This window comes from Anopheles cruzii, chromosome 2, assembly GCF_943734635.1.
Source record: "Anopheles cruzii chromosome 2, idAnoCruzAS_RS32_06, whole genome shotgun sequence".
Classification (NCBI taxonomy): domain Eukaryota; kingdom Metazoa; phylum Arthropoda; class Insecta; order Diptera; family Culicidae; genus Anopheles; species Anopheles cruzii.
Genome location: NC_069144.1, coordinates 29,716,637 through 29,994,177, shown reverse-complemented (window position 1 = coordinate 29,994,177; position 277,541 = coordinate 29,716,637). Strand labels below are relative to the sequence as shown.

The 277,541-nt window shown below is 45.0% G+C and overlaps 36 protein-coding genes and 1 pseudogene across 42 annotated transcripts; 12 read left to right on the top strand and 25 right to left on the bottom strand.

Annotated features, from left to right (window-relative positions):
- Window positions 1-5,970: 5,970 nt before the first annotated feature.
- On the bottom strand, window positions 5,971-27,563 carry LOC128277994 (coiled-coil domain-containing protein AGAP005037). Its single transcript, XM_053016615.1, is given in 18 exon segments — window positions 5,971-6,018; window positions 9,408-9,504; window positions 9,609-9,791; window positions 9,882-10,054; window positions 10,442-10,722; window positions 10,792-10,854; window positions 10,954-11,037; window positions 11,913-11,975; window positions 12,807-12,961; window positions 14,835-14,933; window positions 15,001-15,121; window positions 15,374-15,458; window positions 17,267-17,275; window positions 24,965-25,027; window positions 25,094-25,241; window positions 25,321-25,693; window positions 25,734-25,940; window positions 27,470-27,563. Coding segments are annotated over 18 exon segments (2,346 nt in total).
- LOC128277995 (uncharacterized) lies at window positions 18,669-24,940 on the top strand. Its single transcript, XM_053016617.1, has 6 exons — window positions 18,669-19,061; window positions 22,673-22,820; window positions 23,098-23,191; window positions 23,304-23,424; window positions 23,629-23,853; window positions 23,956-24,940. Exons 1-6 carry the CDS (start codon window positions 18,843-18,845, stop codon window positions 24,736-24,738), a joined length of 1,590 nt encoding a protein of 529 aa, XP_052872577.1. The 5' UTR covers window positions 18,669-18,842; the 3' UTR covers window positions 24,739-24,940.
- Window positions 27,564-29,185: 1,622 nt separating the features above from the next.
- LOC128278836 (uncharacterized) lies at window positions 29,186-32,448 on the bottom strand (the record flags this gene model as incomplete). The annotated part of the gene is made up of 2 exons (XM_053017562.1): window positions 29,186-29,502; window positions 30,087-32,448. Coding segments are annotated over 2 exons (2,391 nt in total), but the record flags the coding sequence as incomplete, so codon positions are not given.
- A 915-nt stretch (window positions 32,449-33,363) lies between these two features.
- On the bottom strand, window positions 33,364-35,850 carry LOC128278110 (RILP-like protein homolog). The gene is made up of 3 exons (XM_053016772.1): window positions 35,549-35,850; window positions 34,660-35,480; window positions 33,364-34,593 (listed from the first exon to the last, which is right to left on the bottom strand). Exons 1-3 carry the CDS (start codon window positions 35,813-35,815, stop codon window positions 34,476-34,478), a joined length of 1,206 nt encoding a protein of 401 aa, XP_052872732.1. The 5' UTR covers window positions 35,816-35,850; the 3' UTR covers window positions 33,364-34,475.
- A 530-nt stretch (window positions 35,851-36,380) lies between these two features.
- Window positions 36,381-37,937, bottom strand: LOC128267384 (ankyrin repeat and MYND domain-containing protein 2). The gene has a single exon (XM_053004208.1). It carries the CDS (start codon window positions 37,813-37,815, stop codon window positions 36,541-36,543), a length of 1,275 nt encoding a protein of 424 aa, XP_052860168.1. The 5' UTR covers window positions 37,816-37,937; the 3' UTR covers window positions 36,381-36,540.
- Window positions 37,938-38,376: 439 nt separating this feature from the next.
- On the bottom strand, window positions 38,377-42,748 carry LOC128278173 (tectonin beta-propeller repeat-containing protein). Its single transcript, XM_053016841.1, has 4 exons — window positions 40,308-42,748; window positions 39,171-40,242; window positions 38,646-39,101; window positions 38,377-38,590 (listed from the first exon to the last, which is right to left on the bottom strand). Exons 1-4 carry the CDS (start codon window positions 42,746-42,748, stop codon window positions 38,549-38,551), a joined length of 4,011 nt encoding a protein of 1,336 aa, XP_052872801.1. The 3' UTR covers window positions 38,377-38,548.
- A 691-nt stretch (window positions 42,749-43,439) lies between these two features.
- LOC128269330 (luc7-like protein 3) lies at window positions 43,440-48,647 on the top strand. 3 transcript variants are annotated; one of them, XR_008269186.1, is made up of 7 exons: window positions 43,440-43,706; window positions 43,777-44,142; window positions 44,212-44,417; window positions 44,487-44,624; window positions 44,694-44,824; window positions 44,903-45,182; window positions 47,400-48,647. XR_008269186.1 is itself a non-coding variant. In XM_053006770.1 (6 exons), the coding sequence occupies exons 1-6, from the start codon at window positions 43,605-43,607 to the stop codon at window positions 44,968-44,970; spliced, it is 1,011 nt and encodes a 336-aa protein (XP_052862730.1). In that variant the 5' UTR covers window positions 43,440-43,604; the 3' UTR covers window positions 44,971-45,711. The 3 variants fall into 3 exon arrangements, 1 of the variants encoding a protein (XP_052862730.1); XR_008269187.1 differs by having other exon boundaries at window positions 47,397-48,647; XM_053006770.1 differs by lacking the exon at window positions 47,400-48,647 and having other exon boundaries at window positions 44,903-45,711.
- A 324-nt stretch (window positions 48,648-48,971) lies between these two features.
- On the bottom strand, window positions 48,972-49,853 carry LOC128278835 (2-Hydroxyacid oxidase 2-like). Its single transcript, XM_053017561.1, has 3 exons — window positions 49,471-49,853; window positions 49,251-49,335; window positions 48,972-49,190 (listed from the first exon to the last, which is right to left on the bottom strand). Exons 1-3 carry the CDS (start codon window positions 49,851-49,853, stop codon window positions 48,972-48,974), a joined length of 687 nt encoding a protein of 228 aa, XP_052873521.1.
- A 1,362-nt stretch (window positions 49,854-51,215) lies between these two features.
- LOC128278834 (2-Hydroxyacid oxidase 1-like) lies at window positions 51,216-52,955 on the bottom strand. The gene is made up of 2 exons (XM_053017560.1): window positions 52,098-52,955; window positions 51,216-52,016 (listed from the first exon to the last, which is right to left on the bottom strand). Exons 1-2 carry the CDS (start codon window positions 52,953-52,955, stop codon window positions 51,216-51,218), a joined length of 1,659 nt encoding a protein of 552 aa, XP_052873520.1.
- Window positions 52,956-58,132: 5,177 nt separating this feature from the next.
- On the bottom strand, window positions 58,133-67,703 carry LOC128269519 (protein Fe65 homolog). Its single transcript, XM_053007004.1, has 13 exons — window positions 67,559-67,703; window positions 62,259-62,493; window positions 61,853-62,169; window positions 61,428-61,752; window positions 61,018-61,207; window positions 60,696-60,823; window positions 60,177-60,182; window positions 59,909-60,007; window positions 59,697-59,827; window positions 59,429-59,625; window positions 58,619-58,801; window positions 58,365-58,532; window positions 58,133-58,268 (listed from the first exon to the last, which is right to left on the bottom strand). The coding sequence occupies exons 1-12, from the start codon at window positions 67,701-67,703 to the stop codon at window positions 58,386-58,388; spliced, it is 2,103 nt and encodes a 700-aa protein (XP_052862964.1). The 3' UTR covers window positions 58,133-58,268; window positions 58,365-58,385.
- A 24,222-nt stretch (window positions 67,704-91,925) lies between these two features.
- LOC128268097 (ninjurin-2-like) lies at window positions 91,926-92,729 on the top strand. Its single transcript, XM_053005114.1, has 3 exons — window positions 91,926-92,044; window positions 92,122-92,307; window positions 92,405-92,729. The coding sequence occupies exons 1-3, from the start codon at window positions 91,970-91,972 to the stop codon at window positions 92,588-92,590; spliced, it is 447 nt and encodes a 148-aa protein (XP_052861074.1). The 5' UTR covers window positions 91,926-91,969; the 3' UTR covers window positions 92,591-92,729.
- A 518-nt stretch (window positions 92,730-93,247) lies between these two features.
- On the bottom strand, window positions 93,248-95,229 carry LOC128267347 (transcriptional adapter 3-A). The gene is made up of 4 exons (XM_053004160.1): window positions 94,829-95,229; window positions 94,079-94,763; window positions 93,575-93,977; window positions 93,248-93,503 (listed from the first exon to the last, which is right to left on the bottom strand). Exons 1-4 carry the CDS (start codon window positions 95,088-95,090, stop codon window positions 93,345-93,347), a joined length of 1,509 nt encoding a protein of 502 aa, XP_052860120.1. The 5' UTR covers window positions 95,091-95,229; the 3' UTR covers window positions 93,248-93,344.
- Window positions 95,230-95,832: 603 nt separating this feature from the next.
- On the bottom strand, window positions 95,833-97,016 carry LOC128267899 (uncharacterized). The gene is made up of 4 exons (XM_053004849.1): window positions 96,816-97,016; window positions 96,590-96,753; window positions 96,309-96,519; window positions 95,833-96,230 (listed from the first exon to the last, which is right to left on the bottom strand). Exons 1-4 carry the CDS (start codon window positions 96,885-96,887, stop codon window positions 96,138-96,140), a joined length of 540 nt encoding a protein of 179 aa, XP_052860809.1. The 5' UTR covers window positions 96,888-97,016; the 3' UTR covers window positions 95,833-96,137.
- Window positions 97,017-101,507: 4,491 nt separating this feature from the next.
- LOC128275502 (histone H1-like) lies at window positions 101,508-102,406 on the top strand. Its single transcript, XM_053014029.1, has one exon. It carries the CDS (start codon window positions 101,516-101,518, stop codon window positions 102,242-102,244), a length of 729 nt encoding a protein of 242 aa, XP_052869989.1. The 5' UTR covers window positions 101,508-101,515; the 3' UTR covers window positions 102,245-102,406.
- A 377-nt stretch (window positions 102,407-102,783) lies between these two features.
- LOC128268527 (ATP-dependent helicase brm) lies at window positions 102,784-110,126 on the bottom strand. The gene is made up of 3 exons (XM_053005650.1): window positions 109,575-110,126; window positions 103,575-107,895; window positions 102,784-103,455 (listed from the first exon to the last, which is right to left on the bottom strand). Exons 1-3 carry the CDS (start codon window positions 110,124-110,126, stop codon window positions 103,289-103,291), a joined length of 5,040 nt encoding a protein of 1,679 aa, XP_052861610.1. The 3' UTR covers window positions 102,784-103,288.
- On the top strand, window positions 108,330-109,505 carry LOC128268528 (uncharacterized). The gene is made up of 2 exons (XM_053005651.1): window positions 108,330-108,985; window positions 109,058-109,505. The coding sequence occupies exons 1-2, from the start codon at window positions 108,524-108,526 to the stop codon at window positions 109,430-109,432; spliced, it is 837 nt and encodes a 278-aa protein (XP_052861611.1). The 5' UTR covers window positions 108,330-108,523; the 3' UTR covers window positions 109,433-109,505.
- A 648-nt stretch (window positions 110,127-110,774) lies between the features above and the next one.
- Window positions 110,775-112,176, bottom strand: LOC128275403 (acyl carrier protein, mitochondrial). Of its 2 annotated transcripts, none has more exons than XM_053013900.1 (4): window positions 111,908-112,176; window positions 111,703-111,813; window positions 111,208-111,295; window positions 110,775-111,137 (listed from the first exon to the last, which is right to left on the bottom strand). In XM_053013900.1, exons 1-4 carry the CDS (start codon window positions 112,070-112,072, stop codon window positions 111,046-111,048), a joined length of 456 nt encoding a protein of 151 aa, XP_052869860.1. In that variant the 5' UTR covers window positions 112,073-112,176; the 3' UTR covers window positions 110,775-111,045. The 2 variants fall into 2 exon arrangements, with proteins under 2 accessions (XP_052869860.1, XP_052869851.1); XM_053013891.1 differs by lacking the exon at window positions 111,703-111,813 and adding an exon at window positions 111,488-111,613.
- Window positions 112,177-112,453: 277 nt separating this feature from the next.
- On the bottom strand, window positions 112,454-116,795 carry LOC128278047 (SPRY domain-containing SOCS box protein 3). 4 transcript variants are annotated; one of them, XM_053016689.1, is made up of 3 exons: window positions 116,581-116,795; window positions 115,293-115,667; window positions 112,454-113,576 (listed from the first exon to the last, which is right to left on the bottom strand). In XM_053016689.1, the coding sequence occupies exons 2-3, from the start codon at window positions 115,653-115,655 to the stop codon at window positions 112,989-112,991; spliced, it is 951 nt and encodes a 316-aa protein (XP_052872649.1). In that variant the 5' UTR covers window positions 115,656-115,667; window positions 116,581-116,795; the 3' UTR covers window positions 112,454-112,988. The 4 variants fall into 4 exon arrangements, with proteins under 4 accessions (XP_052872649.1, XP_052872647.1, XP_052872646.1 ...); XM_053016687.1 differs by having other exon boundaries at window positions 116,531-116,794; XM_053016686.1 differs by lacking the exon at window positions 116,581-116,795 and adding an exon at window positions 115,866-116,002.
- A 5,212-nt stretch (window positions 116,796-122,007) lies between these two features.
- On the top strand, window positions 122,008-124,818 carry LOC128278381 (uncharacterized). The gene is made up of 5 exons (XM_053017107.1): window positions 122,008-122,023; window positions 122,098-122,973; window positions 123,511-123,709; window positions 123,778-123,936; window positions 124,002-124,818. The coding sequence occupies exons 2-5, from the start codon at window positions 122,429-122,431 to the stop codon at window positions 124,218-124,220; spliced, it is 1,122 nt and encodes a 373-aa protein (XP_052873067.1). The 5' UTR covers window positions 122,008-122,023; window positions 122,098-122,428; the 3' UTR covers window positions 124,221-124,818.
- Window positions 124,819-125,160: 342 nt separating this feature from the next.
- Window positions 125,161-125,632, bottom strand: LOC128278833 (peritrophin-44-like). The gene is made up of 2 exons (XM_053017559.1): window positions 125,611-125,632; window positions 125,161-125,546 (listed from the first exon to the last, which is right to left on the bottom strand). Exons 1-2 carry the CDS (start codon window positions 125,630-125,632, stop codon window positions 125,161-125,163), a joined length of 408 nt encoding a protein of 135 aa, XP_052873519.1.
- A 968-nt stretch (window positions 125,633-126,600) lies between these two features.
- Window positions 126,601-127,715, bottom strand: LOC128278832 (mucin-2-like). Its single transcript, XM_053017558.1, has 2 exons — window positions 126,796-127,715; window positions 126,601-126,727 (listed from the first exon to the last, which is right to left on the bottom strand). Exons 1-2 carry the CDS (start codon window positions 127,713-127,715, stop codon window positions 126,601-126,603), a joined length of 1,047 nt encoding a protein of 348 aa, XP_052873518.1.
- A 584-nt stretch (window positions 127,716-128,299) lies between these two features.
- LOC128278831 (peritrophin-44-like) lies at window positions 128,300-132,056 on the top strand. The gene is made up of 4 exons (XM_053017557.1): window positions 128,300-128,881; window positions 129,003-129,249; window positions 131,455-131,980; window positions 132,050-132,056. Exons 1-4 carry the CDS (start codon window positions 128,300-128,302, stop codon window positions 132,054-132,056), a joined length of 1,362 nt encoding a protein of 453 aa, XP_052873517.1.
- A 1,175-nt stretch (window positions 132,057-133,231) lies between these two features.
- Window positions 133,232-141,624, bottom strand: LOC128278830 (uncharacterized). The gene is made up of 6 exons (XM_053017556.1): window positions 141,059-141,624; window positions 140,665-140,967; window positions 138,521-139,067; window positions 136,874-137,329; window positions 136,697-136,807; window positions 133,232-133,855 (listed from the first exon to the last, which is right to left on the bottom strand). The coding sequence occupies exons 1-6, from the start codon at window positions 141,622-141,624 to the stop codon at window positions 133,232-133,234; spliced, it is 2,607 nt and encodes an 868-aa protein (XP_052873516.1).
- A 3,231-nt stretch (window positions 141,625-144,855) lies between these two features.
- Window positions 144,856-145,587, bottom strand: LOC128278829 (uncharacterized; annotated as a pseudogene).
- Window positions 145,588-146,609: 1,022 nt separating this feature from the next.
- LOC128278828 (uncharacterized) lies at window positions 146,610-147,257 on the bottom strand. Its single transcript, XM_053017554.1, has one exon. The coding sequence runs from the start codon at window positions 147,255-147,257 to the stop codon at window positions 146,610-146,612; it is 648 nt and encodes a 215-aa protein (XP_052873514.1).
- A 213-nt stretch (window positions 147,258-147,470) lies between these two features.
- LOC128278827 (chondroitin proteoglycan 1-like) lies at window positions 147,471-149,234 on the bottom strand. Its single transcript, XM_053017553.1, has 2 exons — window positions 149,228-149,234; window positions 147,471-149,167 (listed from the first exon to the last, which is right to left on the bottom strand). Exons 1-2 carry the CDS (start codon window positions 149,232-149,234, stop codon window positions 147,471-147,473), a joined length of 1,704 nt encoding a protein of 567 aa, XP_052873513.1.
- Window positions 149,235-150,804: 1,570 nt separating this feature from the next.
- On the bottom strand, window positions 150,805-153,589 carry LOC128278825 (probable chitinase 10). Its single transcript, XM_053017552.1, has 6 exons — window positions 153,545-153,589; window positions 153,162-153,205; window positions 153,027-153,043; window positions 151,832-151,899; window positions 151,066-151,762; window positions 150,805-150,974 (listed from the first exon to the last, which is right to left on the bottom strand). Exons 1-6 carry the CDS (start codon window positions 153,587-153,589, stop codon window positions 150,805-150,807), a joined length of 1,041 nt encoding a protein of 346 aa, XP_052873512.1.
- A 1,492-nt stretch (window positions 153,590-155,081) lies between these two features.
- LOC128278824 (pleckstrin homology domain-containing family G member 5) lies at window positions 155,082-224,337 on the top strand. The gene is made up of 15 exons (XM_053017551.1): window positions 155,082-156,677; window positions 211,447-211,536; window positions 213,261-213,659; window positions 214,150-214,241; window positions 215,868-215,959; window positions 216,036-216,319; window positions 216,382-216,544; window positions 216,727-216,821; window positions 220,123-220,257; window positions 220,376-220,702; window positions 220,895-221,146; window positions 221,779-221,850; window positions 222,565-223,196; window positions 223,451-223,570; window positions 224,022-224,337. The coding sequence occupies exons 1-15, from the start codon at window positions 155,082-155,084 to the stop codon at window positions 224,335-224,337; spliced, it is 4,665 nt and encodes a 1,554-aa protein (XP_052873511.1).
- LOC128269317 (protein snakeskin) lies at window positions 158,168-161,268 on the bottom strand. Its single transcript, XM_053006755.1, has 4 exons — window positions 161,197-161,268; window positions 160,945-161,097; window positions 158,644-158,970; window positions 158,168-158,575 (listed from the first exon to the last, which is right to left on the bottom strand). The coding sequence occupies exons 2-4, from the start codon at window positions 160,993-160,995 to the stop codon at window positions 158,480-158,482; spliced, it is 474 nt and encodes a 157-aa protein (XP_052862715.1). The 5' UTR covers window positions 160,996-161,097; window positions 161,197-161,268; the 3' UTR covers window positions 158,168-158,479.
- A 6,377-nt stretch (window positions 224,338-230,714) lies between the features above and the next one.
- Window positions 230,715-238,415, top strand: LOC128278823 (anoctamin-4). Its single transcript, XM_053017550.1, has 12 exons — window positions 230,715-231,008; window positions 232,948-233,486; window positions 233,935-234,316; window positions 235,015-235,320; window positions 235,376-236,329; window positions 236,407-236,571; window positions 236,636-236,949; window positions 237,022-237,161; window positions 237,239-237,444; window positions 237,560-237,665; window positions 237,744-238,112; window positions 238,230-238,415. The coding sequence occupies exons 1-12, from the start codon at window positions 230,715-230,717 to the stop codon at window positions 238,346-238,348; spliced, it is 3,894 nt and encodes a 1,297-aa protein (XP_052873510.1). The 3' UTR covers window positions 238,349-238,415.
- Window positions 238,416-238,833: 418 nt separating this feature from the next.
- On the bottom strand, window positions 238,834-239,804 carry LOC128278822 (tubulin polyglutamylase complex subunit 2). The gene is made up of 3 exons (XM_053017549.1): window positions 239,726-239,804; window positions 239,500-239,667; window positions 238,834-239,426 (listed from the first exon to the last, which is right to left on the bottom strand). Exons 1-3 carry the CDS (start codon window positions 239,802-239,804, stop codon window positions 238,834-238,836), a joined length of 840 nt encoding a protein of 279 aa, XP_052873509.1.
- A 576-nt stretch (window positions 239,805-240,380) lies between these two features.
- Window positions 240,381-242,654, top strand: LOC128269007 (cAMP-regulated phosphoprotein 19). Its single transcript, XM_053006337.1, has 3 exons — window positions 240,381-240,520; window positions 241,179-241,292; window positions 241,358-242,654. Exons 2-3 carry the CDS (start codon window positions 241,221-241,223, stop codon window positions 241,673-241,675), a joined length of 390 nt encoding a protein of 129 aa, XP_052862297.1. The 5' UTR covers window positions 240,381-240,520; window positions 241,179-241,220; the 3' UTR covers window positions 241,676-242,654.
- On the bottom strand, window positions 242,164-243,734 carry LOC128269006 (viral IAP-associated factor homolog). The gene is made up of 2 exons (XM_053006335.1): window positions 243,597-243,734; window positions 242,164-243,507 (listed from the first exon to the last, which is right to left on the bottom strand). Exons 1-2 carry the CDS (start codon window positions 243,600-243,602, stop codon window positions 242,818-242,820), a joined length of 696 nt encoding a protein of 231 aa, XP_052862295.1. The 5' UTR covers window positions 243,603-243,734; the 3' UTR covers window positions 242,164-242,817.
- Window positions 243,735-244,035: 301 nt separating this feature from the next.
- LOC128277493 (protein crossbronx homolog) lies at window positions 244,036-245,409 on the top strand. The gene is made up of 4 exons (XM_053015956.1): window positions 244,036-244,303; window positions 244,380-244,444; window positions 244,508-244,611; window positions 244,674-245,409. The coding sequence occupies exons 1-4, from the start codon at window positions 244,236-244,238 to the stop codon at window positions 245,121-245,123; spliced, it is 687 nt and encodes a 228-aa protein (XP_052871916.1). The 5' UTR covers window positions 244,036-244,235; the 3' UTR covers window positions 245,124-245,409.
- LOC128278821 (enolase-binding protein-like) lies at window positions 245,206-247,297 on the bottom strand. Its single transcript, XM_053017548.1, has 5 exons — window positions 247,175-247,297; window positions 246,831-247,109; window positions 246,441-246,743; window positions 245,765-245,929; window positions 245,206-245,679 (listed from the first exon to the last, which is right to left on the bottom strand). Exons 1-5 carry the CDS (start codon window positions 247,295-247,297, stop codon window positions 245,359-245,361), a joined length of 1,191 nt encoding a protein of 396 aa, XP_052873508.1. The 3' UTR covers window positions 245,206-245,358.
- A 3,023-nt stretch (window positions 247,298-250,320) lies between these two features.
- LOC128268952 (uncharacterized) lies at window positions 250,321-274,365 on the top strand. The gene is made up of 7 exons (XM_053006268.1): window positions 250,321-250,654; window positions 263,350-264,130; window positions 264,224-264,350; window positions 268,131-268,251; window positions 268,845-268,921; window positions 269,833-270,214; window positions 270,277-274,365. The coding sequence occupies exons 2-7, from the start codon at window positions 263,558-263,560 to the stop codon at window positions 271,763-271,765; spliced, it is 2,769 nt and encodes a 922-aa protein (XP_052862228.1). The 5' UTR covers window positions 250,321-250,654; window positions 263,350-263,557; the 3' UTR covers window positions 271,766-274,365.
- A 200-nt stretch (window positions 274,366-274,565) lies between these two features.
- Window positions 274,566-276,950, bottom strand: LOC128278820 (sodium- and chloride-dependent glycine transporter 1-like). Its single transcript, XM_053017547.1, has 7 exons — window positions 276,942-276,950; window positions 276,639-276,864; window positions 276,155-276,578; window positions 275,254-275,992; window positions 274,969-275,178; window positions 274,736-274,906; window positions 274,566-274,667 (listed from the first exon to the last, which is right to left on the bottom strand). The coding sequence occupies exons 1-7, from the start codon at window positions 276,948-276,950 to the stop codon at window positions 274,566-274,568; spliced, it is 1,881 nt and encodes a 626-aa protein (XP_052873507.1).
- Window positions 276,951-277,541: the final 591 nt, after the last annotated feature.

The window sequence follows — 277,541 nt, the reverse complement described above, 5'->3', positions numbered from 1 at the left end:
GCATTTCGAAATCCACGTCAAACTTCTCGGCCCAGCATTCCGTTCGTCAATGCCACAAGAGCACGGTGTGTGCTAGGTGTTAAGTTCTTTCATGCTTTCACGTTTTTCTTTATAACTTTCCCTATCGCTCTTTTTGTGTCCTCTGTCTTTCCTCTTTCCCTAACTCTCTCTACACAGTGTTGCTTACTTTGATGAACTATACGGTGTACTTGTACTTATATTCCGTTAAGTGCAAGGAACAACTTTCTTCGTTTCGTGGTTTTCGTCACATTTACTTTTATCACTTGTACAATGAATAAAAATTTAACAAAATGTTGTTTTCGCCCGTTGCATTTTGTTCATGCAGTGTTTAATCACCCCTAACTTTGGCAACAATTGGCCATCGACTTGGAGTTACTCTAAGGTTGCCACATTCAACGGTTTACATAGTGAAAGTGTAATTCGTATTGTGAAAACGGGCTGTCGTCTTACACCATGTTTTGGCTTTGTGTTTATTTTGCTTTTTATTTCTGTAGTGCTTAGGAGTGTAAGGCGGGAATGACTAAAGATTAGCTTCTTGGGCGTTGTAACTAGTTTGCCCTCCGTCATTTGTACAAGTTCACGCTTAGTGCCTCAAAATGTGTAGTGTTCGTGATGATCCTACCGCCAACGGTGGCAGAAATGTTATGGGTATGAGGAAAGTTTATGGTACACCTAATTTAAATTGTGGTGGCAACGAATGAAAGTAACTTCATAAACAGTGAGCAGAATTCTCGGTCTCTACTAGGTTTTTTTGGTTTACTGTTTTGTCTACAGAAATGCAGCATGCTGTCAAGTTAACGGTGTCAACCCACATCATTTTGCACGGCACGAGACCACGAGCACAACGATGCTCCTATTCGCTGACTAGAGTTTATAAAAGGGCACATTTGACTATGAACGCAAGTACTAAAAAGGAATGTATGTTGCAAAAGTAACGATATATGAAAATAAATTAATTACATAATGGCAACTGGTCTATCACCTCCCTAGAACATCACACATCAGTTCTGTCGAAAGAAAGTTTAACATGATTTTTGCAAATGCGTGCGTTTCTTATTGTGCTGTTACGTGCAGTTTCTCGCTGTTTGGCACATGGGAGGCCCTTTGCTGGATTTCCATCAAGCTTAACGTACACCGAATAGTTAGGCGGCGGTTGCAGAAATTACAAAATGTCAGTTTCGTAAACCTTGTTGGTCGTTTTGGTTAAGTGGGGCGGTAGTGTTCCTAGTTTGCCATTCACAGGACCATCCGACGCATTCGAGCTTAGCGATTGATCATTATCGTCTTGATACTGCATTTCGATGTTGCTGGAGTTGTTGCCCAGTATGGTAGCTGCGGGATCGAAGGTGTTGGTCCCGTCACCAACGCACAGGTTCTTCATCGAGCCACTAACGGTCATCGAGTAGCCCATTTTCAATGGAAGATTCGACTCGCTGCCCGTCTTCTTGATATCATGGCTGATGGATCCCGGCGCCAGTGGGACAGCGTTTTTGCTCATTTGCTGGAGGCGTTGGTACTGTTCCTGGAGCTGTCGTTGTTTCTTCAGCAGTTCCTGATGGCGCAACTCTAAGGCGAGCTGGCGTTGAGAGTTGTCTGAGCAGACGGACTCACTACCAGAATCGGTACCCTCCGAGGTGCGCTGCTGTTGGTCGCAGTCAGAAAGTGTGACCGATGACTGATGGCCACCACGGTGGTGCGGTACATGCGGGGTGGTCGGACTCGCCAGTGGACTTCGGGAACTTGTGCGCGGTGGCGGCGGGGGTGGTACGCGCTTGTTGTTTACCTTTGACAGGAGATCGGCGTTACGCTCTGGAACCGGTGGCTTGCACGAGGTCGGACGATTCGGTTGCGGCGGGCTCGTATCGGTATCCGAACCGCTCGGATATGAATGAAGCCGCCGCAAGCCGACATTCGATGAGTGGGGCTCTGATGGGTACAGCTGTGACTGCGAGATCTTGGTTGTGATGCTGTTCTGGAGCGTTTGTGAACTGTCGTCCGACGTTGAGTCGTCCGGACGGTGCTGAAAGTGTTGCAAAGCATGCAGATATTAGCTGTCGCTTAGTCAAAGCTAAGGATGTGCAAAGGATTTGAGGAAGTAGGCAGTTCGGCGAGTAGGCCGCATTCTGCTTTGTCTAAGTGGGCTCATATTGTGGTGCTGCTTAGGAAAGAGTCTGCCCAGTTAGTGCCAGTCGAAAGATCCAAGTCCATCGGGGACAAAGAAGTTTTTAGTTTTGGGTCTTTGGATGAACAGATGATGTTCTGCAATATGCTTACCTCGCTAATACCATTAGGTGGTTTGGCAAATGTTTGGAGCTCGTCTAGCAAAGCATCGAGTGCGTTTTCTGGGGCGATCCCTCCACTGGTAATGGTTGTCCCCAGACGGGGACTTGGGATTGGCTGAGGTGATTCGCGTAGCAAAGAAAATGTTTGATGATCGAGCGTTCGGTGGAACGAATGAGCGAAGAATGCATGTGTGCACAGATTTGAGAACAAGGGAAACAATAGCAGGAGAGTAAAGGGGACACAGAGTGAAAGAACCGGGGGAATGAGGCAGATAGAAAGAGAAAGTGAGAGAAAGAGAGAGAAAGAGAGAGATGGATATAGAAAGAGAGATAGAGAGACAGTGAGAGAGAGAGAAAGAGAGAAAACAGAGTGTTAGAAAGTGAGATAGGTAGAGAGAAAGAGAGAGATAGTAAATAAATGGGAGTTAAACGAAACGTGACAATAGGAAGAGATAAAGAGAACCGGGTGTTTAGAATGTTAATATAGTTTTTCGAATAAATTTAAAAACATTTCTTTTCACACAGCCATTGAATAGGGAAGAAACAGCACTATCTAATAAAATATCAAAATTAAAACCAAAACAAGAGAAATATTGAAAGAAAGAGCGAAAGAAAGAGCGAGAAAAAGAGAGTGAGAGATAGAGAGAAACAGAAGGAGAGGAAACTAACGTCCAACGAAACGGTAATCAAATTTTGATTTACAATAGAGTACTATCATTTACGGTTTTCTTACGTATTACTTTTTATGTGTACACTATTGTATCCAACATTAGTAAAATAAGGATACGATTGTCTTTAAGTATTTTGGTTCTTTTAGAAATCAAGTTACTACTTTGTTTGCACTATCTGCAGCCAATTCAAAGACTCGACCAACACACAGTGTATCGTAACAAGCGTGCTTCCGATAACAGATCGTCATCCAATTCAGAAACAAAAACATAACCAAGTCTACGCTAACGAAAAGTACAGCACACAAAATGCAAACCGGACATCAGATTTCAGGAAAAGGATATTTCGTAAAGTTGGCCAATTCGCGGACTTATACAAATATATTGTTGATGTGCGAAAAAATTAACAACGAAAGCCAATTGTGTGGGAACTGGGAATCAAAAGAGGTAAAATCATTCATCCACCATATTCTTGCGACGCACGTGTTTACTTATGAACTATCTGGTGAACTGTTTGAAGTGTACTTGTAGTGTATATTGAAAAGAATCACAAACAAGTATATTGCAATTTGCGAGCACCTACATTGCACTATGGCAATTACGAGGAGTTGTTTAATCTATCAATCGATATAGCACCATCGTTGGGTTACAATTAAAATCAAAAGTTTTCCTGTAGAATGCACAAATAGATAACGATAAGAGTACTGATTCGTTTCTTACACCAACGTGGAAGAAAGTCTTTGAATACACCAATAAAATGGCAAACGCACCAAGGAGTGTTTAAAACAGTTATTTACTAAACACAACAGAAAAGAAGACACGGTATCAAATCACATGAAACCGAGTCATTTGGTATAAAGAATGTTCAGGGCAGGACCACTCCACTCCGATGATGAAGGTTCTCCGATAATACCTTGGTAACCCGATCATTACTAGAAAGAATTACATATTTCCTGAAAACAGCATACTAGCGATCACTAGTTGTTGTCGTGATAGCTGATGTTGTACTTAATTCATGTATTTTCGTTAAAGATGTTTGTATTGTTGGATTGGATAGCCCACATTTGAAACAGCCATATGTAAGTACAAAACAGGCACAAAGCGTATGCTACGTACGATTACCGTGAGGTTACTAAATACCTAAACCGAAAAACTAAAAAGGGAGTACTTAACTACACTGTGAAGAGTCCAAACATATAAATATGTTCGACCACGGTACAAGAAAATGAAACGGTGAGTGCGATGTTTCTATTTTACGACGTCTGACTGCCGAGTTGAGCAGCGCCAGATAGTTTATAGAAAAACCGAAAACATAAACACTTTTGGGACAAACGTACGTAAATGATAAGCATGCGCCTTTATAAACGCAGTTTCTACAAAGCAAAATAATGTTGCTCACAACGAGTGCTAAATAATTATGGCAGCCAAAGGAACTGTAAGCGATATTTCATTTGGAACCAGATGGATTGGCTTGTAGGGTTTTCGATGGTTTTAATCAACGGTTTAATTGGTACATTTGCTACTATAGGAAAAGCACTAAAATGGCCGAAGCAAAATAGAAAAACGGAAAATGGTACGTGCTACAACTGAACAGACAAACGATGGAAAGGTAGCGCGAATGGTTGGAACAAATGTGGGATGTTTGGCACTTCGCCAGCAAAGACGAGACGCTGACGGTGAAGATTGTACAGAAAATACGCAGAGCGAACACAACGTTGAAAATCAAATATGGATGCGTTTTGGTTCGGTTGAAAGTAATAGTGTTACATTTTTTTAGTTGTACGTAGTTTGAATAATAAAATCTTCATGTTCTTCATACAGTAATGCAAAAGTAAACGAAACATTCGCCAACACAACATAACATTCACAATTCCCTAGCAAAAGTATACATAAACAGTAGCAAAAGTAGACAAAACATATAAAGTGAGACGATTGAATTGAGATAAAAATTAGAGACGACGCAACTACTCCTTTCGGCGTACTGAGACATACGAAGAGAGGCCCATTTCAAGGGCGGATACTTAAACAATCTCAGTAGTATTAGGCAGAGTGTAATTACGAGGGCGATGCAGATGTAGGGTGCGATTAAAGTGGCGTACAGGTGTCAGAGTACTGCCAGAACCGAAACCTACACTGATGGCCAAGAAGAAGCCCTATGAAGACCATTTTGATTGAAGGATTAGCGAGGGAAAAAAACATGGGATTCGCACTGAGGCACGTCTTAGAGAAGCTGAGGGTCACATAGTGCTTAGGGCCCTAGGGCTAACCGGGTTAGAGAGGTTGGAAGAGTGCGAATGATGCACACCGTACGACTAGAAGAACGACCGTAATGCTAGGTTATGCTATGTAAGTTTGGTTGCGTACACTGTTACGTTACTTGTTACAAACGACAGTTTACAAACAATAAAAGTGTGTTCCGCGAGACATACAAAACAGCGAATGACAGAAATTCACACAAAGAAGGAAAATGTAGTTAAAGCCAAGAAACGGAGATTCAATTATGCGAAACCATTCAGCACTCTAGAAGCGAAAAATCAATCAAGCGCAGGACAACAGACAAACAGATCGCCACAGACACTGAGGATCCTCTCACATGGCACCATCTCGCGTAAGGAGTTGAAAACACAATAGAGCGTGGCTCGAGGCAGATCGTATGCCATTGCCGCGAGGTGCATCATATTTTGTGGGTGTTTTGTGCAAAAATAGTGTCGATTTGTGATGTGGTGAGCCAGCCAGTAGAGAGGCAACAGGGATACCAGCAGTGGTGGTGAATTAAAACCAGTAGAGACAGTGGATGTGAGTGTGAGGCTTGCGTGTGTGTGTGTGTGTGAAGAAGATAGAGAACGATTGATTTTGTAAAAGGAATTTAAAAGACACTTTTGTTACGCTTCCTTATGCGCGGTACATTTGTGGAACGAAAAAAACTATAACGATCATAATTTGTGAAAGTAAAATAGAGGAAACTGTTTGTTTTGATGTTATTTAAGTAAGAGCATAGTTTACTCATTGATCGCCTCTTTGAAGTTAGAACTCCATCGCCAGTTGAACTATAAAACACAAAATTATATGAATGCACATTTTAGCCTTCGATTCAATTCAAACTGTGATTTGGTTCGTCGAGTTATTTCGGGTGGTTTATACAGCTGGAAACGGTGAGACAGGATAGCGGGGTCCGGACAAGGATTTCGGGGGCATGTCAGAGCACTAACTACGCGACCCGTGTGGAGTAAACATTAGCATTAGAAGTCGTGAACGGAACTCCGCAATATAGAACAAGGAGGCAAGGGTGAGGATACGAGGTTGTCATACGATGAGGAAACATGGCAGTACATGAATGAAGGTTGTCGTGGTGGTCGCGGTTATGCTACAGAACACGTTCGGGATTTGGCGTCTGAGATCTAGTATAAGCAGCTTTGGAGCTAGTGGCACACTAGTATTGCACGGAGTTTATATAGCATTGTATTTAATGTGATTTGAATTAGTAACACTGATGATGATGATGATGATGATGAGGAGTTAATAACGGAGGTCTGTGATATTAAAAATTAAACATAAACTCCATTTAAGTGTAACAAAATCGATACATAAAAACCAAAGTGCGAATCAAATCAAACATTTAATCAAAATGTGCTGGAAATATTTTTGCAAATAGTGATTTTTTTTGCGGTAGAAGGGACATAGGTGACGAAACTTTTACCAAGAAGTGTTACTTTTTTCTCATCATAAAATGTTGCTGATCGATTCCGTTCGCAGTAGTACATAGGTTGTTTTATTTTTCGACCACCCAACAAACAACCATCGGTTGCGTAAGTCCCAAAGTTTACGCCCTGACAATGTGTTATGCTGACTGAACGAAAATCACGCACACATTTGCCACTGTTCGATTTTGTTGTCGATATGGCCGATAGCTTTCGGGAGGGTGCAGAATTATTTTCTACTCCTAACATCTACCTAGCTTAACGCAACTTTTAATATCGTGGACTCAAAAAGTACATATCATGGTAGTTGTCATATCGATAAAAAGTGTGGTGTGGGAAGGAAACTACTAAAATAATTGTCAAATAAACGAAAGTTTTCGACATCCGCAAACATCCGACACAGTCTCTTTCATCAATGAAGTATGCCCATTTCTAAGGTTTTACGATACGATTGGTGAATCGTATGAGTATGTTGAACATTTTGTTCCAAATACCGAACATCTGAAACATTTCCGACAAGTGTTCATTATGGAGATCCGCGCTAACTTACTGATAAGAAGCACAAAGTCTTTTTGCGTGACCTGTAAGCTTGCTTTACACACTGCTGCGGATGAAATTATTCGAACAGAGAGTCCAAAATTTACATTTTACCAGATATATAATTAATCGTATAACACGATAGCTCGAATTAAGCAAAACTTACTTTCTTTGAATGTAATCCGCATGATAAGAATGGGCAATAGAGGTGTACTCTCACAGAAATTGTCTACAAGATAAACCTTTTTGGCAGCACCTTGCATGATACTTATTTGAAGTTAAGGTATCAACCTTCGTCAGACTAGGATCGATAAAAAGATTCCACTGATTCAACAATTGGGTCGTAGCTACACACAATAAAGAGTTGGCGGAAGGAACAAGCACCGCTCGGATAGAGTACTTCTCAAAATTAAAAATAGGAAAACCCAGTAGAAGTGTCAAATTTCAGATTCATTTGGGTACTCTGTAGATAATTAACTGCAACACATCGTGGTACTAAAAGGCATCAAAAACATCTGTTATGAATATTTTTGCTTTTGCTAATTTTAGTTACAATAATGATGCGCATCAAATACACGTATTCTAGAAGACGGACTGCTACATTGTTTTCGTAAACAATGCATTCTGTTTACAATAACGGTTACAATAGTTGTATGTGACTTAGTCAGTCTCCTAGAACGCTGAGAGTATGTTAGAATCCTCTCTTGAATGAAGTAATGCTTTCTTTGCTATTTATTCACTGCGAATGGTATGTCTTCTCGAGACATTCGGAGCGTTCTGTTTGGCAGAAACGGGTAGTTACATCACTGTACATGTTTTCATACTGCTATTTTTCAATAGCACCAGAATACACAATTAAAAAAGAGATCACGTAGGAATGATAAATCTAGAGATAGAATACATTGTAACCAACTTAACTACACATTCAGAAGACGTATGGAACAAGTGAAAGCAATACCAAATATTAAATTCAGCTACTCGGCAAAATAGAGCAAAAACAAAAGAGAACCTTGGTTCAACTTGAACAAATATGAGTACTGATCAACGATTAGCATTTTGTATAGAATGAAATGATGGAGCGCAGTGTCGTGGTCGAGCGAGCTAAAGCCAATGTGAACGGTTGGAATACTATTAATGCCTACATAAACATAACAACCACGCAACCAAAACGAACATTCTGATATGATGTTGTAAATGATGTTGGCTGTTGCGCTACGCTACACGTTGCTTGTTTCATGAAACAAAAACAATATTCTATTGTTACCAATACCGTAAGGTATACTCTATATCCTCGAAGGTCACATTAATGCGAAAGTTTGGCATGCGCCGTAGACAAATACTGTTTATTATATTCCTGTTTGAGGGGCTTGAGTTTGTGTAAAATATTTTACTGCAAAACCAACAGGAAAAGCATTCGGTGTAAAACGAGCAGTGTTATTTCACCCATTTCTTTGCTTGGAGCAAACTGTTTAAATTTACAAATTGTGTTCAATAGTATTCAAGGCATTCAGTTCCTCAGCCAGCCAAACAAAGTGTATTTAATAACAAAAAGGAAACTAAAATGTGCCTAGTTTTAGTAGCATCAACTAGTTAACAAGCCGGTACGAGGTTGATATGCTTTGTGCATGTATATTAATCGCTTGTTTTAATTATTTGCATAACACTACGCCCCGCTTTCATCCGTTTTAAAGATGTTAAATTCACAACGCTGTCGTTTTGTCGCTTCATTTCAAACCCGTTTTCGATTTTGTCGGACAATCGAGCAAATGCTTGAAACTGATCGATTGTTTTTGAATGCGAACAGCAAAACGAATGCTACCACCCTTAACAAGTCGCTGAAGGCTAGTAAATCGGATAGACAGTCGGTATGAAAGACTTAGAAAAACGGATATGTAGGAATGTACAAAGAAAGAGAGTAAAAGAGAAAGAGCGAAATAGAGATAGAGAGAGATTGAAATAGAAAGAATAAAATATTGTGATAAATTTTCTCATATATAAAAGAGACCCGCAGTTGGGCGACAAGAATGAGAAAAAATCGAACGTCAAACATAATCGGAAAGTAAAACCAAAACAAGTAGCAATGAAAGAAATGTTATTAACTAGTCTCGGTTTTTAGTGGCTAATATTGCTGTTTTTAGATTATTCAGACAGGGGATAGATTGTTGCAAACACAGGACTAGAATGAAGCATGTGGCAATTACCTTGTTGACGGTGTGATGCGTTTCCGGAGGTTTGACCGTTTCGTCCACGATGGTTGTGTCAGGAATAGGCAAACGCTGCTCCTGAACGCTCGCAAGTCTGTGGCAAGTGGATTTTGTGTAAGAACAGAACAGTACTAAGCATGTTGGCTAACTCGGCTGAATAGCAGCGGTTTTCTTTGAACGGGGTACGACAATTTTTACCTTTTAAGTGTTACAAGCGTTCCAGTAAGTTTTTTACACCGCCGCAGCGCGTTTTCCAAACGATCGGGTTCATCTTTGAGGAAAGCTTCCTCGCGGCAAACCCGTTCCATTTCGCTGGAAATCAAATTCCGCAACCCTTGTTGCAGTACCGGAAAACGCATCTTCAGCTCAGCCACGGTTTTGCTGCAAGCGTAATTAGCCGAGGACGTAAGTAAGCACTCGTCCTGTTTCTGCGTGGGTTCACACGTAGAATTTTCATATTTTTCATCGTACCTTGCCCGACTGAGAACCAGCGCCATATCCTCTACCGCAACCATATTGACCCGAGTTCGTCTGTTAATCACCTCTCCTCGTAGACCTTCCACGGAGGATTCCAGGTCAGCCAGATCTTTTTCCAAACGTATCACCTCCTGCTTGTAGATTTCTTCCTCTCTAGTAAGGTTAGTCTGCAATCGAGTAATGTGGCCTTCATTAATTTATTATTCTTTGTGTGTTTTATGTCATGGCATAAACCGTAAAACAACCTCAAGGGATTGCAATCAATAGGGACCGAATCGAACGGGGATCGGATAAAAAAGAACCGATAAAAGGATCGGATAAAGGAAGTGATTCGAGCTATGGACTACCAGCTATGGATAGTGAGCCAAACCGCCTATCATCATTTAATCAAAAAAATTTATGCGACTTCTGCTGCTTGGGATATCAGAGTTTTAAAACAAATCGCAACAGTACTAAAAATCAATTGCAACATTGACGCAGTCCTCAAAGTGGATTTAGGGAAAAAATGCAATACATGTCTTTAATACAGTTATGTTTGTAATTACTCGACTTACCCGCTCCTTATCATCCTGACCCCACGCAAAGCCAGTGTTTGATAAAAGTGTGGCACGAATTCTCATGAATGTGTCTTTGATGTCCTCCCGAACGGCTACAGCTTGCGTTTGCGTTAGCCGACGAAGCGTACGCGCCTCTGTGCGCAAGTCCATCGCTTTCTTCTGCAAACCGCGCAACTGATTGTAGACTTCCGGTGCTAGGGTAAGGTCAGTTCGGTACTGGTTTCCGGGAGCCATTACGAGGGGCTTCGGTGGAGGAGGTGGTTTTAGGCGATCCCGTTCTGGGTGGACGACAAATAATCACGAATCAAGCGAATGTTCTCGTTTACGGTTCCCCGATTTATACCCACCTTGGGATGATGTTCTAGGCAAAGTTGACGACTTTATCGCAGGTTTCGGAGGTTTAGAATCCGCTAAAAGTAGGACCCATGGAGCAAATGGGAAACATTACATTACCAAGGTTCGTGACCATGCCGGCCGTAAGAGCAACGGATGCAGTACGCGACACTTACCAGAATGCTGAGGGCTGTGAGACTTTTGCACACCTTGAATGTCATCGCTGAACGAGACAGATTTTTCGAACGAAACCGACTTGTCTGCCGAAGAAATGAACAAGTAAAACTTCTTACCGTTACAGGTTAAATGATTTGGACCTTTTTGTGAAATCACAACAAAATATAAAGAATCACCGTTTGCCTATGATAGCGTTCAGCGTTAGTTACAATCCTATCAAGGCCGCCACCCGTCGTAAGCTACACATGTTACTGCTGGTATTGTTTGATGCATGCTTTTTTTCATGTAGAAAAGAAATCAAACAAATCGTTCGTCTTGCCTGTCTTGCCTATATTTAAACTACATACTATCTACAAGGAACAACATCAACGTATTTGAATGCGACGCGATCGCAATAATCTCACACACTGAAACCGATTTCCAACTTAAACTTCTACTGCAACTATATTACACGTTCTACAATTTGTTCTGTCCACACTATTGAACACAGCTGAGCGGAAAACTTCAAAGCATCTATACTAGTGTCTGAAACGATACCGACCTAATTAGGTAAACAAATAATAACTAGTTTTGCTTCTTTGTTATTTACAATCACTGTACAAATGCCGCAGTCAAAAGGAGTACCTTTTGTTCGTTTTTTTTTGACGATATGTTTCAACAGGAATCATGTTTGCGGGCAATGAAAACGGCACAATTTGCTCTAAGTATTAGTTTTATTTAGTTTGAAAAAGCTGAAATTACACACTGAACAACAAACGGGGCACCATGAGTAAAAAACATAAAAAGCGGTTCGATGTTTGCGTGAAAGAAAAGTAAGTGTAAGTGTATGGAAAATGGTTGCGCAATGGCACCCGGGTGATGCGTGAATTGCTTGGGGAACAGTATGGAAGAGAGCTTGAGAGTAAACTAGGTAAATTTGGGCATATACTGGGATATATTTTCGAAAGAATAAACTTACGACACGTTGATTTTCCCAATTTAGGCGGTTTTTTGCGCGTGCAAACCGTACCATCTCCAGTAGCTTCAGCTAAATGATCAGTGTTTTGTTAGTTAACGGTGAGAGTATGAGAAGATGAGTTTTGATAGAAAAAAAACAGTACACATGAATGAATGACAGCAATTTAAATGGAACAGTATCAAACCGAAGTCAAATTTTAGTAAAATTCCCAAACTAAGAGCCAAACGATAGAAACGAACGCGTGAGAGTAGCAATGGGTCGGATACAATATGATCGAGTGCTTTTCTAGGTGCACTACTATGTGTAACTGACATTAAGAGGGAGTGCCGGGTTTACGCATCGCCATAACTAGTTGTTACTGCAAATGTAAATATATTTGGAGAGTGACAGATTGTTACACACGATCTGTTGCGAGCTTTCGCATAGAATATGGATATTTTTGGACAAATAAAACAAATCTCATATTATTACCAATTCGGGTGAACTAATATGCATCATAAGAAACCCAACAGTACGGAGACCTACACAGCATTGGTTACCACAACTCACAATCATACAACTCGCAACCGAGATAGATAAAAATGCCAAATGTTCAAGTAAGCTATTCAACTGACAAAAATACACGCACAACCATTGTTATTATTATTATTGTGATTAAATATTATCAAACAATTGTAGGTGAAATAAGTAAATACAGTAGGTAAAGTTCAAATGCACAACGATGAAGAGCTAACATAAGACTCGCTTAGCAAATTGGGGTTCAGTTTGTGAACGATGGCAGTGTAAAACGATCGAAATGTGGAAGGTATAGGAAATCGGAGAAAACAAAAAACCATATCAATAGGCCAAAGCAAACAATACCATTAATGAAAATGTTATTGCCAACATACATACCGTTACGATATTGTCCTGGGATGTTTAGAATGTTTGGGGTATTGTTAACTAGTGGTATCGAAGGATTTTGTGTGAGAGCTTTCTGCACCAATCCGGTTAGGTTTGCCAGCTGCCGTTCCATGTGCTCAACCCGTATTCTGTGCAGATCTTCTGATCTGAAAAATGCAAAAACATGCGCGCCCTTAGAAAAGCCTCAATTTAATGGTTGGCGACAGTTGGATTCGCTCAATGATTTCGTGTCGCTCGCAGCGTATCAACACGTCCACGGAGATAGGGCTCGAACAGTACTGGAGACACAACAGGCCGCACTAGGAAAATTTGAATCTGTTTCAGAAAAACGTATCAGAAAATCATATGAACACGAAATTTGCCCACAAAAGGTATGTATCTACATAATATTTAACAGTACAAATCGTTCAATGATGCGTTATTGAATTTAAGTTTTTTTTTCCTGCAACAAAAAGCTCACAGTAGCAGCAGTCACTGTCGAAGTGCCCTAGTACACGCAAATCAAGACAGTGCAACGGAAAGGAAAATGCTCACCGATGCATGCCGTGCATTGGGTGCACATTTTTTGTGCCCAATGTATGCGAAAGGAAGTCATGTTTCATTCAACGTTTTCTTGTCGACTCTTTCGGTCGCAGTCATTATATCACATGAAAAAAGGTGCGTCAAAGTCTGTGATTTGGTTGCCAAAAATGGTTGGTGTCCGAATACGTTATGGTGCGGCTCTCTACTACGCCTGCACGTGGTTGGTGTTGTGCCGGGTCAGCGCCGCCAATAACGGCTCGCTGGAGTATGATTATGTCCGGTGGAATGATTATCACTATTTGGAAGGTTTGCCGATGATGCGTCTGCTGCAACTGCAGCGTGTCGCTCAAGAGTTACACAGAAAGTTTAACGGTAGCAGCGAAGTTCTGGAAGTGCAAAGCCGAGAAACTGTGCACCCATTGAGCGATCGAAACAACGAAGAACGACCAGATGACACGGTCGCGTTGCCACTGAAAATGGACAATTTCGCCCAAAGGTATACCCTTGGATGTGTTTCACGTTGCAGATCTTGGTTCGGTTCAACAACAGCGTCGTGTCTCATTACAGCAGATCATCTGTAGAGTCGTGGGACTCTAAGCCCTCCAAAATACAGACGATTTTTCAAATAAGCATTACTGGCTTAGCATTTTTAGCCTTCGCCGGATATTTACTGTGCATGATCGTACAAGCTATAAAAAGCAAAGGTGAGATCAGCCACAGTTTCGGCTTGTTGTGTGCAATAAACGACCTTCGGTATTATCGCAGGTACTACGTACTATCATCCTACCATCACCGGGACCTCGACACTAACGTCAGCGATCAAGAAGCGAAAACCGTTCATGCGACGAAAGCGAAACCTCTTCCACGTTACAGAAACGACGGAACCCTTCGATGGGATCAACGCGAACAAGCTGCAGCAGATGTTTCTCACATTCGCCGAATCTTATGTCGACGCAACGCGCCGGTTTGCATAGATCAGGCCAAAAGATTTACAAAACAAACATGCGCGGGTTTGTTGCCACTTTGTTGTGTCTGACCTAACCTAACAGTGATAACGGTTAGCTTTTCAAAGCTCTCAAAAGAATGAAAACAGTAAATAGAGCAGACAGTGGTTAGTAGTAAGCAATAAGTCAACGCAAATAAGTTGGATGACCATGACCTAGGCAACTCTGGGCCTTTGGAGTGTCTAAAGTTGACAAGAAATGCTTTTTGGAAACACCAAAAATCATTTGTCAGACTTCAGACTCAACATTTCAAAGGCCCGCTCGGAAACACATCTCCGTCGACATAAAGCAACATAAACCGGAGACACTCCTTCAGCACTCATTTTTAGGCAATAAGAAAAGAAGTTTGGAACTCAAGCCTGCAGCAAGGAACACCGAGTCTCTGTCGGTTTCTCTTATTTCCTCTTGGTTAACCAACAATAAAACTATAAAAGCAAAACCTGGACTACTGGAGGACTACGCTAGCATACTACTAAATAACGGCCAATCTTACCTTGTGTGATCATACATTTGGTTGGGTGGCACTCGTGGAATTCGTCCAACATTCTTCACACCGTACATGGCGTACTGGTCGTCGGCGATGGATATATCCCTGCTTGTAAAGAGAGACACCTTGTTATTGGTACATCGGTTCGAATATGACGTCGGCTTAGCAGTACCCCTGTTCTTCGTCAATAATTGGCGCCACCGTCGCAGATCGGGTTCCGTATTGGCTGTAGTAAGGCTCCTCGTATGCCCCTCTAGAAGCACCACTGCGCTCGGGAGAACTCATGTAACCATCTGTAAGCAGCAAAGTTTTTTTTCCAAACGGCGGTACGATAAGTACAATGTAATAGGCAGAAAAGCTTCAATACACACCTGGAATGTTGTACAACTGTTCGGTAGTGTACGGCAATGGTGCCGCCATATTGCTGCGTGACCCATATGACCTGATCGGCTTTGAAACTACGCCTGGGGTTTTTGTAGGAAGCGAATTACAATTATCCGTATGGATCCCGTTGGGGTATGTTGGGCGCTTCAAGTCTTACTTACCTATCGCACCTTTGCTCCTGTCGGAGTACATGCCTCTCGGCAGGGTTTGGGTTGTACCCACATAGTAGGGAGTTTTGGTTGGTTGCTACAAACAAGAAGCATTCGAAAAAAAGTTACATTTAGTTGTTTCCGTTTGCTGGAAACAGTTGTTTTAAGGTTTTTCGATTGTTTGTTCATGTTTTGTGTTTTTGTTCTATTTATAAAACTTTCACCACAAAACCACAAATGGTTCGGAAACATTTCGGACAATTAAAAAGGTATAAAAGGATCTGAAGGAGGAATGAGAGCACTTATTTGACTATTTTAGCTGCTTCGCCAAAGTCGTGTGTGTGTGTTAAACCATTGTCCAGCTCTTTTAGGTGTAGCTCATGAATTACTTTCAAATTTCATCACTCGCACGCCAAATTTCACGAAGCATTCAGTTTTACCATTCATATGAAACCATCAATAATTAACAGCAACGGCAATGTTCAAGTTGGGGGTTTTGTTAACACACGCTTTCAATAACACGCGTGTTTTATTAAAAAAACACAGTTTATATAATAGCAAACACAAAAGGTGATGAATTAGGGTTCCAGCATTGGGCTCTTATAGTCTCTCTTATGAGACGTTACGCCCATAGAAATATCGTTGCCCTAGTCTCACTCTGTGCTTCGCTTATGCTAGATGTGGGCTAACGCCGTGACGGGTCCGCGTGAAAATGGATCAGCATTAATTGTTTCCATTAGTTTCCATTATCGGCTTGTGGAGCTTCGCTACACGCGATTTGACTCTTCATTTTGGCCACCCTTTTCGCCAAACCTTGTAAATGGAACATAAGTGCTAGATCCCGAAGCAGACCGCTAGAGGTGCAGTAGTTCAAGGTGCACCAACTTTTCTCCACCTGAAGGTTGAACACTAAAAGCTCACTTACCGTGGCAGTCGCAATCCAGCAATAAAATGGACGATTACGAGAGATGGCAACGACGGGCACTTTTAACTGGTGCACGACGGTTACGACTAAACTCGTGACTCTTTGCCCTCAAAATCATGTTATTGTTATGATTTTATCTGTTACAACGGAGCCACATTATCAGCAACATAACACACTTTTCGGAACCGATCAATCCGTACAGCGAACACGAATTTTCGTAGCAAACTGAGCTCAATTTTTCGAGTAACTCATTCCCAATTGAAGGTCAAGAAGCCCTTTTCCTCTATTACGAGCACCATTCCCTGCGAAAGTGTTTCGCATCCTCGCTCCGCCCAGGTAAAGGTGTTCCACCTTGGAACGAAGGTTCTGTTCAAGGCTGAAACGCAGCATAAAAGGTGCGCCAAAAAATGGACACGTAGTGGAAAAGGAAAAGTGCACGGGAACACTCGGCTCCGGGCTGTGTGTGACGTGACAACGATTTACGATCAATCTGCCTCAATCTTTCTCCTCCTGGCCGCGAACATGGCGCACACGTCACGGCGTTTCGGTCGATTGAAGTCTCGTTTTTAATTCAGAGCAGCGATTACATCAAGCGTTTCCGATGCGCTGGTGGGGCTGGGCGCACCGGCACGCCGTCGTGTTATGTTCCGTCCGAAGTAACGTTCCATAGGCTTTCTATGACGTCATACGACAACCTCCTCATCTTGAGGTGGAGTGGCTCACAATCTCCGTATATGGTCGTCCGTTTCCGTCACCTGGCCTGAGAATCCCCAAAAATTGATCAATGTTGCCATCAAGCTGAGCAGATTGCCAACTACTCGTGGGCAGACTCTACAGTTTTGCAGTCTGGCCACTAGCGTTTTGTTTGATTGATTTATCATGCGTCACCTCCATCAATGCGTCGCTAGAGGTTTATGGTGGCCTAATTAGCTAGTACATCGTGATGAGGGGTACATCTTGTAGTGACCACACACTTTTACTTTTCCCTACTTGCGCCTGGGCCGTGGCATCTGATATATAACATTTACAGCGGCGCCACAGCAAACAATCGCGGCCGGTACATAGTGTAATTGCCCGAACCGCGGCCACGGCAGTAGGTGAAATTTGCCAACCTAATGCACAGCTGGTACGAGGGGCTCAAACGTCGTGGATGGTGACGGCGACGATCGGACGGGCGCGGATGGAGCGTGGATGGAAGCGATAGAAAGTGACGATTTGATCCGATCGGAGCTGTGTGCATTGCGTGCTAAGTTTTCGGCGTGCACCACAGATGTTTGAATTGAAACCAAACGGTTACGTAACGGAAAATCGCAATCGATGTGGCCTCCGTGGTCGGTACACCACAGAAAATGGCGCGAAGCAAAATAGATATCGGAAAACACTGGGAAAACCGATGAATGAAAGCCGATTCGAGCTCGACAGCCAACAAATTTGCCACAAGGCGGAACTCATACTCCGAAAGTCGATCCACAGTATTGTTGAAAGTAATATCGAATTTATTAGATCTACACTTTACTCTAAAACCTTCCCATTTAAATGGCGCCACTTTGTTTGGGCAGACCTGTGGGATCGCCTATACCTGCGTAAGTCTTGTAGACGGGGAACGGAACAAAACTGCCAAAAACAGACCCAATTACACAGACTTGTAATGTTTTCCACAAATTATTGCATTCCTTAGCTTTCATTTGCTTGGCTTTTGCGGAAAATCTAATAATGAACCTTAATACACGCGTTAGGTATTAGTTGACCATCAAACAATGTTGACCTTTGACTCATCGTTTCGTTACCAACCGGTAATGGTATGTTCATTTTCGTTTACACTGCGCCGCGTCTTAAAGCGCCTTAATTGATAATCTAATGCCAAATTGGTTCCACGTTTTCCCGCACACACTTTCCTTGAAGGGGCGCAAATTTTAGCAACAGCCATGCCACCGGGGCGCACGGAAGCGCGAGGAGCGCGGCCTGTTGAAGTGTGCCATTAATTCATCACCTCCCGCGTACACTCGAATCTCCGTCCCATCTTCCGTCCCACCGGAGATTACATCGGCCCCAACCCCTGCATCACACTACTGCCAGGCGCCGAGACCCGCGCCGCCGAGCCAAGAAACAATATTACCACAAAAAGACCCCCACACACACCAACAAAAGGTCTTACGAATCGTTTATAGTTTTTTGTTGCCGTTGTCGTCCACCTTGTTTCCATCTCCCGTGCAGTAAGCTGTAGTGTTCGGCAGGCTGGGGGCTAGGCCCCTGCCGCCAGGCAGAGTTACAACCCCTTTTCCTTGTGGGCCACAAGCGTCGCGTCGCGCGTAGGCATCGAGCGGCGAACTTACCGCTCGGCGGCGTCAGTAGCCGTTCGGACCCGGTATCGCGAGGATCCGAAATCCAGTACTAGGGTGCACACTAAGTAACGACTATGATCGTACGTCATCGATCGTAAAGTTTGAACCGCCTTTCGTGTAACAGAAGACTTCCGCCAGCCAGCCAGCCGAGTGGTCGTGTGCAGAGTGGTACATAGTGCTATACAGTGATCGCGTTACGTACGTGGAATCGAGAATGGTTCAACTACTGCTGCTGGTGCTGCTGGGCAGTCTGACTCTGGCGGCCGCAAGTCCCCAGAAAACGGTCACCACGTACCATGGGAATCTCTTCCCGGGTCTGGAAACCTCGGCAATTGGTAGTGCCCCGAAACTGTTGCCCGAAACGGACTCGTCCGAAGAGCGTATCTTGACCGGTGATTTCTTCTCCTCGTTCCGAGACACCGCCAGTGGTGACGTAAGTACCCAGCGACATCCAGACTACTAGAGTGCGGACTATCGCCCTTCTGCCGATCGCCTAGCGACGCCTACCACGCAATGCAAATCGCGTTCATAATTTCCTGCGCCATATCGAGCCGTTTGAAAGCGCAAGCGCAATTAGCGATCGCGCCCGATCGATTCAGGTTCCCGGTGGCACGCGCATAAAACACAAAGCCGAAGACACCGCTTTCCAAGAGATTAATCTTAGACGAGCCGCCGGACCGCGCCATGCCGTGGGGTGCAAAATCTGCGCAAAATTTATGATGTAATGTGGGCCGCATGGACACACCGCTCGAAGTTGCATATGCAGGGCGATCATTTTGCAATGCGTTGCAGTCGTCGTCGTCGTTGTCGGTTGTTTGCCATGCGGTGCGTACGCTGAGAGAGTGTCGCAAGAAGTCACTTACAGCACTCGACGCGGGCATAAGCCTGCGACATCACCGACAGCTAGAAAATCACCGGTGCAAGCGATGCCTTGCCGTACCCGGCGGAGCCCCATGCCCCATGTTGCCCCCATGTGCTTTTGCCGCATTTTGGAGACCCTTTTTTTGTTTTACCTTCAGCATAGTCACACAGTGCCGCGTAATAGCAACGAAAAATGGTCGCTAGATGGCGGTCAGGGATCGACCCGGGCGCGTGGGATCACACCGATAATCGGCCGCCTGCACACTACGCTGAGTCACGGCATCAGATCTTCAGGTCGCTCTTTTACAATCCTTTGCGATGTGGCTACTTCTAAGATTTTACAACACGTTGTTAATCCCATTGGTTATTGCTTTTGTTTATACTATGTATCTATTGTGTTCGTATCCTTTGGTGGTAGGCACGAGTAGCCGATGTCACCTCCATCTACTAGGGCCATCATAATTGAGAACTTTTACATCATAAAGTGGGGCAAGCTTCGGGCGTAATGTAGACTTGGAGTGCTAAATGGTTGGTAGAGTGAGTCTGTCATGGCGCCGTTCAGCAAAGCAACTGGCGACCTTAACCTGATCACCTTTGGTACGCAGAACAGAGTATTCTAACATTGGAACTAGTCTGCGAGCGCCAGAGACAGATCGTGCCGTTTAACCAGTTTAGAAACATTCAATAACCTGTTTCTACAAACCAGGTAGTGTTTGTACTTGACAATTTTTGATTAATTGGGTACCTTGTAGGCGTTCCAAACAAGGTTATACAATAAAAAGATTTCTTGAATTGGTTGATCGTGCACATGATGAAAACGAGTGTTTTTTCTACCTTCAATCTCGCAGTAAGGAATTTGATACCGGCTGTCACATTCGTCAGATTGACAACAGAATACAGGTCCGCATTCTAAAGTTCCCGTACACCCGTTGGTCACCTAGTGTGAAAACCGCCATATGATCTAGACAATATCTGTTGTGGATATTTCATGATCGAATGATCATTGCAGCCAAATGATCTATGATTACCTCACCCGTGTGCTGATCAAATCGAGATTGTGTCTGGCAGGCGAGTTGTGCTGACGATAGTAGAAGTAGCAATAGACGAGGATAGGTGGAAGAAGTAATTTGGCGACTCGTTGAGTGCAAACAGCAGGGCAAGATGGCAAGCTCTCAGAAAATCTCCAATACTTTAAAAGCCATCAAATCAGTTTCAGAATTTGAAATTATTCTAAATATGCTAACTACACAAAAAAGTATGAAGAAGGGAACAAAATACAGGGTTATCCATTTCGTAGTTTCAAAAACAAACTTTCAAAAATTATATGAAAAATGAGGATTTTAATAAAAGTTTTTGTTATCATAAAGTTTAGTCTTTGCCATTATGCGTGAAACACAATCTTGTTCAGATGGCCGCCTCGGGATCTATGGCAACATTCGATTGTGATAAGATAAATTTCAATGACTTTTTTACACATTTCGGCTGTTTCGGCATCTTTTGCGTAGCCGCACAAGTAAAAGTCCAACGGTGTCCTTCCAAGGCCATATCTTCAATTGCAGGCCAAAACAAATTGATTATCATCTGGCGGCATCGTTCGGAATTAACGGTACTGATCCTCCTTTCCTCGTTTTCAAAAAATGGGGTCCCATGACGCCTCCATCCCATAATGTGCACCATAGGGTCACTTTTTCTGGCCTCTAACGGTCTCTTTTTAATCGATTGGGGGTTTTCAAAGTAAAAAAGTGCTTCTTCGCTTTCACAATTGGCGTATTTTTTTATTGTTAAACGATTCAATTTTTAAAATGGCAAACATTCAACTAAACGTCTGACACTTAAGTTCATGTTCGAAAGCTGTGCAAGTGCCAGCGCTGTAATTGGGAAAATACAAAATGGATAAACCTGTAGCTTCTCAGATATAATTATCGGATTATCCATAAAGTGACGAAAGGATATAGTTAATGATGGTAAATAGAAGGTAGATTCAAAATCAAAAGAAAGACAAGCAAACTGAATAAAACCAAACAAGAATTCCGAAGATTCGTATGAATAAAACTGGACAAAAATTGTGCCAAATTTCGATCAGATAATTGAAACGAAACAACTACCTCGTTATAATGTAAATACATTATACAGGGTGGTCAAAAACGCGTGCACATTTTGAACTACTCATTATTTGACGTTTAAAACGTCAAACTTGATTCTGGAAAATGTAAACATTTAGTAGACACTCCCAAATTTACGAAATGGGTCGCTTTACGCTTGAAGAAAGCTGGGAAATATTAAAAACTTACTTCCAAAGTGGTAGGTCTAATCTCAAACTGTACGATATTTGAAAAGCACATTTCATGTAAGCTTATTCCCACCTCGGTGGTTATGTTAACAAGCAGAATTGTCGTTTTTGGGGTTCGGAAAACCCACACGTCGTGCATGAGGAGCCAATGCACCCACAACGAGAGACTGTTCGGTGCGGATTTTGGTCTAGTGGCACCATCGGCCGCCGTATGAAAGAATGAAGAAAGAGCCGTCGTAACCGTCGATGGCGAACGCCACCGAGAAATGTTGGTTAATTGTTTTTTTGGCGAAATTGATGCTGAGAACTTAGCCGACATTTGGCTTCAACAGGATGGCGCTACGTGCTCTACAACGACAGCCACGATCCATTGTTTGCGCCGCATCTTTGAAAATCGAACATTCAGCGGAAATGGCGATGTGAATTGGCCTCCAAGAAGCTGCGATTTGACGCATTTGGATTATTATCTTTGGGGAGCGGTGAAAGATAAATGTTATGCAAACAAACCAACAACTATTGACGACCTTAAGAGCGAAATTGAAATTGCCATTGCCGCGATAGGACCAACGACAGTCGAAAAAGTGCTCAAAACTTGGGTCGACCGAATAGGGTACTGCGAAGCCAGTCGTGGTGGACATTTGAGCGAAATTGTTTTTCACACATAAATTTGATGATCAACCTTTCAAATAAATGTTTAAGCATCGAAAAATATTCAGCCGTTTTTGTTTTATAACCAAATCAAAATGTGCACGCGTTTTTGACCACCCTGTACTACTTTTCTGTGAGAGTATGGAGCCTTCGCCGGTTTGGCAAGCTATTGTAACGCAGTGTTGTAACAAGTGTTTGATAACCACTTATTAATAAGCATTTTATGACCTGTTCCACCACCGCAGGATGCATGCAGCTTTAATAAGTACGCATTTGACCACGATGGTATGGTGAAGTATGGCAACCAACTACCTGCTCTATCTCAATTTACGCTCTGCACGTGGATGCGCTTCATTAACCACACGGGCGACCATACGCTTCTGACATACTCGGGTAAGTAGTTGGGGAAAGGCTTTTGCGCTGAACTCCGTTGCCGTTTGCAAGGTTCTATCATTTCTGCTTGACCGCGTGGTTTTGATTGTAATTTAACTAATAAACTAGCTCCGGTTTAGTCGGGCACTGTAGAGGCGTTACTATCCCTCTCTTCGCGACCGTGCCAAGAGAACACAATGAAAAGAAAACATACCCCAACACAAACCTAGCTTGCGCCTCAGCTATTTCTCGTTGCTTGCATCTTTTTTCCCGGTCCGGTCGGAACCGGTATGGACAGTCGACGAAGAACCGCGCGAAATACAGCTCTGGATATCGAACAGCATGGGAATGAGCTACATCAGCCTTGCCGTTCACGGCCAGTCACTGTTTAGGTGAGTCGAAGAAAGGCTTAACCAAACTACACAGCCGCACAATGCAAGCTTACGTAACCTTTAAACAACAACAACAAAATCACATCGGACTCCGAATTATCGAATGAAACAGGTTGAACTATCCTTTCAAAATGCGAAAGTGGCACCATGCGTGTGCCTCGTGGAATGGAAAAACGGGCGAGTGGCAGCTTTGGATCAAATCGGAGCGTGTAGGACGCGGATTCCACAACCGGGTAAGTCGGCAAGTGGTTCAGCGCGCTCCGCAAGCTCCGTGTGGTTTCGCGCCCAACCTTGAGATACATTCACCGGGCCACCAACGACACACACGGCGGTGCGCTCGTGAAGGTTTCTGGAAAAGTAATCTTTCGCTCTCTTTTATCCGCGCGGCCGTCAACTGATTGGGGGGACTACCGACGAACACGCTGGCGCACGTGCAGTTGGTTAATTATGAAATCAAGCCTTACGGAGCACTGTTCTCGGGCGGCCCTTCGATTACCGGGCCGACCGACGTCGGGCTACACTTCGAGCTGACGGCCGTGCAGATGTACAAGATAGCGCTCAGTGCCGGCAAGGCCCATCGCGACCACAAGCATCACCACGTGCATCATTTCGACCACAACGGAGGCGAGGTTACGTCCACCACGGCCCGCCCGCTCATGACGGTAAGTAGTGGTCACCAGTTTTGTCGCGATCAACTCACGTACGCTCCGCGGCTACTGATTAAATGTTCTCCGCTAATAACCCCCCCTGTCCGCCCGCCACAGGTAGCGCCACAACCTACAAACCCCCAACTGGCGAACGGACAAATTCCGACGCGCGTCAAGATTAACCTTGCGAACGGCCAGCAAAACAGCGGCAGTCTGGGCATTCCTATCAAGGGTCTTCCTTCGCAGCTGGTCGGAGGGTTTAGCCCGTCCGTTGGGCCCGGTCCCACCGTTACGACCAACTTCATCAACGGACAGTTCAGTACCGGTGTCCGGTTTCTACAGGAGCAACTGGCAACGACCAATCTGCTCAGTCAGTTCCCGCAGTCAGGACTTTCATCGCTTCCAGCATCGGTGAAAAGTAACGCTCCCTTTACGTTCCCGGACGGCAGCAGTGGCTCGCTGTCAGCTGCGCCACCCGCTACGAACGGTGGATCTTACTCGATCGTCCAGCTTCCTACCGATCTCGTAGCGCGCAAGATCTTCAAGCGGCAAGCGAGACCGGCGTCCGTGGCGCTTACGGAAGCGAAAACCAAACGTGACCTGGTGCAGCTGCAGGACGGCTCACTGGTCCAGGGGTCCGAATACGTCTTCGACGGGTTGGCCGAGTTTGGGTTGCCCGAGTTCAAAAACAAGCTGGGCCGCGAAACCGACATCGAGGATGAGATTCGCGAGCACGATAAGGAACCGGCCGAGGAAGAGGTACGGGCGGTGCTGAACATCTGCTCCAAGTGTGCCCCGGAACCGTTCGCGAAGGCGCTGGTGTTTGCCTGGAAGGACGCGACGACGGAGCCGGCAGGCGCTCTGCAAGCCAAGGCGTCCTCTCACTGCGGTCACTTCTAGTGCTAAGAGTCCGGCGAATGCCTCTTTTTCCCAGTTCTAGACCAGTGCACACTTATTTAAATACCTCAACCTTATTAGATTATTTACGAAAGCCATAGCCGCCCCCCCCGTGTGTGTGACAGGTGTAGAGAGTTTATGTGTACTCAGAAAGGAAGATAAGAAGTCCGACCATTGATGTTAATAAAAAACGGAAAACGGTTACTTTAAACCACGTGTACAAACGTACCTTGCTCTTGTGGATGTGCTGATGCTGGTATTCCGAGTCAAACTCAGGTTCGCTGAAATAGCTCTGAAAGTGCCGGATACAGAGTACGTTAAGGGCCGAACTTCTTCTCCGCAACGCACACAGACCTACCTGTTCCTGATCCCATTGGTTCGGAATAGCGGCCGGCTGCAGTGGTTGTGGAATATTCTGTCCCCCCGGCAACATCTGCGGAGCGCTCACCTCGTTCGACTCAAACAACCGCAACACCGATCGATCCCTGATCTCGCGAAGGTGTGATCTGTAAACGAACGGGATCCCGAATCGAAACGTAAACATCGGTGACCCATTCTGCCGCCCCGACGGCTTTTGTATGTTACCTCACGTCCTCCAGTTCATAGAACATATCTTTGCTAGAATCATGGATGTAGATCTTCACGTTCGGACCCTCGAGGTACTGCATCGTCAGTTGCCTTGGAAAGGAACGCACAAACAGGGCCCGCACGGTGTCAATGGAAGTAATTTCGTTTGGCAACAACGCTCGCTTCGTCTCCGAACGGTACTGTAAAAAGACCAGCCCCAGCGGTCGTTCGAGCGTCTTGGAAGGCGTCCGCACCACCGGAAGCGATGATCGTTGCTTTCCGCCACGCCGAAACCCGGTGCTGGCCGTTTCTGCTTCCGACATGATGCCGGGATCATCGTCGAACAGCGGACCTTGATTGGTCGGTGTATAGACGCGCATTTGGGCGTTCTAAAACGGAAACGTGGCACGAGGATTAGTAAATGTCGCTGTGACGCCATTTACCCGCGCGCGCGCTTACCTCAAATTCGAGCGATCGTTGAATGTTGGGCGGTTGCGTTTGTGCCTGATACTGAAGCATATCCCCTCCAAGAGTGTGCCGCCGGGGGTCCTCGCGGCTACGTGCCGATCGCCGTCTCTCGTCCGCCCCTTGATCGTTCGGTTGATTCCTATTACTTTTATCATTCTGCCAGTCATCCTCTGTGAATTAGTTTTGTCATAGGCCGGTTCGTTGAGGAAGAAAGAAGGAATGAAGAATTAATTTTGTATAAAACGATCAACCCGTTCTCCAACCCACGTTACCACCACCCGGTCGCTGGTCGAGGACCATCGAGAGTACCCATGCTCAGGCCCCTTTAATTTGCATACCCCAACTAACGTGCTGTGTGCGGTGAGCTTCATAAGTAAGTTTAGCTTACTGCGTCTAAGAACCAAAGCGAAAAGACAGCAAACGCTTATTGTTTCAAATAGCTGAAACAAAAGTTTATTCATGTCATGGTGGTGGTATGTAATTATAGATCCGAAGCTGTACAAGGTAAAGTACTTGGCTGTAGTGACTAATCTTAGTGAGGTCCACTTGAACCACTGATGTGGTTCGTACAAATTATGGTTTTTATGGAACTGATTCGAAGATTCGAAGGTATTTTATGGAACTGATTCGGGGTTAAAAGCTAGAGCTTGTAGAGTGAACCGGTACGAAAAATCCCTTTTATACGGAGCCCACTGCATTCTACTTTGTGAAAGTATTAACCCTGAACGCCGGCAAACTGAAATTGTTCACGTAAAGTGTTTGGATTTATTTTTTGTTTTGCAATACGAGTCTGCGGAACAGTGTGCTCATTTGTTCCTACTAAAAGGTCAATATTTAATGTATTAAACAAATGATTCGGTTATGATGATATGTAATGCATTCAAAGTAGACGGAGTCGCCGTAATCATCCTCTAGAGCCATTAAATTAGTAGGCGCTCTCTGTTATATGGCAGTATTCAATCATGCAAAAAGCGGAACACTCAGTTCAGTGGAGCCAAATTTAAAACCCACATTCGGAGCAATCGCCAGGTCCATTGCTTTTCGCCAAGCTCAGGAGTCGTCCAATTTACACAAATAATTACTAAAAAAATCTTAAATAGAATCAAAAAAATCTATTTTTCACCGCACCACCCAACTAACAACAGTAATCCATATTTTAACTATGCACTTGCAATTTTGAACTTTAATAATGTCTAAGAAAATAAGTTAATAATTCGTTCACGCAGTGCAATGCCTGTGACAAAAATGGTTTCAGACACCTCGGGCACATTCGTATTGTACCAGGTCATGAGCGTTTGTTCAGCACAGAGAAAGTTGAACAGGATTCGTAAGGAAGAAAAAACCTTCTTCCGTGTCATCTCTCCCATCGCTCAGGGTTCAAATTCTTTTCCACAGCCTGAAATGTCGTTTTCTACAACGTTTCGTCTTACTTTGAGGAGACAGGCACCACACAGGGGATTGTTTAAGGCCAATGCCTCATGCGGGAAGATTCATTTGCGTAGCGCAGATTATAAACCCCACCCTGTTCAGGCGGCGCACTTACATATGCGGCTAATTTTTCGCTCCACCCGTCTCGGAAACGGTTGGACAGAGAAAAGGCTGATCCTTTTCTTGCCGGGCGCTGCATAACACCGCCTGCATCCGCCACGCATAAAAAAAGGAACCCAAAAGGGGGAAAAAATAAATATGTAGTACGTACCACTTTCACGTCCTTTCCTTTTCTTCTTCGACGTGCTCGACGAGGAAGATGCTGACGAAGAGCTCTTATCCTTACTTTTCCAACGAATCAGCATTTTTTCTTTAATTTATGGTGCTACAACTTTTGGATCTATATTATCTTTCTCGGTGCCGCTCAGCGGTGTTCAATGTTGGTATAGCGCCGGGAGGATTTTAGTCAATCACAAAAGGATTAGACGGTGTTTCACCAATATATCTGTTTAAGACCCTACCGCTCTGACTCATACGGAGGCTTTTTCCTTTGCTACTGGAGCCTAATGCTTTATCCGCCCCGCTGCTAACACCGTGTTCCGAACCGAGAAAAATACACTCACACACCCGATCCGCTCACTCACACGAGAGGGTGTGCTGCACGCCTTGCACAGCTCTCCCTATTCGTTTGCGTTCTGTCGGAAATCGGAAAACACACCTCGAAAAGGTTACAGAATTTTCACACAAAATGGTATTTCGATTCCCTTGCCACCATCCGAAGCGAACGTACTCTGCGCCACCACTAGGGAACTGCTTGATTAGAACACAAGACCCTCTCGCAGCCTGGGTGCATAATTTCAATTTCCGGTCCGGCCTGTTGGCTGGAGAACTAAGTTTCATAGGACCAGAATATTATGCACATTTATATATGACCACGGCGGCACGCTGGACCGGTCAGGATACGCGAGTGCTAATTCAACGCGGATTTGCCGTTTTGACCACCAAACGCAGATGCACCCCGGCACGGCAGTACATTCTTTTAATGGCCGCAATAGTCAAAGTTGATGTTCTGTGTAACTAGAGCAACCACAAAAGTCACCTTAACACTGTACTCGACTGAACTACCGAGCATCACATCCTGGCAATGCGATGCAGTTGTTACAACACTGAGCTCGCAGCCATTTTTGTTACAAACGATACGACTTTACACCACGATTGCCTGGTTGTCTAATTAACAAAAATTTGTATTAACTTGTGCCATTGGCCCATGGTACACCATTATCCTATCTTAGCAGTGCGGTGCGTTCCTCTCGTCGCGACGACTATCGACTGTGAAAAGTTCCACCCTAGTTCTGCCAGGATAAGGGAAGGTTCGTGCTTCGCACACATGCACATCGATTCTACGGCGTACGACGGCGGTATCCCGGTGTGCTGCGCATGCCCTACGACAATTTGCCGACGCCAACCTACAAACGGCCACGACATTGATAGGGATATCTTCCCTCACCACTATCAGCCCGAATCGCCCTGCTGACCGGGCGGTGGTTCAAAGCAAAAATTTTGATCGACACGTTCAAAACAAATGTGCGAGCTTGAATAATGAATTCATCAGCCCTACGACACCCTTATGATTAATATTAATTACATTATGATAAATATAGTATGTCAGTTTTGCACGAGTTCTGGTCCCAGACCCTGTTTGCCGATCATGTTTGGGCGAAGTCTAGTTTTGCAATACTAAGACGTTCGTGATCCACGTCCGCCAGGGCTTTGCCAGGGCATGAATGAAAGTGACCCTAAATAAATGATTATGATTTTATACCTACCTATTCGGATTCGGAAACCCCCTACAGATCAATACGACACGGGTTAGTAACAATGGTTTGAACAGGCGATACTCACACGTGATTTGGTCTAGAAAACACTAGGTTAATTGAAACGAAAACGGTGTCTTAAAACAAGCTATTCCAAGCCGATATTCAAATGCGTCACACATGTTTATTATCAAACGTACAATAAAAGATTAAAATCGCGTATGGTACATGTATCAAAAGGTGTGTATATCGCTGCGTGTATGTAAAGAGCTTAGCAAAACGATCATGAACGATGTAGGCTGCGCGATCAAAGAGCACTCAATTTTTTCGGTATATATACTGGATTTCACCACTCGATTTAGAATACTGTACTGGTTGCTGGCTCTATATCACGATCCTGTTAGCGCATCGGTTTCAATTAGTGAAATATAGCGCCAAAATCACACGCTGTTTGAAATCTCTCAGCATTGCGTTGTTCGATAATGGATGCCTGTGAAACAGTGAGCAGAAAGTAGCGGAGAAGAGGATGAACTAGCATTCAGTTACAGGAAGTGGCACTACCGCGTCTAGCACAACACTCACAGAAACGCAGTGCGAAAGAAACAGAAAGATCAACATGAAAAACAAATGATAAAAAATGGTACGTACTAACAGAAACTATAAATTTTCTCATGCGTAAAGCATGCTTCAAATTAACAAAATAAAGCAGTTACATGCGGTCCACACGCCTAACTCCGGAAACGAAAACAACTGGCGAGACCGCTGAGTAAAGGAACGTGAAACATTTATAATGTACCGTACGAGAAACATACAAAAACAACAACAACAAGCGAAAGCTTACTTTTGCCTCAGAATAGCTACACTTTGCTACACTGAACTCCTTTTAATGTGAACCAATGCCGTAGGTTAGTAGGCCTGTAAAGTAGCAAAAAAATTACTGTTACCAAGTAGCAACCAGAACAACAGGCGAGGAGCGGCGTTTGTTAATTATAATGTGCACACCCGTTAAATGTGCGTGAAAAAGATGCCACAACACCGACAAAAAACACTCCACACCATAAACTTATTGCTTACCGTCGGGGGCACCGCGAATGTTGACATAGTCCGCTTCTTCGATTGCATGCGAACTCGGTAGTGGAGGTAGGGCCTGTTGGCTGTTAAAAAACGTCACCCGCCGCGGAAAAGTGCCCGTAGCTGGCTTTGTACCTGCACCCGGCGGCCTACTGGCGATGCCGCAGGGTTCACCGTGTACGTTGAGCTGGTGCATTTTCTTGTGCACGAAGGCGTAAATGTTTTCGATGTTCCTATCGTGCTGATTCGGTTGACGGTCTTTCGACGCATTTGGTCTCGGTTGAACTGCAGGGGCAAGCAGCGGGCCATGGTTGGCCGGCGTTACGCGTGCATCGTTCATGCTTTGCGCACGCTGTACCCGGTGCTGTCGCTCGAACAGGAACAACGGTGCGCTAGGTGCGCTGTTTTTCGACTGTGAACGATCAACCGCCGCCATGCCGGCATTGGCGACGGAAGTTGTGCTGGCCCGTACTGAGCGGCGGTAAAAGTCGTACACCTTTTGCAGGATTTGTTGTCGATTGAGCGTTTCGGAAGTGCGGCGGACAGGTGTGGATTGCGTCGAGAGGGGCGAGGAAACGTAGGGAGGACGAATCCGACCATAGGTTGGCCCTTCTTGCATGCTGCTGAACGACCGGCGATCCTGTGGATGCCATGCGCCTAGCTGACTGTTCTGTAGATAGCCTATTCTTCCGTACAGCATCTCACGGCGCAGATTGTCCGGTGTTTGTTCGTAAATGTGATAGCTTATCGGATCAGCGCGGTGCCCTTCCACATTCGCTATCATCGACGCGTCCCGTAACGGTTCCGAGTACACAGGAACCACCGTGTGTGTCGATGTACCAACATTTATCCGCGAGCTGTTTTCTCGGCGCAACTTCGCATGCTGACCGGCGATAACATAGGTTAGTGGAACTTTTGAATCGTTAGGTAGCTGGCGGCGCTGGAAAGCTTCCGACTGTGTTGCTGTAGCCGAGTCTGTCGTGTCACCCTCAAAGTTCACCTGAACGCCTGCGTGCCGCATCGGGCGCCGGTTTACTGATTGGCGGTCGGTAGTGGACGAGCGAAGTTTGGAGCGATTGAAATCTACGGCTGAAGCAGGCCGTAACCCAGCCTGGTTACCAACGTTACCACCATCCAGGTACTTTATCTGTCTAAAGTTAAGCTTTGGTTTTGCGTCCACCGAAGCGGACCGTTTAATGAGCCGACCTGTGCTCGATCGCGGAACGGGCAACGGTATGCCGCTGTGCTGCACTGGCGTAGATGAGCGCTGCAGCATGGGTGGGTAGGCGGGATCACTAGCCGATTTTGTCGCGAATAAGCTGTTTTGTAGGAACTTTGTGAGGACTGAAAGTTTTGTCGATGGACGTGGCGTTGTGCAGGCACCGGTTCGAATCGTCCCCGCTTTGGCATCGACGTTCACTAGCGTCGACTTTTGCTTGGCCGGGACCAGAGACAGTCCTTTGCTGTGCAGATATTTTCTAAAGTCAGCACTCTTAACCGTATTGGAAAAAGATTTTTTGCCATCATCCGTTGCGACGTGCTTTGTGGGCTCTTTCGCGCATTCTCGATCCGGCAGGCGAACCGTTGCTGGAACGCAATCTCCCACAACATCCTCGCTTTCGCCCGCCATCGCCAGGGCGGATTCAGGACCACCGTCGTCCGTTTTCTCCGCGATCGAATCAATGTCATCCTGTGAACCAAACTCCACCGTACGAAAGCGACTGTCGAACTTTAGGGCGTTCTGCACGACCTCGTTTGAATCGTACAGCGATTTCTCGGCATCGGCCAAACCGGTACGAACTTTCAAATCGCTGTACACACGTCGCAGGCGCGGAACGGGCTTACCAACATTGCGTTGCATTTTTAACCGGTCATTGTGGCCTTTCCATCGGATAGTGCCCTCGCTGTTGTTATTTCTGTCACTGGTTTCATGACGGATTGTGCGGGGAGCCGGTATCGGTGGGCGCATTTGTGCAACGACCGCCACATCCCGAACGTCCCTTCCCGTCGCCCTTATGGCGTTCAATTTGTGGATAACACTTTCGTCGTAGTTCAGCTGCTTGTCGGGGTTCTTAATGTAGGTCTTCACATATTTCGATTGCCTTAATATTTCTTCCTTCGTTATAAAGTCGTTGTCCATTGCATCGGGTTTATCAGTGCAAGTTCCATCGTACAAGCTGCTGGTGCACTGTCCACCGTCAGGCTGACCAAAGGTGTGCTCGGCATTCTTGAAAGGGTTCCTCTGGTCTAATATTTCGTCACCTTCGATAAACTTGCGCAACGTAGCATCATCGGCGACCGAAGAAGTTGTAAATCGGACGCACTTACGTCTAGTTGCTACCTCCGGGCCTTCACTACTCAGCCATTGCTCACCCTTTCGCTCTGCTTCGTTTATGTCGTTATTAGCCTCGAATGTCGATTGCGTAAAAGTTTCTGTGCTCCACGCAGCGTCACTGCTGGCGATGATTCGCTCCGGACCAATTGAGGGATGACTATTTGCTGCTGAACTGGCGTCATCGTGCGACATTTTTGCCACGCGAATATCTAAGCATTGCGCCGTGTAGGAAACGATCACGCAATTCGAAAGTAACACCATGAAGAATTACTAATTCCGTCGTCCTTCAAAGTCTACTCAAAATCAATATAATCTTACCTAGCCAAGTTTTCCCCGAGAACGGCCTGAAACTGGCCACGAATCAAGGCTCGCAACACCACGGCTGGACCGTTTCTATATAGCACATTGCAATCGTTATCATTTTAAAGTCAACACAGGCGAAATGGCCCCTTATCAACGAAATGTTAACGGTAGAATGCAAAATAAACCGTTTCCCAGCACACTCCACGCTCGCCCTAGCTCCGCTTTGGTCGATTGCAAAATAAAACACACACGCACACATTCAAACCGCACCGATTGTATTTACGAGTGTTGGTTGGTAACTCGCAAACGTCAGCCGCCGCCGCCAAAGGTTGCTCACAGAAACGGTGTGACACAACGGCGCAGACTGTGTTAAGCTTGTGCAAGGTTGCAAATAATTAAGGTCGCTCAATACGAACGCTGTGCGTTGATAATGAAGCGCTAACAAGCAGAACACGTAATTAGCGGTCGGCACCTGGTACCGCGGTTACTGCCTACGCTGTTCTAGTAGTACACTGTGTTCGGAAACTTTTGTTTAGCTTTTAGTACACACGAATAAAATCGGGTGGCGAACGCGAAGTCAGGCTACTAATAATGATATTGTTTTATTTCAGTATGAGTTTTTCACTAGAGAAATATGGTCGCTAGCCAGACAATGTCTAAGATATCATCACATAATAGGTGGCTTCGAACTAGTGCGTTCAGTCAACGTTCCCGAAATGGATAGTATGTTGTAGTACAGAGGTACATGGAATGGTTCATAATTGATCATATTGTCTCACATAATACTTGACACAGTTTCCGTACTAACGGCATGTAAATAAAGTTTTAATCTAGGTAAACATTCCTACCCATTGAACGATCTCCATCAATCCACATCTTGCTTGTTTCTGCTAATTCCTCCGATGGGTCTGTAACACGGTACAATCTCAGCCTCGTTTACGCACTTTACTCCAAACTAATCTCTCGTCTTTCGCAGCGAACTAACACCTATCACGATAGTGTAACGCGCAACGGATAATGATGCGGCAAATGTTCCGTTATCGGTTGCTTCGATAAGAGAACGTCGCTAATGCTAAACGCTAAAAACAGTATATATGCAACTCCAAACGTTAGACTTGTAAGGTTAAAAATGACTAGAGATGATGAAGGATACTTTTTTAACTCACTGCTACTAACATTGCCTGTAAGAACGTAATCTACTATGTATTCGGAGCATTTTTAAACTAATTCCAATAGCCAGTTCCTACACTTTCTAAGCAATGGAAGATTTATAAATGGCTTCAACATGCGCTATTGTATCTATAAAGAAAAACAAATCTAATCCGTAGATAAATTCTAGTATCAAACTTAGCAGAAAATTTAAACGAAAATCGTTATCATCATTTTACGTCGTATAGCAATGAAATAGTGAACGATCGGTTCCTCTTTCGTGTATCAAAAGAGGAACTAGTAGCAACGTAATGAAATCTTAAAACAACGTCAACAATTACCGAACAGGGAAAGGCAACTGGGCCACTAGACATGCTCAAGCAAAGTTCTAAATCTCGGTCATGTAAAGGCTACAACATAGGTATGCAAGGAATACTACACTTCAAATTTGGCCAAGGTTGTTCCTTGCCAGTCTTGTTCAATTTCTACACTGATAAAATTCTCGGAACTCTGTTCAAAATCGATGTTTCTTTTGTCTATTTTGCGTATGACCAGTGTGGGCAAGTTTACTTGCACTGGTGATACACCCTGACTATTTTTGAAATTTATATCGGTATGTCACTATGCGGCCCTGATGACAGTGCCATTTTGGAGAGGGTCGATAGAGAACGCTGTGAAAAGCTGGAGCAGTCTGAGGAGGTTTCGTTAAACAGCTTGCGGAAGCTACAGAAAACAAAAACAAAATTAATCATATGGAAATGTCGTTGTGTTTGATTGGTAGACACTTACAATTTCCTGATGCCACTTTCGTTAGTCTTTTTCCACGGTGCATCATCCGGTTCGTACGGCAGTGGTCCTTGTACAGGCAGCTCGCTGAAGTCTACCGATTGCAGTTCGTTACCGGAACTTTCCACTGTCTTGGTACCATCAACCACATCGGAAGCAGGACATGTGCCACCGCTACCTCCAATGGCCTGGCATGTCATAAGTTCTTGTTCCAAATCACTGACTCTGGCCTTTAGCTCGTTTCGATCAGTCAGCATCTCCTTTAGCTCTACCGTCGAAAATCGGGGGCGCTCGTCCTCAGCCACTCGATTCACCAAATCTTCATTTTCCTTTTCGGCCAAGCCCAGCTGAGTTCGTAGTGCTTTAATCTCGTGGTGCTGGTCCTGAATTTGGGCCAAAAAGTCGGCCCGCTCTTCGCACAGCGTTACGATCTGGTTGTGGGAAAGCTTTTGTCGCCGGCGACTTTCGCTTACCACTTTCTTTAGGCGATCGTTTTGATTCGATAATGCTTCAATTTCGGCAATTTTCTCGCACAACTCTATCTCCTTGCGCTTCAACTTTTCCTCCAGCTGACAGAGCTGTAGTTTGTGTTCGGAGGACTTTTTGTAAGCCGATGCCACCGTTCCACCGGGTGTGTTCGAATCGCTCCCCAGTTCATCGATTGCAGCGTTCGACAGTTCATCTGCGTGGGGTGTGCCTGGAACCTCACTCGCCGTCCGTGCAATCCCTCTTTGTAGCTTACGATTCTCCTCGTGCAACTTATCGATCACTTTGAACAGCTCCTTCGCCTCCGAACGCCATTGGTCTTCGATGGCTTCCAACTCCTGCATATGGTAGGATATCAAGTGGCTTGTCAGCCCAGCCCAGTAAACGTACGTCGATCTTTACTTGCCTTTTCGTACCGCGACCGGGAGGCTGCTTTCTGTTCCTTTTCGGCCTCTAACAGAGCTATTCTTTCTTGCAGCTCTTGAATGGCAGAATTTTCGCTTTCATTCTGGCAGGTGAGGGATTCCATCAACTCCAGCGCATTCACGACTTTCGTAATCAGCCCCGAGACCGTGTTTGCTCCATTGGCATCGATTATCACTTCGAACTCTTTGCCGATATCCAACGCCAAATCATACACGTCGACTACGGTAAATTTGTCTGCCACATTCATTTTGCACTGGAACAAAAGTAGGCTCCAACGAAACCACCGAAACTCAACCGTGCCTAACACAAATCACTGCTTCGAGCCTGCGGATTCCACAGTCTGCGTTTATGTGCTTTTTTTTCTTTTGATGCGAATGCACAAAACCCCGTTTATAACACCCATTTCAAGTGTTCACTTCATCCGATCTGGGTGCGTAAACGAAACTAGAACAGCTTTTGATGAAATTGCTCTAAATATCTGGTGTTTGAAATTCTTCGGTTTGAAAATCTGGTTTTTTATTCAGATTAGGGAGACTGAATCTAAATAAAATTTATTTTAATTATGCTGTTCGACTTCTAGTCTCTTAAGTTTCCCTTTCTGGTTGCAATACTTCGACGTGCTACAGCCAATTGTTCGCAAAATCTAAAATCAATCCCCAAAACAGATTGCCTTATGTTACATCTCGTTCTTCGTTCTCGTCTGCGAAATTCTCTTTTAGATAATCTATCGACAATTAATAACACATATAGTTGAAAAAAACCTGATACAATCGTCTGTTTTAGCGATAAGCTTTATTTAATGATTCATCGGACCATACAACACGAAGTTACAAATGCACTTTACAGAAAGTCATTACCACATCGACACTATACAATATCTCAAACCAGCCGGTTCTCAACTAATTTTATGCGACATTCATGGGCTTGGGACACACATAAATTAGGTTTGCAGGTGACGAAGCTGTTCCCACTTCATTGACCGACGACAAGGTTCTGAAGCTGTTCACTAATTTCTGCGGAGTCGATCTCTCTTGCAGCCCCACTTGGTTGCTGCGCTTCGGCTGTAGCTGAAGCAGAAGATGACGGTCTGGCGCAAACCTTTTTGTGGGCGAACCAGTGCAAACGCTGGCATTGTCGATCGCAGTACTGAACTGCTTTACACTTTGAACACTTTTTATCGGGCTTTTCTTCCCCACAGGAACTGCAAATCGTTATGGTATCCTGGAACCCGCGTTGCCCATGCATTGCACCACGAAGAATGTCGAGCGCAGTGGCCACGTTTTCCTTGTGCGCCAACTGGCCCACCAGCTGACGGAAGATTGTACATTCGCGGAATGGGAACTCTCGAACGCACTCGCGAACCAGCGCCTCGAGATAGTCCAGCGCACCGTCCTTGTTCGGTTTGAGTACGCGTTTGGCAAACAGCTCCAGAAAGTCCGTTTTGGCATCTTGGTTCGAGTCTCGACGAGAGTTTAGATAATCACGATGCTTTACTATCTCGCCCAAGACGTACCCCAAATAGTGCCATTTGAATGCCATCACCTCATTGACGTCGCCGCGCCGATGCATCTCACGTTCCATCATCTCTGACAGGATCAAACGAATGTTTTTCATATCTGCTCCCATCATTCCGTACTTTTGCAGGTTTAGCAGTATACGCACTGGGTGCAAGTTAACTTGCATAATAAAACTATGGAATGATTCCAACATCGTCACCGGCATTACTGCTTTTCCTGGGACCGGCACTTCCACCGCGTAACATTCGACGTCTTTACGCGGAACAAAGTTGTTAATCGTAGCAACAGCTTCGTGGTTTGCTACGAAAGCCCCCATCTGGGCTGGCGTGCGCCCCACCGAGTTTGTCACTTTTGGGTCAGCGCCGGCCAGCAGCAGCTTCAAGCACACTTCCGCACTGCCCGAGAGAGCGCCAAAGTGCAGTGCCGTGTAATTGTATTCGTGTTTCCCGGAATTGACATCAGCTCCTTGGTCCAGCAGCAATTGAACGGTCTCCTTGTTGCCCTTATATGCTGCATGTTGCAGCGGCGTCATTCCGTTTTCGTCCACAAAGTCCACGCTCGTCTTACACTGAGCCAATAGAAACCGAAGCTCGCTGGTTTCATTCTTGGCAATTCGGTCAAATATTGCTCGCTGTTCTTCGCTTACCTCCACCTTCGAGGGGGAGGACTCCGTAGAAGCTGTATCATTGCCTTCCAACGTCTTTGCCATTTCTTGATGAGGCATAGCCATGATTACACTAGAATACAGTTGAACTAGGCAATCTGTTAATATTGTAATAATACAGATTAACAGCAGCAACACAGAATTTAGAGTGTTTTTTATTCTCCTCGATCGCCAGAACTTTGCACACAAACATGCGCTCTGTAGCTTTTGACATCTTATAAACTGTCATTTTTTATCCTGATGCAAATGTTTTGACATATTGTTCTGGGACAGGATACCTCGGCTTTTCGGAAGTTTGTGCAATTTTCAAACATTCTGATCAGTCGGTAAATACCGATCGGCCGGCAATTGGTTCTTGTAATTCTTTCCATTTTCCCCTCTAGTGTGTCGAACGCTTTCTAAAGTTCCAGTGCGCATTTGAGGCATAGGTTTTTTTGTCTTTGTGATGTAGAAGCAGTTTTTATAAGCTATTGATCGAATTTTCAATCGAATTCAAAACATGTTTCTAAAAGACAACACTTTGCGGCGAATGAAAATAGGAAAAACTTTAAAATAAGATTATTCCATTGGTGTGGCGTTTCTTAGTAGGCTAAAACACTTTTATTGCAGCTAGCTTTAAGGTTCCAGTAGAGTAATGTGGATCTGTGCCAAATAATAAATATGGTAGCACATGAACATTCACAAGAAGATTCTGTCTCTGTAAAATATAGCAGAAGCAATAGCATCTTTGTGGGTCTTAAGCAGTCGCAGAACTGTTATTTGGTTGGTTGTATATGTTGAAATTTGAATTCATCTCAATTCAATTACAGAAGCCCGTCACGTTAACGAAGTTCCAGTTGGCCTACAAATAGATATTTGATTGAGCACCAGCACAGTTAAAAGTGTTCACAGTTTACCTGTATTCCAAGAATCCACCCAGTGCCAGCGGGAATCAGTGGTGTAACACCACTTCGTTTGCATACGTAGCCCGATTGAGAGACAGCAAACACGTGATCACCAACGGAAACATTTTTGAAGCCAATGTTTCCCTCGTAGTGCGGCGGATCGTTCAAGATGTTTTGCAACAGCTGCCAGTGGCTGCCTTCGGGGAACGTTTCATTAATCTCCTTCCGCACAGCTAGACGCCCGGTCGTGTCCAGCACCCAAATACCACACTTTCCTACGGAGATCTGTTTGAAGCTAACGCCACCGGGTGCTTCAATCGATTGCCATTTAGTCCCGATCGTATTTTCCACCGTTATGCCACACCGCATAAGAGCCGCTCCATTTTTTCCCACCGCCCAAACCTTGTTCCCGTAAATACTGATGCTGATCAGGGGCTGATCACAGGGCACGTGCTCCCATCCCGTTCCCTGGGAGAATGTCAAAGAAAACAGTGTTTAAATAAAAAAAAGGGCTTCGCTCCCTGCTCACGCACTTACTGCGGGTTGAGACTGTGACACGCCCCGGCGAAGCAGTACATCGCCATTGGCCGCAATGGCCCACACAGTAATCGAACAGTCCGCTGCATCGCTGTCCGGTTGCAGCGACACGTCTACTATTTTCGTGTTGCCAATTTCCTGCCACGGTCCACTGGTTGTCAGCCGACACTTACGGTACCATCGGCGGCGTCGCACGTAGTCGGTGAACTGTTTCTTCGCATGGTACGAAGCGGGGAAGTCAACGGCATACTGCCATCCGTCCCGGTCCACGCCACCGGGATTGTGAAAGTCCACCATCCAATCACTGATCCACTGCCAGTGCATCGACAACAGTTTCGCATGTTCCTTGCTCCGTTTGTGCTTGCCTGTTATATCGCTCCACATGTGCCGATCCGTCGGTAGACCCGTGGACGAAAAGCCCGACAGTGGGTTCCACCGTTGGTTCTCATAGATGTAGTAGTTTTGGGTGTCCGTCATCGGATTGATGCCGTGGGTGCTATTCTCCAGTCCTTTCAGGAAAGTGCCACCCCAGCCGCCCGTGTACATCCACACGGTATTGTCATAGCCCAGACCCCAAACTACACCTGCCTTGCAGGCGATCACTCGTTTCATGTGGCCACCAATCTGTCGCCAGTACACGTCACGCAGTGGAAGTATCAGCTTCGGGCTGTCATACGTTATGTGCAGTATCTTGACGCGTCCGCTGCTGTATAAGCTGCACACCATGTCCGGGGCCAACCCGCTACGATAGTGAAACGTCGGGTGGTCCTTCTCGTTGACTCGCACCCGAAATCCATCAGCGGCGCTCCATATCTCGAGCTTAAACTCTGCCCCTGGCGCAAAGGAAACACGCCGATCGCGTATTTCGTCCTCGTTCCACTGCGAAGCCAGCATGGAGTTGAAGACGGTCAACTTTTCATTGAACCGTGGGTTGATGTGGAGAGGAATGTTACGCTGCGATTCGGGTTTGTGCCGGACGCGTACCGTCGGGTGCGCTTGCAGGTCGAAACGGATCTGGTCGGCGTCATCATACACGAAACCGGTAATTTCCAATCGTGAACCGATAAGCATACTGTAAACAGAAGTGCAAGATTAAACAGAATAGAATATTTTGTGATCGGGATCGAATCTGCTTACCCGTTGTAAAGCGCAGTTAAGTAGGGAGTTTCGGCAGCTTTTAGGTCCAGTTCCAAGCGGTAGCCTTGCGCTTCCTGGCTCCATTGCGAAGCCTGCAGATTGGTGGGATCGAAAGCAAAAACATCGCCTAATCCGGACGTGATCCACATGGCATTAGTGGCAGGCCTTCCCTGCACTTCGTTGATCTGACAGCACACGGAAGTGAGGTGTGAACTCCAATCTTCTAAATCCGTGTCTCCACTGAACTGCAGCTTCAAGGGCGATGAACCGGGTGTTAGACGCGGAGCATGAATCGCTAGACGCGGCGAGCCCGGCTCACTGCAGCACATGATGGCGGTGATTTCGGACAATGACAGCTGCATCTTGGTTGTGATTCCGTCCGGGTTCAGGACGGTCAATGTTCCTGAATCGGGCCCACACTCTTGATTGTTCACCCACTCGAGCTCGATCAAGCAGTCCTCGAACGGATGGCCCGTCTTGGCGCATCGTGCTTCTCCCGATTTGACCCATGAGCTCATCGCGATCGCTTTCTCGTAGTGTGCGTAGGCACCGCTTTCCAACACGTTGGCCGGCAATCGGTTCTTCAGATCGTCCAGTAGTTTCAGTCGCCAAGATTGGTTCACTTCCTCGGCGGCGTTTGTCTGCGAGACACTGTCGTGGAACCAGTTCGGCAGCAGATGCGGGTCGACCGTCACGGCCCCGGCAGAGCACCCGACCCACAGCACTCCGCAGTCCGTCCAGTTCTGGGACCCTCCGTGATCTTCGCATTCACCAAAAACGCCCGAATCGCGCGAGCTTTCACCCTCGAACACAATCGAATCGGTTTCCGGATGAGCCTCGGTCCCAACAACGGATCCCACCGACCGGACCGGACTCCAGGCCCGGGAATTTTTCAGCTGTTTGCCGGAAATCTCGTAAACTTCGTTCAGCGGCACGCTCGACGCTGTCATGCTTTCGAGCGACATTTTCTGCACCAATTTGCGCTCCACCAGACTGCCAACGTGTTTCGCTTCAATCTGCTGCGCGATCACATCCGGCGACAGTTCCGGCTTGTTCCACAGCTCGGGCCTGCTTTTGATGTTTGCCGTTGGGGCTGAACGAGAAGTTTCCTCGATCCCGGCGCCGATCGCTGAACCAACACCGCCCTCGTCGCTGCCCATCGTCTCCTGCTGCAGACGTTCGCGGTACAGACTGTTCAGGCTGCGGTGCTTGGCCGTTGGGGAGCTGCTGCCACTTTGGCGACTTGAAAACGAAAAGTTGCTCGAAGTGCGGCTCAGCTGCATCGGAAGCTGAATGAGGCGCCACTTCTTACCGGTCGGATCACTGCTGGAAACGCCCGAGCGGAAGTACAGGGCCCGATCCTCCGATCCAACGGCAAACACCTGATCGTTGGCGGCCACGGAAATGTGCGAAATATTGCCAACCATTTCGACCCAGCTGCTGCCAATGGCCGCATCTTCACTGACGCCGGACGCTTCGCCGCGGACCCCACGTCGGAACCACACGTGATTGTCGTTCGTGACACACCAGACCGAGTTGGTGCCGATAGCTACTTGAACAATCTTCAGGTTCGCTCCCGGTGGTTTCACCTCCAGCCAAGCGCTCCCGGTTAGCGCGTCCCTCGTGACGCCAGCCCGTACGATAGCGCGGCCATTATATAGAACGGCCCAAACCAACCCTGTGGCACCGACCGCGATCTGCGACACTTCGCAACCGGACGGTGTCGTTACGGCAGTCCAACGAAGTCCTTCTGGAGCCGTCGTACTGACCCCTGACCGAAACATCACCCGCCCATGCGCAGTTACGGCCCATACAAGCAGCAAACCGGATGGGCTGCCCGGAACGATCGAACCACCAATCGAAACATCGATGAACGGTTCCTGCGTAGGATCCTTATGCAGCGGAGCCACGGCGCACCACGAATTCAGTGCACAGTAGCGTCGAAAGCGTATCCATTTCCGACGCCGCACGCACGATTTCCAGTTTTTCTGCGGATGGTAGGTGGCCGGAAAATCGACTGCGTACGTCCAGCCATCGTGATCCAGCGGCTGGCCTTCGAGGGTGAGATCAAGTTGCCACTCGCCTTCCCACTGCCACGCCATAGAAGGCAACCGCAGCTTATCAATCTGGCGATCAACCGTACCGTCGACATTGGAGAAATGGTACCGATCGGTCGGCAGCAGATGGCTGGAAAAACCTTCGATCGGCAGCCATCGTTCGTTTTCGAACGCTTCCTCCTTGATGCGTATCGGAACGTCCAGTCCGTGCACGTGCACATAAACTTGCCGATCTCCACCGATGGCCCACATAAAGTGAGGCACAACACTTATCTTTTTAAACTCCAGTCCCAAGTACAGGAACTCGCGCCAGGCCGTACCGGAGGTGGAGAGCGCGTAGACTCGGCCTTCATTGTTGTTCGCAAACAGTAGCGTGCTTGGCATTGTGAATCCCTTCTATGGGCAAAACAAGTCTATTTGCGGTTCTATCGTTTAAGGTGCTTCGACGCTGCTGCAATCAATCGATATATATTCGGGATTCCAGCTTTTCCACCTGGGCTCAATTTTTCTCGGCTATGGCGCACTTCACAGCATTCTAGCTAATATTGTTGCTCCGCACAACTAAGCAACAACGGCCAATCGGTCATTTCCCAGGCGTTATATTGCGTTCTCTTATTATCGAGCACAATGAAATGGAACAAACCGATATTCAAGTTTTTCGGTACCGTCAATGAAAACTTTTCATCCAACTGAAGCAGTTGACAGTTGAAGTGTAAAGTGTAAACACCTAATAGAGATGCTTTTGACGAGATGCGCTGCGAAACATTTTTACCAAAACAGCGCTACAATTTCTACGACCGTTCATCTCATCAGCTCAAAGAACACAGGTACGTTAAATTTGTTTGAGGTTTGAGGTGTTAGAATAATGTAACACGCATTAACGCTCTTCTGCAGCACACGAAATACGCCGAAAACAGAATTTAAATTTAGGAAAATACACGCTAGCTGGAACCCTACAACAGCACGCTCAGCGGCAACCCTGTTCTACAGCCACAGCGAAAACATTTTGACAGCTCATCAATTTCCCACTGAGTGCTTTTTTTTCCTGGCCGCAAGCGCAGTGACGAAAATTACAGTCAGTAAATAATTTTACCTCGAAATCAATCGTGAATGTTGTGGTAAAATTAAACTGTGAAACGTTTCACCCTTAACTTTCATCTAGTTCACCAAGTAGTGCGGGCATTGTGCTAAACGAGGTGCTGTGAAGGGCTGTGATTGGGGCGATTGCGATCGAGTAAACATGGTGGACGTAGCCCGACAACTGCTGGATGAGCTCATGGGCAGGAACCGCAATCTGGATCCTTCTTCCTCGGCCAAAGAAGTTTCGTGGGTTGATGAAGAGGTACGGTGTGGGCAGAAAATCTGCGGTCGTGCCCGATTCTAGTACGCCCTTTCGTTCTTGATACTTTCAGTTCTGTCCGTACTTCTTGGTAAAGTTCTGTCCGCACGATTTATTTGTAAACACTCGGGCAGATTTGGGTCAATGTACCAAACTGCACGACGATGAGGCAAAACGGTTGTACGATGAAGCCAAACCGTGCCGCAAGAAAGCGCAGTACGAAGAAGACTTCCTACGGTTCTGTACCAATATGATCAACGAAGTTGATCGTAAGATTTCGAAAGGTAAGCAAAGACTTCTTCTCATGAACAGCAAAACGGATACTGGACGATCCGTGCCGAAGCATCAAGAGCATCTGAACACGTTGACGGAGAAAATAAACAAACTAGTACGGGAAGCCGAAGAAGCCGGGACGCGTGGCGACGTGGAGCAAGCCCAGGTACGATCGACGGACGGACGCACTCGATACAGTTTCAATTCAACAGTGAACTTTCTTTCGCTTCCGCAGGGTTTGATGGAACAGTGTGATAAGCTGAAAGAGGAGAAAGACGTTCTGGTGAAGCAACATGAATCAAACGGCTGGTCTGTGACGGCCGAAATTGCGGCTTCGCAAGAAAAACAGATGGAAGTTTGCGAAGTTTGTGGTGCATTTTTAATCGTCGGAGACGCCCAGCAACGGATCGACGATCACCTGACGGGAAAGCAGCATCTTGGGTAACGATTGTGAACAAGTTTTGCCAAAGCTTCCACATTCTAAAGCCCCTAATGTTGGGCTTCTTTTAGGTATTCAAAATTACGTAAAGCGGTAGACGAGATGTACGAAGCGAGAAGAAAAAACACCATCAATATAGAAGAACGCCGCTCCCGTGATGATGACCGCCGGAGGCGAGAGAACCCTAGACGTGAGGAGCGAAAATCTCGGTAAGGGAAGCAAAAGGTTCATATTGCGATTGGTGGATGAGATTAATATTGGTCTCTTTGGAATTCCAGAGAACGTGACGAGCGTCACAACAGTAGACGAGACGATCGAGATCGCAATCGTTACCGACGAGATCATCGTGACCATAAAGAGCGCAACGATCGCCACGATAATCGTCAGCGTGATCGTAATTACAGACGGGGTGAGTTGTATAGGATTTTGGGAGGAACGTGCAAGCTTGGAAACATGAATCTAACATAGAATGCCTCTGTATCCGTAGATCGCAACGAGCGCAGTGAACGAGAGCGGGACCGTGAACGAGATCGCAGTCGTAGTCGCAGCTATTAGGTTCCCGTTTTATGCACTGAATGGAAGCACTGCGACTGTGCGGTACAACGATGTGCACACCGGTTGTGTAATTCCCCGGGCATATCTTCTACAAAACCGTCTCGTTTATCTTGAGGTATCCCCACTAAGAATAGAAAACAAAAGCAAAAAAATCCAAATATGACCAATACACAAAAACCGATAAACTATCGAAACCCCTCTAGGATCGTAAGGTAAGTGATCGTTTTTGACCACAGACTTTTTTTATTCACATGTTCCTTTATCTCATAACCGATTTTCTATCGTATTACGCGTCAGCGGCCCCGTGTCCGACAAGACTGGTCCGTTCGCGTTTTCATATTTACTATGTTTTGTCTTTTTTATTACACTTACACAAAGATCAATCTATTTGCCACTAAAATCGTTTTCTAGATGTTTTTCGATAGATAGAACAGTGCCTAGGCAAGTTCATTGGCATTAGACCTTGCCTAGGTCACGGGTAGTTATCGAATAGTGTTCAATTCGTCCGTTTCTGCAAATGTTTTAATCCCGTGCGTGCGTCGTTTGAGAACTCTACCACACAGGCTTCAGATAAAAATAATGTGTAACTAACTGTTGTTTAGCCATGCCGTACCGAAAACCCATTCTGCCTTTGCCTCAGGCACGATTCTTTGTCCAATGCTTTTCGATGATGCCAATCGAGTTACTCGAACGATCGGCAGCTTGTGCTCGATGCCAGCTAGCGTCGCACATTCTTTTCTTCCCCTTTGTTTGTTGGTCCTGTGATCATTCCGTTTTTTCTTAATAGGACGACCCAAATGGTCATCGCATGCGCTTACGATGCAGCAGAATGAATTTTCGCTCAGTAACATCGCGACCTCCTCGTGCAGGTACCGTTTGCTAATCATGTGTACGCTCTGTTTTCTTCTTTCTCATCGTGAATAAGAATTTTCAGATAATCTATAACAAATTACCCCACGAGCGCTGTTTGCGCCAGCGATTGTTTGGACGCAAGGTACACCATGTACAGTGGCTACAGTATGTTTATGTTCAGAAGTTTACAACAGCAGAGCTGCACTATTAAATGAAAACTTCTTCTCTTGTTTATCTCTCAAAATCATAAGCAGTACTCTATTCGCGCAGTGGCAAAATGCAAAAAGCTCGTTTGCTATCTCGCTGTTTCTCGTGCAGTTGAAACGGTCATTTCATATTACGAAAGTAGCGTGCCAACGCTGTACGTGTGAGGTAATTGTTACCGCATTTACTTAGGTTAAAGAAATAGGCACGGGAAACCGTGTCGCGTAAAACCCTAATGCCTTTTCGTTATGCAGGACAAAGCGTTAAGCGACGATAGTAAATTTGGGCAAATGTGTGCCGTTAACATTGTAGCCCAACGGGCAAAACACGGTATACTGGTCGTGGATTGTGGATTCGAAACAAAATTGATCGAGGTAAATGTGTGCTCCTCAAGAGGGGCACGACGATGATGCTACACAGCAATTCTTCTAAACAATCTTCCAGCAGGTGTGCAGGTTACGTTCAGATCATTTTGTCCCCCCATGTCCTCTGATACAATGAATCGAAGGTAAATTGGTCGTACACTGTATGCGAAAGTCAATGTATAATATTCGTGCTCTACTTCACACAACATCGCAATAATCGCATCGTGAGCAGGTGAAGAACGGTGAAAATGAACTGATTTCGAAGAAAAAGCTGCGAGGAAAACCTGTTGGAGTGCTTACACCGCAGCCAATAGAACGAAGCAATGTAAAAACCACTCGCAATATCCGCTAGCTGGAAGTGATGTCCGCTTTTTACCTGCAACGTTGTTACCATTTGGTTTGCTAGAGAAGTTGGATATTTTATCCCGCTACTATCCACACCACTAACTGGTGATGGTGGATTAATCGTTGATGGCTTTCTCGTCTTGCGTTCTCACCTTTTGGCGAAATATGTGTGTACCAAAAAACCAACCCGGCTACGATGAACCTAACTCGATTCGTTCGCCTTCGTGCTCGATCCACCATTTTCCGGCTCGCCATTAGTGCCCTGTTAAACGAAAATGATGTATCTCGAGGTATTTATTCATATAGCATGTACGATAACTATTGTTTTATTATTATTTCCTGTATCATTTCCCTGTAACAGTTGTAACGTACTATAAGTAATCAGTCCCCCAGACTCATATCTGCCCTAGTTGATTCTACGTTTTGGTCCACGAAGGAGATTAGTTACGGAAAGTCAAAGTTTACAATAATTCTCTACCGTATTATCAACCCTAGTACTAGAAGCACTAGAAAGTTCGAAAATTGCCTAATCATTCAAGCACCGTGCTTCAGAACGACCCATTGTGCGGTAGCGGAAAACAGGAATATTACTTGCCATGAGTGTTATTTTCATCACTAATTCGCTGTTTTCGTTTTCTTTCTTTCTTTCTGTATTTTCAGTAGACTTTTATTTATCTTCCAAAACTGGTGCAGCACTGTATTCCTGCAAATGCGACAATGGAACTGAAGCGAAGGTAATGGCGGGACGGCCCATTCCGACGTAGAAACAATTTTCTTTCTGCACACCCAAAACACGGCAGGTAGCGTGATTTAAAAAATCATTTTAAATGTAAGAAACATTCACCTTTCTGAGCCCAACGGTTCCGATATCCCAAGCTGTAGATCAACAAAATAGAGGACAAGTAGTTTAATAAAATTTAACGAATTGAGAAGCTAGTTGACGATTTTAGCACGCATACAGATCGTGGTTCTGTTCTCAACTGTCTCGCCATACAGAGGAGTCATCATTCGCGGTGGATGGACTCTACCCATACATAATTCGTCATTATTTCCCACGAACTGGCAAAATCTGGAAACGGTTCTTTGCAGTAATACAAACTGTACTATTTATTCGCCACCGGCAACATGTTTAGCAGCGTGGACCACGCTGGATTGGTAGGATTGAACGTAGGTGTGAGCGCTTTCGCTTCGTGAGCAATAACAAAAAAGTTGTGCCTTGTGCAAGTTGTCAATAACGGAAAGTGTGGCACAACATGGATCGGCACGGGTTTAGTAATCGAATGAACGAGGTAATCAGTGTCGCAAAAAGTGTCGCGTTTAAAGCCAATGGTTATAGCTTTTTATTAACATTGTCCAGAAAGTTTGCAGAAATTCTACGAGACACTGCTGAAGCCGTTGAAGAGGTGCATTTGAACTTGTGTTGGCGCACCCAAGAGCAAAGGTTATAAAGTAAGGGAGACGACCTAAAAATACTCTTTCATTACACTCATAATTTGTAGTTTGACCACATGGTGTAAAAGATCATTTTAAGGCTGAACTAAAGCCTAATTAAGCACCATACTTTTTAACAAATTTGGAAACGAAGGACAATGTGAAACTGTAAAATGTATCCACTGCAAAGGTAAAATAGTTTTCGGTGTGCTTCGACTCATGCAAGTTCATTAGTGTAAGGTGTTTAAAAACGTTCGTACCCCGAAAAACCCTTCCATACTCCACGTTCGTTGTGTTAGGCACGTCAGTTATTCAGAAAACACAACGGAGGGCAAGTGCAGAAACCGGGCCACAGATTGAAAGATCGTCCCCACCGGTCGGCCCATTTGTCAGAAAACAAATCGCTTTAGACGTTGCTATGTTATAATTTTACTCCAGGTATTCAGCGTATAAATTTTTCTCTCCAATTTTCCAAGCAAATAAAAGTTCATTCGACAAAATGTTGAGTCTCGTAGTTAATTGAATCCGAAAAAGTGTTTAAAGCTACCTTCAAATCTATCATGTGGCATCTGTTCAAATCCTAATACTGTGCTTGTTTGTAAGCCGAAAAAGGGTAACGTTTGAAAAATATTCAACAATCTTTTTAAAATGTCCAACGAACGATGGTTAGAAGCGAACGATACCTGGCTACATCGACATTTCAAAATCTTTTACCAGCTGCAAAATATTGTGCAACAACTTTACACACCTTCAAAATCGCACGAGAAACTAAGAGGAGTTTCACGGCAAGATATCGATTCGATGTTATAATTTCGACAGTTCTTTTTTATAAATTTCTATTACATTCGATACTCCGTCCGCACCGTCGATAACCAGCCCCCACAGAGCCGGCAGATCTACGAATACTCGCTCCACGCCGTGTGCTACCAGTTCTGCTACTTCGTCTTCCGTAAAACAACTGCCGCCAGCGAATACTATGCCCCGAGTGGATGGATTCTGTTGTACTTTCTGTAGTGCCACAATCTATCGAAAAAGATACGATACGTTCGGATCCGCTTGCAAAACAAGCCTATGGGCACTTACGTAACTGCAGAACGGCGTGTACGGTCCAATGGTGAGTATCACGGCGTCCACATCGTTTTGAAGCAAATCGGCCACCATGGTTTCGTAGTGCATCGGAACGGCAGCAACGATCGGTAGCTCGGTGAGTCGTTTCAGTACGGTCACTACGGACGACGCAAGCTGGGGCTCCACGAGTATCGGCTTGCCCTGCACCGGATGCCCTTCGCGGAGTAGCACCTCGAAATCAGGCTGTCGAACGTAATCCTTTTCTTTCGGCCGGTTTCCTTTTTCCGGCCCATCGACGGTGAGTACGATTGCCCGGAATCGACATTTTTCGGCACGCTGCACCAGAATGCGCAGAATGTTTACGTCCACGAATGGGAGCAGCTCGAGCCATCGTTCCACGTTCGGATCGGGATCGGCCAGTGTTTCCATTGCAATCGGTGACCGCAGCGTGTGCACGTAAGGAATTCCATATTGCTTGGCTACCGCGGCGATGGTATGGTACACGATCGGGTGACGCTGGAGTTCCTCTTTGAACACTGACAGTGGCCCTATTGCTAATGGCAATGGATCCTGTCGTTTGGCGAACAAATTGCGTTTGCCGTCGTTTGAAGAATACATTCTGCTGTACAGTCTAGACTTGAGGCACTCTGAGTGAGAAGTGGCTCAACTAGAGGTAAATGTTTTTGTTCCAGTGCTGCTAGCGTGTTGGTATGACCTCTGGTTTTGTTATATTCACGGACTTCCGGGCATCTTTACCCATTAACCGCTTCCGGAAAGATCATTGCCAATACCATCGTTACCCAACTTAAAAACATTAATAACATTAATAACTTTAACACACTGTGTTGTGTGCTGTAAGCGTTTCAGTGTCGGTCAACGATAGATCTGTTTTATCGGTGTCACGGAACTGGGGATCTTTTTGATAATCGACCGACCCAATCCTTGAATCAATTTTATTTTACTGATTTTATTCCCGTTAATGCTTTGATCATGTAAGTGTTGTTTAGCGTGGTTAAAGGATTGACAATCTTCCGTTTTTTAGATCAGCGACCTGTACCAGTGTGAATGCGTGCGAATGATTTCAAATCCTAATCTATATACATTGGTCTTGAGCTCATGAAGATCATAAAGAGCATTAACTGTATAAAGGGTGGTTTTACTAAGTCCTGCGTTGATAGGCGCTTCAGTTAATATAGATGACTTAATAAGATTTTAGTATTTAATACTCATTGATCACATGACGCGATAGAGTGTTCATGGACAAGATATACTTACAATACGCATGTTTTTTGATTCGACATTAGATTGTACACCTATCTCTTTTATAGGGGGTGTTAAATTTATTTACTCACGAGTAAGCGACAAACTAAAAATCTTTTTTGTAGAACTTCTTTTATTACACCGTAATCTGATAGTAGAATCAGGAGGAGGAGGAGCCCAAAATTATAAGTCTTTCTTTCTCCACTGTCTGTCGCGAACTGCCCGTGTCTCGCTTTTCCATCTTCTCTAGGGATACTAGATGTGCGTGCGTCGTTCTAGCTATAGTTTCTAATAAGGTTCGCCAGGTGCGCTGGTGCCGGCGGCTAGGATGTACCATGATATTCATTTTTACGCAACAGGGGGTAATGCCACATGCTAGAACAATTCCAGGACAGTGAATAAGTGCTGTAGTAATCAGTGCTCAACATAGAGCTATCAAGATCAGATGACTTTATTTGTAACAATTTTTTCACATGATTTATGACTGCAAAGCTCAAAGCTGCTGTTCGTACTTTGAGGCAAACAAAAATGCCACTTTTATGTTCAAACTATACCCCGGGTAACTGGTATAGTTATTTATTAAAATTACCGTATACTGGTATAGGTGGATTGTATAATTAAATCGCATCTTTTTCTTTGTAGATATTGTTGTTACATCATACCGGTCGTCTTTCGGAACGAGAATAAAAATGAAGCTTCATTCTTTGATAGCTCACGGCTTCACTTTTCGCACCCATCATCACCGCATAAGTTCTGCATCGAATGAGCTCTTGGCGGGCGCTTTGGTGCTTCCTGTCTTCGACTGATGATCGTTCTGGCAGTGCGCAAGTTAGACAAGCCTTCTGAGCCACAGCTACCCCCACCACCTCCGACAGAGGCATTGACCCTCCTCAGATTGTTCGTATTAGAGCGATAGATACCGCGCGGTTCATTGAGCAGCAACGGAACGTTACGGTAAGGTGGTGGCTGTGGAATCGGTGTAGAAGCCCCGCAAGGACGCCCCTCCGGGCACGCCAACCGCTCGTCAACGGATCGTTGCTGAAAGGCAACTCGGTCGATCGTAGGTTCCGCTCGCAACACTTCCTCCGCACATTCGGCATCAGTCACGTCCACGACTTCCTCCTTCCGGACCGTATCGTTGTCACGTAGCACACGTTCCCGAGTCCGGTAACGATCGCTGCGTCCACTCTCATTACGCCACAAACCCCTAGAAACTAGACTTTCCGGTGGATGGTAGAACTGCATCTCGTGGCACACGTGCTGTGGCGTCAGATCCGTCACCGTCCCGCAACCCGCGTTCAGCATCGTGGACTCGAGCTCCGTCTTCAGTATGTCCAGCACCTCCTCTACGCCTCGCTGACCATTGACCGCCAGACCGTAGAGTGGGGCACGGCCTACGAATACAAGTCGTGCGCCAAGGGCGAGGGCTTTGAACACATCCGTCCCTTGGGTGACGCCGCTATCGAGCATCACCTCGAGTCGGTCTCCGACCGCGTGCACTATCTCCGGCAGGACCTCGAGCTACGGTATAGGTATAGCGAGTGGTACAGCTTTTAGAATCTATCGCTACGGTCCATTGGATCTCAAGGCTCTCATACTCACTGCTGCTGGGGCACAGTCAAGCTGACGTCCGCCACTGTTGGAAACAATCAGCCCGTGTACGCCAATGTCGGCCGCAATGAGGGCATCCGTCCGATGCAGAATGCCCTTCACGATCACGGGCAGACTTGTGATGCTCATGAGCCACCGTATCGCATCCCAACCGAGCCCAGGATCGAACTGGCTGCGTACGTAGTCGAGGACACTGGCCGAGCACGACTTTTTGGCGTCGGCCCCACTTGGCACGAAGTTGGCGCACGTCACTTTCGGTGGCAAAGTCAGGGGGTTCCTTCGCTCGGCGCGACTCAGCCCGGGCGCTGGGGAGTCCACGGAAACCACCAACGCCCGGAAGCGTGCCTTTTCCGCACGCCGCACAAGACACTCGGTAAGTTCACGGTCCTTGAAGATGTACAACTGAAACCACTTCGGTGCCCGTGGTACCGCTTCGGCCAGCTCTTCGATCGAAACACTCGAGAGGACACTAAGCACAAACGGTACGCCGTAGGTTCGGGCCGCTTTCGCCGTGGCCGTCTCACCGTCCGGGTGAGCTAATCGCTGCAAGGCTACCGGAGCAATCCCGATCGGAAGCTTATAGGTGGTCCCGAGGGAGGTTACGGCTAGCGAACGGGTGCCACCGAGTCGCTGCAGACAGCGCGGACGGATACGCAACCGTTCGAAAGCGGTCCGATTGTTTGCGATCGTGCTCTCACTTGCCGCTCCACCGCGACAGTAGTCGACGACGGAGCGATCGACGGTCTCCAGCATGCACCGCTCGTAGTCGGCTACGCAGGCGAGTTCGCAGCGCTGAGCCTCACCAAGCCCCGACGATCGTTTCGTCCGAAACAGCTGGTCTAGCAACATTGCTCACCTCACAAGCGGAGCACACCGCGAACGTTGTTAACTACTGGCCAGCTGATGGAGTACTACACGGGAATCACCCGACATCGGAAGCTACGTGGTGATTACTTCTAATGACCGCCAATGGTCTAATGCAAACCTCAACGGTTCAATAGCTTCGCGTAAATCTGGCACGCCAGCTGAAGACGCGGGTGCATGCGAATGATGTATGAGCTCTTTGAAAAAAACCTTACTAACGTAACCCAGTAACAGCTCCAAGAGCAAATGATCGAAGGATTTCTGACGAAACGGTAATGGGATACCGGACCAGAGCAAAAATGCAAATAAAAAGCTACGGCTCAAAGAAAAAATAGTGTAATCTTTATGCATGAGTCTGTTACGAGTGAAAAAGGCGTGAAAACGATAGCAAAAGTTCGCTTCCCGTTCGAAGATGAAACACAACAGTGCCTCATAAACACATTCGCCTAATAGAAAAACAAAAAAACCTGACTCTGCAATGCAATGAAACGAGATTAAATTGAAACAGTAAACAAGAGCAACATAACTCACCTAGCAGCTTGTAACAGCTTAAGGTTCTTGGATAGTAAAAGAGTATATTAAGAAAGAGCACTTATAAATGTCTTTATATCCTCTTTCTTTTTTTGAAATATTTAACCCACAATCTTGAAACATCAACAGCTATACAAACAGAGTCAGTGGTTCGGCAAATAAAATAACATTTCCTTTTCATATATATATATATTTTATACAACTTTACATTATAATCAAAAGCAATGCAGTCCTTGCATGTTTCTCTTCTGTTTCTTGCAATGGTTCCACCTGTTTAATGCTTGGCCGTGACATTCTTTCTCGTTTCCGGTTTTCGGTCGCATACTGGGCTGTGGCTCGTCCTTTCGGCCCATTCGGCATATATACGCGTGTCATTCAGTTTCAATTAATGTAACCAACTCCAGCGGATTTGTTACGACAATTTATTTGCGTTGAAAAGTGGCACAAACCTGCCTCGATCCATCAGCTAAAAACACCGGACAATGAGTTCACACCACGCTACACTATTTCGGGGCTAAAAACCCTTTTTGCATCTTCAATATCGTGGCAAGTCACTCAACCAAACCGCCTCTCTAGACCTAGACCAAAATTCTTCGTAGCTTTTCTCGGCGAGCCGGCCTGCCCGTTTTGGTGGGCCAAGTTCAAGTGCGGATCTTCGGTACGGCTACTGGGTCGAATAGTAATTAGGGTCTTATTGATGGTAAGCAAACTCGCACATCACGGTTGGGTGCTTCGCCTTTCGGACTTCGCCTTTATTTTCATGGTCCATTACATTAAAACGCAGTTGCGATGCGCTTGGTGCGCGTCGTCCAAGCAGCAGCTCGCAAGGGTGAATGGTGGCCTAAAAGGGCACCACGTTCCGCCATATTTGATCAATCTTTCCTTAACTCATCAGGAGTGCATACATTTGAAGTACATACCATAGGTAAGGATTACTGATTCGTCAAATTTATCCGTTCGCCAGGCCCACTTCCAGCTCTGTGCTCAAATGCAGAGCCACAGCCTCACAGGTCTGTGGAGCACAGAGCTGGAACCTCCGCCAATCAACTATGCAACTGGCAGCCGGGGTAATCTGTGTTTTCTTTGTCTCTCCGGGTTCATACTTTCATTGAATCGTGCCACAAGTGCAAAAAAGCAACAAGCACAAGTTTTGTTCGGTTATGTTTAGCGCTGTGGGTATTTCGATTTACGTGTTTATTTTGTGTTGATTTGCATCGGGTTTTGCGTTTTGCCGGTTTGTTTTACATCTACGCTTATTCTTCTGCTGCCGGCGAACCTTACTTAGTTGCTTGCATTTAAATATGTTGTGTATAGATTTCATTTTAATCTCTACCATTCGCCAGCGTTTTGGTTTCTATAGCTCTTGGTGAATTCGAATGCGTCGCTCTTTGGTAAGTCCCAACTTCCTGCATTAGAACGAATTGTATGAGTGGCCAAGCCGAGCTTTTTGTCACTAGCTGTATTTAGCTATAGCTTAAGCTTTATTCTTTTTACCACAACGTTTTCACTTAACTACGCGCTGCTCTTGGCGCGAGTACAGCCTTGCGCATACAGCTAAAGCTCCATGGATGCTTAGATCCGAATCAAATGTCGTAGTGTAAATGCCCCGTTGGGGGTATCTATCTTAGCCTTTTTTAATATTTATCCCTATTCTATTGATTGCTGTGTTTATTTGACAGTTGGTTTTTCGTGCTCTCAGTAAAAATAATCATACGAAAATACGTGGTGGTGAAAAGCGTATTGTTCTACTGTGGCCCCGCAACTAAACTCACAAACGATCTTCAGGAATTCGAGGCTACCAGTTCAGTATGTTCAAAGATGGGCATCATTAACGAATTTCGCAACCTTTAACTTGCCGACAAGCTTGCTCGGAAAATTTGAAATTTCACCCGTTACATGTGTGTGTTTAATGTTATTGGGTAGAAATAAATCTGATTTAAAGATTGAAGTTATTGCTAGAGTAAACTGAACAGCAGACAGCGTGCAAACACGACAGATAGTGTACCTTAAAGCATGTTTATGGGTTTGATGTTGAAATAATACACATTTCAATGATAAAATAAATTATCGGGAGCCTCCGGAACGCGATGATTTCCAGTAAACTAGTCGATTTTGCACCATCTCACTGAACAGCAGCTACAGGGAAGCTGTAACATAGAAAATATGGCTCGAAAGACTTTAGAAAACGCACTCTGGTCTATTTGGTTCCTTTAGCTATTCTGTTCCATCGAAATTCCTGATTTGTGTTTACTTGCGTTCTGCTTTCCTTTCTTTTGCTGACTTATACAAGTATATAGATTATATGTAGCACAATTGGTCCATACAGTTGCCTGGACTGAAACAGCGGACTCGCGTTCGTGGAAAACCGAAATTGAACCACTCTTTCAGTGGTTAAGAAGCAACAACTAAAGGGATACGAAAAACTCGGGATTTGCTAATATTTTGACTAACTTTGGTGAATCACTGTGTTCGTGGCGGGATATGTTCATAGGTACAGTTTCCTCTCTGGCTAAAATAAGCAGCATTTACCTCACCGTTTACAAATGTTCTTCGTAAGACCTCACGTCATAGTCACTGCTTAGTTGCCAAAATGTAACCCATACAGGGGAAGTCTGTTGGAAAATTCTTCATCAAACTCACAGGTTAGCTACTACCAACATGCTTTGTTTCAACTACGCCGATACGCGTGGTGAACGTACATTTGGCGACGCGCACCGAGCTTAAGCCTAACCCAAATGGCCGATACACGATTCTTGTTTTAACCTTCATCCTTTAGAAGAATATTCTTGTCAGGTCATGTGCCTACATGTTAGTATTTTTTCTCTAATCTGGAATAAAAAAGTGGTACGGATATGGCACGGAGTGCCCCGAGTTGAAAGGTGAGATTTTTCGAAGTGTTCTTTGTTTCTACCGGCGAGATTAACGACTTCTGAGGAGGCTACGTCAATAGCCGGACACAGCAGGACAAAGTCCATCGTCTCAAATTCAGACTAGGAACATGGCTTAGACGAAGAATACATGGGGTAAAACTTGGGTTCGGGTCTTACACTACGTCGCAAGTCCCTGGTTTGTTCCTATACTTCTCGCTACTGCACCTCGTTCCGTGCCCTCGTGGTACAGACTCGCCAGACACTATTTCTAACACTCGTCGTCTATTCGTATCCCTTACGTGGCCTACAATTTGTAAACTATTCTCTAAAGCAAACACAATCTACAGGTAGCAAAAATAAAACCATCCATCATCAATCACCACTCTAATCTGATTCTTAGCCCTAAACACTACGTCCACCGATATCCTCGTCAACTGCGCAGGTCGGCGATTGTGTAACTCTATCACGTTTCCTAGAAAGGGAGCAACAGAACGATTTACGTACACGCAAGGCAAAGGCATTTGTGACACAAGCGTTTATTTTTTTTGCGTTTGTGTTTGTCTTAATCATTTGTCGTAAATTTGTTGGCGATACATTTGTTATGTTTTGTTTGCTTCTGTTTGGTTTCTCTTGGCAGGTGATTTGCGTCAAACGGTCTGCCTACAGCACGTGCAAAGCCGCCAAAGCTGGCCACACTCGTGACTCTCTAGGGTTATAGTAGATTCCCTCGGTCCGCTCCTGATCCGCGTCGCTCCTTCTTAGCTTTCACATTGCTACGGTATAAAAATATATGTGTGTAAATGTATATATACCGAACGCGGCAACGGTTCCACATCGAACGACAGTTTCAATTTGCTATTTTTTTATGTTTCGAATAGCGAGAAAAATGCACAAAACATTAACGAAGGATCGAAACTGACATCTCATCCTAGTTTGGGTGAGTGGTGATCTCCATTTGGGTGGTAAGATGGTAAGGAAACTTCTCTTGATTTAAAATACAAACTTACATTTAGAAAACGCAACCACTTTCACCGATTGTTTTTCCCGAATGTAGAACGAAAAACTGAACAACTAACACTCAGGTGGCTAGTAAGGTCACCGTTAACGTAACCGTTACAAACCTCATCCTGTGTGCGAGACCCGGTAGCGTGCGCAACGTTCTTCTTCTTCTGATAAGCAAAACTGAAGCAAAGCCGAGTGGACGAACGGTTTTCTAATGTGATGAGCACGTTCGGACGCTTTGGTGACCGCACAGCAGCCCCGTTGATAGCGGCACGTATTGCGGCTTACACAAATTATCCTGTTTAGCTGTCGCTACCCTGTCTGAACTATGCGTCGAGCACCGAGTAGAGAGCCTCTTGATAATTGCAGTTCCTAGCGGTAGCGGTATCTGGTGGTACTTGCCAAAGCACACGTTGAAGCGATCGCGAATGAGTAGCTTTCGTTTGAGTTTCATTGTTTTTTTTGGTTTCCATTTTCAGTTTTTCATCCCTATCCGTATCCCCGTGCACGCCTAGCAGCTCGTAAACGATTCCTCCATCACGGCGTCAAGCAGCTTACTACTATCACTATCGTCCCTGTCCAGTACTGCTTCTTCTGTACGCTTGGCATCATTCATGGTATCGACGGAACCTGACGTAGGATCGCCGCCTGTATCGTTACTACCTATCTTCCTGACAGCGCTCAGTCCCAGCACCGACGAATGGCCGCCGGCAAACGGTAGGGGTTTCCGGTGCTGATTGCTGCTGTATTTCGCTATGTTTATCTTCTGCCAGGCTACTGGCAGCATTAAATGCTACGGACTGTTGGGATGCTCAAATATCCGCTTGCTTATCAGCGGCGACTGTAGATGTCGGTGCGGAATGACTTCCCTCTCTGGAGGAAGTGGCCAGATTTCCTGGAGGTAAAAGAGAATCAAAACCGAAACCGTTTAATGCTATAGAATTGGCTTAATAGAGGGAAAGAGAGAGAGACGGCACACAACGCTGCTCACCTGCAGAGATCTGGCTCGTTCTCAGGAACTGGCCTTATCCTTTTTTAGCGAGAACGAGCTCATCAAGTTTTTTAACGTGGCACCGATTCCCTTTCCGGGCGTGTGCGAATCGGCCGAGTAGCGACCGCCACCTTCCGGGTGTGCGTCCAAGCATTTTTGGTACCGTAGCTGAAATACGAACGACAACATGAAGCGTTAGTGATCTAAGCTTCTGTACCATTCAGCCGTGGGCTTAATCGTCGAGCTCCCGGTACCTTGCACGCGGCCTCTATCGTCTTGCAGAGGGGCCCGCTAGTTGGCTCGCAATAGAACACGTGTGCGACGAACTTGTCCTGCGCGGTGTGCATGATGAATGCGCACTGCTGAGCGTTTTTTCCAATACCCAGGAAACTCAAGTACCGTACGCGGCACTCACACAGCAATCGTCCCTCAATATCCTGTTTGAAGAAGCGAGCGAAAAGTAAACCCAAAATTAGTCAATTAACACCAGGTAATGGAACAACTACATTAGTACTAAGCTAAGCACTAAGCAATTAAACGTTTAATAATTTAACTCGAGAGACCGATCGGAGGACACCTTTTACAGCCAACAGTTGAGAAAGAAGCCGAACCGAAGAATGTGTCGAAGGCTTTTCTTATAAAGAACTTTTCGCACCTTTTCCAAAATTGGAACAAATGTAGATATTGGAATAACATTGTGTTTGGGACCACGTAGCGTTATTACAAAATTGGAATAACGTAGTGTTACCAAATTCAAAATTTAACTTAACATAACAAACCGCGAGCGGTTCAGCAAAACTAAGACCTTTCGACCTATTTCGGACGACTGATGTTTATACTTGAGAAAGCACCTAGCTGAGACCGAGTCGATCTAGAAGGTCCTGCTCGGGCTATGTAGCAATCGATTGGACTTCACACGAAATAGATTATAGGTAATGATGAGGGCTAAACTATAGAAGTATGTAATGATGAGGGCTAAATTGTAAGCTCGGAGCCATCGGTTAGCAAATTCCGGTTTCATACCAGTAACTGGTAAATGGTTCTAGCTTAAAAGGTAACCTTACCGATGTGTTAACACTAATCATACTCGGCGCCACCGATACGTTGACGTAGTCCCAGGATTCCGCCGGCGTACTGGTCAGCTTATCGATAGCGTCATTTAGCACCTCGATACCAGTCGGATGGCTTACTTCGGCACAGCCAACGTACTGCGCCCGTAATACTTTCTTTGGTTCTTCCATCGGAGTGGGGAAAGATTGTGCTGTGGCGAAAGTTGGAAAAGAAATCCGTTGCTAGAGTTTGGCGCGATTGGGTGTTTTTCCTGCCACTTACGATGTCGTATCCATCGCCGGTTCTCAGTCGGTAGATCCGTCGGACGTATAGCGCACCGGGTGCTGCTCAGGGTGGATCCGTTTGTGTCGAGTTGGAGGGAACGTTCGATCATTATTCGCTTACAAATATCTCTGCAATAAAGCAACATGGTAGGCAATAAGGCAAAACTATCGATGAGCATGCGTTTCGCCCAACCGCCCGGTCTACCATACCTGAGCGTGTTTGCAATCGTCCTGGCAGCAGTTTCGCAGCGAAACACGTGACACATATGAATTCTGGTGAGACGATCGCGAGCCACGTAAGCAAAATCTCTGAAAAATAGTAAGGGGAGAGCGGAAACCACGAATGTGATCAGTAATCGATCAGAACGGTTGTGCTTGGCGGTTGAGAGGATTGTCATTGCTGGCACATTGCAGGTCAGGACCTTCAGAGGGATTGCGTTAGACGCATTTGGTTTTCTTTCCTGTAGTAACAATTTACCTTTCACTGCAAAATGGCCCAAACGTGCCCAGCGTCGTTATTGTGTGTGTGTGTGTGATTATCATCATCATCATCATCATCATCATCATCGTTGTTCCAATCGATAAGACGCCAGTGGAAAACGCACATAAAAGAACCGAAGATGGAAAAGGCAATAAACGAGCGTTTCAGAGTAAATCGATAGAGAGAGAGAGAAAGAGAGAGAGAGAGAGAGAAAGATAGAGAGAGTCAAAAGAAGGTCAGGGAATGAGAACGTTCCGGGAAAGGGTTCTAAATAACGTTTTAAGAACACAATAAATGGCTGACGTGAAAGTGGAGCAGCAGCAAGAGTGAGGTTAGGTCGGTAAAGTGAAATGATACAAACAATAAGACGTCTAGCTATCAGCGATTCGGTCTTGCCATTCGGTTCACTCAAACCAAAGTGCACGTAGTAGACCGTGACCACGTAGATGGTCGGTCGCGTTAATCGCATGTTGATGATGATGCAAGCCATTTTGTCTGAATGTTATCGAAGCTTACCGGCCATTGTCACGCCCAACGCCCCACACACGTATCGTGTGGATCGGCTGCGAGTTTAGTATTGTCAAATTTTCCGGATCTATCAGCTTCAGAGCGCCTTCGTCCAGGTCCATGAATAAATCCTTGCCCTTTGCGAGGCGAATTACAGAGAGAATAAGAGAAAGAGAGTTAGGGAGGGACCAACAAGCTATGGCATTATTAGAAAGGCGCACACACAACCACTACAAGTGATGGCCGTGGAGTTGACCGTAACATAGCCATTTTGATACTTTCAAGATTTGCCCAAAACATCATCAGACATCCTCCATAGGGAAACACTTACATCACCCCATCGACCGACGACGTCCAGCATGTCGTTGCGGCCGAGCGACAGGTCGACGATGCATTTGTTGACGGCTTTCGACGACCGTTCCGGTGTTAGGTCTTCCTCGGCAATTTCGACCCAGCCGAGCGACCGGACGGCAAATCGTATCGGGCGATCGGTGTCGGATTTCAGTGGAAAACTTCGTCGTCTGGCCATGTGGAAGAGACGAGAACGTTTATAGTATGGACAGGCGCATCAGTCACTAACAAAGTTACTTTGTTTTTGGCAAATGAAAAAGTGCGTTTTAGTTAATCAGTTTAACCGAAAGTGTAGTGCCTTGCCGAGTGTCGATGTAGAACCGACCAAATAATTTTATACTGTTAAAAACTTTATCTTCGGTCTTGTGACCTCGGCCGGCGTGTACTCACTTCAGTGCTACGTCTTCTCGCCTGCGTCGTTCGTCTTCTTGATCCAGCGCCGAACTAGTGCTACTTCTGGTGACCGATGAAGTCATGCTATCGTAGAGGGCGGACTTGGTGGAGTTACCGCCACCGCCGCCACCACTGGTGCCACTGCCATCCTTGGCCCCGTACAGACTGTTCAAGGCTTGGGTGAAGGACGAGTTCTGTATACTTTTCGGTATCGGAATGCTAGGTGTCTTCAGCTCCCGGTAGCTAGCATCCTTCGGCCACACGGGCGGCTCACGCTGGATAGTCCCCGACTTGATGTGCCAGTAGTACGGCCCGCTGTTGTCTGCGGCAGACAAGCGAAACATTTGTAAATATGGACTTTGGACTTGGTTCCAGATTGTATATGGAAAAAAAGTGTTTTTGTCCGCCGCCGGCTCGCGTACCTTCGTGCTTCTCCCAGCCCGGTGGTAAATCTTTCGTCTTGTCCTTATCCTCGATAGCGTCGATATCCTCACGCCGACCATTCTTGTCCTTGTCGGCCGCCTCCTCCTCGTCGTCGTCCTCCTCCGATGGCACTTCGCCGACGGCTTCCTGTTGTTTCCGTTTGTTGGGCAGCGCGTAAAGATCGTCCGAGTTGAGCGTGCCAGGGATGTGCTGGATTTCCTGTGCCTTTTCGCCGTGCTCCGGTTCCTGGTCTTTCTGTGTTTTGGACTCGTTCGGCGATGTGTCACCCAGCAAACTTTTCTTCTCCTTCGGTGAACTGAAGAGTGAGCAGGGAAAAAAAATGTTATTACCACAGTTCGGAGGTACCGATGTGGCCCGTACCGGGTCCTTCGTTTCGGTGCGCACCTGGCATCCGCCGGGTTGTCCTTCAGATCTACGCCCATCGTGTCCAGGCCAAGCACACCGTACCCTTTTCTGTTGCTGCCGATCATTTGCGTTCCATTCTGGACACCTGCAATCGGCCGAAGGGTGCCCTGCTGTTGCAGCTCCGAGATGATTTCCTCGTACAGGTGCGAGTTCCGCTCCATACGCTGTGGGTCCATGTGGTAGTTCGGATTCTCGTAGCTTAGAAGACCATTTTCTGGGGTTGTGGAAATAGAAAGGAAACAGAGTAGGAGGTCCCAGAAATTTAGTTACAACAGTTCGGCCAACACAAAAGCACGTCCAATACACAAACTACTAGAAAGTGGACACCGAAATACTTTTACACAAAATACAAAGACGGCACATTGAGCCAATATATCGAGCCGGCACATTGAGCTCACATTTTAAGGTGGACATGGATTTTAGTACAGAAATGCTTAATGTAAGTAACACTGTCGCTTCCCGTCGTTGTTTTTTACGAGACCATAACGATTCTCCACATTGTGCCTTTTCTGCCTTTTGACATACTCTAAGGATTAAAGCAGTGATCATTGGTTTTGTTTCACAAAACAGCACGTAAATCATCGTCAATAAAGTAAATCTACCATTAATTGCAGGTCAAGCAAAGCACGAACAGAGTTTTAACAGTATAACATATAAATTCTACAGTCCACTACATCTAACGCCTTGTTTAATTTTGTCTAACAAACAGTTCCACATTTTGTCTCGAGTTAGTTGTTATCGTCAAAATAAAGAAAGTCGCCACAAACAATCTAAGTATGATGAAGATCAGTTTGACATGACAACGGATTGAATAAAAAGGTAACTCTACGGAGCAGAAGCTTTCAAATAACGCCCGATTCCCGGGTGTTGCATAAATATTCAATCGCAACAGCCAACCCGTAAACAGATCTTCCATTCGTTATTCTAACCTTGCCCTGAGAGCAGCATCAAGCGCGCAAAACAGAGCCCGAAAGTACTGAAATCAATACGCATCGGTTATGAGATTGCTATTTTGTTTGCGAAACGAGAACAATATGCTGCCGAAATTTGACTTTCGCTTGGGCAGACATCACAACGCTCGAAAGCCCGAGCTAAGCTGGAGCCGTTATCGATTGGAAGCGATACACCTGGGCGAACTTTCTTTTATTAAAGCATACGAAAATGTTTTCGAAGCGTAAGGCGTTGGAAGTTGCCGGCTTATTTGAAATGCTTTTGTAAGGAACTTCTTTCCAAAAAGAACTATTAATAATGTTTTGAAAATGCTTTCCAAAGCTTAAAATAAGCGTACAAAGTTCCACTTTATCGTACGAATCTTCACCGCCTGCCCACGAATGAATTGGACAAGAACTGCCACCTACCGCGCAACACCAGAAACGATCTGTCTAATTAAAGCAACGGAAACGGAATTTTAATTTCAATCAAGCTCCGATTCCGAAGTGAGTGCTAAATGCTAACATTTTACTCACACCTACCACCCAGCGGGCCACAGTTTCATCGCATTGTACGAGTGCCTAATCAAAAATCAGAAGCAGAAAGGTAATCAAACTGATACTAAATTTTCTTATCCGTTTTGCCGTCTTCCGTTTCTCTTTATCGGAGGGGGCTTGCCTTGGCAATAGGCTACCGAATGCACACAACATCTTCTACACCATCCGACAAAAGTTTAGCTTCCGACTTAATGCTAACTTTAAACTACTCAGACGAATAGAGTACGTGACGTCTTCTTTAATTTGCCTCGATCGATTGGGTATTGGGTGATGTAGACAATAATTGATGGGTTGTTAGAGCACAAAAATCACCGGAACTAACGAAATGGCTCATTCTTTATGTTTTCATTCAAATTTACTAGACTTTTATCAAATAATCACTACAATATGGCCGAGAGTAAGTCATGTTGATTAGAGATAAAAGGGAGTTAATATTAACAACGTGTTAGGCACCATACTCCTTGAAAATTAGTGTTGTTGAGGTCGTACATAATCATTTGCTTCAAACTGTTACCATGTTATTAATGTAATGCGTTAGCTTATGTGATATTGTATAAATATTGTTGGGTAAGGATTGTGAGTCTCCAGATCACAACTTCCAAATATCAAATACATTTTAGTGTAGCCAGCACTTTATAAGCGATACCAAACTGTCACATAGTTGGTAAAACCCGATAGGTGGTAAAACAATCTGGCTCAATTGGTCAAATGACGGCCAATCAAAACGGACCCAACGGATCACAAACGGTTTATGCAAATCAGTTACGATACGGTTGCAATTTTTAATCACATTTTTTCAATATGTTCTATTTACGATCTATTTACTATTTGTTCTATTACGATCTATTTACTTTAATTAATCACCTCAATATGTAATCCAACGATTCGCCGAGTTTACTGAGCTTTCTCACGTTTCCCCAAGTTTGATAACATTTCAACATCACACAAAAACATAAATGAATAAATAAAGTGGTCAACGATCGATTTTCTTGCAACAATTTCCATCTTTCCATCGTGTGTGTGTATGTGTGCCAGCACGTACAACCAGCAGACCGGATAAAGAGCGGATTCCTTTTCTCGTTTTTTGTATGTTGTGGGGCGACTCACTGCCAAGTTGCGCAAACGGTGCGAACTTAGAATTCGTGTGCCCTTTTTTCGGGCCCTGGATATGGACGACTTGAGCGCACCGAGCCATGCTGTTCTGTCGCACGTTATGTTTGATATTGCGAACCCATCCCGCAATCACCTGGAAAAGCTTACGAGGCGGGCGCGACGGGCATGGGGTGTAGAACCGGAACATCAACGGATCCGCGCCTCGGCCTCCGGCAGGCGTCAAGGCATCATAAAAGTGACGCACGTGTAATGAAATCTGAATCATAAAAAGCGCCCCGGTGTCGGTTTGTTATGTTGAGGGGGGGGGCTATGTTGTGTTGTCTGGCCGGCGAAAGGCACGTTGCCACACGCGCTGTCAATCCTTCGTGGCGCAGCCAAAAGGTTGTCGGTTCATTCTTTCGCAGCAGTAAGTGGAAAATGGCTTGGTTCGCTCGTTTGGAAAACTCGAGGTCCCCGCTGCTCGACACCGCGGCCGGACGTGCCCCAGTACCTGACGAGCGGCACGAATTTTAAGTTGAAAACAATTTCTGCGTAAACGCGCAAATAAGGCGCGAAGTGCACGCGAAGTTCGGGCCACGGCCTTCTAGATCGATCAGGTTCCCTTCCGGTTCTTTAGATAGCAATTTACGCGGCTTGCTCGAGATGGCACCAAACAACGATTTGCTGACTACGGTTTTGAGCCTGACTTTATGGCCATTCTATTGAAGGGTGCACGAATCACGAAGGGGTTTTCACGAAGCAAGTGGCAAAGGCGGTGGCCGTGCTAATGAGCATCAGGTTTTGTGCAAAAGGCATAAAAGGTTATTCCATCATGCAACTTTCATGTACTACGCGCTAAGGTGCAATTTATCTTCTCCTGTCAGACTTGAGTGCAATCTGCAGTCATTAGGTTCGTGTTGTCTGGATCAGGCTTCACAAATGGGCTAATGCGGCCACTTGAGGCAGCTATTGAGTTGAGGTTAGCAAGTTGTTGGAGTTGACTTTTAATCTTATCTCAATGTCCCAAGTTAGTGCTTTGGACCAGAACAAAAAACAAAGTTATTTCATTATCAATAGTTTTAGTATTTAACAGTTTTGATGAGCGGCAGTATCGAAACTGATTTGAGGATATTACTTCAATAAACTTCAAATATTGAAATTATTTCGTTACGGAATGTTGTGGAACAAGTGATTGGTTTTACAAACTACATAGAAAACCATCTGCCATAGAAAACCAGAAAATTGATCTGTTATCTCCGCAGGACGTATCTTTGGTCCTTTTTTAAATTTTCCACGATCACTCAAATACTACGGTTACTTTAAGCAAACGGTTAATACGAAGTATACGTTTCGTACATGTTGCTCCTTGATTTACTTGAAGAAATTATCCGGCTTGGGAAACTATTCATTTTCTCCCGGGTCAGATCCGAGTGCTGACCTATTAGTGGTCCATGCCAAAATCACAAATTCCATCTAATGTTCACCTCGTGTTTATTCGAGCTGAACAACACTAACACGTGGATCGGAACTGCTGCTGCTGCTGCTGCGTCCTATGTATTAACAGATAATATCCGTTCATTTTTATGGCCCGCTGGATGAAACAGGACCATTTGGCCCGTTTCCTCAGCTTCCAATAACACTTAACCCCGAAACCAGAACCGGTCACGTTCTAGAGCATCTAGCGTGACCGCGACGCTAGCCTTAAGAGACTAAAAATGTTTACATGGTCATGAACACACCGTATGTGTGTCCAACTAACTTTAGTAAAGATCTAGCTCCCCGCGGGCGTTGCTAGGTGAAACTGGTGGCCACCGCCCACGAGTCCGGCTTCGTTCTGGGGTCGGTGGATTATTAGATTAGAACAGAGTTAGTTTTATGGTGTTTATTTTCGGGTCGTGGAAGAGTGTTTTTATTGCGTTTTAATTTATTTATCCCTGGCCGGGGTGAAGGTACTGTGGCAAGGACTTTGGCCAATCGTGACTTTGGCCGAAGTGCATAGTACTTTTGGTTCTCCTCCTAGTCCAACAATCCCTAGGTCGTAAAAAGTAAATGTCGTGCAAAACGTCATCGACATTACTGACCGCACACGGCTAGTCCCAAGTACGGTTGGACCTCCACTGCAATTTGACTGATGAGCCGTTACTGAAATATTGCGCCATAAAACAGCCGGCCAGGCTAATGCTGCGAAAAATCATTCACTGCCGAGACGTTTTACTGTGCAAGCTGCTCAAATAACTATTCAAGATTATCCTCCACGGCGAAATTGTGGTAGTAATTTCAAAAGGTTTGTAAATATTAATAACTTATCGACGATCCAATTAATGTGGTACCAAAATCGTACATTAGTTTCCAGTAGGATCTCCCATCCCAACATCATCATCCCAACTTTAAGTTGCTGCCAATACTTCTCAGTTGGGGTTAATTTAAAACAGGGATACTTAACTGCGGCACAATAGTTCTTTTCAAAGCATAAACAGTAAACCGATGAAACACCACATTCAATAAACAGTATACGGGGTAATGGGCTGAGCACAACGAAGCACGTTACGGTGTAACTGAAACTGTCGTTGAACAGACACTGAACGTGTAACACCACCTAAACTAATCCACACTATAGGAAGGGCAACAACAATAAGCACAGTGGACAACAACAGCGAGTGACAGAAACGTTGCGGAAGCGTTGAAAGTGGCATAATTTACCTAGGAAAATATCATCATCGTCGATATTTTGCTGATTGGCTAGCGTTGCAAGTGCCGCCATAATTTTGCAAAATTCTATTAATGAGGGTGGCGGCAGCAAGGCCACACTCAAGGGTTGGCGGATCAAAATATCACCTGACAACATTCAAATATGAGCAAGCCGCGTCTTACCTGGAAAGAAAAGAAAATGTTCCGGTTAGAAAATTTATGGTAAAGTATTTAAACGGTAACGGAATGTGATTAATAAAAAAACTAATTAATGGTTAATATTTAATACAGGAAACGCAAACAATTGAAAGAAACACAAATAAATTGAAGGTTCAACTAATGCAATTGAATTCCTAAAACGGTGACTGAGGTGATGATCAACCACGAATTAAGTATGAAAATGGTTTGATGTCTAACAAAGAACCATGTAACGAAAAAAGTACAAAGTTGTTCAGTTTTCTTCATCCTCAGAGTCTGGCAGAACAGAGTGCGAAAAACCAATAACTGGACCGCTTTCCGTTGCGAACCGCATCCGGTGGTTGGGACTTCCTTTTCCAACACATTAAACACACACTACCATTGCTGCTGGTTGGAACATTTCCGTGAAGGTTAGAACGCAGAGAGCTTGTTGCACAAAGGACACACCGGGCAGAAACGTACAGAATAAACGTATTCGTTACTCGCAAAATGATCCTTTGTGCAGTGGGACGTGCAGAATTGTGATGCCCTGCGTTCTTCGTGCGAAGGTGCAATGTTCTTCTTTGGCCCAAAAAACTAAAATATCCCTTCCCGTTGCATCGGTGGAAAACAAAGGATCTGGAAGGATGGCAAAAACCTCTCGTGAGATCAATTTGTAACGTTATTTGTCATGCTTTGTCTGTGCATTTAAAAAGCGTAAGGAAGAAGAGCTTCGGCAGGGACCACGAGCTACAGTTTATTAGTCAAATGTTTTAGCCTTCATAAGGTCAAGTTTCCGGTTTTTGCAGAAACTATTTTGCAGTCGGAATTCACCTAAAGTACATGTTTCAGTGAGATCATTTTTATAGTCATCAAGAAGGGTAACAGTTGAGTTAGACGTAATCAATTGATGGTACAGAATGAAGCAATCCACATTGGAATGGTAATATCAGTTCGGCGCCAGAAGTGTGACTCGATCCATCCCTTAAAACGACGAAGCACAACACTAACCTATAAAAATGTTTGCTCCTTTGAGTCCCATCGTGACCGCCGCATCGGTGCTAATTTTTATCGTCAATATCAGCCCGGTGGTCAGCAGGTTGAGCTGGACCAATGCATCGATCAGCACACTATTGATTATGTTTATCAGCAAACACAACGACAGTAATGCGGCTCGATACTGTAGCCGTTGCCCAAAGTACGCCACTTTGATGACTAATTGTTAGTATACGGCGCCACTCAAACACTAACACTAGCGAACCACGCGGATTAAATGCGTGGCGTAAATTGATACGCAATGCCAAACGAAAGGATCAACCGAGATTTAGATTTAGACATCACAAAAACACACACGCGCGCCGTATCTGCTGCCTTCCAATGGCTTCAACAGGGAGTTCCACCAGAGCTGCTTATTCGCCGACACTTAACATGGCTTCATTTCGGTTTGGTTTCACTTAGGGACAGCAGGACGAAACGGATTGATTACTTGTATAATTCCACTGTTTGAAAGCATATCTCGGCTTCGACGTCGAATGAAGAACTCGAGTCCCGACAAACGGACCACTCACTGGTGAAGACACCTTCCCTCATGGGGTCGAAGATAGCGACTAACCCGACGGCGCTCTCGGGGAAAGCTCTTCGTTAGCCAGCCTGCGCCATACCGGCCGAAGCGAAGAGCTGAAACGACCACAGGCCGGCCGTACCGTAACGACCGTCTACTTCCGGCGATGACTCATCGTGCTCCAGACATACCGGCGCGGCCACCTCACGATAGCGTCATCCGGCTGTGTAAAATTAGACGACTGGAAGCACCACAAGTGTTTACTGAGCCGGCTGGCTGGCTGGCTGGAGGCCATTAAGGGTGCAGCGATTTAAGGCAGTTTAATTTTCAAACTTAACTAGCAGGCCCGGCGAACTCTGTTTCGCCCCAGAGGCAATGGGCCCCCGGTGATAGGAGCAGTCGGTAACGCTCGTCCCTGTATCGCAGCTGGCCATGGGTTCGATTCCCGATTCCGGCGTTCCAGGGGGTTGGCGCGGGACTAACAACCCGGCCCGTAAAAACGAACGTTTAGAAAGAGTATCAGAGATTAACATTGTCGCTGGTTGGTGCAGGCTAAAACCGTTCAACGGTCGTTGTCCAATAAGAAGAGAAGCACTTCATTTCGTCAGCTGATCTTGGAATTACTGGCAGTGTTTGGCGGAAATTTCAGGACAGTAAAATCATTGCCCGTCCAAAACATCTCGCAACATGCGCCAAATATCTCGATTATATACGTCATTCAGTTCACGATTTGGCGCTGGCATTCCTAATTGTTAGCTGGTATCTCCTTATTCACCTGAAGATCATTGCTGGAATTGACACGAATCTTCACATTTTTCCCCAAACAAAACACGGTACGGTACAATTTCACTATTTTTAAGTAAATACTTACTGGGGAATGCTTCCCTACGATTAAAATTATTTCCCGAAAAAGCAAGTGTTTAAAATGAAGTATTCAATATTATCTCCACGCACGTTAATTTTTTTACGACGCGAAGGATGAAAGGAGATATGAGAAAGGAGATCCGCCTTTGTCGCTAAACAATTGCTCATTTCTCGGATCGCGAGAATAAGGAGGCTCTCTCACTGGCTTACAATTTGCCAAACTATTCGAAGTTCGTGAGAGAGAGTGTAAACATACGCAAGAGAGAGACAATTGCTTGCTGTTTCGCTCTCTGTCTATCGTTTGTCGATGCCGCCTCAGCGGGAGAGATCGCGTCGACCTTATTTGGATGGGGAAAGGGGAGGGGGGGGAGAGAAAAACACATTGTGCGTATTGTGGCTTCATTGTGACGCGATCGGATTATAAAAAGTATCCTATCTGGGGCCCTTGGATCTAAGCTACCTCCACACCAATTTTCAGCCAAATCGGTTCAGCCGTTCTTGAGTTATAAGTAAACAGAAAATAGCGCGGTACTCTTTTATATATATAGATTAATCCAACCGGGCACAATCACAATCTCACGAGCAAAAAGTGGATCCCCACCAGGAGTCACCTGAAAATTCCGGGCTAGACTCAACGAGCGGAACACGATGCGACTAATGTCCTTTTTCGTGTCGCTCTTTGTTCGCTGCTCTCCGGTATCGTTGGCTGGTGACTCTCCTCGCGAGCAGAAGCTTTGCGCACACACCGCAGGTGCACCGCTGGTTCGTATATCAATTTTCCTCTTTTTCGGCATGAAGCCGAAATGGCCATTCGCTGGTTTCGCGGCTACAGGAATCGTAAACCTTCGCTGCAGCAGCGTCGTGCTTTATTATGATGTGGTGCCCGGTGTCGGTGCATGAAGGTGCTCTCGAGGAGTCCAAACGGGGAGTACGGGTGTGCCGTTCCCCTCGAGCATTGGCAAGTTCATTGGGTTTTTCCCCTGACCAGGCAAGCGCCAGCGTAGCCAGCAGCGCCACAGGGGGAATTACTTATTTCTACGCCTCCATCACGTTCGGACCACGGTTTCCGAGAGCGTGGTTAAAGTTTTACCAACAGAATATGTGCACCGACGGAGAGCACCGGTTCCGACCGCTCGCGCGACACGAAATCCGCGAACGTTCGAAGAAAAGACTACTCCACGGGGAACGTGAAAGGCTACTCACGTTTCGAGTCGGTCGGGCTTTCAGCCTGTGTCGGTGCTGAAAGTGTTCGTTTCCCTCGTTTCTGCAGGGTCTCAAAATTTAGGCACCGTTTCTATCAACTTCTGATGTGTGTACAAACGGAATTTTGCGATGATCAACAGTGAAGTACGTTTAGAATTGGAGTTCGTAGATCAAAATCGAAGATTTGAAATCGAATACAAGAAGGTCTATAAGTGTTTAAGATCTTTTTATTGCTACTGACTAGCCAGACAGGACTATTTGACTGCTAGTACCTAATCTTTTCTTCGTATAGTCCAGATAAGGTTCTATATGTCTATGTCATGTGTGTATTCCTGTAATCGCAATGAACTCCACGTTGCTCAACCCAAGAACCTCGACTCATGTAGCCAAACCTACCTAACCATAATCTATCTTCTTCTTCGGGAACAACCGCTAAGCGGTCTTAGCCTGCACAAGAGACGATGTTAATTCTGTAATGCTTTCTGCAACAGTTCGATTTCACGGGCGAGGTTGTTGGACCCCATGTCACGGCCCCATGTTGACGCCAACCCCCAAGAAGTAGACTAAAATGTGGCAAAAGAAGTAGACTAAAATGTATTGAACATATATAGAATATAGAACCAAATTAGTTATGAATAGTGAAGTTACGCTACCCGAAATACGTAGCTCCATGTTAATGTTTGTAATGCGTCAAACAAGATGGTCGTTAGGTCGCAAAGACGATCGTCGACGAACGTTGAATAAAGATTGGTAGAAACTAGGTAAAACTACTGTAAACCTGTTCGGAGCTTCTACACAAATATTAGCAAAAACGAATCCCTGTTTACGTTAGCAAAATGAATCTTGGACTCCTTGCAGCCATTTTTTCATTAATGAAACGAAATTACAGAGGTGACAGAGAATGTCTTCGTGGCGAAAGACAGCGAACGAAAAGAAAAAGTAAACTTATACCAATTTTGAAGTTTTTCCATCATCATAATCATCGTCACCATTCAAGCTAGAAACGAAAGGACTTCCCACTTCGTTGTTTACGCCATTGTTCCGAACGAGATAGGCAAGAACCGCCGACAAATGGACGACAACCAAACCAAACACACCACATCCATGTCTTGGGATACTCGACCGCTTTTCGGTCGGAGCGGCTCACGGTGCCAAGGGGCCAAGTTCAATCCACTTCGGATATAAGAACGGAAAACCTTGATGGCTCCACAAAAACCAGCATATTCCTTGCCCCCGGGCGAGGCGATCGCTTCGATATTCGGCGCATTCTGTTGGTCCGTGCTCCTGTGTCACACACGAAAAGCGGCCCTTCGAACCCACCGGAAGTTGTTTCGGGGAAATTGAATTCAACCATACGGGAAATGATCCTGCCGTGGCCCTGGACCAAGTGCCTGCGTTCGCTGGTTCGCTAGACCCAACGACAAGTTTATCGGTTTCCGTTCTGCTGCGAAACGAAATCTACAATCTACAGGTCTGTCGGGCCCGACCCCGAAAGCGTTTCCGGACCGCCGACCCTTGGAGGAGGACCGTAACGTCCGTTATGACAGCAGCGACGGAAATAACGGAATGTCAATATGGCGGAACCAGCACGCAAACGAAGGCCGAACGAAGAGGGTACAATAAAACGGAGAATGCTATCAAATCGGTGTTGATGCGATTAATAGACGGTCTTAAGCGTCTCGAAAAATGGTTCCGACAGGCTTGGCCAAGAGGCCATCGGTCAGCGGGTCGGACTGCTGCAGCTCCGTGCGGAATGAAGAATCTTCCATACGAGTCGTTGACAACAGTGCCCCTCGCTTCATATAGAGCCCCTCACGCCAGAGTGGTCGTGTCGGCCATTTCGGCCAAATGGATTTGGCAAATGACCAAACAATTTGTCGGTTGTTAAGGCATGTCGCGCAGTTGTTTGTCGATATTTTGCATACGAGTAGTTAACCATCCGAAAGAACGTGAGACGTTTGCTGGCAAGCATCGCCGTTTTGTCTTTTCTCTTTAAAAATAAGTCAGACTATTATGTCTGCTCATCCATAAAAACCTCGTCTGAATAGCATAAATCAATGACAAAATAGTTTTATTTTTCATAATGCCTCAAATAACGATACCACATTTTGGGGCCGACACTGTAGCCATTTGGATATGCATTCGAAGCATCGGTGGTATTCAAATGGCTCGGTCCGCTGCCGTCCGCTTCCAACTATGCAAGCGAAGGTCAGCAGCAGCGTGTGCTAACTCCCTGGCCCACGTGCTCCACATAGTATCCTTTCAGTTCTCTCCCTCTCTCTCGTCTTCCTCTCTATGTCCTGCCAATACTGGCCAGCAGCACCCACGCGGACGCCCCCAATCACTCGATCGATGTCGCTCACTTGGAATGACCTTGAGCGCTGTGGGCCGACCTCCGCAGACGCGGGAGCTTTCCGAAGCCGGTAGATTCCTGCTGGGATAGGCGCCCTCTCACCGCAAGAAAACGGGGCTAGTTGCGGAGGTCGTTTAGGGGGGGCTGCGCGACGGGCGAATGGATGAATTGTAATTTTCCGTAGGCGTCCTTAAGTCTGGAATCGATCCATTTCGCTTCCATTTGACCGACACACAACGATACAAGTCACCCAGCAGTCACCGAACGACTTATTATGATAAGAAAGCATGGGGTGCTACTTTTCTGCTGGCCGTGCGGCCACCAAACTCAGCTCGGACCCTTGGGGTACAAGTTACCTTGTACGAAAATGTTTTGTTTGCCACGTGACGTCTGGCCTCTGGCTGGTTCGTAAGTCGAGCATTCGGAAATCGAAAACTGTGTCGACCGAAGTTTAAGACATTAATCGATCATTCTCGAAAATAAATGTAGAAAACAGACTGTGGAGAAACTTAAAAGTAACACTGTGAGAAGCTCGGACAAGCTCAGAAAAGACAAAATAACGAGCTATAGTAAGCAGGTTATGGCAATTGACCACTTAGTATATTTGAATGCGTCTCATTATTATAAGAATATTTCACAACTAATGATTGAATTACCATCAAGCGTACGAGAATGAACCTGAACTTCACCCAGAGAGGGCGTTATTTGCTAATACATCTTATATCCTTTTAAATCTTCGATTTCGAACAATATTCAATATTCAAAACGGACCAGATCTACCGTAGGATTGCGTTGTTTACGAAAAATAATGTCAGTTTTCTGTTTTATTGGCCAAGAGTGGTGCCACAATGTGGTATAAGGAATTAGTTGAATATATTGCCATGATGGCTAGCGAAAAATTGTGAAGCATTGTGTTTTGTAATGAAAATGCCGCACTGCAAGACCTCGTGTCTAATGTTGTTCTGGTTCCAGGAACACGTAGTTGCACATCATATATTCTTTTTTACACAATTTTACATGACTGGCTCAACAAGTAGTCTTCCTGCCCATGAAAACTTTGAACCAAAATTGTGTTTTTTTCGAAGAAATCGCCATCAACAAATATATATGAAACAAAGTAACTGATGAGGGGCAAAACCTCTGGCCTGTTTGTGACGATGTTTTTAGATCCTCATAGAAGGAATCCACCAGGGTCCGTCAGGAAGTACAAGCTCACAATCCCACTGCCCTGCCCTTCAGCTACCCACTAGTGGACGAAAAATCCACTATCGCGAACCGATCCCGAGAGCCTGGCGGCGATAAAAATATTTGTACTTCGTAACGACTCCGGGCATTACGATGGTCCTATGTACATGAAGTTTTATTACCTTGGCTCATTGATGTTTATATGAGTTTTGTTTTTTCTTACTCTACTCTAGCCCACAGCACGAAGCGCTACCATTTTGCGTCCCTGCTTGAGCTTGAGTCCAATCCCGTCATGGTACATCTTTGCCTCGTCGTACACTTTTTATTTTTTTGCGTGTAGGCAGCGCAACCCTACGGGCCAAGGTTCAGGTTGTCTTCGTTGGCCTTTTGCTCCGTAGAAGTAGGAGCACTGGAATGAATTGTTGATGTACACGGCTCGCTGTTCTGAACCGGAACAGTGTTCCGTCGTAAAATGGAAGAAGCAAAAAACTTGTTCCCAACCATAATTTTCTTCTTGGGCACTGTAACAATGTAACCATCCTTAAGCTTTCCTTTGGCGACGTTTCAGATCATTTCGATCGGTATCCCGCGGGCGTTGGCAAGAAAAATGCCAGCACATACTCGAAAGTGTAGCGTACGTTATATAAATTTCAACAGTTTTTGAAGGGTTTAAATTTAAAAAAATTTATGAAATAAATTTTGTGAATGAAATACATGAAACGTAAGCCATAAGTACAAACAAAATTGTATGCTGTGTTAAGTAATATCTTCAAACTTACCATCTACCAGGCATTCGTCAAAAGCTGTACATAACCAAGGAAAGGGGATTCATTCCTGCAATAAAAAAGGAAGACGTCACATTACATATTTTTACCATTGCATCGCTCTATGAAAAGTAGTATACTTCATAAAAATAATAATCTAAATATATAAAAGAAAGTCGTGTTAGTTACACTATTTATAATTCAAGAACGGCTTAACCGATTTGGCTGAAAGTTGGTGTCGAGGTAGCCTAGAACCAGGTGACGGGTATAGATATATTTTGTCTGACCTCGATTCCGTAAAATCATTATAAAACATGGTATAACAACAACGCATCTGACATGGAATAACGGTGTACCGATAACTGATCCTCGCAGTTTGGTCCCATGGCAATTGATTCCAGTAACCATAGACAAAATTACGTAGGTCTAAGAGTTAAGAATCGGACTGTTTTTAACACAGAAAAGTTTATAAAATTTTATTTTCTATTTTTCGGCGATTTTCTATATTATTCAAAGTATGTGCCATCGCTAGCTGCATGGTTCAAATTGATCATTTGTTGCCAGTAGCGATCGGAACTAACTAACGTTTTTATCAAGTTTTAAGAGCATCACACCTTTCTGTCCCATCAGAAAGTCCGTTTTTTTGGAGTCCTTCGAGACTTTTTTTTCGTTAAATCAAAATCTGTAGCTGTCATTTTTATAACTGTGAAAATTGAATTAAAAATTTTATCGGAAATCAATAATCATCAGTAACTTATATTCTCTTTTAATCATCATTAACAATGCCGACCAAGCCGCAATGCAAGAAGGATACGAAACATCGCGTATGAACCGACTGAAGTTCTTCCTCGACTGAAGAAATTGCTGGTGAACAGCACCGCGTTGGCTCGACTTTGTGCAATCACAAGAGCAAAGCGAGGCAGCTCGTGAAACGGCTCGGTTGGCAGTGCGAAATTATCGAGCGAACAATCAACAAGTAGATAATTTTCGACGCACAAGAAGAGATTTATCAAGTGCTGATTTGAACCGAGCAGCGTTTCGATACGATTGCAGCACTGATTACTGCTTGCATCCTAATACAACAACGAAAAATACATCAAAATTCCCGTCAACTTTTGTATTATTTTCTTATTTCCTTTTTAGATTCCTCAAAGTCGAACACCAGAAGACGAACAATGAAACAGGAGTCGGTGGCGGACGCGGTGGACTCGTACCGGGACGGTTATCCATCAGCAGCGACAACCTCACAGTCATCGGCAGGTGACAGGAGGACTGGAGCGGGGAGAATCGCTGACGCCAAGCTTTCTGCCCAACCAAATGTTGCATACAATGTTGCGTGCACCATTGCATGCAAGTAACTGATGCTACCTACTAGTCGCTCCTGCACCCCTAGTTAAATTGCGGATTTTTTGGGCCTCGGATTTTTGTCAAAAATTGCTCATTTTTTTTCAGAGCTCTGTTCGACTATTTCTCCAAAGCTACTGTACCAATCAGCGTGAAATTTGGCACAGCGTAGTTGGACAAGGACAGTGCGACCCTCCCACACCTCCGGGAACGGGGATCCCATACAAACGTTACATTCAGTATAATTCGGGTTGTTTTCGAACAAATCGAACCAAATTAAGCTGGTGGGAGTTTTGTCATTCGTCCAACGGGAAGGGAAGCCAATCGGATTCGTAACCGGGAAGCCCGATCGTCTGAAACGGAGGAGCAACGGGAAGTGAGAAGAGAACCTGATCGGATACGTCACTGAGAAGTCCGAGCGGATCATCGAGAAATGAGAATGAAATGAGACGTGGCGACGTCGGCAGACTTTCGTCAGCGAAAACAACGCTAGTTGTGGTTAGGATTATATATTCGATAATAAGATTATCCTAGGATGATATCAACGATACGCTATCAGCGTCGTGCACACTCTTGATTTACATTCTCACTAATCGATACTTGCTTCTTCGGAGCCTGCTGTGAGTGACAACTCATTCTCAACAAGCATCGCCAGTTTTGCATCCATCGACATGGAAGGTCTTGAAAGGGCTAACCGATGCGATATCTCATCAAACAAACGGTGGACGAGGACCTGGCTTTTGACCGAAGAGTGAAAAATGTCATTTCGTAGTTCGAATTTCTCGAAGTCATTACGCCATATACGTGACAGACATACCATGCGGTGATGCAATCAGGGACGCGCCGGTGTTTTCCGGAAGCGAATTCTACGAAATCAACGCTACACAATTTCCAAGCATTTCTAAAATGAGAGAACAGACTGTGGTACTGGGTGCCGAGGCCAACCGTTGATGAAAACATAAAAAGAAGCAGACCACACGTCGCACTCATGGCCGCGGCAGCGGTAAGCATTTTGACGGCGGTTCCGTAACGCGCAGCAGTATCATGTTTCGGCAAATTTCGTTGACGGCAAGAGCGAACGCATCCTCCGCGTAGGATACGTGACTTCATAAGTTTTTCGCCCAAACCAGATTCGAAAAGTTCCGGAGAACGAAGTTTCATAGCAAAACTCAATATTAACAATTCGTTAATTTGTGTCTTACACTTAGCTCATTACAACCAGCAGAATTAGCCCAACGAAGAAAACATTGAACTTTTGTACATAATTTATATAAATGTGTAAATGTCCTTTTGTTGGTCACGGACCAATGCAGTTTTATCTATACAAGAGCTGAAGTAGCGAAGATGTCTTGGGGCCTCCATGAGCAATTCCGCAATTGCCGGGAAGTGTACTAGAACACACTTCCAGGATCTTCTTCGTTGCATTTTTGCATACCGTGCTTCGATGCACAAGGCCATGCGTATATAGCGAAGTATCGTCAGCTGTCGGAGATGGTCTTAATGGCATTCTTTCTTTCTCTTTTCGTTCCGAGCACTTCGCTAACGAGCTTATGAACGATGTGGACATTTTAATTATGACTCTAATGAAATTTATCGTCACTTGGAACGACCGGAGTTATCGGAAGAATATTATATTATCCCTGCGAAAAAGCCAAGTGCTACGTCGAAATGGCGAACCGCGTGGCCTGTTAAGGGACAAAACGAGTACGGACAGGCTAATCGACCTCACACATTCTGTCAACGATGAACATGATGCTGCAAAAGCTGATACATTCAGCGCGCGTCGTTAGTTTGCTGCCGAAGAGCGATTGCCGTCTAAGAAAAGATGTTGAACGTTTGCCAAACAGTGTCGTACGAGCTAGAACCGGTCGTTAGTGCCAACTATGAACACTTCAGACCGTGTGGATACAAGAGACTATTTAGCATCGGGTGATACTACAAACTTGCTGGAGAACAAGATCCAGCATCCAATCCATTGCTTGTTTTAACAACCTGTTGGTACCTAAGTATAACCAGAGACATACGACACTCGACACTGAAACATACCCGCGAAACGTGAGTTTGGCCGTGTGACTTGCTTCACTTAACATCTTCTCTATTAAAGAAACTTAACAAAAGAAACTACATGAATTTCAAAACCTTTCATGAAGATGTGTTGTTAATTTATAAGCAAAACCTAACATCACGATACTTTAGCTATTTTGTTTTATTTTTAACACTTAGATAACTAATCCTTTTTAAATGGTGCAAATTGTAGGAACTACAAGCCATTACAAAAGTTTGATCGAGTAGTAAATGCTTCAGTACACAATTGCTACAAAATGACAGTGTTTAAATAGAGAATCGTTGTAAGCTTAGTTAAATTTGCAACACAAGATAGTGAGTTCCAAAACAAATTGACGAATGACGGCAAGAAATGCCGAGCAGCAACGACCCTTGGAATTACAAATCCTCCGAAGCCACCTCCGCCGGTTTGCTTGAGCCATAACTCTCAATTTATTGCGCAGGATCATGTTTTAATGGTTTGTTTGTATACCGCACTCGGAGTGCCGCGTGGTAAGGGTTCACCTTGGGATCAGCGAAAGAACTGGACGGTTGCAAGGCTGTCCCACAACTTTTCCGACTAGGGCCGACGGGAAATTGAACTTTATTCGGTTTCCGAATTTTTCCATTAAATATTAGATATCAGCACCGTTACGTTGGTAGCAATGTGACGATGTAGATTCCCTTTTTGTTACTTTTTTCTCTGGTAAATCGAGTTCGAACCGAGGTGCATTGTGGAATACAGAATTTCTATCCGACAAGAATTGTAACTACGCCCAATAACTGGGGTTTAGGCCCTGGACTGTCCAGTGCCTCGAAACCGGTGCCGGTGATGATTCCGAAATCATTTATTTATGATTCGTACTGCTTCATTCCGTTGATTAATGCCCCCCAGGCTGACCAGACTGATGAGGGCAAGGCACACGTACAGAACCCTACCATTTCGGTGATAATATAATTTATCTTACTTTCGGGACGTAGATCATACTAGAAATTCAATAATATTGCCCACTGATGTGACTGACGATGAAAGTAACGGTTATTGTGAAGAAAATGTGATAAAAGTCCAATAAAAAGGCTTTCGATAAATTCTACAAACAATCTTGTTTTCATCAATGAATCACCTAAAACGTAAATTAATATTTGAAACAACCCACGCTACCTTAGCATATTACGTAGACATAAACAGAATACAAAACAGCAGTTAAGTTTCTGCAATAGTTCAGTAGCAATGTCGTACACATACTTTTTCTACATCTTATAGTAATTGTTTTTAATAAACACTATTGCTTCGTATCAACCCTGACTGACATCACAGATTTTTCGAGAATTTCGGAAATATTTGGGAAACACCAAAATCGACTACTTCATTGACGATAGAGTCAACCTAATTGGCATGCAAATAACCGTATGTCCCATTTGCATGAATAACGCACACGTCACTGGGAACGCAAAACCGTGCCGGATATCCGCTGTCCTCGTTGGCTGTAACGGTTCTCGGCCCTGGTCTGGTCGAACACAAAATCATAAATTTCGCAACCGATGTGGGGCAGGTTTGGAAAATATTGGGAAACGGGGAACGCAGGCAAACCTTTTCGCAATCATGCCTGATCCTTGTTGCTCGTCAGCGGCAGCGAAACACACACTGCGGTGGTCCTACAAAAAACGGACAAGTGTTTGCAGAGCGACTGAATGTGAGTACTTTTTCCGCCGGGTTTTCCATTTGCAACGGGTCCGGGTTCAAACACCGTGACATGAAATATCACTTATAGCTTGCAGTCGGGCATGTGCATGTGCGCAAATTTAGGCCGCTGTGCCGGAGTGTTTTTAATTTACGAGTGTACAGGTTTGCAACAGAAATTGTTGGCGCCTTACAGAAAATTGACTCACCTTTTGCAACAATAAATGTTTCGTTTTCAGCTAGCAACAGCGAAGTAATCCTAATCTTGAAGCTCAGCAGCGGCGCATCAGGTTGCGAACGTGTTTAATGGATATTACCTAATTTTTTTAAACTATTTTGCTCGCAAAAGAAGTCACTGTAGCTTTTGCCATTAATTGAAGCACTGGTTTTCGATATTCATGACACTTTTCACTCAACTCTCTGAAAGATATGGTTCATGAAACATTACTCATTAAGTTTAGCAAGGAAAATCGAAACCCATCTCTAGAAAGGAAATCGCCAGTGTGTGTTGATTTTTTCTTGTTTAGTCCATAGAGTAGTTGGCAGATTTGTTTGCAGTGTGCTCTCTAGTTTGTAGTCCGGCGCTCTGGACCGTATAGAACCGATTTCTTTGTGTGGATGGTCCACACAATGGCCAACCCTTCCAAACATTAAGAAAATGTCCACCATCCGAATGCGCAACTGGAAAGAATCTCCCGAATGAAACACAAAAAAAATACTTCCGACTAAATCAGACTAACTGAGTGCTAAAACATTACGAATCCATGCTTCTCAAACCATCCACCAACAATTCGTTTGTCCACCGGGCGACGCTTTCCGTCAAAACATTCGCGAAACGTCGAAGTTCCGCCGGGAGGTCTGTCCGCCGGAAGCGAAACAATTCTGTACCCCAAAAAAACATTACGCGGCGCTGCGTTACATAAGCTGCTGTGCTGCCGACAAACGTTGCACAACCTTCTCCGTGGCTCCCCGGGCCGTTTGGCCATCACCACTTCTACCTGACCTGCCCTGCTGTCCACCTTTCGCCAGTCGGCGCTTTTCAACTTCGTCGAGCTTATCAATTTTCCGCGCAACCAGTTTCTTCCGCCCAGCTTCGCATTGTGTGCAAATTAGATTTTAATTATTAATCTTCACACTGCGCTGCGCTGGTTTGCTTCTTGTGGGTTGGAGCCGTCCGTGCCGGTGCGGTCGGCAAGCGTTCGAGGTCCTGGGGGCAACCGCACCGCGGGGTTAGAGCGTTGTGGTGTGGTCGCTGGAAAAATGGAAAATCTAATCATCCTTCGGCTCAATACGCTCCGATTCACGGGGTGCACCCCCCGGTAAAGTTGGCCTTGTGCCCGGCCAGCTCCGACACGGCAGAGAACACTTTTTAGCACGCCCTCGGCACGTGGCATTCACGGTTTTGCTTTCTTTCGCACATCCCATCATAACTCTTGGCTCGCGCCAAGGTGGTTCGGACATTTTTATGTCGGCCGCTTTTCCGTCCATACAATCCCATTACTGCAGGGCGCGTTAGTTTGGTGTGCAGCAGTGGTTCGCTGGTTCAGCGCCCCCCGTGAAGCCTATACGGGTGCATGTTTCGCGTGCTGGAAAAAGAGCCCTCTTACGCAGAGCCTTTGTAGACTGCACACACAACAGCACATAAGAAACCGTTACACTCGCATTCCATTGGCTGCGTGCGGTAAAAACAACGCCAAATCTTGGAAGATTTCGCCCCGTCAGACCAACCGCCGCCATCGGATTCACGCACTGCTCGCCGTGGACTACAGGGAAACCGGCAAAACACATGCCACTTTGCTTCGGTTCACTAACAATCGAATTGCCGTCAAACATTTTACTATTGCTGTTTTAGGAAAACCACTGTCACACACACACACACACTAGAAATGCGCCCTATACAGTTATATAACATTTTCTCACAAACTAATGCTGTCTGATGAACAAAATCAGCACCGAATGGACTAGTGGAGCACCAGGCGACCCCATGGCACATCGAGCACCAAGGATCGAACGACCTGGAGCTCGACCGAACGCTTCACACTCTGGCAACAGCCGCTTAGTGTCACACGTAGCACATCCTGTCGCGCTCAACAGAGGGTAACTCTACTCCTTACCCACGGAGTCACGGTGACGCAGTGGACACCTCGATACACTGCCAAAGCTGACGTCCTTTTGATTGCACACGGCGAGCTCAGCTCCACCCGAGAGTGTCGGTTTGCCGTGCGGAACCCTTACCCCACCCCACCCATGCGCTACCCTCCCGAGAAAGAGACAGGGCTAGAGAGAAAGCAAGAGAGAGTAAACATTGCCAACATAGCGCATTCACACTGCCGGTGTGTTGGTGAGAGCACTGAGCAGAAAAGTCTGCGCAGGATACGCAGGAAAACACACCGGTCACGATTTGACGACCGAACGTGACGTCAGCCGACTCGAACCCGAATGACTCACGAAGCCCCGCACTTCGGGTTTTCCACGATTCGACAGGGAACTGGGAAAAATGGAAAGCATTTCGAAGGGATTCCCCCAAATGGTTGACGACTTACAATGGCTATTCTTGTTAATTGGTGGGATCTTCAGATATCTGGAGCCTACTTCTGCTGCTTACCGGAGACATTGTTTATAGGCCGTTTATTGGGCCGTCTACCAGGCCGAGCGCCCGGCTTTCGATCGAACTCTTTAGAACGAATGGACCTACGAAGGACACGACAGTACAACTACCATCACGGGAAGATTGCTGGTACGCTCGTGGCACTTGACGCAGTCCATCCTTACCGTTACCGCCAGCCACGGGAGGGGTGTTGCCCTTCGGCAAACTTTTATTCCATTTGCACCGGGTCTACTACGTGGCTCGGTACTTACTTATCTAACTGATATTCATCGTGGAGAACAATACAGAAATGCCAATGCCAAATGGTGTCCGACTAATGCTTTGAACTATTTGTTTATCAACGTAGATCTTCTTGACCGAACCGTGTTGTTCGATGTTCATCGTTGACTAAATGTTGTCCTGCGATATATGAACCAAGTCTAACGTATTATATTTTCTCTTCAGCGCATCCGCACTGGTGTATTTTTAATCTTTATTTCATTCTTCAAAATAGATCTGACAAAGACCAAGCTTTCAAGACATTGCCAGGAAACAGATGCTGCAAGATTTCGAGCATTCGCGTAATGTTTTGGTCGCACCAAAGGGTCGTTTCATTCACGCTACCTCGATGGTTCTGATCGAGCCATAGTCCGACTTTTCAAACCATTTCAGCCGGGTTTGCCGTTGCGCGACAGATTATATTTTGGGTGTAAACCACAACTTATCAAGCCATGTAGGCCGAAGCCGTGTACACTGAAACACGGGGCTCGCCGCGCTGTACCACATTTCGTATTTGCTTACTCACCGTCATACAACAAGTGTGACGGTATTACGGTTTTCAAATTCTTCGATCTGCCGGGAAAGGCCAAGGCACTCCACACACGCACACGAGATGCGTTCCAAGGACCAACCGAAACGAGTTGCGAATGTGTGCGTGACCGGTGTTGGGAGCAGGATGACTCACTGCTCAGTTCCCTTGCCATGCCCGTTGCTGCTCTTCTTCCCCACGAACCCCTTGTCATGCCAGGACCGGCGCTAGGACTTTTTTATAGCAAAGGACAGATGGTAGCCAGAATTGCTGCTGCTGCCATTGTTGCTGACAGTCGACGGAAAGATATGTGGATCTTAAAGAACAAATGAAAAAACAGTTCTAGCGCCCACACCAAGAGGGAGAGGCAACGGACGAAGCCGGATAATTAGAGGCAAACCACAGAGCGACTCTACTCCTCCCGGTGGAACCGTCTCTCGGGTGCTGGAGGAGGTCTATCCGGAGCGGGATAACAAATGGAGGTGCCAATGTGATGTATGAGAGCCATGAAGGTTTGCTTTTAATCATTTACCAAGACTCCCGGCGTCAACGTGGTAACTTCGCGGTCAAATTATTAGACATTGGACGATGAAAATGCTGATAATAACTATAATGGCGATCTTTCGAGGAGGTCTCTTTTATTTTGTTGGTCATTTTCTTTTCCCATCACGCAATCCGAATGCGAACACCCAACATGTTGCTATACCCCCTTAAATAGAACTCTGTCAGAACTTTCGGCAGGTTTGGTTACTTTTTGAAGCGGTTTTCTGTTCAAATATACGCTCATTTAATGTTGATTTTCGGTCGTAATGTCCACAAAAACTGGGTGAAGATCCTCCGAATACTCTTACTACTTTAGATGCTCAGACCGTCATACTACTTTATATAAATTACACGTTCAATACATTTCGAAAACGTTCTAGACAAGATCATTTACACATACTCGATTGTCGAACGAAACAATTGTTCATTATGTAGTTCATCCGTGAATGATTTTAATCGTTTTAAAAGACACGCAGATCGGATTAATGTATCTTCAAACCAACTCAACAGCGACTAGTTCCGTGATTATGATTGCAGTTTCAAACCGGTCATTTTTGTCTGCAATCGTTTGGCCGTCTCATTGACAACGCCCAGTCATTTATTGGTTATTCTGAAATTCAACTGTGGAAAAGAATAACCAACCTGGACTTCGCACAAACCCCGACGATGGGCGGCTGTAGAATTTGTATATAGGTGGCCAACCGTGGGACTGCGTGACTCGCCCTCTGTTAGCACACGCAACACAAAAGTGCCTATTAAGAAATTAGGGTAACCTTCCCGAGCATTAGAGTGTGATTGGCCCATTAGTCCACTATTCATAAATCTGTTCGACTGATAAATGTGTGTGTTAGTTTTGGTTATGGATGAACCCTCATAAAGTTCTTTCTTTTTCGTCTTTTAGCCTTACCCTGCCACCAGTGGGGGTCCCGTCTAGTTTGTTGCATTCTATTTAACATCATCTAACCACAGCCAAACGGCCACCATGCAAACGCCCGGTGGTCCTATTTGCATGCATAATTAAACAGTCCGCCCAATACGGAGCCCTAAAACATTGCTACACGGGCCGATGGAAGTAACCAAGGTGAAGAAATCTGTACCAAAGCCGCACACCAGGTATTGTAGGAATAAAATAATTAGACGAACGGATCCCGAACGGCAAAGCATATATAGCAGCGGCCCGCAGTGAAGTTAGTCGCCGTACTAAAGATCGTAGGAATATAGCACAATTAAAGCTCCGCCACAAATGGTACCGAATCAAATGGTATTTTGTGTGAACAGTGGGCCAGAAGCAACTACAAAAAGGACGAAAATAAACACAAACCTTCGCTGGTCTCAGCTGCAGCCCAAGGTGCGAGACAGGACGGATGATAGGAGATAACTGAGACAACCGGGCAAAATAGGGAAAACACCACAAAACACCACAGCAGTGGTCGGTTGTAGTAAAGGTGCTCATGTGCCGCAGCATTTGGTTGCCCGAAACATGGCGGTTCCAGCACCGCAGAGCATTCTGAAGTAGCAACAGCATAAGGCACACCCGGGACACAGCCGTAGACAAGGGCAATAAAAAAAAACTAATCGTTAGCATTTATTTCCATTTCATGACCCCCTCTCTCTCTCTGCGGGATGTCTCTGGCAATGGGTTTGAATTTTTAAGACTGTCTTAACTGTGAGAAACTACGATTTCGTTTAGTGGTAGCCAGCGTCGTGGTTCACTGTTTGGTGCAGCCAACAACATTCAAAGTATTGAAAGCGTTCCCAATGCGCCAGTTACCATCTGTGAGATTTGATGTACACAATATCTTAAGTTGAACAAACAGATTTATTAGGGAAAAATAGAAACGACAATGAGGTACCAGTTGCAAATTAAAAATTGTGTTACTCAGCAGTCAGGTTTGTTCTTTATTTAGGCACAAAATTAATACGAAAAACCAGCTGGACTGGTTATGCATATGAAATGTTCTTAGGAAAATCGCAATCGATGTTGGACTTTGTTTTCATCTACTTCAGTTTGTTTTTGTATTATTTTTACAGTCGTCAACGGCACTTCTTTATCACAGACAGACCACAATACACTATTCGTGCATACCTTCATTGTGACATTCCTCGCCTTTGTTAAATCATGACGCAAAATTAAGCATCCCCGTTTTCGTTCACCATCCGTCCTATTTTTCCAGCAATGCCATCTCACTGTACATTTGATGCACAATAGACCGCAAGGCCTGCGCGGTCGGTACCGATCCCGAGAGAAACCATAGTTGGAGAGATATTGTCCGACCACTCACAAGATTGCGATCGTCAGTGTCAGTGTATTCATCCCGAAATGATGTGTACAAATCGTGTCATAGCAAGTCGTGAAACTGTAAGTACGCTGTAGAACTAGTTCGGGACTAATGTTTTGTCCTGGTTCAGGAACAAGTTTTGCCACCATCCTAACGTGCTCTGCGTTCCCATTACGTAGCATTACCACCTGACTCGGGTGTACTTTATGTGTAAATTTAAAGTTCCCATTATGAACACAGAAGATCAACTTATGTATCTATTACGCGCCACTTGAAGTAACTTTACCGTACAACTTCTTCTGAGCCCAATGTGCAATTACACGGTCTATGTGAGCGGTTCAATCGAACATACTAGGACTAGAAGCTTTAATAACCTCTCTGCCATGAATCCATGAATCCATGTTCTGTTCTAAACAGGAAGAATTAAAACTGTACCTTGAACAAGCAAGCGAAGTATTGGTGCTTTATTTGGTAGCGAATCGTCGCCATCTAATGCACGGTTAGGGAACTCGGGAATATGATAAGGCGTAAGATATTGCACAGTTTTGTTTGCATTCTCGTTGTATATATTTATTCATCCCGCAAGACCCTTCGACACCGAACCTGGACTTTCAAGCGGCCTGGCATTGACATGCTACCTAAACCGTATCACCGACCAGCGCCCGGAGAATATGGAGCAAAATTTACCAAAAACCCGGAGCAGGAAAAAAAAGTTCAAATTCTCCAAATCGTACCGCCTGGAAAGAGCCACTCTCGGAAACGTAGACGTTTGGGACAAGTCATAAGAGAGCCATGGTTACGGTTTGCGTAAGGACAGCATCAGAGTGCCATCGCCGCAGGATCGCCGTGCGTTTTGAGATTCTTACAAGATTTGTTTTCTTCCCGTTTGGCGGACTTTTCTTCCTTTGACACCACTTGGTTGATGTCACAATTTCATGAATATATTTATTTCTTGCCCCATCACGCGGGAAAAGCATGTTCGGCATGTTCAGAATGCGGAGTCAAACTCAACGTCAGCGAATATGGTGAACTGGCAGTGTGTTGCGCTGAGGGTTTACGCAAAACCATGAACTATGGCAAGGCAAAAATGGGAAATTCACGATGTTTGAAAACAATCCCGAACAACGGTGCAATGCTTCAACCACGTGCTATTGTAAGATTCGTGTCTATTTCGATGCGACGACAATCCGATCAAATAATATTTTAAAGAACATATTGAATAACGTTCTATAATGTTAAACTTTGAAGTTCCTGTTTGCTACTAATTTTCTGGTGCAAACCGTTGACCGTTGAGCGGGCGTTCGTTTATTTTGACCCACTGATGGCACGTTCAGCAACAATACAAATGATTCTACTGATCGACTAGGCAAAGACAGATTTTCCATCGACACCATCCCATCCGTTCCTGCTCCATGCAAACCCAATCGAGTCCCCATAAGGCGCAGCGAACGAACAGCGGATAGGGCGTAGAAAATCACTTTCATCTAATCGAATTCCACTTGAATCTCAATCTACGGGAAAATATATCGATTAGTTTGCGCTGCACTGCCCAGCGAACCAGGTACGACGGACCGGTATTTGCGGTCTGGTCGGGTGACTGCTAAATTGCTACTTCAAGACGGCCGTGCGCCCCGAGGCCAGAACCCTGCCCGATGCAAAATGGGACATCGACCATATGCAGTGCAATTCTCTCCAACTCTCTTGCTGCTAAAGTTGTTTCACTTTTATGCTATCACCACCGTCAGCGGGCTGCCGGAGGCAATGGAAAATCTCAAGCTCCTGTGAAAACGCTGGTCAGACCCAACCCCCCTGTTGACCCCGTAAACTCTAATGATCTTTCAACAACTTTTAGCGAACCGATATTGAGATTGGTAACGGCAAAGTCCTGATGCATTCACCTGGTTAATAATGAGAGAGGTACCACTTTCGGAGGTTCAGTGAAATATACGTGAAACGTGCCTCCGTCTTTCGGGGCTGGTACGATTTGGTCGGTCTAGGCATGCCTGTAGAGCACTTGACGGTCATGGAAGGCAAGCAAAAAGACGAAGAAACGTTTCGCTAGTGCGCTGCCACCAAGTTTGCCGGTGTCAGAGCATGGTTCGAACCGTTTGTCCGTAGACGAAATTTATCGGTAAGGCAGCTCTCATTGGCTCATCCGAAAGTTTAAAAAGACTTTAAGAGAGAGAGAAAGAGGAGTGCACAGCGGTGCAAAGAGCCAGGGAAGCGTAATCTTGGACAGATTGAAGCAGGTTTTTAAGGAGCAGAAACCCAGCCGATGCCTCGATGATTGGGGATGTTAGGTCCAAACGGAATAGCTATTTAGTAATATCATGCATCGGCGACTTTTCGTACTGTAACACTAAAAACCATGTTTCTATCTAAAACCAACAAACTATCATGTATGAACTATCACTATTAAGAGGTGTTAAGATTTCCAACGATTATCGATTACACTTTAGCACATTTTGTAATATAAGCGGTTTTGTGACACATTCTATAGTATCATTTATTCGAGTTTATTATATAACAATCCAAGATATTATAAAATTCTTCATTCATTTTGGAAAACACATTTGAATTAGTTACATAGTTGTACTTTGTTTCTCTCGATCGGTACTATAACTAGACTCAATCTTAAACTGTGCTGAGAAATAATTCAGTCCAAACGGCCAATTTAATCGTCGCCACCTTTCAACCGCAAGCTTGAGTAAAAGCGTCACATCGAACATGCCGTGGCCAGCATCCCAGGCAGAAAGACACCGTTTTGCCATTACACTCATTACTCAACGCAGCTGCAGCAGCAGCAATGACCGCATCCTAACCGCACCGAGCGCGACCAACAAAAAGTTCAGCCTTTGTGCTGCAATTGTGGCGACATACGAGAGGTCGGTGCCAATAGGGTATAGATAAATAAAAATAGTTCACAAAGGTTACCCAATGATGACGCATACACGGCACTACGATAACATACAGCACTGAATCGGTAGCGACGACCAGCACAAGTAGCGGCCACAACGACAACTTCCATTAAAGCCATTTCTAAAGTCGAGGTGCACGTCGAGTAGTGGAATCGGACGGACAACGCGGATGCTATCCACAAATGGTGTGGATAAGGTAACGCAGCATGCTTGTTAGAAAAGTGTGGAAAAATTGTTACTTTTCATCCTGGACCCAGTTTTACGCCTGCAGACGTTATGCCCCACATCGAAACAGTTTTCAATTGTTTTCAATATAAAATGTCAATGTTGTCAATATTCCTATACGGGAGATCGTCCTGGTGTCGACTCCCTCCTCCCCCGACACTAGTTCCTGTGATAAGACCGCAGGGGCAGAATTCTTTGCGTAGCGAATATTCCTTGCGTCCGAGAAACCATCTCCTTCTTTACGAGCACTTGTGGTCAGTGAAAAATTATTTACATATTTTATTTGGCCTCCGAAGCACTGTACAACGATGGAAGTGGTTTTCCATCGTAGGGGTGGACGATAGTTAAATCGAAAAAATTTAAGCAAAATCGACGCAACAGGCAGCTTCAAAAAATTTGATTTGACATATAGGGCACATAAACACTAAATGTAGAGTACAGAAAAAATGCTATTTGAGGTGTGATCGATCAGACTGCTTCAATTGTAGAGGAACAGTAAGTCCTCGGGATTCAGTCGTGTATGGTTAAGGATTTAGTAATTTTTCTTTCGCCGTTCTACTCTCCATTACCCGAACCTGAACACTGCATCTAGAACAACGAATGACTCTTTCTCTATAAAGGATAAATGAGCGCGTGAATAAAAACAATGTAAAAAAATACTTTTGCGCATTATCATGGTTTTTTTTCCTGCATCGCTGATCCGAGTATGTCGTAGCAGGACAAAGGGTAAAAACATTCATAGGAAATATACACTAACTAGCTTTCGTGTAGTCTCTTGCGAACATTTCGACACACATGAACCCGTGAGCGTGCGTTCAATTAATATTTTTTACTACAAGAACATGATTGAATAGCAATTTAAAGACAGTAACTGGTTACAAAATTGCCTGCATTCCGTAAAAACTCTTGACTGACTTTATTCGACAAATTCAGCCCAAAATAGGACGTGAAGCTATTGTTATACTCGGACCACCGAAATATTGAATGATATGAATTTCAGCACTCACCGTAATCTGTGTAAAAGGTGCTTACAGTTGTGCTGGAGCTGGTGGCCTTGCCGAGTCCAAAACTATTTTTTCTTTTATCGTGAACAAGAACATCAACCAATGGCACTACAATTTGCACAATTATATTTTTTTATTCGCTAACACACTGTTCGTTCTCCGTTCTGTTCACCCACCGTTCTCACATAATCAACCACGCAAAGGACGTTTTCGGACGATGGTGCTCTTGCACTTTTGCAAACAAATGAAGAAAAATAATCTCCTTCGGCCGAGATATTTCCTTAAATCCATGAAATTACTTCGAATGCACACGAGGTGAATGTTCCGAGACAATTTGACAATTTGCAACAAACAACACCATTCCCAAGCGACGCCTGCCGACGAGTCCTTCCGTTACGGGTACGCATGCGCAACGCCGGTCTTTGAACAGATGGAATGCATTAATGCAAACCACCATTGTAGAATGTCAATGGTTAGCCTTCAACAATGAGTCACGAATCTGCGTGCCACAGTCACTGCCCGAGCTGGCAGATTTGACCGATAAGTTTAAAACGAACGTTTCTTTTCGACACCATGAACCGATGTGACCGCCTTCACGGGTGTTCAGTCGTTCGGTCGCTAAAGATTTTGATTTTTACGGTTACCCATTGTTCCTAATAGATAGCAAGTGGAATGAAAACAAGCGAGCAACAATCGTCGTGGAGTAGAGGAGGAAACAAATCTAAGCTTCCGGCAGTTATCATTTCTGTTGTCTACTGAAACGAGTGCCTGATTGCGATAAGATTGCGTTGAATAAGTTATTAAAGCATTCACTTTGAAACGTCTGCCATCATAACGGATCGAACTGTTCTACGCAATAGACACGATAACCAAAACGCAACACAATGCGTAAACAATCTTTTGGGAAGGACGAAGCCACTCCGGATGGAGATCGGACTGATGTATCTCCCAGAGAAATCGTGAGTATTTGTTTTAGACAAAATTGAAGAAAAAATTAACAGTAAGTGCAACCATCTTTCAACTTTTTCTTTTCTAGTTTAACGGCATAAAAGGTCTTAATTTGAACAGCTATGCGACACGAAAATCCATCGCCCAGGGAATGCTAGATCTGGCACTGCTCACTGCTAATGCATCACAGCTAAAGTACATCCTAACCGTCGGGATGGCGCATGAATTTTATCATTTCCTGCTAGTTCTCATCATAATATCGATCGCGCTTCAGGTGAGAATCGGCTGTTCCCTAAAAGGACAGGGTGTCTATTTAGTATTTCAAAACGCATCGCCAAACAAATTTTTATACCCCTTCTACACGTCCACAGGTATTTCAAGCGCTTCTAATCATTTTGCTTGCCATCGTATTTGATATTAACAAGGTCGAAGAGCAGAAGCGCTCTGATATCATCAACAATATTCTGATCGCTATAACTGTGATAAGTGTCGTTGTAAATGTAATCATTAGTGCGTTCGATATGAAATCTCAAACAGACGTCTTGAAGCAGAGTTGATCACGGAACACTCACGAATATACAAGTTCTATGTACTAGATAAGAAGAAAAACGTTACGTTATCAAACACCAAACTGGAAACGCGTAGCTGGAAGCAGCACGTAAACTAACCAACGGAAAGCACCCTGCTTCTAATAAAACATCGAAAATCAATCAAGTTAAGTCATGAGACATACGATTGGTGGCGGTTTTCTCATTGTGCATAATGACGGCCCATAATTCCCAAGAGGAAAGACAGATTCAGACTGATCAAATTTTTACCATGCGACAGATGAGTGACGTATCACATGTTCATCGATTTCAAGGCCGCAAAAGTGTACGATTACCCCTTTGTCGTGCAGGGTAGACGCCTCGATAGACTCCGGTGGGCTGGTTAAGTCGACGGATGGCGGACGACGAGCCAGCCGCAAATTCTTCTTTGGCCGTCCACAGGCACAAAGCGGACATAATGAGTTGGTGGACGAAAGAACTCGATCACGAGTAGTGGAGAGTCTTTATCATAGGTCAGGACCGTAAGCCCGTTGTGGTTGCCGGATAAGTAGAACCACATAATTATAGGCAGTTTACCTGTAAATCCCATAATCGTCGCTACGATCTCCTAAATTAAACCAACAGCTAAACTGTGCACTTCCCGCCGACAATTTTATTGAAGGAAAATTCATAACGAACTGTTCAAACGACTGTTAAACCGTATGCTGCATATTCGGAGAGCTTTTCTCGGGCATACTTGCGGATTATGCATGCACAAAGCTCTCTAATTGCGCCCGAACGGACCCTGAACAGGCATTAATTCCAGTTGGTCGGACAACCGCTTTTGTTCCTCTGCCAACCGAACTACTTCATCTTTTTCCTGTTTAGTCAATGTACGCCTTTTAAGCCGGGCTGCAATTACTTTTTGATAGCATTCCATAAGCTGCAATTAGAATATTACAATGAAGTGAAATAGGAATCATTCCTTTCAAACATTTTTCTGCATCAAATTACCTCTTGATCGACGCGATCCAGCTTTCTCTTTACTTCGATCCGTTTCATCTCGTCTTTCGCCATCGATTGCAGTTTCCGAATCTCGTTTGAATTGTACTCCGCGATAACAACCAGCTCGGTGCGGACGCGATTGATCTCGGACAAGATTTCGTCATCCTGCTGGCTCTTCGGCATGTCGTCGGCGTCCAAAATGCCCTGCTCTATCAGTTCCTTGCGCAGTCGCCGCTCTATACTAATCCCGTTCTTAAGTAATGCCACGGCACTGCGCGCATTGTTACTGTTGGTGACATCGGAACTGCTGTTGCTGTTCTCGTTGCTGGTACTATTGCTGTCTGGGTGTAAATTTTCTTCCATCAAAGCCGAAACAAGGCGTTGCGTGAGCGGACCTGTGATTCCCTCACCCCTTTAAAATAATAAAAAAACGAAGATAATTAGCGAAATGTGTGCTTTTGTTGCAGCCGATATTGAACACAAATTTGGAATCTGATTATAGTGATGACTTACATCAACTTTTCCTTCTTGCCTACATCGCCATTGGTAAGATTTTTCGATTTCGTCTTAGAAGTGGCGGAACTGGCAACGCAATCCTGTTCTTCTCTTATATCATCTGCTGCCCATTGAGTACTGTAATGCGGTCCTAGCTCCGGTATGGGTGGTATTAACGGTCCAGAGTATTCTTCGAGCAAGTCGTCCAAAAGCTTCAGATCCTCATGCGAGATGGGCATACAATACGGTTCTACCGAGAGCCAAAACTTGTTCGGTGTATCGTCCTTCGGGACGATTGGCTTCGAACTGTCGCTGCCAATGTGCTGTAAATGATGATTTTGTGGTAGAAATGGAACCGCATCCATGCTGTCGTCTGTGTTCTGTGACGGTGCCGGTGAGGGTGGTACGATCGTAGCGGCGTGCTTTATTTTGGATATTTTTATCTGATGGCCGATTAGTTTACCAGCACTTTCGCGAAGCTTTAGCTTCTCTTCCAGACGCCTCCGTTTGCCCGGGGAAGCGGGAGCCTTCTCCATGTGCTTCCCTTTACGTTCGCGCCGCTCGTCGGCTTTGTCGATAGTTTCTAGCTCCGCCTTTAAGACCCTGGAACGCAGGGCAACCGTTGAAAGAAGCGACTCCAACTCAAGTTGAATTGTATCCAGGTCTTCCGCCGAAACCAGTTCATCGGTTGTATTGGCGAGCGCTGGTAGCAGGAAAAGCGAAACATTATCGAACTGCTAGCACACGGTTGGCGCCATTTTCACTTACTAGCCATATACTTGGGCAGCATCTTCAGATTGTCGGTCGTTTTGATGTGTGGAATCAGTACAGCTTGATCCGGGGAACCGGGCGAAGAAACTGCATTAGCCATTTGCTTGGCAGCCGGTGGTAGCTTACTACCCGCCCCGATGGCTGTTGCAACTGCACCACTCGATGTTCCAGGAACTGTGCTAGCGGATCCAGGAACTGTAAAGCTAGAACGGTTTTTCGACGAAAGCGAAATCCGTTTCACCAAACCTTTGTCGGCCATGGCTGACTGAGCGGACCTTTCACGAAACGCCTGAAACCAATTTGTTTACAAACTGTATGGCACAAGCCCAAATTCAATTTCGCCTATGACAGCGCGAGAATATGTCACGCACACTGTGGCGCAATTCCAAATAAACCGTATTTCAATTATCCGAGTATGTCTTTTGAACCAACTTTCCTTCCATTAAAACTTTAATATTTCATAGCAACGATATTTTCATGTTAAAATATGATATTCTCTGCACGCTTTTACCCAGCAGCGCGTTCGCAAGCAACTCTACCAACACATCTACAAATCCGAACCTCAGCAGCATTACAGTAGCGTAGGGTTCTGGAAGGGTCGAATGGCTAGCTGCGGTTAGAAATTAATTAAACAATTCAAAATTGTATTTAACACTTTTGTTTGTTTGTTTGTTTGTATGTATGTACGTGTATTGTAAAGCGGATGGTAGCATAACATAAATTTAAAATTTATTTCGCTTGACAAATTTTATTATTGGATGCCTCAGGAAAGAATGTACATAATGGCCCGATAATAAGACGAATAAGTTTTACTTGCATGTATATCACTGACCGGTTTAAGTATAAGCAAAACATAGCCCAAAAAAGAATCAAATGAATAGTCGTGTTAACGAGGTTATCTCGCTTCTCGGGTTCTTAACGCGGGAAGAATTTAATTGCAAATAAATAAATGAAAGACAACCAGTTCAAAAACTAGCTTATGATTTGTTTTATTTTACACACATTCGCTTCGGTGTTTCATTCTTCGCCATCTGATGCTTATCACTAGATTATTTACTGGTTTAACGTTCACCTGTTGTTCGGTTATACGGTTTGATACAAAAGGAATAAACGACCTCGACAATTACAAAACATGCTTCTCATCCCTTCTGACTTGACATTATTGATTCCCTTCCTGTGAGAAATACACATGCAAACTACCCTGAGTTCATCCCCAACGCAGTTTGTGAGAAGGAAACCAAAATCACGCAGCATGGCATACAGTACAGTTTACAGTATTTTACAGATTTCTCCTAACGGCGTAATATTATGGAATCCTGAAAGGTACCACCAGATTTTCGGTGTGTACAACGCTTATTTCCGACACGGCTACATTTGCCTTTTGAACCATACTTTGGACCTGAAACGCAAAACACAAAATGAAAATTGTAAATTTGAAACTCTCATTACCAATACAGTGAATGTCTTCGAAACATACCATATTCATATCCTCCGTTGTTATTGGAAGCGACGCTAGCACCAATTCAGGATTCGGTATATCTCTGAGTAAGCTACCATTTTCTCCCTGATTCGGGTGGTTCACGTTGTTCCATTGTTGTTGCAATCTTTGCGTGTAGATCCGAATACGATCATTGTATTCACTGGCTTCTAACTTTTGCGTATCTAAAGCAGCTACATCGATGATGTTCCTTGAAATCGACAGAAGTTGGAATACGTCCATTGGAACATGGAAAAGGCTTTGGCACCAGAATATCTTACTCAGTTGTTTCTTGCAGAATTTTTTCCAGTGCGGACTGTTCGTCCTTCTTTGGCACCGAGTTAGGATACTCCTGAGTGAATATTTCAGTGTCAGCCCGACGAACGGCAGGACTGTTACTCACGGGGTCTGCCAGCAAATGTGTGCGTTCGTTTGGCTCGTTTCCCTAAGCATGGGCGGTACGATCAGTTTTTTTAACACAATACAAGCAATCTAATTCCAACAAACCTGGGCTGATGAGTCTTCCTGGCAAGTAAAGCATCTGGAAGCATAGTGCAGCAGAGACCGGACACACTCCATGCTAAGATTGTCAGAGTTCTTTTGCTACACACTTTACCGACGAAATATTACACCAAATCTAGAGAAATATTACTGATTAGGCTGGTAACGCTCACACAATAAGAAAATTAGTGATAACAACTCGTCCGGATCGCTTCGAAACAAGAAAGGCACCATCAAAGATATTTGACACATCTGCAGTATTTTGTTTTGATTAAGAAGTTGTAGTGGAAAGTAGTGTTCTGTTTCGTGGACGCGACAGCAGCAAACTCAAATTTGAACCAAAAAATTCTACCGGTTATGTCCATTGTTGCATTCAATTAAACTTGCAATTGCGTGTTTTGTTTCACAATACACGCAATGAATGATTCTAGCACAAGCACAAAGAAACAAAAGAAGTTTAATTCATTCGACGCCAGAACTTTTCGTGGGAACTGGTTTATCAACCAGAATTTATTTAAAGAAAATCGAGTTTACCCTATCTAATTTGATTTTTATTGAGATTATAGACATCCAGTTTTCTTTAGTATAATTATTAGTCTTTTTGATGGTTATTGTGGTTGCTATCGGCCGATTCTGTTCTTAGTAGATGATGTCAGAAAGTCAACGATTTTGATTTGGAGGCTGATCTGAGGACATTAAGCAGTATTTGTTCTTCGGATTTGGAATAAGTCTTGACCTATCTTCAGGCAATTGCAATGAGTTGCTTCAGCTGATCTCTACTGCGTTGTAATGACCAGAACTAAACCTTTTGCTGGATAAAAGATGTGATTGGGGAGCTTCATATCCCAGCCAATTGAGGGTGTGGAACCATCGGTAAAGATCTGTTTATGGTTCTAATAATTTTGCGATATTGGTCTAGAGATTAGTTTGGTATGATTAATTACATATTATTTTTATTTTTTATTTCGATCAGTGTTTTTATGTGTGGCGTACGTTTGATCTCACTTATACTACGATTTAGACTTTACACACACGCACACATTAAAGCAAGGTCCCTCGATTTTCATCTCTCAAGTTAGAACATACTTCGCCATAACGTTCAATTTTTTGACTTGTCAATATGAACAACTCAAAATTACAGTTTCAATTTTCGATAAAAATCTCACTTATTCAACTCTATAGTACATATTATAAGTATTCTATCATAAAGAATACATGTTGAACTATCTACAACAATACACTTTGTATATTTGCGAAATTGCTATCTATTTGTATTTCGATGTACATTCGACGGAATCGTCAAATCGGATGCGATTGACCAGCTTTTAAGTGAAAAATATTCACTATGTAACACAATACATTCATTATTTACATTTTTGCTATCAAATATTGGTTCTGCACTATTCAAATTGTATCGTTTGCAATGTATTTAATATGATCTTGTGGGTTAAAATTCAAAAACAAAAAAGGACACCCATGCGTTCAGTGCCATATTTTTGCGACGTAATCGCCGAGTACGAATGGGAACTGTTTCAAAGAATTTGTACTGTTAAGGGTCTTTCGACCATGTTTTACTTTATTTTGTTGAAAATGTTTTGAGTATTACATCTAAATCATTCATAAAACGAGTAGAATGAAAGATTTCTAACAGTTTCCAATTCTTTATTCGTTTTATTACTGAGAATATTCTTCTTACAATATTACACAGTGAAGGTCAACATGGTTCCAAACCATGAATGATTTCCAAATTGGCGAATGAACGCGAATGCCACATTTAAAAATAATCTTTTGTTTATTGTTTTAAAAAATACATTTCATTGTTCGATCCTCCGTAATTTATTCATAAGATAAAACGATACAGCTACAAAACTTAGCCTTCAGGGCTAATGTTTGAAATCGGGTTTCTTACGGCTTTATATTGAAAAACCATTTCTTTAACTTGATAGTATAATTTCATAATTTAAACAAATTGTGTTGGAGGCATGTTCTAATGGCTATTCATTCTTTGCACAAATTTACCTTAAACGTTATACCTACATTGTAAATAATCACCAATCCATGCACCATCATTGTTACGTTTCGGATATTGTTTGTTTTTATTTTTGTTTGTGTATTAAACAACTAAACTAACTTAAGTGTATTAGAGTTTAGCCCCCATAATAACATGATTATTTACCTGAAAATACTTGCTCAATAAATGTAAAACGAAATAAGAAAAGAAAGTTTTAATGCGGGAAACTCCTTCACTGGATCGGCTCGGCATTACGCAGTAACATTTTCCTTTCAATCATTTTATGTTGCGACATCTGACTTTTGTATGCCGTGTAACATTAAAATATTGCAAAATATGTCTAGTTATTTTTTGTTTATTGAAATGACTCAAAAGTTTGGCTTTTTATATTATTATTGCATTTCGTGTAACAGTTCCATCCCTTGAAACTTCACGATAGTCGTTTTCGTCACAGGCAAAAGGCCCTTCAGGAGACGACGCGCCTTCGACTCAGTGATAAAACGAGTAAAACACTGAAAAACGTTTGAATTATTTTACACATCCCATTTTATGAATTATTTGGGAACAACAAACAAAATATTTTTAACAAAATAGAGAAAAACATAGTCGAAAAACCCTTAACATTGCTAATTCTTTGAAACAGTTCGCATTTGTACTGGAAGATTACGACGCAAAAATATGGCACTGAACGCATGGGTGTCCTTTTTTGTTTTTGAATTTTAACCCACAAGATCATATTAAATACATTGGAAACGATACAATTTGAATAGTGCAGAACCAATATTTGATAGCAAAAATGTAAATAATGAGTGTATCGTGTTACATAGTGAATATTTTTCACTTAAAAGCTGGCCAATCGCATCCGATTTGACGATTCCGTCGAATGTACATCGAATTACAAATAGATAGCAATTTCGCAAATATTCAAAGAGTATTGTTGTAGATAGTTCAACATGTATTCTTTATGATAGAATGTTAAGGGTCTTTCGACCATGTTTTACTTTATTTTGTTGAAAATGTTTTGAGTATTACATCTAAATCATTCATAAAACGAGTAGAATGAAAGATTTCTAACAGTTTCCAATTCTTTATTCGTTTTATTACTGAGAATATTCTTCTTACAATATTACACAGTGAAGGTCAACATGGTTCCAAACCATGAATGATTTCCAAATTGGCGAATGAACGCGAATGCCACATTTAAAAATAATCTTTTGTTTATTGTTTTAAAAAATACATTTCATTGTTCGATCCTCCGTAATTTATTCATAAGATAAAACGATACAGCTACAAAACTTAGCCTTCAGGGCTAATGTTTGAAATCGGGTTTCTTACGGCTTTATATTGAAAAACCATTTCTTTAACTTGATAGTATAATTTCATAATTTAAACAAATTGTGTTGGAGGCATGTTCTAATGGCTATTCATTCTTTGCACAAATTTACCTTAAACGTTATACCTACATTGTAAATAATCACCAATCCATGCACCATCATTGTTACGTTTCGGATATTGTTTGTTTTTATTTTTGTTTGTGTATTAAACAACTAAACTAACTTAAGTGTATTAGAGTTTAGCCCCCATAATAACATGATTATTTACCTGAAAATACTTGCTCAATAAATGTAAAACGAAATAAGAAAAGAAAGTTTTAATGCGGGAAACTCCTTCACTGGATCGGCTCGGCATTACGCAGTAACATTTTCCTTTCAATCATTTTATGTTGCGACATCTGACTTTTGTATGCCGTGTAACATTAAAATATTGCAAAATATGTCTAGTTATTTTTTGTTTATTGAAATGACTCAAAAGTTTGGCTTTTTATATTATTATTGCATTTCGTGTAACAGTTCCATCCCTTGAAACTTCACGATAGTCGTTTTCGTCACAGGCAAAAGGCCCTTCAGGAGACGACGCGCCTTCGACTCAGTGATAAAACGAGTAAAACACTGAAAAACGTTTGAATTATTTTACACATCCCATTTTATGAATTATTTGGGAACAACAAACAAAATATTTTTAACAAAATAGAGAAAAACATAGTCGAAAAACCCTTAACATTGCTAATTCTTTGAAACAGTTCGCATTTGTACTGGAAGATTACGACGCAAAAATATGGCACTGAACGCATGGGTGTCCTTTTTTGTTTTTGAATTTTAACCCACAAGATCATATTAAATACATTGGAAACGATACAATTTGAATAGTGCAGAACCAATATTTGATAGCAAAAATGTAAATAATGAGTGTATCGTGTTACATAGTGAATATTTTTCACTTAAAAGCTGGCCAATCGCATCCGATTTGACGATTCCGTCGAATGTACATCGAATTACAAATAGATAGCAATTTCGCAAATATTCAAAGAGTATTGTTGTAGATAGTTCAACATGTATTCTTTATGATAGAATACTTATAATATGTACTATAGAGTTAAATAAGTGAGATTTTTGTCGAAAATTGAAACTGTAATTTTGAGTCGTTCATATTGACAAGTCAAAAAATTGAACGTTATGGCGAAGTATGTTCTAATTTGAGAGATGAAAATCGAGGGATAGGGTCTCGCTTTGGCGTTTCGGTATGCGTAAAGCACCAAAAAAAACCAACTAGTGTTTGTGAAATCAGACGTAAACAACTGAAAACAATAACAAAACAGATTCAACAGTAAAATACCGTCAGAAAGGAAGATAATTTGATGAAAAATATGGCAGATAGTGTAGCTACGGTAGCAGCTCCGGTGGCGGCGGCCCCGGCATCAGTGGCCAAGTCAGCCAAGAAGGCCAAGGCAGCGTCCGCTGGTTCGAAGGCGCCGAAGAAAGCAGCGACGCACCCGCCAGTGAACACCATGATTGTGGCCGCGATTAAAGCCTTGAAGGAACGCAATGGATCTTCTCTGCAAGCGATCAAGAAGTATCTGGCCGCGAACTACACCACCGATGTGGCCAAGCTCGCTCCGTTCATCAAGAAGGCACTGAAGACGGGCGTGACCAGCGGCAAGCTGGTGCAGACAAAGGGCAGTGGCGCATCCGGTTCGTTCAAACTGTCAGCCGAGGCCAAGAAACCAGTCGCCGAGAAGAAGAAGAAGGCAGTCGCTCCGAAGAAGAAGTCTGCTACTTCTGGTGACAAGAAGAAAGCGGCTACGAAGAAGCCGAAGGCCGCTGGCGAGAAGAAGAAAGTGAAGAAAGCTAAAGCTGAAGGAGTTGTTGCAAAGAAGGCGAAGACGGCTGTAGCCGCGAAGAAAGCGAAGCCAGCCGCAGCCAAGAAAACCGCGACGAAGAAGCCAGCCACTCCGAAGCAGAAGTCCACGAAGCCATCGAAGAAAACCGGAGCGACCAAGCCGAAAACCCCGAAACCAAAGAAGGTTGGAGGTGCCACTAAGAAACCGGTAGCTGCTGCCAAGAAGTCCGCCACGGCGAAGAAGTAAAGCGTGTTTTGCGGTAGAAGCGGTCGAATTGAGAATTTCCCATCGTTCTGTAATTCGTACAACAAACCCCAACAGTCCTTTTCAGGACTACAGAATCCATAAGAGAAAGAGCATTTTGGAAACTTTTATTTTATTTTCAGCACTTGCATCAAGCGGCTGTTACATTAGATGCTAAAGTAATTAAGGGTCAACACATGTTGAATTGGAGGTGATAATCAAAAATTACTAAACATGTAATTTTAGAAAAATCACATAAGTTAAGTTCTGTATCTCACTATTATTGAAACGGATAAGTATTTAATAGTCATTACTACCTACAAATCCAGTTACTCATCGAAGCACACCAGCGTAAAATGACTTCGTGTTTACGAGACAAATCAAACTAAAGTAGTTCCTTCTCCTGCCGAACTAACGGTTTGGAGCCGCCATTTGAGTTAATTGCAATGATTCGACAGGTAAAAACTTGTAAGAATCTGGTATTCAGTTCTATTTTCGGACAGCATAAATAAAACTGATCGTTTCATTTCATACATATATATTATCATACCGAACCGATAAGGTAAACACACTGTGACAGAAAGCCCTGGTTGAAGAACGACGAGGTGTCAGCAACAACACGTAGCTGTGTGAAAAGCTCTCTAAATTCACGTTTAAATATTTCTCCTATCAGTAGCACCGGTACTGGTAGTTGCTAAACACTGACATGCAAAAAATCTTCCATTGGACGTAGAGCGGTCAAATTGTGGCTGACGGAGGTGTATTGTCCACCGCCATTGTCCAGTTCGAAACATTCAATTTGCTCATGCTAATGCGTGCCCTTGAAAGATGGAAAAGGGCGTCACTCCTTAAAACGAAACTATGTTTTTCGACGTTCTCTCTACACCAGTGTACACGATGAAGGTTTAAATCTAGTTACTACGTTGGCTACACTATGAAAAACATTAAATAAAACCGCATATGTTGACGAACAGCGTTCTTGCCAATGGTACTACTATTCGAATTGCCGAGGTATCACGACGACCCATGCCCATGCTCGTTCCTTCCTTAATCGATATCATCGTCGTCATCGGAGATGGTGTACTTCTTTTGCGAACGCTTCCTTCGCACCGGAGTCGCTTTCTTCGCCGAAGCCGCCGCGGACGAGTTCGGTCCTTTAGAAATCTTCAGCTTCATCTTGACACTGCCACCTTCTTCGTCCGATTCTTCTTCCTCTATATGGGTGGTTGGTGTCGATGGTGAAAAAGGTGAAGAAAATCGTAAACTTGTGATTAGTGGTGAAAAATAGTAAATATTGCTTTTTCGACCAGATTCACTCGCCCCCTTAACTAACCTTCTTCATTCGATTCCTCCTCCTCGTGGTTGTCGAGGATCTTCACTTTTGCGTTCGTAAATACCGACTGCAGCTCGAGGCTGTCTTCGTAGATGAGCGACGCTTCCTCGTTGTACGTTTGCGCGTTCTGGCACAGCAGGAAGAAATCGTTTTCCAGATCCGCAAAGTCGACGTACTTTGCTTCCTCGATGCGGTTCAGTATCTTCTTGATGTCGATCGGTTTTTTGATCACCTCGTAGTAATCGGGTAGATCGCGGCGGGACGGTAGCTTGAGGAACGGCTTGCTCAGCACCCGCTTGTCCGCGTCCGTGTACTTGATCACCGCCTTCAGCACCTTTTTCATTTGCTTTTTGATCTTCGGATCGGTCGTGCCTTTCTTGCGCTTCGTCACCGAAGAAATGATGCTCTCATCGTCGGAATCGTCGCGCCCTCTGCCACCCTTCCGCTTGCGCCCCTTGCGCTTCTTCTCGCGCTCCTCCTCCTCCAACTCTTCGTCGAAGTCCGCCCCATCGTCGATAGCCTTCAGCCATTCCTTCTCGGTCAGGCTGTCGGTGTAGTCCACCTCCTTGCGCTGGCGGGATCCACGGCCCAGAATCGAAGATGTTTCCTCCTCGTAGTCCCACCTGTCCACCTCTTCGTCCTCTTTTGAGAGCCACTCCGGCAACTCGCCCTCGTCCAGCAACCGCGGCTTAACCTCTTCTGCCCGCCGTTCGGCATCCATCTTTTTGAACAGCTCGAGTTCATCGTCCGAGCGCGAGATCATCAGATTGATCATCTCGTCGTCCGGCACTTCGTTTTCTTCCTCTTCGTCCATCTCATCCTGGTGCAGGATGCTCTGCAGGAACTGCTGTCGTTCGCTGCCGGTCGACTTTTGATCAAACATACCGGCCTGGATGACCTTCTCGTCCATGTTGAGCTTGTAGCGGGCTGCTGCCAAAATGCGCTCCTCAACCGAGTTCACCGTCATCAGGCGCAAAACGCGCACCTCATTGCGCTGCCCGATTCGATGGGCTCGATCCTGCGCTTGCAGATCCTGATGCGGATTCCAGTCGGAGTCGAAGATGACAACCGTATCGGCCGTCTGCAGGTTCAACCCCAGGCCACCGGCTCGCGTGGACAGCAGAAACAGGAAGTAGTCCGAATTCTTAGAGTTGAACTTCTTCAGCAAATCCCCGCGTTCTTCCGACTTGGTCGTACCGTCCAGCCGCAAGTAGCCAAATCCGCGCCACGATAGATAGTCCTCGATGATTGTCATACACTGCGTCATTTGACAGAACAACAGCACACGGTGACCGGTCGCTTTCAGTTTCGGAAGGATGCGATCGAGCAACTCGAACTTGCCGGACGCCCGGAACAGATCTGGACCCGTGACCGTGCCTTGTACACCGATGTGATCGCAATATTTCTCCTCGATGTGCTGGAACATGAACGGATGGTTGCACAACTTGCGCAGCTGCATGATCGTGTTCATAAGGGCCTTCGCGCCGCCCTTGCCCTTGTTGCCTTTCTCCGAGCCATCCGTCAACAGGACACCCTTGCTTTGCATGTGCTTGTACAGCACCCGCTGAAGTCCCGACATGTCGCACTTGATAATGTACTCGACCTTATCGGGCAGCTGTGACTCGACCTCCTTCTTAAGCCGACGCAACAAGAAAGGCCGCAGCACCTTGTGCAGACGGCGAATGATGAGGATCGTTTCCTCTTCGTTCAGCTCAACCTTTTCGCCGGTCGTTGCGAACGGAGCGTTGAACCACTGCTCGAAAGTGGAGCACGATTTGAAGATCGACGGCAGCAAGAAATTGAGCAGGGCCCACAGCTCCGGAAGCTTGTTCTGCAGCGGCGTACCCGTCAGCAGCAACCGGTGCGGTGCGTTGTAGTGCGTGTTTAGGACCTGCGTCAGCTTGCAGTGATGATTTTTCATACGATGACCCTCGTCGATGATCATGTACTTCCACGAGATCTTCGCCAGCACCGCCTTGTCCTTGATGACGTACTCGTACGTCGTCAACAGCACGTTGAACTTGGTTGCCTTCATTTGGTTCTGCACCGCACGCCGTCCCGCGGGGGAACCCTTGTACGCAACGACGCCGACGGCGGGAGCCCACTTTTCAAACTCCAGCACCCAGTTCGAGAGCGTAGACAGTGGCACGATCACCAGGTACGGGCCATTGTTTTTCTTCTTCTCCATCAAATACGTCACGAGGGCAATCGTTTGGATCGTCTTGCCCAGGCCCATCTCGTCGGCCAGGATGCCGTTCAGGTTGTTGTTGAACAGCGATACCAGCCACTCGAGCCCCTTAATTTGGTACTCTTTCAGCTTGCCGTTCACAAGGATCGATGCTTGCTCCGTGACCTTTTCGTGCACCGTGTGGGCAATACTGTAGTACGTTTGCTCCTCCGTTTTGTACTCGTCGTCCTCGACCTTTGCCTTCTGGATCACTTCCTTTGTCTTGGCTTCGTCATTCAGCCGCTCTTCTGCCGTCCGTTTGCGGCCACCCTCGGCATCGTCGTCGTCATCTTCTGCGTCACCGTCGAGGATCACGTACTCCCAGCCCGGGTGCATCTGCAGCCAAGTGTGAAGGTCACGCAGGAACGGTGCTTCGTCGCCCGTGAGCGTCTTTCCCGTGGAAGTTTCCATCACCGCCACCCGACAGTCGGACGCCTCACAGTGCTCGTCCAGGTGCTCGATGTCGCCGCTCTCGAGGATGTGGCGCTTGAGACGCTTCTTGCGCTGCACCTCGTCATCCTGTTTCTTCTTCTGGTCCACCTTGTGCTGCTTCACCATCTCGGTGAGGTTGCAGATATACTCGTCGGTTTGCGACAGCAGGAACGCTAACCGCTTGTCCTTCTTCTGATCGATCAGCTTCCGGTAGCCCTCTTCGTCCTCCGCCATCAGCCGCCGCATACGCTCCTTCTCGATGCGCTCCTGCTCTTTTTTCTGCTCCCGTTCTGCATTCGCGTGATAGTTCATCACCGCCTTGTTGAGACGACCCAGTTTCGCGACGTTATTGCGATGGTACTCCTTGAAGTCCTTGCCGTGCTGCAGGACTGACGCCAGGAATTCTTGATGCTTCTGGCGACGTTTGCGCTCCGCTTCAAGTTTTTGCTGTTTCTCCAGCTTCTCGGTGGCGCGCGCCTCCCGCAAACCTTGCCGTTTAGTGCGCTTGTAAGCCTTCACGTTGACCGCCGTCTCGAGTGTCGTATCGCGACGGGTGCACTGCACGATCTCGCTGCGCAGCTGGCGTTGGAAGTTCAGAACGCGCAAGGCGCGCAGCTCGATTGCCGCCTGCAGCCGCAAATCTTCCGCCATTGAAACGGGCAAGTTGGTCAGCTCTTCCATGCGCAGTGCAATACGGGCCGCAACACGGTTCTCGCGCTCCTGTAGTATTGTGATGGGATCAAGCCCAACGGGTTTGGCCACCGTCGTTACACGGTTCTGTTTCGGCATCGGTTGCATCGTCGGAGCGGGAGCCGCAGGCCGGGGACCGGGACCACCAGCCGGGCCCTGCGAGCTCGGCCGTGCCGGTTGCCCGACGTTCGGGTGCATCTGTTGTTGCTGCTGCCCTGCGTGCAGATGCTGTTGCATTCCCGGATGCTGCTGTTGCGACTGTGGCTGATGGTGAGGCCCGTGAGGGGGTCCCTGAGGCGGCCCACCCATGGCCATGCCCGGCATCGGACTTTGGTTAGGCGGCATACCTCCACTGCCTACCGGTGGCTTTCCTGGGCCGTGGACATCGGGCTGTTGCTTTCCTGGCGGAACACCTGGCTGCATGGACGTCGGTGGAACTCCCGATTGCGGAGGACCTTGTTGCGATTGCTGCGGAAGTCCTTGTTGCTGCTGGGGGCCTTGGGGCTGCTGCTGTGGAGGCTGCTGCTGCGAAGCGGTCTGAGAAGGCATGCCAGGTTGCGGCGAAGGACCCCCGGCGGCTCCCGGATAGGGGCTGGCCGGAGGCGTGGGACACTGCGGTGGTGTACCGTCGGACCGTTGAGCCAAGATCTGCGATGCTAACTGTTTGCTGATCGGCTGGTGGCGCACGATTAGCCGATAAGCCATAATTTGTCCCCGTAGCTGGTGTAACTGTGAGGCATTTAGATGCTGTTGCTTCGAATTGGCCCGCAGCGCTAGCAGCTGCGAGTAGCGCGGATCCTCTTGCAGTCCTTTCTCTTCCATTGAATCGATGGCTCGCTGTAAGGCGTTTAAATTCTCCTGTCCAGGAGGCGGCGGTGGGGGTGGAACGGCACCTGGCATCATGTTTGGCGGCGCCCCCGGTGGACCACCCGGAACACTGCCTGACTGCATCGGTACCGGCGGCGGTGGGCCCTGAAAAGTTGCACAATTGTGCCATTCAAGAGCAAAAAATAATGAGAAATCAAATACGGGTTTGCCATTTTATAAATTTGTGACATGACGTCAAATGAAGACAAAAGGAAAAATCCGGACATATTGTTTTCTTCCTTATGCTAATGTGTTAAAAATTGCAAAATTTATTCCAATCGAATTTGCTAAGGTTGTGGGACAAAATTACTGTAGATGATAACGTTTGTTAGCGCGAAACGTCAGATTAGTCTGTCACTTTTACGTTTCATCAACACGCAACGCAGTTCAAGCGAAAGCAATAGGCACTTGTTTAACTGTTTACTTTATTTCTTGTGGTGTACCTGGAGAAAACTTAAAAACTCAAGAACATCCACGATATAATTGAGGGGATGCGAATCGCTGATTAGTGAGATGCGCTACGGAATGTCGCACTATCATCCTTAAGCCGTATTTACATTTGTTATCGCACGCATACCAACACCGGTACATTTTTACGGCGAAGCGGGTCGCTATGTCAGTGAGACAGTGATTTGAGGTTTTCTTCACACTCAGAACGCACCGATCCGCCATTGCAGCAGGTTAGAGTAGGCTTCATTTGCACGGTATCTCAAACAACGCAGCAGGCAGCACGATGTGTGACGACAGTGAGATAAAAGAGGCCTTCGAGTTGGCCGTAAAGCTGGTAAAGGAGTGTAACGAAATAGTGCTCGAAGGATACCGAACCGCATCGAAGCGGGTTGAGGTGAAGGGTAAGCATTGGGATCTCGTGACCGAGTACGATCGACGCGTAGAGGATGTGCTGATTGCCGGAATTCGAGCGCGTTTTCCGCATCACAAATTTTGCGCCGAGGAATCGTCAGCCGGGACGACGCTCGGCGCGGGCGAACCAACGTGGATCATTGATCCGATCGATGGAACGGTAAACTTCGTTCGTGGTATACAGTTTACGTGCATTTCGGTTGCATTGGTGGTAGCGGGCGAGCTGCAGATCGGAATCATCTCGAATCCGGCCGGTGATGAACTGTACTCCGCCATCAAAGGCCAGGGAGCCTTCCGTAACGGTACACGCATCAGGACCCGCCGTTCGGAGCAGGTGAACGGAATCGAAATCATGCTCCACAGGCTTGTGCTTTCTAACCGATGTTCCGCTTCTAACGCATTGCAGCTCAAAGATGCCTTGGTAGGACATGAATTTTCAATTGGCAGCTACGAACCGATCCGGAATGCGCTGTTCGAGCGCGGAAAACGTTTCATCGTCGAGTGCTTGGGGTTACGAGCGTTCGGGTCAGCTGCCCTTTCGCTGGCGTACATCGCTAGTGGACAACTCGATGCGTACAGTATTCAGTTTCTCAAACCGTGGGACATTGCCGCTGGAGCACTTCTCATCACGGAAGCCGGAGGAATCGTGATAGGCATAACGGGCGGGAAGTACGACATCATGAAGCCCGATATTATAGCCGCGTGCAGTGAGTCATTGGGTCAGCGAGTGCTTCAAATCATACAGGAGGTGGATCGTGATCTTCAGCGTTCAGAAAAGTAACCAGTGCGTGACGAAGGCAAAAGCATTCCACGACTATCGATCAATGCACTCGATGGTATGGGTATTTTTAAATAATATAAAAAGCCTACTACAAATGGATTTTTAATGGGGTGTCGTTGCCATGGGAACATCAGATACTTACCGCATTCGGTGGAATTGCGTGTCCCGCGTATCCACCCGGTACCATGCCCGGCGGCATCGGTGGACCCTGTCCCGGGTGACCAGCCATTCCCGGGTGTGGCGGAACACCGTGTTGTCCCATCGAAGGATGAGGGGGATGCTGAGGCATATGCTGGGGCGCTCCGGCTGGGGGCATATGATGAGGAGGGCCACCTTGGCCGTGACCTGGCGCTCCTTGTGGCCCACCCGGTGGCGGTCCATTCATGTGTGATGGATGGGGCGGTGGTGGTGGCCCGTGCGGATTGGGAGGCTGTGCGTGGGGCGTTGGTGGCCCTTGCATGGGCATGTGTGGACCTGGCGGGGGTCCTGGTTGCGGGGGGACGTGATGTCCTGACGCGGTCTGCATGTGGGTCGGTCCCTGACCCTGCACCGTATGGGGCGGGGGTGGGGGCGGCCCGGATTGGTATGGACTGTGTGGTGAAGGAGAGGGCGCCGGGCTCTGGGAGGGTGGTCCCATTGGGCTTGGTGCTTGCGGCGGAGGCATTGGGCTATTTTGTGGCGTCGGGCTCGCCATCTGTGTAATCGTCCAAAGCTACTTTGTTACTCGGGGACACGCAAATCTACGCTTTTCCAGGGTCTGTCGTCAAACGCTGTGTAACACAAACACAAGGGAACAATTTTTTCTTCACGCTCTCCGGGAGCTTCGCTTGCGATAGAAAATGGCTGCCAAGCTGAAGTGATTGCACTACGCGACACCAACAACAAAAGCACACCGACGGTGATAGGGCCACCTGGCCTCGCGTTACAACGGCCACAACCGAAACACTTGGCGTGGTGGGGCCCCTGTCTTTCAGCACTTGTTTTGCGATAGTTTATGCAATTTTGAACGCTAAAACATCCCGACAGCGTACTGTCGCCAGGGCTTCCGTCATCATGCGTGCTACTCGAAAATGCTATGCACAAGCTTCTTTTCTTCTCGATGCCGCATCAACGTCGCGTGACAGTTGAGTCAGTGTTGCCAGACGAACATTTGACGCATCTGCTGCAGGGCCTTTGGCTACCGTACTCGAAACACACATAATGAGTCGCGTGGTGTTATTTTCACTCTACACAAAGAAATGTAATTTCGTGTTTTTGCTTTGTGGTTGTTTTTCAATTGTCAATCGCCTTGGCTACATGAAGATTGTGAATAAAAAAAACGATAGATAAGAACGCATTTAACGGGAGCGGCGAAATAGCAGATACATTTTATTGTAGTTGTAACACCTATCGGCTAGAGATGTGTTTTTCAAGTTTTTTGACCGTTCCACACACATCGAGCAACGGCGAACCCCGTTTAGTGTTTTCGTTAAACTCCGTACCGGTGTGGTTCCGCGTATGTTCTGCTCAATCCAACCATCAATTACGCAAACTAAAAGCTACAACGTGTGCTGGCAGCGCCCCGGGGCAGAGACTTTACAAATTGGTTCCCCGCGTCCGTTGCACGTCCTGGCTTATTCATAGATATCCTCTTTATCAGCAATGTACTGAACGATGTCAGCTGGTCTGAAAAGCTTTTCGGCATCACCATCGGGGATTTCAAAACCTGAAACGAATGCCAGCCACAACGAAATCAAATTTAAACTTTAGTTACTGTGCGGGTCTCCAAAACATACCAAACTCGTCCTCCATGGCCATTATCACTTCGACATGATCAAGCGAATCCAAACCGAGGTCGTTGATAAAGTGTGACTCCAGGGTAAGCTGCAAAACAGAGTGAGGCGAACATAAGACCGATTCAACGAATGTACCGATAATGGGTGTTTCGGGGCGCAACAAAAGCAATCGCTGGCAACGAGACTAAAGCAAGGTGTCCACCAAAATTCTGTTCATTTTTACTCTGGTTGCAGCAAAACAGTGAATCAACATCTATAGCAACACAGCAACAGAACGTACCTTCTCCGGATTTACTTTGTCGTACAGCTTAAGCACCAGCAGGACTCGCTCTTTGATCAGCTGAATAGTTAGCGGTTCCTTGGCACTGTACTTTCGGACTATCTCTAGTTGCCACCGACCGCTTTGCTGCTTACCGGTTCGCGGTAGCGACCGAAGGGACGCAAAGGAAAGAAAGAAAGGAAAACAAAACTTATCAGACGACTTTGAATGCGCACCTTGTCCCCGGAAACTTTATCGTAGGCCGCGACAACTTTCAGCACCCGCTGCTTGATGTCGTCAGGTGTCGGCTTTGAAGCGAAGAGTCTCAATGGGCCCCTTACATTTGGCTGTGGCAAAGGATCACACGGAAAATGGTGTTACATAAATAGTGCAAGACACCGATTGAACAGAACAACAAGAGTCGGTGGGGGGCTTTCTAACCTCAAACGGGGACAGTCGCATCAAGGAGTTTGGGGCCCCGGCGACTGTCAAAAACTTCTGATTACACTGAACGATGGTGGCGGACGAGACTGACCGCAGCACCACGCGCAGTAGCGACGTATTCCGGCAGGCCAAACCGCGTACACTATTCACCAACGATGCCATTCCGACGGGGTTTTGCGTTTTCCGCTGGCAGTTTCGCTGAAGTGCAACCCGAAAACTATCGCGAAAACTCGCAACTCGTTTAGCCTGAGTACAATCTGATTAGTGCTCTAGATCAGTTATGTAAGCTGATACATTGTCACAAATTTTAACTGTCAACAGTGTAGGGTTGCTTTATGCGAAGGTTGCCTTCTGTTTATTTTATGCACTTGAACAATCTGAGATTTTTAAATTCGAAAAAGCACACTATTTTCTTTCATGTTCGCGAACAATAAAAAAGGATAGTTTTCGTTTTCTTTTTAATAAAGGGTACAATAATCCACGGCAACGATAAAATTACATAGAAATATATTGCAAAGGTTCGGTCGAAAACCTATGGAACAACTAAAACAAGATGTACATTAAACGGGAAACAGATAACGTTTACGTATAAAGCGCATAAGTTATCAATTTTGTCATCAGTTTTTTACCTGGAGTTAGCCAGTTACAGACGGAACACAGGTATATCTTTAAATATATTAAAGAATAAAATTGTATTAACATTGACACATTTTCTGAAAATTTCTGCAGTTTATGTTGGTGTAAGTAATGAAAACATTGTATAGAGAAAAAACATTGTCGCATCTAGAATGCATGGAAAACTCCATAAAAAAATCGAAAGTCTCAATAAAGCTAATTTTGATTTTTGTTCATTACTCCGTAAATACGCAAATGCAAAAGAAGCAGCTTAGAATTATTAACCTGAACACAAAGGAAAAGCTGGAGCCAAAGGGAATCGATTTTCTAATCTTTAAAGTATTGAGGCCTCCCTAGCCGGTTAGTTACTAACGCTGTTAGTAAATATGTGGCTTGCACGCTCTTAGTCATGCATGATTTAGCAACGTAATGAACTGAGAAAAACTGCAACGTAACTGTGAGGTTATAATACTGTAACAAATTCCGTATTTTCGTATCTTTGCGCATCAGAGTCGAGTTTTAGCTTTTTTCCGCACAGTACTGCTTCATCGGCCAGAGGCGAATTGTTTCGTGCGGGATCATCTGCTGGTCCTTTGAACTGCAAAAACCACAACTCCTGCACCATATGCTGCAGCCCGGGAATCGCTTTTACTTGGTCGAGCAGCTTTGGGTACTTGCATATTACCTTCATGCATTGGAATCGCAGGCTGTCCTCGAACGAGGCGGCGTTGATGAGCTTCATGGAAGTTTTTGAAGACGTGCAAGAAATCATCGGGTAGATTTGAACGTCTTTGCTCGTCGGGATTCCGGCGTAAGCGCAGCCTAACGTTCGTCGGTTGAGAAAGTACTCGAGTGTGCCGCGGAACATGTCGACGTAAACACCGATGATACGGCCCTGGCTGTATTTGCTGCCATAGTACTTAAAATGTCCATTGTGCTGTGCCAGTCCACGGTAGGAGTACCCCCAGGACTGATCGTCTTGACCAAGGACACTGGCGAATGTAAAGCAATGCTGAAGTAGATCCACTTTATCAGTGCCGATCCCGATCATCTAAAGTAGAAAAAAATCGGACATTGATATCAGTATCACATTTGGTTTTGACGACTTTACTTCAATCTAAAAAAATTCGAGATTAATGAATTAAGCTAATAAACCGATTATCAGCATACGGGCGGTAGATTTTAAGCAAACATGGAGAGGGTGTGACAAACATAGATTTCCCGTTTGGCAATCGATTTTGTTTTCCCAGCTTGACTTCCCAGCTTGGCAACAACGGGGCGGAATGTTAAGAAAATAGACATCTACAACAAAATAAAGATTGATTTTCAACGTACAAAAATTTGTGAATAATTATGAACTGTATGGTAGGCCGTTTTGATAGTATTTACGGTTTGTTCTTATACAGGGTGTCCAAGCAGGAGCTCTTTTTTTCATTTTGTTATAAAACAGAAACGGCTGAATATTTTTTGATCCTTAAACATTTATTTGAAAGGTTGATTCTTAAATTTTTATTACGAAAAACAATTTTGGTCAAATGTCTACCACAATCGGTTTGGCAGTAGCCCATTCGGTCGACCTATTTTTGAGTACATTTTCGATTGTATCTGGTCCTATTTCGGCAATAGCATCTTGAATTTGGGTATTGAAATTGTCAATAGCTGCTGGTATGTTCGCCTAACATAAATATCGATTGAGGTTGACGCTGTATGGCACGTAGCGCCGTCCTGTTCAAACCAAACGCCGTCCAAGTTCTCAGCTTCAATTTCGCCGAAAAACCAATTAGCCAAAATCCGCACCAAACAGTCACTTATTGTGGATGCATTGGCTTCTCTTGCACGATTAAAGGCTTTTCTGAACCACAATACTGCTTATTAACATAGCCACCGAGGTGGAAATGAGCTTCAATGAAATGTGTTTTTGACGAATGATTTGACGACGTACCACTTTAGAAATAAATTTTTCATATTTCTCAAATTTCTGCAACCGAAACTGTATTTTGTACATAAATTCTAAGAGTCTACCTTTAAAATAAATGTTTAAGCGTCGAAAAATATTCAGCCGTTTCTGTTTTATAACCAAATGAAAAAAAGAGGGCTTGCTTGGACACCCTGTAGCTTGTTTTGCAGCGGGAATACTTGTTTATAGGTGCAGCGGGAATCAATTATACGCTCGGGGCAATTTGTTTAAAACAAAAGAAGGAGCATATAGTTTTCTATAAAGTGTGTTGATTGTCTGACATGTGTTTTGATATCAAATCATCAATCACGGAAGTCTATAAAAGATCCCATTCATCAAAAATAGAACACGTAAGGTTGCATCGGTATCGTGCGGTGGATACAATAAATGATTGTTATCGAATTTGGTGGTTTTATCGACTTTGTGGTAAAAAAAAGTGTGACGCTACTTTCTGCGGTGAGTGCGTTCTTCTGCGATGGCATACCGGGTGGGATGAAAATACGTTTTCCACTACCGGAAATATGCAACGAGTACATTGCGTGTCACCATGGAACGGAACACGAATGGCGGTGCCCGAGGGGCAAATTCTCCAGTCAGAAAGCGCAGCGCTGCGTAGACGCTTGCGATGCGACGGAATCGATCAACATTTGCGTAGGACTTGTTAACGGAGTTCTACTTCGGCCTCCCCTGTCGGACTTCCCATTCAACTGTCGGCGTCACTCCGAGTGCTTCGGAGGAAATATGATCACGCGAGAATGTCCACCCGGCAATAAAATACTAACCTACCAGTAACACGATCCTGCTACTTACTATGTCCGTGCCGGAGAGTGGTGATAAAATCTTCAATTCCCAATAATGATGCTGACCGCGTGTTAATGGTTCGTTGCTACGCACGACGGAGGTGCCTTGGCTGTAGATGGGATGAAAAAGAACCTCCGTACCCTTCATATACGGAGGGTTTGGTACATCGGATCGTGGATCGTGTGGAACGGTTTCCCACATCCAATCGATCCGGGTGGATGTGTCTTCACCGCAATTGCATTGTTTGACTTCTTTGGAAAACATACTGAAACGCTTCCCCAACGGGTATTCGCAGTGACAGAATGGCTTGGAATAGTGTTCGTTGTTGGACGTGAATTCGCTTCCGCTCCGGGTTTTTGTGCCGTGCGACATTTCGGTGGGAACCTACGGAGACAAAATATAAAAACGCAATAAAAGTACGACCAGGTATTGAAAAAGAGTATGTTCCACGTGAAAAGATGAGAGTGGATGAACAAAAAGTGAGCATTGAAAATAAGACGCTACAATAACCAATTACCATACCACAACGTGATTTCAGAGGTAAATAATTCTACTTCAACTAAGTATTGGAAGCCGCTTTACTTGAGCAAAGTGACGCATCTTTTTGAATTCACTTTTGGGCTGTTCAATATCTCAAAGGCGTGTGTTAATCTCGGTTGCCGGCATCACACAATTAATCTCGACTGGTGATAAACGTTGAATGTACTTTTTCTTAATAGGACGAAACATATGAGACGAACAAATATAAACAAGACTTGCTTAGGAAATTTTGGCAGCAAAACAGCCGCTGCTTTTTGACAGTTGTGTCGCTGGACAGAAAATCCCATCAGCTAGCAACAAACTTGATTGCCCGAGAAACTCAATCGATCTCAATATTGCCTAAATTTTCGACCGAGCTTGCCTAGAGTTTCGTCTCCAGGACGTTCTCCCGTATAGGAATAACAAAAAAAATGCACTCTAACCAAATTATGTGTATTTGAACTGTTATTAATGTTATTGCAAGTATGGAGAAGACATACAGTAAATAATATTTTTCCCATGCTTATAAGCGATTTAGTGGCACAACACTTTTGTTTCACGTCGTTTGTTGCAGATGGCTTAACTTTGACAATAATGATCACAAGGTGGTCAATTAACCATGACCTACAACATTTCACGTTGTCACCCTTTAATCTAACGGTCACAGTTTGGAGGTCATTCTAAGCCGGTGATGACACGTGGTTATTTTTTTAAAACTGTCGGCTTACTTGTACACTGTATTCCAGAAAAAAGATGGTCGTAATTCGAGGCCACTCACACAGCTCGCTTCCAGATGTGTTCAGCGGTTGTGTAATGGAGATAAGTTCGCACCCAGCACAAGATTTGCGACCGACACCAAAGTTCAAACTTATTGTGCAAACTTTGATAAGGCTACTCAACCAGGAAACGTGGTCTTTGACAACGAACAAGTGTCACGGAGAATGGACGTGCACTTGAGCGTACTTGCATCGATAAGCTGCCGATGATGCTGCCGCGCGAGAACGCTGCTGAATACTAAGACTAGTAGTTATTTCACTTGATGGTATATATAGCTGATTATTGCGTACGTAAGCACATCTCTCGTGAACCGAACATTATCCGACGCCACCATGCTCCAGACGGTAGTGGAAGATCGTTATACATTAAAAATATTGCAGTTTACACTACATTAAATTTCTATAGTGAGCACGTGTCGGTATGTTACTGTGTCCCGGCGATAGTGTTAATAGTTGCAATCAAGATTGACGAACAGGAGAGGAATGCAATAATGTGATCTTCACGGATTACGTCGCGATAAAAAGTGTTCAACTGAACAACTGAACTGTGTTCAACAACTAGTTGCAACGTAGCTTTTTGATAGTTAATAATAAATTCATTCTTTTGCTCTGGACTAAGTTTGCTCTTACAAGGATACCAAGGATTCTGTATGAAGAAATCAACATCAATATTAAGCTTTGGTTACAACCAAAGGAGCTATTAGAATTAATAATTTCTTCAAAACGTTTTACGTTACTGATAATTTTCCAGTATCTACTGTGCGTCCTTTGCCTTTCTCTCACATGTCCATTGGCATGCTCGGGTGTAGGTGTTCGGGGGTAATCAAATGCGGATGGTGTGGCAATCGTGGACCGCCAAATATTGGACAGTTTACTTTGTCTATCGACTTGCCAGCATAGGTTATCTGGCGAAAGGTCGTTGCACAGCAGTAACGAAGCGATACTATTGAATTCATCTTCAGAAGCATCTAAAGCGTTCGCTTTCTTGTCGGCACCCAAAAGTCTGCCAAATAAAACGAAATGCCTCCAGTGAATCGGGACTCTGAAGCACTGTAGAGCAGTGTTTCGTGAAACCGGTAAGAAACCGGTAAGTCTGTGTGATTTATTGTGAAGCATGCGCTCTGCCAGCCGTGAATAATCGGCTCCTCTCGATGTCCGAAAACGTCCACAATAAGTACGAAACGGGAGCAATGTGTTTACGCTAGTCTGTGGTGCTTTTTAAATTGTAGCCATGAAGTGAGCGATTCCATATTGCGGAAGGGAAGAAAGTGGAAGTATTAAATTATGGAATTCCTCGGTAGATCTCTTTGCCCTATCGTACCAACGAAAATACTCGTACACAACATCTACGAGCAATTGATTTCCGAAAATAAACAAAAGATAAATCTCCCAAACATCAGAGGATGTGTATCCAAACGCTGAAGTACTCGTGGCGTGCCGTGGAAAAGCCGGGAGCAAACCGCGCACACATCAACAGGCTGATCGGTCATAATCGGCACAGCACAGGTTTTCCCGGCCCGCGGGGCCGGAGAGACACGGCGCGTTGAAAGGTACTTCCTTTTGCTGCCTTCTCTCTCTCTTTCTCTCTCTCTCCCTGTCTCTCTGTGTCTTTTGCTGTGTCTGTTTTGTCGCCCAATCTCACGAGAGAGTGTATTGCGCTAGGTAGTGGCCACAGTAACGTGTGCGGAAAATTTTCTTTCCTCTCAGTGCCATACGGAAAGAGCTAACAATAGGGCGCGTACATCAAGGGCAACGATTGTTTTCGTACACAAACCGCTTAAGTTCCATGGAAAGTCACAGTGGACGGGGAGTTCTATAAGCCCATAAACCGTGTTGGTTGTATAGTTTAATTAAATATGGAATATGCCTAAGCACCGAGTTTGAATTATATCGAACGAGAGACTGAAGTTTCGCCGTGGAAAAGTGAAGGTTAAAAAAAAGACCACAACGTTAAGCTCAGAATGATGAATCTGTGTTTTTCGCTGCCAACCATTAACCATTTCAAACCCCAACCGTTACGCTGGAGTCGGCGGGTCTGCTATCTAGAACGGAGTGTATTCGACAATAGAAAAGATTTTCCAAAGCAATGAGTCCCTAGAGAATGTGTCCGGTACGAGAGTGAGAGCCGGTAGGAAAAGCTGATGAAAATGGTGAGAGTGAGCTAGAGAGAGAGAGAGAGTGTAGCCGATTGGAGTTGCAAAAGACCTTACCGAAGTCAAAGTGACTGGGTCAGTGTTGAGGTGATTGTGCAGCTGGTGAGAAGGCTGGTTTCTGGTTTCCCGTGCTACTCCCAGAGCTCCCAAGCTCCCTTGGGTGTGTGTTGCCGCGTGTGTGTGTGTGTGTTTTTAATTCGCCATTCATAAACCATAATTCAAGTGTAAGTTTGGCTCATCACAGCTTCCGGGGCTGTGTTTGCGTTGCTCGCTGTGTGCACGACGTTTCGATTAAAAAATGCATTTTATCAATCTGAGACCGGAAAAGTGTACGTGGGCATGCTCTAGCGTCCTTCAGAGTAGACGAGTCGTACGATGAACACTGCGCAACAGTGCTTGAAGAAATATGAGGTGAGCAAGAATCAAAGCGTAATGAACCAGGATTAAGATCCGACCAATCCTCCCCGGAGGATAGCGAAAATGCGAGTAATGAAAATCGGAATACGTTCCGGGCACGGATGTGAATTGGCACAGCGTCATAAAGTGCGCAACGTTTCGGTGCTGGTCCGCATCCTGCATCCTTACTTATCGACTGCTAGCCAGACGGACCGTCCGCCCGTGTCCCCGTGCCGGAACATGCTAGTGATGGTGTGAGCTCAACGTCAGAAGGATACCCTGTAAATACTGTTGCTTCCTTCAGTAGTGCCATCGTCGGTACAGCAGCTGGGCCCCACCCGGTCCGTTGCAGCTACAAATAGAACGGGGCAGTGTTAGTCGCTCGACAGTGTCATCGTGGCAATCGAACCCCCGAACAGTTGGTGCAAACGCGTGGAAAACGCGGAAAACGGCTAGGTACGAAGTGGGTAGGGATGAAAATGTCATCACGGCAGCAATGAAGTCTCTTTGATGTCTGATATATTTTTCATCCACGCTGGAAGTGTGCGTCCGGGAGGAATGCACATCAGCATCACCGCGTCACATGTACGTTGGCAACCTGTGAAAAAAGGAATTTGGAGGAGACTTTTTGTACATCCTGCAATTCACATGTGACGGATGAGTGATGAAAGTCGCAGCCACAGCAGACGATGAGGGAAAAAAACTTATGAAAAGCATGATGAAGCTATGGAGGAATCGTTGTGACGGGGGGGAGGGCTCCTCGAATGACTGCAGAGGCCCCTGATGATGATGACGGTGTGGGTGAGGTGAGGTTATCGGGAAACCTTCAACTTCTCTCGCGCGGCACTGACACACACTCACGTGCTGGCCACATTTGAGTACTCAGCTAGGAAAGCGAACCACATCCTGTTGTGCCCGTGACCGCGTGGACTAGCAAGGGGACGGGGAGCGATAGATAAAAGTGAAAAAGGAGAATCTGAAGGTTCGATGTTGCGGGGGGTGTGCTGAGCATAAACTGTCAAGGCGTCGTGCGCCTTGGGTGGCGCTGAAGCGAAAAAGGGGAACAAGATTTGTTATGTTTAAGGAACGGATGACCGCGCCTAAGTGCGATGAAGAGTCTTGAAGAGCCTTGAAGACCACTAGACTAAGGTATGGCGACGGTGGGAATTAGTGATTCTACGAAAAACCTAAAAAATACACAAACACACACACACAGTTCAATTACCCTTCTGCAGGAATCAATCACGATGAGCTCATATCATATACAAGTTATTGTAGGATAGCATAGAGAAGTTGTTGAATGTTACATTCTTGCACGGAGCTGAACTCAGTCATGGACTAAGATCAGAATGATTGGAGTACTTCGCAAAGTGTTACCAAAACATGTGGACCACAAGGATTAGAAGGAAGAAAAATAATAACAGTCCACTTAAACATCATAATTTTGAAACTACAACTACTATAATTATAAATTAAATTTGTTACGCATTATCATACGTTCAATTGTCTCTTTACCTATTTACGATGCCTCTACCGCGTTTCGAACGGATTTATATAAGTTTGATCAGAAGACAAGATGTTGAAGCGTCTGGGTAAACGAATAGGCAAAGCTGGGTTCCGCTTTTCGCAAAGTGGCAACAGCTGCTGGGCAAATGTGGGCAAGGCACCGCATTGCAAGCTGTGGTGTCGGCTTTAACTAAATTAGGCCATAGATTATTGATCTTCCTTGCGTCACGCGGGCGGATGCTGGTTGCAACGTTCTGGACATTCCAAGTGTTCCAAGGGGCTGCCTGTGAACAGTTTGACTGCTTTTACGGCGACGGACTGCAGACCTCGCATGGGAATGATTCAATTTCACTATGTTCATTATTTATGCAGTCTTGCATCAGACAAGCGTTGTTGAAATTAATATTGACATGCGGGGAAAGCGTTTGATGGTTTTTGCCGGTCGGCATTAGTTGATGTCGAAGTTCCTTCACTTTGTTGCCGGTGAGGTTGGCGTTCGATCGGTGAACTGAAGTGAAATATTTATCTGCTGCAGTTGTCAGAGGTGGGGTCAAGCGTTAATACTAATGCCTCTTTAGCTGATACCTCACTAGCGAATGATGCCTATTGTGTTTAATGGAAGATAGAAGCTTTAGCGAAGAAGCGTTGCTTGACGAATGTGTTTACAGAACTTTCTAAAACTTTACCACTGTACAAAACTATTTAAATGAGGAAAATAAAATTGGTTTATTGACAAAAGTGCCACAAATACGATTTTGCGAATAAAGGAAAATGTAGTTGCTAATAGACTGTTGCTATAAACGACAGACTTTTGGACTTGTGGATTGGTGTTTATTGATTTCTTAGGCATTGGAGATGCCTTTGTCGGGCTTGGATTGCGGTTGGGGGTTTGTTACGAGTTACTTATTGTTGATGTTCATAATTTGTAATAATCATAGAGAATGCTTTGATCTTGAAATGCTTTGTGTTGTAATTTAAAGTCAACTCAATTGATCAAGGCACAATTGATAAAAACACCTCTAAAACCACAGTGAGGATGGGTTTCTCGTTGTTCGTTGAGGGGTGCTCTGGTGCTCCATGAAAATGTTACTGAAACGAACAAAAATTTGTTCTAGATATTGGGGTATATTCTATCAAGTACTTCTGTATTGCGGCTCGTCCGTAGATCATCCGTCTCGCTGCATCGATTAGTCGGTTGCTAAGCCAAAGAAGTCAGTTCGAACCCAGACAGTGTGTCAACTTCAGTAGATCTCCTTAAGGTGCAAACATTAATACGACTCTGCCCGTTGTAATAAAAATAAATAAATAAATAATAAATAAATACTTCTCTGTTACATTTCTATTTTGTAGTACTGATAACCCGTCATGGACCATCACGATTTTAACCATGGTAAAACTTTGGGCATGAAGCTCTTTGTTTGAAGCAATCAATCTTCGACATTAATTGTGTGTACACTTTCGCAGATTAATCACAAGCTATGGGAAGAATGTTGCTACAAAGCTACGGAACCGTTAAAACACTATCCGAAAAACGGTCGACTCCTCGGGAAGCAACTTAAAAGTTGTGGCATGTTGCGCTTTCAGTCGTTTGGCGGGCCCAGAGTCAACGCGAGCGCAAAAATGCCTAATCCACGCGTCAACCAACCGTTTTGAGGCTAGAAGTGGTTTTGGGTTTTGCTCCGCCACTTGAACTTGTCATCAGTTGGAACGGTGCCCAGAGTTGGGTGTTTGTACTAGACCGCCGGACGGATACAGAGAGCGTGTAGCGAGCCCAAACCTGGTGCCGTGTGGCGAAATGCATTTTTGGATTGACAAACGATCGCAAGCGTGTGGTTTCGGCAGAGCCCGAGTGGCAGCATCCTTGTCCGGTGGCGGTGGTCTGGGTTTTGGCCATCCGCGCCGAGTGCCCCGCAAATCAATGGTCACCCCAATACATCGGTTTCAAACGGTCGACTGTACCCGGCCCCATTTCTACCGCCACCAGCAGCAGTCGCAATCTCAAGCGAACTCGAGTGCAGCGGCGACTCACAACAACTCGTCTACATCAAGTCAGCAGCATCAACATCAGTCACAGTCACATCATCAGCAGTATCATCACAATTCGCATCACAACCAAAACCACCATCAACAACCGGTACCGCCGGTTGCAGCACAGTCGGCCAATCAACAGGTGCACCAGGTCCAGTTGCACAGCAGCGGCCATTACAATGCCCACAGCCCCAGTATACTTCCTGCGCCAACGCCTTATCCGCAAACCAGCCCAAACCTGCAGTCGAATGCATCTCCGAGCAACAACGCACATAACTACCACGTACCTGTGTCGATGAACCACATCTACAGGTAAAAATGAATGCTTAAAAAGGATGTTTTCTGAGGATGTTTTCTAACTTATGTTTACGCGGCGAACAGAAATACTAATTTCGCCCGAAAATTCACTAGAAAGACTCCGTAGAAACTTCATGAAAAAGCAGGCTACGGCAAGTGAACAGTGAGGGGCCTCCTTCCAGTCCTATAATGCTTCGTCTAACGCGAAACACGATTAGGCACTTGCGAATCGTACACACCAAGACTCGGCTGAGATTTCTCCTAACTAGGTTTGACACTAACTCGGCTTAGTGACTTACTCATTATCTACTCCAGTTTAATAAGGCAATATGATCTCCATAGGATAAGATCATCCATCCAGGATCATAACAGCAGGTTCCTCCTTGGTTTACTTGGCTATGAAACACGTTGTCCATACTTATAGAACTAAAAAGCAAAGAATTAGAGAAGCAATACTCCACCGGTAGACTCGCTACGAGTGATAAAGATTGATTCTTTGACTATTGCATTTCATTTCGAATACGAATTCTTTCCCGACTGAACTGTCTACAGTGCATCGGCGCAAACTTCTGGAGCTGAGATTGAACAGGGTGGCAGCAACTTGGGAATCGCTGCCATCGCACAGCACGCACAGCCCCAAATTGGTCAAGACGCTCAGCTGTTACCTGCGCACCTGAAGTGTGGTATGTGGGCATCGTTGGCGCTAGCGACAGTGTTCGTAGCTGGTGCCAAGTTTTATTTCGACCACCAGGTAACATTCCGCATTGGCCGAGGCCTAGCCCTTTCATAACGCCTTCTTCTTCCTTTACGCCGTCCTAGGGCACCGGATTGGAGGTCCTCATTTTCTGCGCCTTTTCTGCAACCTTCTTCCTGGCGGCATGCACGGTATCGCTTTGGAGGCGTCCACGGGAATTACAGATTCCAGGCAACAATGTGATATCGGAGACGATCTCCAATGCGGAGCAAAGCTCCCTGCAGGTATGGACGAACGGCTTCGCCATCAGATTGCACGTAGACCATATTGAAATATCGTTTTCTTTTAGAACAACCCTGAGCTGATGAGCAGTAATCCGTCGCCGCTGCTAAATGGGAGCGTCGGTGGTGGCATTTCTGGAGGACTAAACGTTGGAGGTCATCAGCACGCTTCCCTGGCGAGCATAGTTGCACCACCGCCTCCGTACCATATAGCGATACTGCTGCCAGAAACATCAAAGGACATGGATGAAACGCCACCACCATCGTATGATAAAATAGTGATATAATCATGACCGATAACAGTACTACGACGAAAGGCATCTATGATTAGCTATCGATCTGGCAGTCCAACAACGGGCCGAAACGGTCAGGAACATGCGGGATGCCGGTCGCGGGGAGAAGATAAGAGAAATTCCGAGAGAGAACTCCAATGTATTGATGCACAGCATACGAGGCAAGGCGGATCGAGTATTAGAGGAAGAACACGGTACAGGTGGTACGTACGGTAGTACATCAAAGAGGGAGTATCACCAAGTGGACTGTTTTTCCGATTCTTCGTTCAACAGAAAGAACGGTACCCATTGAAAATGGCCGGATTGTAGAATTCGATTAATAGATAGTGCTCAAACTCGTCAGGACGTTAGGAAAGAAGATACGCCTTTCAAAGATTATAGTAATCACAGAAAAAACTAATAGAAACATTCGTGTAATACAATGATGCGTTCTCGAAGTAATGTAAAACAAAGTAAATTGCACGTCGAACGTGCGCACTAGTGATAAGGGATTATGGTAGAGGGCCGTATTTCTTTAAATCTTCATGACTATTGTGACGATTCTTCAAGGATCGCGAGAACAAAGTGTTGCGCTTATTTGCCTGGCTATGGATAGGCGTTAGGTATTGCATAGTACCAAGAAATAAGAAGTATTGTATCGTAATTATTTTTATTACGAAGTGATCTTTCGGTATGTTTTAATAAAAATTCTACCCAAATATGCAATGTGCAATATGAATATGTCTTCTGTCACACCCTACTAATGCTACTAGGTAGTGGAGTGTAGTAAACGCTCGCCGTAACGAATGTCTAGATGCTGTGTGGGGCGCTGTGTTCAACACAGTCAATACACACGGGGTCAACATGCAACTTCCACTCAGATGCCTTTAAAAATATTTATTTTCAGATGATGCGTAATATCCGAGCAGTAGGGTCAAGTAGCTGTTAACGGTGATCACTTACAAGCAACCCTTGTGTCCAGGTTACATTGTCCATAGGCAGGATCGTACATCAGACCGGGTGGGCACTCGCGATCGATGGCTGTCCCCATAAAGCACTGGACAAACTTTTTGCAGCTTCCATCGACGGCCATGTTAGCAAACCCAACAGCGGGGCATTTGATACACCCTGCTTCGCTAGGGAAGTCACACAGTTGCTTTCGAACGTTAAAGTGATAGCCGGAAGGGCAAACCAAGGGAGTAGCACGTTGGTTCACGCAGGCGGTATAGAAATTGCACTTCTTTCCATCGGGTAGGAACGTGGTGTAGGTGTAGCTGGTACAGCTCTGTGCGTGAGCGATGCCAGTTACCATCGCAATAAGACAAACAGCCGCAACCGAGTCTGAAAGCACAACGAAACAGGATCGAATACTATTTCATTGCTTAACAAGTGTTCACGCACCTACTGCGCATATCGTTCGGCAACATCCTTTCGGCGCTAGAAGGTAGAACAACAAACTCGAAGCCTTACGATTGGTGACCTATTTATACATTCGTAAGTTCGGCTACAATGTGTAAGGAATTTTTCCGCCGTCCTTGTTAAAAAAGAAGCGGGTCGAAAGGCGAGGACTGATAACGCAAAGGTATCTAGGTTTTTACTCATAAAAAGCGATAACAGGCATCGACAAACGGAGAGCGGCGCAAAGAGTGTGGCTCTGGGTTTGATCTGTTGGTCCGATAAAATTCAACATGAATTCTCTCGAACCCACTCGCAGTGAATAACTGAGTCGCGTAAATTCACGATATCTGAATATTGAAGTATGCATCTGCAGAACATGTGGGGTATGGTTCCAATGGCTCGTCCGCAGCTTCCAGCAGGTTGGGTTAATGTAGTAAGACGAATTAAGTACATCTAGTGCGTACCAGGTAGGTCTCCAGGTTCCTTGTTATCCTTTCAAAATGGTTCCATTGTTCTGCGGAGGATTTAGATTGCTGAGCAGTTTGGCCACCAGCCACCCGTTACATGTTACATCCTCTGTATGCTGTAAACGTACGACTTCTTAAAAAACCGTGAAAAAAAAACTGCGTTATCTTTCGTACATGATTAGCTCTGTTCTGGTAAACTTTATAGAACAACAGAGAAATCATCCCAATTTACTACGGATCGATTCCGTCAGCAGCCGTTCGTCTTGCTCGTCACATTCAACCACACTCTCTAGATTGCACTGGTCGCGGTCGGTGTCAAACAGGAGTCCCGCTGGGCATTGCCGTCCAAACAGTTCGCCGTTAAGGCATCGGTAGTAAACGTCACACTGCACGGGGTGCCTAATTTTTGAGAGTACGTCATTCTCCGTGCATTGCTCTATCACGGAATCCGGTGGCGGAGGTGGACGGTCGCGCTAAGGAACAGAAATATATCAGGTTAAAAAATGGTTTTGATGGTGAAGCGGAAGAGACTATTGACTAGTTACCACGCATGGGTTCTCCAAATCCTCGCCGATGCACCAGTCATTGTTGGGATCGTAGATCGTACCGGGAGCGCACTGTCGTACTATTGCGATGCTGCCGACGCAGATATAGTATCTGAAAAACAAACAGTAGTTTCACTTACTTAACCTTTAAGCTTAAAGTCAATGCTCGCCAGACGTTACATTTCACATGTGTTTACGCTTTTCATGGGTACTTGGCTGCCTTCAGGATTGTCTCGGCAGATGTGCTCGGTGCACTCGGCAGTGTCGGGAGAGTCGCAAACTAGCAGTATGGGATTGAAATGCAATCCTGCCGGGCATGTCTCGGTACCAACCAGCTCTCGATCAGCACATATCACGTACTGGTGGCATTGTCCGGGATAAGCCACCTCCAGGAGACCATCGGTAGACTGCCTAGCGCATAGCGCGTCCAAATCTACGCTGACTACGGTTGTCGTTTCACCAGTTACTGTGGTAGTATCATCGTTAGTTGTGGTAGTTCCAGGTAACTCGGTTGTCACTTCAGGGTCTAGTGTGGTGGTATCTTCCGGCAACGGAGTTGTTCCGCCTGGATCCAGCGTGGTAGTTTCTTCCGGTGACGTTGTTGTGGGCTCTGGATCGAGCGTTGTGGGTTCTGGCGTTGTTTCACTTGTTGTTGTCGTTTCTTCAGTTGTTGTGGTAATTTCCGGCACTGGAGTTGTTGTTGTTTCTATAGTAGTGGTAGTTTCTTCCGGGCGTGTAGTAACTTCAGGTGTTGGACTCGTAGTGGCTTCCGTTGTCGTCGGATCCGTACACGGTGGGGGTTCGATGTTACACTCCACATTGCCCGCATCATCGCACACGAGGGTGGTAGGATTGAAGTAGTCCCCCACCGGACAGCACATCTGTATACCTACCCCGTTGATGCACGTTACATACATGCTACAGTCAATTATGCTGGGCTCATTCGTCCACTCGGGGAGGGAGTTGCTTTGGCAGGTGACCTGTACAATGTCGTCCGGGAAGCATCTTCTCTCCTCTGGACAGCACTCTACGGTCACAGTTAGCACGCACGTCAGCAGAAGCAGCGCCAATGGTAACGGTTGTTTCACAGTCCCGGCCATGTTGCTGCGCTGGAGCGGGTCAACTAAATTCGTAACGCTTGAGTCACGGTGAACCAACCGCCACACGGTGTGAAGGAGGTTCGGCAAGATTCGGGAAGTATCCCGGCGCGATAAGCTTCCATTGGCAGGCGGAGACGGATTTACGGTCTTATCTTATCCAAGCATTTACAGCTATTGTTGTCGACTGATTTTCGGTTGGTGCACCTGGTGTTGGTGAGGAAACAGATTAACTGCGAAGGGTAATTGCTGTAAATTTGCTACCACGTCTACGTTATACATTGTGATTACTTCCTTAGTCGGGAAATGCAAAGGCAATTCTGTTGCGTTTCGGCGGAAGGTGAAATGTAGAGCGTAATTTTACAGTTATCAGCAGGATGAGAATCGATCGTCACGAGTGTGACGTGACGTGACCAACACTTGTGACCATACCGAACTCACTTATCCATTATCGCCCAGTGGCGATAGTCCTGGGGTTTTTTTGCGTAATACAAAAGCTCCCCGAACTGTCTCAGGGCGTGTCAGTTTCGCTAACCTTGTTCAAAGGTGAACATATCCGTCTCTCGGTGTGCTTAAGGTTTGGTACCATGAATCCGAAGTGGCTCTTACTCCCCGTTACGGTGACACTGTTCGCCACAGGTGCGGTCTCGAATACCGATCGTTGTGCTGGGCTGCCAGACGGCAGGTTTCTGACCAACTTTCAGCAGTGCAACGCATTCTTCTCCTGCTTCCGCGGCGAATCTATTCCGGGAGAATGTCCAGAAGGATATGTTTTTAGCGAGGCAGAGCAGCTATGCGATTTTCCGTGGAACGTCATGTGTTTGATTTGCCCCGAGAATGGCGACGTACCGACGTTAGAGCCCATCGATGGCCAGTGTTCGTTCTACACACTCTGCCTCGATGGTATCGGCTTTCGACGCGAGTGTGCCGAAGGATACTTGTTCGATGCCGTACAAGGGGCTTGTTTTACAGCAGAAGAGGCGCAATGTGACATTGGCGTTTGTCCCAGCAACCTGAACCCGAACGTTCCCGTCAATCTGCCTAATCCAATAGACTGCTCCCAATACTTTATCTGCTTGGGAGGCGTTGCCGAGCCGCGCCAGTGTGCTCCGACGCTCCTGTTTGATCCTATTGCGCAACGGTGCGATGTGGCGGAGAACGTCGAATGTGTAAGTACGAACGTCTGTTGCGGAGTTGCGCCCTCATTAGTTCGTAGTTCCGTGTCTGCTTGTTTCGCGAATTGTCTGCAAACATGAATGTCGCAATGTCCAACATCTTTCTTTTGCACAGGTCGAAGGAAGTATACCGTCTCCTACCACTTGTCCCCCAACCGGACTACACCTCATCGGAAACCCGGCGAACTGCAACTCGTACTTTGTTTGCCTGAATGGCGTGCAGAACGACGTGCCGGTAGAATGTGCGCCGACACTGATTTTCGATATCACAGACTCGATGTGCCGTACACCAACCGAAGATTCCAGGTGCGCGGATGGATCGAACCCTCTTCCTGAGGGCTCCGGTGCCCTGGGTAGCATGGGTGCACATTATATTAGAATATAAGTCTACTATTATAAACAAAAGGCGCTGGAAGTGTTATTCTTAGAAAATTAATTACTTTACTTCCTGTACATTTGAATAGTAGAAATTACATCAACCGAATAAATATTTATTAGAACATGTATAGTTGAAACTTATTTTTATTCACGTTTTTTATTCATCTTGGATAAATAACATAAAACTTGGCTTTTAATATAGGCAGCTGTATTGAGGTATGTTATAAGTTATTGCTTTGTTGGACAGGTGATTGCTTGACATACCAGGGGTGTGCGTTGAGATTGAGACTGTTTTTAACACACAAAAAATGTTTATAAAATTTTAATGCGATTTTCTATTTTATTCAAAGTATGTGCCATTGCTAGCTATACATTTCTCCTATCTCTCTGCTAAATCATGGATTCCCAGACGAAAGAATTCTTCGCCTTTTTACGTAGACGCTTCAACGTTATACCCCGAAAAATAGCCAGAGACGTTCGTTCGCCATCGAAACATTCTCAAGGGTGTGTGCCTATGTTCATACATCGCCTGAGGGAAAAAGATTATGACTTGCGTATTTATGTAGTAAGGAATACAGTCGCAGACCTGGGGACACATGGATTACCAAGGTCTTATGAAATGGAGTGATTCAAATGGTAGCCATCGGCAGCTGTCGAGGGCGAAACAGGGGTTTTGACAAGCTCAGCTGATGTTCATAGTCGTATTTTAATTTTGTTGCAATCCATTTTGTCATCATTCAGTACATTAGTACATATTCCCCATATTGGATAGCCAACCATGTAAAACACTTTTGTGCAAATTTCTTATATATTATATTTCTAACTCTTTCTCCTATGTTCTAACTATGACTTTTTTTTTTAACAATTTTTGGTGGTTGCTGAGTTGGAAATGTTTTGATTCAATCAATTCATTAGTTGATTGACAAAGTGTAAAATGTAGGTTACTGTTTTGTTGCTAAATGGAATATATCGATCAGAGTTTAGGATGACTTGCGTACGCACTCGGAACGAAGAATTGTGTTTCTAACAGTTACAATAAGTTCAGGTGATTGCCAAAATGTGGGTGAAGTCCACAATTTGCTCCTTTACCCAGCACATGACGTTGCGCATCCTAAACCTAGTCATTGATCGTTTTGTGCTATGCAATCCATCACTCCGTTAATGAATCAGTTATTGAAAGATCACTCGTAAACGAATGGGAACGAGCTACTCATTGCTGTACTTTGATCCATGGCGAAAGGCAATTGTTTGAGACTTGTGAATCATTGTTGTGATGTTGGGTATTGTGGATTAACCCCAATTCGGTCCATTCGGTCCCCATCTATTTTGAAATTTACGTGAAAGTAATGGCACGGACTTTGATACCACGATTCCCATTTTAGATGCCAAGAACGCAATGCAGATTGTGATGAAAATTCTTTGATGCTAACCTATTTTGCGGGCTTTAGATGTAACGTTGTTCTGCTTTTATCAGACCTAGAATGCAAAACCGTATTTTAAAGGTCAGTTCTACCTGTTGTCCTAGTTTTATGTGATCTTTTTGAGTTAAGCTAAAAACACTCGAACTTGAACTATCTGCACCTTTTGTTTTGCGGCAATTGATTTTCTTCTAATTTCTAGTCGCTTGGACCACCTTGAACCACGTGTCGAAGTAAACGTTCTCTGCAGCCACTGACTCATGCACAATTTTGTTTCCATCGATTGGGCAATATTTGGAAATCAAAACAATACAATCCATTACTCATCACGTGGAACAGTTTAAATCTGTCGTAACTCTTATCAAGACTCCATACTTCGTAGTTTGGTAACATGTTTCAATGCATTCATTCAAGATTCGCACAGTAAGGATTATAAGGCCAATTTTATAGCAAGCCTTCGGTACCCGATGGTACGAACCGATTAGATTGCCGAAATACAATGAATTCAGGAAATGGTTCATCCCTAGCTAATCTGGCGTCTGGTTTGGGGCAATAAAAGTGTGATTTACAGCACGACGTTAGGCTGCTCGTGAGTCGTATAAAAGTTAGCGCAGCGGCACAACGCCACATCAGTATCAACTAATCACGCAATCTAAGCGGATTTCACTTTACCGCCAAAGCAATAATCACCACCTTAAACCACCCTCGACGCCATGCCGTTCCAAAGCTTCCTGGTTTGTGCGCTTTTGATCATCGCGCTGGTCACTACAGCGTCCGCTCAGCGAAATCCGTGCCAGGGCGTTGCGGATGGAATGTTTGTGTCGGATTTGCAAACTTGCGACGGGTACTTCAATTGCCAACAGGGCGTTGGATCATTTGCGCGCTGCCCGCCAGGCTTCTATTTCAACGAAGCGAACCAGTTGTGCGACTTTCCGGAAAATGTGTTCTGTCACGTGTGCACCGAGCAAGTGGGCGTACAGCTGTTGTTGCACCCGACGCAGTGCAATCAGTTCATCACCTGCTCCAGTGGCGTTTCGTTCCTGGGAACCTGCGAAGCCGGCCAAGCGTTTGATGTATCCCGGCAGGCCTGCATCGGTGCACTGCGTGTGAACTGCAACCAGATTGTCTGCCCACCGGTCGACAATCCAAATGTGGTCGTGTTTATCCCTGGTAACCAGTCTTGCGAGGAGTACTTCATTTGCCAGTCCGGAACGCCAATTCAGCGGTTCTGCGCTCCGGGATTGCATTGGAACAGGGTCGCAGAGCGGTGTGACTTTCCCGAACTAGCGCAGTGCCCGTAAGTACATTCAACATATTGTCTATGCCACATTGTCACTGAGCTTCAATTTTTTTCTATTATTTTCAGACTGTAATTGCTGGAATAGTTCATAAGCCATGTATTTATTGAACTGCCTCACAAGGCTAAAGGGGTCCTGGAAGATTTTAAGTAGGGACACGCTTAGGCTTATCATACTTTAAAATGCAATTATTGTAATGTCGACAAACTAATTCATAGCGTGCCCTCGAAAGATAACCGTAAGATTTTTAAGCACAGTATTGTAAAACGCATAATCTATCCTATGTATTTAATAAATGGAATCATAACAAATGTATTTTGTCATATTCTACCACTCTTCTTTCTTTGTTATACTCTGAATGCTCTTTCTTCAGGGCCTCTCGTGATTTTCGTATTTACTGCTCTATCTAGGACCGCCCTTGGGTATGGAATTTGGAATATAATACGTATAATTCGAATTTCCAATATAACTATCTTCAGTACCACGAATAGACACAAGAAAATTTATTGTTGGAATTTTCTATAACACTTGTAAATTCTTGTAGGATTCCCTACAGGAATCTAGAAGCAGTTCTTAGGAATTTGTCACAAAATTTAAGACAAGGACGTATATGAAGTAGCATTGATGTCTACTACTTTATTAGCCTAATACTAACTCACTATCGACTAATGGTATAAGACGCGTTTCAACTGAAATCGCAAGCACATTTGTGAAACAAAATAGCACATATTATGCGCGAACGATCATTTCCACGCTGTTCCAGATATAACTTATTCGTAGCTATATTTATGCTTGCGGTACACAGGATTGTAAAAATATATTTATAGTCATTTCATGTTTCCTAAGTTCCTTCAAGTTGTTTCTCTGAGGAACGCTTATCAACCGTTTGTGATTTCTGACTACGGTGGGGTTGATTATGCTGATAACCACTGATAACTGATATTATTACAGGGACGTAAAATTTTTTTAATTTTTTTTTAATCTTAGAAGAACGGACCGGGCCGTATTTATGGGCTTCAATTTAATCTTGAGGCATTTCACTTGTAATGCTCTAGTGCAACAACGTTTATTATAACAGTTTTTTTTATATATCGGGGGGAAGACTTGCCTCGCTGGTTGATGTCCTGGGGAGTGGCGAGAAAACCATAGCATAAATCTAGGCTATTCTTGGCAGACGAGTATATGGGAAGCGGGGAGCTAATATTTTCGCATTGTTACGGTTACGGTACCGGTGTAAGATGATAGTTGTCTTATCCCGCAACTGCCGGGCAGTCCACGTTAAACGGATGGTCACACATTTCACGTTCTTGGTTCCAGAACTGATTCGGTGGACACTCGAGGACGTGCACCACGCCCCAGACGCAGCGGTAGAACATGGAGCAGTCGGGATGGGGATAATAGAACACCTCATTCGGAGGACAAAATGGTGGATTGCCTGGCGAAGGTGTTGGAATTGGCACTGGAGTTGGACTGGGCACTGGGACTGGAGCCGGTGTGGGTGGCGGTGTAGATGCAGTCGGTATAATCGAAGTAGTTGTAGTCGGAAGAGTTGCAGTCGGTGGAGTTTCAAACGATGTAGTTGTCATCTCTTGAGTAGGTCCAGGAGTCGGTGGTGTAGACACGTTCTCCACGCATATCGATATCTCTGGCCGATTGCAATCCATGATGTTGAGGTCAAACACTAGGGTTGGTGCACATTCACGCTGGAACCCTTCTTCGTTGACGCACAGATAATATAGGCTGCAGTCTGTTGGATGCGGCCTTTTGTTGGTTCCTACATTACCAAAGCAAGCGACAAAAGCATCCATACTAGGAGGAGCTGTTGGTGGGACTTCTCCCGGTTGATCCAGTATACACGTGGACGTCTCTCGAGTCTAACACGCTACAATGCAGAAACTCACTAAACATATTGCACTAATCTCCACTAACACCGTTGGAAGGCCAGTGAGATCGGTCCAAAATGTGGTCACTTCCGAGACGATTCCAAGTCGCTCTCTTTCTCTCTCTTTCTCCGTAATCAGAACGATGGCACCGCTTCCTGAAGAATGGGTATCTGCTCCTGACTGTGCATTTCTTTTATAGAAGGCAGAGGAAGACGTGTTGGTCTAAAATATTTCAGCTGACATCACGAGGGCGGTGGATAGAGAAAAATGGCGATAAAAGAATGTTGTGTGTCTTATCTGAGGCTACGGGTTCATGTTCTCGGTGTCGGAAGCGGAGTGTTAAAGCGGTTTGCAAGATATTCGTTTGTTTAGTACCTCCCTAGTGTAGTACCTGTGTATCTTGTATCACCGTTTCTGCAGCTTGATCAATGTCAGCTCTTAATTGTGAAGCACGCACGCACGCGTGACGCAACAAGTGCAGACGGGCACCTAATAGGGACGATTTCAAAAACACTGATTGATGCGCTTACAAGAATCAATTCCGTAAGGGATTTTACCGACGGGAAGTCAACGGCGTGACGCGGTCTTTTCTAGAACGTATCCAATTCGCATTGATAGTGGCAGTAACACTATGAAGCAGATTCACTGTCACAACAGGTTAGTCAATAAGGTGCAGAGCTAATTGCCTTTTTTAAGTCGACACGCAGCTACGCACTTTTAAGCAAAACATTTTATTTTGCTTCACCATCGTTTTTTAATATTTACATCCTTCTTTAACATGTACGTGGTTCAACGTGTAACACCGATAACGATGTGTAACGAGTTTTAATTTACTATGAATTATAGAATATGTAGCCGTAAAATAATAGAATACCATATTTAACATTTTGCATTTGGCTCTATACCACGATTATGATAATGATATAAGAATATCTAAACATTCTATGCGCAATTTTTTTAATTGAAATATGTACTTTTAACACCCCTACTCTATTTTGTTGTAATTCTGAAATGGTAAAAACATTGTTACTCTAGTGGTGCTAAATCATGGTAACCAGTCATGGAATTATAATAATTTTTTATTTAGAATATTCTCTGTGTATTCTTTGAAAAAAACCAAATTTAAAAGACCAATACCAAACTGCAATATACCAAAACTGTAATATTTAATTACATTTAAATCCATAAATGTTTAAGAGGTTTTTATGGAATGTAGACAATAATAATTCCGAATGTAAAAGCTTGCTGCAACATTTGTTAAATAAAAAATTTCTGTAAGCATGAAAAGAATTACAATATTTTTCAGAATCTATTATATCAACAAATTAGTGTAATTTAAATAATTTATTATAACTCTTCGTTATGAAAGTTGTAAATGTTTAAGAATGTAAGTCTATAGTCAGTTGTGTAGATCAGCTTACAATAATGACATGATGATCAAGAACCGCCGGACCAACTTGCTGCCAGCATTACCGAGCAGAATAGATAACAGGGAAGCCCCGAAAGACGAAATATTGGAATTCCAAAACAACGACAGAGACGGATACATTCTTGGAACGGGTTGTGCGACATTCCTCACGGAATCAATTCATCATACGCCTTTAAGTAGAGACTACATTGCCGTAGCGAGATTGTATGTCTATATAAAGTGTCCCGTGGGTCGCTGAGCTAGCCATATTTGCGCATTTGTAGCCTTGAAGGAACGTCTTCGTATTTGCTGGCAAGATAGCAAGCCGCAACATGAAAGGTACGTGGACATTCGTGGACGTGTACAGCCAGCGGGTCTTGTGGCTCAATCTCTGAGCTTTACTTCAATCCAACATTTCAGCTTTCGCGCTCGTTATACTGTACGCTGTCGTGACTCAGATTGCAGTTGCTCAAGAGCCCTACTGTGGACCGGACGACGAATTCTTTGCCGCCGCACCAGATTGTGCCTGGTTCTACGCGTGTCGTAATGGCGTCTTGGAGCCTCTCCCGTGCCCACCGGGCACCCTATGGAACCAAAACATTGACCGTTGTGATGCGGAAGAAAACGTTGTTTGTCCGGTATGGTCCAGGTTCAGTTGTTGTGGGGATTGAACGAAGTGAGTGAGCTGTTTTACATTTGCATTGTGCGTTGTTCTTCATTCCGCACAGGGTGAGGCAACTCCTGCGCCGCCACCGTCTTCGACACCGGCACCAACCGTACCGGGCCCAGTTACCACCAACGACCCATCGGCAACCTCACCGCCGATAACTTTTATGCCCGACGTGGAAGGAGCCCTTCCAATCCTTTTCCCTCCGTCGGAGTGTCCGTCCGGCATACAGGCGTTCCTGGTGCACGAAACCAACTGCAGACGGTATTTCTTTTGTTTGTACGGGGTGAGTTACGCACAAGTCTGTGCGTTTATGCACAAGTTTGACTTCATGCGAGGCCACTGCGTCCCCGAGAACGATGCAGCGCTCAGGTGCTTTGCCGACATTGACTAAAGAGGGCATGGATCCGTCGTTACGTAGTTGGCATTAGAAAAGTAAGCGAAATGAACTACAAGACGTCACCAGACGTCATAAAATAATTGAGCATTAAAAAGACGACAGTTTATTTCTCTTAGTGACTTCCTCGAATTGACGAATTGGGCCGACCCACGGATGCACAATAAAAAGATTGATAGTACAACGCGCCGAACGTATTTAGATTTTATTACATTAACTGCTGCTTCCCCCTACGAGATCCCAGGGTTACTTTCAAGATCATCCGCCGACTCTTCGATAAATCATCGGCCAGCATGGTCAGCATGTGCCAAAGACACATTCGCCCAGCACCGGGTCAAAATATTTAAACATTTGGCAAACCTGCACGCGTGATATTCCGTGCAGACAGAAGATGTACCTTTCGCATTTTTCCGGATGTGGCAGAATGCTGCTTCCCTCCAACGGACAGCCGTAGGGATTCTCGAAGATTGCCTGTAACGAGTACACGTAAGGCGTTGTTATTGAACGTATGGAGGTTACCATGGCACCCGTACGTACCTGACACTTGGCATTCTCTGGACTGTCGCACGTCATGGTCGCCTTGCTCCACTGCAGCCCCGTTGGGCACTTCATCGCGATCGGATTGCCATGATAGCACAGGACGTACGAAGAGCAGTCGGTCGGTACTGGCAGATAGATGGGTTGCAGCGGATCATCTACCGGTGGACAAGAAGCAGCCGGTGAAGCTGTCGTTCCGGTGCCGGCGGTCGTTGCCGATGTAGTCATCGTCGTCGTGAGATCTTCAAACCACGGCGGCAGAGAAACCGATCCGCAATCGACTTTATCGGGAAAGTCGCAAATTTCGTCGGCCGCATTGAACAGCATGCCGGTCGGACACTGACCAATATCGGCCGGCATCCCGTTTTGGCAAATCAGGAACTGATCACAGGACAACGGGCTGAGTACCATCGTTTCGTCGGGCTTTCCTTGACAAATTTCCTGTGGGTTGAAGTCCTGCGCCACGATGCCGACATCAAGCAGCATCAACACCGCAAAGCAGAAGAACGCGAGGGAATGAATTCGGTTGGCGAACATTTTTGCAATGCGACGGGAGCACGTCAACAGCGACACTTCTGAGCAAAGACTGCACTCAGCTCTCTGCTGGGGCTGTCTAATATATCGCCGAAGATATTCTACAGCCAGAGGCGTATATTGACGTCCTCGGTGCTGTCAGGCGATCTATGTCAATCAATCTGTCTGTCAATCACCGTTTCCTTCCGAGTTGGCCTCGATTCGCCCAGCAACCGGGATAGCCTTGACGGTGACGCTTGGCACCCGAAAAAACCCATTTCATGAATGGCATCTGAAGGTACTGCGACAGTTCGATCATCGACCTTCCATTCCGATTCGCAATGTCCGATTCGCAGGCACGGCGGCGTACGTTGCAAAAGACGGGAATCGTTTTCGCGCACCACATCCGGTATGCACCAGCCGCTGTCGAGGGCTGGTGACATGCTTTAGTAGTACTTTGCTAATTGGGCCGACGGAAGCAATGTTGACCACTACCCCGCCAAAGGCGGCTGCGCGTGTGCCGACGTGCCATGCCCGCCCGATGGAGGATCAATTTTATCGTCGAATCAGACAAAAAACACGATAAGCTATCGGTAGCAAGCTAGACCATATTTCCTGTTTACGTGACCTGACAACTGTTATGGCGTTTTTGTTTGTTTGAACACCGTTCGGCAATTGGTCTTAAAATAGAAGTTTCTTTTGTAGCGTTACCTTAAACCGCGTGGAACTCGTCACACTGAGCGCATCTGTCAGTTTATAGATTTATTTTATGTAGTCTGTGATAATTGTACAATCTTTTGTAGATTCACTTGGGTTTTAGCTATATGCTGTTGATCAATGTAGTATCAATCAATGCAGTCAATGTAGGCGCCTTTTCCTGCAGGTTGTGCTAGTTCTTGGAACACATTGTTCGGCGAAAGAATCCCAGTCAGTTAGGAACGGACAGCGCTGGACGGATGCCTTTCCATTTTGACAAAACAGAAACAGTTCACAAAATTGAGGATGCCCCGTAAACACCTCGCCAGATGTCGGACAGTACAGGTTAATGTTTTCTATTGCGGTGTTAGTGGCCTGCGAAAAAAGATACAATCCCATGTTAAGCGATCGCCACGAGAAATGAAATGTTTAGCGTACCTTGCAGTTGGCTACGTCCGGAGGGGCACACTGCTTGGCATCATCATTCCAATGGGTTCCCGGTGCACAGTGCATCAGGAAGGGTTTCTGCTGGATGCATATGTAGTACTCGTCGCAACTGGCCGGGCTGCCTGTGAATAGTACGTCGGTCGCTGATGCCTGCTGACACAACTGGACCGGAGTCACGGTAGCATCCTGGACACAGGGCACCCTCCGAGGGTCGTCACAATAGAGGTGTTCGTCGTTCCAATATTTGCCATCGACACAGGCATGTAGAATTGGCATGCGATTAACACAAATGTAGTATTGAGAGCAATTGGTAGAGCTTCTAACGAAACGAGGTCGGTTGGGATCAGATTCGAGGCAGATGGCTTCCGGATTCACTGCTGTGCCTTCCGTTGTTGTGCCGATCTCTGGTGGCGTTGGTATCGGAGTGAACGTGGTTCCAGATGTGGTTTCTTTTGGAGTCGTAGACGCGGTAGTAGAAGACATGGCCGGTGTGGCAGACACGACGACGGACGTTGGCGTTGCACTTTCGGTTGTGGTTCTACAGTCCGTAGCATCAAACGAGCACACATCAGCAGAGTGGTAAAACATTCCGCTGGGACAGCTACCGTGGACCACCGAGTTTTCATTGCACTGGAAAAACTTTGTGCAATCTTCAGGATCGGCAACGATCGAGCTCACTGGAACTCCAACACACGCATCGTTACTTGACTGTTGGCCATATGTTAAAGCAAGCATCACGTTTATCACAAACCAACCGGAAGCTAAATCGAACGTCATTGTTCTTTGTTCAACAATCGCACTGTGTTTAGTACACTCAGTCCACGGTACTGTTGGCCAGTCGCTTGCGGAAGGAGCATTAAATAGCTGTGACTCGATGGAAGCAAAACGGCAAAAAACACTATCGTGCATTTAAAACTAGGGCAGTAGGTAGAGAGTTATGTTATCGATGCTCTACTTTTCTACTACGATATGATAACAAACTATCACTTTTGGCAATTGACAAACTATCACTTTTCGACAATGAAACATCGACAGTAAATGTAGTGTAGTGTTGTTGTGTCTATAGGTTTCGTAATACCATTTGTCCCAAACTAGACCATATCGCCAAACTAGAGGGCGCGGATCTTTGTTTCGCACAACGTTGATTTTTGGAAACAAATGCAAAGATTTATTAAACTTAAAATTGATTTTTGATCGTAAATATTTTCTCAGTGATTGATGTTTTGTTATTTTTCTATCGAACCTTTGTCAACATTGCATCTTTCAGTGTGCGTACTCAGTAAGCATCTATGGTTGCGTTAAACTGATGAAGTTAAGTCTGCTTTCGAAAAATCGAAGCTTTCGCAGCAACTGATAACTAACACTCTAACTAGTTATAGAACGGTAGTCTTTTGCATCTATCGTTTTAATCTTCTTTCAACTAATTTTTCGTACATTTTTGACGTACCTAACAGCTATGATAATTCCTCGCAGCGGCGTTACTTTGATAGCGGTGCAATGAACGTAACATGTGATAACTTATCAACGTAACAGTGACCTAACATATCGAGACAAATTATTCACAGGCATACGCATCGGCCTTTGGGTATTTGTGAATTATGCGTTAATTGTCTTCCACGCGAATTGTCTGTTACTTACTCACGCGTGTTGTTACTTGTCTTCCCGCGCCAACCGTAATGGCCGGCTGCGTGACAATCGGTCCCGGGATTCGAACTCAGTCCAGCTGCATGACAGCGACGACCGTTACCGACTGTTCTATCAGCGGGGGGTATTTTGTTTCCAGTAACCCTTTATTCAGAAACTCTGTGCACTTATTTATTAAAACTGTTCAACGCTTATGAGGGCTAAACCCTTAATGAGCAAGTTATTGGAGATTACCGTCCTGCTAGAAATTGGAAACGCTTTCAAATGAACTTTTCATCGATTTTTCCGGAGTTATCTGGATGAAGGGTCAATGCACTGAATTAAACCGTAGATTTGTTGCAACATGTAGTAAAAGTAATATAGTAATAAAAGTAATCATAAAGTGAAACAATAGTTTTGCATTTACATGCTCTTAATATTGTGTCCAGTTTTATTTGATGCTAGAACAGACAATTGAAAACAGAGTGCGATGAGCTCGGGGTCAGTGGTGAAAATTGCACGAGTGTGTCGCCGCGTCCCAGATCAGACCGTCATCACAGCGTTTCAGCAGCGACTTCCCTTTGTAGCACAGATAGTAGTGTCGCTCGCTTCGCGGATGCTTTACCCAGCGCGCCAGATCGTCCTGGCAGTGGACCTTCTTCGGCACCAGCGTTGGCTCGTTCACCTCGGTGTATGGCGTAAAGTTCTGACAGTTTGACTCGGCGATCGTTGTACACCAGTTGTTGAGCGGATCCCAGTGCAGTCCCGGGGCGCAGCTATGAGGGTGAAACTTTCCATTGTAGCAATAGAAGTACCTAAGGGGTTGACACGAGGACCGATTAGCTAGCATGTGGGCCGATTCCGAGTTTGCGTAAGGTGACAGCTGAAAAGGTGACAGACACATACTTTGAGCAGTCGAAGCGATCGGCAACAAAAATCAGCTTCTGTGGATCGTCCCTCTCCGGGCAGACGCGCTCCTGCAGATCACAGTGGGCCAGTTCGGGGACGGTGCAAGTTCCCTGTGCTGGGTTGAAGTGCAAACCAGGGGCGCACCGCTGCAGCACGGGGGTTCCGTCGAAGCACAGCACATACTGTGAGCAGCTTCGTTTGTGCGGAATGCTCAGTACACCCTGGCTGGGACAGGTGTACTCTTCGGCCTGGAAATCCGGGTGCCCGTTCTCGTCAAGAATGATTTCATCTCTCGGTGCGGGTGCGGCCGTGGTCGGTACTACGGGCAGCTTGGCAGTGCAGGACACCAGGTCCGCTGGCAAGCACAGCCGACGGAAGTTGTCCCAAAACAGGCCCGGCTCGCACTCACCCGATGAGATGTATCCGCCCAGGCAGATCCGGTACCGGCTGCAACTGTATTCATCCGGAAACGTGGCGCCATTTCGCTTACCGATGCATTCCTGGTCGAACGCTAGCGTGATACTAACAATACCAGCGAACAGAGTCGCGGCAAGAAAATTCATGATCGTGTCGGCTAATCGTGAACGGTTCGGAAGTGAAGCAACGGACCTCAATAGTATGCACCAGTTTTCTACCAGAGCGAACTCGACACGGGCTAGGTTTTCGCAACGGTATTGTGAAGCACAATGTGAGCCGCTGACTGTTAAAGAATTGTATTTATCTGTATCCCACCCGCTATGCGGCGACTATCAGTCTAAGTGGCGCCGTGTCGCATAAATTGGAAAGTTTAGTAAACACACACTTATCGATCTGTATCTGAGCCGATGATATCGGGGTCCTGTGGGCGATCGCGATACTGCATGAATAGTAAATGTCTGTCGTCTCCGAAACGGTGTGATGGGGCGCTGGAAATGCAATGTTTGGCGTTCCCCGTACCGCGCTGCTCTGAGTTAAGTCGGTTTGGCGAATTTTGCTCACAACACACACACACACACGGTAACACGATCGCACGATGTGAGATGGCCATCTTGCAAATTGATGCATTTTAACAACGGTTGAACTAGATTAGGTTGTTCGATTGGTTGATTGCTGACTTGTGTGAGGTTCAGTTGTTTGGCCAATTACGACCGCAGCCAGTAGGAATATCGACGCCTACCGAATCAAGGTCATGCCGAATCTGAGGCCCTATCGGTACCTAAAGCGACCACCAAGACTACACTTTATTCATCCTCTAGATTTTATTACCGTCACTGTATGAGTCTTTCGACACTAAATGTGAATCGATTCCCCACTTCCGATAGAGTCGTGGTTTAGGACATTGTCCAGATAAGTAAGATGCGGCTCACCTACGTTATCGAATGTTCTCAACCATTTGGAACCACCGTACAATAGGGAATTTGAATGGAAAAGGCGGACATATTTGTTTCTAGGAAGAATATATGAACTGTTTTTAACGTTTTTGTTTTCTTTGCATGTGTTTTGATTAAATTCAACTTTTTATGTGTAATTCAAGCGCTCAGGTATAATAAATAAGCTTTATTCGTTATTTTAAGGTTTTTAAACGCCTCAGCTATGCAATTTGAATGACACTAAAGTCTTTTAATGCACAATCTAAACGCCTGGGTTATGCAATCTGTATTGCACCAAAATGTTTCAATGCATAATCGTGCAAATCTTGTGCAACAAGAGACCAGGCGTCTCCTTATGCATCAGAAATTGTTTTCTTAAAATAGGATTTGCAAAACTTACGGCCGGAATCAGCAAATAAAATCAGCTACATACTAGCAATGTCAAACGTAAACATTTGATTTTGTCATACGAAAGAAGGATTCATTACCTTTCGAATAATTTTTTCATTACCGTTGCAGAAGTATGCTAACGATCGCGTTAAAGTAGCTGATAAAAGTTGGGTTTAAAGAGCCATTTTTATCACTCTTTCGACTTTGACAAATAATTTCTCGGAATCTACGCAACTCAGAAGGCCGAAAATTCGGATTGGTCATAGATAACTTATCTTTTTTAGGCTAATATAACTAAAACCCTCAGTTTCTTTGTTGACTGAAGTTGACTTATGACCGCCTTTTCCCTATAATGCACCGCCACGAAGAAAGAAAATCCTTTTCCATTAGGACAACGAACCGTTTCATAACAGCATTTTGACTATGCTAAAAATCCATGAATTAAAGTTCAAACTATTGGAGCATCCACCGTATTGACCAGATTTAACTTATGGCGACTTCCATCTGTTTCCAGACCTAAAAAAATATGTGGAAAGCGTTTTTCAACATAACAGCTATAGCGTATTTTGCAGCCTTTCCAGATTCTTACCTTAGGGATGGAATTCATCAATTGGAATCTTGTTGGAACAATGATTCAGGGAGACTATATTGAATAATAAAGTGCATTTCAAACCAGAAAATTGTGATTTTCTTATCGAGCAAAACTTATTGAACAGCCTGGTAGAAGGTGTTCTATATTATTGCTTTTAACGATATCACTTCATCAGTTAACAAGCGTCGTCTGAATTGGACGTGTTTTGTTTCGTCTACTTTTCCATTTTTTTAGGTTTCGAGTAGCTTAGAGGTCAAAAATGCTTCATGGTATCCCTGTACGAAAGCTATGCTTATCATAATCTCCAAAAACGGTACGGGTCAGGTTATTTGTTCTTGCAAAAGATATTCGCACGTCTTTGAAAACACCAGAAACCAGATTACAATTTTTGTTTATCTCGTTTCGCGAAGCAAAGATAGAAGGTAAACCAATTTGGTAAGCTATCTGTGGCTTTATCATTGCAGCTTCCTTTTACTACATGCGACGAAATATGTGATGTTATAAATGGCCTAGTGCCTTCCTAACCACCCGATTAAAACAACGTAAGATGAGTGAGCGATTGTTCGTTTTAGTCACCCTGGCCGTGCTCTGTTCGACTGTGCACACCGACAAAGCTGGCAAAGGATGGCCCCACAAATGGCCTAGAGAAAAGTACAACTCGTCCGAAGAAACATTCGACGAAAGCTCGTCGAACGAAACAGTCGAAACGGATGTTCCAGCAGCAAACAGGTGCGCCGGACAACCAAACGGGACCGTTTTACCTTCGTTGAGTACGTGCTCGAGCTTCGCCATCTCTCAAGGAGGGATCGAAAGCTCTCCAGTTGCATGCGTGCCGAATGGGACCGTTTTTGATTCGGTGACAGGTGTTTGCGATTACAAGCCGAGTGGCCGCTGTACAAAAGGCGAGCTCACGCAGTCAGTCATCCTTGACATGGTTCCAAGTACAGGGGATCGCGGCAAATTTATCGTTTGCGTCTTGGGGAGAGCGACCACGCAGTCCTGCGGAACAAACCAGGTGTTTTATCGTCAAGATCTGCGCATTCGGCGATCCGAGTACGTGTCAGTTATGGAAACGAAGAGCTAAAATAAACACTAAACCAAAGGCTGTTGTTATTACATTATTCGTTCAAACAAATATGGTTCATAAGTGTTGACCAACAGTAAACAGCAGCAGGGATTTTTTTAATATTTCTTCATTCCTCAAGACTGAACGGTGGCCTTGCGCAGGATGCATATCTCGAACTGGCTGCAGTCGTGTGGAAAAGGTATCAGATCAATGTTCACATCCTTGCACATATCGTTTAGAGCATCCTAGAATAGCCAGTAAAGATAGTAACGAGTAGAAAATGATAAATGATACAGTACACACTTTTTAGCTCAAGGAATCTACTGGATTGGCCGTGGAATAATGTTTCTTTTACCGGCAAATGGACTGAACTTCTTCAAACATACCCATTGCTTGTTCATGGAACGTACGAAGTAACCCGCTGGTACACGTCAACCCAGATTTGACTGGGTTGGCACGTGTCGGGATCACCGAAACCGCAGATCAGCAGCCGCGATATTCGTAGCCGCGGTAAAATAAAGTTCCAAGGATACCGCTTCACATTTGGCTGGCCCAAAATACAGATGATGTAGCGTATACAGTTCGTCGGATGGGGCAGCATGCCAATCGTAATGCCTCGGCAAACGTTCCACAGTACTTCCGGATCGGGCGGCGGTGGGGTTGGCTCGAGCGTTGTGGTCGGTGGACCTTCTGTGCTCGGAGGGCTTCGAGCCTGACTCGAAGCACTCCACGTTCTCCGGACGATCGCAGACCTCGCGCTGCCAGTCGAACTGGGTTCCCTATGGCTGGCTGGCAGCCGATTTCTTCGGCGATATCTTCGTTTCTTCGCTCGGCCCGTGCAGTGGTTTTCCTCCATCCAGCAGGTTACAAACTCTTGGTGGTCACACACCTTCCGCTCGCAGTCGTACCAGGTGCCGGGCGGAAGACAGCCAACTTCAACCTAACGGCCACCAACACAGTGTATGAAGTTGGAACAGTTCACTGAAGGAAAGAGTGCTCCATCCGCTTGGCCCTCGCGACGTTTGTCGGTGTAGGAGTGGCGCATCACAAAGCTACCCTGTCCCGAGTAACCAGCGAATCCTGTCCCAAGCAGGCAGCACAACCCGGCGATCGGGAGTAATTTTTGCATTATCTACGCGACGCGATGAGATTTTCGCAACCGTGTCCTAACTGACGTTAGACTGGCTGCCTGAGCTTTATAGGCCGGGTTCTGAATCGACCATGGTTCGCTGATCCAAATCGGCTCCGATCGGATTGGGCTATCGGCAACCTGACCTGTTGATACGGAAAAGTGGAATGTGACCGAGTTTACGTTTTGTGACAGAAATCGCGTTGCGTGCTACCTCTTCGATTAGATACGGGTCTCTATCCGAAAGGTCGTCGCGTTTCGGTATCGGAAGGTGGGGGGTATCATTCCACCCAGCCCGACGGCACGTTTTCAATCGTAGCGACTTGGCCAGTGAACTAACCACGACAACTGTTTGATCGTTCCGATCGATGAGCTGAGCTGATGAGCTGTTACGTGTCTGCATATTTTCCAGTAGGAGTACTTCGTTGGGTTCGAATAAGTTTCCATGTCAGAGAGGTAGTTTCTCACTCTACTGCTTTTATAAGACATTTTTCTAAAATGGTGTGCCGAATTCATGTCGTTATCGTGTCCATTCGTTATCAGGGGCAGTGTTGCCAGGAATGATTTATAGGATTAGATATGCCCCAAATTATTAGCAAGGGATTTAGCATAGACTTTATTTATTGTTTTTTGCCTCAGAATGTAAGTACTGCTGCTACTATTTCATGTTAGAGTATGAACTCTTGATATGCTTTTCTATGTAAAAACATTGCGTTTTCCCTTTTCTGCCTGGCACACAGTCACTGGTTCTTGGCTGCATGTGGTGTTGTTTATATTTTAATTGCTTAAGTTTAGGGGAGACTAACATTATCTTATCCAGCACCGCTACACGATGCTCGGAGGCTGGCTTCCTGCGGCGCACTCTACGTTCGCCGGATCGTCACACTCCCCGGTGTTGGGATTGAACCACAAACCGTATGTACAATTCTGTGGATAAGGGTTACCCTCGTAGCACGAATAGTATCGTTCACAGAAGGTAACGCTCGGAACGAGGCTATAGTTTGGCAGTCCTTCGCACAGTTCTAGAGGATCCACCGTAGCCGGGGTGGGCAAATCGGTTGTAGTTGACGGTCCTGAGGTGGTAAGTTCGCTTGTGGCGGTCCTGAGGTGGTAAGTTCGCTTGTGGTTGACGACACCGGGGTGGACAATTCACTTGTTGTTGATGGCGCTGAGGTGGAAAATTCACTTGTTGTTGACGGCGAGTCGCCTTCGCACCGTACGTCGTAACGAGATCCGCAACGTTGAAGCTCTTCATCGAACCATAGGTACCGGGGACAGGAAAGCAGGTACGCAAACTGGTCAATGCACTGGTAATACCACTGACAGGAAGCCTCGCTAGCTACGTAGTGGAAGTTTGGCACCGCTTCGCAGATTGCCGAGGGTTCTCGCGGAGGCAGTTCCGGTAGAACCGGTGGATCCGTTAGAGCACAGTCCGATTCGTCTTGAGGCACGCAACGTTGCTGGTCCATCGAGAACCAGTCATCGTCGGGACACACCAGCGGGTAGACATTTCCGTCGATACAGTTGTAGTACAGATAGCACGCATTCTGGCTGGGAATGTAGCTCAAATTAGGTACGCCGGAACACCGTTCGTCGTCGGTGGTGACGGAGGACACAAGAACCAGAATCACTAGCAACACCGAGCGGGATGCCAACGCCAAATTCAACATTGCTGCTGTGGGACAACCTTTGTACTAGTGTCCGGAGCACCGCCACTTGCTCCTTTTATACAGGTCTACACGGTAGGTACTCTACTCGTTTGCCAATAACCTTCGCTTATGAGAATTCAACCGAGATAACAAGACGGTGGTGCTTTTGGGATATTGGGCAATAAATGGAAGAGTTCGTTTATTGGAATTATCAGCGGAAATGGCCTGCATCGCTTAGTTCACGTTACATTCGACGTTTTCTGCCAAATCGCATAGCATCGTGTCCGGGTTGAACACCAGACCTCCGAGACAGTTGCTGGGATAGGCGTTGCCGTCGAAGCAAATGTAAAATCGACTACAATCGTCTGGACTGGGCAGATAGATGCCGTTCGGAATGCCGTTGCATATCACGTTGCCCGTTTCCGGTGGCCCCGTTGGCGGCGGAATGGTGGAAGGAGTGGGTGAGCCCGTAGTGGCCGTTGGGGGTGTCGCTACGGTGCACAGCGCGTCCTCCGCTGGCACACATTCGCGAGTGTTCTGGTCGAACCACAGGTCGGGCGGACAATAAAGGACGTACCCGATGCCGCCAGAGCACACGTAGTACGCTTCGCAGCTTTGAGGGCTGGCCACGTACTCACCGTCTTCGATACCGCCGCAAACGTCTGGGGTCGGTGTGGTCGGTGGTCCTAGCGGACAGTACGCATCCATCGGGCTACCGCACGCCAGCAGGTCCCGATCGAAGAATTGACCCTCCGCGCAGTCCGAAACGAAGGCCTCCTCATCGACGCACGTTATGTACTGATTGCAGTACATAAAGCTTCCCATGACGTGTCCGTCTGGTTGGCCAAGGCAAACCGCGGGTGAAGCGGTGGGCGGAATCGGAGGATTCACATCACATTGCGCTTGCTGCTCGAGGACGCAAGTTAGGGTCACTAAATCGAAGAAAAATCCATCTCGGCAGATCATTGGGAACGGTGAACCGTTCAGACAGTAGAAAAACATGTCACACCATTCCGAATGCGGAGCGTTGGAAAAGTTTGGTCGCCCGAAACAAGGGTTGTCGACCGGTGTTGGGGTTGTTGGAGCAGGCGAAGTCGTCTGGTCAGTTGAACTCGTTGGCCCATTCGTAGTAGTTGGGCCATCCGAGGTTGTTGGCCCATTTGTAGTAGTTGGGCCATCCGAGGTTGTTGGCCCATTTGTAGTAGTTGGGCCATCCGAGGTTGTTGGCCCATTCGTAGTAGTTGGGCCATCCGAGGTTGTCGGCCCATTTGTAGTAGTTGGGCCATCCGAAGTTGTTGGCCCATTCGTAGTAGTTGGGCCATCCGAGGTTGTTGGCCCATTTGTAGTAGTTGGGCCATCCGAAGTTGTTGGCCCATTCGTAGTAGTTGGGCCATCCGAGGTTGTTGGCCCATTTGTAGTAGTTGGGCCATCCGAAGTTGTTGGCCCATTCGTAGTAGTTGGGCCATTTGTAGTTGTTGTGGGTTCATCAATGCCACACTCAACTTCGTATCGGTTGCCGCAGCGCCCCAGCTCGATACTGAACCAGTAGCCTCGTGGACAAGACAGGAGGTAGGCGAAATTATCGATGCACTGATAATAAAATTGACAAGAAGTGGTGCTGGCCAAGTAGGTAAAGTCTTCCACATTTTCGCACTCGGGCGATGGGGGCCTAGGAGGGCCCTCTGGCAACTCGGGAGGCTGCTCAATGTCACAGTCGGATTCATCTTGCGTCACGCATCGCTGCAGTTCCATCGAGAACCAGAGATCGTCCGGGCAAGTATAGCCGTAAGCCTGTCCATCGATACAGGCGTAGTAGAGATAGCACGCCTGGGGACTGCGAACGTAGGTGGCGTCCGGCACTCCAATGCATATTTCGTTATAAGCGTGACCGAGCGTCACCAGCAGCAATAGGCTGCCAAGTCCTAGGAAGACTGTAAGAAAAGTAGTGTAAAAACAGCTGTCACTGGACCGCACCAAACGTTTGGTCTTACCTTTCATTTTTAAGCCTGTGAACTAATTCCGAATATATTACACGTTTTTTGGTTTATATACCACAGCTGCCGAGCTACGGGTGGTGCCAAACAAGCTGTGGGAGTGATAGAGCACCGTTCCGCGGTGCGACCGATCAGAGTTATCTGTTATCGGAAATAGGAAGTTGATGACACTTGCGTCCGATTTTATAGTGTTATGGTAGGCCTCGGTTTGAAGATAATTTCGTTAGGAAGTAAGCCGTAAAGGGAGCTAACGCGGCACCTGGTTAATGTCCAGCGTAGGTCATGCGTAGCTGTCGGTGGCGGCATTTCCGTAATTGGACACCGTAATCGCCACTTACGATTAGGAAGTATTTCATAACCAAAAGCCAATAGCCTAGTCCCCTTTAACCAAAACCCAGGCCGAACTTAAGTTCTTGGCGCATCCGCATACGACAGGTGGAAACAAATATGTCTCACGATTTTCATCATCGCGACAGTGTGCGTGTACTTTATAGCAATAGTGTGTGTTGTTGTTTATTGGCGGTAAACTACGATAAGCTGATGATTATCAGAACAAACATACTGTATTTCCTTTACTCTGCACCTTCAACAGTCCTTGATTGGCTTTAATGACGTGCCAAATGCTAGGACATATAAAGTGATCTGCAATGGCCGACAGAGAACGATAGAGTGTTAGATAGATAAGAATTGCTGTTGATAAACTTCAATGGAATATTGAAACTAAAGCTCAATTTTATTTGTTTTCTCATATCTCTTTATCTATTCCATATCTTTGGCTATCTCCCGCACAGTAAACTTTCAGTGAAGATCCCGATGCGATTTCTTATAAAGGCCAACTACAGAGGTCTCGTTCCGACAGTGCCACCTCGAAGAGTTTTGTTGCTACACATCCTCATCGACGCACTTGAAATTGCTAGTGCAATTTTTTTTTCATGTGGTTCGAAGTATTAAATGTACGCAGAACACACGATAATAGATTATTGCATGAAGTAACTTACCGAGACTAAGTCGCACATCCAAAATTATGAATCGAGAGATAATTAGTCTATTTATCGGCGAACGGCAATCTAACTCTCGATCATCTATTAGTCACCCCCACGTATGTTCGCCGATATTGCTGGTAGGGCTGCTGTCGGTAGGGCTGCGATTACCTTCAGGCCGAGATTATTGGCCGATTAACTTGTTCAATCCCTATGTAAGCCTGAGCTACATCGGAGAGCCTTCGACCTACACTGTCCATGTCATCAGCATGGGCCAGGATGTGAAAACTAGTTTACGAACGGAAAATTTAAAATCAGTTATTTCAAAGATCTTCGCAAATCGAACACTACCGGTGGGATCGGTTTCTTGTTAGAACTGAGTGATTTCTTTCATTATTTATCGATATTTAGTTTCATGAACGTATAGGAAAACCACGTTTGGATGTAAACAACAAAACAAAACAATGGCGACTGCAGGATGTGGAAGCGTGTTGGAAGCATGCTGGACCAAAAGAAACAAATCCAAGATCGTTTGCTTGTATTTCACAAACGGGGCCATGAAGTGCAATCATTCGTGTTCACGGAGGATACGGGTTAGGGCTTTCGGGCACACTCCGTACTTGCGGGAAGATCACACTGCGAGATTTTACTGTTCCACAGGTAACTGCTCGGACAGCTCATCAGGATCGGGTGCAGACCGATGCAGATGAAATACTTGCTGCAGTCGGCGTAGTTCGGATGGAAGATCTCGCTGCCCACACAATCTGAGACCGGTGAGAGAAGACGGGAGTGCGTTGTGTACATTAGTATCTGGCACAGATGGAAACAATACAGCGCCCAGGATGGGTTACTTACCGGGAGTGCTGGATACCGTCGTTGTTTCAATGGACGGAGTCGAGGTTTCAGGCGCAGCAGGATTCGGCAGATTGGTGCAGTCGGTGTTTTGTGGGAAGTCACACTGGTTGGTGGCCGTGTTCCAGTAGACGCCATTACCGCAGCTATGCAGAATCAGGTTTCCGTAGGCACAGATGTAATAGCTCTCGCAGGCTGACGGATGCGCGATGAAACTGAACTCGTCCGGGGTGCAGTAAGGGTACGGGTTTAGATTGGAAGGCGGCGGAGTGGCCATCGTTGTGCGAAGTGTGGTAGTTGGGCGACTGGTGCTAGACGCTGTCGGCCGCGCGGTCGGAGCGGTCGGTACGAAGGGAGGCTGGCCGGGATTGGCAGCTGGTGCCGTTGGAGCCGCAGTGGGCACGGTGGGTATGTTCGGGAAGAAGGTAGGATTGGCTGGAGTGACGGTCGACGGTATTCGAGGTGGCGGCGTAGGGGCAGTTGGGATCGCCGGCGAGGACGGTGGCAGAAATGACGGCGGCAAGGACGGCGTTTGTCCACACTTCACGAAGGTGGCCCAATTGCACACCATCGCTACCGGATCGAACAGGGTGCCGGCGGTACAGCGCTGTATCTTCTGCACGTTGTACTCACACACGATGTAAGCGCCGCAGTCTTCCGTAATCGGCAGCTTCTGACCGTTGGGCATTGCCAAACATATCTGCAGAGGATTAAGCTCACTATATAGTGCTTGGAGGTCACACTCGGCCCCTGCCGGTTACTGACTTACGTTGTCCGATATGAATCGGGCTGATACTGCATTGATTAGAAGCCCCGCAACGAGAGCTAAGCCGATGGCTAGGAGGCGAAGGAATTAGGAAAATAGAACTAAACAGACAGCTCCCCAACGCGGTGATGCGGCACGAATGCTTGGCATAGCGTGGATTTGGTTGGCAGCGGCACTGCTGGGTATCTGCACAGCGCTAACGCCACCGACTTGTGATCCGGCAGTAGTTTCGTTCCATTCGGACCCGACCAACTGCAACCAGTACTACACCTGTTACAACGGCGTGGCCAGTCTGGAAACGTGCCCGGATCAAAAATACTTTGACGCTACGCGAAATCTGTGCGATGTGCCGGCATATGTGAACTGCTTTGTGGACCCTTGCGCAGCTACCACCGGTGTTACTTCGTTGGCTATCGCGAACTCATGCACCGCCTACACTCTGTGCATCGAAGGCACTGGTTACGAGAGGACTTGTCCCGCCGGAACCCTGTACGATGATGCGTACGGCGATTGTGTCCTGGCCGGGTACAGCTCGTGTGTGGAGAACCCCTGCCTTTCGCTCGATCCGGCCACCGCCAAGCCGACCACGTTCTATCCTGTGTTGAGCTCGTGCAAAAAGTACATCGTCTGTAACAAGCAGGACGCAGTGGTGCGCGAATGCGTTGGTAGCAACGTCTTCAATCGTGTCGAAGCCAAATGTGTTCCAAAGGAAAGTTACACCTGCCCCGAGGGCACGACGGCTTGACGGCGAAACCGGGCGTACGTTCCAGCCACGTGGACATCGGTCGCGTCCTTCTCAGCTCCTGTGACGTACCAACCGTTACGGAATCTGTGGCATCGAGCCAACTTGTAAAGCTTGGTTAAAGCTTCTGAAAAGCGAGCTTTTATTAATGCTTTCGAAAGCTCCGAAAAAGCGAACAGCGGCGAACGAAAAAAAAGGTTGGCATGAGAGTTTGCCGGATAATGATTGTCTATTTTCTGAATGCAATTAAATAAAAACGTGTGCGTACGTTACGAGCGCAAAAAAATAAATATTACACCGAAAGCATCCGAAAACGATGAATACATACTACGTTTCGGTTAGGAAAGGTGGAAACCTACATCTCACTTGTAATGGAAGTTGGCTGTGCTGTGCCCATTGTTTACTGTGATGTGTGCCTTCGGCGTTGGGTTAAGGCGCTGTTTACTCAACACTTACCGCACTTCGGGGACGTGCTGTCAGGTGTACGAAAATCGGCGAAAACAACAACACCAATAAAACCAATTGCCCGGTGACATCACAATGTCCGTTTCGTTAGCATGCAGCGTTTTTCAATGACAGCGGCCATTTTACTTGTTTGCAGTTACACCGCTCTCGGCGAGGCCTACTGCAACTATCTGTGAAGGAAGAGGTAACAAAAAATCAATACGTTACTAGTAAACCAACATAAAGTGACGTAACCCAGCAAAAGATCACACAAACGCGGTGGCTTTAAACTTGATTTTAATGCGTTTGTCAATCAGCACCGATCCGAGATCCGAGTTACAACCTAATTGACCTACAACTGCTGTCACATTAACACGGCCAGTTTTTTTAGGTCCGCACAGGAACGAAGCAGTAGAGTTGCCTGACTCACAATGCACGGTTATTGGCATTACATCATCAGTTCGGCGTCTCAAAAGTTAACCCTCTCGCTCTCTCTCTCTCTCTCCCTCTCCCGCTCTCTCAAGTCGTACCTCGCCGAGGGCACCGGTGTCTTTCTTTCTTTCACTCTCGTCCATATCGTAGATCGTAGTGCGTGGCACGCTTAATCGGATGGCACATTGATGACGCGCCCCCCCCCCCGCCCCCCGGTGGTGGCCACTGGGCGCCATAGTGTTTCTTGATTGATGCGCGCGTTCGAGTGATCTTCGCTCGTGGCCGACGCGGGATCGCGTGACGGACCTTGCGAGAGATCGATCGAGAATGTGTGTGCTGGTGTTGTGCACAACACGTTCTGGCTTGTGTCAGCTTTCAAACAGCTGATCGATTCCGAGTGTCGGCGTGGTGTCTAGCCCCGTTTAGGGGCCGGGCGCTTTAACGCGCACCAAGAACACCGGGCGCTCGCGCTCCGTGATCGGCCTGTGTCGTCCGTGCCAAACCGGTTGCTGACTAACCCGCTGGGGTCCCGCAATGGGGCTGCTGAATGGGGCCGATGGTCAGTACGTGAGTCGCCGCGGTAGCTGCAAGGGTTGGCACAGAATCGCTATCAGGTGACAACCCGCCCGGTGGCCGGTGGTTGTAGTGATTGTTTGTGGTGTGGTGTGTGTGTGTATGGCTGCATGTGCTGCTGATAAACGGACCGTAGATAGGGTTAAACAACTCCATCGGCGAATCGTGGTTGGAATTTCACCCGTCGGATTCTCGAGGACCCCATCTTCGAGCTTCGAGCTGACTGAGGTTCCCATTTTGTAGCCTTCAACGGCGTGTGCGATAGATAACGTTTATCGAAGCTCGCTCTAGTACACGCCACGGGTCTACCTGTGCCCGATCGTCGTGCCAGCAAGTGCCGTTCCGTGTTCGTCGCCTGCGGTGTGCGTGTCTTAATTGCGCTCCACACTCCGCTCCCCGAGAGGTCTGCACCCGCCCTGGCCTGGGGCTGGGGCTAACCGGTGGGGGGTGTCGGTGGTAAGAGCAAACAACCAGCGAACGCCGCGCGGTGCGAGAGCGAACCGTCCATAAACGGGGTATCGGAAGGAAACATTTGTATGCGCCGCGCCGTGCACCGTAGCGCGCGCCCGAAGTTCTGTTGATATCAATGATGATCGCGACCGTGCATGTAGTTGTGTGCATGTGTGTGTGTGGGTGTATTGGGGGGCGCTCTAAACGGTTGTGACAACATAGCGCGCGTCTTCTGTGTACGTTACACTTGTGGAACCGCTCAGGAAGATGAGCTAACGACTTGGAGACACTGAGCGCTAAACTTGTTTTCATGTGGCCATTTTCATAATTCGCTTTCGGGAACAACCTTCCATTCACCGGCCAGTCCTTAGCGGCCTGCTTGTGGCCAGGTTGCAATTGGTGCAGCCTGCCAAATATCTGGTGCGCCCCCCGAGAGAGAGAGGCTAACAGTTCAGGAACAAAACAGGTAAAGCCGTGTGGAAAGTGGCCATTTGTGTGCATATATATGCGTGTGTGTGTGTGTGTGCGTTGGTGCGACAGATCGAAGATTTCACGCTTCTTGGTTGGTGTGTGTTCGCGTTACAGAAGTGCAGCTGCGGGTCCTGTGGCGAGATGATGAAGATGATGAACCGCTCGAAAAAGGCCAACCAGGGAAACCAGCGGGGAAAGAGTTCGGCCGCCGATGTTGGCAAGGATGCCAAGGTGGGCCGTGGCGTCGCTGGTCCGCCCGGTACTGGTCCGCCACCGAAGCCTTGTTTGGCACCAATGCCGGCGCAACTAGCGACCGCCGGTGGCGGCCAACCGCCTACGGCTTCCTCTGGCGGCCGTTCGAAAAAAGTAAAACAATCGTCCAACGGCAAAGCCGCCAGTAAGGCGGCGGCCGCGGCGGCGGTGACTAGGCGTTCCTCCGGTAAGGAAACGGTTGCGCCGGCCAAGGTTTCCGTAGGTGCTGGCGAGTCGGCCTCGGATGGTGGCCTCCCGGTGCACGCGGTACCGGCACCGAAGATGGAGCGCTCCAACAGTTTCTATCTGACGCGCAAACTGTCGAGCCTGTACAGTAAGCTGAGCGGAAGCCGTGAGAATGTTTCCAGCCAACCCAACGCCAACGCGCCCACCAACCCATCAGCGCCCGATGGTGGAACGGCGCAACCGGGCCCGTTCGTGCGCAGTCGCAGCATGTCGTCGATACAGTTGAAACGATCGTACCGGCGCAGCCAGAACGTCGAGTCGGCGTTGGGCAACCTGCACGAGGACGCCATCCTGGAGCGCTCGGAGAGCACGGAGGAAACGGCTCCGGCGGCGACGGTGCCGGTGGCAGCGCCGATGCCCGAAACGCCACCGCCCGTGCCACGGTTCGAGCGCTCGAACAGCATCCTGGCATCGATTCGTCGCAAAATCAGCTTCAAGTCGGAGCGCCGCTCGTCGAACGTGTCGAACTGGAGCACCTCGCTGCAGAACCTGCGCCAGGAGGACTTCATGATCAGCTACGACGATCTGAGCTTCATCGATTACGATCAGTTCAACAGCTACGAGGCGAGTTTGCTGAAACGCCAAAACAGTGGTGCGGCCCCGGAAGACGGAACCAGTGTGGCACCCCCCGGCGGCGGCGGCGGCGGCAGCAGTGTGGAAACTACCGCCCACCAGCAGGTTTACCAGCAGGGTGGGATTGCGGAAGCCACTAACGCGGGCGTCGTACGGCGCAGGCGCAAGAACGACACGCTGCTCCGATCGACGCTGATCCGCAAGAGCATGGACGCCACCGAGAGTAAGCTGGACCGTGACAAGAACGTGTACCGGAACAGTCTGGACCCGGAGAAGCTGCTGTGCATCAGCAACGCCAGCCGGAAGTCGTTTCGCTGGAGTGCCGACGTGGAGCGTGACGTGGTGGCGCTCGATTTGGACAGTGCGGACTTTGTGACGGGGGGGAAACCGCTGGCAGGACGGGTCACCAGTCGGTCGACGACACCGCCGCCGCCGCCGACGTCGTGTGACGTGTGTGACAGTGGTATGATCGATGGCAGTGAAAGTGTCAAGTTGGGTACGATTGATGACGGGGCTGGGGCGTCCGTCGGGCAGACGTTCTCGGACGGCAGTGCCGGGTATGTGAGCAGAAGTGAGAGTCTGAAACGGTCCCGGTCGTACGGTGGCGAAGGCGACGCCGGTGGCAGATTCCAGGAGAGCTTCGGGCGTCCTCGGGCGAAACTCGGTGTACAGGTAAGTTAGCGTTCCAAAAAAAAAAAAAAAGCCTCCATCCCTCGCTTCCGGGGAGAGATTGTTTTGATCCCGCGGCTGGAAGGCAATTTTACGACATCTATTTGGCCGATAAGCCACTCGGCTGGAATGTTATCGGATTGGGCATGCGACTTTCATCATCGTTCGAATGCTTAGTCCCTGCCCTTGATAGATCTGTTATCGGTAGGCTACGAAGGCGAATCATCGGGCGGTAGCAAAGGTGGTTCGCCTACGACGCCGGGTTTGGCGTGGAGCCAACGAAACAGTATGAATGTTGTCGAAAATTCGGCCACAACGCCATTATGACTAACAAGGAATTCTGTTCGACTTAGTGCTTTCGGCACATAAATCGTACTCATCTGTGGTTCTTTCTTCGTTGCATTGAATCGTACTGTGAAAAATCTTAAACAAGTTGAATAAATGTTAAAACGACCCGTTGTTTCGCACAGGACCAAGAAAGTTGTACGCCTAGAGCTTCAATCCCGGCTGGATGGCAATAGAGAGAACCAAGTGTAAATGCGGTTTACTTTATATCCCCGAAATAAAAGCGAATTAAACTTTAATTCCAAACGAACGACAGTAAAAGCACAGCTTCATGAGCTTCAAACGGTAATCACAGATGCTGTCCTGGTAGTTGCAACTTCAAAGTTGACGGAAGGCCAAAAACCTTCAAAGTCGTCGAATTGGCTTTTTCCGATGAGCATCCATGCCAAAAATGCAAGATGGACTCGTTTCAGCAGTAGCGGTTACCCGTTAAGCTACCTTCATGTTTGGGATGTATTTGGAATGGTAGAAAGGCAAGGATCTCGGATGCAAATCACTGCTCCAAAGTCAAACAATCTTCATCGGATTACCATGTTTTGAGCAGCACTCTAAGTGATTAATTTGTAACAAAGTTTTCTCACTAAAATTGCACTTTCAAACGAATTCAACTTCCTGCACACCAAATGGTTTATTCCACTTCAATGGTTTAATTCCACTCCCTGAAATGGAATCATAATTTTAGATAAGAGATTTGGTGATTTGCCCTGCAGTGACAGTGCCAGAACCAGTGCCAAGATATCCAGTGCCTTTCTCCAATGAAGTGCAACGGCAAACTGTCAGCAACTAAAGCTTAGCAAACTAAACAATCCGATCGACACCTGCTTGGAATGGCCCAGACCTAGACTAGAGTTCCAGTCAAAACTAGAGCCACTGTTCGACGTTTGGTGGTTTGTTTGGTTGGGATGTTTGGGTTCGATGTTTGGCACAGTACAGTAAGTTGATAAATATTTTGGATCTTCTTATAGTCTAGCCGACCAAGAGGTTTGATCGACTATAATCGACAAAAGAAGGAGTCGTAGCTTCTAAATAAGAAAACATTGGATTGGCAATCGGAAACTATAAGTAGATGGTTTTAACGGTAGATGGTTATAACGGTTACACGATGACGATGCTTTTGTTTGGTTGCGCAAACGGTTGTTGCGCTAATTTTATTGGTACCTTTTCTTGTTACACGGTACAGGTCACCGGGCATCAGTTGAAGGGCTTCGCTGTCGTTAGTGCCGAACCTGTAGTGCGGAGGTTAGTTGATGTTTACTCAAGTCTTACTCAATGAGACATACAGAGGGTTCCGAGGTGTAAAAAAACAACCTGTCAGCTTGTTTTCTTTTTGCTATTACCGAAGAGTTTGGCGTGAGGGCGATAAACTAAACGCTATTACTTAGGGGGGCCATCGTACTAAGCTACATTAATACCTAAACAATGTCAGCAATTTTCACTTATAATCCATCTTAAAGTTAGGCGTATTTAGTGTAGTGTATGAAGGCGAGCACGGAGTCGGCCAGATACAGGGCACCGTTGATGACGCAGAGCGCTCCAAGCGCTAGGCCAGCCTACGATAGTAGAGAAGTAGTCGGTCAGTTAGTCGGCTGACGCACACGGCCCGCAAAACCCCGCTTACCGTTCTCTCGGACGTTATGTTCCCGAAGTCATGTTCCGCGAGATAGCCGTGCCAGTAGTGCAGTGCGGTACCACCGACGGCAACCCACATGAACGTTCCGACGACGTTCATGATCGTATCGGACAGCTCGTACTTGTGCTTGGTGGTGCCGAAGCCGAACGTGATCATCTGCACGCCGGTGTAGATGATGAAACCGACGAACACACCCGAGGCCACGATTTCCGCATCGGGACTTTTCTCCTCGTTCAGGTTCCAGGTGCCACCGATACCGAGGAAGTCTCCGCCATATCCGGTACGGTAGATGATCAGGACCACAATGTTGATGATCTAATTTAGGGAGAGAACGTGAAGGATAACAATCGGGACAAAGTCTTGAGTGAGTGTTCCGGCCGCGCGGCTCACAGGAGTCACGTTCCGCGGATCGAATACTTGACGATACACTAATGGGGTAGTTAACTTATTTGTCGGATGCATCGGACACGCCATTGTAGTAATGTTTTACGATTGTCACACACACACACACACACACACACACACACACGTGTGCTCAGTGCACCATTACTGGCCGTTGTAATTTTTACGGCAAACTCAACTTTTACTACTCTGGGAGCCTTCGGAGCCCAGCATCATCCCGGCGTAGATTTGCCTGGGGCAATGGACACGGTTAAGTGCATTGGCGTGACCGGTCGCCCCCGAGGAGCCGGAGGCTGCCTATCGGAATACCATAAAGATGGCATATGTATGCGATACGCTTCATTATAAGGAACGGTCAGCCCCACCGGCAGCCACCGGCTTCTTCAGCAGGGCTAGGCACCGGCCCTAGCTTGGCCCTGCTGCTCTGATCCGCTCTCAGTAGAATTTCCCAAGTGAATGCGACCGTCGGTGCACAATCGTAAAACGGAACATTCTCTGTGTATCCATCTGTGCCCGTAGGACGTAGGACATTGTTGCAAAAGCAAACGTGCGTGTCTGTGTGTGTGTTGAGTGGCTTTTTACGACACGGAATAAACCGAGGAACACGGTAGGTGGCAGGATTCGCCGTTCGTCTAGTTTACTAGCTGACTTGCTGGACGGTACTTTGCTTCCTTAAAACAAGCTCGATTCGGCCGTATTTGTTCATAGTGTTTGGTAATTTTGTACCAAACAAGCGGCTGCTAACACAGTTGCGCGCCCTCGGAAATCGCTGATGGTGTGTAAAATCGATTATCGCATCCGACGTCCGCGGTTTCGATTTCAATTCATTACCCTCAGATACTGAGTCGACGATACGGAGTGCGGAAAAGCTCCAGCGGCCTGTGTGTGTGTGTGTGTGTGTGTGTGTGCAGCCCGTGTCAGTGAGTCCTGGAAATGGGACCTACCTCTCTGTGGGACGTTAATATGTGCTTGAAATCGTTTTTATTCGTACTTGCTGTAGCTTCAGTGTGGCAGCGATGGTGTTGTCGATATGCGCTTATCTTATCGTTGGTTTCGTCTGCCTCATATACCTAGAACCATCATTCCCCACTTCTTCTGATGGTTGGTTCGCGCCACGACGTATGATTCAAAGTGGGTAAAAGCGTTACGAAATTCCGCTTCCGCTTAACACCGGGAAGCATCAATATGCTTTGCGTCCCGAAATGGTACCGATTGATCAACTGCTGAATCCCTTGTCCCAGAGGACAAAAGCATTGCTCTGAAGGTGTCTCTTTAAGTGAGCTACATTTATCAGTACGGCCACAAGTACGACGACGCTAGGCCGCGCTCCACCTGCCCCGGCCTGGGTGTGGCCTATCACAAGGGCCCACCCTTTCGCGATGAACCTCCGCATCGCATACCAGATACCAGTGCGTATGACATGATGTGATGTGGCGAAAGACTTCCACTTCCTTCGCGCACTGTTCATTGCTTTCGGTTCGGTCGCAGTTGATGACCCAATACACCGACCGACACCGCCGATGAGTAATCATCTCAACCAGTCGGTGCTTTGTGGGGTGGGATGTGGGGTCACCACTAGCCCAAGATCGTCTGATATTTTCACTTGCTCCACCCGCCAGGAGCCAGAGCCGGTTCGTGTAATCAAGAGAACGTTACGAGAAACAATTTTCCACCTTCTTTGCATGGTTCTTGCGCTTCTAAAAGATGGTTCCGCACATACGCATGAAGAATTGCGCACACACACACGCACGCACAAAGCACAATAGGTCAAGTCGAAACCTTAAAATGAATGGTCGTCTAGGTCAGTCCGTCACAAACACCACGCAACAACACAAGACTATTCTGCGGAACGGAAAAAGGACATTTTAGGAACAACCGTTTTCTCACCACTTTGAACACTTTGATGAAAATGGAACCGATCGTTTCGGCGGACACCATTTTTCCGTTTGCCAAGCTGTTCCTGGATGTTTTCGAAACGCTGACGCCTTGCTGATGCCTCGTAAAGCCTCTTCTTCGCACTTGCACGGTTAATAACTCCACCTGGAGGGAAGGATGAAACGTGGAAACTAGTCTATCACTCTACACAAAAGCTGGCCAAAGATCTTCCAACGTGGGCCGTGGGGCAAGTCCGATACTTACCTTCTGTTGGTAGGGGCGTTTGAATTGACTCTGAACTGGGTACGATCCGTGTAAGCGCAATCCGGTCACCGATATCTGTCGGTCTGCATGGACGGAGGAGCTTATCAGTAGTGTGAGGTCGTGCGAAAGATTAGATAAAGTGCCCGTGGTATGCTAGGCGAACACCTTGCACTGTGGGAGTTGCGTTTATATTTTTTGTTATGCTGTAAAGGTGTATGTGAAGGGTGTCCGTGAGTAATGAATGTGCACGAATTGGAGTTTCGAAATGTTGCGGGAACTAACCGTAACACGAAAGGTAGTGGTTTCATAGCACAATGTCTCATAATCCAAGAATGTTGAGATGTTAGTACACCAGTCTGGACGGTTGAGCTTAAACGAAATGGAAACATATCTTAAAAAGCAGCTTCCCTGCCCATCAACGGGATATATTTTACCATAACATTATAAAGAAATTATTTTAGAACTAACTTCTTTAATGTCCCAGTTCCCACTATGCTGTTTGTGTAGAGAATCAGCCATCAAAGAATCAGGTCTGTAAAGAAGCTTAACATCAATATTATAGTGCGGAAACTACGCCGGTTTCTTCGTGCATCAGCATACTTCAAACTGATGCCAATAGTTTCTCTATGACTCAGACTATGTTTCTGAGGAATTGGAAAAAAAATCTCGTGTGAATCATCATTAAAGGTGGGCAAAGAAAGTAAGCAACACTTCGGTGCGTTTGTCGCATTCGCGCACATTAATACCGAGGTGGCGGCGATAAAAAAGTATACTTACACATTGATAGTTTGGAAGGGCCCAGGAAAGTTCCTTTGAACAACCAGGTCTACCAGGTGCTTACCAACACAGCGCCCAGACAACATAAGGTCCACATTCAATCAAGATAGTGGAGATAAGTTCCCGTTTTCACTTACATTATCATTTTGGTTGCCTGGTAATTTACGCATTGTGATCATTGGTAAAGAATGTTTTCTTTTCGATGTGAATATTCTAGCATAATGATTTAATCTCTTTCCGTCTGTCGGTTCCTTTTTTCTGAACTTCGACGACATGGCTGACAACACAATTTTTCAAGTAAACTTGGTTGCTCTGCCGTTGGTTGGTTGCTCTGCAGTCGACAGGAAAAAAAACCGTTTGATAGCTTGACAATACTTCCTACAATCGATTGCCGGTGCAGGAAAACAGGCAAATAATAAAACCGTTTATAGTTATTTGTAGAATCGGTTTTCGTTTTGGCCAAAAGACAGGTATACAAACGGTTGCGTCTGTCCGTGGAAGAAAATGTAAGATAGGAAACTTGAGTCCATCGAATGAAGATAGAGTGGAAAATTGTGCAAATTTAATCACGATTTCAAGAATGTAATCACTTAAGAATATTTGACAAGGGTCCACTTCGGGACCGAGCATCGACCGCAGCGACGACCGCTGGGCCCTTTTCTGCGTTCTGCAATAGATTTGCACTTCAAGGCGATCGGACTTCGACGTCCTTTACGCACAACACTCGGCACGGGGGTGCACGGTGTCAGGCAAATTTGTTGAAAATTTATGTAAATTAGCGTGCCTTCACTTGGGAGAGCGACATTATGCAAAAGTTCGCAAAATGATGGCCGGTTGGCAACGGCTATCATAAACTGCACGTAGTTCATGGTCGATGGAGTGGCTGGGCGTATTTTACCTTCGAAGTGCCGCTTTTAATTTAACAATAATGTTTGTCCGGGTTTGCGTGTTCCGTTTTTCGTACAACTCAAGAATTGGTCAACCAGATCGACAACAAAATTTCATTTTTCATTGCTGTTTATTTTTACTCTGGTTGGGGAACTATCATTTTGATAAAGAAAAAAACCTGAACATTCTACAGACGATTGCCTAAAAGACATCTCCTTTCGAGCAGAAACCTTCCGATAAGATGCAAGAGGTGGTCGAATCAAAAGTGAAAGAAGTGAACTTCCTACCGAACTCAGCTTGTTTAACTCTGTGCAAAAATTGCATTGTTCTTCACCGATTCTTCGCCTTCGCAAACAGAACTACCAAATGACGCTTGGAGACACGCAGGCAAAACTTGGGTCCTTCCTGTTATGCTTACCGATGGAACAAACGCATCAATAAATATCAAGCTGGGAGAAGCGAAACAAGAAGTAAAACAATAGTTTTGATCTGTGGGAAATACGAATATAATTTTTTCTGACTATCAACTAAGCGTATCCCGCATCGGACTTCAACTTCATCTTCCATGAACTAGTTTCAAATGATAATTTAGAAGTCAAATTGTACATCTTACACAACTCCTTATTTATTCTTCTAAATCTATGTCGGTTCTTTTAAAGTACTCTCTGGCCTATGCAATACACCTATGTCTGCATTTGTTCCAATTTTCGAAACGATCCTAAAGGTTCGTTTTGGGAATAACCTTCAACCTATTCTTCGGCTCGTCTCCTATCTTAACTATTGACGGCGTCCACTGAGCGATCTCTTGAGTTTAGCGGTTGGCCAGAAATCACATGCTGTTTAGTCAAGCGAATACGATGATTGCCGGACGATATGGTACGAGTTTGTGTCAACAAGGAACTTGAACCAAGAATTGTTTTTCCACAAATCCGGTCATTTTGACGCCATTACGCCACACACGCTTACAACTCAAATATTATTTTTGTTTACAGCTTGGCCAGTACAGAAATTGAAGACAAAAGATTCACGTTCTTTTTTGGACACAGTAGTATAAAGGCATCCAGGAAGTTGGAAGCATTTAATGTGAATTGTAGTAACCTTAGCTAATTTAATGACAATCCAACGCGTGTCCACAAAACACACAAAATGCTGTGATTGTACTTATAAATTGAATAAAGTTTCCTCTGGATTACTGCAATTTCAAGTGTTCCGTTTCATAAAAAAAAACTCACGCAAAAAAGTTTTTTTCACAAAAATTTCAATCGGCTCCGTAATTCTTGCTCATCGCAATGCCACTCAACTCTAACGTCTATTAGAAAATTGATTGCCGGTTGAGGCTGTTTACCGAAAGTTTCGCTTTAACTCACGCTAACGGTTAGAGCGACGTGCTGAATCCAGAAGAGTATCCTTTTCACGATTCGGACGATGGGGATACTCCACTGATAGCCGAGTATTACTTACACCGTAATCCTCTCTAAACTCTGTCATTTATTTTAAAACCATCGTCACCATCAGCACCAGGTCAGCATCGTGGCGGGTGACTTTTAATACCCCAGTCTTGACGCAGTTTTTGTACTTGGCTTAGAAAAATATTTAACAAAGCCGTTCTCGGGCCGCTGAGCGCTTACCGACAGCCCATATCGAACGGGCACTTTGGTAACACTCCCGAGGAGTGGTTATTTTCAAGGCTGAGGCTTAGCACCCGGCAAGCACCCCGCACCGAACGCAAATATGTACCGTCGGCGTCTGGCCTTCTGTCGGAGGAACCCACGGTACCGTCGTCCTACCGTTCGGCTACTGTAATCCTTGACACAACGATGGTTTATGATGGTGTGCTTTAAAGAGAGCTTTATGGGGTGCGATGTGGCGAAACGGGAAGCGATGCGCCCTTTATGATCCGTAACATCAACACATTTCCACATTCTTCCGGGGGGCAACTGCGATTTGTTTATAAATTTTTTATGCCTTCAGTGCCGCATCGTCGCCGTGGGCGCCGGCCTTTCTCCAGCGATGACGTTATTCAGACAGCACTTACCTAACGACGTCACCGATGTACCGATGGTGCCAGCCCTGGATTTCCTTTACTCCGATATGCCCCAGGTGACGTTCTTCGGGCGACAGAGTACCGCTCGGTTATCTACCCCTCGTCAGAGACTCATCATCACCCCATCGTCAAGCTGAGCTGTTGAGATGTGCTGGGGAAAGAAAACAAACCCTGATAGGTTCAACATTTGTTTGCTTTTCACGGTTCGGGAGTGAGAGGTGACAAGAGACGTTTCTGTTTTCGGGCCAAATTGGTCCTAAGATCGCCAGAATGCGTGGGTGGTCTAAAAACTGTCTAAAATGGTAATGGTGGTAATGGATACAAGACATTTTGTGACTTTTTTTCAACATAGTCACCTTGTAACTCTCCGCTGCTGGAGCGATGCTAGACGGTTTACAGTCCAAATAGTACTCGGAAAACTAGTAGTCTTCACAATAGTTGTTCACGAAGGTGGTTGCTTCTTCATTTGACGAAAATCTCTGACCTCCGAAGGAAATTTTCAGATGAGGGCACAAATAAAAGTCGTTTGGGCTAGATCCGGTGACTAAAGAGGATAGTCAAGCAGTTCAAACCGCAATTTGTGGATTTTCGACATGGCAACCGCTAAGAAACTTGATGGTAATATGAGAAAACGTGCCACTCAACGCGCGGACAGCTTCCACATGTGTGATTGTAGATTTAATATGTGACAAACACGTTCTTTTGACATGCTGTTTACCTCTGAAATCTCTCCCAATTAATTCGGTGGTAGTCTAGCACCATTTGGTGAACTTTGGCGATGTTTTCGTCAAGTAGTTGCAGTTTTTGGACGTCCCGAGTGTTCATTATTTCCCAAGCGCTTATTTTCCCGCTACAAATCTATAACGACACCCCGATAATCTCCTCGGATGCTCGGAAACTTTGGTGAGTAACTGTCAGAAAATTGACGACAAAATTCAGCCCTGAATTCATTTCTGAATAAGTTTTCAATGGTTTCGCCATTTATGAAAGTGAAATAATATAAAATTATTAGTGCAGTTCCAATGTGTCAGTCCGTTTTCGTTACACATCACACGTTTTATGGTAGTTCTGGTGATAGACTGATATTACATTCAGACATAAAGCTTCCCCGTTTGACAGCAGCTAGTATAGGGTATCTTGGTTAGGCAGGGACCTTCCTTTTCGTTGTGAGAGATATCGTCGACAATGTTCGTGCTCGGAATCGGGAGCGTGCTCGTTCACACGATGAAACATTTTTACTTGGTTCCCTCCTATCGACGTTTGTAAAGGCTGACCGTCATCTTAGCGTCACGCCCGGACGGTGTTTGTTTAGTCACGGAAAACACGAACAGTGAAAAAGAGTTTAAAAAAGTATCCGAAATAAACTTTACCCATCCCATTGCGGTCCGGGGCGAGAGAGCGCATTTAACGCCACCATCGGCACTTCGAGGATTTACACATCCGAGGTTAGGTCCCGGGGGATGCAACTTTACCTTTCTCTCGCCGGGGTTCTGTCGAAAGTGTCGTGATATGCTTCGTTATTGTTCTCTCGCTCTCTCCATCCCTCTCTCTCTCACTCTCTTTGAATGGGTCCTTTTGCTTTTGGACGAACACGCCATCGGCAGGAACTGCTCCTTTGGGGGCGATAGCGTGTAATCGTGATTGTGTGTTCAAATCGTCGGAGAAGCTTTCTGCTACGTCAGTTCAGTTACTTTGGAGGTTCACTTGCTTTCTCGTTAGCACCTTCCCGTAGAGGGCTCCGGATTTTTTGTATAAAAACTTAGTGAAAAAAGAAAGCGATCGGCGGAGCTGGATTTTGATCCCTAACATGTGATTAGTTGCTGCTAAAACGTGGCAAAATTAAGACGATAATGATTGATGCGATAATGAACATATAAAGTCGTTGATTAGTGGATTAAATTGATTCAAAAAGAGAGATTAGTAAGAATTGGGTAGGCAAATGTTTCATTAAGCACACACAACACACGAAACAGATGACAGATACAATTTGACGTTACGCTATCACTAACGAACCTTTTAATTTTCAATTCTGCCTAGCCAATATTGATTATTTTGCCGATTACTTGCTCGCTTTTGTCGACAATTTTAGCAATATCCCTTTTTTTTACAACCAATATTCATTTCAATCACCAATTTACGTTCTTCATAGGTTTCGAGGTTTTTCCATCTCATAAGCTGAGAAACAGCATGATGTCTTGTAAATTCTTCACCGTGCCTGTCTCAGCTTTAAGTTTGCGCTGTGATACGAAGATATGAGATATGAAAATTTGTAAAAAATGTTAGTTTCTATTACTCATAAATAACTAAATCTATTCTACTTGTTTTACTATCGAGCACAATGAAGGAAATTTAGGAAAACTGAAAGCTTTAAGCTTCCAACTTCAACTAATCTTCAGTAGCTAAACATCTTTTCGCAATATACTGTAACAGTTGTGTTTTAATCAGGACTGAAATTATCATAAATGTTAACAGTTTTTTAAAAGTACTTAGGTTAATATCATCCCAACTGTGAACTTTCAACTTATTCTCAATCATTTCATCTTATTCTTAATAAAAAATCACACATTTTCCTATTAAAGTCACTCAAGTAAGCCAAAAGAAACCAAGAAACAAAAACTGCTCGTGGGGCAATGAAGGGTTTCGATGAAATTCACGTACTCATATGCGATAGCTTCAAACCGAATGAACTCTGAGGCATTTATCAGTTTTGACCAATTTGGAAGCGACTTCAAATTAATCACCTGACTCTAACGTACAGTATGCAACGGAAGCAACTTGGGCGAAAATGATGGGAATTGCTCACTTCACATTTTCTGCCAAGGTTATAGTTTCAACTTCGTGTCGACTTCGTTCGAAATGTTGCTGAGGACATACTGTGACTCGGTTCTATGAAAAAAACATCGCCTGTGTGTACACACAAAATGGTTTTAAACGAAAATTCCAGAACATTCAGCCATTTTTTTTTACTTTTCAAAAAACTTCCATTCTCACGAAGTTTTTGTCCATAAATTCAACTAGAACGATTCCAAAATCAAAGAAAGGTTACTCCATTAGCGCATAGAAATGTGGGAAGGATTTATCGTGAGCATCCAAACGAGCATAAGGATAAAATAAATTTCGATAATGAATGGTTTTTCTATCTGAAAATCCTATTCATATTATTGCCGAAGAGTATGAGCCCCGCCGAAACACGTAGTAACCAAAACACAACATTTAAACTAAACGAGTTTTACAAGAAACTCAAGCCCTTCTTCGAAACGTGACTCGATAAAGATGTAAAACGTTTATATTGTCGCTGATCTTTATCCGGTTTGGACCGTAATCCCTGGTGATGGTATGTGGGTAAGACACTCATCCCGCCCGTAGCTCCGTGTAGACATTTTGCATTTTCACTGTTCCCACGGTTTAATGGTGGTTAGAGAGATTTTGCCACCGACTGTTGTGGCCACCTACAACAGTGTGAAGTGCCTTCACGGAAGTGCAAAAAATGTCCACTACATTCCGATTGTCGCCCGCAGCGAGCCGAGTATTCGGTGAAATAGATAAATGTATTTTCCTTTCTCTCGACCTGCCAACAGCTGCGGCTGCTGGGTTGGTTGGCTAAATGTTTTATGTAGCGGAAATAAGGACACCATAAACCGCCGGCCCGATCAGTGGAATGTTGGAAGTTGTTCGACTACGCGTATGAGTGAAACAAGAATGTTGTGTTAAGTTGTAGAAGTTTTGATTCAGTCCCGTTTTTATCGAAAAACAACAACGGAAAAGTGTGAAGCGATAAATAAGTAATAAAAATTTAAAACTCAACAAAACTCCGGTGGTTTGTTTAACCACAACGTTTAACTACGAGGGTGGTCTGAAAAGTATCCGAAATGACAAGGTGCAAGAAATTTTTTCGGTTTTTTTTTTAATTTTTCAACATGATCTCCTTGTAATTCTACATTCTGTGGTCATCTAGCATTAGTTGAGAAAATGTAACGATGCTGTCGTCAGAGAGTGGCAATTTTTAGATTAAAGAGTTTGTGAGTAACTGTCACCTGTAACATGTGATTGACGACCAAATTCACTAGCCTTCATTTACTAGTGCTGCCATCGTCATGTTGATTTCGGAAACTTTTCGGACCACCCTCGTGTATAGCTTCTTATCCGCTTGCTAAAGGTCCGCTGTCGGACCTACCCGTGTAATGATGAAGAAACAGTCACACTATGCCGCACGAACAAGAATATCTACTGCCCGTTTCTTCGCAGGGTCCTGGCCTGTCTTGTTCCGAGCGAAGAAAACTCAGGTGTGCTACATTACAGCGTGCCGTGGCGGTCAAGAACCAAAAACACACCAACACAATCCGCGCCGCGCAAGACGCGGATACGGTGGTTAACCGGTGGCAGGGCAGAAGTCAAAGAAACTTAACGCAGACGATTATGGTTCATTTATTTGCTTTCCCATGGACATTAGCGGCGAGACGACAGCAGTCGTTAGTGCCGACGCCAGTGCTTATGTAACGCATAAAGTATGCTTTCGGATGGTGCCTCGTCGACGAGCGGTGCTTGGGCGATAACAATAAAGCAGACGGCTTACAGCATGCGTCCTGGGTCTTAGAAGAAATTATTTAATTGGACACTCCACGCGAAACGAGGATGGTAATTAATGAGACACCAGGAGCCTCCATCGGGTGCCAGAAAAGGCAAACAGCAAAAAACGGTGGAGTGACAGCGTTTGATAAAATGGACCCAACGTGAACGGTATATGGATGTTTCTTGAGTTTCCTCTAATGTTATGAAAAGTGACTCGTTGTAAAAGCACCAAAGAGCAAAGTACGCGGTCCTGAGACAAAATTGTGCACTTCAATCACACAAAGAGTGGTTCGGTGAATGTTCCGACTGGAAAATATGTAAATTTCAGTTGTATCAATCACCGCCGGTAAGCCATCGGGCCTAATGGTGCACTTTGGGCAGCGACACAGTGCAGAGATATCTGCGAAAGAAATGAAGCGAAACGAAAAAGCGACGTATTTGGTTGCGTCCAGGATCGAGCGAACCAAAGAATCAAGAGCGCACCAAGCCACTCGGAGCCAACGGAAATATGCATGAGCTTTTTATGATTCCCTTCTGTCCACTGCTTACATCGTTCCACTCCGGTTGGAATTTGGCTGGCTCGACTGCCACGACTACCTCTTCACGCCGGTGTGGGTCTCACTAATCCCAACATCCCGGTGACGCCACCAACGAGCCTTACCTGGTCGTGCGTTCGTGCGGAGATAAGTTTCTCTTTTTCTGGCCTGGCTCTCCGAAGACGTAACATCTTATCCGCCAAGTTCAGCTCCGGCTGGCCGGCCAGCCGGACAGCGGGACGTAATGGATGCCGGTGGTTCAGCTTCTGTTGGCCGGTTCAGTGCTTGAAGTCGGTCGGAGTAAAACGAAGAAACATTCGGACTATCTCCGGAAGCATGCCAACTTTTTGCAAACACCTGCGAACAAAAGTCACGCCGGTGGCGAGTACTGCCGGTACTTTGTTGTCCGTCGGTGAAAGAAAATTGGTTTTCCCACCCGTGAGAATGTGAGTGGCTAGGATTCGGGGTTTTTTTTCGTCCCCCGTTCGCTCGCTGGTCTGCCGACTCAAGTTTTACGTGTTTGTTCAGGTGAATTAAAACTGGCCTGCAACATTGATGAGCATAGTTTGGCTTGTGCGCCGCAGCACGATTCTGGAGCATCTGCCCAGCCTTCCAGTATTCAAAATGGGATGCTATTTTTGGAAATGTTATTTTTGGACAGTGCAACCCTGTGATTGCACGACATTTTACGATATGGCGAAAAATAACACCATCGAAGCCGAAGCGGCGGTGAGACTGGAGTGAGCTTTTGCACCCGGTGCCATCCCGGAGTTCTTTTGGCGTGGCCGTTCAAGCTTAGTTTAGGGCGAATGACCGTAACGAAGTTACACCAGATACGAGCAAACAATTCTGTAAAGTTCTTGAAAACTGAAAGCTAATCAATCCAGGGTGGTGTTTCGTGAAGGATAATAGCAACAACATCAGTAGCTAGCAACATGGAAGTTTTTTCTGTTAGTAGTAGCTCCAGTTAAAAAAAATGTAAATATTTCTTTTTAAATGTAAAACGGTTTTTTTATTTTCAACCATTCACGAAATGCATATCGTTCAAATGTTAAAAATTAATTTGAAAATTTGGCCAAACCATGACTACTTTTTATTATAAAAATCTTCACGCTTCGTCGAATTATTATATCGTATTGTACATTTGAAATCGATTTTAATTCAATGTATTGAAACCACAATTAGAGCAAGAGAATTCTCAGTGACGATCCATAATCATGATCACATAGCTCGGGCGGCTTATTGTAAAAGGTAGTTAAACCTTTTAGAACTCAGATAATCAATACACATCCCTAACAAATAGATTAACAATTATAGTTCTGTGGCCAAGAAATAACGTGAATTTGCTTACTACTCGAAAACTCTTTATTTATTCTGATAAATTTTGCTAGTGAGCTTAAAGTAGTTGGTACGTTTAATATTTAGATTGTCACATTTTTCCGAAAACGTATTTCACAGTTAACAGGCGAACGAAACTGTACCGCATTTTCTTCGATTGTTCGAAATATTTTATATTACTACAGCTTTTCTACACATTTGAATGAAATCTTATACTTGTTTGCTAATTCGAGAGGCACACAAGCATCGCTTCAAAAGCAAAATTATAGTGCACCGCTTAGTACGTCCTGCAGTCGCGAAGCAGCAAGAAATCCTGATCCAATTGAGCGATTCTTTTTTTGTACCATTTTGTGCAACGAATACGATTACGATGATTCTCTAGTTTATTTTCTCTTGCCTTCTCTTTACAGGTATGTGCATGAAGCTTGCAAGCAGATTGCTTTTGGATGCTCTCAACGTTGCATCGGTTCAACGGTCTCGAGCGAGGAAAATTGTTTGGAAAACTAAGTACCGTAGCTTTTACCGATCGATTTCCCAATTCAAGTGGTCAGCGTTCAGCGGTCAACTGGGGCTGTAAGCAGCGTCCGTTTAGCAGCAGGAGCATCATCGCCGCCAAGTGCCGTTTGAAGAGTCTGTATGCATGGGTCAAGAGTTGAGAACCACGTTGTGGAGCGTCGCAAATGAAGGAGTAGCAAGTAAACCGTACGATTGCCCGAGAAAGCAGAATGCTTCACTTTCCACGGAATCTGCTCGACTTGATCGCAGCTATTTCGTGCTTCCTTTTCTTTTTTGTCCTTTTTTCTACCCGGACGCGGATGTTTTTCAACGAAATCCGGTTCCGTACCCGCTGTCCGTTTGGCTCGGTACTTCTCGAGAGGCGAGACAAACGGAAGAGAATGAAGCAATCAACTTTCCGGCCTCGGAAGGCGACAATTGGCAAAAAGGAATTGAATAATTTTGTGCTGTCAAACGAGACTCGGTGCGGGGCGTCTACCGTCGGACGTTGCAGCATTGTGGGTTCTTTTGGGCAAATGGTTTTCCTTAGGGGAGTAAGTATTGTGGCACAAATCTCGGCAAATGAATTTTGCCATCGTTAATTTTTTGTAGCGTGCTTTATTGCGAATCCGATTATGATTTAGAAATGAATACTGCCCGATGCAGTCATTTCAACGCAGGAATTCATATTTCGTAGCAAAACTTAACTAAGGAATCATATTTATTTCAAATCAAAACAAATAAAGTGAAGAACTATCGTTGAAACGAACGAATAGCAGAAGAAGAAGTCATATGAAAAAGGATATCGTTACGGTCAAATTCTAAGACACTTTCATGAATGTGCACTGAATTCAACAACATGTGTGGAACATTCCGGAAGTCCGGGTATTTTCATAACATTCACCTGCAACCCTACCTGGAGTGATATCGAAGAGTTACTTTTGATAGGCCAATCGTTTGCCGACCCGCACGATCTCATAGTTAAAGTGTTTAAGCAAAATTAAAAACGGGAACTGCTAGTCAAGTACATAATTCAAACGCGAAACACAAATGTTGAAATATGAGAATTATCACATAAATCGACTTTATATGACTGGCTTACTGATTTACATTTAAACAATCGAACAATAAACTATAAAGTGGAGTATTTCAAGCTTAAGAAGGGGGTATTCGGGAATGTGTAGGGTAAAACTGATTGAAAGCTTCCGTCACATAACGAAAACCTTTTGATGATGTAAAAATATTTATGTTGGAAAGACTGTGGGCGGGAAGATGTCTTCGTTGCGGCCAACGAAGACAAACCCACTTCCCGAATCGGTGCGATGTGCGAAGGAAACTAACGTCGAATAGCCGCGTGACGGAATGCTGGTTTTATGTGCGGATCATAAAAATGTTTATCGTGGTATCTCTGACGCAACCTCAGCGTCTTCGAGGGCGTCCGTCCGGTGTGATGCTGACTGCTGGAAATTGAATTTCGCATGTCAACAATGCACTTGCGACTGGGCCCGTCGCGACAGTGACTACATGCCCAAAAGCATTCTGACGGGCGGACGCCGTCACGTGCCGCGTGCCGCGTGATGGCGTTGGATGCGAAAAATCCTCCGAAAAATTCCTAGTTGCTTCGCACGAGTGCCTGCCCGCCACCCCCTGCGGTATGCGCCATCGAGCTAATCTGCTTGGCTGCGGGCCGGGGCCAAGAGGAGCAAAGCAGAAGGCAGAAAGAAAATTAAAATGATAATGAAATGCTCAGCCTTGGTAAGCGGAAAATCCTCCGTTTGCATACCACCTGCGTGCCGGGAGTTTTCCGGAACCGGTCATGCCGTTTGTTGGGGTTTGGGTGTTTTGCCCAGCAAATCCGCAAATTCTGTTGGGGTCCTTGAGGATACAGGTCACCCATACAGGCATAAAGTGTTTTATTTATTCGATGTGAGTTTGACAAAAGTTTCGTCAACCAAAGGCTCATATTTTTTTTTGAACAGTAAATACCACAGTCCACGGCAGACTGGTTTTCGAGTGACTGTTTCATCGAGCACAATTTTTCCAGGCGATATATTTGAGAAACCTTTTGTTATGAAACTTTGTTTGAGTTTCATAAAAAAACGCTTTAAATTCGCTTACAACGCAAACAAAGCGCGAAACAATAAGACCCTAAAGGCCCTCATTTTAATTTTATTTTCTGTAAACAAATTAAATCGCGATCTATCTAGTCAAAACACAATGCGCTTTGGCGAAGCGTAAAACATTGCTAGTAGCAAAAGCGTTGGTTGCTGAGCAAAAATCTGTATACCAAAAAGGTTCTTCTTTCGATGTTCGCTAACGTGATACATAAAATTTAATCAGCGATCTCATAAAGAAAAACAAAAACTTTCGAGACCCATTTCTCAAAACCATACCGCATGCCGTACCGTTTAAAATAGCGAGACTTCAGAGGACCTTTAATCGAGTCCGTGTGTGTGTGTGTGCCCAAGTTTATGCTGATCTCGGTTTATTGATGTGGTGTGTTGCTTCCTTGGCCACCAGGGCTTCTCGGGGCGGTTTGTGTGCCGAGATTGGAAGGTTACTCCCCACAGGGTGTAGCGCCGAATGGAGGGTAAACAATTCCCCGTGGAAAGTGGTTGCCCAAGCGAACAGATGGGAGAGCGAAAGAAAAAAAGAAAATCAATAAACAAGCGGCGCATCACCACTGATGCGTCGGGGCCGAGATGAGCTGAGATGAGGGTTTATCCCGAGATTGTCCTTCGGCCTTCACGGTGAGGGCAACGCCATGCAATGCCATTGATAGCGATCAGAATTTATCTTCATCCAATGTCACTCCGACCTCCGGCGTGAAGGAGTTAGCGATGACTACCTCGTTTGCGATTTTTCTGGCTGTTCCTTCACATTCCAGTGTAGGAATCTGTGAGAAAACGAGCGCGCACGTTTACTGGATAGGTCCCGGCAAGTTAAAGAAATCGGCATTCCCAGCTGTCTTTTCTTTTAATTGACAGCCTTTATTTAAATCGGACAGTTTTCGGTCTTAAAAACTAGCTAAAAGAAGAGAGCAATAATTATGAAGCACGAGCAAGGCTCACCTATAGCATTGAGGAACAAACAATAGGAATGAAACCAAACTAACTTTACCTATGATGACGAACAATTGTTCGAAAACTTCTTTTTATATATATTATATTATTATTATGATATATTATTCGTATTCTTCGATATTTTCGATTAGACTGCTCAAACTTAAGGCACAGCTACTTTACATGCTTGATCATTTACAACAAGGTTTTCTAATTTTGTAGTGGTTCTGAGTGGGTTGAAGAAACAAAGTAATTTCTTTATTATTCTACAATCCACTCCGGATAGGTCTACAACGGGTTTGGATAGAAATTTCAGTACTTCGTATCCGGGCAGATAAGCGGTCTTGGCCTGCAACAGAGACAATGTTACTCTCTGTTGCTTACTGTAATGATGTGTTGTTACGAGCGACCGGTATACGAGGTGTGAAGAAAAAGTAATGATAATTTTGTATTTACGCGGGTTACGTATACTCGATTTTCGATATTTTTGTGGGGATATGTTGCTTCGATCAAATCTGGCCCCCTGTGATTTTTTCTTGTTCCGGAAACTGAAGGAAGCCATGAAAGGCCGACGCTACGCTACGATTTAGGAGATAAAGACGGCATCGAAGGAGGATCTGAAGAAGGTCACAAATTGAGGACTGGAGAAAATGCTGGCACAAGTGTATAATATCTGATGGGGATTACTTTAAAGGGGACAAAATGGATATTCATGAATAAGTAACTACTTTTTGAAAGAACACAAAATTATCATTTATGTTTCAACACACCTCGTATGGGTAACCCCCACCCTTTGTAACACCGGTTTCGAGAATCAAAACCAGGCCAGCTGCGTGATAACGACGAGCGCTACCGACTATGAACGGGAATCTGATCTTACACTCCTTAAAGTGTTTGAAAAATTGACAGACTGAAATAAAGATTGCGTTATAACGACAGCTGTATAATTTAACAACTTTATAATTTGCTAAAATTCAGTTACGGAAACGGAAATGTCTAGACTGCTGAATTGATTAAAAAACATTTCAGACAATTTTACACGCTGTTTGTGCCCCAAGTCCCACATGATTAACCTCCGAGCACTTCACGCTTATCGTGGCCCAAGGAAAATCTGTCGCCAGAATGAAGAGAAAAGAAATATTGGCAGCCCAAGTCACAAGGACCTCCCAACCGTCTAGACGAGGGTCACGCAAATGCGTATTCGACGTACGCGAACCGAACATCACGCTAATCACCACGCTTAACCATGGTTTTGGATTACTAGAAAAATGTTTAAACTTTCGGTGGACGATGTTTTATCGTCCTTTTTGTCCATTGCCCAAGTGATACCCCAACACAACCACTCACACAGAGGCACCGGTCGGCGAGGCACCGGTATTGGTGGCACCGCGGGGACCGGTGGCAGGTCGGAACGCTTTTCATTCATATCGCTTCCGGTGTGTGCGTTGTTTGTGTGCCGTGTGTTTACAAGCGATCGGTCAGATGATTTTCCCGAACCCTGTCTCCGGTCGGAAAATTCGGGTTTGCTTCGAAGGAGAGCGTTCGGGCTACGTTCGGGCCGCGTTCGGGATCCGAGTCTGGAGATCCTTGCCTCGCAGTGTTGGCACAGCCTTCGCAGTCCTTCGCGATGGCCAGTTCCACTTTCGCAGCCGAACCGCGCAGTAGTTGTTCGCGCGCGCGCTCGTTTACACACAACCACACAACCACATACATCCATACACACATCCCCACACGAGTATACTGGTGCCGCGTTTGAGTTCTCACCTTCGCCTACCGCCGCCCGCACACAACGACCTCTAATCTTCCTAACTGGGTAGAGCTCCCAGCCGACGACCGGCCAGTGGCATTTGGATTAGGATTAAGCAACGGAATGACGTTTCCCGAACGGCCCACGATGACGTTTGCCGAAAGTTCAAGCATTGTGTACCGGGCGCGAATCATGGGCCCGCCGTGATGGAAGCAGTACGTGAGACGGTGCCCGACGGAACCTCTCGCTAGTAGCCGGTTTAGTGGTGCCGGTTGTGTGTGTGTGTGTGTAGTGTCCGTGCCAACAATACTTTCTCTACCCCCCGGGGGTGGGGACACATTCTTGGGACTATTCTTGGTGGCTTCGTAGTATACGTGTCCCCGGTTTGTTTGTGGCGCTCGTTAGCTAACCATTGTTTGTCCGTCGCCGTGTCGCCGGTTGGTCTATTCACACGACGGCCAAAAATAAAATTCTCCCGAGGGATACGGAAAAAAAGGACTCGTCTATCTTCGAACTAGTTCGAGTCCTGTCACCTAATCCGTTCGCAAGTTGTTGTTCGTTCCGTTGAATTTGGTTGGTTTGGTTTGGTTCAGGTTCAGCAAAAGGCCGTGTTTGTGTGACCGTGAATAATAAATTTCGATCCTTTTCGCCCGACGGTCTGGAAAGCCTGACGTAGCCGACAGTCGCGTTACCGCGGTGCTCGGTCGCAACAGAAGTTTGGCTCCGGCCATGGGCCATGTTTCACGTGCACGGCGAATTCGAAGCCAATGCTCCGAAATAAACGGCTGGTCGGTGGCTGGAGTGGTTTTCCTTTTGGCTCCACTCAAGCGCGAGATTCGATTCGATCAAAAAGCATTGTTGTGAAGATTGCGTCTAGCGTTCTAGTTTGAACACGTTTCGCCGGCCGTTTTGTAGAATCGAAAAAAAATGAATGTCAGCACTTCAAGCAGCGGCAAGTTGGAATCTATTGGTAACAGATTGCGACTACATTCTCATTAAAGAAACAAATGTTGAGGTGATGTGAATGAATTCTATTGCTGTTTGGCTGTTTTGAACTAATCGAAGATTATGTTCCGCAAGCTCAATAATACAGCAGAAAAGTTGGGTGTCTTCATGTGTATTGTTATGTTTTGGGAAAACATTATGGTGAGAATTGGCTGCTGGCTGCTTTAGATTGTCCGATAACAAGGCCGATGAGGTCTATGATGTTCCATATCATGCCGAAGGTGAATATTGAAAAAATTCTAATAAGAGAGATACTTCCTCCGAATGTTCAATAGCTGTTCTAGTCAGATTTTAATTATAGCTCAGTTGCTACCAAAAGTATTCGAATGGAATGGAATCTTGGCTGGAATTTAATAGCCAGGCAAAAGGTAGTTTCGAAACGATCGAAATTAAAACCGTTTCCCTACCGGACATAAACCGGGGGTAACAATCGCAGGCATCGCCATCGGAACTATTCGGTAGAACGGGGGGAGTATTTTTCGTTTCGCTTACTTCCGACCAACCCACATCCCGGGGCTGGGGAAGAAAAATGCTCGCCATCCATGCAACCTCCGAAAAGGAGGGAACCAAAGGCTTTCGCTGCAGGTCTGCGTGGGGGCAACAATCAAATTTGTGGTTCATCGATCGTCCTTGCCACGCCGCCGCCACGGATCGATGAAGTGGCGTGAATGTTGGAACAAGGAACACACCCCTTGGTCTGTGGTTCGGAGCACGAAAACACCAAGAAATGTGTACCAGCACACAACGTGGCGTAGAATAAGGCTTTCGTCTTCCGCGCCGCATAAGGCCAAGACCGCGAGGAGCACGAAAGAAAGCGCACTGGTAATGTAGAACGGAAGTCTCGGAAAGCCGGAAGGCCCTCGCATCACCCTACACTACTCGCTCGTCCCCTGTTGTCTTGCCTCTGATTGTGGGACAACGGGTCTTCCCCATTTGGTCATTTCGTGTGTATTCCCGTGGCAAGGCAATTTCCGAAAGTGTGTTTAGGACAGACCGTTTCGATACGGCGATCGATTCGACGTGCTCAAACCAATGCGTAATCTTCGTGAAAGATTTGACTGGAGTTTTAGTGTTCAGATTTAAAATTTCATAATATGTCAGGAAAACAAACTTTAACTACAGTTCTGTGTAATGTGTTGCTCGTTTCAGTGGTGTGTAAAATGTGTGTAAATCAAAATAACAAAGTGTTTTACCAATTATTTATTCCTGTGCAGCATAAAACGTCATTCCTGAATTGAAAGCGTCTAACTAGCGTGTAAGAGTGCTACGTTTCTAGCCTAGTATCTATTGTATATGTGCTTAATCCTTGGAGGGTAACAGTGCTACAAATCGCTTAACTTGAAGAAATGCAAATGAATGAAGAATAGCTTTATGGATATTTTCGGTATGCGTTACAAGGTGAGCTTACATTAATTTTTGTTTAGTATCCAGATTTCCCACACACTTGGTCCCAACATTGAAGCAGCACGGAATAGAAAAGGAATAATCAACCGAAGCTTTCAGGGCAATTTGGAGATAAAGGAATAATTTTGATTCAGTTCGTAAGGATTTGGTATAAATTTAAAGAAGCGACAGGAACGCTGAATAGCTACATAGTTATTCTTCGATTTAAGAAAACAAACATAATGGAATGACAATAGTAACGTTTTGTTATATCCGTTTTTTAACATATTTAATATAAGAAGCAAAGTTTGCCATCTTTATTAACATACTACTTAAATAACGTTGACGATGCACCACGATGTGATAATAGTGAAATTTAACTTCGAAGTAAGCTCGGCGGTTTTATTTGTATGTTTATTTATTAATTTATGCTCTCAATAATGATTACAAAAATACTTTCAACCCATTTCTCAACTTCACAACTTCCATTCGACAAGGAAGTTGTTTTTTTGGCTTTTATCAACCGTCGTGCAGCATGAAATTCTGACCGACGCCACGCCATTGGCCCAAGTCCGGTGCTGATGACCCGGTGTCATTGATACAAATTGAATTGATCCTCAGCATTGCTCAGATAACGTATTAGGAACTGGGTGAATGATTTATCGCACACTCGTCCCCGAATGGTAGGATAATGCGGGACTTCTCGCAAAAACCCAGCCCAACCAACACCGAGCTGCCGCATTGTTCTGATTCCATGCCTTTGTGCTCTACCATGGACTTAGGGCAACATAGCCAGCCCTACACTGGGAGCGTTGGGAACAGAACGATGTTGCTCCTCGGCCGCTGACCTCACAACCGGGCCACGGCCGAACGTGCGTTTCGATGTGCACGTAGTGTTGTTTTCCAAGAAGCTGATTTGGCAACGTGGTGTACGCAAGTGTTGGATCCGCAGCTAACAGCTTTTTCGCACGCAACTCATACACCGATAGTACCGGTTATCCTTACCGTTACTGGCATTCGGGTTCCGACAGGATAGAATTCGCTGTTCCGCGTTTCGCTTCAGAAGCAGAGGCCTCAACGATCGAACCGGAATGTGATTTTCGCTAAGTGCACGGATCCGATGATTAATCTGTTTTTGATTAATTTTCTTTTGCGAAAGATTCAATAAGTATCAGCGGGCGGGCCTGAATGTGGACGCTTGGTAAAATTAACTCTACTCCCCAAAGTGTTGCCGAAAGTTGCCGGTACGAAGTTTTGATTACTCGTTTCATGTACACTGTCGATCAAAATACTGTTCTGCTTCATTTCTGGGCATTTGAACTTTAACGATTATTATTTAAATGAAAATAGAAACTGATTTAAATGGAATCAGTGGCAAATAACGACACAGTTTGTGTGTGAAATAGTCTGATTCCATGCAAACTCGCAAAGCAAACTCTAGCATAACCTGACGGTTCCGGCGGTAGAATGTCCACAGCTAAAACAGCACAGCAGCGAATTGCATTACGTTCTCCAGAAGGCTCTTCTTGAGTGATCGATTTTTCATATCGCTTTCCTACGTCCCGTGTTCTACACGCTTTGGACGCATTTGGTAAATGGGACAACATTTTACCCTGATCCGATTAAGCGAGCGGATCAAGTGAAGAGTCCATTCTAGTCCACGTGACGTGCTGGAACCGCAATAGCTCTCGCATGGTGGCACGAGCCACGGTCGCCGCTGGGTAGATGTCAACGGAACATTATGCCACTCGATAGCCATTTTTAAGCTCGGTGGTGCCTTTTGACGCTCGTCAGGCCAAGCGGAGACAGCAATAGCAGCAACAAAATGAAGCCCCGGGTGACAGTGGAATTTATGCCGCCGATTGCCGACACCAAATAAAGCGGCTCATCAATATTGTGGCTTAATATGGGCCGAGCGAAGCAACGGCGTTCTTCGAGAAGACATATTTTATTGCATATTATTTGCGATAGCAAGCTTTAGCGATATGAAGCTGTCTTGGCAGCTAATGTGGCGAGGATTTTGAAACCATTTCTGAGGATGCTTTTTGCTTCCGTACAGCGTAAAGAAGCGTCGTTTTTTATGAACCATTGAACCAGCGAGCGAAGTAGCGAGTTTTGCTCTTTAAATGCTCATTTCGAAGGGATCCAATTTCACCTCTTTACTTGCTTGCTCCAGTTCAAAGGAGCAGCTCAATTGAGCGACCCACAGCGACACGGCAGATTGAAATCGGAACCGTTACCGGAGAGAAATCGAAATCAATTAATGCGGCAACGCGCGTTGGGTGAAATGGTGTAAATTAAATGGGATTATGTTTGCATTGGGCGAATGGTGTGGAAATTGTAAAATATTCATTTGCCAACCACCACAAAGTAATGCAGCTGGTTTTTATTTACTGTCTGTGGGCGATAACATCTGCAGTGTAAAAGCTGTAATTTCGCCGGTAAACGAATAAATGGACAAACGCCAAATATGATACATTTGATCTTTTTGGCACGAATTGTAACGTAACATTTCCTATTTGAAATATTTAATTAATTTATCTTTGTTTAGTGGTTGTTGATTCATCTCTACAAACAAACCCTTTGAAGAGAAAACATCTAATAATTATATTTGAGGTCGTATACAGAACTTGCGGCATGTTTCAGTTCTGTCAACAAATCTTGTTCATTCGCAATCACATTCCTTCTGGACCTACGAGTAAGTTTCAATCCTCGAGCGAAATCCTTTTTATATCTCCCTAATCCTTGTTTGGTGGAGATTGATTTATTGATATGCATACCTGCGTAAGTCATGCCAGCTTATAACCTCGTCCTGCCCACTCTGGTACTGCGTGCTTCCGTGAGTAGTAAACCCAGGAGAATAAACTCATTAGTAGCACGTGATGTCAGTTCCGTCACGCTGTGCCGGTCCTCGGAATAGAGAACGGTTCGCTGCAGGATAGTGGAACAATTTTTCAACCGTGCCAGGCCGCTTCTTGAAAAGTTCTTCACATTGATGGCCCTTGCTTTCACGGCTATTCTATTAATAGCTACCCCAATACCGATCCGCTACTTACATTCGATTCGCTCGCTCGCTGCCGCCATGTGACCTTGAGCGCCACCAGGCGTCTACATCGAAAGTTTCCTTTGTCACAGTGTGGATAAAATATGCGCTCTAGTTCCACCCAGTTCCTATCTTCAGCTGGCAAGGGACTGGAAAATAAGAGTAAATAAATAACAAACCTCCACTGACAAGAGCTGAGGGAAAATAATTTATTTGACAATTTTTGATTATCTACATTTCCGGCCGCCATATTTATCGTCGAGCATCACTCAGATGCTCTTTTGCTTGGGTCGCAGGACAATGAATGGAGCCGAAAAAAAAAAACCGAAATGGTGAAGTGATATCTTGTGACGGTTATTTCTTTTGCGGTCATTACTACGGCGTTGGTCCTGGCCGTCCGCTACGATATGCTACGTGTTTCAGTGTGTCACCAGAAGTGCGACACTCAGCGAGAAGACCGAAACCGCACGAAAGAATAAACCAACCTTTTTTTGAGGAAGGGCAGGAGCTTCCTTCACAGAGCCCGAACTCAGAGTCCGGGAACACTATCACTTCCGGGGGACCGGCTGGGGCCGAAAGCCGGAGCCGAGACTATAATAGCGCACGAAGGAGCAGGAAAGGTGGCACAATATACCTTCAATCGATCGTGTGAAAGGTTCCAATAAATGGGCAAACGGTTCGAAAGAAGCAATCAAATGCCGCCACATGAATGTATCTTCCCTGGACCCGTCTACGCATTCCCCGGTTAATGGGTTCGGCTCGGGGAGTCGTTGCAGAAAGTGAATCCAATTGAAATCAAACGGGCGTGTAAGCGGATCGGGGATTTGAAATAATTGAGTTAAATTCACAAAGTCACTTTGCGAGAGGAATCGTGCCGACGCCGGAAAATAGGATTAACCATATGAGCAATAAATTTCACTTTCGATCGGATCGGTTCCGCGGACGAAAGACGAAAACAGAGCACCACAGTAGTGGACCTTTTGGGACATTGGACAATGGACTTCTAACAAACAGAAAACATTTAACAGAGTGACAATTAAATAGTACTTGTAGTGGTCCAAATTATTATTTAGAATCAAAATCAGTTTTTACTGGCCTACGACATTCTCCGCTCATAGCCATAAGTTTAACTAAATGGTTAGTGACCCAGGACTCCTGATTAGTATTGTCCTCATTGGCAAATTTCTATAATATCTTGATAAGTTGGATTTATTTTCATATCCAATTTAATTTTGCTACTATTTATTATTTATTTACTATTTTATTTTGTAGTGTTCATTGCATGATGTTTGATTATTCTGGTTGGCCTGCGTGTTGTTCTATGAAAGCTGCTTAGCAGTAATGCTACATCGCAGCGCGAATACATCGAACGAATATATTGGTTATATTTTGTCAATTGAGAAAACGGACGTGTGCACAATTTAGTTTTTCTTTTATACATCGTGTCAAGTTTATTCTATGCTCATCGTTTGCTAAAGTTTATTCTATTGACACAGAAAGGCTTAATAGAATAACGAGGGTCCCTAAAACCCCATGTGGTTGTCATTTACGATTGACCCTTCATAATCGTTGAACCTTGAAAGAGATTACTCTTATTGGTTGAACCCATTTAGAACGAATGGTCAAGCTGCTTAATGTAGGGCTCAACATTTATTGCTAAATTACCGTACACCACTACTAATTCGACAAAACATTAACCAAATCAAACCCGTCGTAAGGGTTTATAATTCAAGAACATGTAATCACCGCACGCCGTCTTGCAGCGCAATTCGAAGCGGGACAACTTATTTGCCAGTTCATTTCTGGCTCAATAATTCAGCCTAATCACAGTCACCGCTCCCGTAGTGCACGGTAATGCATTTGCAGGGCCCGGGAGACAATTTCACATCGCCCATTTGCTATTTTATTCATAAGCCCATTTAAGGCCCTGCGGCCCATTTGTCAAGCAAACGTGATACCGTGCCAAGTGCGTCAGTGACCCTTTCGCAGACCGAGCTGCCACCAACGGGGCCCCAACACTCTCCATGGCAGCCGCGAAAGCTCCCAAAATTGGATACATCAATCACCAAATGGTGCCCATTAATTGGCCGGAGAATGTCGGTTTTGGGCAAACCACGCGGTTCCACCGAACCGGGTCCGCAGTTCTGTCGTTGATCAGTTTGCGATTTGAAGTACCCCAACCGGCAGTAGCGTGAGTCTTGATTTGATGGTTCGGTTGAGTGGTTGGGCCAACAGAACCGACCTCAATTAACAGCTTGGGAAAGGATCTGCAGGAGCCAGAGCCCCTGCCAGGAGGTTGGGCGGAAGTGATGACCCACGCGCGAAAAGGGTAGATTTTTGTTGCGGCTCGTGACCACCAGAACGGTGATGAAACATATTTAATTTATTAGAGCCTCGGGGTGCGCTCACTAGATGTCGATGCTGATCTAATCAGAAGCGAACACGATGGAAAACGGCAATTTGCAGATTTTTGTTCGGGTTTGTTATTTCAAGGATTTCCCTCTGTTTCCGTCGCACAGTTTCCGTGTCAACCAAATGAGACGACGTACGATTACGTGACGATTGATTTCGGGCGGTGAAGAAGTCGCGTTTAAGGCCACAGCCGGTAAGTTTTGAACGCGACACGTCGTTACCGAAACGCGATGAAAGCGCGTGTTTGTGACTTCCGGAAGGGCACGTTCCAGAAGGGCACTGGACTTGAATCGTTTCCCTCTCCTCGCTGCTTGGGCTGGGGCTTTTTTGTGGGTTTCGGGCGCCACTGACGTACGCTTAATTAACCAATAAAGTAAACATGGCTCTGGTACGTGGCGGGAGCATGAGGCGTTAGTTGCTGTCCGGCCAACCGGTCCGATGGCGACGAAAATTCATGACGGAGGAAGCATGAAAATAACGATTGTATGGGAAATTTGATGTCGGTCACGCTTGGCGCAACCAAACCGTTGGGTACCGTTGCGTGTAAAGCAACTGCAAAGTCAGCGGTTGCTGCGAGTTGCGAAATACCGTCGTGGTCGAGACATTTAGAACAAGATTTATTGAAGCGCTGTGCAAGGGTACGTGCATTCTTCTGAATGGGGGTTTGACAAACTTGACCTGCTGAAACCTTAGAAGATTACTATTTTCAAATTTTTTTGAAAATAGTAATCTTCTACTGTTGAACTGTTGTGGAAAAATTAATAAAATTATTGTTTCGACGCAAACATGACATTTCAAAAAAAACGCTCAATCGAACGAATAACTTTTGTTTATTATTTTTTGTGTGTGTTGTATTTCGTTGAATCATTATCTGGTCCGTGATTCTTTTTTTCATATTTAATGAATTATCAACAACCATAAGAATAAATACGGACCAGTCCGTTGTTTTAAGAAAAAAAACAATCATTGATTGATTGCTTTATCCCAACTTAAGTATTGGCCATTTAAAACGCTTATCTCATGCTGAGAACGATCAATGATAAGTGCGAGCAAGAATGCGAACCCCATGGAGGTAGTTCATAAAGATGTCCACTTGTAAAAAAAAACCCTTAAAATACAAAATCCATACCGAAAACAGCACGCAATGCGGTGGCCCATTAGCAGAATGAAAGTTACGAGGTAATACTGCTGTGTCAGTAGAGCCAATCATACGACAATCTTAATAATAGTCGCTACAGTTACACAATGATGATAACAATAACAATGAAATAATAACTATTACCGTTATTATCGTTCTCACGAAAGTTCGCAGCTGTCAGCAGGACGTCCAATGGTGCGGATGGATAGAGTTGGAGGCCTGGAGTAAGGCCTTGCCGAGCTGTTGCCGATGGGCAATGGGCAGTGTGGACGCATTTGTTGAAAGAAGGAAGAGACAAACAAAAAAAGGATGTTGGCTTGCTATAAAATATAATTATCAAAGAATTTGTTGGTCAATCTGGATCAACATGGGCTCAAACTAGCTACTGGTTGAAAGAACTCACTCACACAAACATTCGAACAACATTATTTTTCGAATTTTAATAAAACTCGAGAAAGAATCTTGCATTATTTGAAGGGGATTCGAATGTAGAAACCGATTTTTCTAAACCATCCTTTAGTCCCAATGTAGTGAAAATGTATATTGCAATCTACTGATTAGTAATGTTATATAAAACCATAAGAATGAATAAATGCATAAGACTACATAATTTATGTGAGCAGTATAAAACGACAAAAATATCTCTTAAAACACTAATGAAGCGCATGTTTGTTTCATTTGGAAATAGAAAACTTTCAACGTACCCAAATTCAAGCAAAATATTAATAATTTTAGCAATGGTAATGGATAAATGGCGTAAAACAACGTTGCGCATACTAATGACGGGCGACGTGTATTCCTACCTTTATGCTTCACATTTACGCTCGTACTGCACTTTTTGGGCGTAGTGCCAACATGTTCCAGAGTTCCCACCGAAAACGGTTTATTCTAATGCCATCAATTAAGGTGTGTGTGTGTGTGTGTGTTTGGGTGCTGCGCGATACGAAATTCGGCCTAGAATTCGCGTTTAAACCAAATTTATCACCACAATAATTCTTCTTTGGCCGGTGGTAGCGAACGTGTCTCTTGCAATTGGTACTGTTCACTGTCTCCATTCGAATTAATTACATTTACGAACGTTGCACGATTTATTGCAAAAGTAGCGAACGGGCGCCTCCACCAAAAGTGGTCATGGGCAACACAATCACTCGACAGAATTCGGTAAATTATAGAATCGGTTATGGTCCGATGTGATTTTTGCTATTGATTAGATAGCAAGAAACCAGAGACTGGTCGAAATAGTTATAAGCTGATGAATGAAGCTGATAATTTGAAATACAAGATCTTATAGTTAATTTGTTTTGTTCTTAATTGGCATTAGCCTAATTACCATTAGCATTCAGCATTTCTGATTTGCCACTTTAATTAACGAGAACTAGTGATTTCTGGTGAAGTTGTCGAAGTTTCACATGAACTGAACGAAAGACAGCAGAAAAACCACATGTGGCCCAATAGGAAAACATTTCTCCATCAGATTGTGACTAGCGATGAAAAGTGTGTTCATTTTCCCAAGCGCAAAAGAACCTGGCTAAGTCCACGAGAATCATCATCTTCGTTTGTCCGGCCAAATCGCTAAGGACGGAAAACAATACTCTGTGTTTGGTGGGATTGGAAAGATTTGATCTATTTGGAGCTACTCAAACCTGGTCAAACCTGGTGGTGAAACGCAACCCTAGCAACAGCACCTGACCCATTTGAAGGAAGCGTTGGTTGAAAAACGGTCACAATACCAAAGAAGAGGCCACACACAGTGATTTTGTTTCACGATAACGCTCCATCACATACTGAAAAACCGGCAAGGGAAGCGATTCAATCAATTCGGTGGGAAGGACCTTTAGATGGGACCTACTGACCAGACTTGGCTCCTTCCGACTACCAGCTCTTTAAATCGCTAAGACACGCGATAGCGATGGCACATACTTTAAATGAAGTAGAGGTTGTATCTTGTGCTCGGAGGCGCGCTTTAAGATTATTTAACCCTTGCTCAGTCTCAAAACTGACTACAGTTTAATGCGGCGAAGGTAAAACGCCAGAGGAAGCGGATTGAAGCGGATCAGATGGTACGTCGAATGTCAATGGTCGGATTTGAGGTTACGGTCGATTTCGTCCCAGGTCGTCGTGCCGTGGCAGCTGTGGTGGCATTGCTTAAACCTCTTCTGCCAAATCCAGCTCCCTGACTAAGGCTGTGGTTCCCTTTTCCCTTTCTTCTGCTCAACATTAACAGTTCGAGGCTTTTGTGCATGTGAGGACCCGAATGCTAGCTCGCCCGACCCGATTTGTCATTCTGACGCCATCGACACAATCGCGTGGCCGTGGTCACTGGCATTTGTGGTCAGACGGAAAAATGGTTGAATTTTGGGACCCGAATTGGTGAACCTTTTTTCCATATTTGGAAAATATCCTGAAGGAGGGCGATTAAAATAATTTTCTGACGTTCTGGCCCTACTGTAGGACGACGACGACGACGACGACGATGGACGGGCTGAAAATGCGCCAAAGGGCACCGGATGTTGATGGCCAACAGTTTTGGGTTTCGATTTAGTTGGATCGCCGGATTGGCATTTGGGTATCGTCAGTGGCGGCCGGTGTTGAAGATAATTTAAATTTATTTTTATTGCTAATCGATTTCTCCCTTCGGAAGTGGTATTTGCTACACTTAAAACGAATGGTCACCGTGTGCTGCCAAGAAAGTGTGCTCGGTGATAAAGATCTTCTCGTTTTCATCATCCTGAACGAACCATCGTGAAATACGATTGGATTTTTTATCTACAAACTTCCAGGTTTCGGGAATCGGGGACTTTAGGATTTAGTGTTTTGGGACGTTGTGGCGATATTGATTTCCTTTTGTCGCCTGTCACTTGAATCACTTGTGGTGTTACTGAACTCCCAAAACAGGGTGGGCTGAATTGTTGACACTTCTGCTGCTCGAAATGTGTTCGTGAGTTGTTAGACTTAGAGCTTTCAAGGGTCCTTTCTGCAGGTTAAATTTTTTTTTGTTCACGAAAAACACTTTTACAGTTTTCAATTTTCACCAAAAAAGTTGGCTGACTACTGACAGGTAACAAACACTTTCACAAACTATGCGTTTTTTTGAAGAAGAATCAGCGAAGTTTTGGGTGGACATTTTGGAACAAACCACCCATCACGGGTAGCACCTAGCGGAGCAAACTAATTTCATCACTATCAATCACACGATTCCGCCACAAATTTCCGACTGCGCGGCCATTTTTCTACAATCAAACTTTCCGTTCGTCCGTCCAACAAACAGTGCCACACAGAGAATGTGTCCAATTTTGAATAATTATGATCGAAAAGCTCTGACTGGCTCTAGCTGGTTTCTTGCTCCATGGACACCTGCAGCCACGGGAAGCCGACATTAGTGCCACCGGCGTGTCCGTTAGATGGCAGTTTTATGCTTCATAATGTGAGAGAGGCCAGCCAGTAGGCACCGCATTGTGCTTAAAGACGGACGGAAAGAAAAACTCAAACGAAAAGGTGTCATTTGGAAGTAGGTTCGCTGGTATCAAGACGCGTGTGAATGGATAGCGTTTGTGCTCAGGCTAAATGTGTTTCTTCTTCATTTTTGTGGCACCCGGAGGGAAGATAAAATATGTGCAATTGATTACGGCTGGGCAAACGCCGCATAAAAATCACATTTACCATCGATCCGTTTCGAAATGGAGGCGCCTGGTGGTTCATCCCAATGGAACTGAGGCTTCCTTTCTTTCTGGAAACTGAAATCTCGAGATGGGTTGCGTCAGTGCATCCCGTCCTTCTCTGCAGCAATCACGATTGGCGTGCAGACAATACTAGAGCGTGAGCGGCACGCTACATAGTTTCCCAGGGCAACGAGCTTTGTTTGGCGTTTCGGACCGCTATTCAGGGCAGGTGTCCCGGCAGGATGCACGAGTCAGTTGCGTTGACTTTCGGGTCTTACAAACGGTTTGTCTCGCTCGGTTAATTATCCCCAAGTGAAACCGGGCCACCAGCGCAACGTCTTGCGGACGACGGCCACTCGACTCCGACGGTACACATAATATAAATGCTATTGCTCCACCTGGTTGCTCTGGACTGTGGAAAAGGACAGACAATTTGTGTGTGGGCATTGGCTGGCGACGCGACAATTTGCGCGCTTGTCAGTGTCTTTTTTTGGAGAGTTTCACTTTGCGTTTCCACTTGCGCTTGTCAACACCACGATAGGGGCAGATGGCACTTGGTGCTGGTTTCATTTGATAAAAGCGACGAGATTGTAGAACGAAAATTAACTCGTGTAGACACACATTTGAAGACAATCGTTTAGGGTGAAGCGTTTGCCTTCCCGACGAAGCCGCGAGGTACTCTTGTCTGTCATCCTTGTACTCATTTTGGTTTTACGTGTGCTAATGTTTCACGTTTACCATGACAGGCTTTCGGCAACTTTAAGCTTTGCAGTGCCGAGTGAAATGAAACGAGTTCTCAAACTGCCAATTCCCTTAAAAGGATTAGACCACTTATTGTTGGAACAGGATGTTCTGAGTTGTTACGTTAAACATTATTATAAGTGGAATCTTTCTTATTTTAATTTTTAAACTGATTGACCTTTGTGGGAATTTTAAATTTGTTTCAAACCCATACTTTAAATAAAATCATTAAATAATTTAACCAATGTAAAGTAGAATAATGGTCAAAGTAACAAAAAAACGATTTTGTTTCGGGTGTTTGCCAATTTAGAAACTTACATGATTTTCAGCACAAAAACACCACTGATAACTGATGAAGGTTGAATTTATAACTTATATGCTTTGCTGTTAGTGAAGATCTTTTTTCGTTAACTTCCCGGAAAAAAACATTAGCAAAAACCCTTAAATTACTAGATTTTTTTTAATGTAAAGTGCAGCCATATGCATTAGTTAGCAACATAATTTAAAACGTTCTTATTCTCTCAACGGATGCAAATCGGATAACAGAATAAAAAATTATACGCTTACGTCTCAGTAGGATTATGACATTGTGGTTAAAAAGTAGACAAAGAAACTAAAAGCCACTATAAAATTTTATGTCGAGCTTGGTCAAACGTGTACTGTGTCAAACATCTACTACTTTAATCCACAAAGAGTTCAATTGTGAAAGTGAGACGATCAATAGGCAATTGAATTTACAAGTACTGAAACAATTATGGCTATGAATTTCACAAGTACGACCCGATTACACGGTGGATAAGGTTATGTTTTTGTTACACGACAATGTACAAGACCGTCGTAGTTAAGGAGTTTTTGAACATAAAATCAATGTTCATCAATCAATGACGAGCATCCGTATTCGTCTGATCTATCACCATGAGACTATTTCCTGTTCCCGATGCTCAAATTGACCATGAAAGGATTATTTTATGACGACATTCTAGCAATTAATGCGGCTATAGTACGGCTACTAAACTTACTGACACATAAACGCGCATATCTTTTAATCTGTCATCCGATTTACATGAAATTGGATGCGTTTGAAAGAGGAAGAACGTGCCTTTCAAACTGTGTTATTAACTAATAGCTATGGCTGCATTTTATAAATATAAGGCTGGCTTGACCCCCGCTGATAGAGCAGTCGGTAGTGCTCTTCGCTGTCACGCAGCTGGCCTGGGTTTCGAATCCCGGGATCGGTTGTCACTCAACCGGCCATGGTTTCGATTCCCGATACCGGCGTGACAGGGGGGTTGGCGCGGGGCTAACAATCCCGTCCGTAAAAATTAAAAATGTTACAGAAGAGCATTAGAGATTAGCATTGTCTCTGGTGCCAGGCCAAGACTGCTCAGCGGTTGTAGCGCCAAAAAAGAAGAAGAAGAAGAAGGCTGGCTAAAAAGTAATTCATTATTTTTGGATGAGATTCAAAACATTATTTAAGATACTTCGAATGGTCCGTTTTACGTCAATTATGTACCGTAAGTACCGTAATTATGTTGTCGTAAGTGACCCATTTCTCATCCCCAGTACCCATCCGTTTAAGAAATGGTTCGATTTCATTCCGTTTGGGCCAAAACTGTGCAGATGGCCATCATGTTTTTTGGTGTAAATGGGTGGCGCCCAAATATCGAGCTTCTTTGTGATCCAGCTTTGCGCAAATGGCTTAAAACTGTTTGAGGATTGATCTTTAGCTCCTGGCCGATGCTCTGACTACTAACATGCCGATCAACTTTGATTATTTCTGTGATTTTATCGACATTTTCGATGACGTGTCTGCCTAGGCTTTAACATAAAAAATAACTGAAACGGGTCAACGAAACCAAAATTTCACAGCTAGCTGTTAGAGTATCGGCACCATGAACACCATGCAAAATTTCAGTGGCCTAGCTTGAATTTTCGCCTTTATCGGACAAAAAATGTAAAATGTACCGAATTTTCTCTGCGTTGACCTCCATTGTTAACACCCTGTAACTCACAAACGAATAGAACAAACAAAAACAATGAAAGCATTTTTTTAAGTGTAAAGTATCAGCTTTAAAACGAGCCTAAACTTGAAACTGTACTCACAAGATATCGATCACTAAAGGCATCTACCGAAAAAATAATGGATTACTTTTTAGCCAGCCTGATATATTTTTAAATTTCATTATTCAAAAAACATACATACTGTTGAAGTTAAATATTTTATATTCAAACAAAACGTGTAACCTAAGTTTATCCTGACTTTTCTTATGATTGCTTGTTGTAGGTTTTGGCAAACCATTATTTGAAAACGTATCAAAAAGTAACTGAAACATGCAATAAACTGCACACATTACAGCTCTTGTGCGACAAAACGAATTACAACACGTGAACCTTGTGAGCAAAAAGGCTTAAGCTCAAACTGTAAGCACAACGCTCCCAAAAACACGCTGGTCAACTTCATAATTCATGGTCGACGGATGATCTGGGATACTGCGAATTGGGATCACGGAATGGAACTGAAACGGCGAGCTCAACTCTTCTTCCTGTACAGCAAGGCCGCCCTGCTTAAAGTGCACCATTTTGGGGAGGAACCTTTCAGTGGCATTCAGTAGCAGCCCGAGCACCGGGAACGGATCATCCATCAATGTACACAATTGCAGACGCTCACCTCTACACTCTCGGGCAGATGGGGTTTGTGTATTTGCATAAAAACCCGGATCAATGCAATCGAAAGCCATTTCGACCTCCGTTTTTCGGACCGGTTTATGCTTTCCCTCTGGCATGATGATGTTGCACAACGACGAACGGGCGTGAAAGCGGTTCAATCGTTCCGCTACTACAATTCTCGGGCTTGAGTGTATGCTCGGGGGAATGGGACTTGGAAACTCGACGAAGGACTCGACGGCTCACGCAATTTCCCCTGCTTCAGACGGGGACCCAACCTAAGCAGGACTGGAACTTAGGGTGCCTCGTCTGAGTCGCGGAACGCCGTAAGAAAAGCACCAATTCGCTTCCAGTTAACCATTCGTCAACGTAGGTAAAAGCCTAGAAATCTAATCATCTTTCTGCCCTCTCGTCATGTATGCTGCTACCCACAGCGCCACCCGATGTTCGTTGGGTTGACATTTGGTATGCTCTGGTAGCCAGCAACGTGCAGCCATGAAGAACCCCATGAAGCACCAAATGAAGGGCCATCGATTGTTGGCTTCAAACAGACTAAATTGCATTACACAGGTGTTTAAGCGGTTGATAGACTGAACGTGCCCGGTGCTTCATTTTCCGCTCGGAATGCTTTTGGAGTGTGCAATGTTTCAACCACTATCATTTGTTGGAGTTAAAAATACCACATGCTTTAGATTCAGTCGATAATTCATTTGAGAAGCACCAAGCGTTGAAACAATGGCGTAAAAGCATAAATAAAAATGAACACAATCAACACGTATCCGAAATATTACCGTGATTTATTGTGAACTTCAAGAAAAAGGGTACCATTTTCTTTGCTCTCTCATTCTTTCTCTCTCTACATGCCAAGGAGGCCCCTGAATTAAATTGAACTCCGAAAACCTTTCCTCAGCTCACATGTCATGAGCACATTAGGTGGTGGCGTACAAAAATGATTGAAATATTACCCTCGCTTTAATTATAACCCCATTTTAACACCGTGCACCGTCTTCGGGACCCTCGGGAACGGGTTCCACTTTCACGTGGTCGGTGTGTTTATGATGCTACTTATAATGCGCTAATACGCGCGACACGGAAAACGTAACGTTCGTAATAAGGACGAATGCTTGCCAAGCGAAACGGTGACAAGGATCGCTGGGACTGCGGCGGGATCGGCGGAAAACTCGCCGGGATTTTGGTTAATGATTTGCAAACTTCAAAGAACAGCACCCGGAGACGAAAGTTAATTTCGCGATGAATGCCGGGGAATCGGTTGGAAACGCTTTGGCTTGGCGGGTCGCTTTTGAGGGCTCGCGAGTGCCAAGTTGAGCAAATGGTGAACGTAGGGGCCAGCGCAAAAGGCCCCATAAACTTCAAAGCAGCACGTATGTAGAGTGGGGACGCAAAGTTCAGAGAGGTTGTGCAATGTCGGTTTGGGCCTTAATGTGTGTTTTGAGAGACCCGTCGTAGTCCTTTGCAGTGAAATTGATTTCGTAACATGTCTTTCCGTATTAGGATTTATGCTGGTTCTTTAAAATGTAATGAAAAAGTTTACTTTTCGAAAATGTTTGCCAAACGCGTTTGTGTGTGTGCAGTAATGTTCGATTCGTGTGAATATTCGCAGTCACCTTACTTGATTAAAGTTTACTTCAACTAGAATTGTATGCACACAAATAACAAAAATAGATGTTCACAAATAACAAAAATAGAAGTCACAAAAAAACAACTCCATTGCTGAAATAAAATAATCGTTAAACTTGATAAACCTTTAAGTAAATCTAAAGAATTTTCGAACTTGCACGAAACTGAAAAGAACATAATTCACGCCCATCAAGATGAGGGTTATTGAGTTTTACGGGATAAATATGATTCATTGCATAATTTTTCATCCTTCCGAACCCAGTTCTGTTTGGCGCCCATTCGCATATCTGTCCAGTGCGCCACATCATAAAACGGAAAATCAACAATCTGCTCTCTATTGATGTGTGTGCTGTGTGGCGTGACTGCTGTTTTTGGTATCCAGCATACCACTTGCAACTATATTGCGCCGTGCACCAACGGCCACCATGAAACACTAACGGCACACGAAAACCCAGCACTGTGGGGTATTTGCATGGGGCACGTGGACATTGATGGTTTCAGGAAGAATCTACGAATTTTTTGAAAACTTGTTTGTTTGCTTTGCATGTTGATCAAAACAAATTCAACATTTTAACCATCCAGGAATACTAAAATGGCCATTTCTATATTTTAAGGTATTTGAACGCCCCAAGTTATGCATTCGGCCTGGCAGCTGCTCGGTTAGCAACCATAGAAATAATTTTTCAATGGAGTCATCTGTAAACAGCAAATTTCTGATGAAAATCTTATCTTATTAATTAGTTAACTTCATCCAAATTCATATCGATATTGTTTACTTCCTAACAAGTTAACGTCCTAAGCGTCGTTACAAGTTAGGCCTCCTAATTGCCTTCTTTTCACGCCATTTTTCTTGCCAATTCAATCACTTCTTCTTTGTTGACGCTTCTTTTTTTCACGCTTACAAAGCTCCTCCAAGGACATCCGTGGTCTACTTGGGATCGATGAACGTTTTCAATATTTTCAATCTCAGAACTTCGTCGTTCAAGTTGATGAAATCACTTATGCTCAACTCACAGTTCATCCACGTTTATTTTACATACCCCTAATGGCACAAATAAACTAATATATGTCAGTATCAGGTAAATACTTGTTACCTGAATTTGATTTGAGGCACATTTGATTGATCGAATAAAACTTAAAGATTTTACCTATTTTACCTCAGAAATATTCAAATAGGATGGACAACAAATTTGCAAAAGTGACATTACAGAAAACACAAGGGACTATGGTTTGTATGGCCATTTCTACATATTTTTCAAATGGACAGGTGTTCTTGGTCCATATAAGTATCTCGAAAAATAACCGTAGCGATCAAAGAGGCAAGAAGTGGCCGTTAAACTTATTTATTTAATTATTAGCATAAATTTGACAATGGGCAAATGAGCCTAGTTGACAAAAAAAAAATTAGCTAACCTAAGCAAAGCCCTATCTAGCCTAACACTGCGACTGGCGAAGACGAAGACAAAAAACCGGTAACCAGACATTAGAAGGACGCGAGGTCAAGGACACTACGACACTGACGAATAGACATGTTATAATCCATAATGGACGAACAGCGATAAACTTGCTAAAAACATTTAAAATAAACTAAATTTTGATTTAAATGCCTAGTTTAGGCGAGACAACACGACAATTTTTTTTGCTGCAATACTAAAGTTGATACCCCCGGAAAAAATGTACAAGAAATGCGAAATGTGAATATTTTTTTTTAGATATATTACACTTTCAAATGATGTATGATAAAGGTACATTAACGTTTGAAAAGCACGCAAACGTTTGCTTTGAAGTAGTCGAAATACGAAATGGATAACCCTGTATTTTAAAGAAATGTAACTGAAATCTTTAAACTTTGAAATCGCTTCAAAGCCCGCCTTTGCCCGCCATAGTGGCCAGGTTGTAGTAACTTTCCTATCATTTTTTTCGATTATTTAAACAGTTTATTTTCACTCTCTGTGTGAAACAGAAAACGGATTCACATGTGCTCTCGCTTGAGCCATCGACCGCTGGATGGAATACATGGGCTGATATTGTCATTGGCCGTAGTTTCGATGGTAAAGACATTGCACGGGGCTCAGACTACTCACACCGGCAGAGTCCTCATACTCCGTGCAACGGGCATTTTGCAAGTCACAAGAGCCATCGGGTCTCGGTATTGAGTTATGAGGTGGATGCTGCAACACACAACACTCCGTGTCATCGTTACGTTTACACGCTTTCTTTTGCACTCAGCTCAGAACACGGATGTCGCAGTACAACTTTGTTAATTAACAAATTGCACCACATGTCACGTTTCCCGGAACCGGTAATGGGTAACCGACACAGAAAAAAGGGCTTCCTCAAATATTGAGATTACAGGGTTGATCGAAGAACAAAAATAGTTTTGTGCTGTGTATACTGTTAGTAAAAAAAAATGTGTTTGTCATTCTTGACATATTCGACACCCGAGTCAAAATAAATATCTAATAGTTTGCTTAATTTAATTCTAATCAATTAGACATAAGAACAATCTTACATTAGAACAATTGACTGCTCTCCGAACAGTGGACGAAAGAATAAGAAACTTTAAACATCTGAAAACGTCGTTCTTTTCTTCTCGTTTTAAATAGAACAAGTAAACCGGAATGGGCAAAACGCCTACGCCCGATCCTGCTGCAATCCATGATCCTTTTGTCCTGCTGGATTCTGCCGAACGTTCCCAATAATCAAACGGCGGACGGGCTGCGATTTAATCTGGTTGAATGAAAATTTAATTCAGATCCAATTTGGTTATGGCTTTTCTCTCTTTTCTTTAACAATCAATTATCTAGCGATTTCACGCCGTGGCCGTTTTATTTACCGTTGGCAAGGCGTTGTTTCGTACCGTCAACTAGGCGTACAGGTTTTGGCTTGGCTCGATTTCAAGTTCACCGTGATCGGTATATGTGCCCTTTCACATAGGCAGATATGGAAGACAGAAACAAGAAAAACTTAATCGAACATATTATGTAAACTCAGTAGAACACGGCAGTCCTGGCTGAGAAAACGGTTTACCGGGTTTTTACTGGGTATAGACACGCTTTTCATTATGGTAAGTGATTTCGTGTTTTTGGAGAGACGGTCGTTGAAGATGAAGAGCAAGTCTCGTAAGGATATAAAGGCACAGATGTTACCAACACTGCACAGCATCACTCGTGTTCGTGCGGAATGGCAACAATTCTAATAATATCTGTATGAGCTGCCAACCAAATGGTTTAAAAAAAGTCTTAAAATGTCTACATAACAGGTAAAGACATTTCGGTCCTTGTTTCACAAAATTTTCTAAATCTCAGATGGGGTTGGCAAGTTTAAGAACGCTCTGAGAGTTGCGGTGGTTGTTGAATGAGCGTTTGTGCAAACAACAACCCGTGGTCGGTCTTTAGGTCACGTTCTTTGATTACATCTTCGACTTTTCATTGCCAATGTGTCTTGGTACACATTAAACTTTAAGCTCGCTCCTGGCGAACTTTATGCAAGCAAACATTCTTTACGTGAGGTTCGCCGTGAGGTTAGAAAGGTATGCTTCGAGTTCGAGGTGTATGACGTTTTGGCTTAAAAATAGACTAACCCTGACTGCTGCCGGTCTTTATGGTATGTTTGTCTTTTGATTTTAAGCCCCCGGACATGCTTCGACACCAGTTCCAAGTAAGGAGGGGATTTATTTACGGATTTGTTTTGCGAAACGAAGTAATGAACGAAACTCTGACAGCCGGCCAACTTTAACAGCTTACTAAATTCGCGGAACGAATCTTAACCATTTCGGTCGGTTGACTGTATTTTATAATAGCTCAAGTTTCTGCCAGCCACTGTGCTTCCTACCGCGAATAATCATCGACCACCTACCGAATGATCCGTCGGTGAAGCGAACATTAAAATTAGCTCTCTTTTGGTACAATATTTATCACTTTAATATTTGTTCTTCTTAAGGCCAATATAGATTTGCTAAACACTGTGACATTCCACAGTAAGCGAAGTCTACCGCTCCGTGGGATAGAAATGGACGATAAAACGAATTATGTCTTTCTGGCAAACTGTGCAGCAGAAAGAAACATAAAAAAAATCCCACAAAACCAGTAAAACATAAGGTTCAGTTCGATTTTATTGCTGGCTGTTTCGTTTTATGAAACTTTTGCCGATTATTACCTCTCATTTTCTTACCACATCGCTTTTGCTCACCGGAAGCGCTTCTGATTGAGCACCTAAATTGCCAAAGTTTCTAAGAGCTTTTACTGTTTGCTTTGGAAGAAACCTGGGCTCCGTCTCGCGTTTGTTTTCTTTTTCTTGTCGACACACCTTTCTAGAGCTTTCCGATCGACACCGGAAGTGAGAGTTACAAAATTGACTGGCAATTTATCGGTGCTTTATGGAAGGCAGGGCCAGCGAAGTTGAGCCAGTTGCCAGCGGTCGATTATCGAAAGAAATTTACAAACTGCTGCCCAAAGTGTCATTATTTGTTATGGTACTCTTTTTATCGAGAAATCATTATGGACTTGTATGCATGGCATTCAATGGCTCACATCAAATTGATCAGTTTTTAGAAACTGGTTCAGTTGACCATGCGACCATTCAGAGGATGATGATAAATTTTCTGCGTGCGTAAGAAAGTTCAACAAACCGAACACGTTTTAATTGAACATACAGTGAAGCTTCATTATCGATTAGAAAATTATCCAATCATCAATCAAGAGTTGTGTCTGTGTAGATAAATGATACCTCAAACCACATACCGGAGATCAAACGAAAGGCGATCAATGAGTGTAATTAGTACACCTGTTTTATCATCTGATAAGAAAATAGACATTCGATTTCTGTGCCATGATGAGAGAAAAGAACCAGCTTCAAATGACTAACCAGAAAACGGATGTGGCCCCAAGCGAGTCTCTAAGACTATGCACGAACAAACAACGCATTGATCAAACATCTCACCACCAGAGAAAGTAACACACTTGTGGGTGGGAGTCTGACCCGGTTTGCTTTGGGTATTGTGGCGTACTGGACCATAACAACAATGCACTGTTCCTCAAGTTTGTTGGTGCAGTGGTTGGCATATCGTAAACAGAAGAACTTTTCGGTTCAGTTCATTTCAAGAAGTTATTACGATACGATTAGCGTATGGCTGGTACCAAGTTTTGCCACCTTTCTGTTTATAACTGTTACCGCTTAATGAAATAAATTTCACACCTACTAACAAATAGGTAAATTTCCTCCTTTGAACTATGCGAAACGGAGTAGTAAACAATTCAACAAGCGAGAAATCGCTTGAAAAATCTAATTGGCCAATTAATATTTAATCTTTAATGGGATAATTCTGATGCACGTGCTACTACGACTCCGAGTACAGCCAACTATAGCGATAACAGCCTACTGAGGCAATACTGCGCCCTCAGATCAGCCGCGAGATGAACCACCAGCATAATTTCGTAGTGTAGTAAATTAATTTCTTCGTCTCTGGCTTGGCTACGCTCTGATAGAAAAAAAAAATAAATAATTACCCAGTCAAGAGTCGCAGCGCTTTAATTAAACCCGATTTGACCTCCACGGAGAGCTCGGAGGATTTATGAAGCTCTACCCTTCTTTTTTGCTTCAGTCACTCAAACCACTTAACCTGCATACGGGACGGTTGCAATGGCTGCTGTAGCATCTAATGAATTTTGAGGTCAATTTCATCAAGCTTTACGTAAGCTCGGCATGGATGTACGCAGTAAACGGATGAAGAAAAGAAAATCCACGTTATTGCCCTTTAGACACAGTATTATGGGAGATCATTATTTTTATGTGTTGATGGGCGAGTAAATGAAATTATTGTTTTTTCACGCATAACTCAAATATTACTAATTTATTGAACTGACGAGATCGAAGTCAAAAGCAATTTCGAAATTGAAATATGGTTTCAAAAAACATTTAAGTGCAAGTAACCTGTTGTTTTCTATAGTGTTGGTAGAAGCCCTAGTGGCACCAATGAACCATAAGTGGTCGAGTTGATTAAAATAAAATTTAAATCACAACTATAAAACTACTGCACACCACCAGCAACTCAGATTCCAGCGCAAAGCCCTTTTGCTCTTGTGATTTTCATTTTATTTTCACGGGTAATGACGGTGTGCCAGATTCAATCAACCCATATTTCCTTGATGTCTTGCCAAGAGAGCCACGCCTTGGAAAAACCGTGATGCTTAGAGGTCTAGAAGTGTGAGCGTGAAAATTAGAAACCAGGATAGTCCTGGGAATAGCAGCTGATATAATGATTCGCACGATCTCTCCTTACACAGCACGTGACACCCGATCTAAAAGGTCTCGAAGATGACTCGCCGCAATGGGAAGATTAGTTCAGTTTATTAAATTTATGAAAGAATGAATGATAAAAAATCATCGTTTTGTGGTAGATAAATTACTTGGAAAATGGGAAATGCTTACAAAAAGCCAACAGCATTTGCTAAAGCAACATTCTAGTAAATCTATTAAATGTCATATTGTGATTGAAACTGTAGGCTCGCCATCATTGTACACGCTGATTACCGTTCAACAAGTCAAGCGTAAGATTTAGCCAAAAATTTAATCTTTTAAGACTGATTTATGCCATAAATTGCCATCTTCAGCCATCCCTTAAGTCAATTTTGGCCTATTGTTCGTTTTCATCATGAACACGTGAAAGGCGTACCATTGCATGTTCCGTCGTTAGGTGCCTGTCCGAGGATTCAGCAACAAAACTCCTCGATTCTATTAATTGCAGGCAAATTCCTTGGATCAACAACCGCAAATTAGTGTTATTTGTATACGCCCTTGCTTTTCATTGCGAACGCGAGGGTACATCGAAGCTTGGCCTGGTTCGGACAGTGTCTGGAGATTTGAAGCACTTACTCGTGAAAAGACAAGTGGGAATAATACTGGTAAATAGAAGTTCAAGTCCCAACACGCCGGGCGGTACTTCCCTGTAAGCGTTTGGGAAAAGCGACTCGCTCGAGCTTTCGACCTAAATCTTCGAACCGGTGATGCAGACAAATAGGACCGACGGTTTCTACTGAAGCGACGCACAAACCGGAAATGGGGGTTACAAGTCTCGGGCGTGGAACTAATTTATTGTCAACCCAGCACAGTCTCAGTTCAGCGTAGTGTCAAAGCGCCTTCGGGAGACGGCGTATAAGGCGTACCGAATCAACACTAAGACACCGTATCTAGAGAAGTACTAACTTGTTATCCTGATTACAGGATCCCAATTAAGCATGTTTGATTAAAACCAAACAGACACCCAGTAACGACTATTTCAGCGGGTCGAGAGCACTCGAAGCGTGGACGCTATGTAAAGGATGAACTGAACTGACTCTTGACATAGTTTTGGCTGGCATGGTAATGGACCGTACGAATGGGAAAAATACGGAAAAGGTTCTAGTTGCTCGTTTTGGCGACTCACGGTCCATTTCTGATGCCTTTTTTAATATCTGGCTTCCGGACTTTACTAACAACAAAACGAGTATCAGACATTTTCGCTGTTCATTCGCCTCGCATGGGGAACACCAAAGCTCAGAACAGTGATTAGCTGCATCTGGACGCATCTGAGGCAATCGTTGGATTGACTAGTATGTGAGTCGTACGTGTTCCTCTATTTCGTTTTAAGCTCTCATTGTTGCTCGAAACCTTTTCGAGTGCATGTATACACTGGTTTGTACTAGTACATATATAGAAAGTACTATCATACTAGTATACACTAGAAATTGGCAACTAACGAAACCTGTGACCCACAATTGACTGAACTTAATCTACAATGCATAGAACTACTAACTAAAAGCAATAAGCGTATGCCATCGACTACAATTCAGCAGAACGCCCAATATTGCACCGCGTGTGCCTTTGGATTCGGTAGACTGCACAAATTTAGGTCACATTTGCCGTGAATTTTAGCGATGCAGGACGCGTGCAATGGCGATTTGCCAACAGCGTTGTCATTGTCATGCTCCAGGCACAGCGGCACACACAAACAAAAACACCCAAGCCTAACGAAATCGGACGGTCGCTCGCTGGAGGGCGAAGGATACCCGGCATCATTATGATGCATGCAGCACTGCCGAATGATACGAGGGCCGGGGAAAGCCCTCGAGCCTCAAGTCTCCAGTGGGACCCGTATGGGGATACTAAATGTAGGCTCCTGAATGGCCCCGCACTGACTAAGAAGGTGAACATTATTCTAACAGCGGATAAATTATGCATTATACAACATAAATATTATATTACACGAATCCTGTCATCGGCAAGGGATGCAAGGGTGCAAAATGACGACCCTTACCGGTTGTGTGTCTTCTCTAGCATATGTGCAATTGCAATTCACCTGTTTGTATCCCTGTTCGAGTGAAACGTTTAAAACCTGTGCAGTAATTGTGAAATGTGAATGAAAAGAAACCCACTAAAAGGGGCTACTTTGTTTGTTTACAGCAAGGTAATAGGCCTCTACTTTGGCTTCTGGAGTCAGTTGCCAATAACGAAGAAACAACGTGCACCGTGGTTGGTTCGGGCTAGGTTTCTCGGTTCAGACCCTACCTTTCACAGGAGTGCTATGTATTCGCACGCAGAACAGCACCGTCTTGACCGACCTCGTGGCTCTTGGGGAGCGTGTCCTGCAATCAAAACCAATAAATTCGCTTTTTCGATACATTATTCATCCCTCGGCCTCTAGACCAACGATGGATGCGATCGTTGCTGGTGGATGCGCTCATCAATGTTTATGGAATTTGTTTTCCCGAAGGAAAATAAACATGTTCACGACCGGTTTCCACCGTCCCTTCTGCCGGGGGCCCGTGGTCCGAAATTAGGTTAGACAAAGATTGAAGTTCGCTCGGTGGCTCGCTCAAATCCCAGCGCGCCGCTCCCGAGGAGTGTATTAGATGAAGTTATTGATTTTTTTAATTAGAGCGCCGATGGAGGACCGAAGCGTGCCGACGCGGGACGAAACCCATCTAAAGGATGGCGCCGCACGGTACTGATGATGGATTATGGGGAAATTTCATTTAAAACAACCAGATCAATTTCACACTCTAGCCAAGCTTTGCAAACTTCACGCCGTCAATGCCGACGCCGGGTGAACATCGCCCTCATCAGCCAATCGCGAATGGCGAAGCTATGCTCTCCAGGTCTGATGAAGCAGGGGTGATTAGTAGGCGCTTCCAATCGATTTCAAAGAGCAGCCAGCAAAAGGCTTTCCACTAAAGTGAAAAGTTATTGTAAGAAAACAGTAGAACAATTCAAAGCGGTTTTTCATTTCATGATTTGCCTTGTTCGCGGAATTGCATTGGTATGACCAATTAATAGAAACATCACGATTTTACGTTTTAATTAACGTCATGATGCCGTAAAATATTGATCGATACTAAAACAGTGCACAATAAATCGATATTATCGAGACACGACGTCATGGTATGCAGCGACGAGGCATTTGTACTCATGGTGCCAATAAAGCAGTGTGAACCGTAGCGACACTGTTTGTCGAAGTGCAATGCTTGTTGTAAATCATATATCGATTGCAAATACAGCTTATAGCTTATAGTTTTCGGGAGCTGAGAGCTTATAGTTTTCGAATATATCTGTCAATCCAAATGTTAAACTTTTATTTGAATGTCTGCCATTTAAGAATATGAATCGCTTAAGAACAGAACATTTAACATTTTTAAACTTATTACAAAAGTGGGACCAAGGTATGGCAGATTCAACACCCGAAATGTGCAAAAGAGTTATCGAAAATTATCTCATCAGAATCGCCTGTTGCCATAGACCCCGTGGCGGCCATCTGAACGATATTGTGTTGCACCCATTTTATAAAAAAAATGGTTTATATAAATCAAAGTTTTCATGGGATTTTTTAAAAGGTCGTTTTTGAAACCAGAAAATAAATAACTCTGTATTTGAGTATGGAATTGGGAGTCTCCCTGTTTCGGCTACAGAGCAGAGAGAAAGACAAGTCGACCTCACGAGCATTTGCGTAATGCACAAAACTGTTTTATTGAAACCCTTCGAAACCTCTGATTAAAAATTTTATGTTCAACTCACTGTTCAAGAAATGTCTTCGCTCTCCTTCATGTTATTGGGCTGTACACATCGGATTCAATGTTTTTACAACAAATTTAGGATCTATCTTTCTACGTAGCAGAGTTTGACTGTTTGTTTTTATAACTTTTGTTGGTTACGATAGCGAGAAAAACTCTGTCCTAGACGAACCGCTTCCTGGGAATATTCTATTTCATGGAACTTTCCTGCTGCAGTGATCTCGTATTCATTTATATTGAGAAATATAAACGCTCATAAAACTTCCAAACATTCGTGCTGCGTTAATAATAGAGACTGCCCTGCTGCCTCTCATCACGGGACCAAGTGTTCCGGAAGTCTGTGTAGTGTAGTTTCCATCCGTTTCTGATTTATTTCGCACCACTGCCCGTGGTGGTCACCGTGGTTGGCAGTCATGTATCGAAATTAAATCATTTCAGGTGGAAACTCTGTAGCCAGAGCCGTGTGGCTACCGCGAAGGCCGGAATGGGTTCAGCATGTCCCGCAAGCCACCGGAAGCGAGTGAACGGAACGTTTTAGTAAACTTTAGGCGCAAGTACGGACCAACGAGTAGGAATCACTTCCAACGAGAGCACGGCGCTCAAATGTGGTGCATTAGTTTAGCTTCGCGGTCGTATCGTCGTTTTTGCCTCGCCCTAACCAACGTGGCAACCGTCAGCACTGCTACCATCGACCGATCAGATTGGCCAACCTAGATCCTGGACCGGTTCTGATAGTGACGCCCCAAGCGCCACGACCAAGCGTGTACCCTCGATGATGGACGAACACGTACACCAGCAACAACAGTATAGCAATGAAAGTGTTAAACGAAAGCTCGTGCGCGGCGCGGACCAGATATCGCCGGTATGTGACGTGTGCCCCGTCCCAGCCGGATCGCCATCCTCATCAGCTTCCAGCAGCGCGGCGCTATCGTTGGTATCCCCGACGACCGGCGGCAGCTGTTTGGGTCAGGCAGACGCTCAGCAGTTAGCACGGACCAAAGTGACCGCTGCCTCAAACTCAACTGCTGCGCTCAGCTTAATCTTTCCGCAGAACCTCAGTCGCAGCTTTGACCAAGCCGCTGCACAGTCGCCCCCCAAGTATCAGATCTACCATCAGTTTAGTCGTATCTCGGGCACCACTCAGAAGTTTATCCAGCGGCAGCAGCAGCAGCAACAGCAGCATCAACAAGAACCACAGGTGCAACGGCAGCAATCGCCCCAAACACAGCCAGCATCGCCCGTGGCCAGCTATCAGGTCCCGTTGTTCCGGAAGGCCAGCTACGGTTCGGCGCACTACGCAAATTACGCATGCCCGGAAGTAAGTGCGATGTCCGGGGTGGGGTCACTACGTCCTGGAAGCGTGTGCCAGCAGCAACCAACGACGACTACCACCGCTACCAGCACCAGCCTCCAATCTTCACGACCAATGGACCAACGAAGCAATAATCCTTTTATACTGAACTTTAACAACATATCCGGTTGTTGCCTGAAGAACTCACCGACCGCCTCCAGCTCGTCGGCGGACGTCTCTCCGATTGTGGTTTCAGCCGGTGGCCCCGCTCCAGCGGCCAGCCCTTCCGGCGCACCGTCGCTGATGTCTTCCGGGGCGAAGCGAACCCGATCGCTGATGCTCAAATCGACGTCACCGTTACAGCCGTCGCTGAGCTCACCTTCTGCCGCGCCCTCAACGGGCCCACCAGCCGTTCCACCGCGGCATTCTTTGGTCCAGGCGAACAGTTGCAGTCAAGCTCCACATCAAGCGTCGCCCATTGCTACTACGACCACCGCAACCGGGAGTGGTAGGTGCGACGAGCCCTTTAGCAAACATCCGTCCATGGACGTTACATCCGTTACGGGAGTACCAGCCACGCCGGGGTTCGATGGGCCAACCATCATTGCGAGCGCTTGCTACGTTACGCCGCCAACTCCAGCGCCAATCGGTGGCAATGAAGCGCGGCAGGAGTTGCCCTCGCTCACCTTCAGCAACGTAAGGGCAGTGGTAGCACCAGAACCGTTTGAAGGGCTTGCCGGCGAGCGCCCACGGCCGGTGGAAAGCACTGCCGTCAGTGTGCGCAAAAAACGGGACGATTTTCTCAAGACTACCATGAAAATCTGTCTGGTTGTGTCACCCCCTTCGAAGTTGCAGGTAAGTTGGACAAAGTTTAAAGCTTTTTCGGTATCGGCTTGTTGCTTGCGGAGCTGAGAAAGATTTGATAACTTTTAATAACGGTTTCAACTGGAGTTCAATACCAAATTCATCTTATATCATTTCCGAGGCTTCTGTGAACACAAAATGCTTATCGAAAGGACTCCATTAGACGTGGTTTTTATATCAGTGCCTACAAGATCTTCTCCGCCGTTCTGCAAGGAACGAATAGTCCCATAAGTTGATGAACCAGTTTGTAGCTTTTAGGGTGGATTCCGAAGAAAAAAGTGATCATGCGAAAAATCATTAAAAATATGGTTCAGTTTCGTTAGAACATTGATCTTCAACGATTTTAATTCCGCATATACCAAGCATAGCCAGTGTTAAACTGTATGACTAGTTTTGGAATACCGGCCAAACTTACCAAACTTGTTAGCATCACCATGTCCAACGTCACAGGACATTTGAAGGTTGATGGAAAGCTCTCTAATCGCTTCTCTACTACCACGAGATTGCTCCAAGGGACGGTTTAGTTTGCCTCCTCTTCAACATCGCGCTGGAGCGACCCATTCGTAATTCTGGAGTGGAGAACTCGGCAACGATCTACTTCAAGACCAGCTAGATCCTGCCCTATGTTGATGTCATAGACCTTATAAGTCGAAGGCACTTCAATGTAGCTGAGGCTTACATGGAAAATGAGCAAGTTTCGTACAATCTTGCTCTGCAGATAGACAAAAATAAGACCAAATTCATGGCGGCATCACCGTCAACGCTAGATTCGTGCTATGGTGCTAGCAGCCAACAGGTCATTCTACAGTCTGAGTAAACTATTTCGCTGACACCCATCGCCGAGACAGTCGAAGCTGAGGCTCTACAAAACCTTTGCAATCCCAGTACTCACATACGCATCTGAGACATGGGCTCTGTTCAAAACTGACAAAACACTCTTAGGTGTGTCCGAAAGGAAGATACTCCGATAAAGTTTTGGTCCCGTATGTGTGGAGAAACAGTGGAGTAGCCGGTACTACAGCGAGCTGTACGCAATGTACCACGTTTATCTCCACATAGGGAGATCACAAACATAGTACGCTTTGCTTAAGGAAATTCAACCTGCTGCCGCCCAAAATACTCCACAAGCTGGTATCGTAGATATCGTATCGAAGTACATTGTAGTCTTGATTAAACTAAAAGCTTTGTAGTCTTGAACGTTAACTAGTCTTGGACGTCAGAAACACAACAGAGGGCCGAAGAACTTGATAAAACTCGCGGACCATCATGACGCCGATTAGCAAGCCTAGTACAGCAACTTTTATTCGTGAAAAGCATGCAACAGGCCAGTGGGTATTCAAAACGACGAACCACTCTGCTCACATTACCTTTTCAACATAGATTAATCGTAGCGATGATGATGGCCATTTAAACATTCAACGCTGCTGCTAATCGTAGGTATTCTTTAATTCACACAAGGCTACGCCAAGCCCGAAAACATCCACGGTATCTTCAAACTTCAACAACAACGAACGAGCAGCCGCCAGCTGAAGCATATCACATTTTCAATTATAAACTACTTCTTCTGTTCTGCGTGTTTCACTGACGACCACACCTGACGCATAAGCGTGCTTATCAAATTAAGAAATTAAATTAGCTTTGCCTCGTGTGCGGAGAGAACTCTCGCGTACGGATTTTTAGTAGAAATAATCTATCAACCCTGGAAACAATATACCTAGCAGCCGGTGCCTATCAAAAAGAACTCATAAAACAGTAAAGACTACAATATGGTTTTTCAGCGAGAGCGCACAATTGATAGATAAAAAACAATGTGCTGTTTGTAATTGAGAACATACTTAAATATTTGAAAACAAAATATTCCAAAGGATGCTTCTAAACATATCGTCTCATTAAAACAATAATCATCAGAAAGTCGCACTTTTTGCAACCTTAGTGTTTCGACTTTAGTTAGACTTTAGTTTAGAGTTTTAGTTTCGAGTGTTTCGACCTTAGTTCGAATTTGTGCATTACTATTCAGGAGCTGTGTAATAAATCTAATTTTAAGCACAATTATTTAATTCGTAATAAATTTTTTTTGATATGTTGGATTGGAACTTTACTTGTGTTGGATCTTTACTTTACTACAATAAGTTTTTTTTTATATCAATTAATGTGTACTCAATTCAAAAACATCCAAAAGATGCCCCACCCTCAAGAGTTGCAAAAAAAAAATTCAACACCTACGAATATAGCAACTAAATAATATTTCAGAGCCCGAGATCGAGGAATTACCATTAACTATAGTTAGTCATAGCTTTGGCCATGGATTTTGGGAAGGTATTTATTCAAGAGTAGGCGATTTTTTTTATTAGAAAAATACACAGCATCGACAGCTCGACCAAAAGGAAGAGACCACTCACTTCACAGACACTACTATCACACTCAGATGGTTACAATAGTGATGTCAATCTTTTTAAATCCTTTAAATCCCTGTGAAGTAACGTTTTCGTAGTTTGCATTTGGAGGCAAATGTTTTCAATAAAAAATACCTAAATACTGTCACCCAAAATATGAGCTACCGCAACAACTACCACCATTGTTGTTGATTAAAGTGTTCAATATTTTCTTTCAATGCTGTTTTTGGCCATGTATTTGTTGCCAGGAACGTTGCCGCCTTTCGTGCCTGCTTCTCAACTTCCTGTCGCACAAGAAGCTGTCATTTTTCAATTTGAATTTATATCGGCCAACGCCTGCTCCTAGACGCTCATCTGAAATGGTGACATTACGCTACGCTACGCATCGTTGACTACCTCCTCCAGTGGAACTGTCTCACATTCCAGGACGCGTTGACGATGGCTCAACAACATCAACGTTTTTGGAGACAAGGATACGCTTGCCACCCCGCATAACAGTCTTTAGTATACGATTAACAGAAAGTGAAGCGTTTCACCGTTGAAAATCACAATGAATTTCATTAATGACACATTTGCGCCAACGTTCGTCGTCCTTGTCGTCATCGTCATGGCCGGCTCGACGGCCATAAATTGTTCCTTGCTCCTGCCGCCCCGGGTTACTAGTCCTCATCCTGGTTCTCTAGTATTGCATTCCTTGACATTCGTTCACATTCCGACAGGGCCCTGGTTGCTGGCCCTGCGCAAACATGGCAACCCGGGAGCCGCGCTGTTCCACAGCGTGTCGTGCTGCCACAGGCTCCACTGTCTGATCGATTTTTGGAAGATGTTTTTCCGCGAAATAAGCGACACTTTACGCGCTCTACATAATGTTCCGCGAATGGTACATGGTACTGTGGCCTGCCGACAAGCGGAATTGGATTGACGAAAGCGGCGCTTAAGTCGAAATCGGTATGTTTCGGTTTAGATTGTTCGATTTGCACACGGTGCGATTTTGGAGCGATTACAAAGCTTTTCTCTCGCTACTGGTATCGTGGAGATAAAATGAAAGTACCGATACAAATATCTATTTGAAGCTTTGGTTCCTCGTATAGGACAGGCTGAACATGACTATGTGACAATGCCGCTGTTAATAATCCTTCAAAGCACCATAAATAGCAGCTTAATTCATTGTATAAATCAGAATTGTACACATGGTTCATGCTTGGGTACCATAAAGTGCCGTGACGGTGTCTTGTTATGGTGATATTTGCCGATTTGCCGAGATGTTGTTCTGTAAGAGTTGGCGGACTTGCATTACGTTTGCAAGCTAGTTGGCCTAACTCTGTCCCTTGATAGGTTAGGTTCGCCGTGATCCTGATCTCATTCCGTTTTTGCTACAGATTTTTAAACACAAACCAACCAATTGTAATCGTACTCAACGTTATCATTCATCGGCCCCAAAGCCATCATGGACAGCTGAAACAACGAATCCCTTTTATCTGCACCATTATTGGGGCTTAAAAAATTATAGTTTATCTTTTCTAGCTACCTTAGAACAAGAAGAACTGAAGTCATTCCACAAACGACAGCTTGCCGTTTTTTACGCTAATTACGAAGCGTGAACTTTGTTTTGAACTTTGTCGGTCCTTTTCTTGATTCTTTGAATTTTGGTCTACGTGGCACCCAGGTCCGTCGCTAAACAAATGTTGCGCCATTCAAGGCTGATTCCGGAGAAGGATGAGGCCACGCTAAAGTTCGCGAACTCGCGAATCCAGCTTCCGGCAGTTTCGACTGCACGATAAGATTAGTCACTTTGTACGGAACTTTGCGGAGCCTCAATTAGTATAAATCCTTCGGCCAGCGCAGGCAGGCCCAAATGTTGCGCCTGGTGCGTCAGAAAAAAGGTCAAACGAATGTTGGAGAAAAAAAACACAAAATGGCGAATGATTTTTCCCATTGCGTCTGTGTGTACCCGGAGTGTGACCAATATTTTTGTTTCGCTTCAAAACTCTCCATGGAAATTAAGCGCAGTGAAACCGGACCGACGCAGTATTGTTTTCTGTTCCTTTGGTTGAGTCCAAATTTCGCTCTTATCTTACGGGCGAAAGACGCACAGGATCTGACGCTAATGAATATGGACGCCCTAAAACGAAATGTCCAAACAGCCGCCTGGTGTTTCGCGCTTCGATCTCCGGCGGTCCATGTCGATCCAAATCGCAATCGCCATTCCGGAACCGGGGCTAATGGGCTGGTTTTTGCCCCAAAATCTGCTCTTCAACGTCCTAATGGCGGCGGTCCATCGGCTCATTTGCTTATTCGAAAGTATTCCACCAGGACAGAAATTCGTGCCATCGTGGCTCGTGGCCGTGATTGATGACCTTAGGAAATGTTTGCGAACCAGCGAAATCTACATTAACATTGTTTTCTCTCTGTTTGTCTTCTTTTTCTCGTCCTGACTCTGGTTTGCGACTGTCCTCTGTCTGGATGGCTGCTGTGCGTTTGGGAACTCCTTGCCGTGCCGCGCCGCTTCGGTTCGGCCAGATGAAATCGTTGAGCCTGACGCACCTGGATGAGATCGAGCGACAGACAACCACACCCACCATCGTAACCAACGATCGACACATTCGGAAGGTACGTACGGTTTTATACTTTGTTCGTTTGCTAATTTACGATGTTCGTAGTTGAACCTTTGCTTGCATAAATGTTTGTAGTAGAAATTGTTGAACAAATGCTTGAATGTTTTTATTTAATGCTTAAGTCGTTATGTTTAAGTTACATTCTGTAGGAGGAATTTCGTTTCAGATCCAAAATTGTACCCCATAATCACTATTCGTCAACGTGATGAAACAATTTACAGGATCAATAAAATCGCGCCTCAATGTCCCTGTTGTTGATTGAAAGAAGATTGAAGAAAGGATTGAAAGATTAAGTACTAGGGAGCAAAAGTTACGTTAACTTAAGTCAGGAAAAGGAATCGGCCAAATTCGTGAAGAGTCCGACATTCGAACAAACTGAAATTGTTATGAAATGCAAAAAACGTATTATTGAGACTTAAGGGATCAGTTTAGATTTCAATATTGTATAATGTTGAAACAGCAGCCAGCTATTTTAGGCTTTAAGAAATTCGAAAGTAGTTTAGAGTTGAGAACCAAACTTAGTTGCAGCTTTAATGCGCATTATCTTTGCTTTATACGAAATCTAAGGCTTTACTTTTGCCCATTAGAAACCCCTTGGTTTCTTTTGTTCAACAAAAGGGTGTTGACTGTCTGCGAACCGCAGGCTGCTAGTTCTGAAGTAGCGGGTTATTTTTATATCCCCACACCCAAAAAACCCTCGATGTAGTCAGGCCGAGTCGATACACGCCACATCACGTCGCGGCTGCGGTCTGTGACGGACCTGTGGGGACGTGTGGCATGTTTTCAGTTCAGTTCACCAGTAGCTGGAGAAGAGTGACCTTCGTTTCCTTTCTGACCTCCTGACGTAAGTTCATTGCTATGGGTCCGGAAGCACAACTGGTGCCTCGTAATCAGAGTTTAATCAGTGCAGCAAGATAGTCAAGGACCTTATGAGTTTTGAAGCTTCTTATGAGCGCGAGCACGAACCCGCTCCACGCTCCACTGCTCCACGAATGGGGGGACGGCTAAGCCCTGACGTGACGGGCAGCAGTATTCGTTTTAAGCCGGGTGGAAATTCCATTCGCTGTAGTGGAAAAGTTGAATAGGCAACCTTCAACACTGCATGCATAGACCTCAAAGGTCTTGATTCTTCTTTACGACCCACACAGCTTGTTGATAAATGTATAAAACGAGGTCGCACATCAAATTTCGAGATAATGAAGAGCAATGTGAACTCTCATTTTTAAAAAGCAATTAACTTCATACAACGCACCACAGCATGAGGCAGACCAGGCCGCAGTCTTGGAATGTAATTAACGCCGGTACATCCGCTGCTGTACATATCGCACTTCGAAAGTCGTACTTTTATGTTTTGCCCACTTAATTATGGTGCTTTCCTTATTCCAATAGTTGAACGCACACACACCCAAGCTGTTCTAGTGGCAGTAGTGGCTTCTGGTAGACACCTTGCACAATTTCGAATGATGGAATCCTTTCCAATAAAAGATGACCTGTTTTCTTTTCTACACCTTTACATCATTGTCTATTTTTCTCTATCTTCTTCTCTCTGTTTCTCTCTTCGCAATTACATTCGTATATTGCATATTTGACTTGTTTCTTTTTTATTTACACGGATGCCATTTTTATCGGTTTTGAAAATAATTGAAAACGATGTGGTGGTTTGATGGTGTTGCTTGGGCAATGCTTGTTGGGTGGTTGCGTCGCTCGACACTTGCGCAGGGAGACTATTCCGACACGTCCAACACGTCGATCGCATCGGCGAGCGGATCGGTCGATCGCGGTGCCACCACCGTCTCCGGTGACTCATCCGGATACGTAGTCTCACCGAAAGATGTGTGCGTCACGGTCACGTCCGGAACTGCGCTGATCGACATCAGCAACAGTGGCGGTGGATGCATCAATCCGGCCTACGACAATGGCGAACAGAGCCACCGGCAGGACCGAGAGGGTCCCGCTGAATCCCTTCCGGAGCCCCCCGACCCGGCCGGGGCCGACACTCAGAAAGCACTCAGCGCCATGTCCTCAGCGCTGTCCAGTTCGTCCCCTTCCTCGCTGAAGAAAAAATCGTCCTCCTTCCTGCACCGAGAACGCAAAAAACCGGTTCTCACGCGCAGTCAAGTGAGTAGTGATTGCCCTAGCCGTCACCGCGAAATCCTTTCGAGTTAACTGTGTGTGAAGATGCTAAAGTAACGTCTTATTAAATAAGTAAGCATTCAAGTATAGAGAATTGAAAAAATTATAAACAGCATTAGCATTTGGATCTTTCTCTTTCCAACAATTCCAAACTCTTAGCTCAACTCAACTTCGAATGCTGTTATGTTGACCCGACTCTCCGCTTAACGCTCTGCGAATGCATTTTTACAACTCTACTCTTTACCTTATTCTTGGGGATTGCTCTAGGGTGGTGGCACCGGCCATTTACTGTTACATCTGTGTTTATTGTATTTCCCATCTCTCGGTTTTTCATGCGACCACCGATTTGCTGTTCAACAAACACGCTGACACCTGAAACACTATTTGTACACCATCTTCGGAACGGGACCAACATCGCAAACCGGCACGCAAAAAAAAACATCTTAAAAACTCCACGCAACGCAATGCTGTCCAGGTTTCCAGCTCGGAGTACTTTTCCGTCTGTTTCGAAAGTGATAATAACGATCCGGGTGTCCTCATTCCCGCCACCAAAGGAGTACGGCTTGCGTAAGTATTGCCAGTAGTAGCGGTTTGGTGCATTGGGAATATGAACGTATTTAGTTTAGTTCAGCCACCGTGCCATTTGACATTTTCAGTTTGAAGCGTTTCTTGTGCAACGTTCACGCCTCGCCAGGCTCCGGTGGGCTGGCAATGTCATGAGAATGGCACACTACCGTCCGCCAGCATCCACACAGAGTATTACTGAAATAGTTCTGAAACAAATTCTCCAAGGATTCAGATTTTCTTACCTAGATATTATACCTAAAAAACTAGAAATTTTTCTTTAATAACACAATAAGTAATTATTTAATTTTTGAATGAACTATTTATACCGTTTTTATTTGTCAATCATCATAGCTTTGAGCATTACTTTTCAAAGGTTGATAGAAATGATATGGTAAAAACTATGCATAAATAGGTAAAGGATCAATAACGATCCGATCTTTTCCACTCCAGTTGTCGTAGTTCAAGGCTTAAGTGTCGTTGTTGATGCAGCATTGTGCTTACTCCACGATCGATTGCAAACTATATTCTAATAGTTTTAATTTTCATCGTTCATCTGTTTCAAGCCACTTTTGAAATGTTTCAAGATCTTCTAGAGTCGGAATGATCAGTATGAGGACGACTAATGGCCACTTATGCTGTTCGCAAGTGCTGTTCCACAATGTTTACTTCTATCACCAAACCAAACCCTCAATTTGAGGACATCGTTTTACATACCACACGCACAAGTTGTTCTGTTGCCCATGTGGTCCAATGTTGTGGCAAGCGAACGAACATTTTACTTTAATTTAGGTGCCATGCACGCCGTAATGCCGTAAAATCATCACAACTACCGTACTCCGTTCGCCGACGTAAGTGCGTAACACTTTGGGAACAGATCCTTGCCAGCGGGGCCTTTGTCAAAAAGAAGCTGTTCCTGGGATCTGCGCACTTCTCGCGACTGACGATGGATGCTCATTTTGCTGCTTCCAGCCAGCAAGTGTTCCCGTTATGTTTTGCCACATCGCACCGTGGAGTATCGTTTGGGCGCTACAACATAAAACCCTCGGTAAACCTGTCAGCCAGCTCGGTTGGGAGTAAATTAAATGAACACCGAGTTGAGCCGGGGGGCGTATAAAAAGCACATGGTGCCACTAGCGACCACGAGCATGTGGTCTCAGCAAGTCCAATCAAACACCATAGCTCCAGAGTAAGCTAAGGACCCGGTACTCTAGAGTCCCTTAGAATTCTATGCCTGCCGGCTATGTTCTTGGAGGGCGAAGCGAAAAATGTAGCTCGCGCATAAGCCAGCGATAATAACTTACGAATATTAATTACGACGGAAAGCTGCTGACTACGAAATTTTATGGGCCAGCGTTCATACCTCGACCGTTTGATAACTTTACGTGATGACAGTTATTGTTCCACCGCGAATGATACGGAGCAAGGAACTGCTGCTTGTTTTAGTCTTGACTCCAATTCCAGACCCGGGCCAATTCATGGCGATGTCGATGTTGTTTCAAGAATAAGACAACCAATTAGTTTTTATTAGTTTTCATATTGTTCAATGTCAAATTAACGTTGAGTGTGGAAAATTTAAACTGTTCTCGTGTATTTAATGAGGGCGTTTTTATGCCACCCTATTTTCAGCGAATGTTTACGCGCCTCACTATCACGGCGAAGTCTCAGTTTTTCCCAAATATACGTGATCGACAATGGCTTTAATAGTCCCCACGAGATCGGTACGTATACGCTTTATGTCGCACTTCCCAACGACGCTCGGTTTACACTCTCGCACTATTGTTACCCCGGCCGCAGGTGTGCGGTACACGGAACCGCTGGACGCGAACATGGACATATCGAACCTGGCCGGACGTACGCTGCTTGTATCGGAGCGTGACAGTACATCCGGCCGACGAACCGGCGGTCACAGCACACTCCAGAAGGCCGCATCCGTGGGCAATCAGCCATCGGTGATGTCATCCACCGGCAAGCTGTTCTCGTCGACCTCGGCCGACGACAACTACGACCAAAGCCCCAAAGCGTCCTCGGCTTCCGGCAAGCAGTCGAAACAGAAATGGACAATACCATTTGGATCGAAGGTGAGCTCCTCCGCCTATAGAGGGTTCGTACTCTCCCCACATAAACACGTTCTCTGTTGCAGGGACCACAAAAATCGAAACTTTGCGAGCTGCTGGACAGCTACAATAAGGAAATCCCGAAATCGACGTCTTCCTCCAGCAACTTCAATAACCCCGAGTACGTAGACGCATTAGTTGGCCTTAGAAACTTACCTCAGTGTTGGACGAAGGTCGTAAACAGTGCCGGTAAGTGACGCCAAAGTTTGAAAGCAACAAACAACAGGAAGCGAGGTCTTCTAGGAACTAGTAGAACCGCATACTCTGTGTGTGTGCGCGATAAATCTGTTAAAATTTCTCTCTCTTTTGCTGACTCTTCCGGTTCCGGGTCGGGGCTGGTGATCCGTTTCGTGGAATTGTGCGCTTTAAAGGAATGAGCGAAGCGGAAACAAAAATCCAATCCGCCATCTGGGAGCTGGTGACGACCGAAGTTTACTACATTCTAGCGCTCCAGACGGTAACCGACGTAAGTAGAAGCGTGCTCGGTGCAGCGCAACCTTCCTGCCGAAAAACTTAACTCTCTGATCCGGGAAAAATTTGGGTACATACCCCGTCAGATAAGAGTCCACCAGAGTGATCCAATCAGGAAATCTGATGTGTATCTGACGAGGATCGGAACTGCTTCGTGCAGCGTTCCGGAGCGTTCTGCGCCTTGTGTGTTAAACTTTTCGAGTGGAAACTAAATTCTCTGCTCCTCACAGAAAAGGGATTAAGGCAAATGAATGAGTTAAACTTGTTTGCCGTCATATTTTCTGCTGGTAGCAGCTGCTTGACGGTATTTGTGAGCGTCGTCCAGAAGATAACGAGAAAGGAAATACTTTACCACAGCCATTATTAGGCCTGGAATTGAATCGAATAAAAGTTTTAAGTGGTTTCGGTGGTTCGATAGCAAGCCCTCAAATCAATATTCCAATCCATGCCGATAATACTGGCAGACTTACGACTTTCGTAAACCATGTTTAAGTTTTATTCAGAGCATGAAATTAAATCATAGAATTTGGAGCTCATTGGGCGAAAGCTAAACTGCAAGCTGCCGCTTATAATCAACGTAGACCTGCTAATACTACTTAAAGAGCCCTCTCAGCCAAAAGCGAAAAGCACATTAAAGGAGAATCTCGTAAGAATCGTAAGAAATGGTTCTGTGCCAACTGGCTTTGGTTTAACTTTTTAATTACATTGCCTGTAATTTCATAGCTACTCAGCTATAGCGCTGCGTTAGATTTTTCCAGCTCACTATTTATCTTGTCAACGGCACTACTAGAGAAAGAATCGAACGAAAATTCGTATTTTACGATATTCTACTGAAACCATCAATGAGTACCAGTTAGAATGAAGTTTGACTCACTAAATGTCCATAAAATTAGTTGCTCCTAGTTATTCCTGGTAATTGTAGGATTCAAATCATCGACGCATTTCAAATGAAAAACGTACAATCAACAGAATACTGGTCCTTTCGCTCCAGCAACCGCCACTTCCATCACCACCAACAAGAATATAGTGGCCAAGGCTGTTTGATATTCGATTGGCGTTCGTTTAAATATAGGTCACAACGTGAACCTTGTTCCCTCCGTTAGCGTTGTAACGCACGGATCGCCAGTCAGTCTCAGTTACAGTCACTAGGGTTCAGTCTTCGCGTGCTGTTCTATAGGGCCGTTTACACGTTGCGATATATCGCAGCAATCCCTTGTATCCATTATTCGTAGCGATATATCGCAGCCAAGGTGGAGCGTCTACACGCCACGATGTATTCGTTGCGATTTGCAATCGCAGATCTCGGTGTCATGGAAACAGCCATGGAAGAAACACTGTGTTTGTCTGCCTTTGGATTGTGCGTTTCGGTTACAAAGCAAAAAATAGAACGTACCAAGAGTACTAATCGGTCACGGTGGTCGAGGGAATGGCTTTTAAAGCAAGGCAATTATTCTCACGTTAAACTTTTGCTTTAAAAACATTCAAAACAACATGTCAAACCGCCATCAACACACGCACACATGTCTATCCACCGTCAGCACACGCACACATGTATGGAGATTGGACCGAAATTGATGCTCGGCGCATTCAATTTTTTTGATCTGCCGATCTGGTCGTATACAAGCAATTTGTTCCTTTTTTCCTGTCTACACGTAGCGATATATCGTGGCAATTGGTTTCATACAAGGGATTGCTGCGATATATCGCAACGTGTAAACGGCCCTTATCGTGCACGCCTTTCCTTTTTCTCTCTTACTCTCTCTCGCCGTCTCCTTCACTGTTCGCTAGCCCCATCGCGATTAGCGTGACAGCTTGCTCGGTCACGAAAGTAGCCTACTTCCGGTTGCTTAGATCGGGTCGGGTTTGTGTTGTCAGCACCCTGTCGTTGGCTTCCAAACCTTTCTCAGACAAACTTCCGGCCACTGCAAACAAAAAAAAACCCGAGCGAGCACTCTTCGCAGAACAATGGAATATGTTTGACATATTTTCGATGGTCGCTATGCTGACCATTGTCTGGTAAAAGGATCGGCTACTAATTACGGTGCAAACATGGCGAGCCCGGTATTCAAAAAACCTTTCTTATGTTCTGCTTTTTCAATTTAAATCAACAAATGCGTTTGAATGTTCCAGACTCCGGAGGCGACCTTCGCATGTATGGCTGCCTTATTTGCATTTTCACAGCGTATTCGAAAAGGATTTATTATTTCTTATTGGCCGGAACTGTGTTCGTCCGGGGTTGCGGGTTGGGATCCACGAGTGCACGTCGATTATAATCAATAACACATGCCTCGGAAAATTGATTTATGGTCTCATTAAAGAGCCTGACTGGCACGCGGCAGCTAGTTCTCGGTCTGCGCCATAGCCGTGCTTCTCCGACTCCACAGCGATACTAGCAACGACACGTTTATAACGAAAGAGAAAACCGATCCAGAATAACACCTGTCGTTACTGGGGCCGAGATTTCTTTTCCATATACGCACCTACCGTGTTGTACCGTTGTTCCAAGCTACAACCAATCACATCTAACTTCCTACTTGAAGGCATGTTAGGTACATGTTGCGCGCGGTATTGTGTGTGAATAATTTATTGACAATGGTCCCTCGTTCACGTGGTCCTGCTCACCTTCTGACAGCTCCCGAAATCGGGCATCGTTAGATCGAGGACCTCGAGGATGCAATCTAATTGGCAGCCGACGGCCCGAGACTGATCGGTTGGAATAGGATGACTTCGAATAAGGTGCCGAGTGGTGGTTTTGTTAACGATTCGGGTCCATCGTTTCCATCGTTAGGGCGCCCAGTCTAGGCGGAGCATGTGTGCATAATATGTTCATTTTTGAACACCAAATCGACCCAATATTGACACGCCGATTGAAGAGCTCCGGATAGATGGCATTAGCATAAATTCTATGCACATAAACGCGCCTTTTTCTACGTTTTCCGCTTTCTGCCGCCGGAAGTGAGAGGTTTATGGAATCAATATTTTTTGCGCCTCTGCTTTATTGCTTTTCTTTTCGGCGGAAGTTCACTGTTCGAAAGATATTCTTGCGCGGCAACCCTACATCGGCACGTAGCGTCGATTCTTCGACGTTAGAGTGATGGAAACTTTGCGAAACTGATTGGGAGTACGAAATTTGTGGTGTGTGGCGTTGCATTGCAGATACGCTGGAAGTTACACAGCTATTCACTTTACGTGTACGATATACTGTAAACGTTGATGACGGAGAGATCTGGCGATACTCGATACTCCTATAGAAGAAACACCCACAAACGATGGTCTTGTTGCCAATTTGCTTACAGCTTTTCCTAGCCTGCTTAGAGGACATCCAGTCGCAGAACATTCTAACAGACATTGACCAGAAAAGGCTGTTCTCCAACATTCGGGACATCTGGGAGGCGAATCTGCGCTTCTGGACGATGTACCTTTACCCAATGGTAAGTGATTCGGCCCGTAAAACCCTTGTTCGGCTGCCACCTACAATGTTTTGTGGAGTGCATGGCCGCGAACGCTATCAAAATGCGATTGGTCAATCGATTGGTTTTCCGCACGCAGGTCAAGCACAGTGAACGGACGAAGGACCCCATGAGCATCTACTACTTCCAGCACGGCTTCGTCAACTTTGCCACCATCTTTATGCCCTACACGAAGTACTGCGCGGAACAGAGTACCTGTCAGTTCTACTGCAAGGAGATGTACCACAACAACGCCCTGTTCATGACCTACTGTGCCTGGTGCGAGTCACAGAAAATGTGCAACCGGCTACGGCTGGCCGACATTCTGGTGCGACCGATGCAGCGACTGACCAAGTACGGTCTGCTGCTGGCCGCTATCAAAAAACATATCACTGACGAAGCGGAAGGCGAAGCGATCGATGCCATGGTGAGTAAGCCAAATGCCGTAGAAAGCCGGCACTTGTTCAACATTTTACCATTCTACTGATTTTTATTCTAATCTATTAAAAAAAGGCATGAGTCCCTATTAACGTACTCAGCTTTAAGCATTCTGCCACAGTGTACAACAGTTCAATACTTTGTGAAAGCACATCAACTTCACCTATTACGACCGTTTCAGATACACTCCGTAGAAGAGTTTGTCGCTGGCGTTAACGCTCATCTAACAACTAGGCAGGAAAGTGAACGACTGAAAGGTATTAATGCAAGGATCGACAGCTACGACGTGGTCGAGGCAAACAACGAAACGCTCGATCGGCTCGTCAAACAACATAGCATCATGTTCGACCTTTGTCAACCGATGCGTGGCATCGACCACTGTCGGAAGGTGTTTGTGGAGGGTGACTTGAAGTACAAGGACAGCACCGGGAAGGTAAGTGCGGTGGTGTCCTTAAATTTTGTGAAGGCTTCAATGGCTTGTACACGGCTTCCCATAACAGATACAATTTGTTTGTTTTGTAAAACGATGAAAAACATCCATCCACAAGTCAATTAGAGTCATTACGTTATTGTTTGCCCGAACGAACGCGTTGGTGACCTGTAGAAAATAATTATTCGCCTTTCCAACGGAAGAACTGGCACGAATGGCATAAATAATGGTGTCCCAACCATAAATGCTTCCTCCCTGACCCAAGAAGGACGTTTCAACTGTCAAATGGCTGCATTATGCAGCAATTATGCATTGCGGCGAAAGCCAGACGAGCGATGACTTAATTGATCAAGATGAATGCTTTATTGCACCGGAAAGAAATTTAATTTAATTTTTAAATATGCATGTTATGCGCGCATCGTTTATGGGAGTGCATAGCAATGGTAATTCCCATACCCAATAAGCGCTAATATTGATAACCGATTGTGGGAGCGGAGCTTTTAGTATTTATGAGACGTCATTAAAACCGTTCACTAGCATTGAACCTAACGTTTATACAATCCACACAACACCCACATTCAATTATTCATATTAATAACAACTATAACTAGAAAAACTGCTAAAATTCTCCACAGATGGATGTGCACTGTTTCCTATTTACGGACTTTCTTTTGGTGTGCAAGAAAACTAGGAACGACAAGTTGAAGGTGAGTGAAATTATATTATATTTCATTTTGATTTATATTATGCAGTTTTATTATATTATTAAGTCAGATTATAGACTTTACAGTACTTCACCCATTAGCACAGTAAATGTAATGGAAAACGAGGGCCAATTTGCCGTGCGGGTCCAGTCTTTCAAAAACATTATTCATAAATTAGCAGAGCAGAACTATTTTCATCTCCTGCAGCGTTCAGTGTAATCTAATAAATAGTTCAAGAGCAACAATCGCACACAAATTAGAAGCAATAATCCGCTTACACCGTTCACTAGGCAATGGAGGCGCCTGGCCGCTCATACTATCTGGACGGACGGTGTTTACAAGCAAATAATAGTCAAAGTTTTACACCGCCAGATGAAGTTTAATTACAAAAATAAATGCAAACCTGGCTTGGAAAAGTGTCACACAATCATGAACTTATTTAATTTGTATCCTCTCTCTGTAATTATCAAAGTTTCTGCTGACCGCCTCAGCCAGCAATTGCAAACGGGGGAAGCAATCATTAGTGATATGTTTTACAGTTGACACAACACTTTCACAAATATCAAAACAATTATACACCTTACATCACCAGGCAACATGGAAGTTTTATAAGTTACAGTTTTTATGGAAAGGGACAGCAATGTTCGATGCTGTAAACCCTTTCGCTTCATTGAATCTCGAATGGATTTTTAATCTGCAAACCCTTCAATTCTTCAGATTATTCGACAGCCGTACATGACGGACCGCTTAATAGTGCAGCTCAAGGATCAAGCATTGCTCTGTTGCTACGTGAACGATTTGAACATGATTGTGGGAGCATTCACACTACAAAGCCCAAAAGCTCAGCATTGGCACGATTCCATAACGAAGGTGAAGCATATCTATAACCGTATGAAGCAGGGCACATTCAGTGACGTCCGTCAGTACGGTAACATAATCAATATCAGCAACAGCTGCAACAACTCGACGAGCAACAGCAACATGAACATCAACAACGATAACCTGAGCATCAAAAAGTCGCCGTTGAACAGTTCCATCGGCAGCCGTGTGAGCAGCCTAAACAACAGTCACAGCGGATCGGTTGATCTGAACGAATCGAAACAGGTATCGATTGACTTTGAAAAGACTAACTCGCTCTCCAGTGATGAAGGCACGGGCACAGGTAGCGCCGTCGGTGCCGCAATGGTGATGCACTCCAAGTACGGACCGGTTGCTCCTTGCGCTAGCCGTAAGATCAAGAATACCGTCAACACTATGCAGACAAAATCGTCCAACTCGCTCACCGTGCAGCCATACAGTGGACTCGGGCACAGTATGCCAAATTTGAATTTGAACTCAATTCAAAATAGGTGAGTACGTCTGCTGGTGATAAATAGTCATTAGTAGCGCTTCCCTTACGTTCAGAAAATGTATTTATGAGAACCATGGCTTTCGAATGAGCTTTCACTTAGCGAATGAGCTTTCACTTTTATCAGCTTAGCAAAGTTGTTCCTTATTAAAAGTAGAGAAACATTTTCTTAAAAAACGAAGCAAACACTACTTTCTACAGCATCACAGCGTCACAGCAAAGAACATCGAAAAATAAACCATGTTTTGAACTGTTCCAATTTTACAGCAATACTCTTTCGGTGCCGGGATCTACCAGCAATCAGTCTCATTCCGGTATGGTGTTGCTATCGCCTAGTCAACGGGGCATTTCGTATCCTCCGCCATCACCGACCAGGTACGAGCAGTGACATTATTTAGTGAATAATTCGTTTATTTTATTAATTTTTTATTTCTTCTTTTTTCAATGTGACATATTCTAGGTCTCTCAGTCACTGTTGATTTTCCACAACTGAATTCTGTTTGATTAAACACTTTTCAATTCAGCAAAAAAAGGCTTTCTTTTGAATTTTGTTACATCACTGTTTCATTGCTGTAGGTATTATTTATGTATTTTTTGTTTACAATTCACGGGGTAAAACCTATATACATTTTCATTAACATTTTAACAATATTGTGAAGTGTACGTTTATGTTAAAGGCTATTGAGAATCCCAATCTATGTATTGTCATTTGTTAATGTAATATGTATTGAAGAATTGTTTATTTATCGTTACACTCACTAACACCTGGGTCGTTCTTTTCTTCTCTCACGCTACCCGTTCTATGCATCTTTTTTCCACACGACAGGGCCACGTTGCGTCGTGGGTTTGCTTTCTCCACATCAATCAAAAACCCACCGTTAATCAAATCACGAAATGTGACGTCTCAGCAGAGCTTTACACTGTGTCAGCAGCAAAGTTTGAACCTGACCACACTGAACCAACATCAGCCATGCGTACAACCGCCATCATCCGGCAACCCCGTATCCAGTACTTCAGCCGAACTGCACCAGACCCCATCAGTCACATCGACGAATGTGTCATTTTTCAGGCGGAAAAATAGTTTCCCGAGTGCGCCGAACGGAAGTTCGGACTCGGGTTCCGGCCTTCCTGGGGAAACTTGAACCAAACGAAGAGCAACCAAAAGAACTTATCTAGTCGATCTGTGGAGCCCGGTTAATGCTGTAGATCGGAAACGCTGTGTTCGGCATGCCACACGGCTCAATTACGGAATCCTGTTATGACACTGCACGGCAATAACTTTCTGCATCATACATTCGCATTGCAGTTAACAGAGCATGTACATAAACTTGCAAGTATAGAAAATTTGTTGAGGCATAGATTTGAAGCTTAGGAAAGAGCAGATGGTATACCGTGGGAGGCCATCGTTAGAACTGGTGAGCCATCGTTAAGGAAACTAACCTCGGGAACATTCGGAAAAGTAAACAAGACCTAAATGTATCAGAAAAAAAGAAACAACGAGAAACTAAAAAACCCCATACCCCATTTGCACAGCCGATCGCATCGGTCGAGCATGCGAACAATTGTATAATTTTGTTGTGAAAAGCAAAGATACACATCAAACAAGCCAGAACAAAACAATGCTGTGAAACTTATCGAAGAAATACGCCTAGTTGCTCTCATATCGAGAGTTGTACGTAATGGCATAATTAGTCTCCACTATGTTTAATGCTTGTACGCTATTACTTAAACCGGCCATCAGCTGGACCCGAGTGTTGGTCCAGGCAGCGTCTATAGTGTCGGTTCCCGATTTTGTTTCATTTCGAGTTTGGCACAGATCGTGTAAAGCGTAGAAAGATTTTGGAACGATTAGAGCGTCACCGGAACGGTGATTACAGGCATACCCGTAAGAGTAAGCTGACCTGTATTGTGTGTACATTTTTTAGTTGAGTTACTGTACATAGAATATTAACGGTTAATGTTCTTGAGGTATGCTCTAGTTTGCTAAGCAACAGTCGTATGCATCTTTCACTTTAGATGTTTTAATAGTGGTTAGAGTCTGTCCAGAACAACGTTCAGTGAGCCCCCCCCCCCCGTAGTATTTGTGATTGTCTTTGGATTGGAAATCGATTCTGTAATATTGTCTCGTTGTATGTCACATACCATGTATATATAGTCTCATACAGGACCTCATCAGAGCGTCAACTTCCGCTTGCCTAATTCATAGATTCTCTGATTGTTTAATTAAAACAGTGTTAACAAACCTAAGGATAAGTTTTACTGATCGACCCGTAAGAGGTTAGCGCATTAATCCTACGAGCGTCAATGGTGCAATCCATTCATTATATTTAACCATACTTTTATACCATGTTAGAACCGTTGGTATGGAAATCGTCAGCTAACGGAACCACGGGTTCAGCCGCACATCAGAAGCGATTTTCTACTGCCTTCGGCATTTTGAAGTTGTGTTCGTCTACATTAGTGAGCTAGCCATATTAGAGCTGCAAGTATTTATAATCGAGTTCAATCAACATAAGGTTTTAAACAAAGAAAACAAAAATAAGCAATAATTATTTACCCCAGTACGAGTTATCAAAAACCAATTTGGTGCGTGCTAAAGGATTTTACGACGGTGTGCTTTTCGTTAGAACGAAAAAAAGAGTTAAAATTACTGATTGCGAAATTCATGAGGTCATTTGGTAAACATTCAATTGTGAACTGCTTACATTTTTGAAGCGACAGCACGTGAACGTCATCGGGCAATGGAAACGATAGTGTATTTTAATGTAATCTAAAGAGACGAAAGACAATGATAATTTTAAATGTACTTTTTGGATGCTGGCAATTTTAATGGACTCCCATCTCGTTAGTAGCATCATCACTTATTGGTAGCACGGACGGACAGCTCGTTGGAAACCGACCTCCAATCGAAACTCGCGTTTACTATTCTGTGAAAAAAATAAAACGGCTCTAAGTAGACATTTTCAGAAACATAGTTTGATAGGAATTTGGATAAGTACGGAGATTTTAGGGAACAGACATTTCACTGCTCTGGAGACAAGTCCAAACCGCAACTATAACGATAACCCCGACCAGCGGCAGAATTGATATTGATGTGAGTAAAACTTAATGAAAGCCTACAAGTAAGTGCAACTATCTTTCGAGGGGGAAGAAATAATAATTAAAACAGTTAGATACTCAAGCGATTTAAATCAAATGCACACAATATTCATAACCGAGGGATACAACCGAATGTCAAATATGTAGTTTAACTCGTAACCTAAAGTAACCAGTCCATTAATGGAAACATTAAATTGTGCGTGAGCCGTGAGAAAAAAATCAGGATTCTATAGGACGTCGTTGTTCTTGCTCGCCACTGTTGGTGGTTGAATTGCTATGATTTCAAAGCCAATTAGTACGATGATAAGGCCCCAGTTACATTTTCAAATGTACTCCTTTCACACGCAATACCGCTTGTGACTGTAAACAATCTAAGCTGGGGAACAGTTTGAAGAAAGAAAATAAGTTTCGGGACCCCTGTTGAACATTGCTTTCCCCAATGAAACGAGACTGTTTGAAGTAATTGCCTTTGCATTACTTTGCACACCTGGGTTAAGGTTCTACGAATCGGATTATGTTTGCTGGTGCTAGTGATTCCTTATCGAAATAATTTATTGCAACTCATATCTAACCCTAGCCGTTCTCATAACTGTTGCGTTGCGTTTCCATGTTCAACTTGTCCTAAGCCCGGTCTGCAATATTCGCTTAGAAGGGAAAAAGTGCTTTAAACCGAAACTTATTAAATATATCCCTAGCCACAGCCACGCTTATCGAGACGCAGCGTGTACTTTACCAAAGAAGTTTACAGCACCAAAACTAGAAAACGGCACCGAAGCAGCGCCAACCACCGAAAGCACGTGAAGCTACCATTCACGTCGCGGTATTAGTAGTATTAGACTTTGATTTTTTGGAAATGAAAAACAAAGATATCCTTCATCCTGGCTCGTCCTACGAGCGCAAGGTGGGTAAGCGTTTCTTTCTAAATCTGTCAAATTGAAACCATTTTAATGGTTAACAATTAGAATTTGAACATGCGCCAGCGCCACGCATTAAACAATGGCCGACAAATTAAAACGTGATGTTGCGTGCGCCAATATCCTAGGGTGGTCGCGTGAGCCATAAGTTGTGCGTGTGTGTGTGCCTGTGTGTATGTGTGAGTATTTGTATATTTGGCGCCCAACACCGACACATGTACAGTTTTGTAAAGATACTCAACCAAACATAAACGAGAGAAAACTTCAATAAGGGAATAGTAATGGAATGGAATAAAATACGAAATAAAATAATTCAAAGCTATATACAAATTCATTCATATATATACATATACCCTATACATATACAAACAGATCATCTATTTAGGCTTATATTTACACGAAAAAGGCAGGTAAAGAAATCAAATTATTTGAATGACGAGAAAATGAATATCAAAAAGTGCGCCAAGGGAAAAGAACACAGAAACTGAACTACACAATTTTAAAAGTTGGAACCCCTTTTTTGATGGAACAAGAATCAAACACGCTACAATTTGACTTGGCAAACCCAGAAAAAGTAGCCAATCCTCGTACATACGACCGAAAATCCAGCATTTTCAAAAGTGAGCAACAAGAACGAACAAGTAGCTAAGCGAAATACGAAACAACTGACGATACACAAATGGGAATAATTGTGGGCCACAAATGCGAGAGCAAAAGAAAACATTTATAACCGCGAGAAATGTTGTACAAACTTGATGTCACAAACCAACGAACGTTCGGCCACGCATGAGAAAGTAATGCTGGAACGCGAATATTGAACAATAGTCTACACATTTACATTGATACAAGCTCAAATTCTAGGTCAGTTCCGATTGGAAAACAAAACAAAACATAAAAATGAAGCTGTACAAGACGAAGGTGCGACTTTGTAAAGTTGGCTTACAAAAAGTTAAAAATCCACAAAATGAAGGAAAAACCAAACAAACAAATAACGAAAAATCTGCTACATTTTATCCATCGCATGCAAGTAGAATAAATACAAAACCGCAAAACTCTAACTAGAAAACGCAACGGAAACAATGGACCCACATCAATGGCTATTGAGCTACTATTAGAAAACGAAACCAGCAAACAAAAAATACTACGCCGAATCAGATAATAAGCAGAACTTCAAATACAAATAAAACAGTGAACAATTGAATGATTGTGACAGCTACAGTTATTGCTAACCGAAGATCGTGCATCCCGCAACAAAGAGTTGACAACAATTTGAACCGATTAGTTGATGCGTTACAAGAAAAAAAGAATTTGAAAAGAAATATTTACTTACTTTTACACTTAAATACTTTTACCAGTTTGTCAACGTTGGCATCAAATCATTATTTTTATCAGGCCATCACGATTGATGCGTGAAATCGGGCTAAATCATAAATATTGCCAACGGTGTGAACACGTGCTTTTTGTTGACTTTTCATTGCCCGTGCCGCTGTAAATGTGTGTACCAATTATCGACCCCGTCGGTCACTCGGTTGGTTTAGCAATCACCTTCCGACGTTACCGAAGAGCGTTACGTTACATTTACATTTTACGGTACGTCGACAACGTGCAATGGTAGCCGCTTAGCTACCAACACGGAACTCAAATGTTGAAAACCTAACAGAACTAAACACAGCTATCTGATCCTTGTTTCTCAGAATAATGCCGCCAAAAAACCATGGATCTAACAAACGAGCTTCGGTAAGTAAGAAAAGGGGACTATTTGAATTAGAGACGGCAATCGGCAGCGTGTAGGTGTTAGCTGCCCCAGTGGACCGTTACCTGTTCCACGTAGCACGAACCACGGTGCCGGCTACCTCGCTTGACTGACGTCCAAAGAAAATCACTTGCATTACTTATTCACGATCGAATAAAATCGATAAAGCTTCTCACAGGCGCTGCACGAACGAGAAAGGGTGATCCTGTGGTTTACCATCGTGAAAAGGGAATAGAAATACAACAGCCAAACGTAATCGGATGTCTAACCGGAACTCGTGCGGAAAGGTAGCATGGCACGCTAAACAAGCAAATCACCTACGCACCCAAATACACACTTGCTTGCAGGGCCCCCGGAGCCCTGTTTGCGCTTCTATCCAAGATCCGGAACTATGGCAACTCCGCACAGTTGTTCGATCGCCCATCGCGAGGACGATCCATCGATGACGAAAGTTCACGTGGTGGTGCTACCCACGTCGTCGGACGCGACCCGAGCCCCCGTGCATCCACCGACCAGGCCACGGTATCGATTGTCAATCGCTTAACGGTCGCCTGGCGGGCTGCGGTCCGAATCCGGAGGGGGTGTCCATTACGACACGGTGTAATTTTTTCCACCATCGGCATGCAACCACCTTTTATGGGGTCTTGCTCGGTGGAAAGTACTGTCAGTTGCATGACGATTGCCGAACGGAACCGTACGTCCGGCACTTCCGGTCCGGCTGGAGAAAAAGAAAGAAAGCGAGAGGGAGACCGAGTTCATATCGGTCTCTGGTACAGTTGATTTGCACAAACCCGTTTTTCAAACGTCTGGCAAAACACTGTTAACGCTACCAGTGTCCAAATTAATCGTGCATTCTGTGTTCCCGCCGGTGTCCTTTTGACGACATCGACGATTCCCGTCGACCGACCCACCGGAATAGAGTAGCCGTAGCCGCTGCACCGTCGTACAGTTAAACGGGAGTTCAAGCCAAGACAGTGCAATAATCGTGCTACAAACGTTTAAATGGCGTGATTGTTATAGCGAAAAAAGACGGAAGTATCGATTCTGGACCAATAAACCTTCAGAATTGGCAACGCGCACCCGTGGTGGCTCAAAAATCCCCGGGAACCCCTGGCTGGTCCAGCTCCGCCGTCGGTCGATCGATAAGAAGCGGTAAATGATTAATGCAGTAAATGCAACCGCTCACCACACGCCACATATTGGGCGGAAAGAGTGGTGCATGCAATGCACCAGGGGGTTGTGACCATCGCCGAGGCCGGTTGCACCACGGGTGGAGGTGTGCACATGGAATCATTACAAAACGCGACCGACGAGAGAGTGTGTGGAGTCGTGAGTTACGGATCCGCTTTAAAGTTGAATGTGTGTTCTTGTGAGGCACTGCTTCTGCTCTGCTCTGTGAGATCGGTATTGTGAGAATTTAAAAAGTGCCCCACGTGATTTGAAGTTGAATTTTTAATCGTTGGAAGAAAAACCACATTACACTCGGTGTTTGGTTATGGCGACCTGTCGAAAGTTTTGAGTACAAGACACAACAACGGTCGGTAGTGTGCGACCGATGAAGAAGCCTTCGGAACGGAGTGAAGCAGTAGTTTGTAGAACCGATCCTGCGGCAAGAAGCAACAGAGCGACGAGTGTTGGGGCTGGCAACGGTAGAAGCACGCAAGCTGATCAGAACCACCACCAACCGCAGCACACTCGAAGGAGGCGATCGTTACCTCACCTTCCAGCGTCGTCGGTGGAACAGACTTCGTGGATGGCCAGCGCTTGCAATAGCCAGCCTAACGGTCAGGACGGCCGGAACCGCTTGGGTGGCTCGACCGCCGAACCGAACGGCGGGTCGTTCGAGGTGCTGCTACCGAACTGCGTTGCACACGAGCAGGAGCTGGCCAGCGGCAATCGGTGGCCATCGAATGCGCCGCTCAGGACGATACATTCGAGTCCCGTTGGAAAGGTCTGTGGTCGCCAGGACGCGGCATTCGAGTACCCAACGTCGCTAGTTGAAGGCGGCGGGGGTGCCGTTTCGGAGAAATGTTACCAGCATCTCGATGTAAGTAATGATGTAGAGATGGATGATTGATGCAGTGTCCCCGGCAAGCCGTGGCTCGACTAAGGAAACGTTGATTCGTGCGATGATGCTGCGAGATGTAAGACGATGGGAAACCGTGTTGAAGCGTTTCTGTCTTCCTTTTCTCCCGTGGTTCTGAACACTGAAGATTAATTTCTTTAATGTAGCTTGAATAATGACACAAATGTCATTGAGAGCGCTCGAATCGCAACGAAAAAGTTGGGCCGCTTTAAATGTAGAATGTCCACATCCCATCAGCTTAATGTGGACCTATTCATCAGTTTCTAAATGCAATTTCTGTTTCCATAGTTTAGTTTAAAACACTTCCAAATGATGTTGCTAGAAAAAAACGAACATGCGATGGAACTTAATCATTTGAAGCGTGTACGCACAATTTCCCAATCATTCAATGATAACAGCGTTACTTACACGGTAGGACGTTTTGTGCTTTTATTACTTCTCCAGTACTTACAGAAGTATTGTATTACAGTATGTATGTATTATATTTTCACTAACAATGCGATGAGAGTGTAGAATTTATTGGCAAAATATCGGTAGCAAAAAAACGTGTACTTAAACATTTTAGATTACGAATAACATAACTTTTCAATCCAAACGATGGCATCGCTGGCAGCCATGGAGACAACATGAAACCAAAAAAGCGCTACACTTTGTCCTAATCGAGATTCTTCAAGAAATCGATGCTGGCCATAATAGTTACGTCGTCCGATCCATCAATTACGCACGCAATTACCTATATACAATTACAACCGCGGTTCGTTTTTGTAAAAACCAACAGTAGTTACACGGCACGAAGCTCGCGCGTTTTTGCCGTTTTACTCTAACCTCTAATTGACGTTCTCCATTCGCTCCAATCGTTCCCATGGTTTTGAGCATGGCTCGGGCAACATCAACGGTAAAGATTGCGTGATTGACGGAGCAAGACAAAATTAACGCTTATTTGGAAATTGAAACCGAAACCGAAAGGCTGTATTAACGCTAACTAGGTTTTATTTAAGCCATGCATGTTTATTGCACATCGTTTAAATAAAACGCTCTCTTCCGCCCACAAAAGCGGCGAAGCGGAAAACTGGGGTTGAGGCTACCTATTCTAATTCACAGCATATGGTGCCTTTTTCAATCGTAAATATTATCTCAATAGATTGTCGAAATGATTGCTCATTGGCGCGATGATGAAACATTCGCATACAAAAGTGAATAAAATTTAAAAACCATTTTCACCAAAAATTTCATTCAAGAAGAATCATTCCGAAACAGAATGCCAAAGCGACAAATTATGCTTGAAAGCAGTGCACATTATCATGATCTTGGTCAATATCTTATTGAAAACTAACAAAAATATAAAACGTTTAGAAGTGAAAGTACACAGTTTGGTGATTGTTATGAAATGATATGATTCAGTTCTACAGCTATGTAGTATCCCAAACTTAACTTGCTACCGCTTTTTAATGTGTAATTTTTACACATTTCAAAACTAAAATAAAACTCAAGGCAACGACAAATTCCATTAACGTATTCAACAAAGTTTGCAAATGAGTTGGTAGAGTAAAATTTATCGGTGATAGTACCTACATAATTAAGGAAAGGCTTCTAATTCCAAACAACAATGTTACCTTATTTGTAACTTAGTCCCCTAAACTTAAGATCACCAGTTTTAGTTTACTAGTGACAGAAAGCACCAACGTGGAAGATATTTTGTATTAGATATCGCTCCCTGATTGATATAGCCCCTTGATTTTGCTATCGATTTCTAAGCGCAGAAATCGTAGCGCCCATTACGGGTTCCGTTCGTTCTATGCGGTGTGACGAGTAGGGCGCGCACACATAGCTATAATTCCAAATGCTTACGAATAGATGAACGCAATGTTCCGTGTCTTGTTCCTTATCGCCCCGCAAACAGACAAGCCAGCAACATCAAGCATTGATGCGACACAGCACGGACAATTTGAAGTCTATTAATAACGACCAAAGAACCGGGTCTGAGCGTACCAACGGTCACGGAGGCTCTACCGAGTACTTCGCTGGTTTCGATGTGGCTGCAGTGGGTGTTGGTGACGTTGTCAATCACGGCAAGGTGAAATACTTCAGCGCTCGCACGGCCGCCGCAGGTCCGGAGAAAAGCAGCATGCCCCGTATGGAACCGTCGCCTTCGCAAGACAGTACGGCGTCGCCGGGATCCGTCGCTCCTCCTTCTCTGGCAGTGGAGATAGTTATCGGAACGGAACTCCATGCCAACGGTTGCTATCCGATGGCGGCGAACGATGGCCCAGTATCGGCCAGTCCAAAAGATACGGAATTCCGTGACAAGCTGCCAACGCTCGAGGACATCATGGAGAGTCCATTGTTGAAGACACCGGTGGAGAAGTGGTTGCAGACGGAGGATAGACTATCGCGCGAAGAAGTGATCGTATCCCACGTCGGCGAAGAGCACAGTCGAAGGTAGGCTTGGTGGTCGATAGGTGGTTTCGTTATATCTGAATGTCTCCTTTAAATTCTCTTTTCAAAAGATTCGCAATGAAATAAGCCTTTACTAAACCATCCATATAATAATAATAATAGTAGTAGTTCTAAAACCAGTGAGTTTAATGGATAAGGTACGGGTGTGTTGCTGAGGTGCGATTAAATTCTAAATGGATTTAGGTTGAAATGCAAGCCTCCGGATTGCTGATTCGCATGCGAAAAATATTGATCTACTCACTGCTTGCTCTGAGTTTTTTCTACTCCCAACGTTGATTTACTTATCGAAATGCGTTTCTGTCTTCAATCGTGGTATTCAGGACTATCCAATTTAGCTCCCTGATGAATTTGACCCCAATTGGCAACACGATGTTCGGCGTTTTGTTTTATTAACGCAAACGAATTACATATCCAGCCCCGATCTTTACAGCAATCTTTTTGGACCGAAGATCAGCGCCCACGAAAACATTCCCGGCACGCCGATGGACACGCCGGACATCGTGTCGGAGTTCAATAAGAGTTTTAACTCGAGCACAACCAGCATCATCAACGAAAGGCGCCGCTCATCGACGAAACTGCTCGGGTTGGGAGGTTCCGATCGTGACACCATGACCGTGGTTGGCGCGTCGGGTGTGCCAAGCATCCCGACGAACGATGGAACCGGAACTACTGCCGATGGGGCTGGCTGTGGTAATGCTTTGGGCGAAAAAAATAATTCCATCGGAAAAGCCAGCCTGCGCCACATACTGAAGCTACGCAAAACTTCCGATCGGTCCCAGGATACTCGCCGCTCGAGCCAGCAGGACAAAGAGGTGGGCCAACAGACGTAAAACTATCCATAGAACATGCAGTGGGGTGTAAGGATGGTTTTTCTTTGGCACGTTGTTTCTGTGAGCATTCAATAATTAACGAGGTGCACGAAACAAGGTTCTCCTTCGAGATCTATTTTTAATTGTCTTATAGTGCTTCGCCGAAAAGGTTAAACCGATTATGCTTCGACAACAGAGCATGATACACGAAACTTCTTCATGGCCCACGCATGAGAGTGTTAATCATTTGTTATTTGACGGAAGTGGGCACTAAAAATAGACTTTCTCAGCATGAGCCCTCAGTGGTACGTGTGAATTGCATCCATCACATATTCATGAGTGCTTTACAAGTTACGCGATATAATGCGTTTGGTACCTCACAATGATCGTCGGGTATCTGTAAGTTCTAAAAGTGTTCCCTGAAGAGCTTGGCCACCCTCAAATACTTCTAGCGACCTTTGCTTTTCTGTGTTTGACGTAGTTTTCGTTTCTCCAACATCTCATCTGAAACACTCTTTGCTGTAGTCAGGTCTAATTCTTGTTGGCCTTATCCTGAGAATAGGACCTGCAAACACAGTTCACGCGTTTCATAAAGCAAATATACAGTCTCAAATATACACTAGCTTCTTCATTAGAAATTTTATGCAATCTCAACTATGATAATTTGGCAATGCTGTTTTGCTATCTATTGGTTTGTGAAGGGTTTGGACCCCGAGTCGCTCATGTTTCGTGACGGTAGGCGAAAAATCGACATGATCCTGTGCTACGAAGAGGAAGACCACGGCGTGATGACCGAAGAGGAAGCCCTAAAGCGCCACCAGCGAAAACTGTTTCACGAAAACCTCGTTCGGGAAGGACTGGAAATCGAGTTGGAAGACAAAACTCAAGCATTCGACGGTAAAACCTACTTTGTGAAGATTCACATACCTTGGCGAACGGAGTCACGCTACGCGGAGGTGATGAACCTTAAGCTGCCCGTAAAACGGTTCATCACAATCAGCGTGAAGGTTAGTGTCTTTGATTGCCAGTAGCACAGTTTGGTAAGCTTCCCTTGGCTTCCAGGAAGAGGAAACAGCTCTGCGCCGTCAGCAGAACAAGATCATGAGCTACTGGTACCGACTGGTGTCGCTCACCGAGTACAACCATGGGCGAATCGAAAAGGAACCTTCGTTCTACTCGGCTACAGCCAGCGGCAATCCCGAGGAGCAGTTCATCGTAAAAGACCGTTGCACGTCCTACACGAGTGCACAGCGCAGTCTGGTCGTTATGCAGATTCTGATGAGGACGCGTTTCGATGAAACGGAAAAGATGAACAACATGGGCATTAGGCGGCTACTGAACGACGGTACATATCTGGCTTGCTTTCCGTTGCACGAGGGACGCTACGATAGGAACCACTCGTCGGGAGCACTGTTCGATCGTCGGTTGCTCTACCTCGAATGGGCCCGCCCCATCAAGTGGTACAAAAAGCAACCACTGTGTCTCGTTCGGAAGTACTTTGGCGACAAGATTGGACTCTACTTCTGCTGGCTCGGGTTCTACACGAAGATGCTATACGCACCGGCGATCGTTGGGTTGTTCTGCTTTCTCTACGGTCTTGCGTCGATGGATTCGACCGACAACATTCCGACGAAGGAAATCTGCGACTTGAACGGGCCGGGTAAAATTGTCTTGTGTCCGTTGTGCGATCAAGCCTGCAGCTACCAGGAGTTGCACGACTCATGTTTCTTCGCCCAGCTGACCTATCTCTTCGACAATCCGTCGACCGTGTTCTTCGCCATATTTATGTCGTTCTGGGCCACAACCTTTCTGGAACTGTGGAAGCGCAAGCAATCCGTGCTGGTATGGGAATGGGACTTGCAAAACATCGAAAACGAGGAGGACATGAGACCGGAGTTCGAAACAACCGTGAAAACATTCCGCACCAATCCCGTTACACGCGAGAAAGAACCCTACATGCCCACGTGGACCAGGGCCCTACGGTTTATGGTGACCTCTAGTGCCGTTCTGTTTATGGTGAGTAGTAAATGCACTAAATTGTTCCGCGTAAGCAACTGTTGCCAACATGTTTTTTGTACACCATATTTGGACAGATTTCTATTGTACTGGGTGCCGTTCTCGGGACCATCATTTACCGCGTTTCTCTGGTCTCAGTAATTTACAGCGGTGGAGGGTCATTCTTTCGAAAACACTCAAAGCTGTTTACCACCATGACTGCTGCATTGATCAATCTTATCATAATCATGATTCTAACACGAGTAAGTTCAGCGTACCATTAAACCTGACTACCGTTTTGATATAATCGTGAACGTGCTCAAACAGATTTACCACAAGCTGGCCCTATACCTGACGAACATGGAAAATCCACGAACGCAAACGGAATATGAGGATTCGTATACCGTGAAAATATTCGTGTTTGAATTTATGAACTTCTATAGCTCCCTGATATACATAGCGTTCTTCAAGGGCCGCTTCTACGACTATCCCGGGGACGATGTAGCCCGCAAAAGTGAATTCTTGCGACTCAAGGGCGATATCTGTGATCCGGCCGGCTGCCTCAGTGAACTCTGTATTCAATTAGCCATTATTATGGTGGGGAAGCAGTGTTGGAACAACTTCATGGAATATTTTTTCCCGTACGTGGCTAGCGACCTGTTGCCAGCGAGCTGGATGTTGCATTAATCATACAATGGGGCTTTCTTTTTTAGTGCATTCTACAACTGGTGGCGCCAGCGGAAACACAAGCAGCTCACGAAAGACGAGACCCATTTGCATATGGCTTGGGAGCAGGACTACCATCTGCAGGATCCGGGAAGACTCGCCTTATTTGATGAATACCTAGAAATGAGTAGGTTAAATAACTTTTACGCAAGGATGTGTTTATCTAAAATTAGTTTATTCTACTATATCTTTCCTCTTCTCTAGTTGTGCAGTACGGATTCGTAACGTTGTTCGTCGCTGCTTTCCCTTTGGCGCCATTATTCGCTCTGCTCAACAACATTGCCGAAATCAGACTGGACGCGTACAAAATGGTTACACAATCGAGGCGACCGCTCGCAGAACGCGTTGAAGACATTGGTGCATGGTACGGAATTTTGAAGATCATAACCTACACAGCTGTCGTATCAAACGTAAGTGTCGGTTGCTTGGCTTAACATAAGTTATTCGCTAATTGAAGGTTCTATCTGCCATATGTGAAAGAGAATTGTTACTGTTGAAGCATTTAAAACCGTATTTTTGATTCAGGCATTTGTGATTGCCTATACGAGTGACTTCATTCCGCGGATGGTCTACAAGTACGTCTACTCTCCTCATTTTTCTCTGCACGGTTACATTGAACATTCACTTTCGAGTAAGTGCTTTGGATAGCATTATAACAGGCAAAAGTACATGGTTTGAAACTTCGTTGACGATCGTTTGAAACTTCCAGCTTTCAATACATCCGACTACAAAGAGGAATGGGGTACGAAAACTGAATCGGATCCGGATACCTGTAAATATCGCGGCTATCGAAATGGGCCGGATGCCAGTGAACAGTACGGACTGAGTCCACACTATTGGCACGTGTTTGCCGCACGATTGGCTTTCGTTGTCATTTTCGAGCACATCGTGTTCGTCCTGACCGGCATCATGCAGTTCATAATTCCAGATATTCCAATCGAGGTGAAAACACAGATGCAGCGCGAACAACTTCTAGCCAAAGAGGCAAAGTATCAGCACGGATTGAAGAAATCGCGCGAAACGGACTACGAAGAAATTCTGCACACATTACGGGAGCAAAGCAACAATAGCAGGCAAGGTAAAGGGCACTCGGAATTATCAAAGATGTGGTGTCATTAAAACCAAGTTTAACGTTAGGAGTTGATAACGGTTGCTCAGACACGGGTTCAAAATTAACTCGGTTCTCTTTTCACAGGTATGCGCGGCAGTTGGGCACGCCGTCTTAGTCGGCTTAGTGATGGACTTGACGCACATGTAGACGTTCCGAACCGCCCAAGACAATCGTTAGAGTCAACGGTGTGGGAAGTTACCTAGCATTAGCTGAACAGTGGAGTGTGTTTGGTCAAAGAAACATCAAACTCCCTGTTTTGCCACTACTTTTGCCAAGCTCTGAGATATTTCTCTTTTACGATTTCTGCCATCATTATCTACAATCACAAACTCAAGAAATTCACGGTATGGTAGGTTCACGCAACACAAAGAACGTAAGAAATGATCAACCCTTAACATAATTCTCAAGACGCCGAAACTCGATCGTGAGACAAAGTATGAGACAAGTACGCCGAACCTGCCATATCGGTCGATCAACTTAACGGAAAAATCGGCACTCTCTCTCTCTCTTTGCCAAAAACAGTAAGTGGTCTGATCAGAACTTAAACCCTAAGTAAGCATAGTGAAAAGTTCTTGTAAAATTTGTACATTTAAATTTACGACTAGATAATGTGTAGATGACAACCAATGTAAGATCTCACCAAGAACTATGGAGTATCGAGTTGGCATGAATAAACGATCTGCAGTTGTTAGTTGTTGTTCAATCGCATTTTCTGTGTCTGCCGCGAGCAGCGAAGTTTCGTCCGGAATACGGCCGGATCCAGTACGTTGAACGGTGGATTTTCATTAACACAAACTATGTTTTTTAATCTCCGGCAATCGTTTTTCTCCAGCAAATGAGGTGCCAAGAGCAAAAACAGCTGCTCAGTCCAGGCAGGCAGACCACAGCTTGAAAAGCACAATTCCCAATACGGCAAGCCGAGATGGGCGATGCTCATGCGAAGGTACTCGGTAAACGATTCAGCTAGGAACTGCCATCGTAGCGAGTTGGTTTCGAGAAGAAAAATGTGCGGTGTTGATGTTTCCGGTGTCTCATAGACGAGACACACTTTCGCTAGATTTGCTATGGTGCTTAGCTCGAAAATTTTGCTCCTTGAGTTAAGATTCAGATGGTCCAAGTGACCTGAGCTAAGATCAACATAGTTCGACTGGCGTATGATCGGAGGCGCCGTAAGGGTTGTGTTAGGGCTGACGCTGAGTATAGTGTCGATATTGTCTCGTACGAGGGTGATCTGTATAAGATGCGGAAAATGTATGTGTCCCACGCGGCGAGTGTCATTTGCTAAAGAAAAGCGAACGTTCTAAGTTAGTACTGACAGAGTTCTCTTCTATGCACGTTGCAGTCTATTTCTTACGTGAATATTGATAGCTCCAGTAAAAATTGAATCCATCGGTCGAAAGGTAGAACCGTTTCATGTCTTCTGGCAAATACACATTATGTCTGGATTCCCATGCAGTAACTTGCGCCTTTTCGCATGGTAAACGTTTCTCCAACGTCACATTCGTTATGCGTGGAATGTTGTCTGCAATTCAAGCCAAAGTTAATGAAACCCAAATCGCTGGTGACGGCACTGTACTTACTCAACACTTTTGCCAGCCCTAAGGATAGATTTTCGTAGAACATATCTTCTGTATCAGTACCAATTTTCAGCCCTGCCATTGTTTTTGCTAGCATAACAACCAGTAAACATCGTCCATATGCGGACAATCATGGTATTCCTGTTGCTATGGTGATCGAATGAAACTTTACCGTTTACTTCATAATTTCAGATGCTGAGAATTCATAATTCGAGAGCTCAACGAACCGATTTATTTATTGACTACTTCGCCAAATGAATAAAATATGGCACAAAGCAAATAAGGCCCGGTAGTTTTCAACTTGGTGCAAACATGAATTAAATATGCAGTACACACTGGAGTATCACCCTGTGTTTATATCTACGTTCAATTATACTGCTGACAGCTTTTCTGTCTGACAGCATCAAACTGAAAATGATGGAAAATGATCTAAGATTAATAAAACGGCTATACTGATGTTAAATCCATCAAACATTTATAATTCTCAAGCCCTATTCTCAGTTATACATTTTAAGGCAAAAGAAAAGGTTAAAACAGATTGCCTGTGACCGCAACAAACCGACGCTCAAACATTGCAGTTGCTGTGAGAATGTTTCAATCGCCCATCTGGCAACACTGTAAACTAACAGCATATTTTGGAATCCGTTCGAGGCCGTCAAAAACGCAAACCAAGAGAAATAAGAACGAGTGATTGCAAAAAAGTTTCGCGACGGAATATTGTACATTCTCCGTGTTTCTGAAGATCAATATAGCTGCGGACACGGAATACAGTACGATTGACGCAAACGCAAAATCAAAGTAAGAACTAACAGTAGATAACTTTACGGGGGAAGATTATGGCCCCGTGGGCATCTATGGTTTGCAACCTCCATTGCCTTTGCCGTTGATTTGCATCATGCGTCGCTTCGCTGCAGTAGCTTGGATAGGTTCGCGAACGCTAATTTCATGCATACAAGCAACACAATGTTAACTATTTCTTTACAAATCGATTTGAGTGATGTTTTGCAGTAAGTCAGAATTGGGAAAATAATTTTCGCTTGGTGGTCGATGTTGTTTAATAAAGTGGCCAAAACCTGCTTCAGACATCCTTGTAAACCATATCAAATCCGATAAGGCCGACTGTGAAAACATCGATCAATTAGTCAATTGATTTTTCTATGTTCCAACAGCCTTTACCAGAGGACCATTCCTTAATTTGCGTTGTGAATATGTTATGATTGACAATACTTTCTTTTTTGATGAAAAGTCCAACCATCTTTTGGCTTGTGCCAAATGGAAAGAAATTGCTTTACAACAGTGAACACTGAGCGTGAATAGATACACTTTTCGTAACCGTAATCACCACCGCGTTCTTTACAATTTGTTTTGCCGAATTTCAACATAGTATCAACAAGCAAATATGTCAAGTTTCTGTGTTGCCGTCATAATAATGTATCGTTTTGTTGTTCAATTTTAGAACCAAGTACATTTCCTTAACTGCACATTCGATTTCGCAAACATGAGTTCCGAAGAGAGCACAGAAAAACAGCCCACCCTGGAGGAAGTCGCTGAAGATCAGCAGGCGGAGGAAGTAAGTTTCGATTTCGTTTTAAAACGTATGAGAATGTACTTCAAAGGTTTTTTTATACGTTTCAGACACCACAAGAACAGCAACAATCTGTCAGTGACCTAGAGAAGCAAGAGGAAGAGAAAATGAAAGCCAAATACGGCTCGAACGTCGGTATGGGGGGACCACGCGGTCTCGGAGGTCATTCTGCATTTCTACAGAAACGCCTTCAGAAGGGTCAAAAATATTTCGATTCCGGTGACTACCAGATGGCAAAGCAGAAAGGTGGTGGTGTGAAGCAGGTGTTTGCCAACAAAGTTCCGACTGGTGAAGCGATACCAACTCCAGAATCGGTACCAGTGCGAAAGACGTCGATTATTCAAACATGCAACAAATTTCAAAGCTAAGTGGCGCACGCATTGTTGAGAGAACTCTATGGTTTGGGAGACGTAAGAGAAGTTATCATTCTGGCATCAATATCAATGGATACGTTTCCGTTAGGGGCGTTCTACGAATTCACAACGGTCATGTTTTTAATGCAAAATTAAATGTTAGTGTCTCTTGCAGCACTTCGTTCTCCGGTTCGATCGATCAACTTAACTTAATCTCAATAAGCCATAGCTGTTGTCGGTTACAACAGTGTTCGAAGTGAATTACGGAAAACTAGCCTTTTCCCTCTCAGAACCATGTTTCGATCGAAATAACCCCTTATTCAATAGCAAACTATAACACTTCAATTCCCTATTCATACGATGTTCTATGCCTTATGTTTCTCTTCTAAAAAAACCCCCAAAAACGAATGTTTCTTTGATTAAATCCATTTTACACGTAAGGTTTCTTCTTTCTGAATTAATGATAAAGACACTTTCTTTTAATATTGGTAATGTACTTGTAAAACCGTAGTCGAGTAGAGTTATGTGTATCCTTTGGAGGCAAATTAGGAAGCAACCTTACACGCAAGATACGGAAAATGAATGCTCTTTCAAAGTTTTGGCCAACGATATATGTGTGTTTGTGTGCTACTGTGTAAGTATGTAAGCGATAGGGAAGGTTAAGTTGAACGGGGTGGCATTGTACGTGTGCCGTGCATGTCCCTGAGGGTGCAGCTTTGCGACATGCAGCAGCACGTGAAGGGGGGAACAGATGAAATTACGACGAGAAGTTTCGAAGAAAATGTTCTTTTGGCCAGCAAGAGAGAGAAGTTGGTGAAACAGCTGTGAACCGTGCTGCATATTGAAGCCACAGCAGCACACTCACGAATAAAACTGATGGTAGAAGGTATTTTGTTAAGGACACTGACTATAGTGGCATATTGTTAAAGAGAAAATACAATTGTGAGCGAAGGTTGGTACAAGAACTGTAAAATATAACTAAAGTCGTCCTGTGCTGCGTGCGTTTAACTGTAATATTTCAAACACAATGACAACGAACTAAATGAAAGTTGAATCGTATAGACAGCTTTGAAAAAGTGTGCAAAGAAACGATTGTCTCTTCTGTAATAAGCTTCAGTTGTATTTGGTTGATAAGTTATATTGAAATGCTGTCTCCTCTACCAGTCGTTATTGTCCGACAGCTCGGCAAACATTTTATCTTTAACTTTTTTCGATGCTCGCGGATCCTCCTTGATGTTGCTCTCTATCGCCTTTGCCTGTCCGAGCATGTACTCCAGTTCGTCGCACGTTAGATTCGGTCCACCAAGCTCGATCGGGCCGATAAACTGTTTCTTTAGCTGGCCCTCATAGTACACGAAAATTGTTGGGACATTACGCTCGGGATAGTTGGCAATACATGTGGTTGCAATCGCCCGAACGAATTTGGTCATCGGAAAACTCATTGCCAGCTGCGTGAGGTGTTGGTTGATAAGCGCGCACAATGGCAATCCTCGACTGTACAGGTGCAGTACTACGTAGATGCCCTCGCCGGCTTTCGTTACCTCGTCAACATAATCCTGTCCAGATATTTCGCGTACCGTTCCGAAACGGGCTCGGCTAGCTGCCGCTTGCATTTCCGCCAAGCGTTTCAAGCGATATTGCTGCAACACGTCTTCGTCTTCCGAGTCCTCTAATTCGTCTAGCTCATCGAGATCCAGCTTGGATAAGTCTTTACCCTTTTGCTTTTCCTCTATAGTACTCTCGAGCATGTTAATGATCTCATCTTCGGTGATTTCCTTTTCTTTTTTTTGAGGTATGATTCCTTTAGCTCGTAGAACATCATTCCACTCAGTGTCTTCGTTGGGATCCTGCGTTCGATTAAATGGGTCATCGAATTAAACTCTCGGGGCTGCTACTCAGATTAAGCACCATAAATGGTCATTTTTTGTCAACTTGCCTGCATTGTGCGCGACTTTTTTATGACCGCTCAACTAAATGTGGTTTACTTCTTCACGTGAAGTAGCCTTTTATCACAATAACCGTGAATCGGGTACCGTTAGTACAGGGCCGAATTAGTTGGAATAATCTAGGAAAGTGCGGCTGGCCGACACAAGAAAATGGCACGGTGAGCAATCAACTTGACTGACATTTCTGTAACTTTGTTGTCATTTGAAAGCCACAACCAAGTTGCAAAAATATGCAACTAATGGGTAAAAACAAATAGATGGCATTCTAGCTACCAGTAAAACATGGCGCTTAAATATTTTATTAAAAGGTGCATCACAAAATTAGTTAAATGCTCAGCCAAAGTTTCAAATGTCATCCACGCGACTTTCTAGCAATAACGTCAAACACGACAGCTGAATTAAAAACACACTAAAAAGGACTGTCATATTCGAAGAAACAAGAGGAATTTGTTTTCAACCAAGCTGGAAAAATGTTTTCTAAGCTCAATAGAAGGTTTTAACAATGATAAGTCGTTAACCATGAGTGAACGAATGCAGCGGGAACATCGATAGTACAAAACAGCCATCCGCGTACGCTTTAATCAGCTATAATAAACGAGTTTAACAAGGAATACCACTACAGCAGAACAATGACCCTAGCCGCCGAGGATAAACTGCTGGAGACGGTCCTACAAGAGTACAAAATTTTAACCGAATAGTGAGTTTGAGTTCTACCTACTATCTATTACAAAACCGAACTGTATTCATTAATTGAGAACACTTATTACTTGCAGTGAGCGTCTTCAAAGCGAAGATCTTGGCGGAGTTTATGTAACTCCGTCGTACGACAATCCCTTCCGTAAGTGATGGCTTCCGTGTTGACTGTTGATTTAGCATGCTGAGACAGTCTCTATCATTTTAGTTTGGTTTGGGGTCATATTCGTGCGTGGTGGCCTGTACAAAGGAGGAGTATTTCGATTCAGCGTTTTGCTTCCAAACCTTTTCCCCAACGATAGTGCGATTCCGGTAAGTCATCGACAATCAACAAGTTTCATTGTATCATTCCAACGTTTCTGTGCCCACCGTAGGTAATCACTTTTCAAAGTGAAGTCTTTCATCCACTAATTCGCTCTGCGGACGGTGTGCTAGATTTGTCGGATGCTTTTCCCAAATGGCGAGCCGGAGAAACTTACATCTGGCAGATCCTTAAATTTGTACAGTTCGTCTTTCAAAGCCTAGAAGAGCACACAATACAAACAGAAGAAGTTGCCAATCGGGATGCGTATGAAATGATGCACGACAATCGGGCCGAATTCATGCGGCGCGTTGAACAGTGCATTGATGAGAGCCAATCTAAGTTGTACGATCTTCCACCAAAGCCGGACAAAAATTACATTTGTTTCGATCGGTTCAACCCGGAAGTACACGGACCGATACTAGAGTCGATGAAACAGAACAAAGTGGCCGAAGTAACGACACCTCCCTCTTCGGGACTGTCTTGGGTACGGAAAGGCCTATATCAACCGCTCACTAAGTAGTGCTCCGGTTAGCGAAAATTTGTTACAACAAAATGGTAAAAACCATACATCGCCAGAACGAAGTAAATTCAATTTTAAATAGTTTTATTTCATTTTAAATACACGCTGTGTCTCTTTGAACAAACAAATTAACTATACACTAATACTTGTGAATATGCTAATAAAATGCGAAACGCACTACAATTTTAAATAGACCGTGCAAGGTGTGTTTAATAATTTGCGAACTGTAATTATGCTACGTTCGACTGTACTTTCCTATACGCAACCGTTTCGCACGATGATTTGCCACGGTCCGCCGTATGATGTCGATGAGTGCTATACCTAGTATGGAGAAAACCAAAATAGCGGCGCCTATTGCGAAGTTACGAAATCCGGGATACACTTGCCCCAAGTCAAATTCGTTAATGTGTATGTGAATATTTTCCGATTTCGCTTTAATTGGTTGAGGCTCACTGTTGGTGACCACCATGTTCCCGGCTTCTGGTGGCTGAGTGTCGTACAGGTTTACCGGCTGAGCATACTCAACGTGCGTTTCAGTGAGCTTCGTTTCAATCATCTGAGGGTAAAATAACAGAATCCAATGAAGAATGTTTTGTTAGAATTAACAGTCAACTGACAATGATCCAGGTAACGATACTTACCGCTCCGTCTATCGCCGCAAGTAACTTAGACCAACCGTACCCCTCTTCATCAGAGTAAACTGTAATCAGCTTGGCGCGGAACTCGCGATAATCACGTCCTTCGGATCCCATGACCGTTATATTTATTGTGCTGTAAGGACTCATGTACCGGATAGCATTTACGGTCTGCAGTGGGTAAAAAAGATACAGTACCATAAGCATTAGTTTTGTAAAGTTTTCAAGCAAGAGTTTGAGCAGAAAATTAAATCGGCCTTGATCACTTTTTTCCGTTATATTTACTCTGCAATCTTGTCTCAGTTCCGCGGATAAAAATGGCATATTTACGACTCATTTACTTTTCAAAAGATTTACAGCCAAGCGGGTGCGAATCGATTGTTTAGTAAACACAGTGTTTACCTGATGCATCAAGCACTTCACGCGACCTGTTCTAGTCACGATTAAGGTGGTTTTGAGATTAGCAGATATTCTGCAAGATAGCGAGGAATTGCTGAACAATGATTGTGATAATAGTTTGTGTAATGCGCCGATTCCACATCGTAGAGGAAGTTGGTATAATAAAACCGCCATTTTGATCACACCGTGTAGAACATCGGACGAAGATATGGTGGCAATCTGCTGGCCCTTAAATTACATCTAGCCAGAAGATAGCTTCACACGTGACGTGATCAAAATTTACCTTGAAATTGCGACTGTAGTAGGTTTCACCAGTGATCAATTTGTATGTCTCCGTTTTTCCTCGATAAACTGACAGCGACACACCCTGCGCCACAATGTCCGGAAGGATGTACTCGACCCTCGTATCGGCTAGATAAGAAATATCCTGATCCACATATCGATAAGCGGCGTCGCGGTTTTTCAGTGTAGCGTATGCCAGCAGGGGCGATCCGAGTCGAGTAGTGTTGGTCCACTTTTTAAATACTAAATCGCGCAACTCGTACCGTTCGGGGTATTTCTCTGCCAACAGTAACACCACTCCGTCCTGTGGATAATATCAAAATGAAATGCTTTTTACAAAACTACTCTCCTGTGTTGTCTCTACGTTCCACAGTACTTTCTTTCAACTTACCACACCGCCATTAACCGTGGCACACTTGTTAGTCGTTACATCGTAGCTACAATATTCGGCAAACTCTTCATCGCCAATGCTCTTACCCAGGTAACGCTTGGACGATCCAGTGTCCGAAAGATCACCGAAATTTCCGGTTGGAATCCATAGCAAAACCGAGGTCGTTTTCTGCTCACCACACAGATGCTCGACAGTCCGATCGCTGAACTCGCTGCTTAGCGATTTTACCGAAATGCTAAGCAATGACGAATTTACACCACAGATTTCCGATAACAGAGACTAAAAGTGAACATCGAAATTTTGCATATTTCACCATGGATTGAACATTGCACGCGTCTACTCACCTCGACACTGATTTCAAGTCTACTGTTAACTAATACATGACTACTGGTGATAGTAGAGGATTCGATAGTTGCTGCAATCAGCAATGCTGCAGCTGCAGCCGCAATTAGTTTTCCTACAGCCATCCTCCTGGACGGCACAGACGGCCGGAGCACGTTACAGTATCGCAAGAAACGGTTGCCGCCAACTGACTGGCACGGTGTGTGCCACAAATCGATGGATGAACTATCTGCTTTCCGGCAAATCACAGGCCCGAGAACGGTAAATGGCGCACCGTTATCTATTCGCACCGCAACGGACAAGCCCGCCTGCCCGACCGAAAAAAGATCCGCAGCTAACGATATTGGCCGCGCGCGATGACGTTATCGAAAAATGACGAATGATTAATCCTACAACACTGATAAAAATACCGTCGATATATTGGTCAGCGGGTGGACGAGGTTAAACGTTCAGAATGCAACCCCAAAAACGGTCGCCCCAAAAAGGGGTTTTATTTTAGTTTTTATATCTTAGTCCGATAATCGAAATCTTCGACGGCAACATATCGATGCCCACTGACGTTGCTTCACCACTGTCCCTCTGACCGTAATGCCTGCTGGTAGCAAGTGACCGTTTACAGCGTAACCAGGTGATCACACGATGCTCTTGATGATGGCGCTTACATTCACTGGCGCCGGAAAGCAAAGTAGTCTAAGTTTACGGATTAACGATCCGCGCACCACGAGCACTTGAGTAGCAATGGGGCCATTTCGTAGCCTCTTTAATTGAGATTGTGTAATAATTCACAGCACATGATTTCCAACATGCTAATCACCGACGGGAACCGACCGGCCAAGCACACGCGCTTCTGTGATTCAATGGTAAATTTCAATCAGAAAGTCACGAATTTGTTGTCTTTTTTGCAATTATCAACCCCAAACATAATTCCCAGGAGAATCGGTTTGAACTGCCAACGCGGCAGGCACCGGGTAATTATTTGTGCGATTACGATTACAAATCGAATCGTCCCATCGCCGCATCTTACTTATCAGTGTTCACGTGAAGCACGGAGCGGCCGGGAGAGAAGAAATAAATTTATCACCCTTGACGATGATGGTCCGGTGACGGTGATGAGTTATAAAACGGCTAGGTCAATATGTCGGAATCGCCAAGTCTAATCGCCAGTCGGAAATAAGTGACGTACTACCGATAAGCGGTCTAATGGTCGGGGGGGCAGCAGCCGCATTGCTTAGGCTGGTTTGGGAACCAACAGCGTCCTGTGTCTGTTTCTATCAGGTTCAACTTAATCGGGTTTTTAAATTGATTCTGCACTATTTCCCACGGGGTTTCCGGGTGCATTAGCTCGGAAATGCATGGAATAAGAACTACAACAATAAATAAACTGACAAACTTACAACACAAAAACTCGAATTCAACTTATTTATTTTAGCTTTATAACCAACTTGCCGATGAAAACCTGTTTCACGTGAAACAGTGGGGCGATAGGGTTTTTTTTAAAGATAACGTATATTTAGTATTGGCTATTCACTTGATTTGGTAAAAGTAGATGTTTGGCTGTCATCCATTGATTGATTCCGTTCCAGCAATGCACCCGTTTTCCCGTTCCCTTTTGCAATAGATTATTTTTGATGCTTTATAGCGATTCTTTTTTTACCATTTACAATAATAGTTCTATGAATTCTTAAATGATGAATCCGAGGAAATCTCTAATAGCGAACTGAATTAGGCGATCGTTTGGCCTTTGTTGTTTTTTCTATTTACACATTGGTTTACAAAACTCAAATACTATAAGCTTTAGAAGATTGACTTCTAATTTATTGCAATTTACTATTCTATTCTTTTCTCATGTGCCCGCCAATCCGGCTTTTACGCGCTGGATTAACTTATTTAAAATATATTGCTGACTAGAAAGTTTCCCTTTTTAAAACATGTTCCACACTGCTTCCACAACGGAGCTTTCAAACATGCTGTCAGTTTGGCATGCTGTGAGATGCGTCAAACCAAGTCAAGCAACATCACGCAGTTTTTTCTGGCAGTCATTCTCGCAGTTTCGTATTCGGGAGGGATCGGCACTTGGTCAGGTTCGGTAAAGTAAGGTAAGGTTCAAAGTTAAGTTCCAAAATCGGATCGGAGAAACGCCAGAAAAAAATTCAACTCAATTCAAGCGGACGTGAAAAAAAGCGTCTAGAAGCCCGTGTTTTGTATACTCAAAGTTTGAATTTCTGACGAAATATTAACTAAATAAATCTTTCCAATTCGTCCCAACGATACCCTGCGGCCCAGGCAATCGTTTGTGTATCAACACACTCCATCGGGCAGAGCCATTTGCTGGGGGAAAAGTAGCTAATTTGGCCTCCTCTGCTGGATCCAAGTGCAGCCATTGTTCGATAGGGTGGATTTCCATCCTTGGTGGTGTGCTCCACACATAGAAAGGCGTCCAAGTTCGTACACGTAACGGGGAACCAGCTGGGTAACAAAAGCGCTTCGACAGTGGTTCGCAGCGAGTGTGAGTGTGTGTGTGGGGGCTGAATCTGAATTTTTCCATCAGCCTGGCGTACGTGCGTGCGAGTCGAATGCGTAGGAGCAGCAGAGCATGATAAAACGGCATCTCGTGCTAACGCTAGAAAGAGAGTAACGAGTACCCTAAACAGGGTTACCAACAAATTGTGAGCAATACCAATAGTCATATCAGCAAAACAGCGCCAACAGTTGTTGATTACTTTGTCGCAATACCCGTAGTGCAAAGCAAGCGATTTAAAAGCGAAAATATAAATAATATTTAAATTAAACATCGGTGAAGTGGCCAGGAAAGTGCAAGTGAGATCGTCGTGAACGCTCGGCTGAGCGGAAGAGCGAGAGAGAGAGAGATAAAGCAACGCAAAGAAAAAGAGCAAGATTGGTGAAAGTGAGTTAGTGGCAGTGCGATAGGTAGTAAAGGCAAGGCCGTGCTGCCAGTTTTACTATGTGACGATTGAGCGATCGTGTCCCGGTAGATTTCGCAGAGGTTTTTTTGTATCAATGTTTCTTCCCGGAGAAGGACGAACGAATCATAACTAAACATCAAACTTCGTCAAACCAAACAAAGGATCAATCCAAACACTGTTTTCTTTCAAATGCTTTCGATGCGTCCGCGTGGGCTAAACTTGTGTATTTTTCACGGAAAAAGTGGTTACGATGCCGTTCCCTGCATTACCCTCGGTTTGCTTCTGGCTAGAGTGAGAAGATTGAGTTGGGTCTAACGCAAAAGATCCACTGCACCAAACGAGAAACATTAAACGTTGCATTACGAAAAATTTAAATGTACGCCGGTCGCGTGTAAACTATCGGTTAGACACACCTTATTAACACAGAAAGCCCGCAACTAAACTCAGCTGTTTGGCCTCCGTCTAGATGAGACTTGCAACGCAAAAGAATTACAACCAGTGTCGTTGACCAGGTTCTCAAGCGAAGCATCGACCTCCAGGATTGACTGGATAATCCATGTAAGTGTACTCTACACTGTTATCAGGGTTTTGTAGTAGATATCGATGAAACCTGTCCACACTGGTCAGTCTCATCTATTGTTATAATATGTTTATTTTCATCTTTACCAAATTTCATTCGAGATTAAAGTTTGACTATATTTGTAGATTGAAAACAGCTCAGATAATAACATGTTCTTTTACTTTACGTTATTTACGGGCTGTTGGGAGACTGACAATTCCATTGAACTTTGTTTATCGATTAACCCCATAATGTTGGACATTGTTTTCTCGCATCACGGACCTGGTGAGCATGCGTACTGCGGTGACCCCCAGAGCATAAGCAAGCTTCCCATTCTACGTTCCATTCGTCCCGTTGCACGGAACACCGGACACAACACACACACTCCCGCTCCTCAGAAACATCAATGGCGAACAGCACCCAGAAGACCATTCTTGCTTTCGCCGTGGGGCAATTTCACTTTCGAACCATTTCGGCTAGGGAGTGGGTGCCGAATGTTGTCGCTATGTCGTGTGCCGGATCCGTGAAAACCGGGCAATCAATTAGTGGATAGATTTCCGAACATACAAATCCCACCGCCCGAAGAACCTGCGGATGCATCGAGCAGGAAGAAGTCAACGGAAGCGGAAAGAAGCCGTTAATCGACAATTATACTTCGCCTCGCCGCCACAGCGCCTCGTATTCTCCTCGTATCGATCACTGCACGGCGCCTGTGGTAGGCAAAAGGTTATCTCTCTGTAAACGCAACCGATGACCTTGACTCGCGGGGATTCCGGTACGCCCGAGACGACGGACACCGTTGTGCCGTTATGTGCCGAACCTATGTGTCGTTAGCACGTTCCTCGAATCCGGTTCCGCATGCACCGTTTACAAGAAAGATACTCGCGGGCTCTGTCAAGAACACGCCTACAGTGGAGATATCCAAGGGCCATATTCTACATTGCCATGGATGGCAGCTTAATGGGATAGTTTTATTTTCTTCTCCTACAAACACAATCGGTCAGCAGTATTCTAACGACGACTTCCATTTGCACAACTTAGAGACATCTTCCTCCGCATCTAGGGTTAATATGTGTTGTCCTTGTCCAGAGTCAGTTGCCTATTAGCACCGCAGCATCTTGGCTACAGTCAAACGAATGGAACATCCCCGACTACATCGACCAATGACGCTTGTAAAACCATGAGGTACTGAGAGCAACCGTATCTATAGTAAATCATCTGGATTGTCCTGGTTCCTTATCAAAAATAGTCAAGCAATGCCACACGCCCAAGGCTGATAATTTTCTTAACATTTTTGTCCGACAAAGCGGGTGTTATCTTGTGACTGTGGCGGCATTGCTGATGACGGAGTGACGTCTTTTCTTTTCTCGATTCCCTCGCGATGACGCGATGGAGACCGCACTGTTTATGTGCACTTGAAGAGTGTCCTCGTCGCATATTATCAGTCCCCGGTAACAGATTTCGAACGATGCTCTCCGTCCGGCGGTGGTGTGATGCAGTTAAAAGCGAGCGAACGACGAGAGTGGCTGAATCGCGTCGAAACGTTTGGCTTCGTCTAATGGCGGTTAGGGCATGATGAATGGGCCTGAATGAATAACACTGCCCTCGGTGGGGGGACACACATTTTCCCCGTTTGCTCATGGACGCGAAAAAGAAAAGCGTCAATTTAGGAATTTTTGCCACCAAAATCATCCAACCAAACGGGCGCGGTTCCTGCTGGAAAGCTGCCAAAGGAAAATCACCGGCCGCCACAGCGGCCAGATCACTCGGAGACAGGCTGGGTCTGATGACGTAGCGAGCGCGCGCGTTAGTTTCAGCCGTTTGACTTTTCATTTCGGTCCGTTTCGGAATGAAAAATTGAGGAATTTTGGTGCTAAATTTGGGAGACACCCTGCGGCGGCAGGTTTCGTCGAACGGACGGCGGCTGACTATTGCCAAAACCCGCTGTCCATTTGAATAGCATTTCGTAACGCTTTGGATTCGCTTAGAAGGGTTTTTAATTGCACACGTAAATCATGTGTTCACCGTCGTGCTGGGCCTTGACGTCGTTGGGTCATCTAGGGAAATTCCTTGTAAGTGGCAGAGAAACTCAGAGCTCCTAGACACATTCTTCGGGTGCTCGAGGAGCAATTTGTGCTGCTTGCACTGTGTGCTTCTTGTTGCTATAGGCTATCAATCTAATTGGTTATATGTGATTTATATTATTAGGTGTATGAATTAATTCTTGCGGTTTTATGACATTACTCACAAAATATCCCAATTTTTTTTAATGAAATCACGTCATTACGCATCGAACGCAGCACATGTTTTTTGGTTAAGGTTTTAAACAACATCTTTTTTAAGCATCGGAAAATATCGAGTTTTGTTCTTGACATAGTGTTTTCGCGGGGAGTACTTCTTCATTACTTCTACATGAAGAAAAGTGCTACCGAAAGTCATCATATTTTAAAGGATGTTTACGGTGAACATGCTTACGCTTAAAAAGTGGTGATTTTGACTTTCAAGGCTAAGAACGATCTGAGCACATTGCTCGATCGGAATGCATGTCAAATACAAAAAGAACTTGTAGAAATGTTAGGAGTTGACCACTCGACAGTTTCCCATCGCCTGAGTGCCGTGAGAATGATTAGAAAAATGTCTTATTGGGTTCTTCATGAATTGAAAGAAAGAGACATTAAACGAAAGAAAACCATTTGCGAGTTTCTGCTTGCACGGCAGAAAAGAAAGGTGTTCTTGTACCGAATCGTCCCTATTGATAAAAAGGGGAGTTATTACGAGAATCCTATACGCAAAAAGGCCTGGTTACAGCCTGGAAAACCAGGTCCATCACAACCAAAGCAAAATATTCACTTTGCAACTTTTATGCTGTGCATATGGTGGGATACCATGCGGCAGATCTTGGAAAAGATGATTGAGCACAGACAGAACACATACCACCTCTTCATCGATTTCAAGGCCGCATACGATAGCATAGCCCGTGTAAAATTGTACGAGACCATGACTAGTTTCGGAATACCGGCCAAACTTACCAGACTTGTTAGAATGACCATGACCAACGTCACAAGCCAGGTGAAGGTGGATGGAAAGCTCTCCAATCCCTTTGCTACCACCAAGGGATTGCGCCAAGGGGACGGCCTAGCCTGCATCCTTTTCAACATCGTGCTGGAGCGAGCCATCCGGGACTCGAGAGTAGAGACCTCAGGGACAATCTACTTCAAGTCCAGCCAGATCCTGGCCTATGCTGATGACATAGACATCATAGGTCGACGGCTCTCCGATGTAGTTCAAGCCTACACAGGGATTGAGCATGCGGCGGAGAATCTCGGCCTGCAGATAAACGAAAGTAAGACCAGAGTTTATAATGGCGCCACCGTCAGCAGCCCCACCAACAACATCGGCGAGCATACGTGGGGGTGACGTACTAATAGGTGACCGAAAGTTCGAGGTCGTCCCGAGCTTCACCTATCTAGGGTCAAAGGTTAACACCAATAACGACATAACTGAGGAGATTCGCGCCAGGGTGTTAGCAGCCAACAGGTCATACTATAGTCTGAGGAAACTATTTCGCTCACATCTCGTGTCGCGACGGTCGAAGCTGGGATTATACAGAACCTTCATAATCCCAGTACTCACATACGCATCTGAGACATGGACACTATCGAAAACTGACGAAACCCTCTTAGCCGCGTCCGAGAGGAAGATGCTCAGATTGATATTTGGCCCCGTATGTGAGGAGGGACAATGGAGGAGCCGCTACAACAGCGAGCTGTACGCAATGTACGACGACCTCACTGTCGTGCAGCGTGTGCGTCTCGCCAGGCTCCGGTGGGCTGGTCATGTTATGAGAATGGCGGACGACGAACCAGCCCGTAAAGTCCACTTAGGCCGTCCGGAGGGGCAGAGGGGGCGTGGTAGGCCCCGTGTGAGATGGAGAGATTGCGTCGACCGGGACGCGATATCGGCCGGTATCCAGATGTGGTGGACGAAGGCTCTCGACCGCGAGCGGTGGAAAGATTCCTTAAAGCAGGCAAAGACCGCTCGACGGTTGTAGCCGGATAAGTAAGTAAGTAAGTATATGGTGGGATATGAAAGGTGTGGTGTATTGTGAGCTTTCAAAACCTAATGAAATTATTGATGGACAAATCCCATCGACAACAATTAATACGTTTGAAGCAATGTTTTAATGTCGAATGTCGATGTCGAATAAAACCGCAATAGTTAATTCATACACCTAATATGTACATGATTTTCATCGTTCAACTGATCGTGCAACCAGGGCATCGAAAAGAGGTGGCATTTTCACGCTTATCGTACACTAAATGAACCGTTCCCCACCAGGAGGCGATACCGTTGCATTATGGCGAAAGCAATAAAACGGGTGTCCGGGTGCAGAGTTCTGTGAAGCACATGTCCACACCGTCACACAAAAACAATACAACTAGGAAGATGTATTAGCGAGGCAGAGCAAGCACGTTCGTCACAGAGAGGTGTATTACATCACGGTATTTAGATGCGCTGATCCGATTTGGTAAGGCAGCCTGAAACGACAGCTGCCGGTCAGTGGGGCGACTACACACGGTCAGTGGGGTGGCCTGGTGTTTAAAAGAGTTAAAAATAAGAGAAAACTATTCCTATTTATACCACACTCCAACGGCCGCGGTGCCCCCGACGCACATGTTGCGTGGTGAAGCAACTGCGTGGTGTTGTGCTGACGAAACAGTTAGAATACAATGGCCTAAGGCTGGCAGCCCATTATGTTTTCGATGTCGAAATCGCCAAGCAATCACTAAACCGTAGCTGTGGTGAACAGCTGCGATGCGTGGTGTACGCTTGACGAACTGCTTTGTGGCGCGACGAACATTACGGACTTTGCGGAGGGCCGCGCAAGGGACAAAGTCCAAGGGGCACGGAAACCCGGCGGGTACCGGTTTCGTAATCAACTGCTCGAGGCAAATCTCCTCTCTAAACAACTTCCTCGTTAGCCTAGTCCCCGAAAATGTGCCACGATCGAGATCGTGCCTCACAGTCTCGCGCCAGATAAGCGCTTCTACAGGAACACAGTCCCCGCTCACAGGTAACAGGAACAAAGACGGGAGCTCCTGAGGATCTTCTAGCTTTCCGGGAAGCTTATGGGATCGTCTGGAACACCCCGCGCCCACCCGGGGGCAGAATCAGCTGGTCTTTGTAAACAGTAAACAAACACTAGACACCCAGCGCGCGAGATTGTGCTGGGGACGACCTGCGCGTTTCTTCTTCATTTTATTTGTTTTTTTTAGACGCTTAGTAGAAAAGCAAACGAACGAGTAGCAGTAGCAGCGCCCAGCAGTAAGTGAGGGAGCTGCGCCGGGTATGGACAGGTCTTATCGCTTCGCTTTCTGATAAGAAACTTGGCAAAAATGTTCCTTTGGTTCTGTGGAACAAACTGGAGTCGGGGTTTGTTTAGAAAGCCTGACGCTTTGGCTTGGCTCGCGACAAAATCCTGTTCCGTACCCTACATAAACGTATCTACGTGTTCAAAGAAGTTCGAAATCTCCAACCGCCGATAATGGTTCGTACAAACGAAATGCCCCGTGCAGTCCGGCCAAGATGCAGCTATAATATACCTACACCGAAATCGATAGCGATTTTTATAGCAACAAAGAATATGTGACCATAAAGATGTTTCAAAAATTGTGGTTCGCGTCTTTTATGATATTTTATGACTCATTGTTGTTGTGCCGTTTTATTGCAGCCGGGCGGGCGGCCGGCGGCAGAGTCGGATATTCGCCAAACAACCTGTGATTGTTCAAGTGTTTACAACTACCAGACAGCGTTATCACACCCCGCTAGGGACGTCAGTGAAATATGGCACGGGCGCCTTTCGATGGCCGACAAAGTGTCGATAATTCGGAAATGTGGGGTGTCCAGTTTATTGACAGGGATCGATACAAAATGACCAAACCAAATTCCGCCACAAAAAGCATCTGATCTTTTGGGGCGGGCACCAACAACAACATCCAAACGGGCGCAGTGGCGCATCACTGACTCATTCTCGCCCTGTCGGTTCGTTGGGGGCCGGACTGTGAAGTGTATGTTTTGCTTTTTTTTGTATCTATTTCGGTCATTACATTTTTTACCATCGCATGCAAATGAAAGCAGATAGAAAAGGTTCAAAATCGATACCGTGCTGGGCCAAACGAAACAACCGTACGCTCCTCTTCTATTTCGTATATGGTTAAAATTTCGGCCCCACTGCGGAATTGAGCGCTGAAGTGTTTGTTGTCTTTGGCAAACATTTGTAAATTGCTGGCGATGACGTACCGAAAGACGCTACGCGATAGTCTTTCAATGCGTCATGCAAACGGTGAACTCTAGTTTTGAGATAGAACGCAGAATAGTCGTGATGTTAGCAGAAAACATTCTCGAGCTTCAGCAAACACATCCTAAACGCATTAAAGATTAACAACTTTGAACGGCGGCAATACTGAACGTAAGTCAACGCAAAACATGCTAATGGTGGGCCATAATTGTACGTGCCCCCCAAATCGATCCATTTCGACCAATCACAGTTGCTGGTTTCCTTTTGGGATGTATAAACGGCCAGATGTACTACGTAAACATTGGCGGCGCTCGCTCTGCATACATTTCTACCAACAATCACTCTCAATTCTCTGCAGAATTCGACGAACATGATTGACAATCGCTCTTCTTCTGTCCACTAGAAAAGTTGTCAAGGTCAAGGCGTAGACGAGCGGGAACAGACTGCTTTATCTACCGAGAAGCTCCTTGCCCGGCATATTTCACTAGACAACTGTCCATCACAATCTCAGAGAGCACGAGCGCGAGGTGATCTCAAAAAGGCAGGCAAAATCCGTCTCCGTTTCATTTGTTTCTGCAAAACTTCAACACATTTTTCTCGAAACAATGATTTGGACAAATTTATTTTTAATGTGGAAACCCCCAGGTGTCTTATTTTTATCTACCGAACGTTTTATTTTTATCGCATCCACGACGATATAGGTTATTTTGCTTGTTGACATTTAGGTATTTTCAAAAGTTGAAAAATGCCAGAGTAAACGTTTCCGATTTATTGCCACGGGAGTGGGGGGCCAATAACAAATGTGTGAAACATGTAGTCTACATAGCTAACCGGTTCGCAGCAGGATGTTACAAAGGCGATCAGCGAATCGGTGACATACCGGTTTTCGTCGTCGTGGTCGTGGTCGCAGGCGCAAACCCGCGCTAATAATATTGACATTGAAAATTAGGTTCGGCGCAAGAAACTTTTTTAAATTTAAAGATATCATATGACTTCATTGTTCGGTCGCGATCGAAATTGACTGGTTCGTCCGCCGTTGCGTCTGAGGTGACTAAAGCCAAGATAACATAACTGTTTACTACTAACTCAACGCGGCTCGCTGATGACGTTGGCGATGTTTGGCGAAAAACATCCTTGTTTTGACCGTTAAGCAGTTTCACAATTGTTATCTCTGGTCGATTTTGATCCTACCTGCGGCAGGCTTATTGGCTCAGGGCAACTTCCCGTCGCGATTTTACTTGTGTTCCGGTATTAATCCGGGTTGCAATGGTTCCGCATATCGTGTTAAGCTGTGTACCATTTGAACAGTGTTTAGCTCGTTGGTAAAACTGTCCCGAATGCGTTTATGTGCAAGATTGGTTAAGTTTGAAGAGCATTGCAGTTTTGTTATTGCATCAGAAATCCAATCGACTTTACATCGTGTTTATCATGTAATTCAGTTCGCTACGATGCGAATACCATTTAACGTTTGAGTGAGTCACCTGAAGTGATTCCTTAAAAATCGCCAAAACTTATCTGGAGTCAGATTGAAGAGAATTGCAGACAAAATGTTAACATGGATCCAGATTTCACGAAAATTAAAACTATCGCCGCTCGACAACAGTTATAGTGTAACTTATTTAGTTGTAACGTAGTTATAAATTTTAGCTCCGTTTTTGGAATTTATCGTTTGAGCAAACGATTCGGATAAATATCTCACCTGACATGAGTTGTTGAAGTGTACGTCAAACTGTCAACTGTAGACGCAAATAACAACAGTGATGTTGATCTAATGTTGTTACCAGGCTTAAGCACAGCTAAGCCCTCCTCTGTGCACATAAACCGGGTAGATGCGGCATGATTTATCCTTCACCAACCGGCCATTGCCCATTAGGCCTAGTTCGCTTTGGCGGATGACGATGGCACGGCACAGCGCGGAACTTGACATTGAACGAGTTCGCGTTGCCATAGTAAATCATTTCAGCCCATCACGGAGTACCCGCCGACAATAGGTCGTCAAGTGTCCCTGGTGATAGCGCTGTTTTCAAGGCTTGGTCAGATGTGGAGGGCACGAAGATAATTGCACTGCAAGGAATTGCAATTTTTTTGGTGCATTGTCAGCATATTCACAGAGCATCGAAAATAATACTTAAATTAAATTTAGATACAGCTTTAAAATCAGCGTTTCAATGGGGAGAATATACTTTATGTTGATTCGCAGCGAATGTCTGCATCTTTTGCATCAAGACATTGCGACATGAATTGAGCAACATCAAGACGCCTTTCCTCTGCATTTGAACGCAGCTAATTCGCAGCAGGCCATGTGTGATTCCCCAAGCCAGTAAACCAATTTCATCATCACTCCTTTGAAGGACTTACTTTACCGCGATCAATCACTGTATGTAACCTCTGTACCCTGCCCCACGACCTAAAGATCGTATTTTTCATTCCACTCGTCTTCGTTTGCATCCTGTGTTTTAGGGCTAGAATTGCAGTTTACAAATATTGGATAGTTCCCAAAAGGTTAAGTGTTTCCCTTACGAAACAGAAGTGGCGTCTCGCTTTGGTAAGCGTCAATGTTCCGTAGAAACAGGTGGCCGCCCCTGTTTGGTGGTGCAGACCACAAACGGTGTGTCCCTTTTGGCAACGATTGCTTGCTGCCATTCAATGTTTCCTGCTTCCAATCAGCGCGTGTAATTATGTCCGCAAAACAGATGTGCAAACGAGAGTTGTTTTGAATGTTCCAGCGGCGGCCAGACAGCCAGTGTTCCGTTTGCAAGTTCTGGACCACAATACGATTACTTATTGCATCAATGAAAACACTGAACCATTAAAATTTGAACTTGAATCGGTGACACACGATGAGTGGTGCAACTTTTTATTACTTTGATGTAATTGGCTTTTCAGAATCAGAATGCACTTACAACTCGGTGTTTTTATGTTAACTTCGGCAATATTCGGCGAAAATTTTAGTCATTCTCAGAGTTACACCCTTCAAGTATCGGCCGCACGTCCGTAGAGTGTTTGGTTTCTCCGGTACACGTGTTCCAACGATTGCGCACTGTAAAAAGCGTAAGGGTATTCAATGAGACAGACACGGCGGCGTCTGAAGTGTGCGGTTCTAGGAATTGTTTGTAATTCGTTTAGGGCACGCTCGCACGGGTTTGTTACGATACCGGTAATATCCCGGAACTGTGTCTTTGAAAGAATACTGTCGTGCCTGTCTCGACCCATTCTACGAGTGTTGACTCGACAACGCTACGCCTGTCTCGCGGCCCTTTTACGATTCCATGGAGTGTTTTGAAACTCTGCACACATTACGCTAATTCCTGTTGGCACAGAGATAAGGGTGAAAACCGTCCAAACAAAATACTATACTGCACGCGGTACTATTAGCTATTACTTTAGTAGGATTTTCATATCGTTTCGAATCGGATGTGCTTGTTTTGTTTTTGTGTTTTGTCGCTTGGTTGTGGAATTCACAAGAATAACCCCTCCGTTAATGCACGCGTGATGCGCACAAAATTCCCCGCGCGCGATACGACAACTCGTTTGCTGTTCTATTCATCAGCTGTTTTATTTTATTCAAGCGTAGTTTGCGAAGACACTTGCCTATTGTGTGTTGCGTGTGGTCAGTCAGGGTGCGTATGGTTCCGCGGACTAGGTCGACCGAGTATTATAGGTATGTGTGCATATTAAAGTGAGTCACATGCTAATGCCGATTACTCATCGCATAAAAGACTTGATCGTAAAACTAAGTGGCACCACCACAATGATGATGGAGGTTGAGAAAAACAATATCTTTAGACACGGTCTGCGATGTTCGCATTATCTTGTGCGCTGCGTCTGGATGTGGCCTAGCGAACGTCATGAACGCCGTGAAGCTCACGGTGTCGTGAAGAGAGCTAAATCGACGCGACATTAATTCTTTATTACATTCTATCATTGACCGACGCATATGCTCGACATTTCCGTTAATGAACAATTTACGTGTTTGACGAAAAACAATTAATTGTTTCCAGTTCACGGGTTAGCCATTTTGGTTTATCAGGCCATTAGGCTTTGACCGGCTGTCAGCTTCCTTCTCGCGCTTCTGTGCCCTCAATCTGGGCAAAATCTGCCCGTAGTAGCATTCCGATTAGACAACTCGCGGACACTTGCCACGTTTGAGTCGCGCAAGTGTGTGAACCATTCGCGCGTGTATTGCTTCACTGCGGGTGACTGTATTGTAACGGTTGTTGCTACGTCCCCCCCTCGTACATCATGTCCCTTCCGCATCACGCCACATCTGACACATGGGGTGGCTGTCTGATTTGTTTTGATCGCTGCTTCTCGCGGAGGGCCGAGCGCGTGCCATACGAGAATCGTCCGAATCGTCGCCCAGCGCCGCGTGGGTTTAGGATGTTTCTTCTTCTTCTTCTTCGCCTCCGTAGCGGCACGGCCTAGTAGCGTGTGCGGTCGCGTAAGCAATCAGCTGATTCTGTTCCGCCGCTGGAATTCCGCTAAATGAGCATGGTGTGACGCGTCAGCGCGGTCTAAGGGATAGATGATTGAAATCGTCGTAAGCCCTCGTCGTGAGACGTTTTGACATGCGCCCCCGGTGGGTTCCGTGCGTGTTCCGTTCCATACCCTCAAATCATGTCCTTGTGCCTCTACCGTTACGCCTAGAACAACTGTTCGATGCCAGCAAGGTAATGTTCGAACTGATCAGTAATCAGAGGTAAACAGTGTTCCCTTGAACTTGCGCTGAGGTCCGTACCGTTAGTTTCCGCAGTGCGCCTCCTCATCGTTTCCATCAGTCAGTTTAAATGTCATGTGGTTTTGGGCACAAATAATATGGTGATGTGACCACTGACATCCAGCGAGACATCTTAACCCCCACACATAGTCAACAGAAATGAGGTCCGAGCGCTTCGCTTGATGACACGCCCGCATGTTGCCGCGACACTTCGCTGATCGGTTGACATTCGGGGCTCCAAGTCATTTTCCAATCGAACGCGTGCTTGGCACGCACCGGTTGTGGAAAGTTACTAAAATAGTATCGGGGGTCTCTTTGCCGACTCTCTCACTCTCGAGTGCATCGGTCCAATTTTCAATCCGCTATCAAAACAAAAACATAACCAAACGTCACTGTCAAGCAATCGCGAGACGGAGCTCTCCGAAAGAGAGTGAGAGAGAGCATTCGTTTCGGATTTGAGTCGAAACAAAGCGTTTCTCGCAGGCGCGGCAGTTCGTGGTTGGTCTCTGAACACGGTCGGTCAGTTTAAATTGGTCTGTTCGTTCGATCGGGAGGTGGATCTCCGGTCTGGCAAGTGGTTTTGCTTGACAACCGATACCGTCGATATCGAATTTCTAGCGCTCCAGTAGCCAGTCCATCGGAACGTGTTTCGCAAAGTGCCAGAAACCGAATTATATTGAGACAATTCAGAATCGGGTCAACGGGCACCCACGTTTCCTCATTCCCGGCTTTTACATCGCCCCGTGTGTGTGTGTGTGTGTGTGTGGATCTCTGCCGGGTGCAGTTTGTGTAATGTCAAAGGCTGGGGCCGTTCGTTGTCATCGTCGCTACAGCATCACATCGCCATCGGATTGGGAATTACCACCAATCTACGGCTCACTTACGTAAGTCCTGGGGTGCGCTTGCTTCCGTCATCCCCGTTCGGAGCGCAGACATACCGCTTTATCAGGGACTCCTCGAAAGTTTTGATCATCTTTTAAGCGCGGAGAAGTTTCGGGGTTCGTTCGGTTACCACGGGCGATACGCTTCTAGATACAGCAGCGTGTCTTCATTCAATTCCTGATTGTTAGTGATGCATGTGCTGCTGCCGCGCTCGGTTTGCTGCATGTGGCTCGGGCCCTACTACGATTGCATCGCACTCTTATTTATAGGGCAGCTCATTAGGCAAGATGAGTCAAGTCACAAACTGAAACGAGCCATCGAATCAAATGTCACCTCTCGGTCGCCACGCTCTCTCTCGTGATCTTGCGAGCTCTCTAATTGTTTGCCACGTGCGAAATTACATGAAAAATGCCAGCATTGTTTATTTTGCCCTTTTCTCGTTGCCGTTAATTGATGCGCTTTGTTGCGGGTCGATCGATTACTGGTTATCTCTGGTTCAACGTCATACGTCAAGTGAATTTTCAAACAATTTTAATCGCCGGTCTGATGCTTACTAAAATATTACACTTACGGCACGAGTCGAGTTCTAAGTGTGTTACCTGAATGTCTACGTGTAAATTGGCAGAAAGTCTTTACCATAATTTATAGTATCTAGTTGGCAAGAATTGTTATTTCAATTGGATATCCTTTCACTCATTTATCCTCGGTGAATGAAACACATATTTTAAATATTTTTTGGAATGTTGCAAAAGTTGGTACACATTTTATTTTACAAATGCTTTTTTTGTGCTTTACAGATTATATCGAGCCAGCGTTTCAGCAAATAGGAAAACGAGACACACTGTCTATTATCAAGTAACAGCTGTCTGTTGATTGGTTCGGCCAAACAAGTCCAGTCCGGCAAAATAGCCACAAAAATCCCTCGCAAAATTTTTAGCCTAATTTTGAAATACGGCGGCGGTATTAACTTCCACCGGCCAAGAACACAGTTTGCGATACAAGGGTATGGTATATTTTCTGGGCGATTGGGGCATGGGAGATATTGAACGTACTACGGCGCAACATGTACCTACAAATTTGCAGCAACTCAATTTCCACAACTTCACCAATAGTCGCCAACTGCAGCAACATCAGCAGCAGCAGCAGCAACAACACCAAGAACAGCTGCACAATGTTGCCTACCAACAACAGCAGCAGCAGCAGCAGCAGCAACACAGTTTGCACCAGCAGCACGAGCGATCTCATGCTACTGATGCATTTTATGTAACCAAACCTGGCGATAATCTGTCCGCGTACTTGAAGGATGTGCAGCAGCATCAGGCGCAACAATCACCGTTTGCAGGGCGACAAACTGGCAACCGGCTGATCCTTCCCGCCGCTCATCAGGAGATCGCTGACCCACGCTTGTTGTTGCACACCGACGGTTCTCAACACTTGCAAAACTCACTTCAGCAGCAACATGAGCAGGATACGCAACAACACCTCCATTACCACCACCTGCACCAACATCAGCAGCACCCGCACCACGATACTGAAAGTGATGAGGACGAGATCGCTCTCTACCCTCTCAACAATCAGGTATTGAAGCCCATTCCGATAGATCCTTCCTTCTTAAACGGACAAGTTTTTTCCAGCATCAATCATTATTTACGCTTAATCTCTTCACCACAGGTTGGCGGTCACACCCGATTGCTGTTGCTGAACCAGAGTACTGTGATCAAGCCACTCAACCTGCGTGAACTTGAGTTTTATCAAAACATTCCCAGCGATATACAGCAGTTCGTTCCAAAATATAGAGGTAAGTGAGTGAGTCATTCGGTGCGGTTCTCGTTGAAGTGGATGAAAGAATGCACGGGGAAATCCTCCCAAGGCATGCTCCATTTCCCGGCGAGGCCAGCCCTCGAACAATCTTGGAAATTGATTTCTCTCCGTCCGGTCGCTGTCCGGCAGAAGGCAAGACGCGTATGCTATTTTTGGCGTTTTTAATGTGGCACTTTGAAAAAACACGTGGCGCCAGAACGGAATGTGCGACGCGACATCGTATTCCACTGGCCGCCCGACCGACCACGGTCGATTAACGAATGTAGTATCTTCGGATGTTATTTACTGGCTTGGTGTTTCTTGCTCCCGGCAGCGTAGCGTCATCGTGCCATGCCACTGAAACAGTGTTTTTATTTCTTTCCCACTTCCTCACGTTACCCATTACTACTTACCTTAACTGGAACAATCTGGTTAAAACCAACAACAATGACAATTAGTTTGCTGGAAGGAATTTTGTGAAAAGTTTTTTGCGGGCGCCCAAATCCCAACAACCATTTCTATTTAGAATTTTAATAATTATCATAATCCATGTAAGGAATAGGTACAAGGCAAGTGGCCTGTTCTCGTGTGAAATTCTACCATTTACTACGGCCACAGCCGTCAAACATGCTTGCTTGCGTGCTGTTAAATATGTTGATCTATAAATTATCTGTTTTCCGTGTCTTTTTGTAGCAATCTGTAACCATTTTAGTGCCGAAAAATACATCGTTAACTGCTTTTGAATAAGTGCTTGAAACGATTCGGTACGTTTTAACGAATCTGGTTTGCGCACAGCACTTGATCAGAACTTTGTATTTGTAATCGAACGAAATGATATACCTTGGGTTGAATTACGTGACTCCAACGAAAGGGTAGAATTTCGTTTTATCCTCGTCATTGCGTTTCTTGCAGCGATAGAGCAAATGTTCTCGTTTGTGGATTAGTGGTCGCTTGTGACCAGGTATCTTCCACTTGCGCATTGGAATGGAATTTTCCCTTAACTCTTGCGCATGGCAACACCGCGCGCGATCGAAGCGTCGTTTTATAATCGTTCCCAAGTGTGTGTCACCATTCGCGCGAGGGTTGTAAAGTTCAAAGAAAGCCAACAGCTGGTGCTGCCTCGAAATAGTAGCATTTTGTTCGCCTCACTCGGTTAGTAAAACCAATGCTCTAGGTGATTAATGCTTGGTTAGGTGTGTTGCAATCGGTTTAAGCCGAAGAAAGCAAGTCCTCCCCGGGAAACCCTTGTTGCCCTGGAAACGGCATGCTGAAGGTCGGTAGCTTCTTGCTGTTAGGTTGGTTATTGAATGTTTTATTCAAGAAAAGTCGATGCGATGCGTAATAGTTTGAGTGGAAGGTGGGCAACTACTAATAATCTGCTGACTATTTTTAGTAAACAATTTCCAATGAGCTATTTTTACTCTCTGCTGCCTTGCAATGGAACGACGAGCGAGAAACTTCATCTTCAAGCATGATGCATTTTTGTGAAAATGTGACAATTTAAACTAACTATATTTATAAATAGATCGTAAATTTTGAAGGCTGCTGTAGTTTTTAAATTTCCACAGCATTCTACAACATGTAACTATCCCGGGACCTTTTTATAAAGATGCTTATGTAAAAGAGGTCATCTTTTTCGCTTTGCGCAACTAATCCCATTACACACGGCGCCGTTCATTGAAGGTTTAAACCTAATCTGCATTTATTGAAAAGGTTTAACAATAAAAGCCACAGTAGTACACGATCCTACTTTTGTCTCCAACTTTAAATGTCTGTAGCTGCACATTTTAAGGTACATTTTGCAGCGCTGCACTACTTTCATGGGCTCAATACGTAATGCGTAGATTGTATGGAAGAAAAAGCCTTTCCGTCGATAATGCGCTTTGCATTTGCAGGTTTGTCTAGAGGGCGTGTTGCATTTGCGTATTACGTGTGCGCTGCTATGGTTCAAAGTTGAACTCCCTAGTCGATGCAATTCTATTTATTGCGTTCTTCGTGCAGCGTTTTCGCATCAGCAAGTTACGTATCAGTTTAGGCGGCAAATGCGTAATCGGTGTTGCAAATCTTAGTGTGCACTTAGCCATGGATCAATTAGGTTTAGTTAATTAAAAGTGAAGTTTGTCATTACTCGCGGGCTACTTTAGCGGTAGTTGGACGCCACCGATACAAATTCTTCACATTCCATAGACTATCTTCCTACGTTCAACCGACCCCATTCACAGAATTGCTCTGCCTCAGATCAAAACAACTCCCCGACGAGGCTACGTAGCAGAATCCAAAAACATTCCAAAAGAAGATATACTAAAGAGGGGCGCACTCTCTTCTACTCGAAATTCTTCTGCCGTAACCTTTTATTGCGCTTCATTTGCTCCTTTTTGCTTGCAATGTCCCCCGGAGCTGTTTTGATATAGAATTTCATCAAGTGGCTATTGGCTGCGTATTTTTCAAGATTTTCCGGTGTTTGTAGCCTTTAACGTTCAAATGTAAAAGAAATCCATCAAATACTCTTGCATGGGATTTCGGATCGGTTGTTAATGTTGGAATTTGCGTGCTTGAATTCGTTCACTTGATTTGATGTGCACCAATCGTCCTCCTCGGACTCTCAATGTGCGGATGAAATTTGCGTATGAATTAGGAATGCGTAGAGCATCTCAGTTTGGCGCCACCATCACTTCAGTGCGGCGCCACAACTTTTAGTCAGTATTGGAAAACACATGGTTGAGTGGTTGGCTGAAAACAGGGAAATGTTTCGGTCTTTGACTGTATCTGAAGTGTCCACAAAAATGGTTTGGAAAATGCGCATTGGAAGTATCGTTTTTATTAAAGAGAATAATTGATTGCCACAGAAATATCATATTTTTCGTGAACCAAAATACATCAAGACCGGTTGTGTAACGAATGGCAAAATGTAAGCAAAACGAATATCAATATTTGTACACGAATTCTTGTGCCAGGGATTACATACGTTAAGAAACACGACCGTTGCATTCCGTGATATATCCTATATTAAACAATTTTTTATGAGAAGAATCTGTTACGTGTCACTTTATTGCTTTTGGTCATCACATTTAGAATGTGGAAGAGGAATGATGCCGTTGGCAATATGGCGTGGTTGTGGTGTGTTTACGGTTTAGTATTCATCCGTGTGTGGTGATGGAGCGACAGTTTACTTTCTTTTCGGTGTTGGTTTTCGGTTAGGATTTTCTTGCGATTTTTTTTTCTGTTGCCATGGCTATACGCAACTTACTTTTCAGACGCTAGAGCATATTGCGTCGCTAGTCATACGTTTAAGCGTGTTTCGTAGCTGTATCACTCTACCGCAGAAGCTTCGGTGAAGGTCAACTCGCATTTTATAAGGCAAAACCGAGTGCCAATCAATCAGTATCTGAAAAACCGGGTTGTCCAAGGGGTTTGATTTGGTACTAAGTATGCTTTTGGTTGGTTTAGTCGAATGTAACCGAAACGCGGCGGAAATAAAAGCCTAAAATAAAATAATCATGCGCCACTAGGCGTCTCCATTGAGTGCAAGGCCTAAGAACGCGATGATGTTACGGTGTACATTGTAGTTAGCACACGCTAGGCGCTAGTATTTTTGGTTGTCCGTGACTCTCACCACCCCGTCAATGTCACTGTGGCGTTGAAGGTGTAGCACGTGAAACAACATTTTCAATTCCACGTGTACTAAACGAAAACGAAGAATCGACAAGTCAATGTGAATATGTTTGTACAGTTTTTTTCTGTTTTAAAATAATGCTTGCGTTCTTTCCTATCGTTGCAGGTGTGATGCAAGCAGCAACCATGGGTGGCTCGAAGCTCGAGAAGCGCTACTCGCCCAGCTTCCGTGAAGATTCCGCACGGAAGACGGCGGCTTCGAAGAGGAAACGCGAAGAAGTGCTACGGTTAGTAGTTGACAGCCGAGCAGATAGATGTTTGGTGTTAGCTTACGGTGTACCTTTTCAGCACATCGATATCATATAGACCGAGTTCTGCGTGGTTTTGCGCGCATGTGTGTGTGTGTAGCTTCGGAAAGGCAAACTCAACCGCGTACAGGCCGATCGACGTGTTCGGACGATGATCGATCTCATCGCAAACGCTGCTGCTTATTTTCTGTTGAGTCTGTTTGGTTTGTCCCTTGTCCGTGCCGCATATGCCGCAAGTTTTTTCGGGTGTGTCAATCGTTGTCCCGAAACCGAACCACTGTTGCGTGCCGCTTACGCACATTAAATATGCTTTTCTTTTAGGGATGCTTCAACCATCCTCTGCCCGATCCAGATCAGCTGGAATGCGTCAGGATCATCATCCTTTGCTGCACTCTCACCGCTCAGCGACAGTAACTTTGTCCTCCTGGCATAGAGTGCGCACCCAATTCGTTTCAACATCCAAAAGCTAAAACTCACCCAAAAAAATCACAGAAAATCTAGTTTTTGCTTAAGGAAATAGTTCAGTTCGTCTCTAATATCGGTTTTCTCTTTCTCTACTCTTCTACTTGCAGGATGAAAATACATAAAAATGGAATACCTTCTGAAGTGTTAAAAAGTATTGCACAGATAGACAACTCTAATAAGCAATGTTAGTATCGCGTTCGCGTAGTAGCACGGCGTTCAAGAGTCCCCTTTTTTGTGAGACCCGAAACATCATCCAACCGATCAGTTACCACCGAGGCTTCACAATATACGTGCTTTTCGTTCCATGCTGGACGCTCTAAGAGGAACGCGATCTTAACAAGCGCTTCTTCATGCACCTTTCGCTAACTATAGTGTTGATTTAGCTTCCGATTCCGAAATCCATTTCATTTAATTTGTTCATAAACCTCGGACGGATTGTGGAAGTGACTCCGTGTGCTTTAATCCCCTGGTCTGGTCGTGTTTTGTGTTTCGCATCGTTCATTTACATAAATTTCGCATTCCTTGCATCCAATGCCATTGAAATTGTTGCTGTACAGAAAAATATGCCTCAACCGCGATGTCTTAGGACATAACTTGCGAGCTTCTAAGAGACTTTATTGCCTTTTCCATCTTGGACAATTGCGTACATTTGCTGGCCGTTGGGCCGCTGTTGTAGTCGAAAAGTGCTGTGAGGACTAGAACTGATTTGTGCTCGTACCATTCATATGTGCTACATCTGCGTTCTACAGTTAGCGGTAGTTTTTACGTTGAAATTAAATATCGTCGCCACGCGTCTATCAACAATCGGCAAGAAGGCTACAGCAGCAGCATTTAGTCGTCATCGGAACAAAGCAATAAATCATTTTTTACAGCTGCAGGCTGTGGCATAGCTGGACACAACAGTCTACAAATCGTTGCGCATCATTTTATTCTCATCATTCATTGACATCATTGCCGGCACCATTGTTGAGTCGCTGCGTTCTCTGCAAAGGAATTGTGTTCTTGACTATTTTATGATGCACTAACAACCGCAAATGTTCTCTTTTTATATTCATTCCATGTTCATTCATCACACTCTGGACGATTGGATCTCAGATTTTCTAATGTTGGAAAACATCACGTCGGCATATCGGCAACCGTGTATTCTCGATCTCAAAATGGGCACCCGGCAACACGGTGACGATGCATCTGCTGAGAAACGTAGCAAACAGATGGCGAAGTGTGCCGCGAGCACGTCAGCCTCCTTAGGTGTTCGGTTATGCGGCATGCAGGTCTACCAGGCCGATCTCGATCATTACATGAAGCGTGACAAATACTGGGGCCGCGAGCTGAACGAGGATGGGTTCAAGGGTGCGTTGCAGAACTTCTTCCACAATGGCTATCGATTACGGGTCAAGGTAATCGCCAAAGTGCTGGATAAGCTGGAGCAGCTACGGCGTGTGATTGAGAAACAGTCCAGCTACCGCTTCTACTCTTGGTAAGGAATGGCAAACGTTAGAAAGAATGTTTTCCGTTACTAAACAATGTTTTCCATTGCAGCTCGCTGTTGATAGTTTACGAAGGTTACGAAGATCCGGTGACGGTAACGGATAGTACCTACCCTTCGGACGCCGGTGATTACCATCTGCTGGAGACGGAGTCGAATTCATGCTGCTACGACGCGGATGCATCAAACAGCTCGATCGAACAGTTTCTGCACTCATCATCCAACGAGGAATCTCCGATGCCATCGACAACTTTCGGACCCAAACGTGTTCCAACTGCTCACACGACAACAACGGGCGGTGAAGCCTTTGCGCCTGCCTCTGAAACCACACCGATTTTTCCTGGGCAACATTTTCGCAATCTGGCCGGTGGTGAGGCTGCTGCGGTCGCAGAGACTGTAGACAACAGCCGGCATGGGGAACAAAGCGGCAGTTCTTGCGAACGCCGCAGCACAGACCCTAAGGTTCCTTTTGTACCAATATCGGAGGAAACCGTCTACCCTGGAACAACGGAGGAGACGTCTTTGGCGAGCAAAGCTATTCCATTGCCGCTGCCTTCGGCCAGATCGATCAGCGCTGCGAGCGCTGCTCAACCCATGAACAGCTCCAGCCCGCATTCGATGGACTCGTGGATGAACTACAGCAGCAATAGCAACAGTAGCAGTGATGACTATGTGGCGGCTTTCGTTGTACCAAGTCACGCTCAAACGGCAACGACCGACCTGCCGGACGCTAGCTCCGATTTTGATGCCAGTTTCGAAGCCAGTCGAAAACCCGCCGGCCACCACACGGTAGACGGCGGCGGGTTCAGTACAAGCAGTATTACGTTCGGGCACAGCATACTCGACAGCACCAAAAGCGGTAACAGAAACGCAGCGCCCGATGGTAGCGGACCTGGTGCCTTCGGCAGTGATTCAGTGGCGACGTTCAAGGACCATCGCGATTCCATCACGTTCGGAAATAGTACCGGTAATGGAGGTGGTGCGGTCGACGGTGCGAGTGCTGGGCAGCATGACAACTCGGATGCCGGCTACCACGAAGATGAAGAGGTCGATGACGACGAGGAAGAGGGTGAAGTGGACGATGAGGAAGAAGAACGGCAGCTGTTGCGTCAGAAGATGACGGGCACGAGTTCTAAACGAGCTCGCGGCAAGGAATGTGGTACTGGTACTGCCGGAAGTGGAGCTGGTGGTATCGCTAAAAAATCAAATCTCGTAGGTTCCTCGGCCAGTGGAACAGCCTCCTCGGGTGCTATTTCCATACCGTTGCGCCGGAAACTTAGTTCCAAATCGAAATCTGCTTCACTGGGCGGAGTCAGTGTTGGTGGAGCCGCTAGCCTTGGTAACGGAGCATCTAGCACGGTCGGAATGGCAGACGTGAGAATGATCGACTTTGCGCACACAACGTTTGAGATCAAAAACGGTGGCGCATCGTTTTGTGCCACCGCAAACGTCAAGGTACACCACGGACCGGATAGTGGATTTCTGCGCGGTTTGGACAGTCTCAAGCAGATTCTGACAGAAATTTGCGAAGAATGCTACTGAGCTACGGAATAGTACGACGGTTGTCCGAGTTTGAATAGAGAAGGGTGAGCAAGAGAGAATAAGAGACATGCTGCGAGAGTAGAGTAGAGGGCACTTGATGCAGTTCATTGAGCAAAAGAGGATTTTTAGAAGAATTAAAAACACGCAAAAGGAGAAAGACCCTTTGTGCGAAATTTTCATGTGCAATACGCGATCATGTCCGTTTCGCTATTCAAAACAAAGGTAGTAAATCGGGACACACGGTAGGCAAATGATGTTTTCTAATTTGTTCCCTTTTTTACTCAATGTTGATTTCCAGTTTGGCTTTCGTTGTGCATTAGAAGCAAACAAAAGCAACAAATTTTGATGTTATTTAGACAAAAAGAATCAACCTTACCCGTCCCGGTATTGCTAGAAAACATTGGGCACCAGCAACCGTCTCGTGATGTTTATAGTTTGCAGATAGTCCACACTCTGTTGAAAAGTGGTTCAGACTAGTGGCGACACTACTCGGAGAGCAGCGATCAGTTGAAAGTCGGTCGGGAAGTGAAAGAAGCGAGAAATTCTGTGAAGATTGTGATACTAAGAAAGCATTTGTTCTGCGTCCTTACGACAAAAAGCACACGCCAACAAAATACACGACCCAGAGGTACACAAACAAACGAAACCTACCGTACCGGCAAACCACTAGTAGTTTACTGTATATACGTTAGGTACGAACGCGCTCAATGTTTTTCATTTTGTTGTATATTAAGTCGTACGCTGTGTATGTGTTTGTTGTAGGCAGTCGATGGTTGTAATTATGGAGATAAATGTGGTTTATAATATGATAGAAGCCATTCTCTTTTGTCGTATGTACTTTATGTGGATTTTACCTTTGTTTTGCGAAAATGCAGAAAATAACACACTGTTTTCGAGTGGTAAACTCAACCGTTTTATGATTTATTTACGAACTCGCCATTTACTCTGCGTGTTTGCCGTGCTGAGTGGAACGATGGAAGAAGGGCATCGAACACCGTTTGCTCGACGTCGGAGGTAGCTTACAGACGTCATTACGCTGAGCCATAGTGTACTGCCAAAAGTCGAACCAGCAAGCAAACCAAGGCCACAAAACTAGCTTTAGTCGTCTGTAAGTGGGCACACCTGTTTACCGTTCACCACCGATATACTTTAGCGCGAATTATATTCCTTTTTCCTCATTTGGATTAGATTTGACGACGGTTTAGTATTGCGTTAGTGCATTGTAGGATCGGATTTATGTTTGACAGACAGATTTTCTTTGACCGAATAAGCCTACGGACAAAAGTTAACAACAAAATCGCGTTGTCATATTTTGTCTACAATTATGGCTTTGTTGTTTTATTATCTGTTTTAGCTTAAATTTTACTTCTTCCAAAATAGATAAGATCTCTTCCCGTACCTAAGTCTCGTGTGTTTGTGGTTGTTTGTGGAGTGCATAGGCCAACTTTCAGTCCCGGTTCAGTCAGTATTACTTGCTGAGTAAATATGGTACAAGAAGACGCAGGCAAGATTATGCACACTTCCTAATATAACCTTATCTAGTTCAGAATGCGCTGTCAACATCGCTTTACAGAAAGGCAAAAGAAACCGTACTAGAATAAGACGAAGACGATGGCGAGGGTCGTTTTATCCTTATTCGCGTTGTTTGTTACTCTTTGCGCGTCAATTATGGGTTAAAACTTACGCTGCAATCCTGATGTACAACATAATGCTAAGGCGAGTAAGAAACAGAGAGCGTTCAAAACTGTGCGTCAAGCATTCGTTGGTCACGCACGTACCCTTTCATGCAATAATGTACACGCGATGCACACAGTACAATAAAAGAAATGACAAATCGAAAATGACCAAAAAATTACAGCAAAACTCTTCTCTACTTGTCATAAATCTTTGTTCGTTTTGTACAGATATGTAATTTACTACTACCGCAAAGTAACATAGCCACTTTTATTGCAAATTTCTCGCGTAAACTACGATAGATATCAAACACATACGAAAAGAGTCTATATTTGTGTAATGGCGTGCAGATAGATTCCTACTCAAAACTAATCTGAGACTATTGCATTTTTCTTCTCCATTACATGCAACCACGTTACCAACTAAATATCTGATAAACGGACAGTGCATTCTGCTCAACTACCCCAACACCCGTGGAATTCAAAATGACTGCAATATTTATTCTCGAATCATGGAAAAGGACGTATTTATAGCAAAACACAAATCTACGCTAAATATTCATTTGTTTAAAAAGCTGCTTATTGTCGTCATCTGAAATTGGATTGTTGAATTTGTTTGTATCTTCACGTACGTTCACAAGGCAGAAAGCAACAAATTGATCCGAATTTGAGAGTGGCAGTCGAAGAACTATTGATCTAAGCTCGTGATGGTTTTTATGTTTACTATTGCGGTAACAGCCACTGGCGTGTTTCGCGTGCGGTGGAAGTACATAAAAAATATTTATTTGTAAAATAGTAACACAACTAAAAAACGCAATAGGGATGAGGTAGTGTAATTGAAATATGGAGACGAATAAAACAATATATATTTGGAAAAGCATCGGCTTAAAAACATGGACACATATAAGATACAAATAATGTAGCGTTGTACACATTGATTCGATGAACCTGAATAAAGATTTTGACATTAAACATTTATTGATTCCCAGAGCACTGCTTCGTCATATTTTTACCATTTCTAACAGCCGTAACTATTTTCTTGTAGAAGTGACGTTGTAGGTCGTTCTCTTAGGACACAATGAAATTCGTTGTTGAATAAATTATGACAGGCTCGGCCAGCGTCTACGTTACAGCTCAATACCACCGCTATTTTCATACTCCATTTCAGATGCCAGTCTGGGATGGGCCGGCTTCCAAAATCTGCTAGGCTTTAGTAATTGCTGAACACTCTGCGACACAGTGGGTGGTTGCACTAATTGATCATATTGTTGACGGCAGGGCGTAAGATGGCACTTACCTGTAGTTTAATGGAGCCCGGGAGATGTAGTATTTTGATCATTGCCACCAACACTATGAGCCCGAAGGGGAACAACGCAATTATCCAGCCCACCAAGTCGGCCCAATAGGGATACACATACCGTCCGTACGTTAAAGGCTTATATTGAAGCCAGTTGAAGCACAATATGAACTGAAATCCGAGCAAAAAAGCTAAAATACGGTTCCTCGATACTTACAGGCTCCTACACTTACAGCCAGAGTCATTGGAGTTACGTATTTCCAGATCGTTATCCAAAAGCGGTGGAACCAGGCTGATCGTTTGCCTAACATTTGCTCAATGTTGTGAATGAATTGTTCGGCACCATAGATCCAACCGATGAGGATGCACTCGCTAGTGGCTATCAGTAAGACCGACCAATTGGCGGCGTACTTATCGACCAGCTGAAACCAGTACATGCCGCTCTGTTCGCGTAGATCAAGTAGAACAATACGATTAAAATCTATAAACATATCAACAACATTGCTCTAGCTACCAACATTGGTTATAAAGACTAGTCCTCCAATGTATCCCGCTACGCTGACAGCAGAAACAACCGCCAACTTTCTGCGACGCCAGTTCGGGAACGTGTCCAGGATCGCCGTGACGACCGTCTCCATCAGAGTAAATTGTGAGTCAAGCCCGAGCGTCAGTAGCATGAAGAAAAACAGCACCGACCATAGTCGAGGCATTTGCAGTTTAGCAACGAGCTCGGGAAATACCACGAATGCCAGCCCCGCTCCTTGATCGATGACGCTCGTGACGTCAGTGTTCAACTCGTGGGCCAAAAATCCAATAATGGCAAAGATTACAAATCCTGCGAAGAACGAGGTGAGAATGTTGGAAATGGCCACGACAATCGCGTCCCGGTAGCAGTTGTTATCGAAGCGATTGTACGACGCGAGCGTGAGCAGTCCGCCCCAGGCTGGGCTGAGTGAGAAAAAGATCTGCACCGCAGCGTCCCCCCATATCTGGGCGGTCTGGAGTTTCTCCCAGTCCGGACGCAGATAGTACATGATTCCATCGTACGCTCCCGGTAACGTCAATCCGCGAATCAACAGCATTGTCAGAACGACGTATGGGAACAGTGCGGTGAAGTAGACAACCTTTCCGGAACTTTTTACGCCTCGGCAGAGGCAAAGGAAGACGATGATCCATGCCACTAGCAGACAGAGTGCCAATCGTTGGTTAATTGTTCCCGTTTGCTCGATACCGGGAGAAAGCTGCAGAAAGTAGTTTCTGGAATGAGCGCAATTTACATTTCAATTCTTATATGCAACTGGTACGAAATTGATACCTAGGCAAAGCTAGACGGCATAGTTTATCGGTATAGCTGCGCAAGGCCCTTCTAGTAACTATCATTAAGCGCTTGGAAAGTTTGATCTTTACGGTCGTGGTCACCTGAAAAACTCTTCCGCAGGGGGCCTCTTCGGTGTGCGAATGGACACGTTCAGTGAGTCGATCTGTCCGGCTGGGAAGCAAGTGGCCATGTAGTAAATTCCCTTGCTGGCCAAACAGTCATCTTCCTCCTCGTACGAGAAACAGTGTTCACTCGCCCATTCCTGCTGACATCCTCTCCACGGTAGTGGAACCTCGAACGAAACAGTCATATAGTAGACGGTCCACGCGATGATTACATTATAGTAGAGCATAACTGTGCCGGCTATTAGTATCATGGCGTAGCCCATCCCTTCCATTAGAGGAGCAAGCCGCTTGAACAGAATTGCCGGACCTAGTCCCGCGTACTGTGCCAGCGAGAGCTCCATGAACATCAGCGGTAGTCCGGCGATGACCAGCATAACGGCAAAAGGTAAAAGAAACGCTCCTGCGGACGAATCTCGGTCAATAACTGCTGAACACATACTCGATTGTCAAATGCTCCTACCTCCTCCATTGCTGTAGCAGAGGTAAGGAAATCTCCACACATTTCCCAAGCCCACAGAGTAGCCTAGCAACGATAGGAGAAAATCGTATCGACCTGTCCACGATCCACGCTTGGCCAGCACCGCATCCACCGGTTGGTCGTCGTCATACTCGTTCAGAATAGCCAGCTCCTTACGTCGTTCCACCCGCTTCAACCATCCATCCGCGGTACGTTTGGTGTCGAACTCCTATGAAAACCGAAACACTAGTGTATAAAACTTCTGTCCTATTGCATCACTGAGCAGCGTTTTTGAGCAACAAATACCGTGTCCATCAGTCGGGTAATTGATCTTTCCACTCGTTGCTGCTCCAGGTAATAACTAACTATGGACTGGTTTTACATTACACGACACTGCAGCTGAGATTGGCGCCCCATGGAACTGAACAGAAACGTGCAAAGTGGAAAAAGGTAGCAAAAGCATGAGAATTTTCGCATATTTCGCACCCCTTCTGAAGGTCGTAGATCAAGGTCTGCCTGGTAAAAGGGGCTTATGGAAAGATGAACTGCATGTTGGTTTCGGTTTTTTATATTGCTACTAGCCGTTCCCGGCGTGCGTCGCCTCGTCTCATTTCATTCTCATTTCTCGATGATCTGGTGCTTCACAGGATCCGACTTCCTGGTGACATCGGATCGACAGCTCCGTCGACAAGGTGCGTATGGGTCAAACTTCTCTCGAAGAAGAACCGGTTCCAGCGATATCTTCAATTGACCTATTAATAGGCCTCCATGTAGCACCGCGAAGGTAGCCCCTGATTAGAAAGAGATCTGTCTGTCCTCTTTACTTCCCTGTGGAGATTAGTCCCCAATTTCTTTCGGGGGCCAATTTCTTTCCAATTCCAGCGGAAATAAAGAAAATTCTACCGA

Coding starts and splice junctions, on each gene's coding strand:
- LOC128278834 (XM_053017560.1), bottom strand. CDS start 52,955: ATGTTGCTAGACCAGCTGTTTCGGACGAAACGATCGTCGGGGCTTGGT. Junction 52,017..52,097: donor TTGACTGTGCCCCAGCAGCA/GTGAGTATGAGA, acceptor CCTATACCGTAG/CTCGAGGTCCTGCCGGAGAT.
- LOC128278831 (XM_053017557.1), top strand. CDS start 128,300: ATGAATCCGAAGTGGCTCTTACTCCCCGTTACGGTGACACTGTTCGCC. Junction 128,882..129,002: donor TGGCGGAGAACGTCGAATGT/GTAAGTACGAAC, acceptor TCTTTTGCACAG/GTCGAAGGAAGTATACCGTC. Junction 129,250..131,454: donor CGGTGCCCTGGGTAGCATGG/GTGCACATTATA, acceptor TGGTCACTACAG/CGTCCGCTCAGCGAAATCCG.
- LOC128269007 (XM_053006337.1), top strand. CDS start 241,221: ATGAGTTCCGAAGAGAGCACAGAAAAACAGCCCACCCTGGAGGAAGTC. Junction 241,293..241,357: donor AAGATCAGCAGGCGGAGGAA/GTAAGTTTCGAT, acceptor TATACGTTTCAG/ACACCACAAGAACAGCAACA.
- LOC128277493 (XM_053015956.1), top strand. CDS start 244,236: ATGACCCTAGCCGCCGAGGATAAACTGCTGGAGACGGTCCTACAAGAG. Junction 244,304..244,379: donor TACAAAATTTTAACCGAATA/GTGAGTTTGAGT, acceptor TATTACTTGCAG/TGAGCGTCTTCAAAGCGAAG. Junction 244,445..244,507: donor GTCGTACGACAATCCCTTCC/GTAAGTGATGGC, acceptor CTATCATTTTAG/TTTGGTTTGGGGTCATATTC.
- LOC128275403 (XM_053013891.1), bottom strand. CDS start 112,072: ATGGCATCGTTGGTGAATAGTGTACGCGGTTTGGCCTGCCGGAATACG. Junction 111,296..111,487: donor ACAAAGTAAATCCGGAGAAG/GTACGTTCTGTT, acceptor TCTGTTTTGCAG/CTTACCCTGGAGTCACACTT. Junction 111,138..111,207: donor GGCCATGGAGGACGAGTTTG/GTATGTTTTGGA, acceptor CATTCGTTTCAG/GTTTTGAAATCCCCGATGGT.
- LOC128278822 (XM_053017549.1), bottom strand. CDS start 239,804: ATGGCAGGGCTGAAAATTGGTACTGATACAGAAGATATGTTCTACGAA. Junction 239,668..239,725: donor AGGGCTGGCAAAAGTGTTGA/GTAAGTACAGTG, acceptor CTTGAATTGCAG/ACAACATTCCACGCATAACG. Junction 239,427..239,499: donor CTGGAGCTATCAATATTCAC/GTAAGAAATAGA, acceptor GCTTTTCTTTAG/CAAATGACACTCGCCGCGTG.
- LOC128268097 (XM_053005114.1), top strand. CDS start 91,970: ATGCGTAAACAATCTTTTGGGAAGGACGAAGCCACTCCGGATGGAGAT. Junction 92,045..92,121: donor ATGTATCTCCCAGAGAAATC/GTGAGTATTTGT, acceptor TTTCTTTTCTAG/TTTAACGGCATAAAAGGTCT. Junction 92,308..92,404: donor TAATATCGATCGCGCTTCAG/GTGAGAATCGGC, acceptor ACACGTCCACAG/GTATTTCAAGCGCTTCTAAT.
- LOC128278110 (XM_053016772.1), bottom strand. CDS start 35,815: ATGAATGTGGCAGACAAATTTACCGTAGTCGACGTGTATGATTTGGCG. Junction 35,481..35,548: donor CCCGGTCGCGGTACGAAAAG/GCAAGTAAAGAT, acceptor TACCATATGCAG/GAGTTGGAAGCCATCGAAGA. Junction 34,594..34,659: donor GAAAGTGGCATCAGGAAATT/GTAAGTGTCTAC, acceptor TGTTTTCTGTAG/CTTCCGCAAGCTGTTTAACG.
- LOC128278821 (XM_053017548.1), bottom strand. CDS start 247,297: ATGGCTGTAGGAAAACTAATTGCGGCTGCAGCTGCAGCATTGCTGATT. Junction 247,110..247,174: donor GACTTGAAATCAGTGTCGAG/GTGAGTAGACGC, acceptor GTTCACTTTTAG/TCTCTGTTATCGGAAATCTG. Junction 245,930..246,440: donor ACTACAGTCGCAATTTCAAG/GTAAATTTTGAT, acceptor TACCCACTGCAG/ACCGTAAATGCTATCCGGTA.
- LOC128275502 (XM_053014029.1), top strand. CDS start 101,516: ATGAAAAATATGGCAGATAGTGTAGCTACGGTAGCAGCTCCGGTGGCG.
- LOC128269519 (XM_053007004.1), bottom strand. CDS start 67,703: ATGTTGTCAGGTGATATTTTGATCCGCCAACCCTTGAGTGTGGCCTTG. Junction 61,753..61,852: donor GGGCTGGGAGAAGCACGAAG/GTACGCGAGCCG, acceptor TGTCTGCCGCAG/ACAACAGCGGGCCGTACTAC. Junction 58,802..59,428: donor TGATTAGTGTTAACACATCG/GTAAGGTTACCT, acceptor TTCTTCAAACAG/GATATTGAGGGACGATTGCT.
- LOC128278830 (XM_053017556.1), bottom strand. CDS start 141,624: ATGAATTTTCTTGCCGCGACTCTGTTCGCTGGTATTGTTAGTATCACG. Junction 139,068..140,664: donor GCGACACACTCGTGCAATTT/TCACCACTGACC, acceptor TACGGACTGTAG/AACCACAACCGAAAGTGCAA. Junction 133,856..136,696: donor ACGGAATATCACGCGTGCAG/GTTTGCCAAATG, acceptor GTAGCGTGTTAG/ACTCGAGAGACGTCCACGTG.
- LOC128268528 (XM_053005651.1), top strand. CDS start 108,524: ATGTGTGACGACAGTGAGATAAAAGAGGCCTTCGAGTTGGCCGTAAAG. Junction 108,986..109,057: donor GGACCCGCCGTTCGGAGCAG/GTGAACGGAATC, acceptor AACGCATTGCAG/CTCAAAGATGCCTTGGTAGG.
- LOC128278820 (XM_053017547.1), bottom strand. Junction 275,993..276,154: donor CCTGCGGAAGAGTTTTTCAG/GTGACCACGACC, acceptor CGCTCATTCCAG/AAACTACTTTCTGCAGCTTT. Junction 274,668..274,735: donor CGGGCTCCATTAAACTACAG/GTAAGTGCCATC, acceptor ACTGTGTCGCAG/AGTGTTCAGCAATTACTAAA.
- LOC128267384 (XM_053004208.1), bottom strand. CDS start 37,815: ATGGCTATGCCTCATCAAGAAATGGCAAAGACGTTGGAAGGCAATGAT.
- LOC128267347 (XM_053004160.1), bottom strand. CDS start 95,090: ATGGCCGACAAAGGTTTGGTGAAACGGATTTCGCTTTCGTCGAAAAAC. Junction 94,764..94,828: donor GCTGCCCAAGTATATGGCTA/GTAAGTGAAAAT, acceptor TCCTGCTACCAG/CGCTCGCCAATACAACCGAT. Junction 93,504..93,574: donor TGGATCGCGTCGATCAAGAG/GTAATTTGATGC, acceptor TTCTAATTGCAG/CTTATGGAATGCTATCAAAA.
- LOC128278835 (XM_053017561.1), bottom strand. CDS start 49,853: ATGTATTCTTCAAACGACGGCAAACGCAATTTGTTCGCCAAACGACAG. Junction 49,336..49,470: donor TACGTTCGACAGCCTGATTT/CGAGGTGCTACT, acceptor TCCGATGCACTA/CGAAACCATGGTGGCCGATT. Junction 49,191..49,250: donor ACACGCCGTTCTGCAGTTAC/GTAAGTGCCCAT, acceptor CTTTTTCGATAG/ATTGTGGCACTACAGAAAGT.
- LOC128267899 (XM_053004849.1), bottom strand. CDS start 96,887: ATGGAGTGTGTCCGGTCTCTGCTGCACTATGCTTCCAGATGCTTTACT. Junction 96,754..96,815: donor AGGAAGACTCATCAGCCCAG/GTTTGTTGGAAT, acceptor GCCCATGCTTAG/GGAAACGAGCCAAACGAACG. Junction 96,231..96,308: donor CAACGGAGGATATGAATATG/GTATGTTTCGAA, acceptor TTTGCGTTTCAG/GTCCAAAGTATGGTTCAAAA.
- LOC128269317 (XM_053006755.1), bottom strand. CDS start 160,995: ATGGTGTCCGCCGAAACGATCGGTTCCATTTTCATCAAAGTGTTCAAA. Junction 158,971..160,944: donor TCATCAAAGTGTTCAAAGTG/GTGAGAAAACGG, acceptor TCCCTAAATTAG/ATCATCAACATTGTGGTCCT. Junction 158,576..158,643: donor ACATAACGTCCGAGAGAACG/GTAAGCGGGGTT, acceptor CTACTATCGTAG/GCTGGCCTAGCGCTTGGAGC.
- LOC128269330 (XM_053006770.1), top strand. CDS start 43,605: ATGGTGGACGTAGCCCGACAACTGCTGGATGAGCTCATGGGCAGGAAC. Junction 43,707..43,776: donor TTTCGTGGGTTGATGAAGAG/GTACGGTGTGGG, acceptor TGATACTTTCAG/TTCTGTCCGTACTTCTTGGT. Junction 44,418..44,486: donor ACGGGAAAGCAGCATCTTGG/GTAACGATTGTG, acceptor GGCTTCTTTTAG/GTATTCAAAATTACGTAAAG.
- LOC128268952 (XM_053006268.1), top strand. CDS start 263,558: ATGGTATATTTTCTGGGCGATTGGGGCATGGGAGATATTGAACGTACT. Junction 264,351..268,130: donor GTTCGTTCCAAAATATAGAG/GTAAGTGAGTGA, acceptor CTATCGTTGCAG/GTGTGATGCAAGCAGCAACC. Junction 270,215..270,276: donor AGCTACCGCTTCTACTCTTG/GTAAGGAATGGC, acceptor TTTCCATTGCAG/CTCGCTGTTGATAGTTTACG.
- LOC128278833 (XM_053017559.1), bottom strand. CDS start 125,632: ATGTTGCCGAACGATATGCGCA. Junction 125,547..125,610: donor GTTGCCGAACGATATGCGCA/GTAGGTGCGTGA, acceptor TTGTGCTTTCAG/ACTCGGTTGCGGCTGTTTGT.
- LOC128278824 (XM_053017551.1), top strand. CDS start 155,082: ATGATGAAGATGATGAACCGCTCGAAAAAGGCCAACCAGGGAAACCAG. Junction 211,537..213,260: donor ACGATCGACACATTCGGAAG/GTACGTACGGTT, acceptor ACACTTGCGCAG/GGAGACTATTCCGACACGTC. Junction 223,197..223,450: donor TTGAACTCAATTCAAAATAG/GTGAGTACGTCT, acceptor TTTTGAACTGTT/CCAATTTTACAGCAATACTC.
- LOC128278173 (XM_053016841.1), bottom strand. CDS start 42,748: ATGCCAAGCACGCTACTGTTTGCGAACAACAATGAAGGCCGAGTCTAC. Junction 40,243..40,307: donor TTAACTGCGCTTTACAACGG/GTAAGCAGATTC, acceptor TTCTGTTTACAG/TATGCTTATCGGTTCACGAT. Junction 39,102..39,170: donor TGTCACAGTCTCAACCCGCA/GTAAGTGCGTGA, acceptor ACATTCTCCCAG/GGAACGGGATGGGAGCACGT.
- LOC128278825 (XM_053017552.1), bottom strand. CDS start 153,589: ATGGACGAGAGTGAAAGAAAGAAAGACACCGGTGCCCTCGGCGAG. Junction 151,763..151,831: donor CCCGATTCATATCGGACAAC/GTAAGTCAGTAA, acceptor AATCCTCTGCAG/ATATGTTTGGCAATGCCCAA. Junction 150,975..151,065: donor GACGGTATCCAGCACTCCCG/GTAAGTAACCCA, acceptor CACCGGTCTCAG/ATTGTGTGGGCAGCGAGATC.
- LOC128268527 (XM_053005650.1), bottom strand. CDS start 110,126: ATGGCGAGCCCGACGCCACAAAATAGCCCAATGCCTCCGCCGCAAGCA. Junction 107,896..109,574: donor ACGCAATTCCACCGAATGCG/GTAAGTATCTGA, acceptor GCAACTTTTCAG/GGCCCACCGCCGCCGGTACC. Junction 103,456..103,574: donor GGAGGAATCGAATGAAGAAG/GTTAGTTAAGGG, acceptor CCACCCATATAG/AGGAAGAAGAATCGGACGAA.
- LOC128278823 (XM_053017550.1), top strand. CDS start 230,715: ATGGCCAGCGCTTGCAATAGCCAGCCTAACGGTCAGGACGGCCGGAAC. Junction 233,487..233,934: donor GGCGAAGAGCACAGTCGAAG/GTAGGCTTGGTG, acceptor CGATCTTTACAG/CAATCTTTTTGGACCGAAGA. Junction 236,572..236,635: donor TAATCATGATTCTAACACGA/GTAAGTTCAGCG, acceptor GTGCTCAAACAG/ATTTACCACAAGCTGGCCCT.
- LOC128278047 (XM_053016686.1), bottom strand. Junction 113,577..115,292: donor CACTCTCCGGCACGGACATA/GTAAGTAGCAGG, acceptor TTTCTACTTTAG/ATGATCGGGATCGGCACTGA.
- LOC128278828 (XM_053017554.1), bottom strand. CDS start 147,257: ATGTTGAATTTGGCGTTGGCATCCCGCTCGGTGTTGCTAGTGATTCTG.
- LOC128278832 (XM_053017558.1), bottom strand. CDS start 127,715: ATGGCCGGGACTGTGAAACAACCGTTACCATTGGCGCTGCTTCTGCTG. Junction 126,728..126,795: donor AGCGTAAACACATGTGAAAT/GTAACGTCTGGC, acceptor TTTGTTTTTCAG/ATACTATATCTGCGTCGGCA.
- LOC128278381 (XM_053017107.1), top strand. CDS start 122,429: ATGCATTTTTGGATTGACAAACGATCGCAAGCGTGTGGTTTCGGCAGA. Junction 123,710..123,777: donor AGTTTTATTTCGACCACCAG/GTAACATTCCGC, acceptor ACGCCGTCCTAG/GGCACCGGATTGGAGGTCCT. Junction 123,937..124,001: donor CGGAGCAAAGCTCCCTGCAG/GTATGGACGAAC, acceptor GTTTTCTTTTAG/AACAACCCTGAGCTGATGAG.
- LOC128277995 (XM_053016617.1), top strand. CDS start 18,843: ATGGTTCAACTACTGCTGCTGGTGCTGCTGGGCAGTCTGACTCTGGCG. Junction 23,192..23,303: donor CACGGCCAGTCACTGTTTAG/GTGAGTCGAAGA, acceptor CGAATGAAACAG/GTTGAACTATCCTTTCAAAA. Junction 23,425..23,628: donor GACGCGGATTCCACAACCGG/GTAAGTCGGCAA, acceptor GCGCACGTGCAG/TTGGTTAATTATGAAATCAA.